Source organism: Aquarana catesbeiana, linkage group LG03, assembly GCF_042186555.1.
Source record: "Aquarana catesbeiana isolate 2022-GZ linkage group LG03, ASM4218655v1, whole genome shotgun sequence".
Lineage (NCBI taxonomy): Eukaryota > Metazoa > Chordata > Amphibia > Anura > Ranidae > Aquarana > Aquarana catesbeiana.
Window position 1 is genome coordinate 624526982 of NC_133326.1, and position 202031 is coordinate 624729012.

The following is a 202031-nucleotide window of genomic DNA, read 5'->3' on the forward strand; positions in this document are numbered from 1 at the left end:
TTTGCTCAATGTGTTAAGCTAAAAAACCACTGAGGATTTAATACTACTTTGTCTCCCCTAGATATTTGAAACAACCTACTTGTTGCATGCGTTAAAGGAGTTGTAAAGGCAGAAGTTTTTATATTGTAACGCATTAAGATAAAAAACCTTCTGTGTGCAGCAGCACCCCCATAATTACCTACCTGAGCCCCTTCTCTCTCCAGCGATGTCCACGATCCCCTCAGCCATCCAGGATACTCCTCCTGAATGGCTGAGACAGAGCAGTGGCGCTATTGGCTCCCGTGGCTGAATGGATACATGGCGCTCTGACTCGGCTTGGGTGCCCCCTGTAGCAAGCTGCTGGCTGAGGGGCACTCAAAGGACGGAGGGGCCAGGAGAGCAGAAGAGGGACCCGAGAACAGGAGGATTCAGGCTGCTCTGTGCAAAACCAACTGCACAGGGGAGGTATAACAAGTATAACATGAAAAAAAAGAGCCTTTACAATCACTTAAAAAAAGAACTGATGCTTTTTTATTTTTTAAGCTAACTCCACCTTTCAGACCGTGTTTCATGTTACACTGATATCCAGGATGTAACATGAAACATGGTCAGGGTCCACAGCCGAACTCCTTCAACCCCCTGACTTACAGAATCCAGGTATTTTCCCCCTGCTGGCTCGCTCTGCCCACACAGCTGCATCATATATTCACAGAGATCTGTGAATGAAATAACTATAAGTCCCATCTTCTATTGCAGCAGAGAGACCTATAGTTCTCCATAGAGCACTGTGTACCCGCCGGATCACTTCCACACACACCCATTTATGTCAGTCCCCTCTTGCGTGCACCCCCTCCATGTTCCTCAGGCTCTACGCGCCCATTGGCTAATCTGGTACTGCTATGGTGGGTGCTGCCGGATAGAGGGAAAGGAGATTAGCGAATATCTGTTTGCTGATCTCACCTTTCAGCTAATGAGCCTGGAAGCAATGTGTAAAATGCAATTTCCGGGTCCTGGTGTCACTTTGGCTGGGGAAGAAACGAATGGACTGCGATCTACAACTTAAAGAGAACCTGTTACCTAAATATGCACATAGGAGACTTTGTCCACTATGTGATGTAAAATAAGTTAAGCAAAAAAAAATGTAAAAAGCGTAAAACATTAAAGTTACACCCAAGCACTTAAAATATCCCCAAAACATTTTTGAGCCCACCCCCACATACATGCACGTACAAATTTAAATGCATTAGGAGAGCCTACGAGTGAAAATATCAATTGCACTACACAAGTTACATATTGCCACTCCCGCTGGAGTGAAAGTAATAATTCTAGGCCCGTTATTTACATTTAGTCCCGGTTCACACCAGTGTGCAGAGCGATATCGCATGTGATTCTCACCGCACTGCAGTGCAAATAACATGCGATGTCTGTGGGATGCGATTTCAGCCATACAGATAGTATGGCTGAATTTGCATCGCATTTGGACCAAACTCGCACAGGACCCTTTTTTTGGGCCGCACCAGAATCGGATCGCATGGGTGTTCACATCCATGCGATCCGATTTATGTCCGATCTGACAGTTCGCAATGCAATATGCAAACTGATTTGGGGGTGTCATTAACTTTCTATTGACACTCCCAGCAGTTCGAATAGTGCAGTGTGAACTGCCTTGAGAGTCAAGTGCGATGTGGGAACCCACAGTGGATTCGCAGGGTTCCCGCATGGCACTAGTGTGAACTGAGCCTGAAAGTTGTTGTAAAATCAGTGATCATAATTACTACCAGCCCCTTTGTTGTAACAAGCTATACTACACAGTGTCTGTTTTTTTTTAATCCTGCAGCTAAATACCTTATTTCACATCACTGGTGTGCAGTCACATGACCTCCCTCCGCTCTCCTTCCCCGATCTAAGGGCTACAGTGAGAGGGGCTGAGATTCCCCTCTGACGTCAGCTGGGCGGTTAAATCGGCACTGAGAAATAAAGTATTTTGCTGCAGAATTATAAAAAACAGACACAGTGTAGTATATCTTGTTATAACAGAGGGGCTGCCAGTAATTGTGCTCACTGACGCGCGGAATAGCGGCAGGAGGGGAGGGGCGGGTTTGGAGATCCGCTCACACACTAGGAACTGACAGGCAGGTAAGGAGGGAGAGATTCTAAACACAGCAGGATGACGGTCTGACCACGGTATCATGGATCAGCACCGGTCAGCACACCTAGGGGGACACAGGAACAGGCAGGATCAAGGTGCGAAGAAAGTCTGGCTGGCCACACTTCCATAAAATCACCTTTATTAAACACTTCAGCCCGGGAAGGATTTACCCCCTTCCTGACCGAGCCATTTTTTGCGATACGGCACTGCGCCGCTTTAACCGACAGTTGCACGGTCGTGCAGCGCTGTACCCAAGCAAAGTCCTTTTTTTTCCCCACAAATAGAGCTTTCTTTTGGTGGTATTTGATCACCTCTGCGTTTTTTTAATTTTTGCTCTATAAACAAAAAAAGAGCGACAATTTAAAAAAAAAAAACACAATATTTTTTACTTTTTGCTATAATAAATATTCCTAATTTTTAAAAAAACAACTAATTTCTTCCTCAATTTAGGCCAATATGTTTTCTTCTACATATTTTTGGTAAAAAAAAATTGCAATAAGCATATATAGATTAGCTTGCACAAAAGCTATAGCATATACAAAATAGGGGATAGATTTATGGCATTTTCATTATTTATTTATTTTTTTACTAGTAATGGCAGTGATCTGCGATTTTTATCGGGACTGTGACATTTCGGTGGACAGATCGGACACTTTTGACACTTTTTTTGAACCACTGACATTTATACAGCGATCAGAGCTAAAAATAGCCACTGATTAATGTATAAATATCACTGGCAGGGAAGGGGTTAACACTAGGGGCAATCAAGGAGTTAAATGTGTTCCCTCGTGTGTTCTAACTGTAGGGGGGATGGGACTGCCTGGGGAGGAGACAGATCGATGCTCCTATATATATACTAGGAACACACGATCTGTCTCTTCTCCCCTGCCAGAACGTGGATTTGTGTGTTTACACACACAGATCTTCGTTCTGGCTCTGTCACGAGCGATCAAACGACGGCGGGCAGTCAGCAAGCGGTTAATGTAGAAAAATCATGATGACAATCCACAACGTACAAAAGAAGGATACCGCATACAGCTAAAGTGTTTCACACCTTTCTCTTTGCGTTATGATTAAGCGTCAAGAATTAGCTGTATGCTGTATTCCTCTTTTCTACATTGTGGATTGTCATCATGATTTTTCTACATTAATAAAGGTGATTTTTTGGATGTGAACATGCTTAAACCTCCTCCCTGTTTCTGAGACTTAAAAATCTGGTCACCACAGAGCTTCACACTAACTGGGACATTGCTTTTTTTTTTTAGCAATACGTTCTTGATAATATGGTCCCTAGAAGCCTGAGGTGGGAAGTTTCCCCTCAAAGTGACATATTTGATATTACAGAATGGTTCCAATATTTCAACAAAGTGGGGCTAGGTTTGCTGAAATTTTTGCTGACCAAGAAAAAAAACAAAAACTTCTTAAAATTGATGAGGAAGTTAGAACCCTTGGGGAGAAATTGAACCCATATAAAGGTAACCCATGTACGAAGATCTGAAACTCTAAGGAAACATCTAGAGAGGGAGGAGATGGAACAGAGGAATAAAAAAAAGGAAGTACCTTAGAGATTTAGCTGACTATAAGAAAAATAAGGTTTTTAAATGGCAAACTAAGGAAGGAACATTGGCTATGAGGATACAGGGAAGGGATGAAGGAGCTAATGCAGACATCCCAACCTGCAAAAACTCATTTCAGGGAGGTGGCAAGCTCATTTCCGGGAGGTCACGCTTCGTGCAGACAAATACTATAATAAAATAATACTTTAAAGATAATAATATAATGCCATAATAAAATAATACTTTAAAAGATAATGCTGTGTCACACTCACCAACAATGCACCCTTACTGTGCCCATTTGCAGCTTCATCAGTGCCAACAATGCAGCCTCACTGTGCCAAACTGCACCCTCACTGTGCCCATCTGCAGCCTTGTCAGTGCCCATCAATGCAGTCTCACTGTGCCCATCAATGCAGCCTCACTGAGCCATCAATGCAGCCTCACTATGCCCATCTGCAGCCGCATCAGTGCCAACAATGCAGCCTCACTGTGCCCATTTGCAGCCACATCAGTGACAACTCTGCAGCCTCAATGTGCCCATCTGCAGCCTCACTGTGCCAACAATGCAGCCTCGTCAGTGCCCATCAATGCAGCCTCACTTGAGCCATCAATGCAGCCTCACTGTGCCCATCTACAGCCTCATTAGTGTCAACAATGCAGCTTCACTGTGCCAACAATGCAACCTCACTGTGCCCATCTGTATCCTCATCAATGTCCATCTGCAGCCTCACTGTGCCCATTTGCAGCCTCACTGTGCCCATCTGCAGCCTCGCCAGTACCTTGATTACACACAGTGGGTGTCTCCCGCTGTGTCATGCAGCTGCACTCTTAACTGTTCGGCAGCCGTCCACTGTAACAAAGCCCCGCCTCCTCATTCATGATAGACAGTCAACTGAACACTGATACAATGCTGGAAAATTGAATCAGTGTTCCGTCTATCATGGATGAGGAGGCAGGGCTTTGTTACAGTGGACTACCACCGAACAGTTAAGACTGCAGCTGCATGACACAGAAGGAGACACCCGCTGTTTGTGATTACTCCAGGCTGAATGGCAGTGCAGGCTTAGCCGGGAGATCATGCTGCACTCACGGGTGTCCGTGAGCCTGCCGTCAAATGCGGCAGTATCCCGCAAGTTGCGGGAGACTTGAGATGTCTGCTAATGATTTGATAGATCAAGGACAGGCTTGCTTCCCTGTTCCAATCCAGGGCAGCACCACCCCCAACCCCCACGTTCTCAGCCTTGAGGTCATCCCCAGGGCCGTGGTAGAGGAGGGTGGACGTCCCGCCTCTCCTAACGTGAACCCCACTAATACCTATAATAGGTTCAATACTTTGAGTGGTAGGGATGATTTTTATGGGGAAGAGAGGTATATCACTGAGCATCCTTCCGATTGGGAACTTCAATAAAATCAGCGTGATGTGTACTCCCCAAGGTTGCCTCCTGATGGTAACTATTGGCAACAACTGAATTACTCTTCTGGATCTAATTTTCCGGTTGGGGATAATTCAATAATAACAATAACCATTTTTTTTATGGGGCCCCAAATCTAAAAAGAACAATAGATCCAAAAGGGGTTCCCAAGGGGGAGGTGGATCCGCTCTAAAAAGAAGGTGGGTCTCAAAGACTCTGGCCTCTTCAATTTAAGTACAGCCACTATTTCATTTGAAGAAAAATACATTCTGAATCACGGTTTAAAGGGGTTGTAAAGGCTCGTGTTTTTTCACCTTAATGCATCCTATGCATTAAGGTGAAAAAACACCTTGCAATCACCGGCCCCCTAGCCCCCCCATTTTACTTACCGGAGCCCCGAATTTTCGTCGGCGCATCCCCGCCGTCCCTCTCTCCACAGGTTCCTGGCTCTTGATTAGATAGATTGATAGCAGTGCAGCCATTGACTTCCGCTGCTGTCAATCAAATCCAATAACGCGGGCTCCAGGGGCGGAGCCAAGTCCTGCATTCGGCCTCTATGGACGCCGAATGCTGGACTCAGGAGCACGCCCGCAAGGTAACCCCCTCGGGAGAGCGCTTCTCCAAGGGGGTTATCTAATGCGTGGAGGAGCTGAGGGACCCCAGAAATCGATGTTCAGGGCCACTCTGTGCAAAACAAGCTGCACAGTGGAGGTAAATATGACATGTTTGTTATTTAAAAAACACTAAAATTTGCTCCCCCTCGGTCACTAAATAAATTTGAAACATTTATTGACATTCATAAGTACATTCGCAAAATTAATATTAAGAAACATATGATCACCAATCCCTTTTGATCCAACAAAATGGCTTCTAGAGACATTAGGAATACTTTACTGTCCAATGCTTCGCTATTTAATCCACCTGGGAATTTGGCCCCCTCAATTTCAGTATTTGGGGACTTAGTGACCAAAGATATGGAACAGTTGCGGAATAAAAACAATAGGAGTGATTATATGTTAAGGAAGGGCTTGGATCTTCTGAAAAAATGTAATGCTATTGTGGCGCGCCCTGCCAACAAGGGTGGGGGGATTGTGATCCTTGATGGAGAGGCCTATAAGACAGAAATGCTAAGGATACTATCCGATCAAGAAACATATGTTCCACTTAAAGGTGATCCCACCTTTAAATGTAAAAAGGAGCTTGTAGCCTCATTAGCACCCTCTACCTAGGTAGGTGCTAGAGGTAGATTTTTGGTGAGTACAGGTAAATTTAGGCAGGCCTAGCTGGAAGCTAGGCCTGTTTGTTTTGATCTGTGTGGGCTGGGAGTGGCTGAGAGTAGGCTGGTGACTTACAGATAGCATCACTTCTCAGTTACCTCCCTCTGGCTTCTAGAGGATTCTAGAAGAGCGGAGGAGAAGAGAGGTGGAGCTCTCTGAGGAGTCTCAAGGAGCCCTGACCATTCCCCACTTAGGATTGGCCGGGGCAGGCCTCCTTGATATACCCAGGGTCAGCCCAGCTGGGGAGTGGTTATCAGGTGGAAGAACTGAGGATGGAGTGCTAGGCTGTCGGGGGCTTTGAGGCTGCTCCCCAGTCTGGGGGGGTGACCTTGGGCCTGGGACTCGGGTACAGGAAGGATCCTTTCAAGACTGCATGAAGGATCTGGACAGGAGGCATAGAGAGGAGTCAGAAAAGACAGCAGGAGCTAGTGCTGCTGGGCAAGTCTTCAGGAGGGAACCACCGATGTATGTGCGGCCAGGAGGTTCGGTGAGTGACAGGCACAGTTGGGAGGACTGGGGAAGCATGCCTGAGAAGACTGGGAGTGTGCAGTCTGGAATGGGTGCAAAGATTTCCTATTACTGTTTTTTTCTGCTACACTAAAAAGGGACCCGCGGTCCCTGCCTGCAAATGACAGTTTCTAAGGCCTGACTGAGTCAGACTTGGGTCTAACCATGTGCTAGCTGTGCCTGGAGTCAAGTGTTGTGCAAGAGGAAGAGAGAGTGATAGTCTGCAAGCAAGTGTTGTGCAGGAGGAGTGTTTTGTACAAAGAGTGTACATAGTTCTGTCCCAAATTGACTGTTCTGAAATTCTACTGGGCATCCCATAGAGTATATTCCCATCCCTATCCAAGTTCAACTCCCTCAATAAAAATACAAAAACAAGCACATGGACTGTTCATTGTTTCCAAGGTGATTGGGAAGTGAATGCTGGGCTGGGCAGGGTGGCAGGTGGGCCACATCTTTCAGCAGCCCCTATGGGGGTACCGCTACACCTTGATAGGGGAGGGTAATCGAAAAAATATTATTTCCAAAAGGGAGAAGGCTTTTATGATTCCTGTGCCAGTGATCTTCTATTTGCCAAAAGTGCACAAAGATCCTGTGCATCCCCTGGAAGGCCAATCATAAGTGGCATAGATTCGGTCAACTCCCAGGGTGGGCAGATATATTGATCATTTTTTGCAGCCACTGGTAGTAAAGACCCCATCTTTTTTGAGAGACTCCACACAGGTTAGTAATGCTCTCAAATTTGTGGAGTGGAAAAATAGTTACATACTCGTCACGGCAGATGTGTCATCTTTATACACTAATATATTCCACCAACATGGCTGTGAGGCAGTGGAACATTTTATGAGATCAGATGACCTATTGGATGTCCAGAGAGAATTTATTTTGATTCTCTTGGATTAAGCGATGGGTCACAATTATTTTTGGTTCGGGGGATCTTATTATTTGCAGAATAAAGGTGTGGCCACGGGAGCCAAGTTTGCGCCAAGCATGGCAAACCTGTTCATGGCTAAGTGGGAGGAGGATGTTGTCTATACCTAGACCGGAGTTGATTGTCTGGAAGAGGTTTATAGATGACATCTTCCTCCTATGGTGACTTTGAATCGCTTAATGCATTCATGATCATGTTAAATGATAATGATAGGGGTATTGTTTTACAATACGAGGCTAGTAAAACAGAAATCCATTTCTTGGATTTAAGACTTCAACTTGTGGATGGTGATATTATCAGATCCACATATTTTAAGGAAACAGACAGGAATGGATTTATTAGTACCAATAGCTGTCATCATGGTGTTTGGTTAAGATCTGTCCCTAGGAGCCAGTTTCTGAGGCTCAGGAGGAACTGCACCAATCAAGATGATTTCTTACAGGAGGCTTCTATTCTTAAAAAAAGATTTTTGGAGAAAGGGTTATGAGGTAGAGGGATTAGCAGGGGCTCTTAATTAGGCTGTTGAGAAGAACAGAGATGATCTATTAGTCCCTAAAATTGGTGGTCCGGTTGACTTCTTTAAGTTTGCCCTTTTCACCACATACTCCAATCAGCATATTGCTGTAAAAAAGATTTTGCGGAAACATTGGGGTGTGTTTCAAAATGATTTGCGAAAAGGTTTCGGGACCACATCTCCCTGAAAACCCTCAGGTTGTTTATAGGGGTATTTCCTCCTTGAGATTACAGATAGCTCTTAATATAATTGAACCCTCTAAAAAATCTTCCTTTTTTCAGAATATGGGAGGTTTTTTCCCTGTAGGAAATGCCCTGTTTGTAAAATCAACGCACATATGTGTAGAAGGACTGATTGTTTTGAATCTAGTTCTACCCATGAACAGTTCCCTAATAAACCCCTTATTACATATACATCCAAAAATTTTGTGTATATTATTCGTTGTCCGTACGGGCTTCAGTAGGTTGGCCGTACTGTCTGAATGCTTCAGACAAGACTATGAACATGTAGCTAACATAAAGGAGGGGTTTCCTAAGCACAGCTTATCCAAGCAATACGCTTTGCAACATAATCAAAACCCTAAAGGAACCACCTTTTTGGGTATAGATAGGTTCACAAGCCATTGGAGAGGTAGCAATGTGGTCAGAGAGGTTTCAAAGTTAGAGACCAAGTGGATTTACCAGGTCAAAACTTATACCCCATTCGGTATGAATATCGAATGGGATATTAATGCGTTTATTAACAATGGCTAGGAATTGTATGCTTATGTTGTTATGAGTACGTTGGTATATGCAATGAATTTTTTTATTTTTATTATAATTTTTTTTCTCTATCATTATGTAATTTATGCATATATTTCTAGAATTTTTTTGAACTGGTTTTATTCATTTTTTGAGTTATAAGTTGTATATTGGAGAACAATTTTTTAAATGGGTATTGTAGTATTTTTTGTTACCATAAAATGGCGCTGCCTCTCAGTATGGTCGCTTTTGGAGTTTATATTTTTTTAAATTTATGAATGTATGATAAATCATTTGTGTGTTAGGTTTTTTCTCCTGATTGGAAGTTGTTACTGATCGGGTTTTAAATATATATATTTTATAATGTGTTCGCTCCTCTGATGGGAGTAGTGGAGCTTTGGTGCTTCGGGTTTTCAGAATGCATATGAATTTTAAGGCCTTCCTTGATTGCGATTGGTCCTTGGTTTCCGTTTATTACCTACTATTTTGCATAAGTCATCCCATATATATAATGTATATAGAAATTATGTGCAGCGCTCAAATATGAAAAAGCAATGAAGTGAATGTGAATAACCACAAAAAATGATGTATATCTACACATTTGTGTGTAAAAAATGACATGAAAAATCAATATGTGAAATGTAAATAACTACAAACAATATTAATATCATCAATATCATCGGTGAAAAAAGTCCATAAACAAATATTAGGAAGAAAATGACTTCTAAACCAGGAAAGGCTTCTCCATGTGACATCTATGTTTAAGTGAAAAAATGACAGTGAAACCACCACCAGTTGTGAAAAGGCTTACCGGAGTAACAGGACTCAAATGGGCTCATGCACAATGAGTCAGTAGGGCTTGTGGTGTGAAACACCAATGCATGGAACATCTACGCCTGTAGTCAGGATCAGAGTGGAAGATGGTCCATCTGTCCAGGGATCAACACAAGACAGCAATCTTTGGAAATGGCCAGCGTGATATACTGGGTCCTCTCAAGCGGTCACACAATACAGGCAAAAAAGGGAGAAAAAACTCCACATAGTGTAAACCAGTATAAAAAATTGATAAGTTTATTAAAAGTAGGGAACACTCACATTTAGAAAGTGCAAAAAGCGCTTATAATGTACAATATGACCAACACAATGGCATCCGCAGGGCTTGTCCCAACGCGTTTCATCTAAGGAGACATCATCTGGGGTATGAGCCTGCTGTAGCCACTGCGTTTAAATAAGATATAAAACCCCCAATCCTGTAAATGCCCACCTGTGATTGCGATCTGTGCTTCTGATGAGATAACATGGCACTTCCTTTTTAGCAAAATGGCGCTGGGGCGTGCATTCCAAGCCTCAATCTGATTTAGGTTGAATAACCCATAGACACCACGGGGGCAGGCCGATGCTGGTCAAGCCTCACTCTGAAAATAACCATAACGGCTGATACGTGCGCCACATCATCAACAGGATGTTAAAGGCAATGACACCACCATGTATTTTTTACAAAGAGGAAGCAAATAGTCACATTCAGCGTTGTAAGCATTTTAAAAAACACTGAATAAAGAAAAAATATATATAAATGAAGCAATCACAGGACTAGTCATTATCATAAAGCCCCCATATATAAAAAAGGTTATACAACTGATAAGTATAATCAAGTACAATTAATTTACAATTTTTACAACTGCTTAATTTATACAATCTATATAGTGCAATTGGAAAAAATCAGGAGAATATTAAAAGTAAAAAAATGTAAATAAAAATAAAAAAATAACTTTTCAAGAAATTGAAATTTTAAAATTAAAGAAAAAAGATGTATTATGCATAATTGATTATCATGACTTATTAATAAATGCATTAATGTCCCATTTGATGTTTAAACCTAAAGGGGAGTGTCATTGAAGCTCATAAATCTAAAAAGTTTCAAGGTTTGACACGCCCCTGGTTGTTGTCCCGCCCTTCCAAGGGGAATGCACCTGTCAATAACCAGAAATTCGGTACCTATAAGTCGTCCGATATATACAAAGCCGTAGGACCCGTCTAGCCCTGACAACGTCATCTGAAGACAAAACGTGTAGGGAGGAGTTGGTAACGTGTGGAGCGATCACTTGCTGGGATGCAGCAGCCATCTTGTGGGTTGGAAACGCCGGTCGTTTCTGCTATGCGCAATTTAAACTGTGGAAATGTGAGTGTTATTCTTTTGGATTTACAATAAACCTGTGTCGGAATGTCTGCACTATGAGGAGTGTCTATTTTATATTTATTTGAGAGTTCTGTTGCTGCGGTAGAGACGCCAGAGAATATCCTTAAAGCAGAAGTATGGGTTTGGGTTTTTTTTTCATACTTATCTAGGTGGATGCATCGGTCCGATAGTTTGGGCCTTTTTTTAATGTTTGAAGCAACCAAAATAATGTAATAACTTAATGAATGATCCATATCCATTTACTTTTATTCAAGTAAGCGTAGCGTGAATATTCTAATAAGATTCTTTTTGTATTGGGGTTGAACTTCAGAGACCATTCGTTTAATGTGAAATAAGATGATTCCTACTTATTGTGTTTGGGTTGGATGGAGGTGGATCCATCAGAATCATAACATAACAAAAGAATCCAAAATTCATTTTTTCTACTTGTTATTTAATTCCACTTTTCTTTGTAGGTTTGACTACCCTTAAATAACAAATTAACCCCTTAAAACGAATATAGCCAATCTTCCAAAATAACTGAAAATGCTAATTGATTTGGAACACTGAATATACAAAACAAATCCAAATCGAATTCCGAAAACGGATCATTCTAACATAACGAATATGACAAATCAAAATTATTTACTTAATGAATGAACCTGAAATTATACACATTTTTCAATCATGCACATCTCTAATGTATATACACTATATCACCAAAAGTATTGGGACACCTCCCTTTACACGCATATGAACTTTAACCGCTTTGCGACCGCCCCACGCCGATATACTGCGGCAGGGCGGCCACTCTGTGCCAGATCACGTACCTAGTACGTGATCTGACACTTCTGGGTCTGGGGCGCATGCGCTGCCAGCGACCCGCTCCCGCTGTGATTGGACACAGCGGGAGCCAATCAGCAAATCTGGCAAACCCGATGTCCCCTGGGACCTGACGATTGTTCACGAGAGAGGAAGAACAGCGGTCTGCCCATGTAAACAAGGAAGATCGCCGTTCTTCTAGTAGGGGAGACAGAGATCCTGTGTTTCTGCTAAGCAGGGACACGGATCTCTGTCTTCCCATAACCAAAGCACCCCCCCACACACAGTTAGAAAGCACTCCCTAGGAGCACATTTAACTATTTTATTGCCCCTGATGTTAACCCCTTCCCTGTCAGTGTTATTAGTACAGTGACAGTGCATTTTTTTTTAGCACTGATCACTGTATTGGTGTCACTGGTCCCCAAAAAGTGTCACTTAGTGTAAGATTTGCCCACCGCAATGTCGCAGTCCTGTTAAAAAACAGTTTTTTTTTCATAGTTTTCTTTTTTTGTTTATAGCGCAAAAAATAAAAAACGCAGAGGTGATCAAATACCACCAAAAGAAAGCTCTAGGACATCAATTTTATTTGGGTACAGCGTTGCACGATTGTGTAATTGTCAGTAAGGGCTAGTTTACACTTGCTTCAAAACAAGGCTTCAGACAGGCTTTGTTAAAGCTCTCTAAACACCAGTCAAAGCTCCTGTCACTAAATAAAATGGTTAGCTTACAGTCCTTTTTACACCTTTGCTTTTGCTTTGCTTCGGCTTTGCTTCAAAAATTATACCCCATGTCGCTATAGTGGTGCTTCAAAGCCTTCATATAAGTCTATGGCAAAGCTCGCTTGAAGCACCTGCAGCTTTTGAGAGGCATTAATTCAGCTTTAGCTTTGCTTTGTTTTGGAGAAATTGCAGGTATGAGATATACACACATGACATCTGGCAAGCTTCAACAAAGCTTCAAAAGAGCATCACCGAAGCATCAATAAAGCTTCATCAAAGCTTCATCGAACCACCACCAAAGCATCAAAAACACATCATAAAAGCGTGTTGAAGCTGTAGGCGCTTTAATGTGCATTGAAGCCAAAGCAAGTGTAAATGACCCCTTAAAGTAACAGTGCTGTATCGCAAGAAATGGCCTAGTCATTAAGGGAGGTAAACCTTAAAAAGCTGAAGTGGTTAAAGAGGAAGTAAACTCTGCATTTTAAATCTCTTTTTTCAAGGCATATAATATCTTACATTATTTACAATTATTGCCCAGTCTAAAGTATCTAAAAATGCTTGTTACCTACGTTTTTTTTTTCTTTTTTAATAAATGCTTCTTCCGGAATTCAACAGCGCCATCTTACTTATTGTTTGCTGAGTCCCGTGTGGACGTCATATCCGCTCTTCCTTGGGTTCCCTTGCCAAAATCTCGCACATGTGCGATCATGTGCTTACCAAGGGGAGAACAAGGAAACTAGGAATGACTGCCAAGTCTCGTGTATCTTCTCAGCTGTGCCACAAAGAGTTGAACTCTTGGCCACAGCATGAATTTGAAGTTGGAACGGCACACGGAGCGTGCCGTGAATCGAGGGTCGGGGTTGGTCCAGCCTTTGAAGCTATAACAGCTTCAACTCTTCTGGGAAGGCTGTCCACAAGGTTTAGGAGTGTGTCTATGGGAATGTTTGACTATTCTTCTAGAAACGCATTTGTGAGGTCAGGCATTGATGTTGGACGAGAAGCCCTGGCTCGCAGTCTCTGCTCTAATTCATGTGCAGGCCAGTGAAGTTCCTCCACCCCAAACTCGCTCATCCATGTCTTTATGGACCTTGCCTTGATCACTGGTCCAAATCATTTGGTGGAGGGGGGATTATAATGTGGAGTCGTTTTTCAGGGGTTGGGCTTGGCCCCTTAGTTCCAGTGAAGGGAACTCTTAAGGCATCAGCATACAAAGACATTTTGTACAATTTCAAGCTCCCAACTTTCTAGGAACAGTTTGGGGATGGCCCCTTCCTGTTCCAACATGACTGCGCACCAGTACACAAATCAAGGTCCATAAAGACCACAGGACATGGATTACTGGAACCATGTCCTTAGTCTGCTTGTCTTCAGCAAATTGTTTGTGGGCTTTCTTGTGCATCATCTTTAGAAGAGGCTTCCTTTTGGAACGGCAGCCATAATGACCAGTTTGATGCTGTGTGCGACGAATGCTCTGAGCACTGACAGGCTGACCTCCCCACCACTTCAACCTCTGCAGTAATGCTGGCAGCAAAGCTGTCTTAATAAGTGCACACCTGGGCACTGCCCAGGGGCCCCAGCTGCATGGGAGGCCCCTGCACTTTCCCCAAAGCAGCTGGTCCTTGAGCCCATGCTGCCCCGAAATTTGGGCCCCCATGATGGCACTGAGAGTGATGGATACACAGGGGAGGCAGGCTGGCAACGGTAGGCCCTGCTGTCCAGAACGATACCTATTATTTCACAGCCAGCAGGGAGGGGCAGGGCTGGAGCACCAGTGATGCTCTGACCCTGCCCCATGTAGCTTGAATGCTCTGGACTCGAATGCCGCAGGGTAGTAGCTGGAGTAGGAGCATTGTGGATGGTGTCATGGTGAGCCCAGCTGTCCATCACTGTTTGCACCGAAGGGCTTGGAATGCCCGGAGGGATGCTCCCTCCTCCGCCCCTCCTTCTGCCTGCTTGATTGGTATAGGTGAGTCCAGTGCTGGAGGTGGGCACATAGCCAAAGGTTTACATGCACTGTATCTCCATTGGAAAAGGGGGTACTACATGGATGGAATAATGGTGCTGGGGGTTATCAAGGGTGTAACAATGCTGAGGGGGATCTGTGGTGTATAAGGGGTAGCAATGCTTGGGGTAGCTTGGGTGGCTATAGTGCTAGAGGTATCAGGGATGTAGAGAGGCCACAGTGTAGCGGGTATCAGGGATGTAGTGGGGTCACAATACAAGGGGTATCTTATGGTATATGTAACAGTGCTGGGGGGAATATCTAGGGTGTAGAGGGGTCAGAGTGCTGGAGGGGGGATATCTAGGGTGTAGAGGGGTCAGAGTGCTGGGGAGATATCTGGGGTGTAGAGGGGTCAGAGTGCTTGAGGGATATCTGGGGTGTAGAGGGGTCAGAGTGCTGGGGGGATATCTGGGGTGTAAAGGGGTCAGAGTGCTGGGGGGATATCTGGAGTGTAGAGGGGTCAGAGTGCTGGGAGGATATATGGGGTGTAGAGCGGTCAGAGTGCTGGGGGGATATCTGGGGTGTAGAGGGGTCAGAGTGCTGGGGGGATATCTGGGGTGTAAAGGAGTCAGAGTGCTGGGGGGATATCTGGGGTGTAGAAGGGTCAGAGTGCTTGCGGGATATCTGGGGTGTAGAGGGGTCAGAGTGCTGGGGGGATATATGGGGTGTAGAGGGGTCAGAGTGCTGGGGGGATATCTAGGGTGTAAAGGGGTCAGAGTGCTGGGGGGGGATATCTAGGGTGTAGAGGGGTCGGAGTGCTGGGGGGATATCTGGGGTGTAGAAGGGTCAGAGTGCTTGGGGGATATCTGGGGTGTAGAGGGGTTAGAGTGCTGGGGGGATGTCTAGGGTGTAGAGGGGTCAGAGTGCTGGGGGGATATATGGGGTGTAGAGGAGTCAGAGTGCTGGGGAGATATAAGGGGTGTAGCGGGGTCAGAGTGCTGGGGGGATATCTGGAGTGTAGAGGAGTCAGCATGCTGGGGGGATATCTGGGGTGTAGAGGGGTCAGAGTGCTTGGGGGATATCTGGGGTGTAGAGGGGTCAGAGTGCTGGGGGGATATCTATGGTGTAGAGGGGTCAGAGTGCTGGGGGGATATCTGGGGTGTAGAGGGGTCAGAGTGACGGGGGGATATCTAGAGTGTAGAGGGGTCAGAGTGCTGGGGGGATATCTAGGGTGTAGAGGGGTCAGAGTGCTGGGGGGATATATGGGGTTTAGAGGAGTCAGAGTGCTGGGGGGATATCTTGGTTGTAGCGGGGTCAGAGTGCTGGGGGGATATCTGGAGTGTAGAGGAGTCAGAGTGCTGGGGTGTAGAGGGATCAGAGTGCTGGGGGGATATCTAGGGTGTAGAGGGGTCAGAGTGCTGGGGGGATATATGGGGTTTAGAGGAGTCAGAGTGCTGGGGGGATATCTTGGTTGTAGCGGGGTCAGAGTGCTGGGGGGATATCTGGAGTGTAGAGGAGTCAGAGTGCTGGGGTGTAGAGGGATCAGAGTGCTGGGGGGATATCTAGGGTGTAGAGGGGTCAGAGTGCTGGGGGGATATCTAGGGTGTAGAGGGGTCAAAGTGCTGGGGGGATATCTGGGGTGTAAAGGGGTCAGAGTGCTTGTGGATATCTATCTAGGGTGTAGAGGGGTCAGAGTGCTGGGGGGATATCTGGGGTGTAGAGGGGTCAGAGTGCTTGGGGGATATCTGGGGTGTAGAGGGGTCAGAGTGCTGGGGGGATATCTAGGGTGTAGAGGGGTCAGAGTGCTTGGGGGATATCTGGGGTGTAGAGGGGTCAGAGTGCTGGGGGGATATCTAGGGTGTAGAGGGGTCAGAGTGCTGGGGGGATATCTGGGGTGTAGAGGGGTCAGAGTGCTGGTGGGATATCTGGGGTGTAGAGGGGCCATAGTGCTAGGGAGGCATCAATCTAGCAGATATATTATATGCACAGGACAACTTTGTTACTTTATGTATGTAGTATTTTCCCACTGTTTCTTTGCTGTACACAATGATTGTTCATGTAGTTAATGCGGAGCTCTACCCAAATAACCCTGCGGTGGGAAAGGTAAGTGGAGTTTTTCTAAGGAATTTTTAAATTTTCTTATGAAATGTCTCCTTTGAAGTAAATGTTGTCATGCCTAAGGTTTTGCCTGTAACGCTTTTTAGAGAGCTGGACCCCGGGATCCAGTACTTTTGGCATTAAGGCCATAAAGTTTTACTGGCGGGGTGCTTTTTACAGGTCTAGGATTGTGGGTTTCCCAAGGGTCCCAGGTTCCTGAAGGTTTGTTAACGAACCCACCGTGAAGGGTGAAGATTGGGTCTGTTGGTTTTACCACAAATAACCCTGCGGCGGGAAAGGTAAGTGGAGTTTTTCTAAGGAATTTTTAAATTTTCTTATGAAATGTCTCCTTTAAAGTAAATGTTGTCATGCCTAAGTGTCACCATTGGGGGCTGTATGGAGCACGTACCTTCTCATGCTTTGCTCAGAGTCACGTTGTGTCACAGAAGCAGCAGGTTTTTTTCCTCCAGCTAGCAGGCAGACCTCCGGTGAGTTTGGGGGTTTTGCTTCCCCCAGACACCCTCACCTGGACTGAACTCTTCCCCCTTCAAGAGGCTGAGTATAAGGGAGAGCTAAAAACAATCGGCAATGCTGTTTTCTTTCACCGCCTCTACACGGCGGCGGCTTTCAGGACTCCACGCCATCCCTCCCTCAGCAGATCCCGTCGGATCGGAGGCCCGTACTTGCGCGGAAAAACTTCTTTTTTTTAAAAAAAAGAAAGGAGGGGGCGCGATGCGACGGTGGGGGCGGGGCTTAGCGCGGCATTGGCGTCCTCCAACGCGGGAGTGTATTTTTTTAAAAAAAAGAAAAACTCCATTTATGCTGGCTGCAAAATTGTCGGAGAGACAGAAGAGCATGAAAGAGGTTTTGGTGACACAGGCATTTCCTATTTGACACATTTACTATTTGCATCAGGCTTAATAGCAGCGGCTGGACTATTGCTCAAGCAGTGGATGCGATTTCTTCTGGTAGTACCTCTGCTTTGTGCATCGGGCTATAGTCAGAAGGGGGGATTGAAACACCCCCAAAAAAGAGCTAAAAGGGTCTTCCTCAAGCTCTGGAAAGCCTACTCATCACTACAAATGGCATCCTCCCCTGAGAGGGGGTGGCTAGTCAGAGTGAGCATCAGGGCCATGAAATGTCTGCAAGTGTTTTTAACACTGCAGCCCCTGTTTATTTTTTGATAATTTAAAAAAAAAAGTATAGCAACTTTAATCGCATCCCAGTGTGGATCAAAATGCAACAGGTTCTCTTCCATTACCCAGGACCCTCAAACTGAGGAACTAGGGGCAGGAGAAGACTAATTCCATCAGGGGACCGTGGTGAGGCTGATGACTCCTCTTCTGAGGTGTCAAATGCGGGAGAATCAGCTGTTCCAATCTTAAGATTGATGGTGCAAATTCTTGCTGAATGATCGCTCCACATTTATGTACCCTTAACTGACTGTTTGGGTTCACTAAAGCTTCCTCAAGCTGTGCATGCCTTTTCCTGTCCATTCATTGCTGGAAAAGCTTTTTTTTATCTGAGAGGATCACCCAGATAAGCATTTTTTTCCCTCCTAAAAAGTTTTCACACTTTATCCTATGGTGGAGGAAATTCACTAAGTAGGGTATACCAGCAATTAATGCTGCTATATCCTCTGTGAATAAGTTTGACTTGTCCGGCAGACAATGCTCAAATGCTTAGGGATCCAACGGATAAATAGTTGAAATTCCTATTGAAAAAAAAAATACATTTTTTTTCCCTCTTTTTTCCTGGCAGATTGAGTGTTTCAGCCTGCGCTGACAGTAGTTGCTTAATCATTGAGAGACCAGTTTAAACAGGTGTTCAAGGTTATCCTGCTCAGCAGGCCCAGGAGGTAGCTTTATGTTTGCAATAGTTGCTATGAGAGATTCTATCCTTCAGACCTTGCGCCCTTCGCTAAGTGCCTTGTAAGAAGCTCCTGGCTAGTCTTCCTTTTTGCGGTGAAACAGCTATTTGGGGATGTTTTGGATAATACATCCAAAGAAATTCTAGTGAAAAGCACCCCTTTTGCCATTTAAGAAAATGAGTAAATGTATTTTCGTTTTAAAGCTCTTTCTCCTGTACCAGAGGCATCAGCCTCCAGGCAGTCACGGCGGCTTCCACCGTCAGGTTCAATCGAATAGGGGGAATTCTTCTGCAGTTCTCAAGGATCTGGCAGGAAGAGACGAATGGGGGACCTCCTCAATAGCTCCAGGGTACAAACTGGAGTTCCAAGAGTTCCCGTCTCCTTGTTTTCTCAGATCAAACATTTCTGAGGATTCGAAGAACAAGAAAAAAAGTGATCATGGGGGGTCCCCATGTAAGAACAGAGGTTGGGGTTTAATTCAAACCTCTTTTTTTTTTCACGGTGCCAAATCCGAATGGACATTCTGGATCTCAAAAATCTAAATTCAATTCCTGAATATAACCACTCTTTTTTCATATGGAGTCAATCCAAATTAGTTATCTCCATCCTACAAGGAGGAGAACTTCTGGCATAAATCGACATCAAAGATGCATACCTCCATATGCCTATTTCCTCGCTCACTAGTAATATCTACTTTTCAAGGTGGAAAATCTTCATTTTCAGTGTGTAGCTCTGCTTTCCGGTCCAGCTACTGCACCTTGAGTGTTTACAAAGTTTCTGGCTCCTCTTCTAGCCAGATTAAGGGCCCAGGGTATAACGATTATGGTTTACCTAGTCTATCTGTTCTTGATAGACCAGTCAGTAGCCGCTTAGACCAAGGTATAGTCACCACATTCAACTACCTGAAATATCTAGGTTGGATTCTCAACCTAGGAGAAATCTTCTTTAAAAACCATGAAGAATGCTAAAATATTTGGGTCCGATCATAGGTACACCCAGAAAAGGGTATTCTTACCCCAGGCAAAGATCAGCGCCATAAAGGAACTGATTTAGGTGGTCGAAGCAAGATGAATTTCTTCTATTCAACTTTGCATGAGGTTGTTGGGAAAGATGGTGGCTTCATTCAAGGCCGTTCCTTATGCTCAGTTTAGTTTGAGACTGCTGCAAAACAGTATCCTATCGGCTTGGAACAAAGGGTTCAAGCTCTACATTCCCAATGTGTCTGACTCCAAAGTCTACAGCCACATCACCCTGATAGCGCCCGATCTTGTCTGATCTTGGAGGCTAAGCAGGGTCGGGCCTGGTTAGTACCCGGATGAGAGACCACCTGGAAATACCAGGTGCTGTAGGCTGGGTGCGCCGGAGCCTCAGTTTATGGTTAATATCCAAAAATCTACTAAGGGGAAAATCCTTCTTTCAGTTACCTGGGAAGTGGTAACAACATATGCCAACCTTTTTTGTTTAGGTTGGGGAACAGTCCTGGAAGAGGCAACTGTCCAAGAGAAGTGGCCCTGATCAGAAATGGTCTTGCCCATTAACATTTTAGAAATTCAGGCAGAGCTCTTGGTCCTGAGGGCCTGAACGTTCAGTTTACGGTATTGTCCTGCCAAGATTAAATCCGACAATGCCACAGCAATGGCCTATATTAATCACCAAGGGGGCACAAGAAGTTGTGCGGCTCAGAGAAAGGTGAATCATATCCTATCTTGGGCAGAAAACAATGTACTTTGCCTATCGGCAGTCTTCATTCCAGGAATAGAAAATTGGCAGGCGGATTACTTGAGTCGCCAGCAGTTGTTCCGGGGAGAATGGTTCCTTCACCCTGATATCTTCCTGCCAATATGTCAAAATTGGGGGATCCCAGACATAGATCTGTTTGCGTCCAGGTTCAACAAACAAATTGACAACTTTGTGTCAAGAACAAAGGATCCACTAGCATGCGGAACAGATGCCTTGCTATTCCTGTGGAATCGGTTCTCACTGATTTAGGCATTCCCTCCTATTCTGCCTGCGTCCACGACTTCTTCGCAGGATCAAGCAGGAAGGGAAGTCGTTGATTCTTGTGACCCCCAGCGGGCCCTAGGAAATCTTGGTATGCAGAGATCGTAAAGATGGCAGTTGGAGACCCATGGACCCTACCATCACGGCCAGACCTTCTCTCGCAAGGTGAGGTGTTCCATCCTACTTTACAAACGCTAAATTTAACATAACTATATATTATGGAGTCTGGGAAACATATGTCTCCTGGTGTGAAACCAGGAGTTGCACCCTACGAAATAGGTTAAAGGTAAAATCCTTGACTTTCTGCAGATGGGGTGATAAATAAGGCTGGCCTTGAGTGCTTTCTAAGGACAGGTCTCGGCCTTTTCGGTATTATTTCAACGACCACTTGCTTCGCATTCTTTGGTTTGTAACTTTATTCAGGGGGTAACACGGCTTAGTCTCCGGTTAGGTAACCCCTGAACCCTTAGGACTTGAATTTAGTTTTGTTGGACTTACAAAACAGCCTTTTTTTGGGCCGATACAACATATTCCCTTGGTCCTTTTTTTTTGACAAGGAAACCATTTTTTCTGGTAACCATATCTGCTGCAAGAAGGGTATCAGAATGGGCTGCTCTTTCTTGTAAAGAGCCATATTTTTATTGTTCACAAGGATAAGATAGTATGGCGTCCGCATCCTAACTTTTTACCAAAGGTAATATCAGGTTTTTATCTAAACCAGGATATTGTTCTACCTTCATTTTTCCAGAACCCTGTTCTATGGAAGAAAAATCACTACATTCTCTTGATGTGGTGAGAGCAGTCAAAGTCTACTTAAAGGTGACTGCTCAGATTCGGAAAACTGATGTTTTGTTCATGTTGCCTGAAGGTCCTAAAAAGAGGACAGGCAGCATCGAAATCTACTATTTCTAAATGGATTCGACAAGTAATCATTCAAGCTTATGGTTTAAAGAGGTAGTTCTACCCTCTCAAATCAAAGCACAGGGCCGTTAGTGCTTCGTAGGTAGCCTTCATGGCTCAATTCTGCAAGGCCGCAACTTGGTCTTTAATCCATACATTTACCAGATTCTATCTGGTGGATGTAAAAAGACACGAGGATGTCGCCTTTAGGTGCAGTGTACTGCAGGCAGCAGTATAAGTCCTCTGATCTCTTGGTGCCCTACTTTGGTTGTGTCTCCCTCCCCTCAGTTGGCATTGCTCTGGGACATCCCACATAATAACTACTATGGCTCTGTGTCCCGTCATATACGAGTAAAGAAAATAGGATTTTTATAACAGCTTACCTGTAAAATCCTTTTCTTTGAAGTACATCACGGGACACAGAGGTCCCTTTTTTTTTCTAATCTTCTTAGCACTTTCTGGTTTTCCTCCCATGGGAGTAGGCATGTTTCTAGCCTCTCCCAGACCTCCCACAGTCCCCTGGGAGCTAGTCTCAGGCTTCCCAGCATGCATTGTGCAACAGCGTCATCACAACATCTCGGTGAATGCTGGGAGCACAACATTCACCGCATCCAGGAAATACATGCTTGTGGGCTTCAAATGCCCACAATGAAGATGGAAACCGCCTTCAGTGAATTTTATAAGTTATTCTTTACAACGAAATCGGACACAGGTGGACTTATTACACAGAATATGTCAGTAGATAATCATGAGAAGAAAAGTTTGTGAATGAACTCCAAAAAAAAAAAACGATAGATAGGTGGACCCCCGCTTTCAGGTAACTTGCATTGACTTCTATTACAGAAGTCATTTGCAAGTTGCGCTGAAGTTATAATTGGCCTTTTTTATTAGCACAATCGGCCGATGCCGATTAATTAAAAAACGCCAAATATTGGCCGATATATCAGTTGACCTCTAATCACAACATTCTTTAGCAGTGGAACATAAGTTATAAACATTGTAACGATTTGTCCTTTAGATCAATGGAACACACTTTGGTGTGTAAATGAGGGAAGTTTAACCACTTAAACACTAAACCTTTTTCTGACATTTGTTGGTTTCAAGTTAAAATAATTTTTTTTTGCTAGAAAATTACTTAGAACCCCCAAACATTATATATATATATATATATATATATATATATATATTTTTTTTAGAGACCCTAGAGAATAAAATGGTGGTTGTTGCAATATTTTATGTCACACTGTATTTGCGCAGCAGTCGTTCAAATGCAATTTTTGGGGGAAAAAATTACACTTTAATGAATTTTAAAAAACTAACCAGTAAAGTCAGCCCAATTTTTTTTGTATAATGTGAAAGATTTTACTCCGTGAGAATAGTCATCTTTTTAATCAAAGCAAAAAAAATGGTGATTCTCATTTTGGCTAGAATCGTGTATACAGCATTACTATGGGACATCAGGCTCCATCATTTGCAGGGTGGGGATCTTTCGATTCTCACACATAACAAAGCAGAAGTATGTGCAATCTGTCAGCTCCCCCCACCCACCCCAAGCTTCCACCCAGGGAACCAATCATTTGTATTTCCCGCTAGTTACGTCAGTAAAATCCAACCAATAGCGTCCCTAAACGTTCCTGCGCCCACCCTAGGTCTAGTTCCTTGCAACCAACTTCCCTTCCGCAACGCCCATAGCAACCAATACGGTCCTTCTTGACAACATTATTCAACGCCCGTTTGCCAATCTCCTCCCCTACTTTATATTTCAGCCAATGGAGCAGGCTTTCCAGTCGCCCGTCTACGCCTCAAACCTCCTGGAACGGTCTGTAGCAAATGGCTGGCGTCATTGGTTCGCCCGGGTCACCTCCCAGCAACCAGGAGCCCGCCCCTTAACAACGGGCTTCCTGCTCCTCCCGTGATGTCACGAGCTCCCGTGACGTCAGGACGCGGAAGTGGCCGAAGTTTCGGGGGATTGTAGTCGCTGGCGGCTGGAGGCGTTTGGATAAGACGACATGGCGCCGACCGGGCTGAAAGCGGTGGTCGGGGAGAGTAAGTGCCATGGGGTGGTGGGTGTCGGTCCTGGCATGGAGTCTGTCAGGGTGTAGTGCCAGCTTATTGTGCGGCCAGTGACGTCAGAGGTGGAAACAGGAAGTGGCATTCCCTGTGGAGAATGGCTTGGTTGGGATAGTTAGGGACATTGCCATGGCAGAGGGAGAGGGGGATGGGGCTGGTGTGTGCAGTACCCGGCCTCCCCTCCCCCCGCCCAGTAAGGCCGAAGATACATCTACTGTGATATCTGAACGCAGAAACGCACTGATTGTGTCTATGGGGAGCACACAGGATCTGAGGGAGCTGTGCATAGTAACCAATCAGATTCCAGGTTTTATTGTCAAAACTTAATTGAGCAAACTGAAGTTAGAAGCTGACTCTATGATGATCGATGTGTTAACACCTTTGTGTCAGGAGAAATTACGCTTTCCAGGCCCCTCCTCTGTGTTGGTTTTGTTTTCTATGCTATGGATTGTTCTACTATCGTCTCAAACTTGTTTACACTTATTACTGGGGGGTAATAAAACCCTGCGGTTGAGCTGTGTTTTTAACCCCCCCCCCCCCCTCTGCTATTTTGGCAGTGGCGGGGTGTGTACACATGCTTTGCAGCCATGGCAGGAATTATACCCCCTGTCATGCTCAGCAGATATACTGAAACCCCCCCAGTGTGAGTGAATATACCCTCCCCCCCCCCCCCCCCAGTGTGAGCGAATATGCCCTCCCCCCCCCCGTGTGAGCGAATATGCCCTCCCCCCCCCCCGTGTGAGCGAATATGCCCTCCCCCCCGTGTGAGCGAATATGCCCCCCCAGTGTGAGCGAATGACCTTCCTCCCACCACCCCCCCCCCCCCCCCAGTGTGAGCAAATGCCCTTAGACCCCCCCCATGTGAGCGAATATACCCCCCCAGTGTGAGCGAATGACCTTAATCCCACCCCCACCCCCCACGTGAGCAAATGCCCTCCCACTCCCCCCAGTGTGAGCAAATATGCCCTTCCACCCCCCCAGTGTGAGCAAATGGCCTTGGACCCCCTCCCCGTGTGAGCGAATAGCCCTCCCAGCATGTCTCCAGACCTAAACCCTATTGAGCATCTGTTGGACATCCTCAAATGGGAGGTGGAGAAGCGCAATATCTCTAACATCCACCAGCTCTGTGATGTCATCATGGAGGAGTGGAAGAGGACTCCAGTGGCAACCTGTGAAGCTCTGGTGAACTCCATGCCTAAGAGGGTTAAGGGCCCTTTCACACTGGGGTGGGGGCATTGTCGGCGGTAAAGCGCCGCTATTGTAAGCGGCGCTTTACCGGCGGTATGCGGCCGCTAGCGGGGCGGTCTTACCTCCCTGCTAGCGGCCGAGAAAGGGTTAAAACCACCGCAAAGCGCCTCTGCACCCCAAAGCGCCGTCCCATTGATTTCAATGGGCAGGAGCGGTATACACTCCGCTCCTTTACCGCTCTGAAGATGCTGCTAGCATTACTTTTTTTCCCGTCCTGCCAGCGCACCACTCCAGTGTGAAAGCCCTCGGGGCTTTCACACTGGAATTAAAGCAGCGGGACTTTCGGGTCGGTTTGCAGGCGCTATTATTAGCGCAATAACGCCTGCAAACCGCCCCAGTGTGAAAGGACCCTAAGGCAGTGCTGGAAAATAATGGTGGCCACACAAAATATTGACACTTTGGGCCCAATTTGGACATTTTCATTCAGGGGTGTACTCACTTTTGTTGCCAGTGGTTTAGACATTAATGGCTGTGTGTTGAGTTATTTTGAGGGGACTGCAAATTTACACTGTTATACAAGCTGTACACTCACTACTTTACATTGTAGCAAAGTGTCATTTCTTCAGTGTTGTCACAGGAAAAGATAGAATAAAATATTTACAAAAATGTGAGGGGTGTACTAAGTTTTGTGAGATACTGTATATGTTGCCTTTTGGAAAGGGTTTTTCCCTGCAGCAGTTTGTGTTTTTGATCCCATAGACTTCAAAGGCATAAAAAAACGCAGCGCTTGTGTTTTTTTGATGTGTAATTGCTGGTTTCTCCACCACCTCCAAAAAATGCATGTGAAAAAATTGAAAACGCATCAACCACAACCTGCATAGGTGTGAACCAGGCCTTAGCATAGCTACAGTGCTTGCTGGAGAGCATTTTTTGTTACCTGACATTTGCTGGTACTTTCTGTACCGGATCACCATTGGCTGGAAAGTCAGTTTATCAGACTCTTGTTGTATTCCAGGCTGAGTACAGCACACTATTCAAGGGAGTAGGAAGTATTTGCTGCTTCAAGAGCAGAGCTTTCCAGTCACAATCTGCTCTGTGTAGTAGGCAATCCTAGAAGTTATTTTTGTATAATTATATGATGCTTAACCACTTCAATACCAGGCACTTAGACACCTTCCTGCCCAGGCAAATTTTCAGCTTTCAGCGCTGTCGCACTTTGAATGACAATTGCGCGGTCATGCAACACTGTACCCAAACACATTTTTTTATCATTTTGTTCCCACAAATAGAGCTTTCTTTTGGTGGTATTTGATCACCTCTGTGGTTTTTATTTTTTGCGCAACAAATTTTTGAAAAAAAAAAGTTTTTCTTTGTTAAAACTTTTTGTAAATAAGTACGTTTTCTTCTTCAACGACGGGCACTGATATGGCTGCACTGATGGGCGCCAATGAGGTGGCACTGATGGGTGGCACCGATGACACTAATGGGTGGCATTGCTGGGAGCACTGAAATATATAATGGTGCCAGTCAGTGCCCATTTGTGGGCCGATTGGCTCTCCTCTACTTGCGTCTGTCAGACGCGAGTGAGGAAAAGCCTATCAACGGCTTTTCCTATTGACATCGTGATCAGCCGTGATTGGACATGGATGATCACGTGGTAAAGAGCCTCTGCCGGAGGCTCTTTACCAAGATCGGTGTGTCACACTGACACACCGCTCCACCGATCGCCATGATGCGCGCCCCAACGGGCGCGTGGCAGCATGTTATCCTGCTGGACGTCATATGACACCCAGTCAGGATAACTGAACCACCACCCGTCTGTCAATCTGCTATAGGCCGGGTGGGAAGTGGTTAATAAACTCCTCTCTTGCCTATTCAGTTATTTTGAGCAGCTACATCAGAATAATAAACACCGGATTTGTTTACTAACACTTATGTAATGTTATGGGGTCTGCTAATAGTCAGGGTTAGTTCACATAATATTCCCCTTGTTTTAGTGTGATTCTAGTCACCGTACCAGGCTGAGACATTGTGCATTCCACATCTTCTGCGTCTACAGTCAGGGGAAAATAGTATTTGATCCCCTGCTGATTTTGTAGGCTTGTCCACTGACAAAGAAATGATCAGTCCTATAATTTTAATGGTAGGCTTATTTTAAAGCGGTTGTAAACCTCCATTTTCAAGTTGTACCTATAGGTAAGGCTTACTATGGGTACTGTAAATATCTCCTAAACATGTGCCGTTTAGGAGATATATACTTTGTACTGCGCGTACGATGTCATCGGCACATATGCTATGAACAAACGCCCCTCTGTGCCATTTCTTCACTAGCGATTGCCTTGACTGCCGGCTCCCGCACGCATGCCACTCCAGGCAGTCAAAGAGCCGGAGTCCACGGCCCCGGAAGGAGGCGGGGCGAACATGGATGCGGGGACAGCTCAGGCTTCATTGCAGGTAAGTGTCATATAATGTGCTAGTATGTGATGCATACTAGCTCATTATGCTTTTACTTTGCAGGGAACAAAAAAGGAAGTAAAACCCATCAGGGTTTACTTCCTCTTTGACCCCTTCGCAAAACATGACTTATGCCGCGGACTTTATGGCAGACTTTGCCCGGCGGACTTTACGACGGTCTTTCTGAATGAATGGACTTGCCTACACCAACTGTCGAATTCGTACGTGATGACGTACGACCGGACTAAAATAAGGAAGTTCATAGCCAGTAGCCAATAGCTGCCCTAGCGTGGCTTTTTGTCCGTCGAACTAGCATACAGACGAGCGGACTTTTCGACCGGACTTGAGTCCGTCGGATAGATTTAAAACCTGTTTCAAATCTAAGTCCGTCCAACTTTTGAGAAAACAAAGTCCGCTGGAGCCCACACACGATCGAATTGACGAAATCCCGTCCGCCGGGCAAAGTCTGCCATAAAGTCTGCTCGTGTGTACGCGGCATTAGTACTTGGTGACAAAACCCTTTTTGGCAATCAGAGGTCAGACGTTTCTTGTAGTTGGTCACCAGGTTTGCACACATCTCAGGAGAAATTTTGTCCCACTCCTCTTTGGAGATCCTCTCCAAGTCATTAAAGTGGAAGTCCATGCAAAATCTAAAATCCCTGCATCTAATAGACAACAGGGATCTAACACTAACCTCTCTATCCCTGTAAAGAATAAATGATTATACATACGCTGAGCTGTCAGCCACGGCTTCTCTGTGTAGGCAGGTGCAGAGCAAATGGAGGACAACGGAAGGCCCATAGTAACTCTATGGGTGATATCACATCCCATTAATTTCACAGCCGTTGTCCGTGTCCTTTGAAGAGCTTCCGGCGCTGGAGATCGTGTTGGAGTGGGTCAGATCGGCTTCCAAAAAGGTATGTATAATCATTTATTCTTTACAGGGATAGTGAGGTTAGTGTTACATCCCTGGTGTCTATAGATGCAGGGATTTTAGATTTTGCATGGACTTCCACTTTAAGGTTTCAAGGCTGACGATTGGTAACTTGAACCTTCAGCTCCCTCCACATATTTCCTATGGGATTAAGGTCTGAAGACTGGCTAGGCCACTCTAGGACCTTAATGTGCTTCTTCTTGAGCCACTCCTTTGTTTCCTTGTTTACCCTTCCACGACCCATTTTCAATGCCCTGGCTGAGAGAAGACTGTTTTCACCCAAGATTTGGGTGACATGGCCCTGTCCATTGTCCTTTTGATGCGTGAAGTTGTCTTGTACCCTTAACAGAAAAACACCCCCAAAGCATAATGTTTCCATCTCCATGTTTGACGGTGGGGATGGTGTTCTTGGGGTCATGGGCAGCGTTCCTCCTCCAAACGCGGCAAGTTGAGTTGATGCCAAAGAGCTTGATTTTGGTCTCATCTGACCACAACACTTTCACCCAGTTCTCCTCGGAAACATTCAGACGGGCCTGTATGTGTTTTGGTGAGCAGGGGGACCTTGCTTTAACCATGTGTTTTCTTGGTGACTATGGTCCCAGCTGCCTTGAGATCATTGACAAGATTCTCCCATGTAGTTCTGGGCTGATTCCTCACTGTTCTCATGATCATTGAAACTCTACAAGGTGAGATGTTGCATGGAGCCCCAGACCGAGGGAGATTGACAGTTATTTTGTTTCTTCCATTTGTGAATAATCGCACCAACGGTTGTCACCCAAGCAGCTTGGCAATGGTCTTGTAGCCAATTCCAGCCTTGTGTAAGGCTACAATCTTTTCCCTGACATCCTTGGACAGCTCTTTGGTCTAGGCCATTTTGGAGAGATTGGAATTGTCTCTGTGGACAGGTTTTTTTTTTTTTTTTCTTTTTTTTTTTTTTTTTTTTATACAAGTAACAAGCTGAGATTAGGAGCACTCGCTTTGAGAGTGCTCCTTAACTCAACTCGTTACCTGTATAGAAGACACCTGGGAGCCAGAAATCTTGCTGATAGGGGATCAAATACTTATTTCACTCATTAAAATACAAATCAATTTATAACTTTTTTGAAAATTTTTTGGGATATTTTTGTTATTCTGTCTCTCACTGTTAAAATAAACCTACCATTAAAATTATAGACTGATCATTTCTTTGTCAGCGGGCAAATGTACAAAATCAGCAGGGGATCAAATACTGTTTTCCCTCACTGTACATCTCTGAATCTCATAATTTTGACATGCAGCTTTCACTGAAAGGAAACTTTGCTTTATTTTCATCATGTCTTCACATTGCATTGACATTGTTTGTGACAGGTTTACTTTAAAGTGAACTTTCACCCTTATTTTTTTCTTTCCCTAACATTTTTTTTACTCCCTCCTGTGACAGAATGGCATTTCATTTATTTATTTTTGGTAAATAAGTTTTTCAGGTTCCCTTCTCTGTCCTGTATTTCTTGCCTAGGTGAGAATGATGTAGCCTGCTGCCTCCTAAGTTACTTCCCTCACCCATCCCAGGTGGTTTTGGAGGGAACCTACCGCACGTGCGCCATTGTGCATCCTTAGCGGGGCGGCTGCAAGACTCGGGTAGAGACTCCCAATGGTGTAAAGAAAGGAAGATGGAGAATGGGGCAGCATATTACAACAGAACAGCCCTGGATTCACTGGGCTTGTGAATACATTTTGTTTCAATTGAAACATTGGAAGGGGCTGAAGGAGCAGAAGTTGGCCCTCCCCTGCAGCCTTATACGACACATCACGGGTCCCAGAAGGCTGCTGGACCATTCACAAAATGCAGTGCAGAACGGCTCGCACATGTGCAGTGGAAAGCTGGCTCTGAAACCACAAACAGTCACAGACTGGCTTTCCAAAGTGAACATGCCAAGGACCCAAAGACTGGCGTAGAGCCAGTTCCGATAAGAACTGTGCTGAATCCTCGGACAGGTAAGTGACCTATAATTGAAAGTCGGCAGCTACAGTATTTGTAGCTGCTGACTTTTAATTTTATTGTTATTAGGATAAATAACCATTTTTAAAGAGTGAGAGGAAGGGGCGGTGAAGAAGATTAGACGCTGCTATGACTTGTTCAGTTGTGCATGTTTTTTTTTTTCAGCTTGAGCTACTGAGCTTTGTACTCGGGCCTCTCTGCAAAGCAGATGACCATAGACGGGACAACATAGGAAAAGCAGCTTAGAACTCCACCTACTGCCTGAAAAATGAGAAAACCAAAATTTTTCATGTGCCAAACTAACCAAAATTAAAAAAAAAAAAAAAATTTTCTTGGCTGTGATAGAATATGTACAGGTGTAGTTTCTCTTCCCCCAACAAACACACTCTCTTCTTATAAGTAGTTAAAGCAGAGTTCCACTCAAAAGTGGAACTTCTGCTTATCCGTCTCACGCCCTGCCCCCCCCCCCCCGCCACATTTGGCACTTTGACATGGAAGCTCAGGCCCCTCCTTCCTTCCGCTGGACCAATTAGAAAGCGCAGCCCACCTCATGCATGCGCAGTAGGGAACAGGCTGTGAAGCCGAAAGGCTTCACTGCCGGGTTCCCTTACCAGGAATGGCGGACATCACAGGCTCCCTGGACAGGTAAGTGTCCTTATATTAAAAGTCAGCAGCTGCAGTATTTGTAGCTGCTGACTTTTTTTTAATTTTTCATGGGCGGGGGGGGGGGACTGGACCTCCTCTTTAAGGTCATTTAGCTCTGATTTATGTTGGTTTCCATTGATGTGTACAGGATAATGGTCTTGGATTATGGTCAGTTGATCTTGCAGATAACCTGCAGCGATCCTGTCCCTCTCCCCTGGATTTAACAGTTCTTCTGCCACTTATCTTACGAAACCTGTCCCTTCACTATTTTCCTAACATCTCGGTTGTTTCCTTTAACAGTAGGCAGCTGACAGCTGGAACCCATAGACATGAGATCACTGTCCCAGACCAATGAGATGTGGTCACCGTGTGTTTGTTTATGTATACAGAGAGCGATTTCCTGGATGTGTGTGTGTTTATCCAAATTAGTGAGGCCACTCCTGTATGCATGTGTGAAGTACGTGGATCTGGAGCTGTTCTACCTGTCTGTGTTCATACACCGTCACTTGTACCATGTATATTTACAGTGTAGGTCAGTCATCCTGCACCCATTATTAGGCTTAGAGGACAGCAGTGGGCACTAAACCTTGGTAGCCAATCAGTCTACAGTCAGTGGAGTAATGAAAGCTCATTATTGAATAATTTCTGTATTTTTGCAATTTTATTTATGTATTTATTTTTTTTTTTTTAAATGTAGTTATAATTTAGAACTGAAAAACAAAAGAATTATAGTAATTAAACTGGGAGTAAACTCCCATCGCTGACTTGTACCTATAGGTAAGCCTATAATAAGGCTAACTTCTAGGTACTGTAAATATCTCCTAAACGTGCACCGTTTAGGAGATATTTATTGTATATGCAGCTGATGATATCATTAGCGCATGCGCTCTGAAGGAATGGCCACCCGGGCTGTTCCTTGGGAGTTCTGTACCGTAAACGGTGGCTCCCCTGTGCATGCACGGGAGTGACGTCATTGCGGCTCCGGCCAGTCACACAGCCGCGATGACCTCACTCCGCAGACCCGAAGGAAGACCTGGTGAAGATGGATGCAGCCTCCAGGGGAAAAAATGTAATATAGAACATACAGTAATGGCAAAAAAAGAACAGAGAGAGAAAATAGATTAAAACAAGAAAATATGCGCGATATGGGGAAAAGAGACCGAGAGGGATAGACCAACCTAAAGGGGGGGGGGGGGGGGGGTGGCGGAGAAATGTGAGCGAAAAATACAATCAGGCTTGCTATGGGGGCACTTGGAGAAGAGGAGGAGCCAGGATCACTGGCCAGGGAACCCAAAAGAGGACGTTTGGGGCCTCCTTGTGCAAATCCACTACACAGAGCTTTAACACTTTAACTGTATAACTTTAAGCCCTGGTTCACATTGAATGTGGCTTTAAAATCATGCAGCTTCACTTGAAACCCATGATTTCAAAGCTGCTTGTCAGTGCGACTTCAGGTGCCACTTGGCTGACATTTGTGCGACTTCATGCACAGGTGTCTATGCAAGTCGCACCTGAAATTGCCAAAAGTAGTACAGGAACTACTTTTTTGGCACAGCAAAGTCGGCACCAATCTGAACAGTTCCATTGCTGACAATAGGGTCCAACTTGTTAGTATGGCAAGCCGCACCAGTGTTAAACACCCTCTTCTTTTGTAGAACATGGAATGTATTTAGCTGATGTTTAAACTGAAAGATCAGTCAGTCTCAAGAGAAGAAGAGGTAATGGAAGAACAGGCCGTGCGAATAAAAGGTAGATAAAAGAACAGTGTGATAATTTTTATTTATTTTTTTTTGTATCACAGGACAAGCAGCACACTAGTGCAAATGTGGACATGATGGGAGTTTGCTCTGTGCTAACTATTCCCAGGTAATTTAAATGGTGCCGTGTCCTCCAGGGTATGGGAGACATGGCACTAGTGGCACATTTTCACTCTGCCTGGGTCCTACCAGTGCTGACAATGACATCCTGCGATACAGTATATAGAGGAGCACTCTTGTCAAATAGTATAAGGCTCCATTCACAGTTGTGAGACTTGTCATGCAACTTTGGACACATAAAGTCACATGACAAGTCGCAGCCCATGTATTTCAATGGAAGCCATTCAAATCTACTAAGTAGGTTCCTGCACTACTTTGATGCGACTTTTGTGTAGCGTAAAGTGATTGTAAACCCTTACAATCGACTTTTTGCTACAGGTAAGCGTATAATAAGGCTTATCTGGAGATATCCCCTGTATCTGCATGTGCCAACATCATCGGCACTGAAGCAACGGCACGAACATGCCCTTACCGGCGGCACCCGCACGTGACGTCATCGCGGCTCCGGCCAATCACAGCGCCGGAGCCGCGATACCTGGAAGTAACTCCGGGAGCGGTGTCACCGGCCGGTGCTGTGTACTGGCACTGCAGCGGGGGCTTTAATCTCAGGCGTGCATGCATACTCTCTCATTATGCCTTTTGTCTTGCAGGTCTTTTTTTTTTTTTTTCTGTGTGGTTTTACAACCACTTTAAGTGCCATAGACTACAATACTGACTCCCAAAAGTCACATCTTAATGTTATCAATGCAACAGTCGAAGTCAAAGTGGCATCCAAGTTGCACCCATCCAAAGTTGCATTGAAGTTGCAATGTAAATTGCACTGCTTTGGAGTTGCACAAGCGTGAGTGGAGTCTGTACTTTCTCCACTGCCATCACAGCATGAGATTATGGTCACTGAAGTGACAACAGTTAAAATAAGCACAGTATACAGGAAAAGTTAGCTGCTGTGTACTTTGGTCCACTTGCTTTGAGATTCTGCTCAGAATTCTGAATACAATGGTTAGAGTCGGCGCACCATACACTGGGATAGACCATGTCACTGCAGGTGCTCTGAGAGCCATTTCTCAGTCTGAACACCATAAAGGGCTGAGAACAATGATCACTGCTAGTCTCACTGAAGCTTCTCTTTGTAGAAGTGACTGATAATGGAGTATTTGTGTCCCAGACAATAAGCATTTCACAACAGCGAGTTAGCACAACAAGTGTGAATACAATGCAAACCAAGCCTAGTTCTGCTGAGTAATGACCGTTGTACCAGTTCTCCATTTAAGGAGCTCGATTTAAAGCAGCTTCTAAACACGGGCATACGGTCGTGGCCGAAATTGTTGGCACCCCAGAAATTTCTCCAGAAATTCAAGTATTTCTAACAGAAAAGTATTGCAGTAACACATGTTTTGCTATACACATGTTTATTCCCTTTGTGTGTATTGGAACAAAACAAAAAAAGGGAGGAAAAAAAGCAAAATGGACATAATGTCACACAAAATTCCAAACAATGGGCTGGTCAAAATTCTTGGCACCCTTTCAAAATTGTTTCAAGCATGTGATGCTCCTTTAAACTCACCTAGGGCAAGTAACAGGTGTGGGCAATATAAAAATCACACCTGAAAGCAGATAAAAAGGAGAGAAGTTCACTTAGTCTTTGCATTGTGTGTCTGTGTGTGCCACACTAAGCATGGACAACAGAAAGAGGAGAAGAGAACTGTCTGAGGACTTGAGAACCAAAATTGTGGAAAAATATCAACAATCTCAAGGTTACAAGTCCATCTCCAGAGATCTAGCTTTGCCTGTGTCCACAGTGCGCAACATTATCAAGAAGTTTGCAACCCATGGCACTGTAGCTAATCTCTCTGGGCGTGGACGGAAGAGAAAAACTGATGAAAGGTTGCAACGCAGGATAGTCCGCATGGTGGATAAGCAGCCCCAAACAAGTTCCAAACAAATTCAAGCTGTTCTGCAGGCTCAGGGGAGCATCAGTGTCAGCGCAAACTATCCGTCGACATTTAAACAAAATGGAACGCTAGGGCAGGAGGACCCCACTGCTGACACAGACGTAAAAAAACAAGACTACAGTTTGCCAAAATGTTCTTGAGTAAGCCAAAATCCTTCTGGGAAAACATCTTGTGGACAGATGAGACCAAGATAGAGCTTTTTGGTAAAGCACATCATTCTGCTGTTTACCGAAAACGGAATGAGGCCTACAAAGAAAAGAACACAGTACCTACAGTGAAATATGGTGGAGGTTCACTGATGTTTTGGGGTTGTTTTGCTGCCTCTGGGACTGGGTGCCTTGAAAGTGTACAAGGCATCATGAAATCTGAGGATTACCAAAGGGTTTTGGGTCGCACTGTAGAGCCCAGTGTCAGAAAGCTGGGTTTGCATCCGAGATCTTGGGTCTTCCAGCAGGACAATGACCCCAAACATATGTCAAAAAGCACCCAGAAATAGGTGTCAACAAAGCAGTATATCTCTTCTGTCTGTTATTTTCAGAGTGGATTAGATATTTTGCTCCCCAACCATATAGTTGGTTATTTATATTTACCACTGCATAGAGATATTTAAGAATAAATTGCCTTTTTTTAAAAAAAACTTTACATATTAAATTATACACCACACTTTTTTCTCAGGTTATTAACCGATTAATTTAAACAATAATCGGCCAACTAATCGATTATGAAAATAATCGTTATTTGCAGCCCTAGTTCCAATGCACACAAAGGGAATAAACGTGTATAGCAAAACATGTGTTGCTGCAATACTTTTCTGTGAGAAATACTTGATTTTCTGGAAAAATGTCTAGGTTCCAACAATTTCGGCCATGACTGTATATTCATAATGCGTAGATCAGACCACTAGAACAATGTCAGTATTCAGTGCTCATCATCTTTTTATGGCCATAGCCAATCACTACTTAATGTACATGTAAAACCCTAGCACTGTGTATGGCAAATTATTATTATTACTATTATTATTATTATTATTATTCACGATTTATATAGCGCCAACAGTTTATGCAGCGCTTTACAATGTAGAGGGGGGACAGCACAATTAAAATACAGAAGGAACAGGAGGGCCCTGCTCGTAGAAAACTACAAACTACTGCATTTTTTTAAACTAAAATATTTGTTTTCAACTTTATTTTATCCTTTGTTGTATCTCAGTGCTGTTGATCTCCTTCAGTCACGCTCTGTCTTCACTGGGATAGCTGCATGTTGTTTCTTGGGGCGAATGTCCTGATAATGACCACAGTGCACCATGCCTGCATAGTGTGGGTGTCAAAAGCTCCTTGTAGTCTCCAACAGAAGTGCATAGGACAGGGTGATAATTCAAGAGGATACCTGGGAGGCATTGACACGGTGTTGTCACTCTACTAAGGAAGTTCCTGACTAAGGACCTTCATGGCAGGATCACAAGGTATTACGGTAATGAAATGTCAGTCACAGCTCTCTACTCTGCTCTCCTCCTCCTCCCTGGAGCGCTGAGCTGTGGAGGGAGCAGAGTGGCCGTCTCAGCGGCTCGCTGAGAGGCTGAGTCGGCTCGCTGAGAGGCTGAGTCGGGTGTCAGTCCAGGGACCTGGCAGGTCCAGCCTCCGTGGTCAGGATGACGCGGTACCTGGACTGACATTGGTGACGTCCCTCTCTCTGCTGAAAACAGCTCACAGGAGTGCAAAACTAATTGCACTCCTGTGATCCATAGACCTACAGCCAAATGAGCTTTGGATATACTTCTCATTTTAACCACTTAAGGACCGAGCCTCTTTCTAAGATTTTGGTATTTACAAGTTAAAGTGGAGCTCCACCTTAAACAAAAAAATATTAAAAGCCAACAGCTACAAATACTGCAGCTGCTGACTTTTAATAAATGGACACTTGCCTGTCCCAGGGTCCAGCGATGTCGGCAGCCGATCGTTCGCTCCTCTCTCGGCTGCCCCCACTGCCATCCTCGGTCAGGGAATCAGGAAGTGAAGCGTTGCGGCTTCACTGCCCGGTTCCCTACTGCGCATGCGTGAGTCACGCTGCGCATCTACACTGGTCCCCGTTGTGTTCTGGGAACTGTGTGTTTCCCAGAACACAACGGGGGGTGGGGCGGGCATTTGCGGCTAGCTGCGGCAAGCTATTCCTGGAAGTGGGTGCAGATACCTGTATTATACAGGTATCTGCACCCCCCTCCCCCCTGAAAGGTGCCAATTGAGGCACCGGAGGGGGGGAGGAATCCGATGAGCGAAATTTCCACTTTAGGGTGGAACGCCGCTTTTAAGGGTTTTTTTTTTTTTGCTAGAAAAATGACCCCCAAACATTTATATATATTTTTTTTCTAACACCCTAGAGAACAAAATGGCGGTCGTTGCAATACTTTGACGCACCATATTTACGCAGCAGTCTTACAAGCGCACTTTTCTTTTTTACTTTTTGCACTTTTTTTGAATAAAAAAAATAGGACAACAGTAAAGTTAGCCCAATTTTTTTTAAATTGTGAAAGATAATTTTACGCCAAATAAATTGATACCCAACACGTCATGCTTCAAAATTGCTCCCGCTCGTGGAATGGCTTCAAACTTTTACCCTTAATCTCCATAGGCGACGTTTAAAAAATTCTACAGGTTGCATGTTTTGAGTTACAGAGGAGGTCTAGGGCTAAAATTATTGCTCTCGATCTACTGATCACAGTGATACTTCACCTGTGTGGTTTGCACACCGTTTTCGTATGCGGGCGCTGCTCACGTATGCGGGCGCTTTTGCACGCAAGCTTTTGCACGCAAGCAAAAAATACTGATTTTATCTTGTAAGCAACAAGTGTGTGTGTGTCTGTAGATAGAGATAGAGATCGCGGACCTCCAGCTATTGCAGAACTACAAGTCCATGAGGCATAGCAAGACTGACAGCCAGAGGCATGATGGGACTTGTAGTTTTACAACAGCTGGAGGTCCGCTAATTGCATATCCCTGCCCTAGAAAATAAAATGGTGGTCATTGCAATATTTAATGTCACACTATTTGTGCAGTGGTCTTTCAAACGCAATTTTTTTTTTTTGGAAAGAATGCACTTTTATTCTAAGTAAAAAGAATTGTGATTTCTCATTTTATCCAGAATCGTGCAGCTCTAGCCCCAGGTTTGGTTTTTATTGTATAGTTTACATTGGTCCAGCTTGGTTCACAGAATACATATTTCATATCTGTTGGACAGCTGTGGAAGCAGGTAATCTCTGTAATAATAGGTGCTACAACAGTAATCATTACGGTTATCCAAGGCCCGTGACGAGTGGCTGCCCTTCTACACAGTGAATTCAGGGGGTTGCCTGTTTGACATGGCCGCCATCCACAGAATGCATTGTTTCTTTTTTTTTTTTCTTATGTATACAAGGCTTTCTCTGATTGGAGGATGTGAAGAGGCATTTTTTTTTTTTTTTTAAACACATGCATGCTATTTACCTGCAAAAGCCTTCCTTGTGTAGACATCCAGGAGCCATGAAACTGCTGCTGGGTGCTGCCATCTTAGATGTGATGTCAGCAGACTCACATCTAAGCTGCCACTCAAGTGATTCTTTGTAGGTATTCTACTTTCCAGTAGCTACGTAAAGGATTACGTAAGGAGGTAAAATGAGGGGCGGAGGAGCTGGGCCAGCACAGCACAATGAGTAATTGGACACTCCTGGAAGAGGAGAGAGTTATGATGTGCAAGGAGGGAGGGGGCTGTGCTAGGCAATTGATTCTTCTGGAATTTTGATATGCTTAGACTTAGAGCATACAAAGTCATGAATTTCAATGCACAACCTCACTTCACCAATAGAGCTGGGCTTATTTCTCCATTTCCAGATGAACAGTGTAGAAATGTATCCAATCTCAAACAACCTTAATTGTTTTAAATGTTTCAATCGTACACACTTTCATAACATTGTATACTACCCCGCAGCCTTTTGTTTTGTCATCAGCTGTTACATGTCAACTGTCAGTTCTGGGGCCCGGGGCTTATCTGTCCAGTGATAATCTATCACAGGATTTCCTACTAGTGTCACACACCCAGGCTCACAGCTTCAGGCTTCCTCTTCTTCTTTTCTTTTCTTTTTTTTTTTTTTTTTTTTTTTTTGTTATTTGTTTTTTTTCTTCTTTTACCTCAGATATAAATATTACATTTCCCAGTGTTTTATGTAGACAATAAATGAACCCCTCTCTGCAGAGTAGCGGAGCTCTGGTTGGAAGCTGCAATTACTGGCCCCCTACAGCTCACTGTTGCGTGATAAAACTGCTCACTCTGTTGTTAAAAAAATAAAAATAAAGTGTATCTAAATCCAAGAACTAAAATATTTTTTGGCGCCTATCAGTCTTTACTTTAGATGGTGACAGCATTAGTTTATCTTTATTTTGTTTTTTTCATTTTGTTTTTTGTTTTTTTTCCTTTTATATTTTCACTTGGCGATCCTGCCAGTAACGCACTTCCTGTCCTAAGGTGACAACAGTCATTCATTCTATCTATGGAAAGCAGTGTTGTCGCCCCAAGACCGAATTACACCTCCCGCTCTCTTCATCTTCTCACCATAGACTGAGGGGATTATGCAGTTCTCAATTAACTGAACAATGTAACTGATAAAGTTGGGTATACAGTAGTAGAATTTCCTTCCATCTTTTTTTTTCTATTCTTCAATGTTAGAACATTCATATTATTATTTTTTTTTTTTTTTTTAATCTTTAGTGGGGTCAAATCGACATTTTTGTTTTTGACTGTAGTAACAAGAAAATTTGGAAGAAACAGGATAGAAAATATTTCTCAAACAAAAAAAATCAAAAAAAATTCTAACCGTGAATGTGGCTTTTTGTTTGGTAAAACCTGTTCATTCCAAAATCAAATATTAGATCCCTCCAGTCCCTTTCCTTGTCTCAAAAGGGAGATGTCAGGGGACTGTGTAGACCCCTGATATCTCACCAAAGCCACCCCCTACAGGGCTGATAAAAAAGAAAAGAGAGAATTGTAATGAAAAAAAACACTGACCCTGTCCACTCCCCACCTCCCAAAAAAAAGAAAGCATTGAAAAAAAAAAAAAAAAATCTATATAAATTGTAAAAAAAAAAAACTATTGACACAGTCCACGCCTCATCAGTGCCTCATCCGTGCTGCATATTAGTGCCACTGTCACATGACATTTAAAAAAAAAAGTATGAGAGACAGAGAAAACAAGACGACCAGTGGGTGCCGGCCAATGGATCACTGCCGGCACCCGCTAATCGGTGAGGAGGAAGACAGGACAGAGCTATGTCCTGTCAGTGGCGATGTGGTGGATTTTGTTTCCCTGCAAAAAAAGAACTGGTACATCTCTTAGTAAAAACACCTCACAGTACACACAAACACTGGTTAGATACACGTTTAACCCTTTGATCGCCCTAGATGTTAACCCCTTCCCATCCAGTGTCATTAGTACATATTTTTAGCACTGATCACTGTATTAGTGTCACTGGTTCCCACAAAGTGTCAGATAGTGTCAGACTGTTCGCCATGCTATCACAGTCCCGATTTATAAGTCGCTGATCGCTGCCATTACTAGTATAAAAAAAAAATGTATATATCCTATAGTTTGTAGACACTATAACGTTTGCGTAAACCAATTAATATACACTTATTGGGATTTTTTTTTTTTTTTTTACCAAAAATTTTTTATTTTTTAAAAAATTATTTTTTAAAACCTTTTTATTGGATATGTTTTTATAGCAGAACGTAAAAAAAATTATATATACAGTTGTGCTCATAAGTTTACATACCCTGGCAGAATTTGATTTCTTGGCCATTTTTCAGAGAATATGAATAACACAAAAACATTTCTTTCACTCATGGTTAGTGTTTGGCTAAAGCCATTTATTATCGGTCAACTGTGTTTTTTATTTTATTTTTTTTAATCATAATGGCAACAGAAGCTACCCAAATGACCCTGGTCAAAAGTTTACATACCCTGGTGATTTTGGCCTGATAACATGCACACAAGTTAAAGGGGTTTGAAAGGCTATTAAAGGTAACCATCCTCACCTGTGATCTGCTTGTAATTAGTGTGTGTGAGTGTGTATAAAAGGTCAATAAGTTTCTGGACTCCTGACATACCCTTGCATCTTTCATTCAGTGCTGCACTGACGTTTCTGGATTCTGAGTCATAGGGAAAGCAAAAGAATTGTCAAAGGATCTGCGGGAATAGGTAGTTGAACTGTATTAAACAGGAAAGGCATATAAAAAGATATCCAAGGAATTGAGAATGCCAGTCAGCAGTGTTCCAGCTCTAATCGAGAAGTGAAAAATGAGGGGTTCTGTTGAAACCAAACCATGGTTAGGTAGACCAACTAAAATTTCAGCCACAACTGCCAGGAAAATTGTTCGGGATGCAAAGAAGAACCCACAAATAACTTCAGGTGAAATACAGGAATCTTTGAAAACATGTGGTGTGGCTGTTTCAAGATGCACAGTAAGGAGGCACTTAAAGAAAGATGGGCTACATGGTTTGAGTCGCCAGAAGAAAGCCATTACTACGCAAATGCCACAAAGTATCCCGCACAAAGTCATTTGGAGTGATGAGACCACAATTTTAGCTTTTTGGTCACAACCATAAACACTTCATTTGGAGAGGAGTCAGCAAGGCCTATGATGAAAGGTACACCATTCCTACTGCGAAACACAGAGGTGGATTGCTGATGTTTTGGGGATGTGTGAGCTACAAAGACACAGGACATTTGGTCAAAATTGTTGGCAAGATGAATGCAGTAGGTTATCAAATACCGGAGGAACATTTGCATTCATCAACTAGGTAGCTGCGCATGGGACGTACTTGGACATTCCAACATGACAATGATCCAAAACACAAGGCCGAGTCGACCTGTCATTGGCTACAGCGGAATAAAGTGAAGGTTCTGGAGTGGCCATCTCAGTCTCCTGACCTCAATATCATTGAGCCACTCTGGGGAGATCTCAAACGTGCACTTCATGCAAGACAGCCCAAGAATTTACAGGAACTGGAGGCTTTTTGCCAAGAGGAATGGGCAGCTTTTCCATCTGAGAAGATAAAGAGCCTCCTCCACAAATACCACAAAAGATTTCAAGCTGCCATTGATGTTAAATGGGACAATACACAGTATTAAGAACTGGGGTATGTAAACTTTTGTTTAGGGTCATTTGGGTAATTTCTGTTGCCATTGTGATTTAAAGAGAGTAAACACAGTTGATTTGATAATAAATGGCTTCAGCCAAACACTAACCATGAGTGAAAGAAAAGTTTTTTTTTTTTTTGTGTTACCACATTTTTCAGAGAATATGAATGATATTTTTTATATATACATTTTCAGTCCTCTTCTTCTTCTTTTTTTTTTTTTTGTTTATAGCATGTAAAATAAAAACCACAGTGGTGATCCAATACCACCAAAAGAAAACTCCTATTTATGGATTTTTTTTTTTAATAACCTTAATTTGGCTACAGCGTTGCATGACCACGCAATTATCAGTTAATGTAGCACAGTGCCAAAAAGCAAGACATGGTTTTGCACCATTTTCTGTAGATGCGTATTACACAATACAGAATCGTATAACAAAAGGCTGCAGTTCTACTTCCTTTGCTAAAGCTGGTTGCAGTGGAATATATCAAATTCATATTCTAGGTGGACTTTTTAGACTGTCATGAGAAAAGTAGCATAAAAACATGCCTAAAGTTGCTTTTGCAAACTTGTTTAGGCACCTTAAGCGTTTGGATGTACATTCATTCAATTGGCCAGAATATTAGTTTTTTTGGGATATTGAAATGAATGAACACTCGAGCGCTAACCATGCTTAGCGTTTAGGCACATTGGGTGTTTTTTCTGTCACAACGCTCCTCTCCGGAACATGCAAGTGATTTTTTTTTTTTTTTTTTTTTTGCCTCTAAATGTCAGTAAATGCCTATGTGTGCATGGACATTAGGCTAACTTAGAGGGGGTGTTTAATGGCAAAAGAACATCAAACGTCCTTTTAAAAGTGGTGTCTTTGACATCCAGTGTGCATAAGGCTTCAACTTTGCACTGTTGTAGTGTTTCCTGAATAGGAGTCACTAATTAATTCTGCTTGCTACCTGTAGTTTCAGTTGAACTGCAGATAAAGATCTGCTAGTCTTTTCTCTCCTCCGTTTATTTGTATATGTATTTCTTTGTTCATTACTAAGTATAGATTCATTGCACTTAGTCCTTGGTTTAAATTAACTTTAATAACAAAGTCAGCTGCGCATTCTGAAATCGCAGGCCTGAGACTGACATACCTTACCAAAAGACTTTTTTCACCTAAACATCCGCAGTAACTGGTCACCCCCATACTTGAAAGTTTGCATTTGGTAGCGGTCTTTATAATCTGATAAAACAAAAGTATTGTTTTGTCAGATTATAAATCTTACAGATTTATTTTACAGATAAATCTGTAAGATTATAAAGCTATTGGTAGCTGATCTTAAAGGCCAACGCGGTAGGATTGCATCCGCACTACAAGGGCTAACTGCTTGCTTACAGTGCTATGAAAAAAAGTATTCATACCTTTTGTGATGTTACAACCAAAAACGTAAATGGATTTTATGCGATAGACCAACACAAAGTGGCACATAATTGTGAAGTGAAAGGAAAATGATAAATGGTTTTCCAAACAAAAATGTTGTGTGGTATGTGTGTTTTTTTTTTTTTTTTTTCCCAACAAATAAGATGTGAAAGGTGTGGCGTGCATTTGTGTTCAGCCCCCCTGAATCAATACTTTTATAGAATCATCTTCAGCTGCAAGTCTTTTTGGGGATGTCTCTACCAGCTTTGCACATCTAGAGTGACATTTTCGCCTAGCTCTGTCAGATTGGATGGAGAGCATCTGTGAACAGCAATTTTCAAGTCTTGCCACAGATTCTCAATTGGATTTAGGTCTGGACTTTGACTGGGCCATTCTAACGCATGAATATGATTTGATCTAAACCAGAGGTCTTCAAACTATGGCCCTCCAGTTGTTCAGGAACTACAATTCCCATCATGCCTAGTCATGTCTGTGAATGTCAGAGTTTTACAATGCCTCATGGGATGTATAATTCCATAACAGCTGGAGGGCCGTAGTTTGAAGATCCCTGATCAAAACCATTCCATTGTAGCGCTGGCTGTATGTTTAGGGTTGTTGTCCTGTTGGCAGGTGAACCTCCGCCACAGTCTCAAGTCTTTTGCAGACTCGAACAGGTTTTCTTCTAAGATTGCCCTGTATTTGGCTCCATCCCTCTTCCTATCAACCCTGACCAGCTTCACTGTCCCTGCTGAAGAAAAGCATCCCCACAACATTATGCTGCCACCACCATGTTTCACAGTGGGGTGTTCAGGGTGATGTGCAGTGTTAGTTTTCCGACACACATAGCATTTTGCTTTTAGGCCAAAGTTAAATTTTGGTCTCGTCTGACCAGAACACCTTCTTCCACATGTTTGCTGTGTCCCCCACATGGCTTCTCACAAACTGCAAACAGGACTACTTATGGCTTTCCTTCAACGATGCTTTCTTCTTGCCACTCTTCCATAAAGGCCAGATTTGTGAAGTGCACAATTTTAATTGTTGTCCTTTTTGGACAGATTCTCCCACCTGAGCTGTGGATCTCTGCAGCTCCTCCAGAGTTACCGTGGGCCTCTTGGCTGCTTCTTTGATTAATTCTCTCCTTGTCTGTTTAGGTGGACGGCCATGTCTTGGTAGGTTTGCAGTTGTGCCATACTCAATCCATCATCTGAAAATGGAAAGAACAGTGCTCTGTGTGATGTTAAAAGCATGGGATAATTTTTTAGAACCTAACCATGCTTTAAACTTCTCCACATCTTTATCCCTGACCTGTCTGGTGTGTTATGTGCCACTTTGTGTTGGTCTATCAAACAAAATCCCAATAAGATACATTTACGTTTTTTGGTTGTAACTTGACAAAATGTGGAAAATTGGTATGAAACTATGAATGCTTTTTCAAAGCACTGTATGTCTAGGGGGCAATGAAGCCCTTTTAATTACCTGATCCTCCTTTCTGCTGCAGATGGTGGTCCTCCACCATGCTCCGATGGCAGACTGTCAGTGTCCTTACAGGGCTATGGTCCCATAATCTGGGCATCCAACCTCAGAATGCAGGGGAGAAAAGGCTCTGGGGAATGGTCTAACAGCAAGGAGGAGCCAGAGTAGCCTCCAGTGCAAGGGAGGAATCTACACAGAGGCAGCAGATTGCTGCACGTGTGGAGGAGGAAGTATTTTGTATTTTGAAGGACTGGTACTGTGGAAGATGGGCATAAAATGGTGAGCAAGGCAAAAGACTAGTCACTAGCTGATCTTTCCCCAATATAGACTTGCCATGCCTTTTATTCTGCACTGTTTCTGTGGAGGCAGCTATTTCAATAGAGTAGCTGGTGGAAAATGCACAGATACCCGTACACAGAATGGATGAAGAAAAAGCAGGGAAGTCTTTGCAATGCAGTACAGCTTCCTCTTTCAGCTTCAGTTATAGAACAGTGACTGGCACAGTATTGGCATTGTTGTTTTTCAAGAGAAATTCAAGACAAAAGGTAATTTTTTTTTGGGTACTGCTCTTACAATAATAGATGTATTAGACTGGTAGGGCTTTTAATTTTTGGGTATATAAAAGAATTGCAGCCACCCCCGCCCCTTTTGCATTTTTTTTTTATGTATTCATTTATTTTTTTTATCCAGCTGTATTTACTCGGTGCAACTTGTAACATCCAAGTGAAAGATATAACACCAACATGTCAGGTTAAAAAAAAAAAAAAAAAAAAAACAGAATCAGAGTTGGAAAAAGGATCACCCTCCTCCTAAAAATTACTGGTAAACTCAATCAGGTGTAGCTAATCACCTTCTCCAATGGCACACAAAGCCATTTGACTTTCAACTGTAATCAGCTGTGGTCATTTTGATAAGCTCAGCATGAAAAGAGCTTTCCTGGAGCATTTCAGTCCCTAGTAGTGCAATTGAAGCAAACAATCAATTATGGGTGCCAAGGCACTGTAAAAAGATCTCTGGGATAAAGTTGTGGACAGGCACAAGTTGGGAGGTGGATACAAAAAAAAAATCAAGGGCTTTATCAATGCCTAGAAGCACAGTGATGTCCATTAAGAAGTGGAAGGTATTTGGTACAACACAGACCCTCCCTGGATCAGGACATTGCACCAAACTGGATGAAAGAGCCAGAAGGAAACTGATCAGAGAGGCTACCATGAGGCCTACAGCAAGTCTGAAGCAGTTGCAGGGTTTTAAGACGGAGTGGTCATTGTGTACATGTGACATCAACATCACAGTTTCTCCACAAATTTGGCTTGTATGGGAGGGTTGTAAGAAAAAAAGCCTCCCCTCAAGAAAGGCCACATGCAGTCATGAGTGAGCTTTGCCAAAATGCACCTTTAAAGATTCTGAGGCCACATGGAAAAAGGTATTCTGGTCAAATGAGACTAAAATTTTTAATTATTTGGCCTCAACACCAAATAATATGTCTGGTGGAAATCCAATACAGCTCACCACCCAAATAACACCATTTCTACAGTAGGGCATGAAGGCGGTAATATTCTGTTATGGGGGTGTTTCTTTGCAGCAGGGACTGGAGCTCTTGTCCGAATAGAAGAAAAATGGATGGGACAAAATACCATCAAATTCCTGAGGAAAATCTTCTGCCAGAAAGTTGTCAATAGGAAGGTTTACCTTATTTTAAAAGGTAGTGATTCTTTTCTTTAACCACTGTATGTAAACCCAACATTTTATATTCCTGATATGTGCCTACTGTACCATGTATTGTATAAAAAAAAAAAAAACAAACAAAAAAAAATATTCTGTCCCCTTGGTATTGCTTTCTTTCTGTGAGGGTTTACATATGCTTTAAATAGTGGGTCCACTTTAAAAACTAGAAAACCATTTGACCTAACTTACAACTGGGACATCTTTTAACCACTTGCTGCCCGCCATATAGCAAAATGACGGCTGCAAAGTGGTTTCAGTATCCTGACTGGGCGTCATATGATGTCCTCAGGATATTAAGCCACTGCGCGCTCCCGGGGGCACGCATCGCGGCGATCGTTGTTGCGGTGTGTCAGTCTGACACACCACAACTCCGATCTAGGTAAAGAGTCTCTGATGGAGACTCTTTACCACGTGATCAGCCGTGTCCAATAACGGCTGATCATGATGTAAATAGGAAGAGCCGGTGATTGGCTTTTCCTCACTCGCGTCTGACAGACGCGAGTAGAGGAGAGCCGATCGGCTGCTCTCCTGACAGGGGGGTTCTGTGCTGATTGTTTATCAGCACAGCCCCCCCTCGGATCCCACCCAGGACCACACCAGGGAAGCCGCCCAGGACCACCAGGGAAGCCATCCACACTGGACCACCATGTATGACCCCTAGACCCCCAGGGAAATACTAATCTGTGCCCGGGCAGCTGCCAATCAATGCCCAGGCAGCTGCCAATCAGTGCCCACTAACAATGCCTACCACTGCCACCAGGGATGACCATCAGTGCTGCGTACCAGTGCCCATCAGTGCCACCCATAAGAACGCATCTTTGCAGCCTTTCAGTGCCCACCAGTGCCGCATATCAGAGCCCACATCAGTGCCCGCTCATTGGTGCCACCTCATCGGTGCCGCCTTATCAGTGCCCATCAGTAAAAGAGAAAACTTGCTTATTTACAAAATTTTTTAACAGAAACAAAAGCAAAACTTTTTTTTTTTTCAAAATTTTCTGTCTTTTTTTATTTGTTTAGCAAAAAATAAAAAATGCAGAGGTGATCAAATACCACTAAAAGAAAGCTCTATTTGTGGGAACAAAATGATAAAAATTTAGTTTGGGTACAGTGATGGATGACCGTGCAATTGTCATTCAAACTGCAACAGCACTGAAAGCTGAAAATTGGTCTGGGCAGGAAGGTGTATAAGTGCCCTGTATTGAAGTGGTTAAACACTGCAATCATTGCCTGTGCTGTATTTATTGTTTTATTTGTATGTCTTAGTCACTATATTTGTGTGTGTGTGTGTATACTATTTTTGTCCTTCTCTCGCTCTTCCTTTTTTAGCGTTTTCTATATTACTTCATTGCTTTTGAAGAAGCTGAGCTTCTGCCTAGCTCCTGAATTTAGATTCATAATTAGCCAGCATCTCCAGAGAATTTGCTTCAGTAGCTTAGTGGAGCTTTTTGCATCAAGTTTGCTTTACTCAGATTAAGAAGTCATTGCCACCTTGCCCTATTCAGGGCACAGTGACCCTTTCACATGGGCGGTCTGATTAGATCCACCTGTCAAGTTTTTCAGGTGGACCTGATCCGAGTTCCATGCATTCCTATGGATTGGTGGAGTGAAACTGGACTTGTGTCTGTTTACACCCACCTACCTTCTGGTCCAATCAGGCCCACTAAAGAAAACTGGAGGGGGACTGCATCCTCTTCCGTTTTGGGCAGACCGGATCAGAGGCAGCTAGGTGTAAATGGACAGCGGAGTTTGTTTACTCATGGCTGCCCATAGAGTAGAGCGGGCTCTGTCTGTGTCTGCTCTGCATAAACTGAGCGGTCACGGTCCTGTCATCTGCCCAGCTCTGCTCTGATCAACAAGGGATCTGTGAGTCGATCCCCTGCTGATCGGAATGCAAACCGCCTGTGTGAAAGGGCCCAAAAGGCCCTAACCCACTCATACTCCCCTTACCAGAGGTCCCTCGCTGCTCCTGCCTCCTTTGCAGCCAGTGACGATGCCTGATTCTTCTTCTAAGTATGGGGGAGCACACAACTTTCTCTCCTGTAAGCTAATCGCTTACTGTCACATGACATAGCATAAGGAAATTACTTTTTTTATGTTACTTTCTGTTCCAGAGACAGGAAATAAGAGGAGATCTATCTAAAATGGGGGAAATCCACAGTTGTCACCAGAACAGGCGTCCCCAGTGGAAGATTGATTTTTTTTTTTTTTTTTTTTTTTTAATTTCCCATCACTTTCTGTCCCTGTGGTAAAGGTCACCAGGTGTTATAGGGATGGTAAGTTTCCCCATTTGCATCACAGACGGAATTAAAACCAAGGACAGGGGATTCTAACCTTTCCTTCCTCAAATAAAAACTAAAAAAAATACGTTTTTCTTGTATGTGTTAGAGTTATGCTGGACAAAGTGCATGAATCCACGTTTCCCATCAGTGCATGAATCCACGTTTCCCATCAGTGTTTCATGCCGCTTAGGCAGCCTGTGCCTGCTTTAGCCTGGTCCCTTTCTGTTGTGGTTCTTTGCATTGGGACCAGCAATATTTGCTGTGATTTTATGACCCATTTTTATATCCGTCAGATGTACATCAATTTACATCAATAAATTAGTCGTCATCTACTGAATTTCTATTGTTTGCTAAGTTTCTCTCTAACTCAGGATTTTTTTTTCCTTCAGAGATCCTGAACGGGGTAATCTGCAGCATCAAAAAGGATGGCGAGTGGAAGGTAAGTGATCAACTTGAGCAAAACTCATTACTATCACTAACGTTCTGACAAAACCTCATTACTTTTAGGCCTCTTTCACCCGGACGATCGGTATGTCCGTTTTTCATCCTTCCGTTTTCGGATGAAAAACGGACATACATTCATCCCTATGGAGCGTCGGATGTCAGCGGTGACATGTCCGCTGACATCCGACCCCGCTCCGATCCGAAAAGTGTAACGGAGGAAAAACCTACTTTTCCATCCGTTTTCGGATCGGGTGACGACGGACACTACGGTCCGTCATCATCCGATCCCCCATAGGGGAGAGCGGTGCTCTGACAGGTCCGTCGCTGCACAGCGTGCAGCGATGCACCTGTCCTCTTCCTGCTCAGCGGGGATCGGCGGAGCGATCCCCGCTGAGCCAGCGGATGTTCACGGGGCGGATCATCACTGATCCGCCCCGTGTGAAAGAGGCCTTACTTTCATTTTCTGTCTTTTTATCGTTGTGCTTGTTTATAAGAAAAAAAAAAGTAAAATAATGTGCCGTTATTTTGTTGTGTGTTCTAAGGAAAGCCATGTTATCCTGACTTTGTAGATGTGTCACCCTGTTGCAATTTACTTTTTCCTACATTGGATTGATTTTGGTGCTGCATGCTAGTTGAGCTTTATATGAAGGCTAGAATAAATTGTACTTATTTTATCCATGTATCAAGCTTGATTATGTGAATTATTTTGTACACACACCATTTGGCATGTTACACAGACTGGTGGCACTGGTCAATTTTGAAGATGAGCAAGTTTTCACCGATCTGTGGCTACTGAATGATGGTTACTTGTGGACCTTTGTGTCATTGAGAAACATTCACGTCTGCCCAGTTTTCTTTTTCTTTGGATTAAAAAAAAAAAAAAAGTTGAAGTAAACCCATACATACATACATACATACATACATACATACATACATACATACATACATACTGAGGCTTCACAAGAAATCAATTACAAGTCATATTCTTACTTTGCAGTCTAAGTATACAGCAGTATCATGGGCATGGTTCGTTAGACATATATCCCTGACGAACTGGTCTTTTCCATTCCCAGGGCATTACTTGTATTGCACAACCCAGGATCCCTGAGCCAGTGTTTTTTTTCGATTTGTCTCACCCAGCATTCATACCTAGCAGCCTACCCATGACCAGGTCCACCGGGGCAAATCCTGGTACATCCAGCCATGGGCCCCAGAGTTTCTCAAACTCCTGTGAGCATCCACTGTTGGTATATGGTATTGCTCCCACTAATCCATTCTTTAACTGTGGGTGGTTCCTCCGGTTTTCCAGTGTGTCATTATTAGCTTACGTGCCAAAAATAGGGTTCTGGTAACTGCCACCCTGACGCACTCTTCCTATTCAAATTCCTCTAGTACATTGAGTAAGCACTTTTTTGGATTTGTAGGCATAGAGATCTGAAATACCCTGTTTATGGTGTCCACCACTCCCTTCCAGTAGGGGTGTAGTTTTGGGCACCTCCACAGTCCCTGATCTCTTTTACATCTGGTTCATAGTGGTGTTGGTCGAAGACCCATAATATACATTCTTAAGGAATGTAATATACTCTCAGTAGAATGTACAGTTGCGTTGGCCTCTGCGATACATATAGTGAACAGGTGGGTACCGCCTGCGGAGCCTCCTCCCACTGATCGCCATCCATCTGCCCTACATCTCCCTCTGCCCAGTCTTCTTACAAGAAACAGTGCATGCTTGGTCAGTCTGCTACTTCTCTCAATGGAGGAGGATTATCCATGTGACATAAATATTTTCTAGCTTGTTGAATGGAGGAAGTTCTCGTTATCTCCACCTTGGTAGCCTCACATGGCCTTTTCCTGAACATTGCTTCAGGTTTTGGCAGCAGGTCATTTATCGCCTTAGAAATCTCTGTACATATAGACATTAAAGACAGAACTAAACTTGATACCTGTGGCCTCAGTGGCATGTTGCTTTGTGAACCAGACTGTAGCGTTAAAATAAGAACAGCAGTCAATCTACAAATCCTACTGATAATTGTTCTTTCTAAGCAAGGACAAAAATGTTTAGTCCACCTCACCTTTGAAAGGCATAGGAACTCGGGAGACCAAGGAGCTGTACTTGCAAATGTAATGGATATGAATCCCGCTTTTAAATGATTTCTGCTCCCAGAAAAATGTGTACTAATTATGTACATTTTAAGGGATTTACCACACTCATTAGACTGGGAGACATATATCCACTAAATTGTACCTCACTTGTCGGCTGTTCTCTTTGGAACTGCAGGAACATGGGGGGGGGGGGGGGGGAGTAGGCTTGAAGTGTTACTAAACCCACAACAGTAAAATCAGTCTGTATATGCAGTAATGCATGCTTGGTACACTCTCTGTGGAACCTAAGGGGTTAATCCTCCATATTGTGTAAAAAGGCTGTTTGATCTTGTCTTCTCTGATCCTCCCCTCCTTCCACTCTCCCCTGATAATTTCCTGATAACACAGGGTCTATGGCGTTAGGCTGAACATACGCAGTTTGGTGTGTATTGCTAGAGAGGTGTGTGGTGCGTGAATTTTGTTTTTGTTTTTTTGGAGAGTGTATGTGATGGACACTGTCCAGACAGAGGGTCAGGGGTCTTGCAGTCTCATAGTACAGTCCAGAAAACTCCTCCTACAAGCTTTAACCAGTGCTTGGCTGGTTACTGATAGAATTCACAAGACTGCTTTAACCACTGATGAGAAAAGGTATTTAGCAGTTTATATTTATGTTCTGTGTACTGTGGGAGACCAGATATAGTGAATGCAGGCTCCTGGGTTTAGTAACATTTTTAAATTCCATAGTCATTTTGGGGTGACACAAATTTTTTGCAATACGGACCACTTGTTGTTTTTTACTGAGCCTTTTCGGTCCGAGATGTAAGGGAGGGCTTCGCAGATTTTAGCAATGTATGTCAATCAACCAAGAGATGCAGCGCTTTGGTGTGGATAGCAACAAGAAGTACCTTATTTTGTTATTGTCTTCCTTCCTCAAGGTCTTGCTGGTCGACCACACCAGTATGCGCATACTGTCTTCATGCTGCAAGATGTCCGATATACTGGATGAAGGCATAACTAGTAAGTGAGGGTGCAGTTTTCAAGGAAAATAAAGTACAAGTATTCTGATGTTGCAGGATGTGTCTTAATTTTTTTTTTTTTTTTTGATTTGTCAATAAGATGTTTACATCAGAGTATTAAATAGAAAACAGATTTGGCCTGCTCTGGATAAATTTGTAACCACACATGCCCTTCTAATGCCGCATACACACAAGCGGACTTTTCGACCGGACTGGTCCGACGGTCTACTTGGCGGACTTTCCGAACAAACGGACTTGCCTACACACGATCACACCAAAGTCTGACTGATTCGTACATGATGATGTACCACCGGACTAAAATAAGGAAGTTGATGGCCAGTAGCCAATAGCTGCCCTAGCGTCGGTTTTCGTCCGCTGGACTAGCATACAGACGTGCAGACTTTTCAGTAGGAACTGGGTCCGGCAGAGTTCCGACGTAAAGATTTGAAACATGTTCCAAATCTAAAGTCCGTCAGATTTTCGACCGAAAAAGTCCGCTGCAGGTCCGATGAAGCCCACACACGGTCGAATTATCCGTCGGACCAGTCTGGTTGAAAAGTCCGCTCGTGTGTACGTGGCATAAGGCCCCTTTCACACATGCCTTCAGTTTGTTTCATCAATTCACTTTGAACTGCACTGTATTTCACTGTACAGGAGTGTTGGTTACAATTCAATTAGGATAATTCCAGTAGCAGTTAGGGGATTCTTGAGTATATGGATCACCCAGGACAACCCTTAAAATGTAACTATTATCCACTAAAGGACCAGCCTCGTTTTGGAATTTAGGTGTTTACATGTTTAAAACAGGTTTTTTTGCTAGAAAATTACTTAGAACCCCCAAACATTATATATTATTTTTTTCTAGCACCCTAGAGACTAAAATGGCGGTCATTGCAATACTTTTTTTTTCACACCGTATTTGCGCAGCGGTCTTACAATCGCGCTTTTTTGGAAAAAAAAATCACTTATTTGAATAAAAAAATAAGACCACAATAAAGTTAGCCCAATTTTTTTTTTTAATTGTGAAAGATAATGTTACGCCGAGTAAATTGATACCCAACATGTCACGCTTGAAAATTGCGCCCGCTCGTGGAATGGCGTCAAACTTTTACCCTCAAAAATCTCCATAGGCGACGTTTAAAAAAATTCTACAGGTTGCTTGTTTTGCGTTACAGAGGAGGTTTAGAGCTAGAATTATTGCTCTCGCTCTAACGATTGCGGCGATACCTCACATGCGTGGTTTGACCACCGTTTTCATATGCGGGCGCTACTCAACTATGCGTTCGCTTCTGCGCGCAAGCTCGTCGGGACGGGTTTTTTTTTTTTTTTAAATAATTTTATTTTACATGATTTTATTTATTTTTACACTGTTTAAAAAAAAAAATGGTGTCCCTTTTATTCCTATTACAAGGAATGTAAACATCCCTTGTAATAGAAAAAAAGCATGACAGGACCTCTTAAATATGAGATCTGGGGTCAAAAAGACCTCAGATCTCATATTTATACTAAAATGCAATTTAAAAAAATGACATTGAAAAAAATGTGCCTTTAAGACGTATGGGCGGAAGTGACGTTTTGACGTCGCTTCCATCCAGCAGTGTCATGGAGACGAGTGGGCGCCATCTTAGCCTCACTCATCTCCAGGCACAGCAGGGAGACAGACGCGATCGCCTCCGCCGCTACCGATGGCTCCGGTAAGCAGCGGAGGGCACCGGATCACAGCGAGAGGGGGGGCCCTCTCCCGCCACCAATAAAAGTGATCTCGTGGCGAATCCGCCGCAGAGACCACTTTTATCTGAAAGCTGCCGCCGCACGAGAACGGGGATACCGGGGTTATGGCAGCTAGCTGCTGCCATAACAACGATATCTGCCGCCAAACTTTGGACGTACATCGGCGTGCGACGGTCGGCAAGTGGTTAAATTGAAGAAAACAATTGCAAGACAAGCAAGTTTCAGATAAGGCTATGGAACCACTTGTGAGCTTTAAATACAGTAGTAGATAAGATGGTAAACCACAAATCTATGAGTTTTAAAAACTTCTTAATGGTTTATAGCTGGGGTGTTCAGTTGATATAGGGAGCCTCAAATGTGGGACCGGACCTCAAAGGGCCACACACAATAATATTTAGTGAATGTAAAGCTACAGAAAGCTGTACCACTGAAGAGATGCCACAGGAGATAGTCAAGAGACTTCATTTATGCTATAGGAGTTTATGAAGACTGGGGACATGCTTCAGAAAACAGTCATAGAGTAAAGAAACTTTATTTGAGAATGGTAGAGATTTCTGCTATTGTAGCACATTTGCGCACAGCACTCTGAAAAATTACTTTTGCCGCATTTGATATTTCTCCTATCGAGATCCATTTATAAAAGATTATAGGAAAAAACACATGAAAAAGAAATGGAATGGGGAGCCCAGTAAAATAGTGGGCACACGATGCCTGCATGTAAAACTTTTTAAACTTTGTAATTGCCCATGATGGGACCCCACTGATACCAAATGCACAAGGCTTTAAATCCTTAACTTTGCTAAGTCCTAACATGACAACCACAGTTTCTTGGGGAAATGGAAGAAATGGTAAAAGATAAATTGTGGCTACATTGTTCCAATACATGCATATTTACCCACTACTTCTTCTTCCTTTTTTTTTTTTTTTTTTTTTTTTTTAAAGGTTTTGTAAGGACAGATAAATAAATACCCGTTGACCTACCAGATGTGCACTTAACCTCAGTCTTGTTGTGGGCTGACAATATACAACATTTTGTGAACTTGAGTGTTGTCAAACCTGCCCACTTGTCTTTAAACTACTCAAGCTCTCCCACTGTCATCATCATTACAATATACACTGTTTTCATTCAATAGTAAAAGATAAGAATTAGGAGGGCTAATTAGGTAATTGAGTTAACACAGAAGGTGTGCAGAGGACACACAGGACAACTAAATTACTGACTCAATTAACATGTATTTTTCTGCACATACATTGAGGGGAAAAAAGTATTTGATCCCCTGCTGATTTTGTAGGTTTATCCACTGACAAAGAAATGATCAGTCTATAATTTTAATGGTAGGCTTATTTTAACAGTGAGAGACAGAATAACAACAAAAATATCCAGAAAAATGCATTTCAAAAAAGTTATAAATTGATTTGCATTTTCATGAGTTAAATAAGTATTTGACGCCTTCTCAAAACATGACTTCGTACTTGGTGGCAAAACCCTTGTTGGCAATCGGAGGTCAGATGTTTTTTTGTAGTTGGCCGCCAGGTTTGCACACATCTTAGGAGGGATTTTGTCCCACTCCTCTTTGCAGATCCTCTCCAAGTCATTAAGGTTTTGCGGCTGACGTTTGCTAACTCGAACCTTTTGCTCCCCCCCCACATATTTTCTATTGGATTAGGGTCTGGAGACTGGCTAAGCCACTCCAGGACCTTAATGTGCTGCTTCTTGAGCTACTCCTTTGTTGCCTTGGCCGTGTGTTTTGGGTCATTGTCATGCTGGAGTACCCATCCATGACCCATTTTCAATGCCCTGGCTGAGAGGAGGTTCTCGCCCAAGATTTGATGGTACATGGCCCCGTCCATCGTCCCTTTTGGTGCGGTGACGTTGTCCTGTCCCCACCCCCAAAGCATAATGTTTCCACCTCCATGTTTGACGGTGAAGATGGTGTTTCCCTACAATCCAAACGAGTTGAGGTTGATGCCAAAGGGCTTGATTTTTGGTCTCGTCTGAAACACTTTCACCCAGTGAATTTAGATGTTCATTAGCAAATTTCAGATGGGCCTATACATGTGTTTTTTCTTGATCAGGGGGACCTTGCTGGCGCTGCAGGATTTCAGTCCGTAGAATCCTGTGCCTGACATCCTTGGACAGCTCTTTGGTCTAGGCCAGTGGTTCTCAACTCCGGTCCTCAGGGCCCACTAACAGGCCAGGTTTGCAAGATAACTGAAATACATCACAGGTGACATCATTTGCTGCTCAGTGATTGCAGTATTCTAGTCTGCATCTCTTCAAGGTAATACATAAAATCTGGTCTGTTGGTGGGTCCTAAGGACTGGAGTTGAGAACCACTGGTCTAGGCCATGGTGAAGAGATTGGAATCTGATTTGCTTCTGCGGACAGGTGTCTTTTATACAGGTAACAAGCTGGGATTAGGAGCACACCCTTTAAGGGCCGGTACACACTGCTGTGATGCCAGACATCGTATTTGATGTGCACCGCATTGCTGTGCAGATCACATGCGATGTCTGATGCAAATTCAGCCATACAAACTGGCTGAATTTGCATCACATTCGGACCAAATTCGTGCAGGACCCTCCCCTTTTTTTTATTTTATTTATTTATTTATTTTTTGGTCCACACCAGAATCGGATCAGAATCTGTGTGAACACCCATGCGATCTGATTCCTGTCCGAATTCACAGTTCGCACTGCGATCTTCGAACCGATCTGGGGGTGTCGATAATTTTGTATTGACGCCCGCAGCTGTTCGCAGAGGGCAGTGTGAACTGCCTGTGAGTCAGGTGCGATGTGGGAACACGCACTGGATTTGGAGGGTTTTCCGCATCGCACCAGTGTGTGAACCAAGCTGTAGCCCACGTTCACATTGGGCTGATTTGGCATGTGATTTGACATGTCATGTGATTTGACATGTCAAATCGGCGGCTATTGCTGGCAATAGCACTGTCCGAATTGGTGTGGCGCTGACTTTGCGGTGCCATACCAACTCCTAAAAGTAGTTCTTGTACTACTTTTGGCAACTTTGGGGGCGATTTGAATAGACGTCTGTTCATGAACCCGATGTCTTACAAATCCCCCACCCCCCCCAAGTCAGACTGCATTGACGGTTTGAAATCGTGCTCCTAATCTCAGCTCATTGCCTGCTTTTTCTGGATATTTTTGTTGTTATTCTGTCTCTCACTGTTAAAATAAACCTACCATTAAAATTATAGACGGATCATTTTTTTGTCGGTGGGCAAACCTACAAAATCAGCAGGGGATCAAATACGTTTTTCCTTCACTGTATCAAATAGATATACCAAAATGCTTTCAATTATTTTTTTGAAAGACCAAAGGATAGCAAATTCGAGAAAGAAGTGCATTGTTAGGGTTTACATACACATGTTCAAATATTGAATTGGGAGAGAATAGTGTCACATATATCCTTTTGTTTCTTTCCTGTATGCAGTTGTGGAAGATGTTAATAAGAGAAGAGAGCCCATTCCGAGCCTGGAAGCCATTTATCTCATCACTCCTAGTGAGAAGGTAATTCATTTCCTGAGTGTATTTGTGTTTATTTTATTAGTATTATTTAAAAAGACTAAGCTAACCTTTATTAAAAAAAATAATAATAAATGCACATATTTTTGCAGGTAAAAAAAATTAACATTTCTTATTTTTTTTTAAAAACAAGAGCCTGTAATGTATTGCACCTGCGATCAGGCTCCTGCACACACTACATACAAATCTGTTACCCATACCTGTGTACAGGCTTTCAATTTCAGATCTGTGAATGAACTACAAGCATGCTGATCATCACACTTAGTCCCTTTGCTGCGGTGAAAGATGGGATTTGTATTTTCTTCATTCACAGATTGGCGTTTTCAAAATGTGGCAGTAGATGCGGAGAGAAGAATCCTTGCCCACTATCATGCTGGGGGGGGGGGGGGATGGGGCAGGGGTGGACTAGAACCTAAATACGGGTTCAACTTGTTCTAAAAGGTGAACTTTGCTTTGACATTTGGCCTGTATACTTGCATTATTTTTTAAAATTATTTTTTAATACATATGCTTGGCTTTACTGTCAGGCATATGTCCTAGTTAGAGCAGAACATGGTAAGATATTTATGATCTATATTCAAAGGATACTTGCACAAGCCAAAGTTTAATGCATCACACAGCCATCAGGCAGATTTTGCGCACATATGGTGAAAGGTTTGTTTCCAGTTCTCCATGGAAATGGGAATTGTTACTCAAACTTAGCAGTTCACTTACTAATTGTTACTGCTGGCTTGCAAAGCTCAGAAGTACTTCTTTAATTAGAAAATTACCCTGAACTTGGGTTCTAAATAGGCATCATTCAGTTTCTACGACTCGTTGCCACTGGTTTCAATGAGTTTTTATACAAGTTTTGACCCTTCAATAAGTGGCAAACCCCCATCGCATCCCACAATGTAATGCTGGACCATGTTAAGTTGGTCACTGAGACACCTGCATTGCATTGTTGAATGCAGCAGCTTGATAAAACCTGCATGCTGTTCAAAAAGATTTTGAGGTACAGCTGAGAAATCCTATGTTTTACCAATGAACTGGATAACATAGGAAGGAACAAATGGTTTGGGAAAACAAAAACGTCATCCTTTTTACTATTTAAATATTGGTAATGATTTTTTGGTGGCTCCTTGAGCTAAACCCCATCTGCTCTTCAAGTTATATACAGCTTTCAGATGCACCTGTTCATATCTTAGGGCATTTTTGTGCTTAAAGTGGACCTTCCCTTTTTTATTACCCTCCCCTTGTGCCTCCCTTCCACTTTGTCATCTTTTAAAAAAACAGTGCATGCTCAGATCTCAAGTATTCAGGACCTGGAAGAGACCTGTGGTACGCCTGCATGAGAATCCCCATCACATGCACAGACAGGCCGTAGATCTCTGCCAGGTCTCAAATATCTGGGAGAATGCAGTGCCTGGCACCCTGAGTAAACCTGCAAATGTGTAATTTGACAATCCCCAGGAAACAATGGGGGTGCATATATAATCCTTGCAGGAAGTGTTGCCTTGCAGTAAATGTACTACACTTTCCGAATAATAATCATTTTTCAGTTATGTAAGATGGGGATAGGAAACAATCGATTAAAGGTTCATGTAATGAGTGTAATGGTCTGCTTCAATACATATTTTAATGCAAACATAGGAGCATTTTTTTTTTTTTTTTTTTAATCTTCGCAGGTTTTGGATGCTAACACACACACACACACACACACACACACACACACTACTGGTACATATGTAATTCTTTGCTTTACTAGACATTTCTGTGAGGCTTTAGAAAGCCGATCCAAAAAAAAATGAAAAATTTGCTGTGCTGAAGGGATTTTAACTATCTCTTCAGCCCCCTTTCACCAATTCAAGCCATAATAATAGCCATAATAAACAGACAAAGTATTACTAATAGGTTTCACTACTTAGTTCTGAAAAGACCTGGTATTAACAGAAGTTATCTAGACACAGGAGATGACACGGATATGGATCCTTTTACTCAATCTCTTGTGTGCATGTTGAATATTGTTAACAAAAATGTACAACGCCCATTCAAAAAGTATGTTTCAGGACAGCAGCTTAAAAGGTGAGATGGAAGGAAAAAATAACAGAGTAGATTCACATCAAAAAATACATTTTATTTCAGTAATTACATTCAAAAAGTGAAACTCCTATATTTTATATAGATGCATTACACACAGAGTGATATATTTCAAGCATTTCTTTTTTTTTAATTTTGGTGATTATGGCTTATAGGTAGTGAAAACCCCAAAATCCAGTATCTCAGAAAATTAGAATATTACATAAGACCAATAAAAAAAAAAAAAAAGCATTTTTAATACAGAAATGTTGGCTTACTGAAATGTATGTACTTGTACTTTAAAGTATGCACTCGATACTTGGCCGGGGCTCCTTTTGCATGAATTACTGCATCAATGCGGCACGGCAAAATCCGCTTTAGGTCCAAACAAGGAACAGTTTACATGGCTGAAGTCAATAACGCACAATAAAGTCACCATTCAGACTGGTGTCCTAGTGCAGATATGTTTTCTGTGTCGACATGGTGTGTTGTGTTGAAGTGATTTAGGTAATGGCTGTTTTGACTCTGAGATGGTATAAAGTGGTAAATCTTTTGAAAGACATCGGCATTTGTCTGAGGTGGTGCCATTTCACTGTGGATAAAGGCTGTGCTTTTGTGGTATTGACCCAGACCAGTTTGACTAGTTTCACTCATTCTGCTCTCAGTCTGGATAGAATAACAGGAACATCACATAGTAATTCTGCTCCTGAAGAATGTCACCCCCTCTTCTACTACCTCTGCTGTGTCACAAAAAAATTACTAATGCAGATATTTCTAAGGAAATTACCAGGATGTAGACTAAAAGCCTGTTGTGCAACATTGCACTTTGCACTGATACTAGTTTGAGAAGCAGCTGAATGAGCATGGAGATCTAATCTCCCAGCAGGAAAAAAACAAAAAAATGAGAAATTTAAGCCTCATCTGGGACCCAGCTAAAACCCTACCTGGATCCTCCCATTCTGAATGAAACTGGAGCAGGCTTTATAAACGCTGTCCTCTGAAAATGCAGGCAGCCCACAGAAATGTGAAAATCCCATGAACGAGCTGTTACAATAGACTGTGTGACCATTGAGAGCAGAGGAGTTAGTTGGTGAAGAGAAATTTGCAGACAAATCAGGATGGGGTTTTTTTTGTTTTTTTTTGTTGACCCCCAAGTATCATTGTGTCTTCTTCTGGGTTTCCAATTGTCTGTTCACAATTTTGGTGGAACACAATGAGCTTCTCAATAAAAACCCTTAGGTTTTTAATATAATTTTACATTTGGCGACTCCAAAAAATGTATCTTCTTTCTGAGCACCGTTTCTACACCTTTTTGCTTTTAATGCTGTCTCTTTTTGCACATATTAAAAGGTGGGTGAAGGAAAAAATGTATAGTTGTGTGACTAATCCAGTGTAACATCAGCCTGAAGACTGTATAAGTTAAATATAAATGAAGCCATGTGCTGGTTATAGGTCCTCTTTGATCAAATTTACTAGTGGTGCACCAGAATGAAAATTCTTGACCGAAACTGAAAATTCAGGATGCACTCGGCAGAAAACTGAAACCAAAATTGGACAATTTTTATAAAATAATATATATATTTTTTATATATAATTGTATTCTATTTGACTTTTTAATTAATATCATGCATTTAAATGAATATGAATTTTTTTTCAGCTATTATCGGCACTTTTTTTTTTTCTCAAGTGGTCTTCAAGGGCAGCATATGAGAGATGGGCTCCTCCTACAGGAAACACAATGTCCACCATTATAAAAAGATTGCACATATCTGCATGCCCCAGTTCTTGTGTTTCCTCCGGACCAACAGGATCAACTGTTTATTATGTTCTTCCATTCCCTGTGCTAAGTTGCATGGGACTCCCTGGCCGGTCGTCTCCAGTTGCCTCTGAGGGGGTCAGGCGACTTAGGCCAGGGCCCACAACATCCCTTGCGTTTCACCCCATCCCCCCCAGCTGACAAAGGTATCTTAGGATTTCTCCCTGCAACCCCCCCCCCCCCCCAGCGATGTGATGCAGGAGGCAATCCGGACTGGTGGGGCTTTTTTTTGGGCCTGCCACCTGAGCTCTTCTCCCTCACTGAGTGTTCAGAAGGGTGTAGCAAGATGACGTCAAGCACATTGCTTCTGGTGACACCCTTCCGATCATGCGGGGCTACAGGCGCCATCTTTTTGGTGGATACCTGTACATGGAGGGGGACAGGACAGCTGGCAGCAAAAGCAGCATTTCCAGCCACGGACAACAATCGGGACACATTGAATGTAAAAAGTGCAGCGCTGAAAATATGAGAATCTCAGATATACACTGAGAATAATGAATTTAGTTAGCCAGTGACTGAACAAATATTATGCAAAAAACATAAAAATAAAACAATATATAAATCCAAAAACGTGGTGTGTATACAATATTGGTAAGTGGAAAGTCACTAGAAAGTGGAATTGTCATGAATGACATATATAGTGATCACAATCATATTGTAGTAGTTCATAAAAGAAAATGCCGGAAGTGACCCAAATAAAGTGAAGATAATATACAGTGACTTTGGTGAAAAAATTGATAGAAGATCCGCCACCTTATATTCTTAAAGGCTTACCGGAGGGATTGGACACAGATGGGTGTACACCCACTGGGTCAATCAAGCTTGAAAAATAGTGGTCCTGGATGGCAGCTGCCGCAAAAGACACAGGTTCCAAGGGATCAGAGAAACTTGCAATGATGTGTTTACAGGAGTTTGCCCAAAATCGGGACACATTGGATATAGTCACCAGCAGAGGTTTGTGTCCACCCATACTTCTATCAGGATGGCTGGGGGCGGGGCCGGAGCAGGGGCAGGGAGCTATAAAAGAGCACCTGACAGGAGGCTGAGTGGGATAACCATGTCGGACTCTGCATCACCCTGCCCTGCAGCTCCTGCAAGCCTGGAAAGCTCCAAGGTAAGCCAGAGCCATACACAGGCCATCTCAGCACTTACAAACCACTATTGCACTTAGGCTATATTGTGGTATGGGGCACACTATCTGCATCCTTCTCACTCTGGGTCCTTTTATCTCACTCCACAGACAAAAGCCCCAGAAGAGAAAAAGTCTAGGTCCTGCAGCAAAACATGTGCTTCGTGTGGATACAAACTAGCGTCAGATTGGACGAAACTGCTATGCCAAAAATGTCTTAGCAAACTGGTGGCAAAAGAATCACAGGGGTGTTTTTAAAGAACTCATGTCAACTTTAAAAAAAGAAATGTGGGACACATTTAACCCCTTGCGCACAGCAATAAAAAAAACGTGCAAACCACCGACCAAAGAAGCGTTTGGCAGTAAACCTTCCACCAGCCGGGCAGCCACCCCGTCCACTAGCAGAGATCAGCCTGACAAATCTGACCAAGAAAAATCGTCGGCAACCTCGTCCTCTGACTCCGACATGGGCTTATGTTCGGACTCGGAGGATGAAGAGGAAGACCCTCAAAGGTTACTCTTCCCAACAGAAGACACACAGGAACTACTGAGGGCAATCACGGATACACTAGGAATAAAAACAAAAGCCAGAGCTGTCGCTAAACAAAACGTACAAAGGCCTACAGCCCAAAAGGCCTAGGGCATTCCCTGTACACCAAAGCTTAAAAAATATTAAGAAGGAATGGGAAGAACCCGAGAAAATTCTTTTTACGCCCACAGCAATTAAACGCAGGTACCCATTTGCTGAAGAAGACACGCAATCCTGGGCTAAATGCCCTAAGGTAGACGCATCACTGTAAAGGATAGCAAACAAGTCGGACCTCTCATTTGAAGACTCCGGCACACTAAAAGATCCCATGAATAAAAAAAGCAGAATCTACACTAAAAAGAGCATGGGAAGCAGGGGCAGCAAACCTCAACCCTACCATTGCATCCACATCCACAGCAAGAACCTTGCTGCTTTGGCTAAACCAACTGCAAGAACTCCTAGAAGGAGACGCCCCCAGAGAACAGATACTAAAAACCGTGTCCACACCAAGGACAACGGCCTTGATAAACTCGGCCAGGAGGGCACTATGGCTCAGAGTGAACGGGGTACGGCGCCTCCAAAAACAAATGCGACCTTCTTTTTGGACCAGGCCTGGAACAGGTACTAGACAGGTCAGCAGACAGAAAAAAGGGGTTACCGCAGCCGAAGAAAAAGCAAAGCAAAACACCTTTTCGTCAGCAGAAAAAAGCTACAAGCAAAGCGAAAACAGTAATGCCCCGTACACACGATCAGACTTTGCGACAACAAAACCGTGGATTTTTGTTCGAGGGATGTTGGCTTCAACTTGTCTTGCATACACACGGCCACACAAATGTTGGCCAACAATTACGAACGTGGTGACGTACAAGACGTACGACGAGCCGAGAAAAGAAGTTCAATAGCAAGTGTGGCTCCTTCTGCTTAAATCCGAGCATGCGTGAACTTTTGAGCGTCGGACTTGTGTACACACGATCGGAAATTCCAACAATGAAGTTTTGTCGTCGGAAAATTTTAGAACCTGCTATCAAACATTTGTTGGTGGAAAGTCTGACAGCAAATGTTTGATGGAGCATACACACGGTCGGACTTTCAGCCAACAAGCTCACATCCAACATTTGTTGGAAAATTCGATCGTGTGTAGGGGGCATTAGAGATGGTCCTTTTAAAGGAGGAAGAAGGGAAAACGTCATCCTTAAACCTTCCAGGGGCAACACCAAAAAACAATGATGCCCAGCAGGTGGAAGGCAGGCTCTCAGCATTCATAGACCAGTGTCAAGAAGTCACCTCGAACAAATTTGTCCTCCACACGGTAGAACAAGGGTGTTCCATGGAATTATCCAACACCCCACCCACCAGATACTTGATGACGGCACTCCCCAGAGACCAAGAGAAAGCAGAGGGATTACTGTCATCACTAGGAAACCTACTAACACAGAACTTCATTACGGCGATTCCGGAAGACGAAATAGGCGAGGGGTTTTACTCGCACATATTTGCCTGTTAAAAACCCCTCAGGGAAGTACAGGCTCATTTTGAACCTAAAACCCCTCAACAAGAAAATTAAAATACAAAAAATTTCGAATGGAATCCATCTACTCGGTAAGGAACTTACTACCCCCAGGGGCCTTTATGGCCACGGTAGGCTTGCAGGATGCCTACCTGCACATACCGATAAACCGAGACCACCACCCATTACTAAGATTCGCGATACAGGGTCCAAAGGCTACCCTGCACTTTCAGTACACCTCCTTGCCCTTCGGAATTTTGTCAGCAGCCAGAATATTCACCATAATACTGGCAGAGGCACTAAAGGGCTTAAGACTAGAAGGCATAGGAGTCGTACCATATCTGGATGACCTCCTCCCTTTTTTTTTTTTTTTTTTTCTTTTTGCCAGCACAAAAGAGAACTTGGTAGTCAACCTCCAGTCAAGTCTCAAATATTTAAAGAAATTAGGGTGGATAATACACAAGTCCAACCTAATTCCCAGTCAAAGCGTAAACTACCTAGGGTATGTGCTAGGCTCAAGAGAAACAAAGATCCTTCTGCCACAGGACAAGGTAGCAAGACTAACAGAAGAGATCGAGACCTTATGTCTCCCCAATGGAGTTACCATCAGGAAGAGCATGAGGGTGCTGGGCCTCATGACCTCCTCCATACTGGCCATCACGTGGGCACAACTGCACACAAGGCTGCTACAGAACTTCATTCTGGCTCAGTCGGACAGGAACCCACACTCCTTGAAGTCCTGGGTCACAATCCCACAAGAGATCAAATCTTCAGTGCAATTGTGGCTCAAACCACACATATACAGCCAGGGACGCTTATAGACACAAACTAATGTGATCCGCCTTACTACAGATGCCAGCACCACAGGCTGGGGAGCACACTTAGCAGAACACCTGGCCCAAGGCTCCTGGAACCAGGAATGGTCTCTTGCCTCATCGAACATAAGAGAGATGGAGGCAGTACGTCTAGTGCTGAAATCTTTCAAAACGCAGATCAAGGACAGACATTTCCAAATACAGACAACGCTACAACCGTATCATACATAAACAGATAAGAGGGAACCAGATCCCCCTCAACTCATGTCTACAGCAGACACAATCCTGAAGTGGGCGGAAGCAAACTTAGTCAATATCATACACCTGAGGGGGTCAGAGAACATCCTAGCGGCTTACCTAAGCAGAAACTAGTTACGGCACATGGAATGGGCCCTAGAACAGGCAACCTTCGCTTGGATAGCTCAGATCTGGGGGGCACCTTTTGGTAGACCTATTCACGTCAAGACACAACAACAGCAGCAAGGTCCCGAGAGTCTTCTCCCTCTCTCCGGGGGATGGGTGCATGGCAGTGAATGCCCTGGCACAAGACTGGTCCTTCCCACTAGGGTATGCATCCCCCCAACGATCCTAATCCCCAGGCTCATCCAAAAAATCAAGAAGAAGGCCACAGTTATACTGATGGCCCCCTACTGGCTTGGTTCAGCCATTTAATGAATATGAGCAGTCTGCCACACCTCCTACTACCATACAAACCAAAGCTACTAACGCAGGGATCAATCCGGCACCCAAACATTGAAACCCTAAAGCTTTCAGCCTGGCTCCTGAAAGGATAATGTTACAAAACAAAGGCCTGTCAGACAAAGTGGTGAATACCATCTTGGCCAGTAGAAAGTCACACAAGCAATATACAAAAAGGTTCAAAAAGTTTGTAGCTTGGTGCTCGGGGAAAGGGAGGGCGGGGGGGAAAGCATTATTCCAACCATCTTGGACTTTCTACAAGAGGGCGCAGATAGGAATATATCGCACAACACCTTTTAAAGGTACAGGTGGCAGCCCTGTCCTCCCTCCTTTCTTGATGTAAGCCTAGCGGAAGACCCCTTCATAAAGCGATTCCCCTCTCTGTCAAAAAATCAAAGCCCGCAAGGGCTAAGGCCATCCCCTCATGGAACCTAGCAACAGTTTTGAAGGAGTTCCTCTCCACTCCTCTTGAGCCTATAGACCAGGGGTCTCCAAACTTTTTAGCCCGAGGGCCACATTGTAGATTTCACAAATTTTTGTGGGCTGAAAAAATCATTATTTTATATACATATATATATATATATATATATATATATATATATATATATATATATATATATATATATATATATATATATATATATATATATATATATATATATATATATACAATTTTTAAATCTCATCATAGCCTTTCTGCATGTCTGTGTCCCCGTCAGTCTCCTTGCACATCGTGTCCCCATCAGAGCATTTTTGCACGTCTGTGTCCCCATCAGTCTCCCCAATACCAGTGTCCTCCATCCATCAGTCTCCCCATCATCAGTGTCCCCAGCAGTCTCCCCATCAGTGTCCCCAGGATCAATGTCCCCAGCAGTCTCCCCAGGATCAGCGTCACCAGCATCAGTGTCCTCAGCAGAGGTGCATGTACATGTACATTTGCCTCTTGCTTCAAGCAGCTCTCCTGCACCTACCGACTCCCGCCCACTGCCACACACGCAGAAGGATATCTAATACAAACAGCGAGCGGTTATGCCGGGAGCTGCCGTGCTGATGACGTCATTGGTTGCTAGCATATTGGCGGTCTCAGCAGCCTATCCTCAACACAGCGTTAGAACATAGGAGGGTGTATGGGAGCTGCTTTGTTTGCGGGACCTGCCAGTCATACTGCCGATCTTTTAAAATGCAGCAGATCGGCAATGCTGTTAGCAGAGTCTCGGTGAGCCGCGGGCCGGATGTTGCCTGCGGGACAGGATTTGGAGACCCCTGCTATAGACCAATGCTCAGATAAAACATTAACACTATAAACCGTGGTATTGGTATCCCTGGTATCAGCAAGAAAAGTCAGCGAGGTTCAGGCACTGTCAATTCTGGAATCATACTGTACGATTCTGTTAGACTAGATAGTCCTCTCGCCAGTCCCCTCAACGTTTCACAGGTCTCAGAACATTATAATACCCTCCCTCCCAGCTAATCTTCATAGCAACAAAGGGGAAACGTATGGCAAAATAGATGTCAGAAGAATCCTTTCTAGATAGGCTAAGGACTGGCGAAAGACCTCATCTCTCTGTGTCCTATACTCTGGGAAAAATAAAGGTCAGCAAGCTTCAAAGAGCTCTATAGCGAGATGGTTCGAAATGGGCATCACACTGGCATACCAGTCCCAGAACCTACATCCGCCAGAGGGAATCACAGCCCACTCTACCAGAGCATGGGCCCCCTCCTTCGCAGAAAAAGCTGGGGCTACACTGGAGCAGATCTGCAGGGCAGCGACATAGTCGAGCTTTAAGACCTTCGTGAGGCACTATCGCATCAACCGCCTGTCTGACCAAGACCAAACTTTCGGTAGGAAAGTGCTCCAGGCAGTGGACCCCCCCAGTAAGTATTCCTTGCTACATCCTCTCAGATGCTGCCCTGGAAGACTATTTGAGAAAACAGAATTGGGTGCCTGGTAACTCCCTTTTCTAGGAAGTCTTCCAGGACAGCACTCGTTCCCTCCCTAAAAAAAAAAAAAAAAAAAAAAAAGGGAAGAGGAAAAGGGAAAATTATCGGAATTTAGTGGAAAAGCATGATTAACTGTATGTGTAATCTTTTTATAATGGTGGACATCGTGTTTCCTGTAGGAGCCCATCTCTCATATGCTGCCCTGGAAGACTTCCTAGAAAAGGAGTTAACACAGGTACCTAACTCCTTCTTCCTTTTTTTTTTTTTTTAATTGGCAAAATGCAGATAACCCTAATCTCGGCCAATAATTTTGGGCGGCTGATCCATCAGTGCATCCCTAAAATTTACTGTGCCAAATTAGTTAAAAATACACACCAAGAATGATTTCAATATGTAGCTCTGAGCAGCTGATGTGGGGCAATAATTAGCAGTAAGAGCAGTGAGCCTTTGGCTGGAACAGGTCCTAAAGCTAGAGATTTAGATCTTAAGAAATATTAAATGGATTAGTCCACATTCTTCATTTGCATTGAACTCTTATCTAGTATTTGTCAAACTTGAGATCATGTGTTATGTCACTGTCCAAGCCACATTGTGTTTTCAACTAATCAGCTGAAGTTCTATTCTTTAATTATATTGCTATGTTTGTCTTTTTTTTTCCCCTCCATAGTCTATCCGGGCCCTTATATCTGACTTCAGAGACTTGGGCGCACCCATGTATAAAGCTGTACATATATTCTTCACAGACAGTAAGTACTGGCATGAGCTGCTGAGCAGCATTAACTAGTTTATTAAGAGGCTTCTCTGCTGAGTGGTGATATTACAATTTAGGGTGGGTACTGTTGAGTTAAAGTATACAGTTTGCTCAAGCGGTAAGCCTTCTTTATGGTCTGTGGCTTCACCCCCCTACACCAGGTCCTGGGACAGATGTAAACTCAAGATTGCGCTCCATTTGTCTTTTATGGTGACTTCTTCTTTTTTTTGTAATTCACTTTATTCAGAAAGGTAAGTTACAAAAACTGAAAATGTAGTTTCCATGAAATACAAACTTAAGTGCACCAATTATTATTACAAAGGTAAGGTCAATAAAAGGACGACATCAAAATAGCTGGCAAAAAGGGATAATGTTGGAAGGGAACAATATATGCTCTGAGAAGCAATACGGTGGTAAGTGAGAAGGGGAAAGCACCATGTAGGCCTGGTGGAATACATGGACAAGAACTAAGAACCAGAAGAGACAACGCTTAGTGTACTTTTATTCCAGGTAGCCAACAATGATACCATTCAAAGGGGCGTTAAGCTCTAAAAACCAGATTAGGCTGGGCTGAACAACAGAACTTCCAGGACTAGCAAGTGAAGAGGAAATGGACAAGGGGAAAAGTAAAGAGATGGGGAAAGGGCATACAGAGGAAGACAGGCAAACGGGCCAAGGGGACAGGTACAGACAATTTTTCTCAATTCCAGTCCTCAAAGTGTACCAACAGGTCATGTTTTTAGGATTTCCCTCAAATGAAATGGCTGTGGTAATTGTTAAGGCAGTGAAACTGATCAAATCACCTGTGCAAAATAATGGAAAGCCTGAAAACATGACCTGTTGGTGCGCCTTGAGGACTGGAATTGAGAAACACTGGGTATAGATGATTGCTCCAATTGCGACAAAGCATTGAGGTAAGCATCCGTGTACATATAATACTGCCAGGGCATCCACGTGGACCTGAAATTTGGCCATCAGATCCTCCATGACCATGATCCCGTTTAGCTTTGTGAACCACAGAGATTTTGTATGGGAACAGAGTTGTTTCCACCGGAGTTGGATACATCAGTGTTTCTCAACTCCATTCCTCAAGGCACAGGTCATGTTTTCAGGATTTCCCTCAGATGAAACAGCTGTGGTAATTACTAAGGCAGTGAAACTGATCAATTCACCTGTGCAAAATAATGGAAGGCCTGAAAACATGACCTGTTGGGGTGCCTTGAGGACTGAATTTGAGAAACACTGGGATACATGCCTTCGACACATTCAAAAGGTAAATTGTCAGAGAGGTTTTATATATTTCTTGACAAGTCTATTCGATAGGTGTAGAAGGCAAGCAGCCAGGTTACTGCTCACATCTAAGATGTTTGATGACCGCCGCAACGTCATGCCAAAGTTGCCTGGTAATTTCTTTAGAGGGGAATGTGATGATTTTGGAGGTTTTGGCTTTGCAGTGAATGCGACAGCTAGGCTAGGCTGATATTTTGTCTTTGAAGTTCATTGATATGAGAGGCAAGCATGTGATTCAACATGATAAAAGTATTTATTTAGGGCTGAACTTCCTGTTTAGGAGATATTCACAAGGGATGCTGCTGGTGATGTCACTGGCACAGCAATCATCTTTTGTGGGGTTTTTTGGTGTCTTGTGTTGAAAAAAATGCACATTACTGCACTGCAACACATTGGACTACTGTGAATGAGCCTACATCTAATTATACATTTGATTTACAATCATTAAAGCTGAACTAAGTAGATTAAAAAAAAAAAACACGAATGCAAACAGTGTAAAGACCTGAATTTGACCAAGTATCAGCCTCTTGCATATCCGGTATAGCAGGGTTGGCGTGTAAGAGAGAAGCAGCACAAGGAACGATTTGGTACATGTGCTGAAATGCCAAGAGAGGACAGAGTGACAAAGTTTGACAGCTCTCTGCATGGGAGCAGGAGGGGCAGTTCTGCCTAGGGTAATATATCCCCATTAGTGTGTCCTTCACCAGCCACTCTCCACCTGGGGTGTGTGTTAGATCAGTCTGTATTAACTGCAGTGTAACCTCCAGGGAAGTCTAGATCCTGCCTGACCATGCAGATCTACAAACCCCTTTTTTAAAGGTAAAACAGTTCACATACAGTATATGTGTATTTACTAGGGGTTTAGCCATCCAGTGAATTTTAACTTTTTTTTTTATGCTTCATAAAATCTCCACCCTGGCCTCCTAAGACTGAAAGACATCTATGTGTCTGATGTCTCACTAGACTTAAGGGACTGTGAGGGACAAGTGAAAGAGGGAAGTCCATTTTTTTTCTCAGTGCAGTCTGATGCCATTTGGGTATAGCAGTTTTAAAAAGGAATTGCACACAGAGAAAGCAAGACATGTCTCGGCTATACAGCAGTACTAGAAATGTTTTGGTCTCCAGTTATTTAAATCTAAATTATGTTTACAGAGCAATAGAATTAAAGCAACATGTTTGTTTTTCACAGCCTGCCCTGAGTCGTTGTTTAATGAGCTGGGTAAATCGAGGGTCCCTAAAGTGATTAAAACATTAAAGGAAATTAACTTGGCCTTCCTGCCTTATGAGTCCCAGGTAAGCTATTTATTTTTCACCAATGCATTATAATCTAACTATTGCTAATTATACAGTGAAGCTGATCATGGACAGTCAGACATATCAAGAACAACTAGCAGTGAGACATCAACTCAGAGCATGAGAACCCACTGCAATCTTCCACCTGACTCGCATTGGCGTTTTTTAATCAATTCTTAATCAGTAAAATGGACTTTTATACCCGAAGTTTCTCTTCAACATCTTTTTTTCTGACAGCGTCATGCAGTGTGATTACTACTGTTTTGTGTGTTTTTTTTTTTTTTTTTTTTTTGTTTTGTTTTTAGATCTCAAGTGACACCTAATGACACTGCACAGCTGCTATCAGCCCCTGTCACTAACTGATCTGGTCCCCACTAATAATGAAGAGCTAATCACAAGGATTCCCAGTTTTGTTGTCACTATTTCAGCGCTGACACTGAGATCACATGCAGGCTGGGGGGTGGTTTTCATACAGATGCCCCCACAGCCTGAATATGGTATTGTGCCTCTTTTTAATACTGTGCTTGTCGCATACTATACAGTAGAGCTGCACAAGTCTGGAAAAATAAGAATCGCGTTATTTTTTTTTTTTTTTTTTCTTAGAATAAGGATCACGATCCTCCCACGATTCTCGGTGTAACGTCCTCATTCACATTGTACAAAAAAATTGGGCTTTACTTTACGGTTTAGTGTTTTGGGGGTTTTTTTTGTTTTTTTTTTTTTTTGTTTTTTGTTTTTCCATTGAAGTGTATTTTTTTCCCAAAAAAAAAAAAATATAATATCAATAAATATTGATATTTTTTTTTTTTTTTTTTTAACTTTGTAAGCAACAAGTGTCAGAAAAAGGTTTTAATCTTTAAGTGGTTAAACTGACCTCATTTACAGACCGAAGTTCATCCCTTTGATCTAAAAGAACCAAATGATACAATGTTTATAGTTCTCTCCCAGCACTAAGAAATGTTGATAAACATGAGGCTTTTTATTTATTTTATTTTATTTTTTTGACGGCTGTGAGTAAGCATAGAATGGCTCTGCACTGTCTACATAGAATTGTGGAGTTACTGGATTAAGATCCTGAGGGGGGGGGGGATTGAATCGAGATCGCTATTTTTATTTATTTATTTTTTTAACGATTAAGCTTGCAGCCTAATACTATACAGCAGTGGTCATCAACCCTGTCCTCAGGACCCACTAACAGGCCAGGTTTGAAAGATAACTGAAATACATCACAGGTGATATCATTTGCTGCTCAGTGATTGCAGTATTCTAGTCTGCATCTCCCCAAGGTAATACATAAAACCTGGCCTGTTAGTGGGCCCTGAGGATAGGGTTGATGACTACTGCTATACAGTATTAAGAAAAATTTTGTTTGAAAGTCTGTGTGTGTACAAAAATGCTCTTTTTCCAATTTATATAAATACAATATATTTTTTCCCACTTGTCAGCCTATAATTAAAAAAAAAAGCTACATTTGTATTGAAACTGTACAAATTTAAAGCCTATGTTCTTACAAAAATGTAAACATTATTTAGATAAGTAGATTAGTCATAGAAATATTACATTTATATTGCATTATATTAGATTTATATTGGAAATGTGAAAATTCATCCTTGCAGTGAGGCTGCACCCTCTGCAAGGGTTACCTACTTGTTTATTGTAGAAGAGATTAACAGCACTTTTTTATCTGATCCTCCACTCCCTCAGCAGGTAGTGATCCTCCATCCTTCAGCAGTGGACTGTTCCTTGTTATTATTATGTTCAATGCAGGGCTATGGACCCTGCATTGGTTTTGATGATGTCAGGACCTTAGAATGATAGAGCATGGGGGGGGGGGGGGGGTGCACTGCGGGGACCAGTCGAGCAGCGTGGAGGATCGAGTAGGTAAATCTTATTTTCTATCCAAGCAGTTAAGCCTTGCAGTGTGGATGCAGGCCTACTGCAAAGGATAATTTTCACATTGCACATTTTGACATTGCTAAATTTGGCTCAAGCATCTAGACTTTAATAATCCCTGGACCTTTGATCATAAAATTATTTGTGCATTTCCTACATAAACCCGAAAACCTTATATTTTGATCTTGTGTTGACCATCAGCAAATATAAAAAGGAGCTTCTGGATCTGGACACATGGGGCTGATTTACTAAAACTGGAGAGTGCAAAATCTGGTGCAGCAGTGCGTGGTAGCCAATCAGCTTCTAACTTGTTCAGTTAAGCTTTGACAGAAAAAAACCCCCTGGAAGCCGATTTGGTTTCTGGCCTGGTTCACACTGCTCTAATGACTTCAGATCCGACTTTGCTCTTTGACTTCATGTCCGACTTGAACAAGATCCGACCGTACCAGGCCCTTTGAATCTGGTATAAATCTTGAGGGGGGGCACGCCCACCTTTTTTTTTTTTTTTTAATGCGTGGGGTCCCCTCCCAAGACCATACCAGACCATTTCAGTTTAGTATGGATTTCAAAAAAAAAAACGGCATGGGGTCCCCCCTCAAATCCGTACCAGCCCCTTATCCGAGCACGCAGTTTAGGAAAGGGGGGAGACGAGCGAGTGCACCCCAAAGCACCTTGTCCCCATGTTGATGCACTATGCTATGCTTATTGAATGAAGTTGTGTTTCAGTCTTCTTTATTACCTTTTGTCATCACCCACCTTCTGCCATTTCCTGCTTATTTAGGTCTACTGCTTAGATGCAAGGGACTCCTTTCACACTCTCTTTAGCAAGATGGAGAAGGAAGTTCGGGAGAGGTGCCTGGAGACCCTGGCAGAACAGATCGCCACCTTATGTGAGACCCTGAAGGAGTACCCATCAGTCAGATACCGCAAGTAAGCATCCAATGAAGATGTCACCACAAAAGACATGAGGCTTCCCCCGCTAATTGGCAGATTAAAAGGCTGCAAAGTGTAGTAGGGTACTTTTTAGACACCTATCAGGTTCGTTTTCCCTGTCTGAGGAGATTTCCCTTCACTTCCTGTTCCAAAGACACAACAGGAAATGAGAGAAAATTTTTTCCAAAATGAGGGTAAATCCCTTCCTCCACATTTGCCAATGGAAGAGGTGTTTCTATTGGAGTATTTCCCCGCACAAAGGCACAGGAAAAAAGGTAAAGACACAATTTTTATTGGTGCTAAGAAGATGCACAACAAGCAGATAGAACTCAAGACTGCCTATTAATATTTTAACAAGTGGGTACTTATGTTCTAGAGCTATATACAGCTACATACTAACCCCCCCCCCCCCCCCCCCCCCAAAAAAAATAGGATATTCGTATTATAGGAAGTAGGTATAGGAATCGTAAAGGTTTTTTGGGCTTATCAATAGGCAAGATATTAATAGGTGATCTTGAGATCGGTTTGCTTATTTTGCATGTCCTGTTTATGTTATAGCCCTGATGAAGGGGGACTGTTATTAACCTCCACAAATGTTTTGGCTGCTTTTATCATGTGTCACACTTTTGTGAATTAAAAGATAATTTTGAACTTTAAAATTATTGGTTTGGTGCTAGATTACTTTGTTCTTTAGTCCTCCATCCAGGGTGATGTGAGATGCCTAACCAGAGCCATTGAGCTTCAACAATCAGATGCAGTTAAAAGATATTGGATTGGATTATCCAATATCAAGCCCCTTGTATCCAGCCCATGTGAAATGTATTTTATTGGTGAATACAGTCCAGGGGGAGAAGGGAAGCTTGAGAGCAAAAGAATATGAAGCCCAGAGATCAGCTTTAAATTACTTACAACTTAGATTCTTTGATATGCCATCTGTCCTAGTGAAATGACTCATGGGACTCCTTCTACTGCCTTCTTCTTTCTACTTGGCGATGTGTCCTACAAGTGTAAGTGAAAATCTCCAACACACAGGAAGATATAGTAGCCATCTGTAGGAGTTGGGAAAATTATTGTTCCTCTACACATATCGCTCACCATTTCCCTGCTCTGTTGATCTTGGGTTCCGTAGTTTTTTTGCAGAAATTGCCCCCATTTCTATTTATTTAATGGCGTTCTGTGTTTGTATGGATGTAGAAGTAATTGTTTTTTCTATGGCAGTGGCTACGGAGACAACTCTACCCTCGCTCACATGGTGCAGGACCGACTGAATGCATTCAAAGCTGATAACCCAAGCATGGGAGAGGTAAGATGTTGCTAGAAGTACTGTAGCGCTTCTGGCTAAGGACTGCTTACCTGTTACTATTCATAGACAGACTTAAAAGGAACTCTAATAAAAACATTTTTAGAGTAGCAGGTCAAATTAGAAACACTCTCTAAAAAGTAGAAAAGTTTTGCAATTGTGACAGTTCTGCACATCTGCCACCCAATCATCTTATATCTTGATAATCTTGCTCTTGGTGGTAAGAGTCAAACGAAACAGAATGGGAGGCGGTTACAAAGACACTACTGTCTTGGAAGGGATTTGCATAGTAAGAATCCAATAGTATATTAGGTGCTGTGAGGTGTTGTAGAATCAAATTTCTTGCAGCTTGCTCATATTGAGTCACTGCCACTTCAGTGCACAATAAATAATTCAGCATTGTATAAAAGCTATTTAGTGTTGGGTCCATATATATTTGGACACAGGCAAAATTTTTTATTTTTTTTTCAGGTATTTACCAAAACATATTCAAGCTGTAGCTATAGAAAGGATATGGGCTGAAAGTACACACTCTCAGGTTTAATTTAAGGGTATGTACATCCAAATCAGAGGAAGGGGTTAGGAATTACAGCTCTTAAAATTAGCCCCCCCCCCTCCTTTTTTCAAGGACCAAAAGTAATTTGACATTTGAATCAAAATCTGTTTCATGGCCAGGTGTAGGCTACTTGTTCGTTATTTCTTCATCAATTAAGCAGGTAAAGGGCTGGAGTGATTCTAAGTGTGGTATTTTGCATTCGGAATCTATTGCTGTGAACCTACATCATGCGTTCAAAGGAGCTGTCCATGCAAGTGAAACAGGCCCATTGTAAGGCTTCAAAAACAAAACCAATCCATCAGAGATGGCAGAGTGGCCAAATCAATAGTTTGGTACATTCTGAGGAAATAAGAACGCACTGGTGAGCTCAGGGACATAAAAGGCCTGGACATTCATGGAAGACGACAGTGGTGGATGATCGCAGAATCCTCTCTATGGTAAAGAAAAACTGATTCACAACATCCAGACGAGTGAAGGACACTCTCCAGGAGGTGGGCGTATCATTGTCAAAGTCTACCAATCAAGAGAAGACTTCACAAGAGCAAATACCACCAGGTGCAAACCATTCTAAGACTGAAGTAAAGAAAGCCAGATTAGACTTCGCCAAAAAACATCTTAGCTCGGTTCACATATAAGCTGCATGCGTTTCACCAGAAGGGGTCCGGTGCATGCTGTTTCACCGTTTCAGGTCTGATTTCAGCCCGAATTTTGGGCTGAATTCGGACCTGAAATGGACCAAAAGACACATAGCGTTTTTCTGCAAAACGCACTGGACCTGCTGGAGAGATATGTGAACCGGCTCCATAGAAAGCCGGTCAAAATCTCCTGCTATTGCAAATTGGATGCGGAAATTCCGCATCCATTTCGCAATGCTGTGAACCCAGCCTAAAAAAGCCAGAAGACTTCTGGAAAAGTATTCTTTGGATGGATGAAACTAAGATTAATCTGTACAGAGTGAAGGGAAGAAAAAAGTGTGGAGAAGCTGGAAAAGCTCATGATCCAAAGCGCACAACGTCATCTGTACAACATGGTGGAGGCAGATGTGATGGAATGGGCATGCATTGCTTTCAGTACCACTGGGTAATTTGGTGTTTATTCTCGCAGTGTTTAGAGATATACTGTCAGCCCAGATTCAGCCAAATGCAACAAAGTTGATTGGATGGCGCTTCACAGTACATATGGACAATGATCCAAAACCACACTGCAAAAGCAATCCAGGAGCTTTTGAAGGAAAAGAAGTGGAATGTTCTGCAATGGCCGAGTCAGTCACCTTATCTCAACCAATTGAGCATCCATTTCACTTGCTGAAGACAAAACTAAAGGAGAAAGACCCACAAACAAAGAACAACTGAAGACAGCTGCAGTTAGAGCCTGCAAAGCATCAGAAAGGAGGAAACCCAGTCTTTAGTAATGTCCATGGGTTCCAGACTTCAGGCAGTCTTTGCCAGTAAAGGATTCTCAACAAAATATTAAAAATTAACATTTTATTTATGATTTATATTCATTTGTCCAATTACATTTGAGCCCCTGAAAAGGGGGGGGACTGTGTGTATCAAAATGGTTGCAGTTCCTAAAATTTGTACTTGATATTTTATATTCAACCCCTTGAATTAAAGCTGAAAGTCTGCACTTCAAATTCATTTGGATTGTTTCATTTACGTTTTATTCTGGTGGCATACAGAGCCAAAAGTATGAAAATTGTGCCTGTGTCCAAATATATATGGACCTAACTGTATATATGCTGTTAACTACATTATCTGTATCATTTGACCATTTTGGGAAATTTAAAATCATGCATTGGTAAAGGGGCAATGACACAGTAAACAGTGTACGATTTGCCACTATCCTGTTACGATAACATTAAAATGGTGTACTATCCAGTATCCACCATTCTTTTAATAACTCTTTCATTTCTATTAATTTAGTAAGTATTCAGGAATGGAAAGTGGAAACTTTTCTAGTGGCATTATCCAGAAAGGGAACAATGTGTAACTGTGCTATGTTTTTGGTAGGGCTCCTCTTTTAAATAAATTATAAATGCATAATTGTGTCATAAAATGTTTGTTTGTCTCTTCCTGCATGTTTGCTTTTGTCCATGCCGTTCATCTTATTCCTGTTCTGTTGCATTATCTGCCACTTGGGCTGCTTGAGCATTTCTCTAGTGTGTCTAGGTATCCATCTATAGTGATCTTTATTCTCTATGGTGAATACCAAGCATACGTCGGAGATGGATTCGGAGAGCAGCATGTCGGTGTCATATACTTACTGTTGAGGTGTTGGTGGATTCTGGTTATGAGACTTTACTGTCCTCCTTCACATTCTTCCCAAATGCTTTTCACTTCCCTGTGTTCTCACCTGCTTCTCTCCATCCCAGGGCCCAGACAAGTCCCGCTCCCAGCTCCTCATTGTGGATCGTGGATATGACCCTGTGTCTCCCCTCCTGCATGAACTTACCTTTCAGGCCATGGCTCATGACCTGCTAGACATCAAGCAAGACATATACCAGTAGGTTTTCATCCCCCTTATGCTATGCAGACCTATAGCACAGCAAGGGCGGGTGAAGCGTATGAATATGCAAATTACTTTTATAAACTGTTGTGAAGTGATCTGGTCCAAGAAAAATGTTCTTTTAAAGTGTATGTAAACCCTTACAATTAACTTCTATTATTTGGTTCATTTTAGTCTGTTAAATATACCATTGAAAGTGTTTGTTATATCTGCCCACTAAATTCAAAAAATACCTGTGGATCCTGCCAGAAATGTGGTCAACCGATAGCTTCCTATGCTCTCTGTCTGTGCTGCACTCTTATCAGTTAATACCCATTTATCTCTGAGGCCTGCAAAACACCTCACCTGTTTTTTATGGAGGAGAGGTCATTTTAGTTGTAAGGTGACAAAAGATATACAATACAGTAAGCGTCGTCACCCTAGGACAGGAAGTGTATTACTGACAGAATTATCAGGTGAACATAAAAGGGAAAAGAAGCCTGAAAAAAGAAAACATATGGCATATTACTGCTCTTTAGATGTGCTGGCTGCATTAAATATATTTTTGTTCTTTGGTTCCAACATTTTTTATCTCCATTTTAGCCGTTTGTTTGGAGTTGCCCATTATAGTGGTTGTAAAGGCAGAAGGTTTTTTTTTTTATCTTAATACATTCAAGATAAAAAAGTCTTCTGTGTGTAGCAGCCCCCCTAACACTTTCTTGAGGTCCCTCTCTGTCCAGCAATGTCCACGAGTGTCTCAGCAGTCCGAGATTCTCCCTACAGATTGGCTGAGACACAGCAGCAGCACCATTGGCTGTCAATCAAAGTCAGCTAACCAATAGGAGGAGAGAGGGGCCAGGGCAGTGCTCCATGTCAGAATGGACACAGGGTGCTGTGAATCGGTTCGGCTGCCCCCATAGCAAGCTGCTTGCTATGGGGGCACTGAACAGGAGGGAAGGGCCAGGATCGCAGAAAAGGGACTTGAGAAGAGGAGGATCGGGGCTGCTCTGTGCAAATCCACTGCACAGAGGAGGGAAGTATAACATCTTTGTTATTCTTATTGAAAAAAAAGTTAGACAATTACTTTAAGCTCCTAATTTGGCTGGTTCGGCCCTACACACATACTGTATAGAGAAAGCAGATGCACCTCCCATATTGTGTGCGGGGAAATCAAACGGCTGTTTGAGGTTCAAATATATATCACTCACTAGAGCAGTTTCTTGCTTATACAGTACAGGGCACAGGCAGATTCAGAGATGATTGGGCTTATAGTCAGGTACCTTCAGGTGATTGGACACTGACAAAAAAACTGCAAGGACCATTATACAACCACTCCCTTTCCCAGCAGGCCTCAGTACTTTGATGGTGTCATTAGGTGTTGGATGTCTCCTCACTACTGTGTGGGGATTTTATCACCTATAATTTCTGGTTTCTATGATCAACTATCTCTCGCTGTGTTCCAGCGACATCTTGTGCAGCTTCTGGATCGTTGCCCCAAAGCGAGAGCTTCGGGGGGGCCAATCTGGACCCAACCAGAGAAGACACGGGGGTGGCCTGTAAAGTTGCCTAGGTCACTGGATCCTGTGTTAGGCACCCACCTTGGCACACTTTTGCAGCATGTTGGGTTAGCAGCGTGGTTGATATACAGGTCCAAGACGCAGGTGATCCACACTACTGTGACCCGCTTCTTGTGGATGAAGCCAGGTGTGTGAAGGGTTAAATCCCACTGTTCGCCTTCTAGCCGTCGATGGGTGGTGACTTTGGCAGTGTTCTTACCTGGGCGCTCTTCCCTTACTGTCCTAGTTGTGTCCCCCCCCCCCCCCCCCCCCCCCTCTATTTCTCATCTTCTGGTGCATGCTCCTGTCCTCCACCCACCCCCCAAATTTTGGCAAGCGGACTTCAGTTGTCATCAGCGGCTGGACTTGGGGGGGGGGGGGGGGGGGGGGTGAGGAAGAGAGAGATATATCTCCAAGCGTCGTGATTCAGTCACAAACTTGAAAGATTGCCTTTTTGTCCAAGGGATCCGAGGTCCTTTTCAGTGGATGCTCTGGTGACTCTGTGAAATCAGTTCTCTTTGATATGTACCTTTCCTCCCTTGAAGATTCTCCCTCGCCTGCCTCACCAGATCGGGGCTGAGGGTGTTCTGGTGATCCTAGTTGCCCTGAATTGACCCAGAAGGCATTCTCTCAGTCTCAAACTATCAAGTTCTGAAATGGAAACACCATGGCATTTCCCCACTCCACTTTGAAATAGCACATACATAACTAACCCTTACTTAAAGACCCAATGCTGATTTTTCTGTTATGACTGGATTCTGGTTGCTAATTTTTGATCCATAATTTCTTATTTTGTCTCCAGCTATGAGACTACGGGCATTGGAGATTCCCGGGAAAAGCAGGTTCTTCTGGATGACGATGATGACCTGTGGGTGGAGCTCCGTCACATGCACATTGCAGATGTGTCCAAGTAGGCATCACTTTGTCCTCAGTGTTTGTATGTATCACATTTTCTCAGGTCCTCCTTTTGAGCGCGTGCCCTCTCTATTGCAGGAAAGTCACTGAGCTGCTGAGGTCTTTCTGTGAGAGTAAAAGAATGACAACCGACAAGGTAGGTTTTATTCTGTATCCTGTAGTATGCAGCGCCCATGCTGAATTTTCCATAGATTCCAATGGAAAATAAAACTAGAGGCATGTGACATCATTGTTTGGCTTGCAGCCAAGCAAGATAAATCACATGATGGTTGGGTAGCCAGGAATCGTCAAAGAGTAACTCAAGTTTTGTTGAGGGGAAAAAAACGATCCTCTCTGGGTGGTGAAACTCCGTCCTACCTGGTTCTGTTCTTAAGAAAATGTTTTATGTTCTTGGAAGTCTGGTTTCTGAATGGGAGTGTCTGTGTTCAGTCTGATAAGCTGATGCACTTGCAATCTTCTAATGAGGATAGCTGCAGTGTCTGCATCCCTTCAGAAGTAATTCACCCTTAGGGAGGCTTTTTGAGCTGGACCTGTAAGCCAAAACCCTGTTCAACAGATTGCACAATGATTTATTTTCTCCCAAACAGTTTTTATTTTTGACTTTAAAAAGAAGTAGACAGAGAAATAAACAAAACCGTACTGCACAAAAATTTTGGCCATTCTCTTTCTTTCACATATAGGTTCTTTAATTTATGGCTGGTAGGTATTACACCTTTTTAGGGAGGTCCCCGGGTTGGACATAGAGTATAATATCTCAGCATATACAGATCTGCTCTTTTCCCTCAACTCTCTGTATGTGTCAATCCCTAACCTTATGGCCAAATTTCAAGTCTATGGGGAACTCTCTCTAACCCAGTGTTTGCCATTTTTAAAAATGATGGTCTTGAGGCACCCTATTCTAAAATGTAAAAACTATTCTAATAGTTTTAAATAATGCAGCAACATCCAGGAGTCCAAGTAGGACACCCAATGTTAGAGGTGATTTTTTTTTTTTTTTTTCTTGCAAACTGGTACTGACTAATATTCCAATATTTCACTTCTACCTCAGTTTTTCTCCATTACTCGGCTAATGTGACCCCAACGCTGATGAAGAGGGGCAGGGGAGGGTCAAACAAGGGTGCTATGCAGTCCGACATCCTTCTTAGCAACTGATGACCCCATTGGTTGTTAAAACGCCAGCAGCTAGAAGGTTGTAATGATGCAAGAATGAAAACCTGTGACTTGTGTAACTTAAAGGCCGCCTTCATCCACACGCCGGCTTGTATACAATTTTTGGGCAATTTTTTAGCCATTTTGCCAAGGCAATGGTGAAGAAACCTCAAGGCACCCTGGTTGAAAAAGGCTGCTCTAACCTAAAAATAAACTTTCAGAAATCTGAAGCCCTCAATATCTCCATTCCTCCTGCCCAAATTCAGAAAATCCAATCAAATTTTATATTTAAACGGAGATCCATTTCTATTTGGTACCTGGGTGCCGCTATCCCTAGAAACATCTCCGAAACACACATTACATTACATATTCCTGCTCTACTGAAAAAGATTCAGTCCTTACCCAGTAAATGGAACCCATAACCTTTCTGCTTGTTCAGGAGATGAAATATAATCAAAATGTCTATTCTGCCCAAACTCTTCTACCTGCTGAATTTTTTACCAATCTATGTTTCCCTGGGCTTCATTTGATTGCTCACCCCCCATTGTCAGGAAATTTATCTGGGCTGGGAAGAACCCCACACATAAACTCTCTCCTTATGAAGCCTAAAACCTTTGGTGGAATTTCCTTACCAGGTTTCTTAACATACTATCTAGTTTGATCTTGTCAGAATGGTAGACTGGCACAGACATGAACCTGGCAAGGCCTGGGTTACTTTAGAAAATTCGATCGTTGGACTTCCTTTAAAAAACGTATTCTAGTATCATAACCCATTGCCACATTACTTACAGACTCATCCGATGATGGGCGTGCTGTCGCTTACTGCCAGAAAATGATCAAACGATATGGGCCTGGCTCCTATCACTTCCCCACTGCTCCCCATAATTGAAAACCCAAATTTTTACTTAGACCTGAGGAAACCTTCTTCACTAAGTCAACTCTATGCTAACTTATATAATGCCTTTCATTTTTGCTGCAGTTCAGGCTAATCGTCGATTTGCTCTATGGGCCCCTACCAACTTCCTTTCTAGAATGCGTTACATTTGTACCACTTCCTTGCCTCTTTCTTTCAGGCAAACTTTAGGCTCCCACTGAGTTTTGTGCTCTTTCACTGGACCTCTGCGACACTCACTATCACTTTTATATACTCAGCTGATTGCCTCCAGAATGGTAGATTGGCCTGCTTTTATATCTGCTTGGGAACAAGACTTGTCTATCACTTTTATGCTGACACAACTTCAAAGAATTTTTCTCTTCACAATAAAAACCTCGATATGCTCCTAAATACAAGAATGCAATTTTAAAGGATAAGTTCACCTTTACAAAAATTTTTTTTGTAAAGGAGCCTGTTAAGCATTGCATTGTGTAATTCCAGCTTCTGCAAGCTGTCTGCCTGTACCTCTGATATGGGCAGGCAGTTGCACACTGACAGGAAGCTCAATTAACTACCTAGAGCTAAAGGGGTTGGGAGCCTGGTTCCCAGCCACGTGCTCATCAAAAAGCTAGGGGGCAAGTGGACTATCACGGTACAGTACAATGAGGTAAATTCACATGTATAAACAATCGTGTAAAAGGGTATACAAAGCTTTATTGATACAAAATTGACAACAATCAATTAAAAATGGGTGACGATCTATATATTTATCACCAAGATAGTACTCCCCTGATGGGGAGAAATCACAGTGGGATAGTTGGTCATGGACAGTGTTTCTACTAGTTTTGCGGACTCAGCCGCTTCATCAGGAAAATATCTGTGATTTAATCAATACAAAAGAAAACGGAGACGAAATAACAGTGGGGGGGGCGGGGTGGAAGAGAGAAAAGGAAGCAGTGATGTGCTGTGAGGTGAAAGATCAAAACAGGTGAACATGGTCTGTACCTTGTTTACAAGTACTGATCAATAAAGGAGTCCCGGGAGAGAAGAATCCCCCTGCAGTTGAATACCTGATAACAGGTCAATGAAGGGGATACTCTGGACGAAGGGTGAGGGGTAACACCGCAACAACCATGGATGCGGCACCCCCACTCAAATGCCCTATGAGGGGAAAAAATACCAAGGTAACTGGTAAGGCTATGTACTAGCCACAGGAGCCACAAGTACAGTTATAAGGATAAAGGATCTTACAGTGGAAGGTGATCTGGCAACGATTCTCCCAGGTGCTCGATCCAGCCTATCGAATGGCAGGCAATTTTCTGCTACTTGTAGTGCTCCAACCCTGCAATGCTGTAATCACGCCGGCCGTAGCCAGCGTGCAACGTCACAGGGTTAAGGGTCCTGCAATACGCATGTGCAATAATGGAGTGCGTCTGCGCAGGTGCCCTATGGCCACTGGGATTCCCAAGCCAGAATGCGTGCAAGTAGGGGGGCGGGTCAACTCCCAAAGGAGGCCCGTCCGACCACCAGGGAACCTACCCAATCACCACGGAGAGACAGACATCCGGCACGCCAGAGGGCCAACGTGACACACAGAGGAAGGGGAAAGAACGGCCGCATCTGATTACACTGGTGTGTGTGTGTGTGTATATAGAAGAGACATTCATTGGATAAACATTAAAATTAGAGTAACCACAAAACTTAGAATAAAATAAAAATGAGATATCGGTGGTCAAAAAAGGGGATTGAGTAAATCCCCAGAGCAGGGTCAAAGCAGTTAAAACACACTATGGAATCAAGGGGACATACCATTGAACTGAATGTATGCAATTGGAACCTCAAGCAATAGATATAGTGCAACTACACACACAAGGAAATGTTAGATAGGCAAAAAATCGTTGTTAAGAAGACGAGAATTTTTTTTTAAAAACTATCAAGATTATGAAAAACAATACACATGGACGACATCTTTCAAGTAAGTATCCAATACCATCACAGAGGAAGTGCACAGAAATCTATTAGTGCATATTGAGTTATACCTGTGGAGACCCAGGCAGAGAGATTTGGAGATCACTGTCTTATAAAAAGGATCTATAAGAGCTAACCTCATTTAGGCCTGGTGGAATAGTGGCATTGAGCTTCTCAATCCAGAGGGTTTCACGCTGCAAAAGTACTTTGCCGCGGTCGCCACCTCTGGCATCCAAGGGACCACTTCCAAAGCCAGGAATTTGGCAACTCGAGGGTTAAATTTATGGTAAAGGCCTATGTGTCAGCCGATGGTGGCGAGTTTGCCGTTAACTGAATGGTACAGGTGATCTCCAATCCTCCTGATAGTCTTGCCAACATAGAACGCTCTGCAATCGCAGAGCATTAAAGAAATAACTCCAGTGGTGCCACAATTGGCTGAAAAATGAGGGGCGAGAATCCAGGGGCACCGGGGACACTGTCCGCATGGGGAAGTGCCCCTGGGTCTCGGGCGACGACCAATATCCGATCGATAATGGCTACTCGTTAAACGATCTTTAAGGGAAGTGGCTCTACGAAAAAACAATTCAGGGGTGCTGCGGAGGTACTGGTTTAGAATATGGTGGTCTGTTAAGAGGTGCCAATGTTCAGAAAGGATATCCCTGAGTTGGCCATGATGAGCTGAAAATTTTGTAACAATCTTGACAGTGTTAGTACAACTTGTACGCGGGGGGGGGGGGGGGGGGATGGTAAAGTAGGGATGCTCTGGTGCGACTAACACCTTGTTGAAGGCCTCTCTCAAGTTAGTCCGAGAGTAGCCCCTCAGAAGTAACCGTTCATGCAGAGCAGCCGCCTGAATATGGAAGTCCTCCTCTCATGCGCAATACCTGCGCAGTCGCAAATACTGCGCATAGGGGATACTGCGCACAAGGGGCTTGGGGTGAGCATTGGAGGCAGCCACTTGTGAAGCTGGGAATGAGTGCAAGGTTGAGTAGTCATCAGACAGCCAGGGAAGTCATCAAAGGATTATACAGCTTGTGAGGTAGCTGGGGTAGTCTGTCAGAAGATCTACTGTGGCAATTATTTATAATAATAATAATCTGAAGAAGCTAGTAAGAGTGCAACATAATCTTAAGAAATATGTTGGAGATGTAGTGAATGATTGGACTGAGCCTGAGAAAGGTGTGGTGGGCTGGACCAGGAATTTTCAGTAAATTATTTAAAATTGAATCCAGGAGATGTTCCCAAAAAAACAATCAGACAATCCTGTGCATTACAGCAGTGCCCAGATGGGGAACATGTAGGCTGTATGTGCTGTCTGCATTAATTATATGCTTTATTTAAAGTTTTTTAATTTCTCATGCTTATTCATTCTTTAAGATCCATCCCAAGACAAAAGCCAACCTGACAGTAGGAGTGCAGTGTGAAAAAAGAGTTCTTTCTCAAATGTTTTTTTTTTCTCCCCTTCTCAGGCAAACATCAAAGACCTGTCCCAAATACTGAAAAAGATGCCACAATATCAGAAGGAATTAAATAAGGTGAGAAGTGTGCTCTTAAGAGTACCATTTAAAGGGATACTGCTAAAAGACTTTGTTAAAAAAGCAGTATTTTTTTTTTTTATTTTTTTTTTGGGAATTGGAAGCAGTACAAATTACAGACACTGTTTTAATATGAATTTTATTGTTTTATTTGGAATACTCACTTTATTTACATTTTTGATGTTCACTATTGTTCTTAATTTCAAAAGACTGTAAATTGTACTATATTGCTTTTAGGGTATAAGGAAGGCACATTGTTGTAATCATAGCGCGGCACTTCCTCTTATACTCACCCACGGTTACTGACCACCTTTACCATGGGGTAGAGTCAGATTGGTGCCTAGCAGCTTTAACGAATATGTATATTGCCAAATAGCTAGTGTGGGATTGTAGAAATGTTTAGTCTCATAACTGGGTGGACAAAAATACAAATCTTTTGGCAGGTAAAACGGCTCCCATATATGTATGTAATCTGTGTATTTAGCTGTGTGCCTGCAGTTCAGATTTTAAAGCAAACAAAGGCAGTCATTGTTAACCATCTTCTAAAAATACAAATTTCCTGACTGTTATGTAGAGACTTTTATACTAATTTTGTCAGAGAGAGTAAAGTCTGAAGTCTTTATCTGCACACTTGTTCTGGATTAGTGACTGGATTTATGGAAGTAGTTAGAGGGTAAACATGACGTTGAGAGAACTAGCATTTGCAGATTGCGGTGTCAGCAACGTCAGCCTCCATACTATTACCAGTTAACCTGGTAGTAATGTAATTGTTCTGTACAAGCTACAACACTGTCAGGATTCATACCCGAGAATGTCCTCTAATGGAGGTTAAAGAGACATATATATATATATTCAATGTACAACAGAAATGTCCCACAATGTAAACCGTTGTCAGCAAATTTCAACCTTTGTTTTAACAGACCATATCTCTAACTGTGTAATCTTTTCTCCTGTGCAGTATTCCACACACCTCCACCTGGCAGAGGACTGCATGAAGCACTTCAAGGGAACTGTAGAAAAGCTGTGTGCCGTAGAGCAGGTGTGTATGTCCTGTAATTAGCAGAAAACAAAATTGACCGACTGCAGGCCTGCAATGTATGTGTGTTTTAAAGGCTTATTTTACCTTTTCCAGAGAATAACCTATGCAGTCAAGGGGCCCCAGTAGATATTACAAATCTGTGCAGCTTTGTAAAATGATCATTCATTTTATTGCTTTACCTGTGGGCCATTTGGGTCCCCTCAGAAACCTGGCTAAAAAACTCTTAGCTAGCAGCCACCCACATCCTGACTTGTTACAAGGATGTGAAAACCATTGGATTCTCACTCGCAACATTTCAGGAGTGAAAATTAACAGTTTTCACATCCTACCCTGTTTCCCCCGAAAATAAGACCTAGCATGATTGTTGGTGATGGCTGCAATATAAGCCCTACCCCCCAAATAAGCTCTAGTTAAAGTCCTTGTAGGTCTTCTTTTCAGGGTAGGGCTTATTTTCGGGGAAACAGGGTAGGGTTTATTTGGGGGGTAGGGCTTATTGCAGCCATCACCGACAATCACGCTAGGTCTTATTTTCGGGGAAACCGGGTAATAATAAGGTAGGAAATGAAAGTTGCTAACTAGGAGGTGTTTTTTTTTTTTTTTTTTTTTTTTTTTTTAAACTAGGCCTGAAAATTAGTTAAAAACTCCCAAAATTATATATTTTCTGAAAGCAGACACCCTAGAGAATAAAATACTAGTAGTTCCAATTTTTTTTATATCACACGATAATAGCCCAATGGTTTGTGAAATTTCACTAAACAATGCACTACTTTTAGGACACAAAAATGAAATATATTACCCATTTTTTAATAAAATATAACAGATGTGATAGCACTGAATATATACCCAACATGTCAAGGCTTAAAATTGCTTGTGCTCATGAAATGGGGACTAATTTCTGTACCTGATTTTTTTTCCTTGGGCGATACTTTAAAACCCCCCACAGGTCACCTGTATAGAGTTAACAGTGAATAATGGGCCTAGAATTATTGCTCTCACTTCTGCATGCGTGGCAATATTTAACGTGCATTTCAATCAACATTTTTAGGTGCCCCCTGTCACGTGTATTTACGTTCCTATGTGTGTGCATGTTTGTGGGGGGGGGGGGGGTGTTAAGCATTTAAGTGTATTTTTTAACTTCTTTACATTTTTTTTTTTTTTTTTTTTGTTTGTTTTCACTAAACCTTATTATCACATAGGGGACAAAAAGTCCCCTGTATGATAGTTTTTTGGGTGACAGGGTCACCGTGGGGGTATCCGTGGGGGTTATTTACGAAAGCCAAATCCACTTTGCACTGCAAGTGCACTTGGAAGTGCAGTCGCTCTAAATCTAAGGGGTAGATCTGAAATGAGTGGAAGCTCTGCTGATTTTATCATCCAGTCATGTGCACGCTAAAATGCTGTTTTTTATTTTCCTTGCATGTCCCCTCGGATCTACAGCGACTTTACTTCCAAGTGCACTTTCAGTGCAAAGTGGATTTTCCTTTAATAAATAACCCCCACGTCTTTAGGTAGGACAAAAAAACAAAACCACAAAATATGTACTGTTGTTTCTTGATCCTAGTACAGGTACACTTAAGGCACACATATGAGCTATCACAACGATCATCAAAAGTAGAATTCATTTTGCAGGTTTTTTTTTTTTACTTTTTTGGGCCAGTTCTGCTTTAATAATAAAACTAAACCTGAAGATTTCTATTAACATTTACCACTAAATGAAAGTCCAATTTGTCTTTAAAAAAAAAAAAAAAAAAAAGATATACTTCAACTGGATAGACTTGGGTTGGCCATGGACGGTGCAGATTTCATTCCTGCAGCCACGGGTTGCAGGAAAGAAATATGTACGATTCCCCCATCAGCATAGAGGGCGCTGACAGGGGAATCCTTCCTGCCGGAGGGGGGTTAGGGTAGAAGCAGGCGGGGGACAGTGTTCCCGCCGGGAGAAGACAGTGCTTATCGCTAGTGGCTATAGGAGCTGTTTGCGATAATCTGAAACTATTCCAGCAGGCTGCTTGTACCCAAGTTGATCGATCAACTTGATACATTCAGCCTGCCCATTGATGGTTCGAATCTCAGCTGGTTCCTGCTAAACCGGCCAAGATTCAAACCTTGTATGGCTGGCCTAAGTAGTTTTGCTAACATGTCAAAGTTGCAAAATTGGATCTGGGCTGTAAGGTTTGTTTTGACCTTGGTCATGAAGGGGTTAAAGTGATGAAAACAATAGTGCAGCACCACAATCACAAAAGCCTATATCTAATGTATTATGCTGCTTGGCTCTGATACCCAGCGGATAGGTAAATTAGTCATTTTTTTCATTCTCCTAAATATAAAATGGAAATGTGTCCTTTCAGCAGGACCCTCCAGTTTGTTCAAGGAACTGCATATTTTGTTAGATCAGTTCTACATTTCTGTAATCAGTGGCATCAATAAATGCTGAATCTGCAATTCTCCTTATTTCATCATCCCAACTGTCACCCTGGTGATAGTAATAGAAATATCTAACTTCCAGGCCGAACCTCTTTACGATGTTGCCTTCTTATGTTTCATTCTTAGGACTTGGCAATGGGAGCAAATGCAGAGGGGGAGAATTTGAGGGACCCAATGAAGATTATTGTTCCTGTGTTACTTGATCCAAATGTCAAACCCTATGACAAAATTCGTATTATCCTGCTGTATATATATCTGAAGAATGGTGAGAGTCTTTGTAGTCCTATTTGGTATTACCATTGTCTGATGGAAACCGTCATACATATTTTACTACATACTAACAATATTTTTGCACCTAGCAGTCACTAATTTAAAAAAAAAAACAAAAAACTTTATGATAATCGTTTACTATTTGATTATTTGTAATGACGTTTTTGTAGGAGAAAACGTATATATTTGGGACACTTGTAAGCCTGCTTATCTACATTCACGTATGACTTTTCTGTTGTGAAGACAATTATTTCTTGATTTGAGTTCACCACTTGCAGTGCAACAGCTGCTATAAAAGAACACATCTATGTGCTGCATAAGGCCCGGGTAACACTTTTTTAACATTCTTTCGTTAGTGACCATTTGCCAGCAACGGGATTTGCACAGGTGGCTTCCTCACTGACTGGATGAGTGCTCTCTTGCTGGCAGGTGACATCCTGCAGCATTTCTGTCATCGAGGGAGTAACACCTGGCCAATGACGACAAAAAGATAATTATTTTCACAAAAAAATAACATTAAAACTACTAATAATGTAAACCCAATTTTAAAGTAGCACTGTGACTCCATAAATAACCAAAAGTCGTGAAGGAGTGAAATAAAGTTCACAACAATTATATTTAATCCACAATCTGTGATGCAAAATTCTTGATAACAGTCTACCTATAGAATATTTGTCCTCCATTACCTGATTCAGTGAGACACCTCCCCCCTCAGACTGAAACTTACCAGAATTCCATGCCCCTGATTCTCATGACTGGCATATAGCACTTGTGTCTATTGCTAGATTTGTTCTCCATGTGCATTGATCCATCATCCATCCCCTTCATTCAGCCAATTCGCTCAGATAAATGCATAAAAGAAGAAAATCTCTGATCGTCTAATACCATAAAAAACACATCTTTATTTAAAAATTAAATGCCACTCACATACGACAAAAGTAATCCGCTCATTAAAATCCTCCACAATAAAATCACGATGCCGCCTAACTAGGAGCAATGGGCATACACCACCATAGTATCTGCCTCTCACCCACTCCAGCTGCTTCTGGGTTGTCACTTCTGTTAAGTCACATACGATTTTTGCATAGCCACGCCCCAACGCATTTTGTCCTTCTGACTTTATCGGGGCGTGGCTACAGTTGTGCTCCATAAGTTTACATACCCTGGCAGAATTTATGATTTCTTGGCCATTTTTCAGAGAATATGAATAACGCAAAAACTTTTCTTCCACTCGTGGTTAGTGTTTGGCTGAAGCCATTTATTATCAATGAACTGTGTTTACTCTTTTTACATCATAATGGCAACAGAAACTACCCAAATGACCCTGATCAAAAGTTTACATACCCTGGGGATTTTGGCATGATAACCTGCAAACCTGCACACAAGTTGACACAAAGGGGTTTGAATGGCTATTAAAGGTAACCATCCTCACCTGTGCTCTGTTTGCTTGTAATGTGTGTGTGTGTGTAATAAAAGGTCAATGAGTTTCTGGACTCCTGACAGAGCCTTGCATCTTTCATCCAGTGCTGCACTGATGTTTCTGGATTCTGAGTCCTGGGGAAAGCAAAATAATTGTTAAAGGATCTGCGGAAAAAGGTAGCTGAACTGTATAAAACAGGAAATGGATTTAAACAGGTATCTAAGGAATTGAGAATGCCAATCAGCAGTGTTCAAACTCTAATCAAGAAGTGGAAAATGAGGGGTTCTGTTTAAACCAAACCACGGTCAGGTAGACCAACTAAAATTTCAGCCACAACTGGAATACAGGACTCTCTGAAAACAGTGGTGTGACTGTTTCAGGATGCACAATAAGGAGGCACTTTTTTTTCAGGAAAATCACAATCCGAAAAGGATAATGTTTGCATGCTTTAATGTATTTATGTATTGGCTTCTCTCTGTAATTCTTTATCATGTAGGTATAACAGAAGAAAATTTAACCAAACTAATTCAGCATGCCAATATTCAGAGTGACAGCAACATTATCAGGAACCTGAACAACCTGGGGACCCGTGTCTTGTCAGGGGTAAGTTGTGACAATGGTGCCTGTTGCCCATCATTCAGGTTCTTTAGCACTGATAAATGAGCATGGCATGTATGGTCTCCCAAACTTTCTATTGCCTGATGGTTTTGGTTCTATAGTGTTCACATCACTGAGATAGTGTACTTTTCATCTGAGAATTTAAGTTAAGCTGGCCATACACTGTTAGATTCCACCACCCACACAAAGCTGGTAGATAAAGAAATACAAACCTTGACCCCCACCTTCCAGATCGGACATTGTTCTCTGACAACTGCATCCACTGATGTAAAAATACACTGATCAACGGCTGTAGCCGTCGATAGAGAAAAGTTTTCCAGCCCAGCCCTTTGACAGACGTTGTTCAAACAATTGACAAGGAGGGTGGCCACACACAGATCAAAGTTCAGCCTGTCCCTTTTTGATCAGTGTATTCCCCCCCAGTGTTTGGGGGGATAGGCTTAACTAAATTAGTTAGAAAAGAAGAGGCCCAGCAAAGTTAATCTAGAAAAGCAGCTTTTGTAATATTTCAGTGTGTGTTTTTTTGTTTTGTTTGTTTTTTTTTTTTTAACTGCTCATTTTTCAGAATTGAGGCATTCCTGTCATGGCTATGATAAATCTATGCCTTGTACAGTCCGTTATCTATAAATGCATGTGCCAAAAACCATCTCTGCAAATATCTCAAAGCTAAGATAACCACATCTGTGTCTTCATCCAGCTTATAACAGAAATCATTTTCCTTATTAGTCAATCTATATTGTCACCAGCAGCAACTATAACATCTCCTAGCAGGCTTTCTGTACCTGGCAATACAGTTTGACCATAACATCTTCTCCCCGACTCCCATAGCAATCAAGCTCCTCTCCCAACAAGCCAGTCAGGAAGGTGCGTCCCGAGTCTACCTATCAGCTATCACGTTGGACGCCAGTGCTGAAAGACATCATGGAGGTAAATCAGCAGTTTCTGTTGTACTTTTGTTTATGTGAAAGCCCTTGCTGATTTCTCCAACTCCTACTACTTTTACACATTAACAACTGACCCCACCAATAGGTTTGTTCATTCTCCAACACCTAAAGCCCCCCCAAAGCCCAAGCGGTCATACAGTTCATGCTCCAGGGTCAGCTTTACTTTGTTGCTCCCCCACAACCCTCCTCCACTTGCAATGATCCAACCTACTTTAATCTGTAGAGAGGCATGCATTGTAGGGGAAGGGCCCATGGCTTAAACAAAGTTGAACTTTTGTATAGTGGGAGTCATTGGTCTTTGGATGTTCCTTGGACCAATACAGTTCCTTTCAGCACTGAGATCTTTGCATTAGAATGTAAGATTTTGGTGTTGATTAGGTAAATATATAGTTGTAGGGGTAAAGCCAGTAGAATTTACGGTGCTATGGTAGGGGGCCATGGATAATTGTAGTTTATTTTAAAGATAATGTTGAAGTGTGGGGTAAACTTTAGTGTTAGAATTAAAGATGATCTAAACCCAAAATGTAATATTCCTGATATGTGCCTGCTGTACTGTGTACTTGTATGAGAAAGTATCCTGTTCTCTTTGTATTTCTTTGTGTGAAATTCCTGGGGTTCCTGTTAGTCCCCTTGCTTTCCTATTAAAAACTGACAAAACTAAGCAGGAGAACTCACCGTGCCCTGTTTTCTAGCTATGCTGGGGAACTCAGCCTGCTCTCCTCCAATGATCAGACTTACCTTGAGTCGCCCTACCTCCTCACAGCCTATCACTGGGGGGATCAGTCTGCTGTTGCTTCTCCTCCCCAGCTCTTTCTGCAGCTAAAAACAGAGGGAATGTGATCATATAAAAGGAAAAAGGATATTTTTTATATCTATACACCAAATGTTTTGCCTTTCACTTCTATTTTAAATTGAATGGGGTGTTTTACAAAGTGATCGTTTTACAATCACTTTAGGTAAAGTGGTACTCAAATTGGTGAAGTAACCATAAAGCTTGGCAGTGACATGGAGTTTTCTAGATAGGCAACTCCTATCCTTCTATTGATTAGTGGTTCCAAATTAATAACTACTGCAGTAGGGAACAAAAACAAAAGATACTTCTTTTGCATCTTTCCTAATAACTGTTCTGCTTTATTATAACACAATTGAAGGTTTTTATACACATGATTATGTAGGTATTACATTAATATTACAATTGTACGTTTATGGTAGCAAGGGGCATAACATAGGCAGACTAATTATATTCAGTACTATAAAGAATGCAAACATGTAATGAAAACATTATTGGGGCAGTGTGTGCAATACATACAAAATATAATACATTTATGTACAGAACTTACAAATTTCCTTTACAGCAGTTTAACTAAACGGTGCTCCTTCCACTACTTTAGCCCTATTAAAAACAAGGGTATGGGACATGTGTGACCTTCTACAATGCAGCATTCAATGCCTGAGCAGCCCATTGCCATGCCTTAGTGCTGTTGCATGGTAGGGGGCATGCTCAGGTCTGTGCAAATACTGACTTTTAGAACCACTGTGTTTCAAAAGATTTCCCTACAGTAGCAGATCAGGGAGTATGATAGAGGTAGGTGGCTTGCTACTAACCTTCATAATTCCGAAGTGTTCATCAATGGAGTACGGAATGATTTTTTTTTTTTTTTGCTCCCATTTGAGGAAATTTCTCCTTACCAGGACAAATCGAGAGGGTGAAAATCCTCAGCAGAGATGCAGACAAGAGTAAAACACTGACAAGGGTTCTGACCCTCCCTTACTCTATTGAACACTATTAAAAAAAGTTTGGTCATTCCATACACTTTAACCACTTCAGCCTCGGAAGATTTGGCTGCTCAATGACCTGGCCATTTTTTGCGATACGGCACTGCGTCGCTTTAACAATTGTGCGGTCGTGCGATGCTGTACCCAAACAAAATTGACGTCCTTTTTTTTTTTTTTTCCCCCCCATAAATAGAGCTTTCTTTTGGTGGTATTTGATCACCTCTGTGGTTTTTATTTTTTGCACTATAAACAAAAGAAGAGTGCCAATTTTGAAAAAAACTCAATCTTTTACTTTTTGCTATAATATCCAAATTAGAAAAAAAAAAATCGCAATAAGCGTTTATTGATTGGTTTGCGCAAAAGTTATAGCGTCTACATTTTTTTTTTTTTACTAGTAATGGCGGTGATCTGTGATTTTTTTTTTTTTTTATTTATAGGGACTGCGATATTGTGGCGGACAAATCGGACACTTTTTTGACACATTTTTGGGACCATTGACAATTATACAGCGATCAGTGCTATAAAAATTCACTGATTATTGTATAAATATCACTGGCAGAGAAGGGGTTAACACTAGGGGCGATCAAGGGGTTAACTGTGTTCCCTAGTGAGTGTTCTAACGTGGGGGGGGGGGACTGACTAGGGGAGGAGAGAGAGAGATCGGTGTTCATACTTGGTATGAGCATACGATCTGTCTCCTCTCCCCTGAGAGAACCGGGATCTGTGTGTCTACACACACAGATCTCGGTTCTCGTTCTGTCACGAGCGATCGTGGGTGCCAGGCTGTCATCGCGCCCACTGGGCACTTGCTCTGGTGTGGCGCCGCGTGTGCGCGCGCTCCCTAGTGGTCAAAAGGCGAACTGACGTACAGTTACATCGGTTCGCCCAGGGGAGCCAACCTGCCGCAGTACAACTGCGGTGGCTGGTCGGGAAGGGGTTAAAGTAGAACTAAAGGCAAAAGCTTTTTTTTTTTTTTTTTTTCCCATTTTGGATAAAGGAGGGTTATAACTGCTGTTTGTTTTTTTTTTGTTTTGTTTTTTTGTTTTTTTGTGTCCCATTGATGAGATTTTTCTTCACTTACTGTCCCATATCTAAAACTGGAAGTGAGAGGAAATCCCACACAGTGAGGAAATTCCCATTGGAAGACTTCCCCTCTATTTACTTTTGTTCTGGTGACAGCCCAAAGTTTGTTTTTTGTTTTTTTACTTTACCCTTAGGTGATAACAGGAAATAGGATACATAGAGAATGTAAAAGTAAAAAGAAAATCTGACATTTTTAGTTGACTTCAGAACAGGATAGAGGGGAAATCTTCCAAAGTGGACGCTAGTTCCAGTAACCCTGTTGATGCATCGGGATTCCCTCATTTTGGGAGGATTTCTGCTCACTTTCTAGTTTGACTAGAGGACAGAAAGTGAAGGGAACTCTCCGCAATTGAACACAGATGGCAAATATACAAAAAACTGACACGGGATATTGCCCTCCCTTACTCTATGCAAAAAAAAAAAAAAAAAAGTTTTTCCTTTAGTGACACTAAGAGTTACATTTTAGATTAAATTTAGGGTTGAGCTATCTATACTGGGGATGAGATTCATAGATTCAGGAGACATGACTGCACACATTCAAATTCACTTTTTCTTTTCATTGCCGAAACCCTCAAACTGAGAACTGCTGTACTGTACAGAGCTGCACCAGCTTTTACCCTCTCCAGATTTAGTAAATCACCCCCAGTGTACCATCCTGGAGGAATAAAGGTTAATGCAGGCATTACTTTTGATTACATTGTATGTAATCTGTAGAGCACTGCAGAAGAACTTTGTTGGGGTGCAAGTCAACACTATTATAAGACTTCTTTCTTTCCTCTTATTATTTAGTGTTTATGTAGTGAAGGTGTGGCAAAAGGTGACATAATAGGCTTAATTCACTAAGCTTAACAAATCAGGATAAGGATACCTATTTAAAAAATAGTGATTCATTATTTTCATTGTAGTCAACGATATTAAAAAGAATACAGTTGCATGTCAAAAATATAGGTTCTTATCCATGTGTTAAAGCTTTGTGAATTGAGCCCAATGTGTTCTATGACTGCGGGGGAATTAAACCTGTCGCATGACTGTGTAAAACTAGCTCTAAGCATTGTAGAGGTATAGCACAACAAAATCTATCAAATTGTAGCTGTAATTTTGTTGTGCAGGAATGAAGTTTCTCACAGTAGCTGCACGCAATACCTTTAATCTGCTTTCACACTGGCGGAGTCCGCCAGCTTAGTGGGCAATCTCTCCAATGATCCCCGCTGAGCCGGCGGATGGCAGGTCCTTGTCTACTGATGCAGAGTGGACATGGACACTTTCCTTTATGGGCAGTCAGATGGAAACGGTCCACCTGTCCATTTCCATCCAACTGTCCTCTGATCCGCCACATGGAAGGGGAATGGATCCCCCACCTGTCTGTTTTTAGCGGACAGGATTGGATCAGGTGTCAGCGGGTGTAAACGGACATATGTCTGTTGACAACTGTCTCTACATAGAGGGCAATGAGTGGTCCAATTGGATCCGCGTAAAAAAACTGACAGGCAGACCTGATCTGTCTGCCCGCGTGAAAGGGACCTTATTTTGCCATTGCTCAACTTTTTCAATTAAATGAGCTCCTGCATACTGTACCTCTGGTATAATAAGCTCCTTGTGTTTGGATTTGTAGGATGCCATTGAAGACAAGTTGGATAAAAAACAGTGGCCTTTTGTGAGAGAGCCCCATGCACAGGGAGGAGGAACTGCCCAAACAGTGGTGAGGTAAGGGCCTTCAGCCTGTCTCCAAGTAAAACTTCCATCTGAATTGCATTCTCCAGTTTTCATGTGTTTTTTTTTGTGTTTTCAGCGCACGATTTGGTCACTGGCACAAGACACGCAGTGCGGCAGAGTACAGATCTGGACCGCGGCTTCTAGTCTATGTCGTAGGAGGAGTCTCCATGTCTGAAATGAGATGTGCCTATGAAATAACCAAAGCTACTGAGTCTAAATGGGAGGTTTTGATTGGTAAGTTTCGTATGCCACATTTTTTCTTTTTTTCGGTTATCATCTTCACTCTTCATTTTTAAAGTTTGTACTTGTATTGTTTTTCTTACACACCTTCTCCCTGCACCTTTTGTTTTAGATTAAGGTATTTTATGGATATTCTGCCAAGATTTTATTCTTATATGGATAGATGGGACTACCAGTCTTCACAACCAAGAGTAGGGGGTTGATTTACTAATACTGGAGAGTGCAAACTCTGGTGTAGCTGTGCATGGTAGCCAATCAGCTTCTAACTTCAGCTTGTTCAATAAAGCTTTAACGAAAATGGATATTGATGGAAGGGGAGATTATGTAAAAAAAAAAAAAAATTATGCTTTGATGAAAAACCTCAAAACTGATTGGTTTGTATGCAGAGCTCCACCAGATTTTGCACTCTCCAGTTTTTGGTAAATCATCCCTTAGGTGTATAAAGCACTCAGCAAGGATCTCTTTGTTTTGATGTTAGTGAGCTTTTATAGTTACATAGTTGAAGAGACTCTTATACAAACAGTAAAACACGCACATGCAGGTATAAACGGTAAGCTATCCCTTATAATTAGCAGATGGATTTTCCAAATTGTGAACACCTAGACCCAGACGGGTGGTCTCTGCAAACAGAGTTCTTATAGATTTTCTGTCAAGGTGGAGAAAACCAGATGTGGTCATCCTGGCCCCCCAGGTTCAACAGCAAGCTGAAAAGATTTGTAGCCAAGCCCAGGGATCTGCACAGCAGATGGTCTCGTGATTCCTTGGACTCCAGTTCCAACTGGTTTATGCCTTCCCTATGATAAAATCCTTGTTTGACTGCTATACAAGATAAAAGGGTTGCAGTGGTTTTTATTGCAATAAATTGGCCCAGAAGAACATGGTACGCAGACATACTTAGACTTCTAGCAGATAAGCCTTGGCCTCTTAAAAACAGATCAGACTTACTAGCCCAGGACACCCTGTTCATCCTGCTTATCAATGGCATGGCTGTTGAAACCCAAGTTTTTTAAAGGATAGGGGTATCTCTGATTCAGTCTTTCCCACTTGACTTAGAACAAGGAAACACTAATCCTGCAAGATTTTCTACTGCACATGGGAGGTCTAATTTTCATGGTGTGAGGATAGAAGGCTTAACCCCCAGGAATACTCTATTGCTTATATTCTGTCATTTCATCAGTCTGGTCTTGACCATCCTCAAGGGACAGGTTTCTGCCTTATCCATCCTCTTCCAGAAACCCCTTGCCTTCGCAATCACTTATCCAGACTTTTTTTTTACAGAGAGTTACTCATATCATTCCCCCAATTCAACCTTTTGTGTCACCTTGGGATGTCAACCTGGTGCTCTCTGCTCTTCAGAGCCTACTAGAGACATTCCTTTGGAAGATATTACTTTTTTAGGGTTGCCTTCTTGGTCAACATCAGGCCTGTTAGACATGTTTCTGAGTTAGCAGTTCTATCTTGTACAAAAACCTTTTCTTGTGGGTGGGTTTCAGACCAAGACCTTGCTTTTTGTCTAAGATGGTCTCCTTTCACCCCAATGAGGACATTGCCCTCCCTTCCCTTTGTCCTGCCCAAAAACATAGCAAGGCAGTTTCACTACATTGCCTGCAGGTGGTCAGGGCTGTCGGGGTTTACCTGAAAGCTACCGCCTCTATGTGCAAGACTTAAGTTCATTTTTGTCTTGACTGTGCACCCTCATAAAGGACTCCTTACCTTTTGGCTCAACCATTGCAAAGTGGATTAGACAACTCATATCCAGGGCCTACACCCTTAAAGTGGATGTAAACCTGATTTATGAAATTTCACCTAGGCACATATATCTATAGTGTTTACTTATATCTCTCCAAAGCACTAAGTCCCGTGTGTTTCTGCTGTTTCGTTCCTCTGTTATCAGCATGATAACTTCTGACAAGTTCTCCCTGACGGGAGATAAAAGCAGCTGAAAATGTGTGTCGCGTGGGAGATTTCTATAAATTAGCAGAGAGCTTGTCTTGTAACAGCACAGCTCTGAAAGTATCTTTGTTCTTCTGCCTATGTGGAGTGGGGGTGTGTGCCTTTTCTCCAATCGGCTGCCTCCTAGTGTAAGCCTAGACTACACTCCCACTGCTGAATGAGGAAGTAAAAATTCTAACCCGATGTGAGAATTCTAAAGAATATAGCAAGCTGAAGACAACAGATATGCATGTAGAACTTATGTAGGCAGATTTGTTTAATCGCTGTGTATCATCTGAGGCTGTTCACTTCACTGGGTATATGAGGGTTTACATCCACTTTAAGGAAAAGATTCCTCCATTTTCCATCAGAACCCATTTTACCAGGTGCATGTACTGAAAACGCACAATATTCTACTAGGTTACAAACAGACCTCTGCCTTTCCAGTTTGACCTCTTATAAATTCCAGCACTTTTGATCCAGAAAAACATTAAACCTATTACACTGAGTGACTGGTTTGTTTTTTTTCCCCATGTTGGGAAAGGGGGAATAATTTGAAGTTTTCATAGTATGTAGTGTGTGTATATAATATGTACATAAATGGTGACACCTATGTTTGCTCACTTGGGTACTTGGGCTCTGCTACCTGTTTTTCTGTACACACAGTGGTTTTGGTTTGCTGCTCTTGTTTATAATGTAAAGCTGGCCATAAATGGATCAAAATGTGGCCGGTTCAGCAGGAACTGGTTGAATTTCAATCCATCTGTGTCCGTTCCAATTTGTGAGAAGTTGATCTAATGATCGATTTCTTGTGAGTGGGAATGTTGGAAAATTTGTGTTCGATCAGTGCTGCAGCCACTAGGATGCAGTGCTGATCAGTGTATTCTGACAGCGGACTAGTCCCGCTGTCAGAATACAATAGCACAGTGTGACGGATTCCCAGCCAGCTGGATGATTGGAAAATGTATGTATGACCAGCTTAAGTCTGAGTCAGCTGACTCATTGTAAACATTGCACTCCCTGTGTGACTCATGTCTTGTCTTACAGCAAGTGCACACAGGCCTATATCAGCTGGTTAAATAGAAACCAGCCAATGTGAACAGCAGGCTGTCTGACAGAAGCCTATCTTGCAACCAGCATCTGTCAAATGGGCATGCTGGAAAATCAGCATCTGATCATCGCTGGCAGCCAATGGCTGATCAGTGTGTTCTGGCAGGGGACACACAAAACACAAAGGCACAGCGGGGGAGATTGACATACTAACGTTGCTTAGTTGGTATAGTGGCCTTTTTAGGGGTTTTTTTTTTTTTTTTTTTTGTTCAGCCCGCTAGGTTGAATGAAAAAAAAAAACTTCTAGTGTGTACCCAGCATTGGTTATTGATAACGAGACACTATCACCTTGGCTATTCAGGCAAAGTGAAAGTGTTTTTGTAAAGCGCTTCCCTTTAACTCCTGATGCTCAAACTGTCAGTACTTCCATACCATTTCTTTTTCTGTCAGAGCTGGAAGCAATACCTGGTGCTTCTCAGCATGTGGCAGCATTTGACCTCTTCCCATGTGACAGTGCTTGGGTGTAGCAGCAAATCGCAATGACAGGAGGGTGATGTCATCACTAATCTTGGCATGCAAGACCAATCTCCCTTGGCTATGATGGAAGAAGGAGCAGTGAGGGAGTGCTGGCACAGAGAGTATCAGGGGTTTGGGGGCCCTTTACAAAAGATGCTGTCACTTTGCCCTGAATAGGTAAGGTGACAACAGTGTCTCTTTAAGAGAGACAGAGTAATTGAATTGAAGCTCTGAAGTCACTTGATTGTGAAATATCTTGTAATGTCATTGTCCTTTTCTCTCTTTTTTTCAGGGTCCACTCATATTTTAACACCCACCATCTTTCTGGATGGCCTAAAGTCTCTGGATCTTCCAGCTCCTCTAAATGAATAAAAAACAAGTGAAAAGCTTGTTCTATTTTTCAAGCTTCTTGATCCTGGCCCTCCATCCTTCTTGATGACCCTCAATATGTGGGACTGGGGCCTGTCAACAGAGTCTGGGAGACCTGCCATCTTTCCTGTGGACTTCTGGAGGATCATCCCTCATTCCATTAAAAACATTCATTAGTGCGGAGCTGCATCCTCCCCTCATTGCCACTGGGACCAAGGAGATGCCTGATAAAACCACTTCTTACTAGAGCACAATTGTTCCATTACTCCATGTGCCATTTTGTTTGAGAGATGTGCGATCACCTTGACGCTCTGTGAAGTTATCACATTTTGATACAACATATATTTGATAAATCTTCTACATGCACATTCCCAACATAAATCTTATCATTCTCCCTGTTTATACATGTCCCTTTCTGCAAGTGCTTGGTAACAGAACCAAGTATACTTCCAGCACAAGACAAAGATGGCTGTCATCTCTATAGTTCATTCTTCCTCACTCGTGTCTGTTACACCTGTAAAGATTATTACTATACATCAGAGTGGAGTTATGATAGGGAGATGCACTATACCTAGGCATTTCATGGACTGTTTTCGCGGTTTTACAGAAATTCTTATGAATTTTATATACAGCTTATTTTTCACAGCAGGAATCCATTGCAGTGTCATACGTATCACTTTGCTTCATTTAATGGTAAAAATCCCTAATACATGTATCCATGGCACAAGCAACATTTATAACAATTCCACCAACTTAAAACCAGGCAGTCTTCGCATGCAATTTTATGTGTTTGTTTTTTTTTTTTTTTTTATAGCTGAGCCCCAGGCAGATATAAAAATGTATAGTCTTTAATTGCACTTGCATTTAAAAAAATGCTTGTAACTACATGAATTTGCCTTGATATCAGCCCCTGTACAGCAGAGTTTGGGGGGGGGGCAACACAAGGAGCCAATTTGGTGTGTTGCAGTACAAAGAGATGAGCTCATTAGTTTGCTGCTTCACCTCTCATTGCCAGTCCTAGGATGGGGAGGAAACCTGCAAGTTAAAGCTGTGTAAATTTCAGGACTGGATAAGAAATAGAAGTCCTACAGGAAATCCGCTCCTATGTATGCATTTAGCAGTTTGCCTGGAGTTCAGCTTTTATGTGTGTCTAAACATTTTTTGTATAGTGTATTTTTTTTGTCTGTGACACTTTCAAACTGCCTGTCATTTTCTGATGCGCATATTATTTATATGCCTACTCTTTACTGTTTGCTGTAAATAAGTTGAAACATGCTGTATTCTTTGTGATGTGAAAAAAAACATACCTTCCTTTCACCTTGTGTAATTTTATTTTTTTTTTTACAGCCCAACTGAACTTTCAGCTTGAGGCTAGGTTCACACTGCTGCGAATTTTATTGCGAATTTGAGCCGCTGCGATCGCTCAAATTCGCAAGTCATTTTAATAACATTGTTTTCCATGAGTGCTGTTCACATCAATGCGTTGCGAATTTAACCTGCGTAAAAAAAGGGTCCTGTCCGAGTTTGATCCGTGTGCAATGCGAATTCAGCTCCATAGATTGCAAAATTTGCAGTAGAATCGCAAGAACACACAAAGAATTCACAATGCAAATTTGCAACGCAATCGGATCAAAATCGCGCTAAATTCGCACTGCAGCAGTGTGAACCTAGCCTAAATCAGCAAAGACCGGGGGGGGGGTTATTTACTAAAACTGCATGTTGCAAAATCTGGTGCAGCTCTCCATAGTAGCCAATCAGCTACCAGAATTTAGAAACTGATTGGCTACCATGCACAGCTGCACCCGATTCTAAGTGTACCGGTTTTAGTAAATATACCTGTTAGGCTTTGACTGGTTTGTAAAGAATACAGAGTAGAAACATTTGTTCCTGCCAGGAAGCTGTAGAGAAGGACCCAACCCAGTGTGGAAGCATTAGTCTCTCTACAGAGGTCTGCTATAGCTGTCCAATCGGCGGTGAGCATAAGCTTTACTGATTGGAGAGCTCTAGTTCTGACTCAGCAAGGAGTGTGTGTGAGACCTCTGCAGGGAGACCATGGCTTCCGTTTAGAGAGCAAGGGACCTTCTTTAGAGCATGCTGGCAGGAGGCAGGCTTTTCTGCTTAGGTTGTGGCTGTTTTCTAAAGAAAGCAAACTGTAAGTCTTTTACATACCTTTTTGTTTTTCATCCACCTGGAATGTGTTTTGCTGATTTAAACCAAACGTTCAGTTGATCTTTAAATATTTTTTTCCCATTGCTTTATGTATGTGTTATTAAAGCGGACCTTCAGTCATTTTTTTCAACTTCCCATCTATAAAATCTTCTGCCCTTGTTTTAACTTTGGATAGTAAAACTTTTTTTTCTGACAGTTAATACCTTATACAGCCCACTTCCTGTTTCTTGTCTGGTCATTGGCCTAGGCTTATGACATCATGCACAGCTCTCTGAACAGGCAATAGCTTCAGCTGCCCACAGTTAAAATGGTTGCAGCCAGACTCAGTGGAGGGAGATTTCTGCAGCATATTTGGCAAGTACAGAATCACCGTATATGTAAAATAATATGCAAAGTGGTTGGAGGGAAGCTTCAGAATAGCAAAGATGTTTTTATTACAAATTACAATTACAATGTGAGCAGACTGCAGTTTCTCTTTAACCTTGAGACTGCATCTAACATGTTTGATTCGCTTTGGTATTAGCAGAAGGATTGTTATATTTTTCCCATAAAAACCAAAATATTTTTTTTTTTTGTGTTCTTGTTGGTAATAAGAAATTTTTTCCAGAAATGATTCAGTTATGTCCTCTGTTGATTCAAACACGTGTACCACAGTTATACATTCTTCTGCATCCTACAGTACAGGTTAATTCATATTTATCTAACAGTTATTTTACAAAGAAATTGGTTTATGGGGCAATTGGGTATCATTTTGATATAGGGGCATTCGATTTGGTGCTAGCAAGTTAACCTTCAGCTGTCACGGAAATCTCCATAAGGGGCATGCAGTTCCCCTGACATCTTGTTCTTGGGAAACGGTTGATGTTAAGCACTGTGCTGTGCTAGAAGGGACTGGGTGTGAAACTGAAGCTAAACGCACAGTTCAGCGTCTGTACACATCTGTTCATGTGAATATTTATAGAAATGGTGCCTTGCTTTTTATGATATGCAAATTAAAGTGTGCCTTTTAACTCGAGAGATCTGTCATTATAAAGCTGTCTGTCAGTATTCCACTTTGGAATGGCTTTCTGTAAATGTCAGATTCCAGGCTATGTTTCCATTAAATTGCAGCCACTTCCTCTTTCTCAGCCTACTCGTTTCTCCACCTTTTCTTGGCTCGAATACATACACATTTGTACTATTCTGCCACAGTCAGAATCCAGTCACAGTTACAAAACAATAAATAAAAGTTTTATGGTGTAAATTTCAGCACTGTGTGCTCCTTTTACAGGATTGTTTTGCTAACACATTTAGGTCCAAAAGTGGTAACGAAGTTTTCAAATGTGATGCTGGGGAACTAAAAGTCCCAGCATTCTCTGCTAGCTGAACCGACCTAGGCTATCTGATGTCCAATCTAACATCCCCTGAAGTAAACCCCAAAAAAGTGCACTGTCTCTTTAAATCATCCTATAACATGCGACTATGCAATAAATATGCAATTCATAAATAATATACAGTGCTATTCTGTGCAATAAAAGTGCATTTTGTTTTTATTACAGTGCTTTACATAATGTACATTCACATCACTCCCTGCCCTCAAGGAGCTTGCAATCTTATGTCCTTATCTCACATTCATATATACACATACTAGGGCCAGTTTAGACAGGAACCAATTAACATACCAGCAAGTCTTTCTAGTAGAATAGCGTATATGTAAAACCAAGGCTGATGACAATATTACTGCTGGGAAAGATCAATAAATTGTTTTAAGCCTGGTAGACACTATGAGTTTTTTTTTTCCATTCGGCCCAGCGGGTTGAACAAAAAAAAAACTGTCGGCTCCGGTCAGAGCCGCTGTACTAAAGATCCGACATTAGTACCGCAATCTTTCCCACTGAGCTGTCTTCTGACGGGGATGGCCCGGCCCCCCCAGCAGAACACACGGTTCATCGCTGTCAGCCATTGGCTGAGGGCGCTGATTGGGAGTCGGACGATTGCTGATTTTCTCGTGGGTTTTTTTTTTTAATATTGAACCAGCTGATGTCGCCGGGGATATAGGCTGGCCATAAACTGCTCAAATTTCAGCCAAATGGGCTGAAATTCAAGCTATGGATGGCCCTTTCAGCACCACCAGGCTCAACAATATTCAAATGAACACAATCGAAGGAGCCGGAAAGGAAAATCTGACGAACAGGGAGTGCATCCCAGCAGTTCCTCTGGCTGTCTGAATACAATACCCACCAAGAGAAAGTCCTCGATTCACAATGTTTGGCATGGAAGGGGAATCTTGTTTAGCCTGTGGGGCTGAACAAGATAAATCATTTGATTTCCCACTTCCACCCAAAACAGCATGAATGGCTGAACATGCTACTGTATTCTGACAGGCGACAGTTGCAACTGTGAAAAGACCCTGACAGTGACTACATGTGATTAGATGCAGGGTGCTGCTCTGGTGAGAATTTTCTGTCGATCTCCTTCAACAAAAGTTGATTTTGTTGACACTTGCCACCCATTGAATACATTTCAGCTGATTCCGCAGGGTTGCCTGAAATACAATTCATATATGGCCAGGATTAGACCGTAGAACAATTAGACACAGTAGGCAATTGTTTTGGATGCAACTGTTTTTCATCAATCTCCAACATACACCTACCAAGCCTCTTGTTCCAAAGTAACTGAAGAAAAACTGCCTATGTTGCCAATAAGACAGCATGGCAATGGCATGTTTTTCTAAATACATACAAGGACTCAAGTGGTTGATCCTAGGCAAAACATTTCCTTGCAGTGTTTTTTCCATAAGCAAACTGCAGTTACCTATTCTACACTGTGGGCACATTATTCAAAGCACTCAGTACTTGCTTTGCTTTAAAGTGCATGTTAACTCTAACTAGATGACATTTAGTTTTCTAAAGGATGGCATGTAATAAATGTTCTGTTTTTTTGTCTTGGAAAAAAAAAAAGGTGAAAATATCCATAATTTCCATTAGAGTTATCAGAAATAACAAAAATCGTACAAAACAGTACAATGTCTATTTCTTGGTGCATCATGGCATATGGTAATGGTTACAGAAAAACGTCAGGAGATAAGTAGCCTATGAGCAACCTTCTATTATTTGGTCAGGTGGCAGGGCTGTAGGTGGCATAAAGCCTAAACACTTTTGGAACATCAATAACACCATAATCAGAAAAAAACACAATACAATGTCGATTCAGATTGTATCAAGTCATTAGTTGCAACCTGTACAATTCTTTGGACTTCTACTAGCTCTTCACTGGTACATGATAAAGAAGTCATAAAGGACCAACAATAGCTTAAAATTCATACCTGCATGTGGAAAAAAGAGGAGGAAAAAGTAAAAAAAGAGAAATATGAAAGGAAAAGGGGAAAAGAGGAGATACAGGGTAGAAGATGTGCACGCTCTGTGTGTTGTTTAAGTCTGTCACCGTCCAGATCAGGAGTGTCCTGAGAGGTATTTTATATAGGGATCCCATGTTTTCTCAAAGTAGGCCATCCTGTCATGGAGGATGGTCATCGTGCGTTAGTTTATCATAATAACCATCAGTTTGGTCTTTAGGCTGTAAGAGAAGAAAATAGAATAGAACCCTAATTTCTCGAAAACATGGCGGACTTTGTAGGCACAATAGGGCAATCTTTTAAAATCTAGAACAATCTTTATTCTAAAATTCTTAAAACATAATAGCATAAAATTGTTGTAATACCATCTATTTTTAGTAGGTCAACAAATTCCCAAGCATGGAGATAGAGATCCAGCCAAGCAATATATATTATGTATAGAAGTCCAACATTGGAAGATATATATTAGTGTCAGCGTGGATATCGGGGATCAAGTCCACAATTCCTCCATACTTGTTAGTCAACATGTTTTCGCAAGATTTACTTGCTTCCTCAGGACTGATTGGGTGGGTGCTATTATTACAACCAAAATATTACATGAGTATCATATCTTATTGAGAAGTATATTTTTCCATTTATAATACATTTGTACTTTTTGTGCATATATGCAGTATATATACACACACATCAACATTCATAAGCAATCAAGAAAAATGCTTGCCTGATCAACCTTGAAAGTAGGAGTATGGAGGATAACAAATCGTGGGGTGAACACGGGTAACCTCATGGGAGGAAGGGGGGGGGGACACAGTGTAAGACCCTTCTCCCAAATCAAGACCAACCAGGCGTAAAGGTATAAGGTGTGTTGTTAAACCAGAACGCTCTAAAAAGAGGGGGAAAAAGTAAATATTATATTCCTCAGTTAAATCTAAACATTAGTGGAATGGCCTTGTGATGGGTATCATAGGTTTTATATCTTACCCAAAAGGTGATAAACGGAAGCCATAGGCAGGAGGCCCTGAAGGAGAGTAGAATATATCCAGTCATCGACCTTTGGCCTTTAGGGGTTCAAAGGGGAATGTAAGGGCTTTCAAGGATTGTGCAATCCTGGCTGCTTTGAATATAAATGCGATCAGGCATCTCACATTTCCCGGTGTTCGCTCCACCTGCCTCCCCACCTGCTGTGGGGGTCTTGGTTAGATTCACCCAAGTGAGGGAATAGATCAAATTATAAGTGCAGATTCAAAACCGCTTTACTTTACAGCAGTGGTTCTCAACCTCAGTCCTCAAGTACCCCAACAGGCCATGTTTTGGGAATTTCTCTTAGATAAAATAGCTGTCCAAAATACCAAGCCATTGACTCTGATTTAAAGCACCTGTGCAAGATGAAGGAAAACCTGCAAACATGGCTTGTTGGGGGTACTTGAAGACTGAAGTTGAGAACCACTGCTTTACAGCATGTCCACCAGGTATGGAGGAATGATCCCTCCTGACTGCAGCCACAGAAACAGGAAGAGGCCCCCGAGATAGAGGAAGCCAGCAGGCTGGTATTAAATACCACCATAGAAAAATGTAGTAATTTGTCTCGATCAAAGAGGTATTGATATAAGATTTTGAGTTAAAGTTAGTCAATTTCCCCCATTCTACTGCTTCCATCTCTTCTTTGTTCCCATCTTTCCATATAGGGTATTTTAGTAGAACTTTTGCCTTTTTTCAATCTACTGAACCAGTTTGTCACTCCCCATCTACTTGTAAGAAAATTGAAAAGGTTAAGTACAGCGCTGTGCTGAAAGTAAACTGAGACAGCAGCCAACACACCCGTAGACTCAGGATCAAAATAACAACAAAAGATTCAAAGTGTGGCGCTAATTACTCTGTGAAATATATAGTAAATACGAAAATCCTAAAATAAAATAGCCTAAGAACAAATAATTCAGTGTGAACAAGAAAGATGCCACGTGAACATGTGTAACAGTGGCTAGTGAACAAAATAATAATACAAATTTGTGTTCAATACAAATCAAAAACAATATTGTAGATTTGTGGCTTGGCTTCTGCTGGTGGGGGCGTGACCGGATGGGCGGGTGTGTGTTGAGAGGCAGCATGGAGTGAGTGAGAGCATGGACGCTGTGTGCTCCGTCCCCCCTCCGTTCTCATCTCTCTCTCCCCTGGCCGTATGAACGGCATACTGGATGGCTCTGGCTCCCTTGTCACTCGGTGCCTCGCTGCCCCTCCTCTCTCTCTGCTAAAGGTGTGCTGAGGAATCCTCTGGGTGAGATGTCATCCCCTGCACGCTGCTGTGAGACAAGCAGCTTTTTACTTTCACTTTCCCATCTCTACACTAGTCATGGAATAGAAGTCGGCCAGAGCTGGTACAGTATGGAGTCACTAATATAGTATCCAGATGCTGTTTTTTTGTTAGACAATCCTCAGACTAGAAGTAAATCCTGGTAATATGACATCTGTGTAGTAACAGAGTTATTTATGTGAGTCAGTGCGTTGACCTGCCTGCTGCTTGGGTAATATTAAGACTGGGAGCAGACAGAGTGTGCTAATATAGGAAGCAAAGTATATTCTCCAACCTTTTTTTTTTTTTTTTTTTTTTTTTTTGTTTGTGTGCTGCTGACTAGCTAAAGCCCTGGGACCCCTGGGATTTTCAACAGATGCAAAGAGAGAGGTTTAGGTAGGGGTTGGGATACTCGGTATATATACCCCACTAACCGTATTTTTAATGGCGACTGCCTTAGCGGCATTTAACCAACTGTATAAAACTACGGTGTAGGTGGGGGGCTGCACCAATTTAAGTTGTAGCTGTGGAGTTTATGTGTGTAGGGAGTTGCCCCACACCTGCCATTTAAGGTATTGTAGCTTCCTTCTGTGTGAGCTCTCTTTTTTTTTTACGGGGGTGTATAAGAGTGTAGAGTGGAGAGACTTACCCCGCTTTATACACTTTATGGTATATGCTCTGTACAGCGGGTAGTTGAGCGCTGATGGGAGCAGCGGCTTCCCTTTCCTCTCCCTCTCTCCTTAGTTCCTTTTTGGATTTGTGGAGGACGTTGGTAACTGTCAGTCTCTAATTTGTTGCTGTTAGAGTATATTTATATCTATAAGCGTAAATGATGCAGAATCTACGTTCCTCTAAAGAGAAAAACCCGCAGCATGCGGCAGCAGTATCAGCAGCAGCAAAACTGGAGCAATATGCCCATGCCTCTGCTCTGACCCCTCCAAAAAAGGGGTCGCAGCAGAAGGGTCAACAAGGGGGGGCATCAGATAGGAAAAGCCAGGGCCAGCCTCAATTACAGCCCTTAGGGGCTGTGCCGGCTACCCAGCCTTCCAAATCTTTATGTAATAAAGGCCCAGGGCTAAGTGATCAAAACACAAACGTAAACTCGGAGCTAATAAAGGACCCGAATTTACCCTTGAACAGAGAACCAACTATAACGGATGTATTCATGGCTGTAGGGGTATGTAGCGGCTCGCTTAAAGATCTTTGTGAACAAATGAAAGGTGTTAAAGCAGATCTGTTATTGGTTAGACAAGATCTGCAGAAAACGGCGGAGAGAACAACGGCCCTGGAAGAAAGAGTCAGTGGGCTAGAAGATAATGTGCTCCCAATAACCAGAGAAATAAAATGGCTGAAGGAACAGCTATCTAAACAAGCCTCTAAGTTAGATGAGATGGAGAACAGGAGTAGAAGAGATAATGTGAGGCTGATAGGTTTACCCGAAAGGAGTGAGGGCGCCAACCCAATTGCATTCCTAGAAAAATGGCTGGGGGAGCTAATCGGGAAAGAATCATTCTCGGCTTCGTTTTCCATCATAAGAGCTCATAGGATCCCTTTCAGGGCACCATCGGAGGGGGGCCACCCGAGACCCCTCCTCCTGAGATTTCTTAACTACCAGGATAAAGTAATCTTACTACGGAAGATCAGGGAAGCAGGGGAGGTTTTTTTTAAAGGAGCAAAAATATCGTTTTATTCCGACTTCTCTCCGGATTTGCAGAGGCGTAGGGCAGAGTTTACCCAGGCAAAACGCAATCTACAAAAATTTAAGTTGCCCTATGCTCTTTTATATCCGGCAAGGTTGCGGGTTGCGGCTCTGGGGGAGACTCTGTTTTTTAACTCCCCTTCTGAAGTTGAGAAGTGGCTGGAAGATAATAGGGAAAAAATCACGAATTTTACGTAGAGAATGGGGGAAGATATAATAGGCCGGGATATCAATAGGATGGCACGATAAGGCATTGGGAGGTACAGGGGCTGTATTTTTGTTTTTGTTCTTTTTCTTGTTCTTGCTTTTTTTTTTTTTCCACCCCTTTCTGCCATCTGTTAATGCTTTTTGTTATAAGGGGACGGGAGGGGATGGGTGCACACAGCTATTTGTGGGTAGGGTGGTGTGGGGCTGTGAGTGTAAGATTGGTGTAAAAGGTTGGTGTTAGTGTAAGAGGCAACGGTCATGGTAAACCCCCAGGGGGTACACCTAGATAGGTGGGTACGGGTGGGGGGGGGGGGGGGGAGGGGGATGGGGTGGGAGGGTAGGGGAGATTAGGTGGGGAGGGAAGGGAAGGGGTGGGAAGATGGGAGGGAGGGGAAATAGGATGGGTAAACCATTCCTTACGAACACTTATACCACTAGAAATTATAACGGAGGTATCCAGACCTTCCTTAAGATTATTTTTGCACATACAGGCACTTTTTATAGTAAATAGGTTTTTGGTTGTTCTACACGCACATGCAAGCACTGTCTATGGCAAATTTATGCCCAAAGTAAGGCTAATATAGCCAAAATGAATACGTGGTCTAGTGGCCAAGTATGCACACACACGGAATTGTTATAACAGTCACTAGGAGGAGAAAAATTAGTTTTGGGTTAGGGTTATATATATTAAATTTCTCTTATATCTTTCTGTTATATACGTTTGTATATGTTGGGGTAAAGAATATTCCTCAGTCTTTAGATGTTAGCTAAGACTCTGAAAATAGGATCCTGGAATGTCAGGGGCCTAGGTACACCACTTAAAAGATTAGCAGTGTTCTCTATGATGGAGAGGTGCGGGGCTGATCTGGTCTGTCTGCAGGAAACCCACCTAACCAAGGAAACTATCCATCACCTACAGATGAAAAAATTTCAAACCCAATTTCATGCGGTTCACTCCTCCTACAGTAGGGGAGTGAGTGTTTTGGTAAAGTCTGGGGTGAAGTTTTCCTGCAGCCAGGTCAGGATAGACGAGTTGGGTAGATACATCTTTTTATTATGTTTTATTGAAAACGCCAGGTATGTGGTGGCAAATATATATATCCCTCCGCCCTTTAATCTGGATGTCTTGCTTAAACTGTATGAATTTTTGCTAGATAAAAAAGAGGTGCCGATTGTAGCAATGGGGGACTTCAACGAGGTTCTAGATAAAAGGCTGGATAGATTCCCACTACGAAAAAGCTCAGAGGACTCAGTAAAGAGTCGGTTAAGCTTTTTTCTGGAAGAAGTGGGATTAATGGATTTGTGGAGGGCACGGAACCCAGGCGTGCTGCAATATACTTGCTGTTCTGCATCTTACTCCGTGCTTTCAAGGATAGACCTAGCCCTAGGAAATGATAGGGCTCTCCAGATGGTAGAAAAAATAACATACTGGCCAAGAGGCATCTCAGACCACTCACCTATGGTAGTCATTTTAAATCTTGGGGAGCCTAGGCCCCGGAAGTACTGGAGTATAAGCCCGTACTGGTTTGAAATTATTAAAAAGACGGTTGGGATACTTTCCTCCTTAAGGGAGTTTGTTGAGATCAATCAGGGAACGGTGTCCCCTTCTACGCTATGGGACGCCCTTAAGGCTTTTCTTAGGGGGGTCCTGATACAGCAGATAGCTACATTCAACAAAGAGGCTAGAAGGGAGGAGGAGAGCCTGTTGAGAGACGCTCTTGAAGCAGAAAACAACTATACTTGCAACCCAAACCCGGAGACGGAAAGTATCTGGCAAGAGAAACAACAAGCATATAAATCAGTGGTTTTACAGAAAGCAGAAACCAGGCGGTTACTCCAAAGACAGGAATCTATGGTGGAGGGCGAGAGAATGGGAAGGACACTGGCTATGCTAGCAAAATCCAATGCAGCTCCATCCACGGTCCTCGCGATTAGATCCCAGAGCGGTGAGGTAGTATCAAGCACCTTAAAAATAGTACAAGCCTTCAGGGATTACTATAAAAAACTGTATTCCTCCCAGAAGAGGGGGAAGGAGGCCAAGATGGAGGACTTCCTAAGGGGGTTAGACATCCCCACCATATCACAAGAAGAAAGAGATATATTAGATGCCCCAATATCTATAGCAGAATTATACCAAGCAGTAGCAGGCATGGCAACCCATAAGTCGCCCGGACCAGATGGTCTTCCAATTGAGACCTACAAACACTATGGTGAAGTGTTGATCCCCGAACTGCTGAAAGTTTTGGGGGGGGCGCTTGAGGGGGGCCAATTACCTGCCTCAATGCTAGAAGCAACTATTATTGTATTACAGAAAGAAGGGAAAGATCCCTTGGATATGGCCGCCTATAGACCAATTTCTCTTTTATGCACGGACGTAAAAATTCTGGCCAAAGTGCTGGCAGCAAGATTGAATGGAGTTATCCATAAGCTGATCCACGAGGACCAGGCGGGCTTCATAGCCAATAGATCCACGAGCCTGAATATTAGAAGGGCGTTTTTGAATGTACAGACCCCAATGGTGAACGAGGGTTCGAGAGCGTTGATGACCCTTGATGTATCCAAGGCTTTTGATAGCGTGGAGTGGGGCTATATGTGGCGCGTGCTGGAGATCTTTGGATTTGGCCCTGCCTTTATAGGGTGGATTAGAATGCTATATACTCGACCCAAGGCAAGATTAAAAATTAACAACGAATTGTCAGACTGGTTTGAGCTGGAGAGGGGGACGAGGCAGGGGTGCCCACTCTCCCCTCTGTTGTTTGCACTAGCGATGGAACCCCTGGCCATTTCCATAAGGGGAAGTCGAGCGATAACCGGCTTCCAGAGAAAAACAGGCGAGGAAAGAATCGCATTGTATGCGGATGACATTCTGTTATTTTTGGGAGACTCGAGGAAATCGCTACCGGGAGCAATGAGGATAGTGGAGGACTTCGGCAGTTTTTCTGGCTTAGAGATAAACTGGGAGAAATCAGAGTTTCTACCGATAGACCCCTTAAATGAGACAATAGCACCTGGTATGCCTCAGGTGGCAACAGTGGAAGCTCTGAAGTACCTAGGGATTGTCCTGACGAAGGACCCTGTTCTATATATCAGTAAAAACCTTGTCCCTCTATTAACAAAATTTAAACAAAAAATAGGAATTTGGAGACGCCTGCCTCTATCAGTTGCAGGAAGATGTAGCTTAATAAAAATGATATGGATGCCACAACTGCTATACGTCTTGCATAATTCCCCTGTCTGGATAAGTAAGAAGTGGTTTAAAAAAATTGACAGTCTCTTTAGGGAATTGATTTGGAAGGGGAAACAAGCCAGGATCCGTCTTGGAGTGCTCCAGCTCCCTACCCAGGAGGGGGGCTTTGCCCTCCCACATCCCGAGAGTTATTTTTACTCAACTCAGTTGCAGCAATTATTGGGCTGTGGGATACCGAAAGGAGGCACCCCTAACGGCAAGTTACTATTGTTGAGCTCCACACATAATACAATTATTGAAGCCCTAGAGGCGGACGCGTTCCATGATAAATTTCCAACAATTAAATTGATAACCAAACTTTGGAAAACAGTTAAGAAAAAGATGGGGTATGGAGCCTTAACAGCCTACTCTCCTATTTGGAACAACCATAATTTGCAGGAAGTTCTTAAGATAGGCATATTTAGAGAGTGGGAGAAGCTTGGCCTCAGTAAGCTAAGTCAATTATATAACGACTTTGGGTTAAAGAAATTTTCAGAACTGGTTGGGGAGTTTAAGCTTCCCCGGGGGTCTTTCTTCCTATATGTCCGGTTGGAACATGCCCTTAAAGCACAATTTAAAGCCCAGACCCCGAGATGGGAAGAGATGCCTCTATTTCAGTGCATAATTCAAATAACCCCCACTAGAGGGGTAATTTCAAGAATTTATGACCAATTAAGCAAATCGGTTAATAGCAGGGAAATACTCCTTCGGGTAAAGGCTAAATGGGAAGAGGAGGTGGGAGGAATGACCCAGGAACAATGGGCGAGAATTTTGGAGTTGGGAGCGCAGGTTTCTGTGACCCCTTCACAGAGACTCTCACACTTAATGCTGTTAAACAGAGCCTATTATACTCCTAAAAGACTTTTTAAATTTGGGAGAAGGCCCAATGACAACTGCCCCAGGTGTCGAAGGACGGGAGATCTCATTCACATGGTGTGGAGGTGTCCCAAGCTGTTTAGATACTGGGAGGAGGTGACTGGGAACTTGGGAAATATTTTCGGTACGACAGTGGCAAACGAGGCCTTGGTTTGTATTCTGGGGCATAGAAGAGTGATGGGAGAAAGGCTGAGTACTACCTTAGCTGTCACGCGGGCCCTGTTTCAGGCTAGAAAGTTGATAGCACTTAGATGGCAGGTAAAGGAGCCCCCCACCGTGAAAGACTGGATCTCTACAATGAATGAAACCTTGGGTAGGGAAAGAATGGAGTACATAAAAAGGGGCAATCTTCAGGAATTTGAAAGCATGTGGAAGATGTGGATAGAGAAAGTGAAGAGTCATTAATAGTGGGATCTGCATAGACACGGAATAGACTGAGGGATGGGCTTAATATAGGTATATAGGCAACTGGTATCCTTGCAGGCAAAGGATCCTATAATAAAGTGTTTCTGGATATGCACATTTTTAGTTAAATATATAGCTTAGTAGGGTATAGGATAAACATATAGGGAGTAGGTGGGGGGGGGGGGGGATCGGGGTATTAGGGCATAGGTAATTTGGTACACAATACAGGCTGGGTCAGTAGAAGATGGGCACGGGGAGCCCACAAGTTCATTTTTACAAACCTCTCTTCTTGTATTTTTTTGTTGGTGTTTTTGTCCTTTTTCTTCCTTCTTACGGGTCCCTTTGGTTATCGAGTCCTAGTTAGTGGGGCTTACGAGATGGAAGGGACAGAGGACTTGTTGGTAAAGAGGCGTAATGGAATCCGTTGGTCATTAGGGCGATATAAAAAGCAATGAGAAAAAGTATAATCCACTATGATGTGAATACGAGAAGGCGACAGTTAATGAACAACAAACTGATTTAGCCCTCCAAACACAAAAAAAAAAAAAAAAAAAAAAAAAAGAAATTGTGGCTTGTCTTCTATCTACATATTGAGCTGAGATCGTGGCTTGTCATTTATCTATACATTGAGCTGAGATCATGGCTTGTCTTCTATCTATACATTGAGTAGAAATCATGACTTGTCTTCTATCTACATATTGAGCTGAGATCATGGCTTGTCTTTATCTATACATTGAACTGAGAACATGGTTTGTCTTCTCTCTATTCATTGAGCTGAGATGATGGCTTATCTTCTGTCTACACATTGAACTGAGATCATAGGTTGTCTTCTCTCCATATATTGAGCTGTGATCATGACTTATCTTCTATCTATGCACTGAACTGAGATCATGGCTTGTATTCTATCTATACATTGAGCTGAGATCATGGCTTGTCTATTATCTATACATTGAGCTGAGATCATGGCTTGTCTTCTATCTATACATTGAGTAGAAATTGTGGCTTGTCTTCTATCTACATATTGAGCTGAGATCGTGGCTTGTCATTTATCTATACATTGAGCTGAGATCATGGCTTGTCTTCTATCTATACATTGAGTAGAAATCATGACTTGTCTTCTATCTACATATTGAGCTGAGATCATGGCTTGTCTTTTATCTATACATTGAGCTGAGATCATGGCTTGTCTTCTATCTATACATTGAGTAGAAATTGTGGCTTGTCTTCTATCTACATATTGAGCTGAGATCATGGCTTGTCTTTTATCTATACATTGAGTAGAAATCATGGCTTGTCTTCTATCTATACATTGAGCAGTAATCGTGGCTTGTCTTCTCTCCAAACATTGAGCTGAGATCGTGGCTTGTCTTCTAGCTATACACTGAACTGAGATCATGGCTTGTCTTATAGCTATACTTTGAACTGAGATCATGACTTGTCTTCTCTCCAAACATTGAGCTTAGTTCATGGCTTGTCTTCTCCATACATTGAGCTGAGATCATGGCTTGTCTTCAATCTATACATTGAGCTGAGATCATGGTTGGTCTTCTATCTATATATTGAGCTGAGATCATGGCTTATCTTCTGTCTATACATTGAGTAGAAATCGTGGCTCGTCTTCTCTCCATACATTGAGCCGAGATCATGATTTATCTTCTATCTACCGTATGCACTGAGCTGAGATCACGACTTGTCCTCTCTCTCTACATGGAGCTGAGATTGTGGCTCGCCTTCTCTCCATACATGGCGCTGAGATTGTGGCTTGTCTGTTATCCATAATTTAAAAAGAAAAAAAAAAAAAAAAAAAAAAAAAAACAATATTGTATATGAAGACCATATCACAATGGATAAAATATAAGTCTGTGATAACAGTGCATAAGTGATGATGAGCAGGTGCTTCTTGAACATGCAGAAGGATTATTTAGACCCAGCAAACTGGCAGATAGATGGACCGTGGGAGATCAGAGGTGCACGGAAGGTTGAAATCTGTGCCAGGACCATCACCAGAAAACATGGAGGCTTACCAGAAGTAGTGGCCTGAAATGGCATACGCCATACAGGTCAAAAAGGCTTGATGACCAACAGGTCTGGATGTTATATCTGGTCAGATGTCATCACCACACAGAACGGGGGGGGGGGAATGTTCAGCACAGCTTCCTCATTAATGGATGTACCACCATAAGCCAAGCGAAAGATTCGTGTTGCATGTGAGGGATAAAAACACTCACATAGCGTGATACCGTTTAAACTTGGATTTATTAAAAATTAATCAATAAAAAACAAAGTCACATTTTCAGAAGATAAGATTGGCATGTAAATCGTGTAGCGGCAGTCGTGAGGGGTCCACCCGACATGTTTCAACTAAAAAAAGTCGTACTTGCAAATCTGGACTGACTTCCTGATAGTGACAGCGGCCCATTTTAGTGTCAGCATAACCGCTCATAATTTCCACCAAATGTGAGATGGTGACAACATAAAAGAGCAAAGAGGAGGAGTTTTGTGAATGTTGTAATCATATAACGGGAAGGGCCTGAACAAGGACCTTCAGAGTAGGCCTGCTAAGGGTTATTTTAATTAAAGCCACAGATTTAAAAAGATGGAAATTCACTGATGAATTATTTTCTATAAGAATTTAGTGATCAGGTTTACATCTTTTTCATACCAGCACTCCCAGAGTGCCCTAAACACCAGAGCACTAGCCCACCCTTGTCCTGCATTGTAATTCCAGTACCTGTTTTACCTATTGAGAAGCCCTGACATTGCCACATAGTTTGGGAGATGAATTGCATTTGTAAATAAAGTTTGATGTGTTTTTTTAGATGCTACGAAAGGCTAGTATAAATAATCTGGCACTGTACAGTGCCTAGTTCCCACGTTTTGTTTCACACTTTTTTTTTTTCTAACCAAAAATGGTTATACACCATGAAATTAACCACTTGACCTCCAGAAAGCTTTACCCCCTTCATGGCCAGGCCATTTTTTGGTATTCAACACTTTGTTGCTTTAACCAGCAATTGCTCAGTCATGCAACACTGTATGCAAATTATATTTATATAAAGCTTTGTTTTGGTGGTATTTGATCACCACTAGGTTTTTTTATTTTTTACTATATCAACCAAAAGAATTTGAAAAAAAAAAAAGTAAAAATAATTAACTAGTTTGTGTTGTTTTATAGTTATAGCATCTACAAACTATGGTGTATCTATATTGGAAAATTGATCTATTCTGATGTACTGACGGCTTATCTCACTTCTTGAGGCCCTTAAAATGCCAGGACAATACAAAAACTCCCCAAATTACCCCTTTTTGGAAAGTAGACAGTCTGAAAGGGTATTTCGTATTAGGCACTGCGAGTTTTTTTTTAGCTTTTTTTTTTTGCAATTGTTTTTTTACTTACTGTCACCAGCGCAGTACAGCGTCATCATATGACTGGTGTGGCAGTGATCAGGGACACTGGTGACAGTATGTAAGAGAAAAAAAGTGTAATTCATATTTTTTTTTTTAACATTTTGTTTTTAATATTGTTTTCTTTTATACATCCTGTCATCAGGGTAGTCTTGTGTCTACTACTTTGGGGGATTGATCAGGGATTTATTTATTTTTTACACTGTTATTGCTTATACAGTGATGACCACTGTATAAGCAATAGTTTTAGCTGTCATGAATAGGTTAACATTCACGAACAGCTTGCTTATGGTTGTGGTCAGTGATTAGCTACAGCTAATCACATTGTACAGGTAGCCAGGTACCATGTGATTGCTGGGGCAATCACAGATCACAACAGTAAACAAGCTGTTTTGGATGGTATTAACAGAAGGCCAGATGGCAGTCTTGCAATTCTGTGAAACAGATGCTTCATGCTGAAAAGCCCTAGAAACCCCAGCAGATTTGGTGGAGCGGGCCCTAATAGGAAAGGGAGGAAACTTTTGGAAAGGTTATAAGCTTGAGACACCTAGCAATGGCCAAAGAGTATACAGGATGTCCCTTCTTGGGACCTTCAAGAAGGACAAAGAGGGAATCGATTTTTCTGAAGGAAGCATTAACTGCTCTGACTACATACAGGCAGTTGCATAAAAAGTGTAGCGCTATTTAGAATGAAAGAATATGCGGTTATAATATTGCATACAGTATAGACATTTAAAACACTTAAATGCATATGTCACACCACAAGTGGAAATACTCCAGCAAATATCTATTAGGTATAAAACAAGTTGTGGAGAAAAGTCCCTTGTTGTGAATATAGTGATTCCGTTCACCATGTGAGTGGCTGGTAAGATCACGAACAGATATGGTGTATCCCCCACATGGAAGCAGTGCAGGCTTACCAGATAAGTTGGACTCATACAAACATATGTTTAATGAGTCAATAAGGCTTATATTGCCAGCCGGCAATGGAACAGGTTGGTTCAATCAGACAATGATGTACTCCGGATGGCATCAAAAACTTTCAATAAGGACTCCCCAACTTCTTTTTATGTGCTCTGAGCAATCACCTGGACAATAGACACACAGAGGATCAACAGAAGTGTATTTTCTAAAACCCGGGCAAACAGATGCTTCATGCTGAAAAGCCCTAGAAACCCCAGCAGATTTGGTGGAGCGGGCCCTAATAGGAAAGGGAGGAAACTTTTGGAAAGGTTATAAGCTTGAGACACCTAGCAATGGCCAAAGAGTAAACAGGATGTCCCTTCTTGGGACCTTCAAGAAGGACAAAGAGGGAATCGATTTTTCTGAAGGAAGCATTAACTGCTCTGACTACATACAGGCAGTTAAAGCGTAACTCCACTTTTGTTGAGAAAAAAACATTCCCCTCTGGGTGATCAATGTACATTGCAAGGATTATAACAAACTTTGTTGCAGATTCCTACCTTTTGTTATTCTGAAAAAATCCATGTGTGTTTCTCTGTGCCTCTGTTCTGAGTAGGTCAAATGGGAGTGGTTCTATAATAAACTGTCAGGTGTGGAGTTAGAGGGCACTAATGAGGAAATCTGCTGGGCCTGCATCCCTTTAGACGGGTTCCTATTGAAAGTATCTCTCACAAAATGACATTTTTTTGCAAGGGATGCCTGAAATCTGATTTGTATCTTAGACAGACTTCTAGGAAAATTGGTGAGCCAATCACAAAGCAGGAAATGATGTTTCTGGGGAGTGGTCAGTACACACTCTGTGTACAGAAAACACCAGGTAGCCATATTGCACTGTATTCTCAGAAAATTACATTGGCTACAGATTGAAAAAGAAAGGTAATTGTTAGTAACATTCAATTACAAGATGATTAATGTCGCAATCATATGCGCTATATTATTTTTTCTTTATTTGCTATTTTTTTTCCCCACACAAGTGGAATTACCCTTTAAGGAAATAAAAGTTGAATAAAAGGGGTGCTCAAGCGCTGATGTGAATAAATAACCAAAAAATCAAAAAAATAAAATCAAAAAAATCAAAAAATCTGTGATGCTGAGAGATAACCAAATAATATAGCTGCAATTAATTGATATGTGATAGGTGCTAAATTATATGTGGGTGGATAATTGCGCTGATATTAACCTCTCGTGCAAACCTAGGTGTAATACCTATGTGTGTGACAAAAAGTCACACAAATATATAAATATACTGTATATAACATACACTAATAACACAAAAATGTGAAGTATGATACCACAATGGTCCCAAAAACCCAAAAAACTACATAAATCATATGTAAATCACCAAAGGAGTGTCCAAACAATTAAAGCCTAAAATAGCATTAAAAAGCCTTAGTGCATTCAGTGCTAATATTTCTGCATAAACCATGTAAAATCTATTGTGCATCAACAATATGTAATCAATAATAAAATATATATAATCAATAAAATATAAATTATAAAAAGATAATAAATTCAAAACGTGAGAACAATAAGAACAAAAAATATGCTTAGAGAAGCCCGATATACAGAGCTATATGCAGCTGATCATTACAATCCATACGCGATCTTTTCAAGCAGGGGATATGTGAGTACGGCATAGTATCCTTGCATTTTATTACATCTTGCTGAGATCATTGCGCAATGGATCTGTCTCTCTTTATTTTATATGGCATGGGAATGAGCGGAGAATCAGAGTAAACCTTACTGGGAACGGAGCGGTGAAAAGTGACAGTGAACTTGCTACTATTACCATTATTGGAGTCATAAGTTTTTTTGGTACTCCACTTACCTATTTGCTATCCACGCATTTATATATTGACTTTTTCCATGTTCCAATGCACTGAACTTAATTTATTCATATAATTATACACACTGATTATTTTTTTTTCTTATTGTTCTCACGTATTGAATTTATTATCTTTTTATAATTTATATTTTATTGATTATATATATTTTTTTTATTGATTACATATTGTTGATGCACAATAGATTTTACATGGTTTATGCAGAAATTTTAGCACTGAATGCACTAAGGTTTTTTAATGCTATTTTAGGTTTTAATTGTTTGGACACTCCTTTGGTGCTTTACATATGATTTATGTAGTTTTTTGGGTTTTTGGGACCATTGTGGTATCATACTTCACATTTTTGTGTTATTAGTGTATGTTATATACAGTATATTTATGTGACTTTTTATCACACACATAGGTATTACACCTAGGTTTGCACATGAGAGGTTAATATCAGCGCAATTGTCCACCCACATATAATTTAGCACCCTTTAAGGAAAATCTCCTTGGTGTGCTTCAAGGCCAGACATAGGGAAGGGAGGATAATATAACGAAAACATAGCAAAGTGAGTGCTATGGTACCAAAGGTAGGCTGATAGCAACAATAAGGATCGATAAATTCTGATGGGCATGTATAAATAAATAATTACAGCGCCCCCAAAATAAATGTGTGGAAATGAATCCAGATTAAGATTACTGCAATTTGTGAGTGCAACTATACTCTAACGAATAGTGTCACAAAACACATACAGTGAGTATAGAAAAAAATCACAACTTTTTATTGCTTTGCAGGCTGAAATAAAAACAGACACAGTTTTTGTTTTATAAAGCTGTATTAGCGCAACTTATAATATCCAAGTTAAAGATGCAACACCAACATGTCAGAAAAAAAAATAAAAGTAAATAAAAAACAGAATCACTGAGTTGGAAAAAGGATCACCCCCCTCCTAAAAATAAACTCAATCAGGTGTAGCTAATCTCCTTCTCAATATCACACAAAGCCATTTGGCTTTCAACTGTGGTCATTCTGATTACCTCAGGAAGAAAAGTGCTTTCCTGGAGCATTTCTGATAGTGCAACTGAAACAATCAACTATGGGTGGCAAGGCACTGTCAAAAGATCTCTGGTTTAAATTTTGGACAGGCACAAGTCAGGAGATGGATAGAAAATAATTTCAAAGTCTTTATCAATGCCAAAAAGCACAGTAAAGTATATTATTAAGAAGTGAAAGTTATTTGGTAAAATACTCCCTGAATCAGGATGTTGCTACAAACTGGATGAAAGAGCCAGGAGGAAACTGGTCAGAGAGGCTACCGAGAGACCTACAGCAACTCTGAAGCAGTTGCAGGAATTTATAACAAAGAGTTGTCATTGTGTGCATGTGACATCATTATCACAAATTCTCTACAAATGTGGCTTGTATGGGAGGGTTGCAAGAAAAAAAGCCCCTCCTCAAGAAAGGCCACATGCAGTCACAACTGAGCTGTGCCAAAATGCACCTTTAAGATTCTGAGGCCACATGGAAAAAGATGTCCTGGTCAAATGAGACTAAAATTTACCTATTTGGCCTTAACACCAAACGATATGTCTGGCAGAAACCCAATACACCTCATCTAGGGCGAACTGCCACCTAGGGCGCAGCCACGGCCACTAGGGGTGTTGAAAATAACCGGCTGAGACCAGCGGAATCACTCAGTAACTCCTCATCAGGCGATCTGCAGGGGGCAGAGTCTTGTTCCATCCAGATTAATGGGGGAAGACAAATGAGGAACTCTGAAGGGCAGTGTTGTATGATGTAGCGGCGGAGGCGGGGTTGGACGGTCCGGGGTCAGAAAGAGGGCGGAGTGTATGGGTGGTAATGGAGGTGGAGAAGAGCGGCGTTGGTGTCCGGTGATGTGAGGATCCAGAATGGGGCTCCATGCTCATCATGCTGATCATACTCTGCCTGATGGTGAGTCACCTCTCCGCACAGCCTGACTGCCTCATGTGTGATAGGAAGACCTACTGCCAGGGGGACACCAACCTTAGCTGTCTGCAAACTGACTGTGCCCAGTGTGGTGTATTGTACCGCCCCCCACCTGTATACTGTACACCCCTCCCCCACCTGTATAATGTACACGCCCCACCTGTATACTGTACACCCCTCCCCCACCTGTATACTGTACACCTCCTGCCCCCACCTGTCTGTTTACTGTACACCTGCCCCCACCTGTATACTGTACACCCCCCACATGCCTGTATACTGTACACTCCTGCCCCCCACCTGTATACTGTACACACTCTCACACACCTGTATACTGTACACCTCCTGCCCCCTACCTGTATACTGTACACCCCCCCCACACACCTGTATACTGTACACCTCCATGACCCTAGCCACCTCCACCATATACATGGGAGGGGCAAAGGGAGTGGAGTCAGGGTCAGAGCTAAGTGGGCGGAAAAAAGAAGTTTCGTCTAGGGTGTCAAAAATCCTTGCACCAGCCCTGATTACTGACCAGGACATAGAAAGGAAGGGATCACATGGACCCTATGTCCATAGTGATCTCAGACCAAGACATAGACAGGAAGGGATCACATGGCCCCTATGGTAGGTTCATGGTGATCTCCGACCAGGACATAGCCAGGCAGGGATCACATGGACCCTATGGTAGGTTCATAGTGATCCCCGACCAGGACATAGCCAGGAAGGGATCACATGGCCTCTATGTTAGGGCCATAGTGATTTCTGATCAGGACATAGCCAGGAAGGGATCACATGGCCCCTGTGGTAGGTTCATAGTGATCTCTGACTAGGACATAGACAGGAAGGGAATGTTAGGTCCATAGTGATTTCCGATCAGGACATAGCTAGGAAGGGATCACATGGCCCCTATGGTAGGTTCATGGTGATCTCTGACCAGGACATAGCCAGGCAGGGATCACATGGACCCTATGGTAGGTTCATAGTGATCCCCAACCAGGACATAGCCAGGAAGGGATCACATGTCCCCTATGATAGGTTCTTGGTAATCTTCAACCAGGACATAGTCAGCCAGGGATCATGTGCCCCCTATGGTAGGTTCATAGTGATCTCCAACCTGGACATAGACAGGAAGGGATCACATAACCCCTATGGTATATATACTATATATCCACTGTCCTATATATCTCTATATACTATATCCCCCCCGTATATACCCAGATATGGTGGTGTGATGTGTGTACTCTCTGTCTATACTTTATATCCACTGTCCTATATATCTCTATCTACTATTTCCCCTGTATATACCCAGATATGGAGATGTGACATGTGTACTCTCTGTATATACTATATATCCACTGTCTTATATATCTCTTTATACTATATCCACCGTATATACCCAGATATAGAGGTGTGACGTGTGTACTCTCTATATATCCACTGTCCTACAGTATATATCTCTATATACTATATCCCCCCTATATACCCAGATATAGAGGTGTGACATGTGTACTCTCTGTATATACTATATATATATATCTATATCGCTATATACCAGGGATAAGCAATTAGCAGACCTTCAGCTGTTGCAAAACTACAAGTCCCATCATGCCTCTGCCTCTGGGTGTCATGCTTGTGGCTGTCAGTCTTGCCTCATGGGACTTGTAGTTCTGCAACAGCTGGAGGTCCGCTAATTGCATATCCCTGCTATATACTATATCCACCATATATACCCAGATATAGAGGTGTGATGTGTGTACTGTCTGTATATACTTTATATTCACTGTCTTATATATCTCTATCTGCTATTTCCCCTGTATATACCCAGATATAGAGATGCGACGTGTACTCTCTGTATATACTATATATCCACTGTCTTATATATCTCTATATACTATATCCACCGTATATACCCAGATATAGAGGTGTGACGTGTGTACTCTCTGTATATGCTATATATCCACTGTCCTATATATCTCTATATACTATATCCCCCCATATACCCAGATATAGAGGTGTGACATGTATATACTATATATCCACTGTTCTATATATCTCTATATACTATATCCCCCATATATACCTAGATATAGAGATGTGACGTGTACTCTCTGTATATACTATATATCCACTGTCCTATATATATCTCTATATACTCTATTCCAGGTATTTACCCAGATATAGAGGTGTGACGTGTACTCTCTCTATATACTATATATCCACTGTCCTATATATATCTATATACCATATCCACTGTATATACCCAGATATAGAGCTGTGTATGGGTGTAATAATCCTGCTGGGGGGAGTATTGGTGTAATATTCCTGCTTCAGGGGTTATGGGTGTAATATTCCTGCTGGGGGGAATATCGGTGTAATATTCCTGCTGGGGGGCGTCTGTGCAGGAAGTTCTTGTCGTTTGATGGACACGGCAAGGACTTAGGCTCTGTTTACACCTAGGTGTTCCAGATTCCCGAATAGCTGCAAAAAGCGGGACACGCTTGCTATCCCCTTACTTTCAATATCACCCCAATCGAGGTGTGATTTTGCCGCGATTGTCTCCCGACAAAACAGGCGTCCCATGATTTTGTTTGTGTGATTTGTCAGGTGACAATATTGTCCCGTGATTGGGGTGCCATTGAAAGTAACGGATCACAAGCGTGTCCTGTGTTTTGCAGCAAATCAGGAATTGCAGTAATTCCACCCACTATCTGGAACACCTAGGTGTGATCGCAGCCTAAGCGTCTTCTATCAGTTGCTGAGTTCACCTGCTGTAGATTCTGGGGGAACATTTTCTTCCTCAAACATTCCACACATTTGCTTAATTCTTTATTCCACCGCTAATATATACTCAGCATTGACCTTGGATAGCGCTTTTCTCTTTCAGGACTCCCAGTATTGGAGATGGTGTTGGCCGGGAATCGAACCCGGGTCAGCTGCTGGCAAGGCAGCTATGCTCACCACTGCACCACCAACGCAAGGTAGCATGGCTTTGTAGTGTGGGAGGAAACTGGAGTACTCAGAGGAAACCCACACAAGCACAGTGAGAAAATGCAAACTCCATGCAGATAGTGGCCTGGTCAGAATCTGAAACAAGGACCCCAGTGCTGCAAGGCTAACCCCTAAGCCTCTGTGTTGCCCATATTCAGCCTCTGTTCTCTAAGGCCCACCCCCACTGAGCGGAGTACATCAGTTATGTCCACTTAAAGTGCCTCCAGAAGAAATCCAAACTTATCCTAAACTACAATCTGTATATATATAACACTCCAACACACACGCAAAGAATAACGCACACCTACACAACATATACAAACTTATCCTAATCTACAATATTTAACACACCTATAATAAAACACGCCCAAATAATAATAAAGAGGGTTACAGTGGTCCCCAAATTAGCAACACAATGGAGCTAAATATTCCATTCACACTTAGGTCTCATTCACACGGAGGGTATGAATCCGTACCCCATGGGAGGGCCATGTTTACCGGAATGGGGATGCACAGGTGTTCCCAGAATCCCGTGTAGGCAGTCCCATTGCTGTGAACTGGGGTGCAGCGGCTGTACCCAATATGATATCCGTGTGGGTGCCGGTGCACGGCCCCGAACGCACATGCAAGGTGCGTCCGCGCAACTGCACCCACATGGATGTACTTTTTGGGGTAACGCAGCCCCCACACAGGGTAAAGATTCATACACCCCGTGTGAGTGAGGCCTTAGCTGGTCCACCGCACACCTCAGAAACATACCGCCCTTCAACCTCCCCTTATAGCCGGTCCAACACATGCCTGAAAAACATACCGGCCTCCAACCTTCCCTCATAGCCTGTCCAACACACACCTCAAAAACATACTGGCCTCCAACCTCCCCTCATAGCTGGTCCAACACATGCCTCAAAAACATACCGGCCTCCAACCTCCCCTCATAGCCAGTCCAACACACGCCTCAAAAACATACCGGCCTTGAACCTCCTCTTATAACCGGTCCAACACACGTCTCAAAAACATACCAGCCTTCAACCTCCCCTTATATCCGGTCCAACACATGCTTCAAAAACATACCGGCCTCCAACCTCCCCTCATAGCCAGTCCAACATACGCCTCAAAAACATACCGGCCTTGAACCTCCTCTTATAACTGGTCCAACACACGTCTCAAAAACATACCAGCCTTCAACCTCCCCTTATATCCGGTCCAACACATGCTTCAAAAACATACCGGCCTCCAACCTCCCCTCATAACTGGTCCAACACATGCCTCAAAAACATACCGGCCTCCAGCCTCCTCTTATAGCCGGTCCAACACATGCCTCAAAAGCCTACCAACCTCCAAACTTCACAACATAATCAGTTACTTAATGTAGATCGACAATACATCAATCAAACATAATCACCTGTAAAAAAGTGCCTGAGATTTTGGTGGTAAACAGCCTGTTTTGGAACTGACTCTTCCAAAACCTGCCTCATATCCAAGAGTTGCCAAATGTACACATTTAGCTTTAAGGTTAATCAAAAATATCACATTCTAAAGGGAAAGGTAGAACAAGAGGGAGGGGGAGTATGGAAGAGGGAGAGAGGGAGGAAAGGAGGAGGGGAGGTTGGAGGAAAGAAGGGGGTGTGGGTTGGGGGGAACCCCCACACCCCTTCCGTTCTCCCAACCTCCCCTCCCCCCTCTGCTTTCCTCCCTCTCTCCCTTTTCCATACTCCCCCTCCCCTTTGTTCTATTTTTCCCTTTAGAAATGATATTTTTGATTAACCTTAAAGATTCTGCTGAAGTTGCAGAAAGGGAAATAGAAGGCTGATGGGAAGATGCTCTGGTTACTGGAATGGCAGCCACCACCAGTGTAGGAATCTGTGTTAGTCCCTGGGAGGGTTCCTCAGACTTTTCGTTGAGTCTTCTTCTAGGAACAGTCAATTGTCTTGCTTGTCCAAATGTAGACATTAAGCTTTAAGGTTAATCAAAAATATCACGTTCTAAAGGGAAAGGTAGAACAAGGGGGAGGGGGAGGAAAGGAGGGGGGTTGGAGGAAAGAAGGGGGTGAGGGTTGGGAACACCACACCCCTTCCTTTCCCCTAACCTCCCCTCCCCCTTCTTCTTTCCTCCCTCTCTCCCTCTTCCATACTCCCCTCCCCTTTGTTCTAGTTTTCCCTTTAGAATGTGATATTTTTATTTAACCTTTAAGCTTAACCTTAAAGCTTCTGCTGAAGCTGCAGAAAGGGAAATAGAAGGCTGATGGGAAGACCCTCTGGTTACTGAAGTGGCAGCCACCAGTGGCAGCCACCAGTGTAGGAACCTGTGTTGGTACAGCCGTACCTGGTCCCTGGGAAAGTTTCTCAGACTTTTTGTTGCGTCTTCTTCTATGAACAGCCAATTGTCTTGTTTGTCCAACTATATTGATAGCTGGTGATTCAGAAGCTGCAAAAAGGGAAATAGAGGGCTGATGGGAAGACCCACCGGTTACTTGAGTGGCAGCCACCACCAGTACAGGAACCTGTGTTGGTACAGCCGTACCTGGTCCCTGGGAGGGTTCCTCAGACTTTTTGTTAAGCCTTCTTCTAGGAACAGCCAATTGTCCTGCGTGTCCAACTATATTTATGGTGATTCAGAAACAACCAGAAAGGAAAATAGGGGGCTGATGGGAAGTCCCTCCAGTTACTGGAGTGGCAGCCGCCACCAGTGTAGGAACCTGTGCTGGTACAGCCGTACCTGGTCTCTGGGAGAGGTCCTCAGACTTTTTGTTGAGTCTTCTTCTAGGAACAGCCAATTGTCTTGTTTGTCCAACTACATTGATAGTTGGAGATTTCAACGCTAAAAAAACAAAAAAGGAGGGCTGATGGGAGGACCCTCCAGTTAATGGAGTGGCAGCCATCACCAGTGTAGAAACCTGTGTTGGTACAGCCGTACCTGGTCCCTGGGAGGGTTCCTCAGACTTATTGTTTAGTCTTCTAGGAACAGCCAATTGTCTTGTCTGTCCAGCTACATTGATAGTTGGTGATTCAGAAGCTCCAAAAACGAAAATGGAGGGCTAAGGGGAAGACCCTCTGGTTACTGGAGTGGCAGCTGCCACCAGTGTAGGGATCTGTGTTGGTCCCTGGGAGGGTTCCTCAGACCTTTTGTTGAGTCTTCTAGGAACAGCCAATTATCTTGTTTGTCCGGCTACATTGATGGTGATTCAGAAGCTCCAAAAACGAAAATGGAGGCCTGATGGGAGGACCCTCCGGTTACTGGAGTGGCAGCCGCCACCAGTGTAGGCACCTGTGTTGGTACAGCTGTACCTGGTCCCTGGGATGGTTCCTCAGACCTTTTGTTGAGTCTTCTTCTAAGAACAGGCAATTGTCTTGTTTGTCCAACTACATTGATAGTTGGAGATTTCAACGCTACAAAAACAAAAAATGGAGGGCTGATGGGAGGACCCTCCAGTTACTGGAGTGGCAGCCGCCGCCTACACTAGTGGCAGCTGCCACTGGTGGCAGCCGCCACCAGTGTAGGAACCTGTGTTGGTACAGCCGTAACTGGTCCCTGGGACGGTTCCTCAGACCTTTTGTTGAGTCTTCTATGAACAGCCAATTGTCTTGTCTGTCCAGCTACATTGATAGTTGGTGATTCAGAAGCTCCAAAAATGAAAATGGAGGCCTGATGGGAGGACCCTCCGGTTACTGGAGTGGCAGCCGCCACCAGTGTAGGCACCTGTGTTGGTACAGCTGTACCTGGTCCCTGGGATGGTTCCTCAGACCTTTTGTTGAGTCTTCTTCTATGAACAGCCAATTGTCTTGTCTGTCCAGCTACATTGATAGTTGGTGATTCAGAAGCTCCAAAAATGAAAATAGAGGGCTGATGGGAAGACCCTCCAGTTACTGGAGTGGCAGCCGCCACCAGTGTAGGGACCTGTGTTGGTACAGCAGTACCTGGTCCCTGGGAGGGTTCCTCAAACTTTTTGCTGAGTCTTCCTCTATGAACAGCCAATTGTCTTGTTTGTCCAGCTACATTGATAGTTGGTGATTCAGAAGTTCCAAAAATGAAGAAATGGAGGGCTGATGGAAAAAACCTCCGGTTACTGGAGTGGCAGCTGCCATCAGTGTAGGGACCTGTGTTGGTACAGCCGTGGATTCCAGTGATGGCTTGAATTGAAGATTCTCTCCCTCATATTTACTAGCAAATCATCCTCTAATCCCTCCTCCTCATCACCTAGTTAAAATTTTCTTCTAACATTTTGGCCATCTTCAATCCTAAAAAAGCTGCACCCCTCCCATTTAAGTGCAATCCAGCGCTACTATAAAGATGGTAATCGCCTGAAAAGTCAGCCCAGTTCACCATAAAACCAAACCCCTCCTCCTTGCACCAGTTCCTCAGCCACTTGTTAAGTACCCTAAGCTCCTGTTGCCTCTCTGGTGTGGCTCGAGGTCCTGAAAATATTTCTGAAAATATTGCCTTGGGTGACCTTTTCTTTAATATAGCCCCTAAGTCCCTGAAATCATTTTGTAGGGCGCTGCATCCTTCTCTAACTTTGTCATTGGTACCGATATATACCATGACAGCTGGGTTCTCTCCAGTGCCATCCAACAATCTGTCCATGCAATCTGCAATATTCTGAACCTGAGCGCCCAGTAAACAACATACTGTTTGGCGATAACGGTCTTTGTGACAGATTGCCCTCTGTATCTTTCCAATAACTGAATCCCCTACCACTAGTATGTGCCTATCCTTTCTTGTAACCTTGCCCCCACCTTCGTCACATGTTGGTGGAGTCTTGGTGTGAACGTCACATGCTGTTGGAGTCTCGGTGTGAATGTCAAATGCTGGTGGAGTCTCGGTGTGAACGGCACATGCTGGTGAATTCTTTACATGAATGTCACATTCTGGAGGAGTCTCATTGTGAACATCTCATTCTGGAGGAGTCTCATTATGAATGTCACATTCTGGAGGAGACTCATTGTGATCGTGAAATTCTGGAGTAGTCTGATTGTGAACATCACATTCTGGAGGGGTCTCATTATGAACATCACATTCTGGAGGAGACTCCTTGTGAACATCACATTCTGGAGTAGTCTCATTGTGAACGTCACATTCTGGAGAAGACTCATTGTCAATGTCACATTCGGGAGTAGTCTCATTGTGAATGTCACATTCTGCCAGAGTCTCAGTGGTAACGCCACAATCTGCTGGATTCTTAGTGGGAAAGATACATTCTGCCCGAGTCTCAACAGAATTGTTGCATGCTGGAGGAGTCTCAATGTGAATGACACGTGGTTGATTTAACATTTTTTCCAACCTTTTGGTTATTTTCTTTCCCATATAACAAATAATTTCAAATCTTGTGACGTACTAGTGGTGTACTACACCTACGTGAAGAATCAAAAATTGTGGCGCTGCCCTAAACACACTTGTGTTAACGCTGTATCCAGTGTACAAAACTAATCTAGTGAACCCATTATTTCAGGTGTAAAAAAATCAAAAATGAACACTAAATAAATCAAATAAATACATCAAATAACTACCATACCAACAGTGACTTAGTGCTGATGATAACAAATTATATGTGTAACACCTTCATTGAATAATAAAATTATATATAGATAACTTAATATAAATAGCACCTTGCACATTAACAATGTGACTGATAAATAAAGTCTGTGAAAGATACACACATATGTGTGAAACAAAGAGAGTCTGTGATGGTGGTTACGTAAAAAGCAACAACTGTGCCACAGCAAGTCCTTAGTGTATCTTGATGTTAGATGGAACCTTCCACCACACCTCTGTGTTAAGTGCTCCCTCTCCCAATAGACAGTCTCTCACCAGCTCTCTTTGCCTCCACTCTCGTATGAGGCTATAAAGCATAGGAGTATCCAGGCTACCAGCAGGGGTTAGGTCTCATCCATCCAGGGATTTGCTCCATATAAAAATGCAAAAACTCCCAATAGTGTGATAACGTTACAACTTTTAATAACACACACTTCAAAAAAACTTCAAAGGATGCACTCACATTGTATAAAAACTATAGAAGCACAGCACAACTCCACAGCAATCTGCACACAGCAATATCAACAGAGCGATCTGGACAAGTCTCCCTGGGGGGTATGCGGTCACGGCGGACCCTGTCACGGCTGGCGTGTAAGAAGACTCTCTCACCCTCTCCTCGCCTGCTCGTCCACCGGACCCAACGTCTCCCCTGTTAGGCAAAACTCAACGATCGCTTCCTTCTGTCACTTAGTATGTAGTGTTTAATCTCCGCTCGGCCACGCCCCCGACATGTTTCGCTACGTCTGTAGCTTATTCATGGGATAGGCCGCTCAAAGCATCAATCTCCTTTTATGTACTCCCCTCCTCTCCATTCAAGCAGAGAGATCACAGTGCGCTTGCGCATCCTGCGTGTCCCGCGCCTGCGCAGTTCGAGTGTCCCCGTGAGCGCAAACCCCCGCTACTCATACAGGCCGGTCTGTAGTGTGTAGTACAATTCAAACAGATTGTCGGCCACTCTCTACTGGATCATCCATATTACTGGCAATCTTACAGAGCAATGGGTGATTTTACAGCATTCTAGCGTTCTGACATGTTTTTCCAACACACTTTATGTGTTCTAAAATTCATTAAAATATGCAACTACAAAATGCATGCAGAGTGACATAATAACATGAATAATATTTTTATAATATATTATTTTATTTAAGTTTTAGTTTTCCCATTCATGTTATTATGTCACTCTGCATGCATTTTGTAGTTGATTTGCTGGTGCGAATTTTAAGTGCTAAGTAGTTGTGTTATTAATAACCTGAGTAGATAGTGCTTGGAGAGGTTTTAATATATATGTTGAAATAATATTGCATATTTTAATGAATTTTAGAACACATAAAGTGTGTTGGAAAAACATGTCAGAACGCTAGAATGCTGTAAAATCACCCATTGCTCTGTAAGATTGCCAGTAATATGGATGATCCAGTAGAGAGTGGCCGACAATCTGTTTGAATTGTACTACACACTACAGACCGGCCTGTATGAGTAGCGGGGGTTTGCGCTCACGGGGACACTCGAACTGCGCAGGCGCGGGACACGCAGGATGCGCAAGCGCACTGTGATCTCTCTGCTTGAATGGAGAGGAGGGGAGTACATAAAAGGAGATTGATGCTTTGAGCGGCCTATCCCATGAATAAGCTACAGACGTAGCGAAACATGTCGGGGGCGTGGCCGAGCGGAGATTAAACACTACATACTAAGTGACAGAAGGAAGCGATCGTTGAGTTTTGCCTAACAGGGGAGACGTTGGGTCCGGTGGACGAGCAGGCGAGGAGAGGGTGAGAGAGTCTTCTTACACGCCAGCCGTGACAGGGTCCGCCGTGACCGCATACCCCCCAGGGAGACTTGTCCAGATCGCTCTGTTGATATTGCTGTGTGCAGATTGCTGTGGAGTTGTGCTGTGCTTCTATAGTTTTTATACAATGTGAGTGCATCCTTTGAAGTTTTTTTGAAGTGTGTGTTATTAAAAGTTGTAACGTTATCACACTATTGGGAGTTTTTGCATTTTTATATGGAGCAAATCCCTGGATGGATGAGACCTAACCCCTGCTGGTAGCCTGGATACTCCTATGCTTTATAGCCTCATACGAGAGTGGAGGCAAAGAGAGCTGGTGAGAGACTGTCTATTGGGAGAGGGAGCACTTAACACAGAGGTGTGGTGGAAGGTTCCATCTAACATCAAGATACACTAAGGACTTGCTGTGGCACAGTTGTTGCTTTTTACGTAACCACCATCACAGACTCTCTTTGTTTCACACATATGTGTGTATCTTTCACAGACTTTATTTATCAGTCACATTGTTAATGTGCAAGGTGCTATTTATATTAAGTTATCTATATATAATTTTATTATTCAATGAAGGTGTTACACATATAATTTGTTATCATCAGCACTAAGTCACTGTTGGTATGGTAGTTATTTGATGTATTTATTTGATTTATTTAGTGTTCATTTTTGATTTTTTTACACCTGAAATAATGGGTTCACTAGATTAGTTTTGTACACTGGATACAGCGTTAACACAAGTGTGTTTAGGGCAGCGCCACAATTTTTGATTCTTCACGTAGGTGTAGTACACCACTAGTACGTCACAAGATTTGAAATTATTTGTTATACGGTTTATATTCACTAAGTGGCAGCTATAGGTAGAAAGCACAAACTGAGGATAGTCATAATCTAGGTTGATGTCCAGAGGCGCAGTGGTGGTCTACTTAATACAGGGAGGGTATCATACCTAGAAGGACCGCACGTTAATTTATTTTCTTTCCCAACAGAGGTGCACCCTGCTCATTTAAGTGCAGTCCATCCCTGCTGTAGAGCAAGTAACCAATTGAAAAGTCAGTCCAGGTCTCCATGAAGCCAAACCCCTCCTTCCTGCACCAGTTGTTCAGCCACTTGCTAAGCTCCCTAAGCTCCTGCTGCCACCTTAGTGTGGCTCGAGGTACAGGCAGTATTTCTGAAAATGCTGCCTTGGAGGTCCTTTTCTTCAATATAGTGCCTAAGTCCCTGAAATCATTTTGTAGGGCACTCCATTTTCTTCTCCATTTTCTGTTGTCATTGGTTCCAATATGTACCATGGCAGCTGGGTCCTTCTCAGCCCCATCCAACAATCCATCCATCCGATCTGCAATGTCCCGAACTTGTGCAACCGGGAAACAATATATTGTTCGGTGATCGCGGTCATTTTGACAGATTGCCCTCTCTGTCCCTCTAATAATAGAATCCCCTACCACCAGGATCTGCCTATCCTTTTCTTTATGCTTGCCCTCATCTTCATGGGAGGAGATATTCAAATGGCTGCCCTGGTATTATGGTGGGTTCTCAACATGGATGTCACATTGTGCTGGGGTCTCAACATGAATGTGACATTCGGGTGGTGTCTCAACGTAAATGTCACATGCTGGTGGAATCTCCATGTGAACACCACATGCTGATGGTGTCTCCGGGTGAACGTCACATGCTGGTGGCGTCTTTGTGTGAACGTCACATGCTGGTGGAGTCTCAATGTAGCTTTCATATTCTGTCTTGCTCACTAGGGTAGTCCTGCCTTGTGAGCTGTGTCTGCAGTAAATACCGCATACATCTGCAATAAAAAAGAAGAATCAGATTTAGCACCTTCACCTACATTATATATATATATATATATATATATATATATATATATATATATATATATATATATACACAACAACATCAAATTATGGAGAGAAAAGTTCAAAATTCCAGTGCAAGGGACAATAAATAATCCCAACATGACAGGGGCACAGGGATGACTAATGTTGGCCTTCATATAAAAATTTTGGTTGCCTGGCAGTTATGCCGACCCACTAAAATGAATTGAGTAAAAAAGGGGATGGTTCCTCAGACCTTTTGTTGAGTCTTCTTCTAAGAACAGGCAATTGTCTTGTTTGTCCAACTACATTGATAGTTGGAGATTTCAAAGCTACAAAAACAAAAAATGGAGGGCTGATGGGAGGACCCTCCAGTTACTGGAGTGGCAGCCGCCGCCTACACTAGTGGCAGCCGCCACCAGTGTAGGAACCTGTGTTGGTACAGCCGTAACTGGTCCCTGGGAGGGTTCCTCAGACCTTTTGTTGAGTCTTCTTCTATGAACAGCCAATTGTCATGTCTGTCCAGCTACATTGATAGTTGGCGATTCAGAAGCTCCAAAAATGAAAATGGAGGGCTGATGGGAAGACCCTCCAGTTACTGGAGTGGCAGCCGCCACCAGTGTAGGGACCTGTGTTGGTACAGCAGTACTTGGTCCCTGGGAGGGTTCCTCAAACTTTTTGCTGAGTCTTCTTCTATGAACAGCCAATTGTCTTGTTTGTCCAGCTACATTGATAGTTGGTGATTCAGAAGTTCCAAAAATGAAGAAATGGAGGGCTGATGGAAAAAACCTCCGGTTACTGGAGTGGCAGCTGCCATCAGTGTAGGGACCTGTGTTGGTACAGCCGTGGATTCCAGTGATGGCTTGAGTTGAAGATTCTCTCCCTCATATTCACTAGCAAATCATCCTCTAATCCCTCCTCCTCATCACCTAGTTAAAATTTACTTCTAACATTTTGGCCATCTTCAATCCTAAAAAAGCTGCACCCCTCCCATTTAAGTGCAATCCAGCGCTACTATAAAGATGGTAATCGCCTGAAAAGTCAGCCCAGTTCACCATGAAACCAAACCCCTCCTCCTTGCACCAGTTCCTCAGCCACTTGTTAAGTACCCTAAGCTCCTGTTGCCTCTCTGGTGTGGCTCGAGGTACTGGAAGTATTTCTGAAAATATTGCCTTGGGTGACCTTTTCTTTAATATAGCCCCTAAGTCCCTGAAATCATTTTGTAGGGCGCTGCATCCTTCTCTAACTTTGTCATTGGTACCGATATATACCATGACAGCTGGGTTCTCTCCAGTGCCATCCAACAATCTGTCCATGCAATCTGCAATATTCTGAACCTGAACGCCCAGTAAACAACATACTGTTTGGCGATAACGGTCTTTGTGACAGATTGCCCTCTGTATCTTTCCAATAACTGAATCCCCTACCACTAGTATGTGCCTATCCTTTCTTGTAACCTTGCCCCCACCTTCGTCACATGCTGGTGGAGTCTTGGTGTGAACGTCACATGCTGTTGGAGTCTCGGTGTGAATGTCAAATGCTGGTGGAGTCTCGGTGTGAACGGCACATGCTGGTGAATTCTTTACATGAATGTCACATTCTGGAGGAGTCTCATTGTGAACATCTCATTCTGGAGGAGTCTCATTATGAATGTCACATTCTGGAGGAGACTCATTGTGATCGTGAAATTCTGGAGTAGTCTGATTGTGAACATCACATTCTGGAGGGGTCTCATTATGAACATCACATTCTGGAGGAGACCCCTTGTGAACATCACATTCTGGAGTAGTCTCATTGTGAACATCACATCCTGGAGAAGACTCATTGTCAATGTCACATTCGGGAGTAGTCTCATTGTGAATGTCACATTCTGCCAGAGTCTCAGTGGTAACGCCACAATCTGCTGGAGTCTTAGTGGGAAAGTTACATTCTGCCCGAGTCTCAACAGAATTGTTGCATGCTGGAGGAGTCTCAATGTGAATGACACGTGGTTGATTTAACATTTTTTCCAACCTTTTGGTTATTTTCTTTCCCAACAGAGGTGCACCCTGCTCATCTAAGTGCAGTCCATCCCTGCTGTAGAGCAAGTAACCAATTGAAAAGTCAGTCCAGGTCTCCATGAAGCCAAACCCCTCCTTCCTGCACCAGTTGTTCAGCCACTTGCTAAACTCCCTAAGCTCCTGCTGCCACCTTAGTGTGGCTCGAGGTACAGGCAGTATTTCTGAAAATGCTGCCTTGGAGGTCCTTTTCTTCAATATAGTGCCTAAGTCCCTGAAATCATTTTGTATGGCACTCCATTTTCTTCTCCATTTTCTGTTGTCATTGGTTCCAATATGTACCATGGCAGCTGGGTCCTCCTCAGCCCCATCCAACAATCCATCCATCCGATCTGCAATGTCTCGAACTCGTGCAACCGGGAAACAATATATTGTTCGGTGATCGCGGTCATTTTGACAGATTGCCCTCTCTGTCCCTCTAATAATAGAATCCCCTACCACCAGGATCTGCCTATCCTTTTCTTTACGCTTGCCCTCATCTTCATGGGAGGAGATATTCAAATGGCTGCCCTGGTATTATGGTGGGTTCTCAACATGAATGTCACATTGTGCTGGGGTCTCAACATGAATGTGACATTCGGGTGGTGTCTCAACGTAAATGTCACATGCTGGTGGAATCTCCATGTGAACACCACATGCTGATGGTGTCTCCGGGTGAACATCACATGCTGGTGGCGTCTTTGTGTGAACGTCACATGCTGGTGGAGTCTCAATGTAGCTTTCATATTCTGTCTTGCTCACTAGGGTAGTCCTGCCTTGTGAGCTGTGTCTGCAGTAAATACCGCATACATCTGCAATAAAAAAGAAGAATCAGATTTAGCACCTTCACCTACATTATATATATATATATATATATATATATATATATATACACAACAACATCAAATTATGGAGAGAAAAGTTCAAAATTCTAGTGCAAGGGACAATAAATAATCCCGACATGACAGGGGCACAGGGATGACTAATGTTGGCCTTCATATAAAAATTTTGGTTGCCTGGCAGTTATGCCGACCCACTAAAATGAATTGAGTAAAAAAGGGGATGGTTCCTCAGACCTTTTGTTGAGTCTTCTTCTAAGAACAGGCAATTGTCTTGTTTGTCCAACTACATTGATAGTTGGAGATTTCAAAGCTACAAAAACAAAAAATGGAGGGCTGATGGGAGGACCCTCCAGTTACTGGAGTGGCAGCCGCCGCCTACACTAGTGGCAGCCGCCACCAGTGTAGGAACCTGTGTTGGTACAGCCGTAACTGGTCCCTGGGAGGGTTCCTCAGACCTTTTGTTGAGTCTTCTTCTATGAACAGCCAATTGTCATGTCTGTCCAGCTACATTGATAGTTGGCGATTCAGAAGCTCCAAAAATGAAAATGGAGGGCTGATGGGAAGACCCTCCAGTTACTGGAGTGGCAGCCGCCACCAGTGTAGGGACCTGTGTTGGTACAGCAGTACTTGGTCCCTGGGAGGGTTCCTCAAACTTTTTGCTGAGTCTTCTTCTATGAACAGCCAATTGTCTTGTTTGTCCAGCTACATTGATAGTTGGTGATTCAGAAGTTCCAAAAATGAAGAAATGGAGGGCTGATGGAAAAAACCTCCGGTTACTGGAGTGGCAGCTGCCATCAGTGTAGGGACCTGTGTTGGTACAGCCGTGGATTCCAGTGATGGCTTGAGTTGAAGATTCTCTCCCTCATATTCACTAGCAAATCATCCTCTAATCCCTCCTCCTCATCACCTAGTTAAAATTTACTTCTAACATTTTGGCCATCTTCAATCCTAAAAAAGCTGCACCCCTCCCATTTAAGTGCAATCCAGCGCTACTATAAAGATGGTAATCGCCTGAAAAGTCAGCCCAGTTCACCATGAAACCAAACCCCTCCTCCTTGCACCAGTTCCTCAGCCACTTGTTAAGTACCCTAAGCTCCTGTTGCCTCTCTGGTGTGGCTCGAGGTACTGGAAGTATTTCTGAAAATATTGCCTTGGGTGACCTTTTCTTTAATATAGCCCCTAAGTCCCTGAAATCATTTTGTAGGGCGCTGCATCCTTCTCTAACTTTGTCATTGGTACCGATATATACCATGACAGCTGGGTTCTCTCCAGTGCCATCCAACAATCTGTCCATGCAATCTGCAATATTCTGAACCTGAACGCCCAGTAAACAACATACTGTTTGGCGATAACGGTCTTTGTGACAGATTGCCCTCTGTATCTTTCCAATAACTGAATCCCCTACCACTAGTATGTGCCTATCCTTTCTTGTAACCTTGCCCCCACCTTCGTCACATGCTGGTGGAGTCTTGGTGTGAACGTCACATGCTGTTGGAGTCTCGGTGTGAATGTCAAATGCTGGTGGAGTCTCGGTGTGAACGGCACATGCTGGTGAATTCTTTACATGAATGTCACATTCTGGAGGAGTCTCATTGTGAACATCTCATTCTGGAGGAGTCTCATTATGAATGTCACATTCTGGAGGAGACTCATTGTGATCGTGAAATTCTGGAGTAGTCTGATTGTGAACATCACATTCTGGAGGGGTCTCATTATGAACATCACATTCTGGAGGAGACCCCTTGTGAACATCACATTCTGGAGTAGTCTCATTGTGAACGTCACATCCTGGAGAAGACTCATTGTCAATGTCACATTCGGGAGTAGTCTCATTGTGAATGTCACATTCTGCCAGAGTCTCAGTGGTAACGCCACAATCTGCTGGAGTCTTAGTGGGAAAGTTACATTCTGCCCGAGTCTCAACAGAATTGTTGCATGCTGGAGGAGTCTCAATGTGAATGACACGTGGTTGATTTAACATTTTTTCCAACCTTTTGGTTATTTTCTTTCCCAACAGAGGTGCACCCTGCTCATCTAAGTGCAGTCCATCCCTGCTGTAGAGCAAGTAACCAATTGAAAAGTCAGTCCAGGTCTCCATGAAGCCAAACCCCTCCTTCCTGCACCAGTTGTTCAGCCACTTGCTAAACTCCCTAAGCTCCTGCTGCCACCTTAGTGTGGCTCGAGGTACAGGCAGTATTTCTGAAAATGCTGCCTTGGAGGTCCTTTTCTTCAATATAGTGCCTAAGTCCCTGAAATCATTTTGTATGGCACTCCATTTTCTTCTCCATTTTCTGTTGTCATTGGTTCCAATATGTACCATGGCAGCTGGGTCCTCCTCAGCCCCATCCAACAATCCATCCATCCGATCTGCAATGTCTCGAACTCGTGCAACCGGGAAACAATATATTGTTCGGTGATCGCGGTCATTTTGACAGATTGCCCTCTCTGTCCCTCTAATAATAGAATCCCCTACCACCAGGATCTGCCTATCCTTTTCTTTACGCTTGCCCTCATCTTCATGGGAGGAGATATTCAAATGGCTGCCCTGGTATTATGGTGGGTTCTCAACATGAATGTCACATTGTGCTGGGGTCTCAACATGAATGTGACATTCGGGTGGTGTCTCAACGTAAATGTCACATGCTGGTGGAATCTCCATGTGAACACCACATGCTGATGGTGTCTCCGGGTGAACATCACATGCTGGTGGCGTCTTTGTGTGAACGTCACATGCTGGTGGAGTCTCAATGTAGCTTTCATATTCTGTCTTGCTCACTAGGGTAGTCCTGCCTTGTGAGCTGTGTCTGCAGTAAATACCGCATACATCTGCAATAAAAAAGAAGAATCAGATTTAGCACCTTCACCTACATTATATATATATATATATATATATATATATATATACACAACAACATCAAATTATGGAGAGAAAAGTTCAAAATTCTAGTGCAAGGGACAATAAATAATCCCGACATGACAGGGGCACAGGGATGACTAATGTTGGCCTTCATATAAAAATTTTGGTTGCCTGGCAGTTATGCCGACCCACTAAAATGAATTGAGTAAAAAAGGGGACTGATTCTTCACTTTCGGGTGCAGTGGAGTAATCTGCAGTGCTTCTGTTTCTTATTATTAAACACCCAGCCTCTTTTATTGTAATAAATAATAATAAATGATTCACTAAAACCTGCCCTTACCTCAAGTGAAATCAAATAGCAGCGCTAATTATAACAAAAATTGTATGTACATGTGTATATTTACCACAATAAACTAAAAAGTGACAACCTATTAAGTATCACTCAAAAATAATCAAAAAATATTTTAGTGTAAAAAAATTCATACAGTGTATATTAAATTGATAACATAAAAGTCCAATAGGCAGTGACGTAGTGATATGAGTGATGATTCATAAATAATATAGATCTTCAGTGAACAAAAATCTTCCACCACACCGCTGTGAACTGTGATCTCCACTCCCCTTCAGCGAGCAAACTCACCAGCTACTTTTGCCTTACACTCTCGTGTTAGGCTCACAGGCTATTCCCACACAGTAAGGGGTACAGTGATAATTTCCATTCAATTCCTGTTGGATGTCCAGAGCATATACAAACGTACTCTCCACATGAAACAAAGAAAAGCGAACCAATAATGCAGTAACGCAATAAACTTTAATAAAAGCAACACTCTCCTCCACCATTAAACTCACATTTCATAAACTTGAATCAAGCAGAATAGCACAGCAAACATGGTCCTCCTGTCCTGTCCTGTCACAGCGTCCTATGTCTAGCGCGTCAGATTGCCTCGTAGCCACGCCCCGACATGTTTCGTCACAAGGGACTTATTCATGGGAATCCCATGAATAAGTCCCTTGTGACGAAACATGTCGGGGCGTGGCTACGAGGCAATCTGACGCGCTAGACATAGGACGCTGTGACAGGAGGCGCCGTACGGGAAAGCGGGGAAGCGGCTCCAGGAGACTCGGGGAACGGGTGAGAGTGTTCCCGAACACCTAGCTGCCTGGGTCCGCCGTGACCACCATACGTCCGTTGACCATTTGGAGAGTGTTTTTTTTGGTGATGACCATGTTTGCTGTGCTATTCTGCTTGATTCAAGTTTATGAAATGTGAGTTTAATGGTGGAGGAGAGTGTTGCTTTTATTAAAGTTTATTGCGTTACTGCACTATTGGTTCGCTTTTCTTTGTTTCATGTGGAGAGTACGCTTGTATATGCTCTGGACATCCAACAGGAATTGAGTGGAAATTATCACTGTACCCCTTACTGTGTGGGAATAGCCTGTGAGCCGAACACGAGAGTGTAAGGCAAAAGTAGCTGGTGAGTTTGCTCGCTGAAGGGGAGTGGAGATCACAGTTCACAGCGGTGTGGTGGAAGATTTTTGTTCACTGAAGATCTATATTATTTATGAATCATCACTCATATCACTACGTCACTGCCTATTGGACTTTTATGTTATCAATTTAATATACACTGTATGAATTTTATTACACTAAAATATTTTTTGATTATTTTTGAGTGATACTTAATAGGTTGTCACTTTTTAGTTTATTGTGGTAAATATACACATGTACATACAATTTTTGTTATAATTAGCGCTGCTATTTGATTTCACTTGAGGTAAGGGCAGGTTTTAGTGAATCATTTATTATTATTTTTTGCACTATTTGAATTTAAGCAGCAGCTGTCAGTGAGGGGTAGATCTGTGAGCGCAGCGTTTGGCACATAGGAGGGGGCGGTGATCCTGTGGACCATATTAAGTGACTCTTTTATTGTAATCCCTTGAATTGTTGCGGTGGATTGATATAGAAGAAGCCGGGACTGGGAACCGATGCATTGCAGATTACTCTGCCGCACCCCAAAGAGAAGAAATAAGGGTGACCCCTCATCAATGTTCGTGTATACATATAGGGGGGTGGCCCCTCATTAATGGTCATGGCAATCCCTATATATGTGTACATATGGGGAGGTGATCCCTGATCAATGGGAAAGAAGGATCGAATGAAAGGGTTTCACTTATTTTGTATCTATCAATAGTTTTCAAAGAATTTAAGAAGAGAAGGGGATTTTAATGGTGCCAAAACACACAAAAAATATTTTGTTATAAAAACATCTTTATTGGAGTCCAAAGTTTTAAAAGAAATGGGGGACAATAAATGTTGTCCACATTTCATAAAAACAATTCAGTGCACATGTACAATATACACATAAAGTAGCTGCTACTGTAACCAGCGTGATGCTTGTTGCTCAACATGTTTCACTTTTTAGCTTCTTCACGAGCTTATAAAGCAATATGTAGCTACAAAAAGACAATTGACAATATGACAATACAATTAAAATAAAAAATACCAACAATAATGCAAAAAATTTGCATAAACAATTATTAATAAGTATGCATGACTGTAAATAAACATTTCTGTTATCAAAGTAAATGTGTATCAAAAAGATATAACAACATAAATAATATGTTCAATGAATATCCATGAGGGTCTGAGCACTATACAGAGGGGCACACAACATGAACATAAAACTCACCATGTATATAGAATGTAATCAAGCTAATGCACACTACTAAAGGGTCCAAAACTGAGGTAAGAAGAGGTGCCAACACCAGCGGTGGCAATTGATGGCAGGAGGAGCACAGTGGGGCCAGTGGAAATGCTAGAAATGTCAAAATAGAAAGGGGATATATATATATATATATATATATATATATATATATATATATATATATATATATGTATATATATGTATATATATAAATATACAGTATCTCACAAAAGTGAGTACACCCCTCATATTCCACTCCAATAGCAACCTGTGAGGCTGTGGTGAACTCCATGCCCAAGACGGTTAAGACAGTGCTGAAAATAATGGTGGCCACGCAAAATATGAATACTTTGCCCAATCTGGACATTTTCACTTAGGGGTGTACTCACTTTTGTTGCCAGCGGTTTAGACATTAATGGCTGTGTGTTGAGTTATTTTGAGGGGACGGCAAATTTACACTGTTATACAGACTGTATACTCACTACTTTACATTGTAGCAAAGTGTCATTTCTTCAGTGTTGTCACATGAAAAGATATAATAAAATATTTACAAAAATATGAGGGGTGTACTCACTTTTGTGAGATACTGTATACAGTGGAGCAAAAAAGTATTTAGTCAGCCACCAATTGTGCAAGTTCTCCCACTTAAAAAAATGAGAGAGGCCTGTAATTGTCATCATAGGTATACCTCAACTATGAGAGACAAAATGTGGAAACAAATCCAAACAATCACATTGTCTGATTTTTGAAATAATTTATTTGCAAATTAAGGTGGAAAATAAGTATTTGGTCAATATCAAAAGTTCATCTCAATACTTTGTTATATATCCTTTGTTGGCAATGACAGAGGTCAAACGTTTTCTGTAAGTCTTCACAAGGTTGTCACACACTGTTGCTGGTATGTTGGCCCATTCCTCCATGCAGATCTCCTCTAGAGCAGTGATGTTTTGGGGCTGTCGCTGGGCAACACGGACTTTCAACTCCCTCCAAAGGTTTTCTATGGGGTTGAGATCTGGAGACTGGCTAGGCCACTCCAGGACCTTGAAATGCTTCTTGCGAAGCCACTCCTTCCTTGCCCAGGCGGTGTGTTTGGGATCATTGTCATGCTGAAAGACCCAGTCACGTTTCATCTTCAATGCCCTTGCTGATGGGAGGAGGTTTGCACTAAAAATCTCAGGATACATGACCCCATTCTTTCTTTTATGTACACGGATCAGTCGTCCTGTTCTCTTTGCAGAGAAACAGCCCCACAGTATAATGTTGCCACCCCCATGCTTCACAGTAAGTATGGTGTTCTTTGGTTGCAGCTCAGCATTCTCTCTCCTCCAGACACGACGAGTTGTGTTTCTACCAAACAGTTTTACTTTGGTTTCATCTGACCATATGACATTCTCCCAATCAATAAAGCGTATCTTCACACTGTCAAACCCAACTATCAGTTGTCTTTCTAACTTCCTAGCCACGCTGATTTTATCATACAGCGATAATCCTGTGACATCTAATTTCCCCCACCTCCCCCTTTTTCTATTGTTTTCTTTTTTTTTGTTGTCTGGCTTAAGGCCTGGTTCACATCTAAGCATTTTTTAGCGCATTTTCAGTTTTGCACTACAGTCCATTTAACATGGTTTTCTATGGGTCATGTTCACATCTATGGGACTTTTTTTTGGTTTTTGGTTTCATAGACTTCAATGGATCAAAAAGGTGTATTTATCCGATTCCTGACCGGCGCACGCCGATGTACATCGGCAGAATGGCACGGCTGGGCAAATGGGCGTACCTGTACGTCCACTTGAATTCACCGCTGTGCCATTGCGTGCGCGCCGGCCGGGAGCTCTGTGAGTCGGGTCGTGGGTCCCGCGGACTCGATTGCCGCGGGGATACCCGCGATCGACTCACAGCATCTCCCCGTTCTGCCTAGTGACAAGTGTCACTGATCACAGCTCCCTGTCATCGGGAGCTGTGATCAGAGTAATGACACTGCTAGCCCATCCCCCTACAGTTAGTAATCACTCCCCTAGGACACACTTAACCCCTCCCCACCCCCTAGTGGTTAACCCCTTCACTGCCAGTGTCATTTACACGGCAATTAGTGCATTTTTAATCGCACTGATCGCTGCATAAATGACAATGGTCCCAAAAATGTGTCAAAAATGTACGACATGTCCACCATAACGTCGCAGTCACAATAAAAATCGCTGATCACCACCATTACTAGTAAAAAAAAAAATTATTAATAAAAATGCCATAAAACTATCCCTTATTTAGTAAACGCTATAACTTTTGGGCAAACCAATCAATAAACGCTTATTGTGATTTTTTTTACCAAAAATATGTAGAAGAATACGATCGGCCTAAACTGAGGAAAAAATTTTTTTTTCATATATTTTTGGGGGATATTTATTATAGCAAAATGTAAAAAATAATGCATTTTTTTTTTCAAAATTGTCACTCTTATTTTGTTTATAGCGCAAAAAATAAAAATCGCAGAGGAGATCAAATACCACCAAAAGAAAGCTCTATTTGTGGGAAAAAAAGGACGCCAATTTTGTTTGGTAGCCACGTCGCACGACCGCGCAATTGTCAGTTAAAGCGACGCAGTGCCGAATCGCAAAAAAATGCTCTGGTCAGGAAGGGGGTAAAATCTTCCGGGGCTGAAGCGGTTAAAATTGCAAAATGCACCTGGAGTATGCAAACTGCAACCTGCATAGGTGTAAATCAGGCCTAAAGCGGAACTTCACCCAAAAGGGGAAGTTTGACTTGATTGCCTCCCCCTCCCCTGCCACATTTGGCACTTTGTTTTTTGATGGGGGGTACCTGGTTTTATCAGGTACCCACTGCTACTTCTACCCGGAGCGCCACAGCAATCCGAGCAGAAGTTAACCTCCCCACCTCTTACCAGAAACCGCAAAACCTTACCAGGTGCCAGAAACCGCAGGACCATTCACTAAGCTTGTTTTTTCCTAGTTAAGATGCCGTGCCGGCGCCTGGACCTGAAGCCTATTGAAGAATTGGCTCGGTGAGGACAGCGATGGATCCCTGGACAGGTAAGTGTCCATATATTAAAAGTCATTTGTAGCTGCCAATGTTTATTTTTGGGGGGAGACTGAAGCTCCTCTTTAAGCACTCATTTTATTACTTTGTATTTACAACACTATTTACCTTCACAACGACAATGGTAATCACAACATTTTTGTATTCTCTCTTGAAAACTGTAAAAAAAAAAAGTCAATAAAAACTTTTGTAAAGAGGTGAAAGGAAGAGACCACCTTGGAGAAGAAGTAGGATCTGGATCTCAGGACCACCTTGCTTCTATGTAATGCCCCGTACACACGGTCGGACTTTGTTCGGACATTCCGACAACGAAATCCTAGGATTTTTTCCAACGGATGTTGGCTCAAACTTGTCTTGCATACACATGGTCACACAAAGTTGTTGGAAAATCCGATCGTTCTGAACGCGGTGATGTAAAACACGTACATCGGGACTATAAACGGGGCAGTGGCCAATAGCTTTCATCTCTTTATTTATTCTGAGCATGCGTGGCACTTTGTCCGTCGGATTTGTGTACACACGATCGGAATTTCCGACAACGGATTTTGTTGTCGGAAAATTTTATATCCTGCTCTCAAACTTTGTGTGTCGGAAAATCCGATGGAAAATGTGTGATGGAGCCTACACACGGTCGGAATTTCCGACAACAAGGTCCTATCACACATTTTCCGTCGGAAAATCCGACCGTGTGTACGGGGCATAAGACAGGAAAACAGGGAAAGGTTCCGTATAAGAAAGAGACACCAATTCAGAGACGTGACTGACGGAGGTAATGGGCACCAAAAAGGCCACCCTAAAAGTAAGATCCTCCAATGGGATATTCTGAATCAGTTCAAAGGGAGGTCTTTGATGAACTGAAAGTACCAGTTTCAGATCCAAGGGAGACAAAGAAGTTCAAAGTAGGGGATTGACATGAGAACCTCTCTTTACAGAGGTCTTGACAAAATAGTTTGAATCCAAAGGGTTCTGGAGTAGTATTGATAAGATTCGATCTGATTGGATCAATCGAATTTAGTTTCTAAGTAGCAGAATGGAATTTTATTTTGAACAAACACATTTCTAACAGTAAGTGTGGTTTTTATTTGGGAAAGCCCATTCACTCCCAAATCGAATGTTATTCGCAAACATTGTTAGTACTTTTGAACAACATTTGTCATGTCATCAAATGCACTGATAAGAATTTTCGTATGTACATTCATTCAAAAATCTACTAGTGTATGGTCAGCTTTTGAGTACTAAAACCAGATACTGGTCCAGGTCAGACTAGATGAAGGCAAGGATGCGAGGGACAGAATATTCATGGGAGTTGACATGTCTGGTTTGGCACTAGCAAAAGTATGCCTTCCAGGTACAATGATAGATCCTACGAGAGATAGTTTTTCTCCCCTCGAGTAAGGTGGGAATGCAGTCAGAAATGCCCCTATCTGTAAGGACCTGGGTTTCAACAGTCATGCCGGTAAAGTCATTGACTGAGAAGCAGGATTGAATAGAGGGCATTGTAACAGGAAGTCTGGTCTGTTTGAAAGAGGCCAACGCTTTCCACCAGGAGCCCGGACCAATTTGAGGCGCTGAGGATCACTGAAATTCATTCTTCCTCTTACTGTGCAGAGAAAACAAAGAAGAATCCTCACTGAAGGGAATGCATACATCAGTTTGAACTCAGACCAAGGAATCACCAAAGCATCCACTGCAAAAGCCAGGGGATACCTTTACCTGGCCACAAACCTGTCTAGTTTTTCATTGAATATGGAGGCCAGGATGTCCACATCTGTTGTTCGACATTTCTGAGCGCAGAATCCAGAAATCTGCTATGTAGCAGATGGGTCCAGTGTAGGAGAGTAATGCCGCGTACACACGGTCGGACTTTTCGTCTACAAAAGTCCGACAGCCTGTCCGACAGACTTCCGGCGGACTTTCGGCGGACTTGCAGCAGACTTTCTAACGAACGGACTTGCCTACACACGACCACACAAAAGTCCGACGGATTCGTACGTGATGACGTACACCGGACTAAAATAAGGAAGTTCATAGCCAGTAGCCAATAGCTGCCCTAGCATGGGTTTTTGTCCGTCGGACTAGCACACAGACGAGCGGATTTCGGGGTCCGTCGTAGTTACGACGTAAAGATTTGAAGCATGTTTCAAATCTAAAGTCCGTCGGATTTGAGGCTGAAAAAGTCTGCTGAAAGTCCGGAGAAGCCCACACACGATCGGATTACCAGCCAGCTTTAGTCCGTCGGCGTCCGTTGGACTTTTGTAGACGAAAAGTCCGACCGTGTGTACGCGGCATAAGTCTTATGTCCTGGAATGTTGATGGGAAGCATTGACTCCTGTGGGGATGGGGTTCCCTGTACAGTCAGGGAATTGAAGACCCTGGCCCAGTCCATCAGGTTTGTGTCTGTCGTCACCACCTTCCAGGGAGAAGGAAAGAACAGTTTCCCGGATTCTAGAGGTGAGTTGGAAATCCTCCATGCCAAAGAGATTTTTGCCTGGCTGCACAGCAGTAACGGGTGATCACATTGTGAGACTAGATCTACAAGTGTCTCAAGTGGAACTGAACCAAGGAGGCTGCCTCAAAAAAGACTACCGTGAGGCCCAGAATCTTCATGCAGAAGTGAGTCATAGAATGTTTGGCTGACCTGAGAGTTCAACAATTGGACCTCAGAGAAGCAGCCTTTTCTTGGGGAAGGAAATTTTTTGCCTGAGCTGTGCCAAGATCTGCCTTAGACATAGTGAAGTGAAATCAGCCCTAGTCTAGTAACCATCTGTAGTGGGACTGAGAGGGAGCTAGAATTATAAAGAAGGAATTATAGAGCTGTGTCAATATATGGCCTTGTTCCGGTGCAGGGGAACAACTATCTTGCTGATCTGTTGTTTGGAAAATAGGCAGAAATTCCCACAGACACACTACAAAATCTTGCGGAAAGGCATCTAAGAAGAGTGGAAGCTGTTATAGCTGCAGTGAGGTGGCAACTTCATATTATTGTGCGTGGCTTTAAAATTATTTTTCCAGAAAACTAAGGTGTGATGGTCAGATATTCCCCAACTTTTGGCCAGGTATGTTGACACTGCCGTCAGAGAAAGGCTTAAGATGTAATGAAACAGTGATCATCAATTTTCACTGGTTTTCCTCAAGGCCATCTGTAGCACATGCACTATTAGGCCCTTTTTTCTTAGCTCCTCTGCACCTCATCTCTGCCATCGCTAGGTAAAGGGATCCCCTATTGCAGGGATATGCAATTAGCGGACCTCCAGCTGTTGCAGAACTACAAGTCCCATGAGGCATAGCAAGATTCTGACAGCCACAAGCATGACACCCAGAGGCAGAGGCATGATGGGACTTGTAGTTTTGCAACAGCTGAAGGTCCGCTAATTGCATATCCCTGCCCTATTGGATAGTCTCAAAATGGATGCCTATTGAGAGGGTATTTTGCTTGTCCAGGAAAGGAGCCACTATAACCCAGGCGTTGACTGATGTCCTCTTGCTTTGTCTCTGTAGGCTAGTCAGTTATTAGATCAGCTGATATGTTCCTTGCATTTTGGTGGAAATGGCAGGCAGAAGTGTAGCAGCCAGAAGGCATATTACAACTAGGTCACCACCCTAACATCAATGCTGAGTGGGAAACTCACCAAATATAAAACGGTGAACATTATAAAAAGTTACCTATCCCCCATGTGGTAGAGACTATTACAGAGGAAGATAACACAGTCCAAGAATAACACCCAAATGTAAATACAGGGAAACCCTGTCTTACCTTTATCCACACTGCAGGTTCCCTGTGGGCATTCCCCCAAAGGGGTCCTCAGGATCAGCATGCAAAGTCATTTCAAAAAAATTTGGTGTTTCCAACTTTTTGGAAACATTTTGCGAAGGTTCTCTTCTGTCCCCTCATGACTGTGTCTCTGTAGACAAAGTCAGCTTCATTTGAGGCATGGTTTGTTGGGTTTGGCTTGAAGTATTTGGTTTGGAGTGGCCTACACAGAGCTCTGGCCTCACTTAATGAACACTTTTGTGATGAACTGAAATGCTGAATGTGAGCCAGGCCTTCACAGCCAACATCAGAATCTGATCTGTTGTTTGGAAAATAGGCAGAAATTCCCACAGACACACTACAAAATCTTGCGGAAAGGCATCTAAGAAGAGTGGAAGCTGTTATAGCTGCAGTGAGGTGGCAACTTCATATTATTGTGCGTGGCTTTAAAATTATTTTTCCAGAAAACTAAGGTGTGATGGTCAGATATTCCCCAACTTTTGGCCAGGTATGTTGATACTGCCGTCAGAGAAAGGCTTTAGATGTAATGAAACAGTGATCATCAATTTTCATGGGCCCAATACAAAATGGGAGACAATCTGCCTGTATTATATACAAGCTCTTTAGCGTAGTATAAAAGTAAATCACATTTGTCTTGATATAGTAACACATTCATATGCCTAATACTAGGCAGCTGACCTTGTGATCAAAACTCTCCCCCAATAGAGAAGTCTGTAACCTCTGTTTGGCCCTTTCCCAATTAATCCTTCCCGTGGATTAACACTCTGAGACCTGATACCCATCTGTGTGCATTATGAATGCCAAATATTCTTCTGTACTGTAAATATATGTGCATTTTTCTCCACTTCTCACTAGTCATCAGCATGTGCTCACATGGGTGAGGGTGTCCTAGGACTTATAAGGATATATCTACATGGTGAATGTCCATCAATGTGCAATATAAGTTATTTCTAGAAGACTTGCCTTCTCTGCAAGGTATTTTCCAAGTAATATGCTTAGCAAACATCTTCTATTACATAAATTCAATCCTCTTAAGATATTACCATATTCTGCATATTAATGAGATCTGCCAAATAGTTCACATCTACTAATTACTGGAGAAGAGCCAGAACTGACCAGTGGTGGACCACAGGCCAAGACCAGATGCTGCCCCTAATACACACAGGGGATCTGCCATAGACCCGGAATGACTCCGTAATCTGTAGGTGGACAAGAGGAGGTACAGTTATTCCATAAAATCATGGATTAGATCAGAAAGTAAATTCAAAATTGAATTCCACCTTTCTTCATGTTAAATACAGAGTCAATTTACAACGCTAAAAAGCTATTTTAACTGTAGTTATTTAAACTAACAATAATGTTCTCAAAAAGTAACATTTATTAAGACTATGATAGGTGTGGATTATGGTAAATTCTTTTCAGCATTGTATGCATTTTGAATTATTGAAAGCCTCTATTTGTCATTAATATAAATGAATCCTTTTCATTCTTATCTAAATAGGCACCTTAGACAACCTTGTAACAACTATCAGCAGTCAGAAGATGAGATTTAAGTAGTAATGACCTTTGCAAACTGATACCATGGCTGTTTGAAAGCCTATGATTTTGTACACGATCCATTCCTAATTTCTGACAAATTGTGAGAACAGTTTAAACTGTCAAATGTTTGTGCTTAAAGGCAAAGTGAAGTAAGAGGATTCCATACACTGGTCAAATATTTGTATTCAGAGGCAAAACAAAGTGGAAAGGTTCCCAACATTCTTCTCCTGGAGTACAAGAATTGATGGCATAGGATCCTCAGCACAACTGCTCAAGAGTCATTGGTGATACATAAAAATAAATCCACAAGCAATAACAGGTTATTCCACTTGCCAAATCTACCTGGCTGCCAAGCCATGCAACTTCTTTACTCTCTGGCCACTTTATTAGGTACACCTGTTCAATTGCTTGGTAATACAAATTGCTATCAGTCAATCACATGGCAGCAACTCAATGCATTTAGGCATCTAGACATGGTGAAGATGACTTGCTGAAGTTCAGATCGAGCATCAGAATTGGGAAGAAGGGATTTAAGTGACTTTGAACGTGGCATGGTTGTTTGTTCCAGACGGGCTGGTCTGAGTATTTCAAAAAGTGCTGATCTACTTGGATTTCCACGCACAACCATCCACGCACAACCAAAAAAAAAAAAGAAAATATCCAGTGAGCAGCAGTTGTGTGGAAAATAATGCCATGTTGATGTCAGAGGAGAATGGGCAGACTGGTTCAAGGTGATAGAAAGGCAACAGTAACTCAAATAACCACTCATTATAAGCAAGGTATGCAGAATATCATCTCTGAATGTACAACCCATGGAACCTTGAAGCAGATGGGCTACAGGAGCAGAAGACCACTCCGGGTGCCACTCCTGTCAGCTAAAAACAGGAAACTGAGGCTACAATATGCACAGTTGTGCTGTGGATCCTACGCACAGGCTCACCAAAACTGGACAATAGAAAATTGTTAAAAACTTTGCCTGGTCTGATGAGTCTTAATTTCCACTGCAACATTTAGATGGTAGGGTAGGAATTTGGTGTAAACAACATGAAAGCATGGATCCATCCTGCCTTGTATGAACGGTTCAGGCTTGTGGTGGTGTAATGGTGTGGGGCACAGGTGTCAAACACAAGGCCCGAGGGCCGAATCCGGCCCTCCAGGCCATTTCATGTGGCCCTCACACCTCTCCTGCAGTTGCAGGAGAGCTCCAGCCCTCCTCTGTTCCTCCTCCAGACCCCTACTTCTGCTTTCAAGCAATGCATCCAGCTTCTTCCCAGCAGCAGCATAAGGAAGGAGGGTGCAATGTGATGTTAGGGAGAGTAGGGGACTCAACTTCTGATGGTGGGGTGGCTCTTGACATCTAATGTAAGGGGAGGGGATGTGCTGGACATCTAATATTACAGATACAACCGGCCCTTTTGAGGACAATCATAATGCTGATGCGGTCCACAATGAAATTGAGTTTGACACCCTTGGTGTGGGGTATATTTTCTTGGCACACTTTGGGCTCCTTAGTACAAATTGAGCATCGTTTAAACTCCACGGCCTACCTGAGTATTGTTGCTGACCATGTCCATCCCTTTATGTCTACAGTGTACCCATCTTCTGATGGCTATTTCCAGCAGAATAATGCACCATGTCAAAAAGCTCAAATCATCTCACCACTGGTTTCTTGAACATGACAATGAGGTCACTGTACTCCAATGGCCTCCACAGTCACCAGATCTCAATCCAATAGAGCACCTTTGGGATGTGGTAGAACGGGAGATTCCCATCGTGGATGTGCAGCCGACAAATCTGCAGCAACTGCGTGATGCTATCATGTCAATATGGACCAAAATCTCTGAACCTTGTTGAATCTATGCCACGAAGAATTAAGGCAGTTCTGAAGGCAAAAGGAGGTCTAACCAGGTACTAGTAAGGTGTACCTAATAAAGTGGCTGGTGAAAATGTCAAAGCACCCAGATCTTGCCTGGCACAAACTGTGGATGGTGTGATGGAACTGAAGAATACTCACTATATCAAACACATTTTTTAGGATAGAATAGATGAGGACTATAGACTAAGTGAAGACCATCCAGCAAACATACCATATCCATCAATAAGCCCTCAAGCACGTTAAAAAACAATTAGTGATTCTACAAACACAAAGGCAGCAGCAATAGAAAACAGCAACCTGGGGGGCGTGGCTTGGGCATGACCGACTGAGGCAGCATAGCTCCACAGCTGCTTACAGAACACCGCTTCAGTAGCATCTACCGTGGCTTTACACGGCCATTTTTGGGCACACCGAGAGATGTCTCAATGCTGCAGGGCATACGCACAGCTGCGGAGCACAGCAAAGGCCTCCCAGGTCTCCATAAATGCCTTTTTTACTGATGAAGGACAGCCACGTGGTGGAGCTTCCAAGATGGGCAGAGGTAAAATCGCTCCTCCCGTGGCCCACTCCTCCCTGCAACCGGCAATCTCCCCTTTCCCATCCCCGAAGATGATGAGCGATATGACCCCTCCAGAGTCCCCTGGCTCCTCCACCTCCCAATACCAGTGCTCAGATGTCTCAAAGCTGCATGGGGACAGGGATCTGAGGCAACACATATGGTCTGTTGCTAGCAGGGAGGACCTGGAGCACTTCGCTTGTAGAGTGGAGAAGGCCCTGACACAGGAAATTAAGCAGCTGAAAACAGATACCACTCAACTGGGCAACAACTAGAGACGCTGGAACAAAGATTTGAAGATTCTCTTCCTACCATTACCCAGCTCAGAGACAAGTGTATGTCGCAGGATCAACAGATTGAGGCCCTGGTATGCCAGCTAGACGGCTATGAAAACCATAGTCGTCGCTCTAATTTCCGCATTCGTGGGCTGCCCGAGGCAACTGCTGCCAAGGACATTATCCCTAAACTATAAGATATATTCAGGGAGATTCTGGGTTTGCCCCCTACTGCAAAGATTGAAATTGATAGAGCGCACAGGGCCCACAAACCGCCTTCGCAGGATGTTGCGAATCCTAGAGACATCATTTGTAAACTGCACATGTTTACGGTCAAGGAAGAAATCATGCAAAGCATTCGTAAGCGCCCTCATTTTGATGGGACTCGCCTGTTCTTTTACCAGGATTTGTGTCGCCGCACACTGATGCAATGCAAAGCTCTTCATCCCCCTGGAAGGGGATTCCCATTTCACCTCCAAGCTACGAAAGACGGAAAGTCTGCAATGTTACGCACTAAGGATGACCTCCCCCACTTCCTCTCTCTCCTGGGCTTAGAGCCTGTGGATTTCCCAGATTGGCGCCACTCCATGGATGCACCTTCCTCATTGGCAGCACAACCCTGGCTCCAGAGGCCTTAAACATTCTTCACAAGGTACCTCACAAGCCACCGCCGATTGAAAGTTCTCTGGAATCCATACTGCAGAACTGTGTTCCCCTTGAGTTCTCTTGAATTTCCCAGAGTCCTTACAGCCGTAAGAGACCCCTTGTCCACCTTCTCCACCTGGACTTCCTAAAAGTGCCTACTTTTGACCGGCTGCGGCCGACAAGAGGTCTGTCTCTTTTGAGCCCCTTCCGAGGCTTTCATTCCATGACCACTGGGCTGGCAAGGCTCCTACATACCAGCACCTACTTCCCTTAGCATCATAATGGTTTACTGCTTTTTTTTATTATACTACCCCTCCCTGTGTAGTTACAGCTGAACACTCCGTGAGGAGCTGGCACACCTCAGACTGGGCATGTCTGATCACGTTTCCCCCATAGGAATACCTCTCCTAGGTACCAGCCCTTTTAGGGGCATCATGCTTCACCTGGGTGGCCTCCTCCAGCCGGAGCGGACTCCAGGGTCAGGCATGCAGTCGATGTTAGACCGAAGGAGGCCCTTTGTTATTCTGCTTACGTCTATATTTCTGTTGACATTGTTATCTTTTTATGTTCTGACCTGTTTATTTTTTTTACATTTCTTTTTTCTACATGTCTTTAGGAATTGGTTCCACTGTTGCTCACACCTGGTTTGACTCTTCAGGAGGCTTCATTTGGATACCCTGCATCTGATTTGCCATGGCTAAGGTTAAGGTAGTGTCATACATTGTTTGTGGTCTCTGTTCTCCAAATAAGCGTAATAGGCTGTGGCTTGAACTGAGGCATATGAGGGTAAAGGTGCTATTTTTGCAGGAGACAAACTTTACAGATGGCTCGTCTCCCAAATTGCTCACCCACCTTTTTCCACAGTGGTACCTTAGCAATTCCCCAAAATCAAAATCTTGCGACACAGCTATCGCTATCCATAAGAGTTGTCCATTTCAACCCATAGACCACTATACAGACTCCCAAGGGCGTTATGTATTCTTGAAAGGGACCATTATGGGACAGGTATACACATTTGCAACACTATACGCCCCAAACTCACAACAGCTGACGTTTATAGACTCAGTTTTAGATAGATTAGCTGACTTTAGGGAGAGTAAACTGGTCCTGGGCAGGGATTTTATCGTCAGTCTGGACCCTACCTTGGACTCCTTGGCAAACCGCTCAACGCATTCTTATGCTTTCCTGATGCACTTTCGCTCAGGGCTCCAAGCTGAAGAAGGAGAGGCAGGCTGAACTGGGTCATAAGCGTACAGCAAATCCAGAGGAGCTCCGACGCTTGACAAAATTATGCACACTCTTTTCTAAACTCTTAGATCAACAAATTAGACGGCAGTTGCAATATGTGGCACACAAGTACTACAAGTATGGTAACAAATGTGGGAGGATGTTGGCTCGGGCACTTAGGAAAAATCGCATGTCGTCACATGTTCATAAACTACACTCCTCCTCCGGTGAACTGGTCCAGCACACCTATTGGGCCCGTACATTCAATCATCTACCTCCCTATTTAATTCTTTCAACTGACTTGGAGAAGGTGTTAGACCGTGTGGACTGGGACTTCCTTAGGACTGTGCTGGTGAGGATGGGCTTAGGCCCTATATGTTGCGATGGATTGCGGCACTTTACATGTCCCCCACGGCACAGGTTAAGGTGAATGGAGGTCTATCCTCAGTGTTCCCTATTCGGAATGGCACGAGACAGGAGTGTCCACTCTCACCCCTATTATTCGCCCTGGTCCTGAAACCCTTGCTGCGGAGAAAAAGATCAAATCCGAACATCAGAGGGGTCCCTATAGGCCCCATGGAATATAAGCTTTCAGCTTACGCGGACGATGGTCTTTTCCACATTGTGAACCCCACTGTCTCACTGCCTAACCTACTGGAGGAACTATCAGCTTACAGCCAAGTCTCCAACTTCCAAATTAATTACACCAAATCAGAAATTCTGCCCATTACTGTCCCTTCAGCGATGGCCTCCACCCTAAAAGGGTCATTCCCCTTTACCCGGGCGTCTTCCTCCATACAATACCTTGGCATACACCTCACAAACAACCTAGATACCCTATACACATACAAACTAAATACCTCAACTTAAAAAAGTCAGTATAGATCTAAAGTCATGGGATAAGGAAACTTTTACATGGATGGGCCGCATGAACATCATTAAAATGACAATCTTGCCCCGTGTGTTGTTTCTCCTGCAGATGGTGCCTGTCCCTCTACCCTCACGCTTCTTTAAGGAGCTTCGTAGCCTTTTCATTCGGTTTGTATGGAGAGGTAAGAAACTACAACTAGCCATGGCGATGCTGCAGCGGTCTAAGCGAAATGGGGGTCTGGGCCTTCCTAACATCTCCCAATACTATCAGGCAATTGTGCTACAACGTATTCTCAACTTGAGGTTTCACACAAGCTCTAAACTGTGGGTGCTGATGGAAAAGTCATTGCGGGTCAAAACTTGGCGTACGCTCCCTGGGTTCCAAAGGAGGCCATGGGCCTTTCAGAGTGGGTATCTCCGTTGACTGCCCACACCCTGAAGGCTTGGGATAGAATGAACAAGGCCTTTGCCCTGGCCCCCCAACTTCGCCATTGGCCCCGGTGGGGGCTTCCCCTGGTCCCCCCCCCCCCGGAGAGCATCTTTCCTCTCTTGGTACTTGGGCGAGGGACGGCATCTACAGCTTAACGCGCTTTGTGCAGGGACACACTTTGGTTCCGCTTACTACCCTTGGGGAGTGTTATGGCAGTTTCCTCTTCGATTTTTGGAGACACCGCCAGCTTGCTAACTTTGTCACGTTGCAGCATCATGAGTCACAGATTAGAATTACCCTTACAGATTTTGAAAGTCTTTGGGCCGATCAAGAACCTCTGCTACACATGATCTCTGCCCTTTACAAATTATTAGAAGCGGGCAAGTCTAGCCCTAAACCAATTTACATTAGAGAGTGGGAAAGAGCCCTCCAGTGTGAGTTTACTAATGAACAATTGATCCACCTATATCACCTAATACACTCAAGCTCAGTGGAGTCAAAGACTCAAGAGAAAAATTATAAAATACTTTCATGGTGGTATCGGGTGCCGGTGACCCTGGCCAGGATCTATCCATCAACCTCGGATTTGTGCTGGAGGGGTTGCGGACAGAGAGGAATGTTTCTCCACATATGGTGGGATTATCCCATATTGAAACCCTTTTGGGCTATGGTCAGTAAGCATATTTCTGACCGTATTGGTGTGGATATACCAGACTTACCGAGTCACTTCCTTCTTCACATCCCCTCATGCCTCTATCACGATATAAACGTAGTGCTCTCCCCCACCTCTCCCCCACCTCCTCAATGCGGCTAGATGCCTAATCCCAATTTATTGGAAAAGTCTACGCATACCGAGTGAGGTGGAATGGGTTGGGAAGGTGGGGGTGACTATGGAAGCGAAGAGGTGGCTGGCCACCTGCAGGGGTACCCAGAAAAGATTTGACTCTACTTGGGCACCTTGGAGGGACCACATTTCCGGAATGTTCCTAGTCTCACCCTGCTAGCATTGGCTGACCCCAAATTTAAACAATTAGCTCTGGTGAGTCGGAACCCTTCAGGTGATTGCCCCTTGGTGGCAGAATCTAACCGGCCACCGAACCAGGTGTGAACATAGTGAACAAAGTGTTCACATTGAGTGAACAATAAGCTGGATCCTTATTTCCGGTCATCTGCATCACAAGTTTAACAAATATGTAGTGGGTTCTGTTTCGATTGGGATACTGTTTGATACTAACGGGGCCCTCCTGACACTTCTCTTTTGAGGGAAAGGGGATGTCCACAGGGATCGATTATCCAGGACTAAGGAGGACCCTTAATGGTTTACTAGTCTAAAATAGGATCAATATTGCTCACTGGTTAACAATATTGTCTTTTACAAAATGCAAAAGATGATGACTTATTGAGTTATTTCTCTAGGTTTTATTACCACTTCTTTGTTTATTTCTGACCCCTTTTTTCCTGTATAACACTTTGAATAAAAATTATATAAAGAAAAAAGAAAACAGTAACCTTTCTAAAGATACATTCTGGTCAGGGACTAAAGCAACCATAATTGTGGTTACTAATTTTGTCAAAATTTCCTCAAAGCATTTGTTCAGCCTTTGCAGTGCTATTTTTAATGATGTGAGATGTCATGATGACATCCAAGTGACAATATAATGTGTCAGCTGCCCCTTTCCACTGCCCCTTTCCACTGCCCGTGCCACCACAATCCTCCTGACTGGCTCTGCACCCATCCCAGACTGCTCCAGTCCTCTCAGGCGTGCCTCCCCAGTTCTCCTGAATGTATCACTCACCAGCTCTCCTGACTGTTCCTGTTGCTCCTGGAGACTTGCCAGGCAGTGTTCTCCCACTATCCTCTCCTTGCTCTAAGTACCTCCTAGCCTGGAAACTTACGTGGTTTTAGGAAGGACCCATCAGCACCCAAGCCCAGGCCCAAGGTCACCATCCCCCAGACTGGGGAGCTCCCTCAAAGGCAAGGACAGGACAGCCTAACACTCCATCTCCAGCTTCCACCCAAACTCTCTTCCCCAGCTGGGCTGACCCAGAGTATTTGAGGGGGTCTGCCCCCTGCCAACCTAAGTTGGGGATTGGTCAGGGCCCTCAGAATACTCCAGGCAGCTCCACCTTACTTTCTCTCCCATCTTTCTAGAAGGTTCCAGTACTTTCTAGAAATAGGGGGAGGTCTCAGTGATACTGCCTGCTAGTCATCCATCTCTCCCTGGATCTCTGCCCAACACAGGAAAAAAAACACAGACAGGCCTGCACAAATTTACCTACTCTAAACACACAAAACAACTATCTACACTTCTAGCACTAGAGGAGGCTACATATAGTAGAGAAAATCTTCCCATTCCTGTGCCAAAAGTTTCTGTTTGTGCTCATATATGAGGCCTGGATCATGGCTCTGAACAGGTTAATGCATTACCTCTGTCTGTTGTGTAAAACCTGACACTTATTGTGAAGAAACCACATATCCCACAACCCCTGGGTCTCTTGGTTTAGCACTGGTGCAGGTTAGAGCTACATGGTAATTAGATCTGAGAGACACAAGCAGACAAAGTTAAGTCACAGACCCACAGTGAGCTCACTTGCTGTTTGGAGATGAGGGGGGATGATTTACTAAAACTGGTGCACACAGAATGTGGTGCAGCCGTGTATAGTATCCAATCAGATTCTAACTTCAGCTTGTTTATTAAGCTTTGCCAAAAAAAAACTAGAATCTGATTGGTTACTATGCACAGCTGCACCAGATTCTGTGTGCACCAATTTTTTTTTTTTTTTTAATAGAGGTTTTTTATTAAACAATTTACATATACAACATAGTCATGTGTGTTTTAAAAGCAATACATCAAACACAAGTGAAGAATAATGATGCATCTTAGATAAAGGATAGATTACAGGCTTATCCTTAACTCCCACAGAAAAACGTCTATCAAGAGACAGATGTTGATTCCCTTGAGACAGCAAATATATGGTTTGAGTCAGGTCATTAAATAACATTTCTGTAGGACTAAGATGTTGTTCATGTACAGGTTTCTGAATCTTGTAACCATCGGTCCCAAATTTTATTGTATTTGGCTGGGCATCCTTTGTTGATATATAAGAATTTTTTGTAGGGTAGCGTATTGTTTATATCCACCTTCCAATCATGAAATATAGGAGGTAGTGGTCTCATCCATTTTCTAGCAATAATTTTGTGTTCACCAATTTTAGTAAGTCTCCCCCAATGTGTTTAACGACATTAGCACTCCCATATTTGTAATGCACCACAGAGTGGGTGACGAGGCATGCATTGGATGCTGTTTGCCCCCAAACAGAAAGTTGTTTTGTCCTTTTGGTGCAAAGGCACAAGCTAGCTGAAGCAATACATGGACATAGGGGGATGAATCAGCCTTGACACTGCTGTCCAACCTGTGAGCCCATCTTTTCAAGGTAAGACAAACAAACAGCACTGTCAGGACTCATGTAAGGACTGTTTTTCACAAAGCAAAAGGGTGCAATTCCAGTGGCTACCAGTGAGTGTCTCCCAGCAGCCAGCTTATGCTAGTAATTAGGCTTCATCTGGCACTGGCTGCTGGGAAGGTATATAATGCTTCCATTAATGGATATTTTTGCCTCAGTGTTCTGCCTGTAAACCATGTCGCTGCCTGTATCATGTGCCCTGTGACCTGCTTCTAGTACCCTGTATCCTGCTCTTGTTCCCAGTCCCCGTCTTGATCCTGCCCTGTTCATGTGAGCTACCTTAATTTTTGGACATAGTGTGTGTTGGGTTGTTGTTCTGGGTTTGCTGCACTTTCATGTTTATTTCCCACTTTTATCTTGCACGTGGTTTGTTGGTGTTGGAAAGGTGTTTTTTACTGTATATTAAAAAACTTTATTTAATCATATTTGGTCTTGTACCTGATTTCTTGAGTGTAGCCCACTGATCTTGTCAGGGAACAGTTGTTAGAATGTATCCATCTGGCCCATTCTCTTCTCAATCAAGGCAGGGTTTTGTTTGGTGAAGTTCAGCCTCTGATTCAGCTTTGTGCAGAGCTGGCTTTGTCTTGTATTCCTTCTTTTAGTGTGTCTCAGGTGGAATCTTTGGTGTGGCTACTTGATGATAAGCCCTACTTTTTTGGAGCAATATTCAATATATTCACAAGAGGCTCTGCTGGATTGTATCAATGCAGTACATTCTCTATTAAATCAAGTTTTGTTCAACCCCATACTCCAAGCCCATAGCTTTCAACTGTCCCTGATTTGGAACAAAGTCCCTCTGTCCCTCTTTCCTCCTCATTTGTCCCTCATTTTGGTCTGATCTATATAGTTGTATATGAAATGTTGTACATAAAATGCACTATTTATCTTTAAAAGTGTTTCCCAGCGCTAACCCTTTCATCCAATTTATAAATTGCTCCATTTGTAAATTTCAAAAGCCAGTATAATGGAAAAGTAGTGGTTAAAAAAAAGTACTTGTGGGTTTGACTAATCATTTTTTTTGTATAATTCTCCTTTAAGGGGGCATGGCATGAGATGTATCTTATGCCTACATCATTTTGCTAATAGGTGTCCCTTACTCCCATCTTAAAAAGTTAGGAGGTATGCAAGCTTGCTCAGATATATCCAACTCAGCCTCAGCTAACTTGCAATCCACTATTGGCTCTAGACACGAGTTTGCTCAAAGATTCCCCTCTCTGTTACCCATAGCTGCAGTTCAGGATACTTTGCTTCCAACTGTATATCAGTACCCTGTCTCTAATAGCTGCACATCTCCTGCAATTAATCTATTGAAGACTCCCTCTACTGCTTCATTGCCCTTGGCAAGCCCTCAGAAATCCTCCTCTGCAACTGTTACCCCTTTTTCACCATTTCACTGTGCTGTTGCTACTCATCTATAAGCTGCACAATCTGCTCATAGCCATTCAATCACTTGCAGGATTCTAGTGTTCAAACCTATAAAGAAATGGACCTTTTTCCCATCCCAAACAATTCTGCCTCTATCCACTCCTGCCAAAGTCCTCATTCAGTCAGATCCTGTAAACCTATAAAGAAAACCTACAAAGAAATGGACGTTTTTCCCATCCCAAACAATTCTGCCTCTATCCACTCCTGCCAAAGTTCTCATTCAGTCAGATCCTGTGCTAGTTCCTGCTGATCAGGTCCAGTCTCCCTTCATGTCTGCTGATTAGGTCCACTCTGCCTCCATGCCCGCTGATCGGGTCCAGTCCACCTCCATGCTTGCTTATTGGGTCCAGTCCAACTCCATGCCTGCTGATCAGGTCCAGTCCGCCTCCATGTCTGTTGATCAGGTCCAATCCACCTCTATGCCTGCTGATCAGGTCCAATCCACCTCCATGCCTGCTGATCGGGTCCAGTCCACTTCTATGCCTGTTGATCAGGTTCAGTTTACTTCTATGCGTGTTGATCAGGTCCAGTTCACCTCCACGCCTGTTGATTGTGTCCAGTCTACCTCCATGGCTGCTAATTGGGTCCAGTCTGCCTCCATGCCTACTGATCGGATCCAGTCTGCCTCCATGCCTGCTGATCAGGTCCAGTTCACCTCCATGCCTGATGATCGGGTCCAGTCCACCTCCGTGCCCACTGTTTAGGTTCAGTACACCTCCATGCCCGCTGATCGGGTCCAATACACCTTCATGCCCGCTGATCAGGTCCAGTACACCTCCATGCCCTTTGATCCGGTCCATTCTGCCTCCATGCCCTCTGATCCGGTCCAGTCTGCCTTCATGGCTTCTGATCAGGTCCACTTTGCCACCATGTCTGCTGATCCAATCTAGTCTGCCACCACACCAGTTGTTCTGGTCCAGCCTGCCTTTATGCCTCTCACTCCAGTCCAGCCAACGTCAATCATGCCTGCCAAGTCCATGCCAACTGCTATAGTCCTGAACTACTGAACCACTTCAGCAACTATGAGTCAGTTTACTCTTGACTCAGCTACAGTTCTGACTTCTGCCCTTTCATATTTTGGGACTATCAGTACCTTGGCCTAGCTCTATCATAATTACATCTGCTCAAGCCTTTTATCCATCCTTGGGACATATTGACTCATTCAGCCAAGTAGGGTCCTCAACCATTTGTAAAAACTTCTATGCATCAAGCCCATGTTTCAGCCTCCCAGTCTGACTCTACTGATTTTCAACCTACTACCCAGTTTGACTCCATGATATACCTTCTGCTATCCAGTCTGATGTCACTGATCCCCTAATTACTGTCCAGTTTGACTCCATTGATCATGTGACTTCGCTGATCCTCGGTCCGCTGCCCATCCTGCCTCTGGTGGTTTAATGCCTGCTGTTCAGTCTGATGGTCTGGTGCCTGCTGCCCAGCCTTTCGATTTGGTGCTTGCTGCCCAGCCTGCCTCTGATGGTCTTGTGCTCAGCCAGTCTTGGGCACCAAGTAGGGTTGCACAGATACTGGTATCGGTGCCAATATTAAGTATTTGCACGGTGCCGATACCTGAAACCCAGTGGGGTTCCCCTGTTGACAAGGCCCAAACAGGAACACTCACAGATGCCAACAGCATGTAGCAGAGCAGGTATCAGCTGACAGTGTCTGTCTGGAGGGACCGAATGCGGCCTGGCCATTCCAAGCCAAATTGGGAAGGTGGCCAAAGAGAGTGCTGAGCCCCAAGCTTTCCCTACTCATCTGGAACCTTTTCTTGCCACTAATACTCTCCCTGACAGACGGGGGACCTGTCCCTACACTACCCACATGCGAATTCCAAACCCAGGAGCCAGGGTCTTATATAGACTCTGCCACATCTAAGATGGCCACCAGAGTCACATGGGTGGCCAGCATCCAATGGGATTGCAGCCCCAGTGACTCAGGAAACCATAGAGGAACCATGTTAATTTTGACTTCCTCTCCCTCTGCACTGCCGCTGCGGTTGAGCACCACCTGCAGTGGAGACAACAAACTGCGCATGTCTAAAAGTGCCTCACCCTACCCCAATCTGTCTGCCTATTTTCTACTTTGTCTACCTTTAGGTGATCCCTCACCTACAACTGAACATTTACTTTCTCCATGAACTCATCTCCTCACATGTATTACCTATTTGTGCCACTTGCCCTTCTCTTTTAAATTATAAGCTCTCTTGAACAAGGCCCTCCTAACCCTCTTGTTTTTAATTGTGTTGTAACTGTACTGTCTCCCATTATATTGTAAAGCACCGTGTAACTGTTGGCACTATATAAATTCTATATAATAATATTAATAACATTTTCTGGAAAGGCAGTTATGGACCAGTACCCAGGGCAACAGACACCAAGTAAAAAAAATGTTCGAATTTGAAAACTTTCTCTTTACTTTGACTCCCTCTTCTGGCCTCCTCTGTACATTTATGGAGGAATTTATTAAAAGAGAAGTATGGGAATAAAAAACAAAAAAAACAAACATACATACTCACCTAGAGGGCTGCAGCACCTATCCCAGCTGCAGTTGTCCCCTGCCGGCTCTACACCAAGAACTGAGTGATCAAGAACCACAAATCGCTCAGTTCTCGGGTCTGCTCTGAGCAGAGAGTGATGACTCTCAGAAAAAGAAGTTAATTAGGGCTGATTAAGGTTAGCTAAAGGTATAATAAAGGTAAAATAGATACTTTTTCAATACAAAATTAAACTTTTTTTTTCACTTGCCAGGTTGCTTTAAGGTGAGAGAACCTGTTTTTAATCTGCTGCAGTTTCACTTTCTCTTACAGGTCTCCTCTCCTCCCACCCTGTGACTGGATAGTGAAAAGAGAAGCAGCTCATCTATCTGTCACTCAGCTTTCACCTCCTATTAGTAAAGGGTCAATAAAGGTAAAATAGATACTGTTTCTATACAAAAGTACACTTGTTCTCACTTGCCAGGTTTCAGCACACTGACCTGGCTTATTGTGTTGCTTCTCCCTCCCCTTTCTGAGCTCTGCTGTACAGCCTGTACAAAAGGATGGAAAATGCTGTTACCACATCAAATTTGGATACTTACCCTGCTTGCATTAAACATACATTTTTAATGTAATATTGAATACATTAAATATAGAGCTGCATTCTTATGTGCCTTTGGGACCTGACCAGAGTTCAGTTTTACATAGAGGAAGAGTGATTGCACCAAGTCAGCAATAGTTCCCTCTAGTGGTTTATCTACAAATCTCTATATTTAATATGATAACAAAAATATGTCAAAATATGAAAGCCATGTTAAAAATTACTTTACAAAAAAAATACCTCAAATATGTTCTCAGTGTTCCCAATCCAACAATTAAAGGTGTTGAAAAGAGTACACGGTATACAGCAATTGTATAGTTTATTCTACGCTGTTTACAACCCTGCCTCCAGGGGGTGTTGACCCTGGTGCATATAGAATATCTATATGCAGATGTGATGCATGTGATGTGTATGTGTATGTGTATATATATATATATATATATATATATATATATATATATAAAATATTACCTTTATACATATTTGTACAAATGGCAGTAATGCCTTAGCACTGCCATAAACTCAGAAATATGTAAACACACAGATACACATATACCCTCTGCTGCACTAACAATTATCCCAGATAATCTTAATGGGGGATTAACCAGCTCCTTCCTGCAGATGGGGCCTCCCTTATTATGAGATGATTTAATGATCTGCAGAAGGGAAGGGAGGGCACGATGACCCCACAGGACATTTTATAGGACTGCACAGCTGATATGGGCACATAAGTGTTTGCTTAGAGAAGAGACTAAGAGCAGCATTATGGATCCTGTAGATGGAGCTGAAGAGGACCAGGCCAAGAAAAGCCCAGTGGAGGAACCTCAATCGGCGCCTGTGGTGAGAGGAACATTCATAATGCCTGGGGGTTAGGGAGGAGGGTGGATGCGTAGAAGAGTCTATATACAACCCATCTCGGGATTTACATTCTCAGTGTGTAGGCGAAAGTACTTAATGGGGTATTATGAATACTGAGTCACTGCACAAACTATCAGTTGTATATTATGTTTGTTTGTTTTTTTCATATTCGTCAGGAATTACCGTATTTCGAATCCAAATTCTAAGGACAGAATATTTTGGAATAATCTAATTTTAAAAAATCTCCCTTTTAGGGAGAACATTTTGGCAAAGACAGGGCAATGCCACAACCCTGAGCAGACTGCTGGTATGCAGAAAGTCAGAGCTAGACAGTAAGTTCTTGCATTGCACTTAGGAACATTTTTAAGCTTTTGTAGAAACAAGAAAATCCACAAATAGGATATTCTAAAAACACAAATCTCTCAAACACGGCAGCTTTTTGTTCCTAAAGAAAACCAGCAGTTTCGAAAACGAAAACAGACATTTGACCAAGCTGCTATAGGTGACATTAATATTTATATATACTTATATAATGGTGTTTTAAAATACTTAGCATGATAAATTGCAGGGCACATGCCATACTTCTCATAGTTAAATAGTATATTTATTTGTACAAATCTGTAGATATTAATGAGTAACTATTGTGAAGAAAAGGACCAAGAGACTTGGTTTAAAAAATAGGGACATTTGACATTGTACAATCAAGTGCATAAATAGTCCAAATTACCTATAGTGGTCTAATAAGCTTGTGCTAGCCTTTGAGGTATAAACTGTACTCAATTAGTGATCTTTACTAACAGGACTCAATGGAGTTGATTTATTAAGGCAAATAGGCTGTTCACTTAGCAGGGGGATTTTTCCATTAGCTTAGTAAATGAGGTAAAGCTCTGCTGACTTCCATCATCCAATCATGTGGAAGTAAAAATATGTTGCTTGCACGTGATTGTGTATGCATTGCAAAGTGAATTTTTGTCACATTTACAAAACTAAGGGAACTTTCCCTTGCAAAGTAAAAATTCCCTCACAAAGCAAAAAGCCTATATGCCTTTAGTAAATCCACCCCAATTTCTATTGAGACAGTGGAGAAAAAGAGTTTGAGAAATCTCTCTTTCTCTCTCTCTCTATCTCAGAGCTGAGAAACATTGTTAGTGCGTAAAACCAGTCATAGACAGAGCAAATTTATTTTCTGCAACCACAGTGTTGATGGGGGAATACCTCTCACAGAGCCATTGTGTTCTCTCAACAGGAGGAGTGGGGGGGGGGGCGTCTCCGCCAGGAGAACACAGTAATTATTACTAGCGGTTATTGTAGCCACTAGCATTAATCACATGTAAAATCCAACAGGCTGGTTATACCCAAGTTGATCGATTTATTAACTTGGGTACGTTCAGCCTGCCCATATATGTTTCGAATCCCCGGCCTGTTCCTGCTGAACTGGCTGAGATTCGAACCATCTATGGTTGGCTTAAGTCTCACCATGAATTGTAAAAGAGGACCAGTGTTTGGTGTCCACTAAGAAGGTGAGTATAAAGGACAATCTGAGACAGTGGACCTGTCAGAGTAGACACAGATGTTAAACTTGCTCATGGACAGCTGATGAGGAGAAAGAAACTTTAGAAGTCATGTAGACCAATTGTCCCAGAAGAAAAAAGGAGCTAAGCCAAGATGTTGGTAGATTACCTTTAGAAACTGGAAGAAGAATAGATGTGAATATAACGGACATCATAAGTTGGGAGGATGGTGGGAATAGGCAACACCATCAGCATTGTTATCTACAGCTCTATGGCCGAATTCCTGCAGGAATTTGTATTGCCTAATTGTATGATTATTTGTATTATAAGTTTAAGCCTAAGAGGATCTAGGCCACTCGTTGTAATGGGAATCCTCTAGGGGACTAGGGGGGTCTCCTACTCTCCTTATCTTGTCAGTTTATTTGTAGATCTAAGAAAAGTGTAACCTGATTGATATTCATTCTCATGTGGGTTGTTAGAGTTTATACTGCTTGGGTAACAAACTTTTTATGTACTCTTGGTATTAATGGGGATCATATATTTTCAGAGGCCACCCAAATATGGTTTGAAGGTCCCAGAAAAAAAAAGTTGAGCACATCCAGTTTATATTAACTTTCAGTGCTTTCAGTTTAGGCACAGGACCACCTTAGCAGAAAAAAACCTTCCTTACATATCATAGTTGGGGGGTTTCACAATGAGCAGAATGAGCAGGCCAGTGCAGACTCCAGCTCTAGGTATATATAAATAACTTCTAGTAAAGCTGAAAGAGCTAAACTAACCTGTGTGTTCTTTATGAGCCTGTATGGAAGTGTATGGAACACGTCCAATGCAAATGTCCCTTGGACTTTTGTGTAACCACCAAACTGGATTCTTTCTATTTGTAGAAACAGTGATCCTTCTACAGAAGGCTAGCAGATCACCCCATTTCTGCTCCTTTTATCAATACTAAGCCCAGCAGCACTATGGAGAATGCTAAATTTAATATATAGAACTGGTTAAATAAGATATCTTACTCTTGAAAACATGATAGGGTCATACATTGCCAGATAAACTGCATTGACCAAAAAAGAAAAAAGCTTGCACTTTTTACCATAGGCTTGTATAATGCCTACAAAACTCCTAACTTGATTCATAATTGTTGTTGGTTGTTATCATAACTAACAAAGCTAAAACACATGTTATTTGCAACAATTAATGCTACTTTCTTGTTACTGTTACTTTAAGCACACTAATTGCTGAAAATAACAGTTGCTGTAGCTTAGTGAATTGAGCCTAAAGACATAATTCAAGGTATGTGAACCCTCTACAGGAACTCCTGGAAAAAACACCAAACTTTTTTCTAATGAACTCAATAATTATTCATGTAGAGTTCTGGTCCTCATTCCTATAATTTTATACAAATGTTGAGTTGCAGTTTGGGCAAAGAAATAACATAACCAGCAAACAGCAGCATTTTTTCAAACACCTTTTTGCACTCCAATAATTTAAAAACAAATTATAAAAAAATATAAATGAAAAAGTTTGAGGATTGAGTTAGAGGCTTGAGGTGGTACATACATGGGTGCTCATTGGTTTACTGGTAATTTTTTATGGGGTTGCATATAAGAGTAGGTTTATTTGTGTGTGAAAAAGCTCTTTAAAATCTTAATAACATAAAAAGTAGACAAAAGTAGAAAAATAATGGACAACTGGTGTCTCACAAATGAATTCATTAAAATCATGCAAAAACTTTGCTAACTGTATGTGAGAACCTTGGTTGGCCACTTCTGTTTTCTTGCACTGATGTAGCAGAGGAAAGGCAGTGTTAAACCATACTCTATATGGGGAGTGTTTGGGAGATCACCCAACATCCTTTGAGAAATAAACCATCATGTTGGGTAAAAAAAGGGATCCATTGAAGACACGAATACATCAGTATGAAGAATATGCTCTCCTCCTACTCAGCTACCTCCAGGGTATAGAACACGTAGCATTTTGTATCATCACGCATCTAGCTTTTAAAAATGCAGTGTGAAAACCTATGGGTAATTGTGTATACGTAAGGGAATGCCTGCTAGCCGGCAGATTAAGAAACCTCTGAATGTGCATGCTCTGGCTAGGCCCTGTACTTGTACAGGTAAATGACCAGTCCTGACTCTAAAGCCCCATACACACTATTAGATTTTCTACTGATTTTTGTCTTCAGATTTACCAAAACCATGTAGTGCAAGGGCATGCCTGATTGCATACAAATTGAAACTCTAAAGGTTCGACCTCATATTATATTGTTTTGGTAAATCTGAAGACAAAAATCTGCAGAAAATCTAATAGTGTGTATGCGTGTGTGCGTTGGTTGATCCAACAGCCAGCAGGCATTCTCTGACAGTACCTGTTCTTTAAATGGGGATGGAAGAGAGCAGGCATTTAAAGACATGTTTCATGATAGAAATATTGGGGTTGCTATTGGATGGCCTCTTAAAAATGCTAGTTCTAGCTCTGAAGTACTGACACGAGATACAGCTGGAATATTAGAGAATTAGCATTACCAGGTGAGGGCCACCAGCTCATGTATTTCATGACAGGTTTTCTTTTTTTATTTAGTTGGTAAATTAACAAAATGTGTGCATGTTTCCAATTGCAGGAAGTTCCTCAGGAGCAGGAAGGCTTCTTTAACCTTCTCAGCCATGTTCAGGGGGCACGGATGGATGAGCAGAGATGCAGCATCCAAATTGTGCACAGCAAAGGGGATCCAGATGCAAAAAATAGCAGTAAGTGGCCTCCAATATATAGACCCTGATGTGCTTGAGTGTATTTTTTCCTTTTTGCTTTACATTACGCAGTCTTGTAAATTAAATGACAAATGTTAAATTTCATATTGTTTTTCCTGCTTTCTAGTTTGGCTTTCCAAGGGTAGATTTCAACAGATCACTCATTTTATCTCATTCTGCATGCACTGGTTCAAATAAAAGTGGCCAGGGTGGTAAGATGAGCAAATCCGCAAGGGAACAAAAGTTTATTTTACCTTTACCAAAAGCATATCCAGTTTTCCTGGGATCAGAGATGTTCTCTATTGAGGAAAATTGGGAAAAATGTATTCTTAATTGTCTCTGCATCCTGCCCAAAAAGGAAAATGCAAGGGGTACCTGTTGTGTTTGCTGATAAACTTGAGTCTCAAACACTGGAACCTCCAGCCTAGAAGCAATTTCTTTACATAGTCTCTCATATCCATAAGTTGGATTTGCATGTGTCTTAAACTCCAGTTTTTAGCAATATAGGTACTCCCTGAAATCCTGAAATTGGCTTTTTATTGTTCAAATGTTTTGTTGAAGAAAATAAAAAAACATACATAGATAGCAAAGAGGCAACAGAGGAAATTGGCTTTTTCAATGAGGAGACAGGGATGCATTCAATATATAGCCAAAAGTATGTGGACACCCCTCCAAATTATTGAGTTCAGGTGCACGAGTTTGTTGTGGAGGAACTCAAATGGCATGCAGTGAGATGCCCGACCTCAAAACTACTGAACACTTCTTAGGTGAGTTGAAATGCCAATTGTGAGTCAGGTTTTCTCATCCAACGTCCGTACCTGAGCTCATAATCTTTTGGATGAATGAGCACAAATTCCCACGGACAAACTTCAAATTTTTTGGAAAGCCATCCCATAAGTTGTTATAACCATAAGGATAGGGGTTGGAAGGTAACTCCATATTAATGCTCATGGTTTTGCAATGGAATCACCTATCATATAGGTGTGATGGTCAGGTGTCCACAAATTGTGGACATATGGTATAATAATAAAGATAGCTACTGAAAGTACACTTGTTAATTAAATACACAGCTCAACACATCTGAGCTTACTGGTTGTCATCGGGCTTCCCTTTTAATACTGTTATCCGCTGCATTGAATCTTCTCACTTATCTTTCCTCCACACAAAAATAAATAATATGTTCACAAAAATCACAGGTCCTCTTTTCAGATTTATCTTAACTTCAATACTAATTTAAGGTTGCTTATTTAGTGAGTCTCTGTCTCTGTAAGCCAGATGTTTCTTCAAATGCATGTGTTTTACTATACTTTCTATTTAAACACAATTTAAGCCTGTTTGGGACATACTGTACTTTCCCAAATGCATACAGCCTTAAACATGAGTACTGCTTGGTACAGTGTCCAGCTGCATACAGCCACTGAGCATTGTCATACATTTTCACAGGCTGCTGGCAGCGGGACTGAATCCTGTGCCTCCTAGGTGCCCTAAATTGCTGAGGTGTGCATGTAGCCTAAGCTGTTAGAAACTCAACTCTAGAGTCTTTGTTGTGTTCTTTGAAGATCATTGAGAATAAATGTCTTCACATTAAAAGTACATAGAGAGAACATGGAGGCTGGTAATGGACTTTAATAAAAAATAAAAATGTAAAGGTCCATCAAATTCAAAATCATAAAAAATGTGTCCCGGAGAATGTACTACAGAATCCAGCAAGTTGTAGTTAGTCACATTTACCTTAACTTGATCTGTACTATTGAAGCTGTTTTTGGACCCTCACCTATGCAGATTCCTAATTTCTGAGCTAAAGAGCAAGCCCAGCTGAATGTGACCTAATACTACTAACTATACCATGACTTGGATAATTGAGTCGGAGAGCATTCAGTTTAAAAATTGGAAAAAATCATCAAAATTGGTAAAATTCTGCCCCAGAGATTTTAATAAATCTCAGCTAGACGTAGTAAGTTATAGTCAACTGGACTTGATCTATAATGTTGAAGATGTTTCCCTGCTTATCCAAATAACTTCCTCTGCTCTAAACACAGAAATGAGGAAGCCACTTTAATAAGGGGTAAAACGTTATTAGCATTACAGAACAATTCCAGTGAATGTGACTAATTACCTCTAGCTATACCATGACTTGGATAAATGAGAACCTTCATAGAGATATGATAAACCCTAGTTCATCAGTTTACATTTTTATCTTAGAAGAGTTGACAAATTTTCTTGACTACAAGATTAATGGATAGGTGTCCTAGGCCACCCTGAAATATTCTCGATGACCACACATAACATTTCTTATAAATAAAGAATCCAGTTTGATTTTAAATACAGTTTTAGCCATGGCACCTCCATGTACTGAGGAATTTTTACAGCTTCACCATTCACTATCGTAAACAACCCTTTCAATCCTCATGGTAAAGCTGTTTTTCCTCAGTTGAGGAACCTAACCTAATGGTTCTTTTTCTTCTGAATGGTTCTTGAAATGGAAAATTAATAGGCTGACTCCCTATAATGACCATGGAAAACCGTATAATTGATGTAATGAAATGATTCTGATGGGAGACATGTATGTAAAAAGGATAAGCATCTCCTTCAAGACAGACTAAATGATTTAAAGGTAGTTTGAAGATAAGCACCTACTGAGAGGCTGTCTTAAGCAGCACCAATAAGAACTGAGAGCCACATGGACCCCTAAGCCATTGGTAGGGACTACTGCGGCACAGGGATAAAAGTGTCATCTATTAGGCATTCCTTTATGTCTAAAATATGTCAAAACAATTTTGATTTTATTACACGATGACTAATGGTGTTAACTGATAACGGTGTTCAAAAAATGGTAATAATAATGATAAATGAGCATGGTTAACGCACATAATCCCAGACAATCAGAAAAACCATACCGACGAATTCTAAATATCTTTTCACTGCCTCAAATGTCATAAACAGGTGCTGTTTAAGGATTCATTGCTGACTATTGTGAATATTAAAATGACAATAAACCCTTATTTTAACTCACAGCTCCGGTCACCCCTCCTCCTGAAATGAATCATTTGATGGATATGTTGGCACAGTCACAAAGTCGGAGACTGGATGATCAGAGAGCAGAGTTCAATCAGTCTGTTGGATGCCCAGACACCATGCCTACCAGGAGAGTATCACAGGACAATGGGGCCCTGAAGGTGAGCAGTTGGTACAAGCGCTGGTAGACAACTACTGCTTATGTGCCATCTCATGTATCTATACCAATCTTGTCATTACTATTAAATTGCACAGTAGTGGTAGTTAAAAAAAAGACAAGAATTGTAACCACACACATCAAGCTAACATAATGAGTTTTCATTTGGTTTATTTTTTATGTCCCATTTTTAACCTGTATAATTAAAAAAAAAAGAAATAATATATAAAAAGGATAAAGGTAAAAAGACTCAAGGGCTTTTGATAAGCTAACAATGACCCAACCCTGAAATGGTCCCCTTTTCAGCTTATATAAAAGTAGCACTGTTACCTAATCAGCCGTTTCCCAAACATATGGTAAAATCTATTCTTTCTTTTGTACAGCTATTTATATAAAAAGTTAATTTGTAAAATTTTTATATTGAACTTTGATATTTTTTTTTACAAGTAGCTTTTTGGACATTTTTGGACATCTTGTTCCTAAATTACATATGGCCATTTTTAGGGTCGAGTGAGACCTTCAATCACTTTTATTAGCCTAGGCCGGGTATTTGCCGCCAAACTGTTCTTGTTCCTCTCACAATGTGTTGGCCAAAATGACAACGTAATCAAAATGTGACCTTACAAGTGGTTGACGTATGTGAGCTATATAGTATCATCATATCTTATCTTCCTTCTTATACATCCTAAGATTTTGTTTGCTGTGGCACAGTGAGTGTTGCTGCTGCCCGTTAATTGATTTTCCCAAGCCATCCCCTTAATGTGTTTTTCACCAAATGTATTCAATGCAATGTATAAGGACTTTTGGTGATATTACAGATAATTGATTTCTTTGGTGTAACGGTCTAATCCCATGAATAATAGTCAAAGTCACATGAGTGGCAGAGGTAGAGAGGACAGACAAAAACATTTTTCTCAGGCTTGTTTGGTGCAAGGTGAATTGAGCTATTGTATAGACATTTGGACATTGTATTAGACTCTATACGGCAGTGGTTCTCAACCCTGTCCTCAAGTACCCCCAACAGGCCATGTTTGCAGGTTTTTCTTTATCTTGCACAGGTGCTTTAAATCAGTCAATGGCTTGGTATTTTGGACAGCTGTTTTATCTAAGAGAAATTCCCAAAACATGGCCTGTTGGGGGTACTTGAGTACAGGATTGAGAACCACTGCTATAAAGAGTTAGGCTGCAGTGTAATTAAGCACCTTAATGTGGTAGTAAACCGCCGCAGTTAAAAAAAAAAAAAAAAAAAAAAAACACCTGTAAGACTAGTGCATAATGTGCTAATATGCATTGCATACTAGCACGTTATGAAATACTTACCTTAGAACGAAGCCCTCCAGCGGCGCGCTGTCACCGCTGAGAGGGCTGACATCTTCACCCAGTCTTTCTTCTGGGTTCACGGGCTCCAGCGGTGTGAGTGGCAGGAGCCACAATGACGTCAATTCCATGGTTCTGGCACGAAGCTCTGAAGGTTTGACGCGGTATGCCAGACCTTCAGAGTGCATGCGTCGGTGATGTCACCGGCTGCATCCAGGGTGAATATCTCCTAAACAGTGCATTTTTATAAGATATTCATTTTACCTACAGGTAAGCCTTATTATAGGCTTACCTGTAGGTAAAAATTACAAAGCGGACTTTAATACCACTTTAGGCTTCAGAACCAGAAGCAAGCCAATAAGATGTGCAAAGTTCGGTACTCGATAAAGGTACTTTACACAAAGGTAAATCAATCCTAAAATGTCATCAGACCACTTTTGTGTCTAGGCTGAATATAACTGAAAGCAAGACACTATTGGTGAATAGGGGAACATCCACATACAATTAGTGTCATATTTACCAAGCAGTTAATCTGACATTCATCAAACATTCACAGCAGACCAATCTTCCTTGTGAATTTGTTTTATATGTTAGTGATTGATTTACAACCAGTGAATATGTATTGTAAGTCACCTTTGCTGTTTTTATTTAATATATCCTTTCGTTTTAAAATGAACCTGCACTTCAGTTTACACTTTAAAGGTAAATGCCTCTCTTAAAGTAGACCACTTGATGCCTACCATTACATATAAGCTTTATGGAAATTTATCAGAAGAAGAATGATACTATGTCGGATTCGGGATGTGAATTATTTGGATAAAGGCTTAAATTATGCCTTGTGTAGGATAGGAATGTATCAAAGGATAGAATTAGGCTTTATTGGAATTCATTCAAGGATTCAGTTATTTTCATTGTAGGAGAAGAATTTATTAGATGAAGGATGATAGTATGTCAGTTGTAGGATAAGAATTAGAAGTGAGGAAACCAATTGGCTGTATGACAAAACATCTTCAACATTACACAAGTCCAGGATGTGACTAACTACTAATAGTTAAAAAGGATAGTGTTTCCACTTATTTACAATAGACATTTTAGTGGATTTATATTGTTATGTCAGGTGATAGATACAATTTTTTCAGACAAAAATTTTATGTAATGTCAAAATATGGATTGGACATTTTTTTCAAATGAAGGATGACACTATGCTAAATGATAGGTGAACATTTATCAGATTTAAATGAAGGATGGTATATCAGATGATAGATGTTTTGAAGATGAAGGAATGAGGTTTTGTTAGGTCAGGTGCAAGATGAAGGATTATAAATGCAAAATGAGGTAAGATTGCACTATTGAGGTTATGTTGAACGCTGGAAAAAGTTGAGTTGGGTGCAGAGGGAAGCATAATGTTTAATATGGATACCTTAAAGCAGCCTTTCTCAGCCAGGGTCCTGTGGAACCCTAGGGCTCTCCAGAGGTTGCAAGGGGTTCCTTGAGCAATAAGAATGTTCTGTCTCTCACATAAAGTAACCACTAACAATGATTTTTAGTCTATCTGAAAGGGGGAGGTGGATTAATCCCAATGACCAGAAATATAAGAATAATTGTTCACAGGAACCATCACAATAATGTACTGTGAGCTGTAGATATAGTAATTATTAGCAGGGTTTCCATGAGACTGGAATGTTATTAAGGGTCCCGCCATGTTAAAAGGTTTAGAGATAGGCTGCCTTAGAGCAAGTACCACTTACTTGTCCTCCCTACAAAGCACCCTCTGCAAATGTACAGCAAGTCAGCAACCAAAGCCATATTTGCACTCAACAAAAGTAAGGTGTATGATGATGCATGGCAATGTGGACCAAAGCAGTCATGCAAGTTCCATTCTCCCAATCTGTATTACATATATCATGTACCATATAATAATGAAGATTTTACTTACTATAAAAAAATGCTCCACTGGATTATCAATGTTTACTATCATGGGCTACCTCTAAATAGTTTACTAGTTAAAATACAGACTTTTCTTCAGTGTTTTTGTGCAACAGGTGGACCTGAAGAACATTAATGATGCCTCGCCAGAGCTTTAACAGTGATCTCTTCCTAGGACACTCCGATGAATACCACTAAATTAATTATGTTGCCTAAATGAGCAACAGAATTCCATCAGTGTTCTCTGGTTTTAAAATATTATTTGCTCTCAAATGATTATGCCCAGAAGTTCCAGACTGAGCCTTCTAGGTCTATCCATGTAATATACTCAAACTATGTCATTTGGTTCCTCTCAGTTCAGTGTCATGTCATCGTGCATATAAATATGTTTACCCATGGAAAAATTAATTCCCTAACCCCAAGGTTTTTAAATGCCTTAATGCATGAACTGATAATGACCCTATCTGGTTGTTCTGTCATTTCTATTACAGACAATGAGATTCACACATGCAGCAATGGAAAGTGTGTATAACTGGGGAGGGGGAAGGAACATTACAGTGTTCTTAAAAATATATATATATATCAATGGTAGGGTTGCATATGTAAGCATAACATTATAGCCAGATTACCCCACTATACATCATGCATACAATGTTGCTAAACACTGCTAGTCTCCAGTCTAGCCATGGAACATAGCAATTATTAGTAAACACTTTTTCTCCTCATGCTTCTAAAAGTCAGGTACATATGGAAGTACACTAAATGGTAATGTACTATGTAAGGTGTGAACACTCCTCCAAATGATTGAGTTCAGGTTCACAAGCCTCGAACTGGAGTGCTTTGCACAGAGCCCTGACCTAAACCCTATTGAACATCTTTGAGATTAATTACATCAACTTTGAGCCAACCTTTCCATACAACATCAGTACCAGACCTCACAAATCTTCTTTTGGCTGAAAGGGTACAAATTCTCACAAACAATCTCCAAATTCTTGTGGATGGCCTTCTTTCCCAGGAGACTGACACATTAGGAACTATGTGTAGCCACTGTTTCTCCCCTCTATGTGCACTGTGTGTGCAGGGTGTCAGTCACTGCACTATGTATTATTTGATCTATTGCAGAAAAAAAGAGGTAAAACAATTAACTGGTTGTATTTTCTGATTTTTAAAGCCTATCATTTTAAAACAACAGCTTGACTTATAATAAGACCAGTGTTTTTTTCTCCAATTACTAAATTCACTGGTATTCTTTGCACTGTTTACATGTTCCTTTTCTCTCCATTTAGAACAAAGCATAAATGTCAGACTACCTCAATGTCTATTTCTAAGAAGAGAATACAGATCAGCCAAGAGCTTGATTTCCTGAAGGTTCCAAGAACCTGAAATTAGGAAAGCACAACTACCCCGCTTTATTAGCTTGTCCTGCTAAATAAATGTTTTCTGACTCTATAAACATTGTGGCTTATTTTCAGTGGAAAAAAAGCAAAGCCTGATTAAATCAGAAAATGATTAGTAGTTTGTTGTAAGCATCTAAAATCTCAAAATATAATCAGTTAATACATGCGCCTAAATTTGTTGCAATATTAGGGCAACTCATTTTCAAATCTGCAAGTATGCCATATCTAAAACTTCCTACAAGCATTTTGTGATTCACCTGTTTAATCAAAGATCAGTATATGTGAGTAACCAAATCTGCACTGATCACAAGAAAAAGAGGATGGATCATTTTCCAGTGATGACCCTTTTCACACGACAAAAGTAGGGATCGCCCTGATTAAATCAAATCAACTCTCCTGAGAGAATTCTCAGCTAGCCTCTACAGGCAATGTAATATTCTCTAATATCTGTTGGCATCCTTACACCTTCTGTTACAAGGTACTATACCCCATCCCACAGCTCTCAAAAACAGAGCTCAGAGTCGCCAGTTAGATAAATGGTGGCCAACGTACTGAATATAGTGGTCCTTTAGTTTGGTTCTTAACACAAGGGTTTAACACAAGGGCATTGCTAGGATTGTGAAAAACCTGGGACACCCTTGGGTACCCAAAGGTGAGGTATGGTTGATGTGGCTAAATTGTGCTAATACTGGGTGGTCTTAAAGAAGTATACTCACTGCATACATGGCACGCATATGCCACAGTCATTGTATCTACAAAATATGCTTTAATTACTGTGCCATATTTGATAGTCTAACACAGGGGTCCTCAAACTTTTTAGACAGGGGGCCAGTTCACGGTCCCTCAGACTGTTGGGGGGCCGCACTATAGTTTAAAAAAAATATGAACTAATTCCTATGCACACATCTTATTTGTAGTGCAAAAAAAAAAAACAGGAAAAAACAGTACAATATTTAAAATAAAGAACAATTGTAATCAATATGAACTTATCAGTATTTCACAGACTCCCCTAATTACAGAACCACTCCCAATCACAGACCCCCCCTCCCCATCACAGACTCACCCCATAACAAAGACCCCCCATGACAGATCCCCCCATCACAAAGCCCCCCAACACAAACTCCTCTCCATCACAAAGCCCCACATAACAGATTCCCTCCATAACAGACTCCCCCATATCACATACTTCCCTCATCACAGATACCCCCATAACAGACGCCCCATCACAGACTTTCCCCATAACAGACTCCGCCATCACAGATCCCCCCATATCACAGATCCCCCATCACAGATCCCCCCATATCACAGATCCCCCATCACAGATCCCCCCATATCACAGATCCCCCATCACAGACTCCCCCCATATCACAGACTCCCCCATATCACAGATCCCCCCATATAACAGAGCCCCCCATCAAAGATCCCCCCATATCACAGATCCCCCCCATATCAGACTCCCCCATCACAGATCCCCCATCACAGATCCCCCCATATCAGACTCCCCCATCACAGATCCCCATCACAGATCCCCATCACAGATCCCCCCATCACAGATCCCCCATAACAGAGCCCCCCATATCACAAATCCCCCCATATCACAGATCCCCCCATATCACAGATCCCCCCATATCAGACTCCCCCATCACAGATCCCCCATCACAGATCCCCCCATCACAGATCCCCCCATATCAGATACCCCTATATCACAGATCCCCCCATCACAGATCCCCCATAACAGACTCCGCCATCACAGAGCCCCCCGTATCACAGTCCCCCCCATATCAGACTGCCTCCTATCACAGATGCCCCCCCATCACAGACTCCCCGAATCGATATTACGCTGCCGCCCCTTCTATAATATCACAGCACTCCCACTCCCCTCTGTTACCTGTATCACACAAGACACGAAGCATGGTAGGTCCGGACAAAGGGCGGGACTTTGCAAGTGAAAGACAGGTGATTGATTCCTGGGACCGCCCTGATGCCTAGTAACCAATCACCTGCTTCTTAACACAAAAGGTCCTTTGTCCAGACCTGTCATGTTTCCTGCCCTGTGTGATAAAAGTAGCAGAGGGCAGGGAGAGTGCTGCGATGTTAAAGGGGCAGTCCGCGGGCCGGATAAAAACCGCTGGAGGGCCGAATTCGGCCCGCGGGCCGTAGTTTGAGGACCCCTGGTCTAACACATGTAGAAACCTCCGAACAATCATTAAATATGCTTTTGTGCATACAGCCTACGTTACAGAGGAACTTCATTAAAGTAGTCAGTGACTAATTAGCATCCAGCCACTGTTGAGACAATGAACACTTTGGTCAGGAGTATGTAATGTATATTATAGCCTAAAGAGTTCAGGGGTCAGAAGTATATAATACACTTAGAGTCCAGTGGTCAGGAGTATATAATGTACTTTGAGTGCAGTGAATTGTACAACATAGTTTATTTAGCGCAGGGGTCAAGTATGTGCAATGCACAGAGCTCAGGGGGTCAGGAGTGTCTAACGCACAGAGCCAAAGGCTCAGAATTATATTGGTATAGAGTGCAGGGGTCAGGAGTGTGTAAATAACAGAGCACAGGGCTTAGGAATGTGTAAGGCAGGGGCCCTCCAACTGCGGCCCGCGGGCCGAATCCGGCCCTCCAGCGGTTTTTATCCGGCCCGCGGGCTGCCCCTTTAACATCGCAGCACTCTCCCTGCCCTCTGCTACTTTTATCACACAGGACGGGAAACATGACAGGTCTGGACAAAGGACCTTTTGTGTTAAGAAGCAGGTGATTGGTATCGGGGCGGTCCCAGGAATCAATCACCTGTCTTTCACTTGCAAAGTCCCGCCCTTTGTCCGGACCTACCATGCTTTGTGTCTTGTGTGATACAGGTAACAGAGGGGAGTGGGAGTGCTGTGATATTATAGAAGGGGCGGCAGTGTAATATCGATGAAGGGAGTCTGTGATGGGGGGGCATCTGTGATAGGAGGCAGTCTGATATGGGGGGGACTGTGATATGGGGGGCTCTGTGATGGTGGAGTCTGTTATGGGGGATCTGTGATGGGGGGATCTGTGATATAGGGGTATCTGATATGGGGGGGATCTGTGATGGGGGGATCTGTGATGGGGGATCTGTGATGGGGGAGTCTGATATGGGGGGATTCTGTGATATGGGGGTGATATGGGGGGATCTGTGATATGGGGGGATTTGTGATATGGGGGGCTCTGTTATGGGGGATCTGTGATGGGGGGATCTGTGATGGGGGAGTCTGATATGGGGGGATCTGTGATGGGGGATCTGTGATGGGGGAATCTGATATGGGGGGGATCTGTGATATGGGGGATCTTTGATGGGGGGCTCTGTTATATGGGGGGGATCTGTGATATGGGGGAGTCTGTGATATGGGGGGAGTCTGTGATGGGGGATCTGTGATATGGGGGGATCTGTGATGGGGGATCTGTGATATGGGGGGATCTGTGATGGGGGATCTGTGATATGGGGGGATCTGTGATGGCGGAGTCTGTTATGGGGAAAGTCTGTGATGGGGCGTCTGTTATGGGGGTATCTGTGATGGGGGAAGTATGTGATATGGGGGAGTCTGTTATGGATGGAATCTGTTATGTGGGGCTTTGTGATGGAGAGGAGTTTGTGTTGGGGGGCTTTGTGATGGGGGGATCTGTCATGAGGGGTCTTTGTTATGGGGTGAGTCTGTGATGGGGAGGGGAGGTCTTTGATTGGGAGTGGTTCTGTAATTAGGGGAGTCTGTGAAATACTGATAAGTTCATATTGATTACAATTGTTCTTTATTTTAAATATTGTACTGTTTTTTCCTGTTTTTTTTTTTTTGCACTACAAATAAGATGTGTGCATAGGAATTAGTTCATATTTTTTTTAAACTATAGTGCGGCCCCCCAACAGTCTGAGGGACCGTGAACTGGCCCCCTGTCTAAAAAGTTTGAGGACCCCTGGTGTAAGGTATAGAATGCAGTAATCGGGAGTGTGTAATGCACCAAGTGCAAGGCTTACCAGTGTGTAATACACAGAGCATAGGGCTCAGAGTACTTAACACATTGAGCACAGGGGTCAGGAGTGCGTAACACACAGAGAACATGGGTTAGGAGTCCATAAGGAGAAGAGTGTAGGTGTCAGGGGTACATAACACAAAGAGCTCTGGGCTCAGGAGCACATAAAGCACAGAGTACAGGGGTCAATGCAAGTGGTTGGTAGTTCATAATGCACACAGCACAGGAGTGCATAAGGCACAGAGCACAGGGTATGTAATACACAAAATGCAGGGGTCAGGAGCACATAACACAAAAAGCACAGGGGTCAGGACTGCATAGTGCACAGAGCATAGGGTGCAGAAGTCAAGAGCATGTAACACAGAGTGCAGGGATCACGAGTGTGTAAGGCACAGACTACAAGAGTCAGGAATGCATAAGGCAGAAAACAGGGGTCAGACATATGTAAGGTACTGAGGGAAGAAGCCAGGAATGTGTAATACACAGAATGTGGCAGTTGGGAGTATGTAATTCACACAGCACAAAAGTCAGGAGTATGTAAGGCACAGAGAGCAGAGGCCAAGAGTACATAGCACACAGGGTGCAGGGGTCAGGAGTATTTAAGGTACAGAGCACAAGGCGGTACCTTAAGGTACATAACACAGGGGTCAGGAGTGCATAACACAGAGTTCAGAGGTCATGAATACATAAGGCACAGAGCGCAGGGGTTAGGAAAGAAGAATGCACAGAAGGCAGGGGTCAGGAGTGTGCAACGCATTGCATGCAGGGGTCAGAAGTGTGTAATGCAGAGTGCAGAGGGTGTAAATAACACACTATGCTCAGGCCAGTGTACACAATGAAATCAAAAAATAACCCCCCTTCCAGTACCACTCTCCAGCCCCTAATCCCCCCTGCTAGGCACAGAGATCACTTTTCCACCAAATCTCCCCCAACACAGATCTCTCCACTCCTCCTAGTAAAGAGCTCCCCCCCATCCCCCAATCCCCCCAGTACAGACCCCTACCCCAAAAAAAGGGGGTATGCTGCAGTAGAAAGTTAGAGCTTGGGATCGTCATACAAGAGGCTCCTAGATATCAAAGCCATTACAAATCAGTGTTCTCTTATTTCTGCTCTCTTTAGAAATTAAAGTTGCAACATTTGAATTATTCTCCACAGAGTTTAAGGAGCAGAAGGCAGTGTAATGCATATTTTCCCTTGGCCTTAGAGGAAAGTCAATATATTAAATACCAAAGGGCGAAATGCTGCAAATTAATTTGGGGATTTTGCAGGTGCCTACTATCAATGCCATAATTAATTTGTATTAGGATGCCAATTAATATATTTTTGCCCAATTTTCATAATATTCCCAGGTTCCTGAGGAAGCTAAACTGTGAAATGTATTGAACTGTATGGTCACTCTCACTGTATGGTCTCAAAACAACTGTATGCTATATATGAATATAGGATGATTCTTTTACATGGGACTAACTTTGGTGACATGTGAGAGGTGGCCTACAGGGAAATGGATCTATATCACTATGTGCTATTATATCACTCTTGTTATTATTGATGGAAGACACCTGTAAAATTCCAATATTTATTGGTAATTATTTTTGGTTTTGTGATGAGATGTGATGCCCCTGGATGTGTTGATGAAGGGATCTTGGATTGCCCAAACATGTGGAAGAGGCTGTTTCGAATTTAAGAAGATCTAAAATGAATTGCACAACAGGGAGACATTTGTGTTACTATCTGCAGCTTTGGAACTGTCCCTGGCTGCACATCCATATATGCAGCACATCATCGCTTGTCCCCAGGAAGATGTTATAAACCTATGGGAGTCATTGCCATTGATACATTCACAGTATGCAAGAGCTTAATACAGACCATTAAATAGCAGATTTACCTCTTGGGAAACAGGGAGAGGAATTTCTCTGAATGGCCATAATCTATAAGAAAGGCAGAGATAACATAATCTATAATAGAACCCAGAGGGAATCAAATGTAGGCCATGATAGGGGTGACTGATCATGTGAAATCCTAAATCCTGCAAAAATGAAAAAAAAAGCTCAATGTTTGTTACGATATAAAATGCAGATGTACCAATTGACACATAAAGTAATTTATAGACACAAATTTAATATTTAGAACCTCTTTGCTGTATTAGTGTAAATGCATATCAATTTAGGGGAATGGTGCGCTCATTCCACCAGTGTAAAATAAATAAAAAAAGACAATATCATTTGTCATTTACAACAAAAGTAATGTATACGTGAATAAACATAAAAGTGATATGTGATAAGTGATGAATAATTAAATGTAATTGTTCCACATAATAATATAATGATAAATTGGGATCCTCCTTTAAACTTTGTACTTCTTTAAGTGCCTCCTCACGGTAAACTTCAGTGATAAATACCACCACCCCCACCACCAGGTGAATTGCCCGCTCACCTTAGGAAGCGACTCCACTGAGTCTAATCATGCCTTTTGGCTGGTTTATCTTTAATGTTCCTGACGAGGGAAACACGCCACTGCGTCTTGGTCTCTTTAAGTCTCCTCCAATGGAATGGACAAACTACTTCAAACGACACCAGAAGTGATTTTTTTTTTTTTTTTAATAAGTTTTTATTGAAAAACATGATGTACACAAATAGGAGAAGATACATGTAGACATCATAGTGTGTGCAGATATTTTCAACATTAACATCGTATCATCTCAGAAAAAGGTAATCTATGTAAATTAAGTTCCTTATCATAAGCGCTATGACAACTGAAAAAGCAGTGACCTTAGTCAAAAACACTAAATCCTGTCACATTTTTGGTATAAAGAATAAAAAGAAAGAAAAAAAAGAAAAAGAAAAAAAAGAGGGAGAGATAGAAAGAGAGAGCGAAAAGCAGTGTAAAGGAGTAAGGGAGGGTGGTAAGGGACTGCCGTCTGCCTCAGGAGGGTCCACGTTACATTAAAGCTCAACATATGTTGTATATTTAACTTGACTCCATAATTTCCGCATAGGCGGTTGTGTATTTAAAGGCAAACCAGCAGGACCATATTTTTTTCTTCGGTTCAGAATTTTTTTTATTGGAGTAGGTTAGATCCTCCATATAGTACAGATGATCTACTTCCCTCAACCATTGGCGTAAGGAAGGTATTTTAGCAGTTTTCCAAAACTTAGGGATAAGAGCTTTAGCGGCATTTAATAGATGCGGGGTAATCGACTTTTTATATGATCCCGCTGATTCGCCTGTACAGTGTAAAAGGACATACCAAGGGTCATTAGGGACCTCAGAACCCTGAATCTCCCTAATCCAGTAAAAGATAGTAAGCCAATAAGGTCTTATCAGAGGACAATACCACCAGATGTGAGCGTGTGATGCAATATCCCCACAGCCACGCCAGCACAGTGGTGATTTTTGAGGGAAGAGTTTGTGTAAGGTTGCTGGTGTGTAATGCCATCTGGTCAGCAGTTTGTAATTAACCTCTGCGGTTTTAGAGGCAATCGAGGTTGATTGGGTTAACAGGAGGATGGAAGATTTCTCCTGATCTGTCAGATTCTTGTTCAAGTCCCTCTCCCAGTTGTAAAGAAATGTGGGATAGTTAGCAGAGGTAAGAGAACCCAATGCTTGATAGAAGTAAGAAGCGGTCTATCTACCGGCAGGTCTCCCACAAATGCTGCTTCAATCGGTGATAAGCTGGATGTATTGCGTAAAGGTTTTGGAAGGGACTGAATTGCAGATATCTCCACTGGTCCATTAGTGATGGGGATGGCGTTGATTTGAGCAGTGATAGTGGTACAATATTTGAAGCATCTACGACTTGATGTAGTTGAATATTATTCCCGAGGTTCAATGAGTGAAGTCTGGGGTCAATATTTCCCGGTGGGAAGTAGTTGTGCCCAGTCAGAGGCATAAGGGGGGAGTTGTATAACCACTTCTGAGTTCTGTGTAGCAAGTCCCAGCATGCAAAAGTGGATCGAGTGAGTGGGGATGTAGTTGAAGGTAGGGATCGAAATTTACAAGGAATCCAGACCAGTTTGTAGAGATCATTGCCCCCTAGTGTCATCTCAAGTGACACCCAGAGTTTTGATGCCTTGTTGTATTTCCAATCTGAAATCCTTGATAGGATTGCTGCCGAATAATATCGCTTAATGTCCGGTAAAGCTAAACCTCCAAATTTCTTAGGTCTAAACAGCACTGATCTGGAAAAACTTGGGTTACGTCTGTTCCAAACATATCTGCTTATAATTTTCATTACACATTTGAAAAAACCAGATGGGATTTGGAAAGGTATCATTTGGAACAAAAATAGCAACCTGGGCAGTATATTCATTTTGATCACACTGATCTTCCCTAGCCAAGAGTGTGCAAGATGCGACCATTTTTGTAAATCTGTTTTAAGTGTATTAAGGAGTGGCATGAAATTAGCATGAAATAGAGATGACAGGTTAGGGGTCAGAGATATTCCGAGATATTTCATTGCTGTTCTCTGCCAAGTAAATGAAAATGATTTCTGAAGATTGCTAGCTGTCTCTTGGGGGACTGTAATATTTAATATTTCGGATTTGGACATATTGATCTGGAAATTTGAGATTTGATTATATGTGGAAAAGGCTTGCATCAGATTGGGTAAGGTAATTATAGGTTGTTGGACATAGAATAAAATATTGTCCGCATATGCAACGTATTTATGTTCAAAATTGCCTATCGTAATGCCATGAATGTTTGGGTTGTGCCGAATTGTTGATAAGAAAGGTTCAAGTGAGAGGGCGAATAAAATAGGTGAAAGAGGACAGCCTTGACGCGTGCCATTGTGAAGGGTAAATGATTCACTTAAAGTACCATTTATTCTCAATTGCGCCGTAGGATAGTTATATAGGGCAGATATCTGACTTAAGAGAGAGGGGCTGATACCTAAATGGGATAAGGTCGCCAGCAAGAACTCCCAGTCCACCCTGTCAAACGCTTTTTCAGCATCTGTTGATAACAACAGGGTGGGCTGGGAGGTATCGCAAACATGTGCAATCAATGAGAGGGTACGCAGGGAGTTGTCTCGGGCTTCCCTACCGGGGATAAAGCCTGTTTGTTCCGTAGAGACCCATTTCGGTATTAAAGGGAGGAGTCTATTTGCTATTAATTTTGCGTAAAGTTTAGCGTCCAAATTCAAAAGGGAAATGGGGCGATAACTACCACAAACGCTCGGATCTTTTCCTGCTTTCGGGATAACAGTAATGTGAGCATGTAGGGTTTCTGGCCTAAAGGAGTCCCCCGAGGGAATCGAGGTGGCGTATTTAACTAGGTTCGGGAGCAAAATATCGGCGAATGAGCGGTAATATGTGGTTGTTAAGCCATCTGGGCCTGGAGCCTTACCGTTGGCCATGGTCTTAAGAGCTTTATGAAACTCTTCAGTGGTAAATTCCCCGTCTAGGGTAGCTAAAATATCTTCCGGCAGTTTAGGAAGATTGGCTTGTTGCAGGTAATCTTGTATAAGGCGGCTGCGGGACTCCTGATCAGGGATATGGTGGTGTACATTATATAGCTGCTGATAAAACTTTCTAAATTCTGCGGCTATGGCAGGGGTGTGATGTACTATCTCAGCTGTTTTAGTTTTAATTTTAGGTATAAAACTCGTAGCCTTTTTTTGTTGGAGGGAACGAGCCAGCAATCTACCAGGCTTATTGCCCCATTCGTACATACGGTGAGCAATTATGCAAAATTGTTGTTTTTGTGCAACATGGAAAAGGTTTTTTAAATCTTCCCTCTTGCTAGTTAATTCTACCAACACAGACTTTGAGAGGCTTAATTTGTGTTGTCGCTCAAGGGCATTTATATCCCGGATAAGTTCTAGTTGCTGACTCGTTCGCTCTTTTTTTTTTCCTAGTACCTAACTCGATAAATTTCCTGCGGACAAAGGCCTTATGGGCCTCCCATATCGTGCCCGGGGAAACATCTGGGCTAGTGTTCTCCTGAAAATAAAATTTCAGATCCTTTGCAAGCATTGTTTTGTCAATTTCTTCTGTCAGTAAATTATCATTTAACTTCCAGTTTATTCTTTTAGGTGGGATAGATGGGACCTGTAATTTAAGCACAATCGGGGCATGGTCAGAGAGAGTAGATGTATCAATATGTGAGTCTATCATCAAGGGAAGGTGCTGGTGACTGACAAAAAAATAATCAATACGCGAGTAGGAATGATGTAAGTTTGAAAAGTGTGTGTAGTCTCTCATCTGAGGGTGTAAGATTCTCCACACATCCATCAGCTGAGCGTTATGTAGGCGCTTACGTATAAACGTTAAACGCGCATGTGAGATGCAGGCTTTGCCAAGAGATGTGTCCATTAATGGTTCAAGGGGAACATTAAAGTCTCCCGAGAGGAGGACACATCCCTGCGCAAACTCCGTTAGTTTCTTAAGAGTGCCCGTCAAGAAAGTAACCTGATCTCGATTGGGGGCATATAGCGTAGCTAAGGTGCACGGCATACTGCCCAGGTTGCCTCTTATAAATAAAAATCGTCCCAAAGGATCACTAACCATGGAGTCAAATTTAAACAGAGTATCCCTGCGGAGTCCAATGGCCACACCTTTCGACTTGTTTACATCAGTCAGGCTGTAGAACCATGTAGGGTAATTCGGGAGAAGAGTTTGACCGAAGTAGTGTGTGTGAGGTGGGTCTCCTGCAGGAAGACAATGTCCGCCCGCAGACGATCCAACTCTCGGAATAGGTTATGTCTCTTACCTGGTGCATAGAGACTGCGCACATTAAGTGAAATCAAATTGAGTTTAGCCATTGACTACATCAGGGAACGCTTGTTCAGTGCACTCTCCACATCCAACCGATCCGAGGCAGACAACAGAGGGGTGTAAAAGAAGGGAGAAAAAGGAGAAAAGGAGAGAAAAAGAACAAAAGACAAAAGGTAAAAAGAATGTGTTAACAATCATTTTGACACCAGAAGTGATGTCACCGACTCCTCCCTCCCTATGGCAGGAGTCGGTGACGTCCCTTCTGGTGTCACTTGACGTGGTGAGTAGAGCCTCTCAGTATATAATTTTTTTGGCTGTATACAAGATGATAACTGTGTGAGTGGGAAATGTTTAGTCTAAACACCTTCATTTATACAATTTTGCGTGATAAAAGCTTTCTTTTTACTGTGAGCCACTCCAGAGAAGTAGTCTGTCTATTCCATCGGAGGAGACATAAAAAGACCAAGACGCAGAGGCGTGTTTCCCCATCAGGAACATGAAAGATAAACCAGCCAAAAGGCATGATTAGACCCAGTGTGGTCGCTTCCTAATCAATAATAGAAGAAATGGCTGCACTCCATAGTCGATCAAAATTATTTTATTTAGAACTTCCCAAGCGTTGACAAAAACAGAGAGCCGGTAGACGCGTTCGTCACTAAGCACACCTGAAGTGTGTGAAACGCATCTACCAGCTCTCTGTTTTTGTCAACACTTGGGACGTTCTAAATAAAAAAATTTTGATCAACTATGGAGTGCAACAATTTCTTCTATTATTGATTGCATGCGGAGGCGAGCCGGGACGGGCACCCGTACAGATCACCAGGCTTCTTGTCTCACCTGGAGCAGCGGGTCTTCTTGTTTCGGTGGTCGCTTCCTAAGGTGAGCAGGCAATTCTCCTAGTTGTGGAGGTGGTGGTATTTATCACTGACGTTTACCGTGAGGAGGCACTTAAAGAAGCACAAAGTTTAAAAGAGGATCTCAATTTATCGTTATATTATTATGTGGGATAATTACATCTAATTATTCCTCACTTATCACATATCATTTTTATGTTTGTTCACGTATACATTACTTTTGTTGTATATGACAAATTATATTGTCACATTTTTTATTTGTTTAACACTAGTGAATGAGTGCACCATTCCCCTAAATTGATATTTATGTTAGTGTAAGATCACTGTTTAAATTGTGCAGCTGTTCTGCGTGTTGTAACGGCAAATAACATAACATAGCAGCGCTTTAGTAATTGTTACATAGTGTAAAAGCATACCTCCCAACTTTGAGATAGGAATGAGGGACACCCATTAGCAAAGTATGTAGGGATAGGCACCCTTAAAGGAGAGTTATACAAAAAAAGAAGATAAGTTAAACCCACAAGTGCTTTTTTTTTACCACTACTATTCCTTTATATTGGCTTTTGAAATTTACAAATGCAGCAATTTAGAAATTGGATGAAAGGTTTAGCACTGGGAAACACTTTTTTAAAGATATAAAGTGCATTTTATATACAACTATATTGATCCGATCAAAATGAGGGACAAATGAGGAGGACAGAGGGACTTTGTTCCAAATCAGGGACAGTCCCTCAAAATCAGGGACAGTAGGCAGCTATGGTAAATGCAGTGTTTGCACTATCTATGCAGTGTATTATCAGTTTATCACTGACCCTGGTTCTATTTCTTTTCAGGATGCAGAAGCCCCTGCCATTCAGTTTTCTGGTGGAGATGATTATTTCAGCTTCATCAATCAAGTCCATAGTAAGCACCTTGAAAAACTGCTGAAGAATCCAGGAGGTCGAAATCAGAAGTCATAAAGACCCCAGGCACACTTCAGCTGAACTATGAACTTGTATGCACCTAGTGTGAAGATTTTGATGATGCCAACATGGGAATATGCATTAAGAAACCACAAGTTCATGGCAGGGTGAACCACTGGAACCTTTGTCTTATTACCACTTTATTTTAGTGTCCCCAATGGGGCGAATTGACAAAAGAAAGATATTAGAATTAATTTTCCTATTTTTCTTGCATGTAGCATGCCTGACAGTTCAGCTACTAAAGTCTATACCCTCCCTATGGGCAGCAAGCTCTCATGAACCAGTTCTTTTATTCAATCTCCTTCCTATCAGTGTTGTAGACCACCATGGCATGCTTTGGGTGTTAAGTCACGATGGGGTTGATTTACTTAACTGGAGAGTGCAAAATCTGGGTGCTGCTCTGCAAAGAAACTAATCAGCTTCCAGTTTTTTTTTGTCAAAGTTTAATTGAACAAGCTGAAGTTAGAAGCTGATTGGCTACCATGCACAACTGCACCAGATTTTGCACTCTCCAGTTTTAGTAAATCAACACCTATGCGGCATTAATTGGGCATTACTCTGGCTTGTTACTGGCATGGTATGACTTATAATCATGATAATCATAATCATATAGTCATGCCCAATGAATGCAACAAAACAACTTAGTACCCAATGTTAAAAAATTAGGTAAAAGTAATGCCTGAATCTTTCATTGAGAGCATCTCAGAACACTAGTAAAAAGTGGTCAATAGGTTTTATCACTAAAAGGTTGGTGTGGACGCATTATTTCTTATATCTGAGTCTCTCTGTACTATAGAACACACTGTTAAATGCATACTGTGAAGATGTATAACAATGGATTGTTGGTGTAACACAGATGTTCTCCACAGGTGGTAGGTGTACATTGGTAGGTACCCCTGACAGGTTCAGGGGTGATTGTATAAGTAAAATATATTGTTTTAGTGAGAGTAATAGCAAATGAAAAGTTTTGGTTTAAACATACATTTGTGCTAAAAAAAAGTTTGTGAACCCTTTGGAAATATCCGGATTTCCAAATGAATGGTCTGGTCCTCAACTAAGCCACATTTACAAATAACCACAATCTGCTTAAACTAATCAAATATAAACTGTATTTTCTTAAGTCTTTATTTGACACATTGGTTAGACATGTACAGTCCAGGGTGGATAATTATGTGAACCCTTATATTTAGTAAATATTTGAACCACTTTTAGAAGCAATAAACTGCACCAAATGCTTCTTGTAGCTGCTGATAAAGACTTGCACAAGAATTAGGAGGGACGAGTGTCAATTTTACATGGCGGGGATGAGCCACAACCATGATACAAAAGTTCAGCTTGCGGTAGCAGTGTAGCCCCATTCACTTACATGGGAGAGTTTGACAGCCGGTGCCACCCATCAAACTTTTCATATAGTAATAAAATTGCTGTGGCAATATGTATGCACCCTAGCTGCACCATTTCCACTTGCAGGTGAGTGGTTGGGGGGGGGGGCAATAAAAACATGGATTAACCAGCTGTTTTCACTGCCCAATTGCCGCCTGTGTGAAAGGAGCACGAAAGGTCTTAAATTCCAACCATGAATATGATGCACATAAGACTCACAACTTGAACTTTCAAAGATGCAGAAATAGAGAACTATAAGCATTAGCAAAACTATTTTTTCAATTTGGTTAGAGTAACCCAGATAGCAAGGATAACTTGCCACAATTTTTGGCAGTGTTGAATTGTAAGTCTGTTAACTTGCTGCACATTTTCACTGGCAAGTTTCACACTTGCAGAGCACTTGAAGCACAAGTTCTAGTTGACACTTTTCCAATTTGTAGCAAATTTGCGTGGCGAGTCTCTAGCAAGTTGCAATGGTGAGTCTACCTACAGCAAGAGCTCTGCAAGTCTACAGCATGAAAATTTAGCCACAGTGACCCCTGTGGTGGGATGACTATTGCTCCACATAGCCAAACTTGCAGCAGACTTACAGAATGTTTGCAAAGAAAGTTAATCTGAAGTCACGCAATTTGGACTTGCTGCAATTGTGCAACAAACTTGTGAACCCTGGAAAGTCTAGCAATAGCTTAGCAAGTCATTTGCAAACTTGCAGCACAATTGCTTGCTATCTGGTAAGAGGGGGCTATAATCCCTGTCAGATTTTTTTCGCAATCCGTGTCCCATTGCAGAAATTTTCCATCAGTTTCTGACCCATAGTCGAACAGGAAGTGAGTGGAAATCTGCAAATTGAGGGAATTCCTTGGGGACCCCCAGGTCACCAGAACCAGTGTCCCCATTGGAAGATTTCCCCTCTATTACTTTTCTGGGGATACCCCAAAATGTGGGATTTTCTGTTACTTTCACTTTTAATGATAGTGGTAAACAGGACAAATAGAGAGGGTGAATCTTCTTAACAGGGGCACAGACAGCAATACAAACTGACAGGCATTCTAATCCCTCTTCACTATATCCAAAACTTAAAAAAAAGCCCTTACTGCTGCTCCATTAACTGGAATGTAAGAAAATTTGGGAGATGTAACAACTAAACAACCTGAAACACAGGTCTGATGTCTGAACAACATCTCAACTGGCCTGATGTTTGAACCTCCAGAAATCAGATTTTATTCTGTTGTTTGTTTAGGCCTGTGTTTCAGGTTGTTTTCTTGGAACATCTCCCAACTTTTCTTAAGTTTCAGTTGATGGACCAAGCATGCCCTTGTAAAATTTCCTGATGCAATTTTAAATTAATTGCTCCTTCTAAGTCTTAAGTCAGTTTTAGTTGATGGACCAAGCATGCCCTTTTAGTTTTCTTAACTTTTCTTAAGTTTCAGTTGATGGACCAAGCATTCCCTTGTAGTTTTCTTAACTTTTCTTGAGTTTAAGTTGATGGACCAAACATGCCCTTGTAAAATTTTGTGATGAAATTTTAAATTAATTGCTCCTTCAATGATAGCCAAGTCTAAGGCCCCATACACACTATTAGATTTTCTGCAGATTTTTGTCTTCAGATTTACCAAAACCATGTAGTGCAAGGGCCTGCCTGATTGCATACAAATTGAAATTCTTAAGGTTTTACCTCATATTTTATGGTTTTGGTAAATCTGAAGACAAAATCTGCAGAAAATATAATAGTGTGTATGGGGCTTTAGTCTTGAATCCTTTCATTGTTGGGATGAGGTTTTAATTTGCAATGCTTTTTTCCTTCTGTACTGATGTGGTTAAATGTTCAACAATTCTCTTATTCATTCACAAAACATTATCCCAGGAGCACTGTGAGGCTTCCAGGTGGTCTTCAAAAATTGAAATGAGCAGAAATAGTTTACATTGGGAAGCAATGTTTTTTTTTTTTCTTTTATAGTGAAAATGTGAAGAGAAACTTCGGCAAGTTTATGAGAATCCTGCAGGTCCTTCTCTGTTACTCTAAGATTCTTCATCACCTTTTTCAGCATTGCATGCTGCACAGCTTCATCCCACTCCTAAAGTAATGACAGTACCGCATTTGCTCCATTCATGGACTGCTCACTTTACTGTGGATTAATCAATACCCAGGCCATTAGAAAAGCCTTTGTAACATATTTTCAGGAATTTGTCTTCTAAGGTTCTCTTGTAAGTTCAGAACATTGTCCTTGAAATTGTTCTTGAAAAGAACACACATTGTAAGTAAGCAAATGCTGATTTTGGGGATCTTCAAATTGCACCATTAAACTGTCCACTTTGCAAAGGAAGTTGCACAAGAGAATATTCCCCAAAGTTTAGTTATTGAGTTGAAGCTCTGCTGACTTCCGTCATCCAATCATGTGCCAGCAAACATGCTGTTTTCTTATTTCCCTTGCATATGATCATTCACTAAACTCTGGGGAAAAAAATCTCTTGAAAACTGAACAGCCTGCAGTAGGCCCCTTTGATAAATCAACCTCAATTACTGTAATAGTTTGTTATTATATAAAGGGTCACATCCTTTTCCATCAAGAACTTTGATTGTTTGAGCCATGTTTTTAAAGATAAAACACGGAGCATAAAGATATGATGTACATTTTGTTTCATTTAATAAATAGTTATCCTATGATTATGGTATAGCTGAAGTTCAGACCCCATATTAGGAGTCATTCATGCAGAAATCCAGAACATTTCAAACTTTTTCTCGAAACTGTATGCCTAGAAGGCTTTTATATGTAATTGGGAGTATTGGCCATATACGTACAAATACTTTAGTTAGGTGAGCACAGGGTATTTGTTATCAACTGGTATGTATTTTAATAATTGAAAACATTTATATATCAGACATGTCCTTTGTGAAACACAGGCCTTTATTTACAAAGGAAAGGAGTTATGAACAATGCAATTAAATACAAGGCAATAGCAACCAATCATAAACAATTTTACATTGTTTTGTGTGTCCTAAACTGATGAAAGCTGTAATCTGATTGGTGACTGCAAGCTACTGCACTTTTCTTGTTTGATATGCACCATATTGTTTGTTGGTAAAAACAGGTTTGTGAGTTTGTCAATAAATCACAATTCACTTTACGGGTGTACTTGTCTACTCAATGATAATAGAGAAGAAAAATCTGCATATCTCTTCAATGGGGCCTCACACAGCAATAAAATATTGTAATTTTGTTCTGCCCCACTTTCGTGTAATTTTTCTGTGGTGGTTTACAGGCACTACAACCATCTCCTCCATTTAGCGCTAGCTAATTCAGCCCTAACTAGACCCTCCCTGTTTCTTCCATGTTCCCTTAGTGTGTTAGTTATTTGCAGAGACGGGGCTTAGGAAAATTATTGTCTTCATATGTTTCAAAAAAGGCTGGAAAAACATCCTCTGTACTGCTCTGTCCCACTCTATTGTTGAAGTAAAATGATGTTGGCTTCAACTTCTGTGTCTTACTGAATAGTTAAACTGCCTGTGGTTGGTGCTAAGTCAGCAGGTGACTATGCTCTCTGTACAGACTGGGGTATGTTAGTGAATAATTTGGCATTTGAAGCAGAACAAATCCTTTTCTGCTTAATCCAAAACTAAAAAAGTTTTAGCTGCTCCACACAGTGGTTCCTTTGTTGGGCCCCTACATCACTACTGTACTCTGTAGTAACGTAGGGGTCAGGGTAAGGAACTGGAGGGAAGGGGACTAGGTATCCTACAGTCAAGAAAGTGACAGGTGCACAAAAAATGCACATTTGATGTTCAATAAAAATTTATAGAGAGCTTTAAAAAAGTTTTTTGGCCCATCTCCATGATGGAATCTACTATAGTTGTCTTTCATAAGGAAGGAAACAATTTATCACAGCCCTCTTAGTATAGGCCAATTTTAATTGCTAATGGCTGATATTAAATTGCTGGCTAGGATACTGGCTACTAAACTGAATAAAGTTATATGGAACATTCATCCGGGCCAGTCCAACTTCATACCAGACAGTGAATAAAGTTTAAAAACAAAGCAGCAAGGTGGGACTTTGAAGCGCGAGGTGGGTAGAGCCAAGCGCCTCCATCCCGACAATTTGAACAAAAAAGACAGAACAGGTGGGACTTTATATGAGGCATGCACCCCAGGAGATAACACGATAACGATGAATATGGCAGGTAACCAGAATAATGCAATAGAACCAAAAACGTTGCATAGAAGTATCACATGACATCAATTGGCATTAAATGATTTAAAGCGGTTGTATACCTTTTTTTTAACTTTTACCTACAGGTAAGCCTATAATAAGGCTTACCTGTAGGTAAAAAAAATATCTCCTAAACCTGTACTGCAGCGGCGCATGCGCACAGGGGATTCTCGGCTGAAAGCCGGCAGCCGCCGGACTTTGCCGGAAAAAAAGTCTCCCTCGCGCATGCGCGGGAGTGACGACATCGCGGCTCCGGCCACTCACAGCGCCGGAGCCGCGATACCCAGAAGGCACGCCGAGGGGAAATGTCAGCTCCCTCGGCGTGGACTGGGTGAGATGCTGGCGCCTCATTCTAAGGTAAGTATCTCATAATGAGCTAGTATGCGGTGCATACTAGCTCATTATGCCTTTTCCCTTACAGGTGTAGGGAAAAAAAAAAAAGACAGCGGGTTTACTACCGCTTTAATTATATATAAAATGGCAGAAGTAAAAATAATATCATACTGTAAGTACTATAAAACCCGAATTTATTGGAGACAAGTCTCCAATAGTATAGATAATATAACAAAATTACAATTAATAACATGATTAGTTCATACTGTAAATACTGTAGAAAACAAATTCATTAAGGGCAATTCTCTATGATAGATAATTAAATCCTTGGTTAATTGATAAAATCCAATTGATATGTAAGGTAAAGTAATGATGCAGATGTAGACATAAGGGGGCGACTATTGGCTCACAATCCCATATTAAAGCGACATAATTGGTTCATACTGTAAACATTGTAGATAACCAAATTCACTGAAGCGTGTCTCCATGGTAAATAATTATAGTTGTAATTAATTGGTACAGTCCAGTTGGTATATAAGGTAGTAAATGGTGATAAAATAGTGAAGAAGAAAGGGCATCTATTGGCTCAACGCGTTTCGTGGCGAATGCCACTCTTCAGGAGCAGGTATGAGGTAGGTGTCTATAAATATTAAAAACATAAGTATTGATAAAAACACAGTTCCATCTGTTCTGTCTTTTTTGTTCTTACCAGACAGGTCTTCCAGTCTTAATATGAGACGAGTATTTCTAAACCTACAGGTTCCAAACCTGTAGGGATCAAGGACCTTGCTCTCCCTTGACGGTGCCAAAGCTTTTGACAGCATCGAGTGGCACTATTTCTGGCAGGTACTGGTGGTTTTTCAATTTGGCCCATCATTTGCATATTGGGTGAGACCGCTTTACTCAGCGTCTAAAACATGGGTGCAAAATAATAATGACTGCTCAGAACTTTTTTCTGGCCAGGGGGACATGATAGGGGAGTCCACTGTCGCCCCTACTCTTTGTGTGTGCTATGGAGCCCCTACTGATAGCAGTTAGAGCCTCCTCATTTATTTGTGGCTTTCAGAGGCATACTAGGGAGGAGAAAATAGCATTATATGCCAATGATGTCCTACTTTTTCTGGGAGATAGTCAGACCTCCCTGTCGGCTGTGATGAATATGATAATTGATTTTGTCTCTTTTTCAGGCCTGACCATTAATTGGGATAAATCCACCCTCCTGTCAGTAGATACACTTATAGGGCCCTTTCCCCCATGTGCACAACATATACAGATTGTGGAAAAGTTTAGATGTACACATGATGAGACATCCCAAGCAATATATATATATATATATATATATATATATATATATATATATATATATATATAGATATAGATATATCACATGGTCCTAAGTATTCAGACCCTTTGCTCAGTATTTAATAGAAGCACCATTTTGATCTAACACAGCCATGAGTCTTTTTGGGAAAGATGCAACAAGTTTTTCACACCTGGATTTGGGGATCCTCTGCCATTCCTCCTTGCAGATCCTCTCCAGTTCTGTCAGGTTGGATGGACAGCCATTTTTAGGTCTCTCCAGAGATGCTCAATGGGGTTTAAGTCAGGGCTCTGGCTGGGCCATTCAAGAACAGTCACGGAGTTGTTGTGAAGCCACTCCTTCGTTATTTTAGTTGTGTGCTTAGGGTCATTGTCTTGTTGGAAGGTAGACCTTCGGCCCAGTCTGAGGTCCTGAGCACTCTGGAGAAGGTTTTCATCCAGGATATCCATGTACTTGGCCGCATTCATCTTTCCCTCGATTGCAACCAGTCGTCCTGTCCCTGCAGCTCAAAAACACCCCCACAGCATGATGCTGCCACCACCATGCTTCACTGTTGGGATTGTATTGGACAGGTGATGAGCAGTGCCTGGTTTCCTCCACACTTACCGCTTACGCCCTGTACACATGGTCGGACATTGATCGGACATTCCGACAACAAAATCCATGGATTTTTTCCGACGGATGTTGGCTCAAACTTGTCTTGCATACACATGGTCACACAAAGTTGTCGGAAAATCCGATCGTTCTGAACGCGGTGACGTAAAACACGTACGTCGGGACTATAAACGGGGCAGTAGCCAATAGCTTTCGTCTCTTCGTTTATTCTTAGCATGCGTGGCACTTTGTGCGTCGGATTTGTGTACACACGATCGGAATTTCCGACAACGGATTTTATTGTCGGAAAATTTTATAGCAAGCTCTCAAACTTTGTTTATAGGAAATTCCTATGGAAAATGTGTGATGGAGCCTACACACGGTCGGAATTTACTACAACAAGGTCCTATCACACATTTTCCATCGGAAAATCCTATTGTGTGTACAGGACATTAGAGTTAAGGCCAAAAATTCTATCTTGGTCTCATCAGACCAGAGAATCTTCTTTATCACCATCTTGGAGTCCTTAAGGTGTTATTTAGCAAACTCCATGCGGGCTTTCATGTGTCTTGCACTGAGGAGAGGCTTCCGTCGGGCCACTCTGCCATAAAGCCCCGACTGGTGGAGGGCTGCAGTGATGGTTGACTGTCTACAACTTTCTCCCATGTCCCGACTGCAGCTCTGGAGCTCAGCCACAGTGATCTTTGGGTTCTTCTTTACCTCTCTCACAGAGGCTCTTCTCCCCCGATAGCTCAGTTTGGCCGGACGGCCAGCTCTAGGAAGGGTTCTGATCGTCCCAAACGTTTTCCATTTAAGGATTATGGAGGCTACTGTGCTCGAACCTTAAGTGCAGCAGAATTTTTTTTGTAACCTTGGCCACATCTGTGCCTTGCCACAATTCTGTCTCTGAGCTTTTCAGGCAGTTCCTTTGACCTCATGATTCTCATTTGCTCTGACATGCACTGTGATTTGTAAGGTTTTATATAGATAGGTGTGTGGCTTTCCTAATCAAGTCCAATCAGTATCATCAAACACAGCTGGACTCAAATGAAGGTGTAGAACCATCTCAAGGATGATCAGGAGAAATGGACAGCACCTGAGTTAAATATATGAGTGTCACAGCAAAGGGTCTGAATACTTAGGACCATGTGATATTTCAGTTTGTCTTTTTTAATAAATCTGCAAAAATGTCAACAATTCTGTGTTTTTCTGTCAATATGGGGTGCTGTGTGTACATTAATGAGGAAAAAAAATGAACTTAAATGATTTTAACAAATGGCTGCAATATAACAAAGAGTGAAAAATTTAAGGGGTCTGAATACTTTCCGTCCCCACTGTGTATATATATATATATATATATATATATATATATATATATATATATATACACACACACACACACAATATCTCACAAAAGTGAATGTAAAGTAGTGAGTGTACAGCTTGTATAACAGTGTAAATTTGCTGCCCCCTCAAAATAACTCAACACACAGCCATTAATGTCTAAACCGCTGGCAACAAAAGTGAGTACACCCCTAAGTGAAAATGTTGAAATTGGGCCCAATTAGCCATTTTCCCTCCCCGATTTCATGTGACTCGTTAGTGTTACAAGGTCTCAGGTGTGAAAGGGAGCAGGTGTGTTTAATTTGGTGTTATCGCTCTCACTCTCATACTGGTCACTGGAAGTTCAACATGGCACCTCATGGCAAAGACCTCTCTGAAAAAAA

The 202031-nt window shown here is 42.5% G+C and overlaps 2 protein-coding genes, 1 long non-coding RNA gene, 1 other non-coding gene and 1 pseudogene across 6 annotated transcripts; 3 read left to right on the forward strand and 2 right to left on the reverse strand.

Moving 5' to 3' along the window:
* Positions 1 to 19921: 19921 nt before the first annotated feature.
* LOC141135848 (5S ribosomal RNA) lies at positions 19922 to 20040 on the forward strand (annotated as a pseudogene).
* Positions 20041 to 23416: 3376 nt separating this feature from the next.
* On the forward strand, positions 23417 to 105290 carry STXBP2 (syntaxin binding protein 2). Its single transcript, XM_073622373.1, has 19 exons — positions 23417 to 23635; positions 49056 to 49105; positions 52128 to 52209; positions 57394 to 57470; positions 68647 to 68725; positions 71210 to 71313; positions 73988 to 74136; positions 75358 to 75442; positions 78370 to 78500; positions 80841 to 80948; positions 81032 to 81089; positions 86414 to 86479; positions 87438 to 87518; positions 90069 to 90207; positions 92129 to 92235; positions 93079 to 93177; positions 97666 to 97757; positions 97843 to 98000; positions 101797 to 105290. Exons 1-19 carry the CDS (start codon positions 23599 to 23601, stop codon positions 101874 to 101876), a joined length of 1782 nt encoding a protein of 593 aa, XP_073478474.1. The 5' UTR covers positions 23417 to 23598; the 3' UTR covers positions 101877 to 105290.
* LOC141133181 (uncharacterized) lies at positions 104013 to 121021 on the reverse strand. The gene is made up of 3 exons (XR_012243017.1): positions 120945 to 121021; positions 120402 to 120569; positions 104013 to 107597 (listed from the first exon to the last, which is right to left on the reverse strand). It is a non-coding gene; the product is annotated as an uncharacterized lncRNA (long non-coding RNA).
* On the forward strand, positions 109443 to 197302 carry PCP2 (Purkinje cell protein 2). 3 transcript variants are annotated; one of them, XM_073622374.1, is made up of 5 exons: positions 109443 to 109748; positions 166740 to 166839; positions 171997 to 172123; positions 175139 to 175299; positions 192339 to 197302. In XM_073622374.1, exons 1-5 carry the CDS (start codon positions 109654 to 109656, stop codon positions 192462 to 192464), a joined length of 609 nt encoding a protein of 202 aa, XP_073478475.1. In that variant the 5' UTR covers positions 109443 to 109653; the 3' UTR covers positions 192465 to 197302. The 3 variants fall into 3 exon arrangements, with proteins under 3 accessions (XP_073478475.1, XP_073478476.1, XP_073478477.1); XM_073622375.1 differs by lacking the exon at positions 192339 to 197302 and adding an exon at positions 179825 to 179977 and having other exon boundaries at positions 109444 to 109748; XM_073622376.1 differs by lacking the exons at positions 109443 to 109748; positions 166740 to 166839 and adding an exon at positions 167684 to 167847 and having other exon boundaries at positions 192339 to 197301.
* Positions 127143 to 127214, reverse strand: TRNAA-UGC (transfer RNA alanine (anticodon UGC)). The gene has a single exon. It is a non-coding gene; the product is annotated as a tRNA-Ala (tRNA).
* Positions 197303 to 202031: the final 4729 nt, after the last annotated feature.

Coding starts and splice junctions, on each gene's coding strand:
- STXBP2 (XM_073622373.1), top strand. CDS start 23,599: ATGGCGCCGACCGGGCTGAAAGCGGTGGTCGGGGAGA. Junction 90,208..92,128: donor GTATATATATCTGAAGAATG/GTGAGAGTCTTT, acceptor TTTATCATGTAG/GTATAACAGAAGAAAATTTA. Junction 97,758..97,842: donor ACTGCCCAAACAGTGGTGAG/GTAAGGGCCTTC, acceptor TTGTGTTTTCAG/CGCACGATTTGGTCACTGGC.
- PCP2 (XM_073622374.1), top strand. CDS start 109,654: ATGTCATCCCCTGCACGCTGCTGTGAGACAAGCAGCTTTTTACTTTCA. Junction 166,840..171,996: donor TTAGTAAAGGGTCAATAAAG/GTAAAATAGATA, acceptor TTCCAATTGCAG/GAAGTTCCTCAGGAGCAGGA. Junction 175,300..192,338: donor AGGACAATGGGGCCCTGAAG/GTGAGCAGTTGG, acceptor ATTTCTTTTCAG/GATGCAGAAGCCCCTGCCAT.